Below are 288,358 nucleotides of genomic sequence, written 5' to 3'. Positions count from 1 at the left end.
AGCCCGAAATGTCAACTGTACTCTTTTCTATAGATGCTGCCTGGCCTGATGAGTTCCTCCAGCATTTTGTGTATCAAACCCTTTAAGTCTGTTCTACCATCAATGCCAACATGTATAATCATCCAATACAGTACCCTGCTCCTGTCTTCTCCTTACATTCTTTGACACCACATCACAAATGTTTGTTCAAGATCCATTAATATTTTTGGATTTGGAAGGAAGGAAGAGATGTTGGGTAACATAGATAACGGCACTGCTGTACAAGTTCAGCCACATATGTATCAAACACAATCTATAAATTTGCTGATGACACCACTGTTGTTGGCAGAATCTCAGATGGCAACAAGGAGACATACCAGAGAGATATAGATTGGCCAAATAATGTGTAGAAAATTGTCATGTAAACACTACAAAGTCAAGATAATTGTTTTCAAGCTTTTATTTTGTGCCAACATCAAGAGAATGAAAGTAAAATATAATGAATGGCAGAGCACTAATTTCCTTCCAAGGTGTAGAATATGACAAGGTCTGTCAGTCATGTCTAATACTATTTTGAGATACTGCCTCGAGAGACAAGAAAATATATTGCTTCTTGGCATATGAGTTTAGCCCTGGGTATTCCCCAGGGCAGTTTCACTCAAACTTGTCAAAATGTTATTAAGCAGACTCTGAAGGTGTTGGATTAAATGAATAGCTGTCATCTTAAAATTTCCCACCTGCTCATTGTAATCATGGGCACGGTGGTGCGTTGTTTACAACAGCGGACTGCCAAACCCAGAGGAAAGTGAAAGCCATGAGATGAGCTACTAAAAACATTAAAATGGATTGTGATAGACTGGTCAGGAATCCAACCATTCCTTTCTTGCCTGTCTTACAGGTGGCTGGTCTGACATCACAAGACCTAACCTTAAGGCCATTAAGTTGTTATGCTAATGTCAGTCTCCCAAATTTTGAGGACAATCACCATGGAGGAGTTGATTGGAGTACTGTGCGCACACAAAAGAAGTGTTCCCACGAAGTCTGGCAAAGAGCTATAAAAAGTAGGAAGTTTCTTGATGGAAGTCGTTGATTGGACTTCTGCGCAAATGCAACAGCAGAATTTCTGCGCAGGTCTGTTGAAGAGCAAGTGTCTATACAATAGAGGTACCACCCAGTGTAACAGTCATCTTGGAGTAGGAGCAGTCTGAGTAGTCTGAGTCAGAGTAGTAAGGCATTGATTCAACAAGGCTTTGGCGAGAACAGACAGAGGCAAAGTACGTAAGTAAGTTCATTCCTTATTTATTATTTATTTTTTCCTGGATTAACTCTTGAGAGAAAAGGGAGCGTGTCTGCAGGGCCAGTGTTCTGTTCTGGGTGTCAGATGTGGGATTTCTAGGAGACTTCCAGCCTCCCAGTGGCCATATCTGTGCCAGGGGCATTGAGATGCAGCTCCTTAGAGATAGTGTTGGGGAACTGGAGCTGCAGCTTGATGACCTTTGGCTTGGTAGGGAAAGTGAAGAGATGACAGACAGCAGCTACGGGGACATAGTCACATAAAGGCTATAGGAGACCAATAACTGGGTGACTGTCAGGAGGGGGAAGGAAGAATGTCAGATAGTGGAGAGCACCCTATGGACACTCCACTCAACAATAAGTATTCCATTCTGAGTATGGTTGAGTGAGGGGGGGGGGGGTGAGAGATATACCTAGGGGAAGCAGCAGTGGCTGTGCCTCTGGCACTGTGGGTCAGAGGGTCAGAAGGGCAGGAAACTGAAGAGAATGATAGCAGTAATAGGAGACTCTGTAGTCAGGGGGACAGATAGGTGATTCTGCGGTTGTGAAAAAGAAACATAGATAGTAGTTTGCCTCCCAGGTGCCAAGGTCCGCGATGTTTCCGAACGGGTCCATAGTATCCTGAAAGGGAGGGTAAGCAGTCAGAAGTCATGGTACGTATTGGTACCAATGACAGGTTGAAAAAGGGAGGAGGTCCTGAAAGCAGAATATAGGAAGTTAGGAAGGAAGCTGAGAAGCAGGACTTCAAGGGTAGTAATTTTGGGATTACAGCCTGTACCACATGACAATTAGGATGGAAATAGAATAAGGTGGCAGATAAATGCGTGGCTGAAGAATAGGAGCAGGGGGCAGTTATTCCTATTTATGGATCATTGGGACCTCTTCAGGACAGTTGTGACCTGTAAAAAAGAGATAGGTTACACTTTAATCCTAGGGGGAATCAATATTCTTACGGGCAGATTTGCTAGAGCTGTTGGGAATGGTTAAAACTAAAATGGTGAAGTGGGGGGGAATGTGAACCAGTATGATAGAGCTGCAGATAAGCTAGCTGACTTAAAAGTAGATGATGTACTATGTAATATGAATATAAGCAAGGACAAGCCAATGATTGGGTACAGCTGCAGACGGAGTAAAGAGTTAAGTTGTACCGCAGAGGTGAAGAATGCAGGACTGAAGGTGCTGTATTTAAATGCACGTAGCATTTGGAAAAAGGTAGATGAACTTGAGGCGCAATTAGAGATCGGTCAGTATGATGTGTGGGCATCACTAAGTCGTGGCTGAAAGAAGGTCATAGTTTGGAGTTTAACAAAGGATATAAGACCATTAGACCATAAGACCAAAAGGTATAGAAGTAGAAGTAGGCCATTCTGTCCATCAAGTTTGCTCTGCCATTCAATCATGGGCTGATCCAATTCTTCCAGTCATCCCCACTCCACTGTCTTCTCCCCATACCCTTTGATGCCCGAGCTAATCAAGAACCCCTGCCTTAAATGCACCCAATGACTTGCCCTCCACAGCTGCTCGTGACAACAAATTCCACAGATTTACCATCCTCTGACTAAAGTAATTTCTCTGTATCTCTGTTCTAAATGGATGTCCTTCAATCCTGAAGTCATGCCCTCTTGTCCTAGACTCCCCTACCATGGGAAATAACTTTGTCATATCTAATCTGTTCAGGCGTTTTAACATTAAGAATGTTTCTATGAGATTCCCCCTCATTCTCCTGAACTTCAGGGAATGCAGCCCAAAAGCTGCCAGATGTACCTTATATGGTAACTCTTTCATTCCTGGAATCATTCTTGTGAATCTTCTCTGAACCCTCTCCAATGTCAGTATATCCTTTCCAAAATAAGGAGCCCAAAACTGCACACAGTACTCCAAGTGTGGTCTCAGAAGTACCTTATAGAGCCTCAACATCACATCCCTGCTCTTATATTCTATACCTCTAGAAATGAATACCAACATTGCATTTGTCTTCTTCAGCACTGACTCAACCTGGAGGTTAACCTTTAAGGTATCCTGCACAAGGACTCTTTGCATTTTGAATTCTCTCCCCATCTAAAAAATAGTCTGCCCATTTACTTCTTCCACCAAAATACATGACCATATACTTTCCAACATTGTATTTCATTTGCCACTTCTTTGCCCATTCACCTAAACTATCTAAGTCCCTCTGCAGGCTCTCTGTTTACTCAACTCTGCCTGGTTCTCCACCTATCTTTGTATCATCGGCAAATTTAGCCACAAATCCATTAATCTTATCGTCCAAATCATTGACATAAATTGTAAAAAGCAGTGGTCCCAAAACCAACTTGAGGGGAACTCCACTGGTAACCGACAGCCAGCCAAAATAGGATCCCTTTATTCCCACTCTCTTTTTCTGCCGATCAGCCAATGCTCCAACCACGCCAGTAACTCCCCTGTAACTCTATGGACTCTTATCTTGCTAAGCAGCCTCATGTGCGGCACTTTGTCAAAGGCCTTCTGAAAATCCACGTACACCACATCTATTGCATCTCCTTTGTCTACCCTGCTTGTAATTTCCTCAAAGAAAAACAGTAGGTTTGTCAGACAGGATTTTCCTTTCAGAAAACCATGCTGGCTTTGGCCTATCTTGTCATCTTTGTGGGAGGAGTTAAGAAACTGCAAGGGTAAAAAACCATATGGGAATCATATATAGGCCTCCACATAGTAGCCAAGATGTGGGGTTGAGATTGCAAAGGGAGCTGGAAAGGACATGACACAATTGTAATGGGGGACTTCAATATGCAAGGGAATTGGGAAAATCAGTTGGTGTCAGATTGCAAGAGATGGAATTTGTTAATGCCTATGAGATAGCTTTTTAGAGTAGCTTGTGCTCAAGCCTACTAGGGAAAAGGTTATCTTAGATTGGGTGTTGTGTAATAACCCCAATTTTATTAGTCAGCTTAACGCAAAGGAAACCTTAGGAGGCAATGATCACAATATGAATGAATTCATACTGCATTTTGAGAGGGAGTCAGATGTGTTAGTATTGCAATGTAATAAAGGGAATTACTGAGGCATGAGAGAGGAGTTTGCCCAGGTGGATTTGAGGAGGATACTGGCAGGGATGACGGCTGAGCAGAGATAGCTGAAGTTTCTGGGAATAGTTCACAAGGCGCAAGGTAGATATATCCAACAGAGGAAGAAGTTCTCAAATGGCAAGGGTAGGCAACCATGGCTGAAAAAGTAATTTAAGGACTGCATAAAAGCAAAGGAAAGGGCATATAATGTGACAAAAGCAAGTGGGAAGTTGGATGATTGGGAAGCTTTTCAAATCCAACAAAAGGCAGCTAAAAAGCTATAAGAAGAGAAAAGATGAAATATGAGGGCAAACAAGCCAGTAATATAAAACCGATACCAGAAGTTTTTTCAGTTATGTAAAGAATTAAAGGGAGGTGAGAGTTTATATTAGACCACTGGAAAATGATGCTGCGAGGTAGTAATGGGGGACAAAGAACTTAATGGGTACTTCAGTCCTTACTGTGGAAGACATGAGCTATATGCCATAGGTCCACGAGTGTCAAGGAACAAGAGTGAGTGCCACTGCTATTACAAAGAAAAATGTGCTAGGCAAACCGAAAGGATTTAAGGTGGATAAGTCACCTGGACCAGATGGACTACATCCCAGAGCCCTGAGAGAGGTTGCGGAGGAGATAACAGATGCATTGATCATGAGCTTTCAAGAATCACTTGATTCTGGCATGGTTGCAGAGGACTGGAAAATTGCAAATGGTTTTAGTCTCTCCTTCTTCCAGTGTAGAGTGTCCTCCTGCTTCAAAAGATCCACCATTGTTCCTATACCTAAAAAGACCAAGGTAATATGTCTAAACAACTGGCGCCTGTCACACTCACCTCAATAATAAGCAAATACTTTGAGGGGCTGGCCAAGGACTATGTCTGCAGCATGCTACCACCCACACTGGATCCCCTACAATTCGCCTACCACAATAACTGATCGACAGATGATGCAATAGCCATAACTCTATACATCTGGAGAAGGAGGATGCTTATGTGAGATTGCTGTTATTGGACTACAGTCGAGCATTCAACCCCATAATTTCCTCCAGGCTCGACGAGAAGCTCAGAGACCTCGGCCTTCACCCTGCCTTGTGCAGCTGGATCCTGGACTTCCTGTCAGATTGCCGGCAGGTGGTAAGAGCGGGCTCTTAAATTCAGTCCTTCTAGCAATGAAGGCCAACATTCCATTTGCCTTCTTGATAATCTGCACAAGCACTTCTAAGTCCCTCTGCACATTTACCATTTTTACCATTTAAATAATAATCTGCTCTTTCATTTTCCCTTCCAAAGTAGATGACTGTGCATTTACCAACATTGTACTCCATCTTCCAGACCCTTGCCCACTCACATAAACTATCTGTATCTCTCTGCAGACTCTCCATATCTTCTGCACAATTTGTTTTTCCACTCAATTTAGTATCATCAGCAAACTAAGATACACTACACCCAGTCCCCTCTTCCAGATTGTTAATGTATATCGTGAACAGTTGCAGGTCCAGCACTGACCCCTGCAGCACACCACTCACCACTGATTGCCAACCAGTGCAACACCTGTACATCCCCACTCTCTGCTTTCTATTAGTTAACCAATCCTGTATCCATGCTAATACATCACCCCCAACTCTATGCAATCCTTATCTTATGGATAAGTCTTTTATGCTGCACCTTATCAGGAAATCCAAGTAAATAACATCCATCTGTTCCCCTCTATCCACTGTACTCGTATCCTCAAAGAACTCCAATAAGTTTGTCAAACAGGACCTCTCTTTGCTGAATCCATACTGCATCTGCCTGATGGATCCATTTCTTTCCAGATGTCTTACTAGTTCTTCTTTAGTAATAGCATTTTCCCAACTACTGATGTTAAACTAACTGGCCTATAGTTGCCTGCCTTTTTGCCTACATACTTTCTTGAACAGTGCTGTGACATTCGCCATCTTCCAATCTGCCCAGATTCCAGGGTATTTTGGTAAATTACCACCAAAGCCTCTACTACAAATTCTACCATTTCTTACAGTACCCTAGGATATGTTCCATCAGGATAAGGAGACTTATCTATCTTCAGGCCCACAAGTTTACTCAGCACAACCTCTTTAATGATAGCTATTGTATTGTGGTCCTCATCTCCCATCACATCTTTAGCATGTTAGATGTGTCCTCCACTGTGACGACTGACACAAAATAGTCATTCAAAGCCTCTGCCAATTCCTCAATTCCCCCTTCTCATCTTCCAAGGGACCCACGTTCACTTTAGCCACACTTTTCCGCTCTTTAAAAACTTTTACTAACTGTTTTTATATTTTGTACTAGTTTATTTTCATAATCTAGCTTCCCTTTTTTTAAAATTGCTCGTTTAGTGGTTCCTTGTTGCTTTTTAAAGTTTTCCCAGTCTTCCAGTTTCCCACTACTCTTGGTGACTTCATATGCACAAGCTTTTAGCTTGATGCCTCCTTTTATTTCCTTAGTTATCCAAGGCTGGCTCTCCCCACCCTTATTGCCTTGCTTTTATCTGGAATATACATTTGTTGAGCACAGCAAAAAATCTGTTTGAATGTCTTCAACTGTTGCTCAACCATCCCACCATATAGTCTGTGTTCCCAGTCTACACGAGCCAAATACTCCCTCATCCCATTGTAGTCGCCATTGTTTAGGCATAATACACTGGTTTTAGATCAAACTATTGCACCCTCCAATTGTCTGAGAAATAGAGTATCATCTAATTGGGGAGAAAATTCAAAGATCAGAAGTGCAAAGGGATTTGGATGTCCTCATACAAGAAGGTTAATTTATAGCTTGAGTATGTGGTAAAGAATGCAAATGCAATGTTGGTATTTATTTCAAGTGGAATACAATATAAAAACTAGAAGATAATGCTGAAGCTTTATAAGACACTAGTCAGGTTGCACTTGGGGTATTGTCAACAGTTTTGGGCCCCTTATCTCAGAAAGGAAGTATTTGTCATTGGAAAGAGCCTAGAGAAGGTTCATGAGGATGATTCCAGGAATGAAGGGGTTAATGTTTGAGGAGCATTTGGCAGCTTTGGGCCTGTACTCACTGAAATTTAGAAGAATGCGTGGGGATCTCATTGAAACCTACCGAATGTTGAAAGGACTAGATAAGGTGGGTGTAGAGAGGATATTCCCTCTTGTGGGGGTATCCAGAACTAGTGGACACAGTCTCAAAATTGAGGGGCAACCTTTTAGAACAGAAGTAAGGAGGGCTTTTTTTAGCCAAAGAGTGGTGAATCTGTGGAATGCTTTGACACAGACTGCGGTGGAGGCCAAGTCCGTGAATACATTTAAAGGAGAAGTGGATAGGTTGGGGCATCAAGGAATATGGAGAGAGAGCAGATGTATGTGGTTGAATGGGATCTTGGATCAGCCATGATGAAATGGCGGAGTGGATTTAATGAGCTGAATGGCTTAATTCTTCTCCTATGCGTTATGGTCTTATGAGGAATCCTGAGGTGACTCATCAGTCTTACTGTGGGTCAGCCACAAAAGTTGTAGATGTTTTTACGTGAGCTGGAGTTATCTTCCACTTGTTTAAATAAAAAAAATGAAATTAGACTGATATTTCATGGCAGTGCTGATTGAGTTTGGAACTGATGGAGAAAAAGATTTCTGGATAAGTCAGCAACACCACATCCTATCTGTAGGACCCAAGAAATGAAATGAGCCTGTCATGCTGGTTGGAATAACAATGAAGGAAAGAAGATAGTGGAATCAATTAAGTTGTCACCAACAGACTGTTTTTATCTGAAGTATTAGTCTAAATAATGTACACCATGACTAATTGAAATGAGACATTCATCCTGAGCAAGGAAGAATTGAGTGAGGTACATCTGCATGAGTGATTGGTTCAGTAATGTGCTGAGGTAATTAGGATAGGGAGTATTTTCCAATCCCTACACATAATGAAATAATGACCCACTGAGGATACACACCACTCTTTCCACTTCGCAAAGATACCTGGTGACCTGTCTCATTCTCTGCCACAGCTCTGGGCCTCTCTCTCCACCTCTCGTGGGCCTCTCCAACATTTCATTCTCCACTCGCTCCATGCCTTCAACCGACAGTTCTTCAATCACTTTCTCCTTCGGTAAAATTTTTCCCCTCCCCTCCCTCCCTCTTTTATCCTCCTCTCTGGTCTTTTACCTCTTCGTTACTGCCTATCACTTCCCTCGGGTCCCTTCCTCCGATGGTCCCCTCTCTTGTCAGATTCCTTGCTCTCCAGCCTTTATCATTCCCCCCCACCTGGCTTCACCTGTCACCTTCCAGCTTGTACTCTTTCCCCTCCCTCACCTTTTTGTTTTGGCCTCTTCCCCCTTCCTTTTCAGTCTTGAAGAAGGATCTCAGCCTGAAACGTTGGCTGTTATTTTCATTTCTGTGGATTCTGCCTGACCTGCTGAGTTTCTCCAGCATTTTATGTGTTTACTTATTTTTTGAGATATAGTACAGAATTGGTCTTTCCAACCATGCAATTCCCGATTTAATCCTAGCTTAATCACCTACGAACCAGTACATCTTTGGACTGTGGGAGGAAACTGGAGCACTTGGAGGAAACCCACTCAGTGACGGGGAGAACGTACAAACTCACTCCTTACAGACAGCAGCGGGAATTGAACCCAGGTCACCTGCACTGTAAAGTGCTAACCAGCACACTGATCTTATGGCTGTATTCATTATGGCATTTATTATCATTATGTGCACCATTTGCTCTGTGAACATCACGCAAGCAAGGAATTTCATTTCACACTGATGTATATGTAGTAAACCTGAATCTAAAAATCTGGGAGCTGGCTGAAAACTCTTCGAGAAGCACCCTGATGTTCTTTGCATCAAGGCTTTGCTTAAAGAAAAAAACTGCAAAGAGCTCTTTGTTGTCCACAGCCAAAAAATAGACCTCCGTGTGTATGTTGCTTAAAATTTAATGCCATAATGCATCGTGAAAAAATCATTAGAGCTATTCAGGGTCATACACCCTGTTATATTGTGATAATTGCTGTCATTTCCTTATGAATCGATAAAACTGTAACTTGATCTTCTGTGTTACTGTGCTCTCAGGAATTTTAAAATCTTGTGTCTCACTACCACAGAGACCATAACACCATAAGACTTAGGAACAGAATTAGGCCATTCAGCTCACTGAATCTATAGATGCATGGTGGAGAGAATATTGACTGGTTGCAGCTTGGTCTGGTATAGAAATACCATTTGGCTTGAATGTAAAAGCCTACCAAGAGTAATAGATACAGCCCAGTCTCTCATGGGTAAAGTGACTGTCTTGGACGTCTCTTTCGCGGTCGCAAGACCCTGTTGGACATTGATTGCCGCTGACCTGTTTCTGTTGTTTGGTAGTGAGACAGGCGATGAGACAGCAGTGTGGCCTCGGTTGTAGCGAAGACTAGGCCTCAAGCTGCGGGCTTGCGTTGTAGTGTGGCTTCTGGGTTTGGTTGGGGGGTGCCCTCTCCTGTTGGTGCTGCCCCCTGGTGTTGGATCGGTGGAGTTACAGGCTGGACTTCAGGGAACCATCCATTTGCAGGAATTGTCGCTCAGGGTCTCGGATTAAAAATATGTTTTCTTACATGACAATGTTCTTTTATTTCCCTTCTCGTTATTTTAAATGTGCATGGATGTTTTTGCACTTTGGCGCCAGAGGAACGCTGTCTCATTTGGCTGTATCCAAGTAACCTTTGAATGACAATTAAACTTGATTTGATTTGATTTTGATTCGATTTATACAAGTTCAACGTTATTTCCCAATTCTTATACTCAGTACTATGATTTATGAAGGCCAATGTGCCAAAAGTTCTGTTTATGATCCTATCTGCTTGAGATGCCACTTTCAAGGAATAATGGGTCTGTATTCCTAGACCTCTCTGTTCTACCACAGTCCTCCGTGCCCAATCGTTCACCATGTAAATCCTACCCTGGTTTGTCCTCCTAAAGTGCAACACTGCACAATTATCTGCACTAAATTCCATCTGCCATTTCTCAGACTTCTTCCTTAGCTGGTCCAGATCCCGCCGCAAGCTTTGACAGCCTTTCTCGCTGGCCGGTACACACCCCCTCCCCCATCCTGGTGTCATCTACAAATTTACTTATCCAGTTAACCACATTATCATCCATATTAACAATATAGATGACAAACAGCAATGGACCCAGCAACAGTCCCTGCGATCCACCACTAGCTACATGCCCTCCAGTCGGAGAGGCACTTATCTACTACCACTCCCTGTCTTCTCCTACAAAGCCAATGTCTAATCTAACTTATTACCTCATTCTGAATGCCAAGAGACTGAACCTTCTAGACCAACCTCCCATGCAGAACCTTGTCAAAGACATTGCTAAAGTCCATGTAGACAATATTTACTGCCTTACCTTCATCAATTTTCCTCAAAATGCTCAAAATGCTCTATAAAACTCTATGACATACCATGCACCAAGCCATGCTGACAACTCTTAATCAGTCCATGTCTATCTAAGTTGTTATATAGCCATTCCCCTTCGAAAATCTTCCAATAGCTTACCCCCTACTGATGTCAGACTCATTGGCCTATAATTATCTGGCTTATTTTTAGAGCCTTTCTTGAACAATGGAGTGCATTAACTATCTCGAATCCTCCGGCACCTCACCTGTTGCTCAGAATGTTTGAACTATCTCTGCTAGGTCCCCTGCAATTTCTGCACTTGTCTCCCACAGGGTCTGAGGGAACACATTGTCAGGCCCTGGGATTTATCCACCCAGATTTGCCTCAAGACAGCAAATGGCTCTTCCTCTGTAATCTGCATACAGTCCGTGACATCACTTCTATAAACTCTGTGTCCATCACCCGAGTAAACACAGATGTAAAAAATCCATTTAAGATCTCCCCCATCTCATTTGGCTCCATGCATGGATGACCACTGTGATCTTCAAGAGGACCAAATTTATCTCTTGCAATCCTCTTGCTCTTAATGAATCCATAGAAGCCCTTCAAATTCACTGATTTCCTTCTTAAGTATTATCTTGAATTTCTTACACTCTTCAAGTACCTCATTTGTTCCTTTTTGCCTATACTGGCTATGTATGTATCTCTTTCTTCTTAACCTGGCTTCAGTATCTCTCAAAAACCAAGGTAAAAGTCATAGAGTCATAGAGCACTACAGAACAGAAACAGGCCCTCTGCCCATCCAGTTTGTGCCAAGCCATTAATATGCCTAGTCCCATTGTCCTCTACCTGGGCCATAGCCTTCCGTACCACTCTCATCCACATTCCTATCCAAATTTCGCTTAAGTGTTGAAATCGATCCCACATCTGGCAGTTCATTCCACACTCCCACCAGCCTTTGAGAGAAGGCTGCCTAAAACTGTTATCCTTACCTTTTATTTTGCCAGGATCACTCGAAATTTCACTTTTGAAGGTCTTCCACTTACCAAGTACACATTTGTCAGAAAATAATCTGTCCCAGCCCACACATGCTATCAAAATTGATCTTTCTTCAACTTAGAATCACAACCTAAGGACCAGAGCTATCATTGTCCATAATTATATTGGAACTAATGCTATTGTGATTCACTAGTTGCAAAGTGTTCTCCTACGCAAACTTCTGCTACCCGACCTGTCTCATTCCTTAATAAGAGATCTAGTATCACACTCTCTCTAGTTGGGACCTCAATGTACTGTATGTACCTTCTTCTTCTTAACCTTGACCTCAGTATCTCTCAGTAGCATGATTAGGGAAATATTGCTGCATAGATTTGACAAACTCTATCCTATCCAAGCCTTTTACGGTGTTGGAGTCCCAGTCAATATGTGGAAAGTTACAATCACCTACTATCACAACCTTACATTTCTTGCGACTGTTTGCAAACTCTCCACATACTTGCCCTTCTAAACCCTGCTAAATCTTTGGATAGGAGATATGAGTGAAGGCAGCATTGATGGTAGTGAAAAGGAAACCCTGCTCTTTGAAATAACCCCAAAGGGGTAACACCTTCATACAGAAGCTGGCAGGTATATGGAATAATTTGCAGAGGAAGTGAAAGACACAGATACGGCTACAATGTTTAAAAGATATTTAGGCAGATACAGTACATGGCTAGGAAAAGTTTAGAAGGATATGGGCTAAAGGCAGGCAAATGGGGCTAGCTTGGGTCAGTATGAACTAATTAGACTGAAGGACATATTTCTGTGCTGTGTAGCTCTGTGACACTAAGAGGTGATTAATGAATTGAAGGTGGGGTAACGAAGATTTATGGAAACATAACTAGAATTTATGGTCAAGGCTGTGGAAAATTTGGCCTCAGTATTGAGAATAACAGATGTAAATGAGGTTAAAAGAGTACAGAGAAAATTTACAAGGATGTTGCTGGGACTGGAACACCTGAGTTTTAAGGAAAGATTGAATCAATAAGGACTTTATTCATTGGAATGTAGAAGATTAAGGGCAGATTTGATGGGAAATACAAAATTATGAGGGACACGGCGTAAATGCAAGCGGGTTTTCTCTACTGAGATAGTGTGCGACTACAACTAGAGGTCATCAGTTAAGGGTTAAAGGTGAAAAGTTTAAGGGGAATATGAGAAAAAGCCTCTTCACTCACAGGGTCGTGAGAGTGTGGAATGAGCTGCCAGCACAAGTGGTGCATGCTAGCTTGAATTCAACATTTAAGATAAGTTTGAATGGGTACACGGATGATAGGGATAGGGAGGACTATGGGGATTGACGGGAGTAGGCAGTTTAAATGGTCTGAAATGGACTAGGTGGGCTGAAGGGCCTGTTTCTGTGCTGTACATTTCTATAAATCAATAAAATAAATTTGGGAACAGCAAGAGACCAGAATTGGAAGCAAGTTTCTACAGGGCTCTGGGCCTTGGGGAAGTGGCAGAGATAGGAGTGATGGGGAATATGGGCAAGTGAGAACCTCAACAAACAAATTAATTATTGGAAATATGTCCCCACTTTACAGAAGATTATATATGTTCATAAAGAAAAATAGAAATGGCTATATCTTCTCAACAGAAGATCAATTAGAGCCTGAGTTAGAATTTGCTCCCATAGTCTAATAACTTTAAAATATCTTGACTATTGAAACAAAAAGGAAATACATTTTATCCTTTTGATGTGCCTTGAAATACAACAATCTATCAAGTCAACACACGCAAAATGATGGAGGAACTCACCAAGTCAGGCTGCATCTATCGAAATGAATAGTCAATGTTTTGAGCCGAGACCCTTCATCAGGATTGGATAGGAAGGGGGAAGATGATAGAATAAAAAGCTGGGGGGAGGAGAAGGAGGAGAGCTAGAAGGTGATTGGTGAAGCCAGGTGAGTTGGAAAGGTGAAAGAAACTGATAGGAGAGGAGATTGGATCATAGAAACATAGAAAACCTACAGCACAATACAAGCCCTTTGGCCCACAGTGCTGCCCTGAACATGTACTTACTATAGAAATTACCTAGGGTTACCCATAGCCCTCTATTTTCCTAACTTCCATGTACATTTCCAGGAGTCTCTTAAAAATACCCTATTGTATCTGCCTCCACCACCATCATCGGCAGCCCATTCCATGCACTCACCATACCCTGTGTAAAAAAAATACCCCTCACATCTCCTCTGTACCTACTTCCAGGCACCTTAAAACTGTGCCCTCTCGTGTTAGCCATTTCAGCCCCGGGAAAAAGCCTCTGACTATCCATACAATCAATGCCTCTCATCATCTTATACACCCCTAATAGGTCACCTCTCATCCTCCGTCGCTCCAAGGAGAAAAGGCCAGGTTCACTCAACCTATTCTCATAAGGCATGCTCCCCAATCCAGGCAGCATCCTTGTAAATTTCCTCTGCACCCTTTCTATAGTTTCCACATCCTTCCTGTAGTGAGGTGACAAGAACTGGGCACAGTACTCCAAGTGGGATCTGACCAGGGTCCTATATACAACTGTAACATTACCTCTCAGCTTTTCAAATCAATCCCATGGTTGATGAAGGCCAATGCACCGCATGCTTTCTTAACCACACAGTCAACCTGTGTAGCAGCTTTGAGTGTCCTATGGTCTCAGACACCAAGATCCCTCTGATCCTCCACACTGGCAAGAATCTTACCATTAATACTATATTCTGCCATCATATTTGACTTACCAAAAATGAACCACCTCACTCTTATCTGGGTTGAACTCCATCTGCCACTTCTTAGCCCAGTTTTGCATCCGATCAATGTCCCACTGTAACCTCTGACAGCCCTCCACACTATCAACACCACCCCCAAACTTTGTAGAATCAGTAAATTTACTAACCCATCTCTCCACTTCCTCATCCAGGTCATTTATAAAAATCATGAAGGGACCCAGAACAGATCCCTGAGGCACACAACTGGTCACCAACCTCCATGCAGAATACAACCCATTTACAACCACTCTTTTACTTCCGTGGGCAAGCCATTTCTGGATCCACAAAGCAATGTCCCCTTGGATCCCATGCCTCCTTACTTTCTCAATAAGCCTCGCATGAGGTACCTTATCAAATACCTTGCTGAAATCCATATACACTACATCTACTGCTCTACCTTCATCAATGTGTTTAGTCACATCCTCAAAAAGTTCAATCAGGCTCATAAGGCATGACCAGCCTTTGATAAAGCCATGCTGACTGCTCCTAATCATATAATGTCTCTCCAAATGTTCATAAGTCCTACCTCTTAGGATCTTCTCCATCAACTTAACAATCACTGAGGTAAAACTCACTGGCCTATAATTTCCTGGGTTATCTCTGCTCCCTTTCTTGAATAAGGGAACAACATCTGCAACCCTCCAATCCTCTGGAACCTCTTCCATCCCCATTGATTATGCAAAGATCATTGCCAGAGGCCCAGCAATCTCCTCCCTTGCCTCCCAGAGTAGCCTGGGGTATATGTCATCTGGTCTCAGTGACATATCCAACTTGATGCTTTCCAAAAGCTCCAGCACATCCTCTTTCTTAATGTCTATGTGCTCAAGCTTTTCACTCCACTGTAAGTCATCCCTACAATCACCAAGATCCTTTTCCTTAGTGAATACTGAAGCAAAGTACTTGTTAGATACCTCTGCTTTCTCCTCCGGTTCCATATGCACTCTTCCACTGTCACACTTGCTCTTACATCTTATCCTCTTGCTCTTCACATACTTGTAGAATGCTTTGGGGTTTTCCTTAATTCTGCTCACCAAGGACTTCTCATGTCATCTTCTGGCTCTCCTAATTTAATTCTTAAGCTCCTTCCTGCTAGCCTTATAACTTTCTAGGTTTTTGAACCCTTTGTAAGATTTTCTTTTCTTCTTGAAAATAACCTTTGTAGACCATTGTTCCTGTACCCTACCATCCTTTCATTGTCTCATTGGAACATTCCTATGTAGAATGCCATACAAATATCCCCTGAACATTTGCTACATTTCTGCCGTACATTTCCCTGAGACCATCTGTTCCCAATTTATGCTTCCAAATTCCTGCCTAATAGCTTCATATTTCCCCTTACTACCATTAAATGCTTTCTTAACTTGTCTGTTCCTATCCCTCTCCAATGCTATGGTAAAGGAGATAGAATTGTGATCACTATCTTCAAAATGCTCTCCCACTGAGAGATCTGACACCTGACCAGCTTCATTTCCCAATATCAGATCAAGTACAGCCTCCCCTCTTGTAAGCTTATCTACATATTGTGTTGTGAAACCTTCCTGAATACACCTAACAAACTCCACCCAATCTAAATCCCTCACTCTAGGGAGATGCTAATCAGTATTTGGGGAAATTATAATCTCCCACCATGACAATCCTGTTATTATTGCACTGTTCCAGAGTCTGTCTCCCTATCTGCTCCTCAATGTCCCTGTTACTATTGTGTGGTCTATAAAAAACACCCAGTAGAGTTATTGAACCTTTCCTGTTTCTAACTTCCACCTACAGAGACACAATAGACAATCTCTCCATGACTTCCTCCTTTTCTGCAGCCATGACACTATCTCTGATCAACAATGCCACACCCCCACCTCTTTTGCCTCCCTCCCTGTCCTTTCTGAAACATCTAAACCCTGGCATTCCTGCCCCGAGTCATCCAAGTCTCCGTAATGGCCACAACATCATAGCTCCAAGTACTGATCTATGCTCTAAGCTCATCGGCTTTGTTCATGATACACCTTGCACCATTAGTCCCTTCTCTATCACCTGCCTATCCTCCCTCTCACAGTCTACAAGCTTTCTCGACTTGTGGGCCAACTGCCTCTTCCTCCGTCAGCACGAGGAAATCTGGAGATGCTGGAAATTCAAGCAGCACACACAAAATGCTGGTGGAACACAGCAGGCCAGGCAGCATCTATAGGAAGAAGTACAGTCAATGTTTTGAGCCAAGACCCTTCAAAGGGTCTCAGCCCAAAATGTCAACTGTACTTCGTCCTATAGATGTTGTCTGGCCTGCTGCGTTCCACCGGCATTGTGTGTGTCTTCCTCCATCTATTCAGTTAGCGGAAAGAGAAGGGGGAGGGTCCTCGGGGGATGTGATATGCAGGGGGAGAAGAGAAGGTCAGAGTGGGGAATAGAAGAAGTGAGAAGGAAAAATATTTTGCCAGAAGGAGAAATTGATATTCATGACATCAGTTTGGAGGCTATCAAGTAATGCCTTTGAATCATTTATATACATCAGAGTAGCAATTTTATTAAAGATTTATTTACATGCTTGGTGGTTAAGGCATTTTTGGTGATTTAGGGTAACAATTCAGACGGTTAATTGCAATTGATTGTTCAAATCAATGATCAAGATGAGAAGGTAGAAAGAGCCTCGGCTCACACGAGGGAGTAGCTTAATTCCTGTGGGTGTATGGCTTAAGCTCCCTTTCTGAAGGTGAGAGAAGTCAGATAATGTCATGATTCTCCTGATCTGCCAATGCTGAGGTGACAGGAATGTAATGAGTCAAAGAATAGCATTGAAAATCTTTGCATGTTTAACAGCTCATTTTCATTCAACGTTAGGTACGAGAGATTTTTTGGAAAGCAATTTAACTTTTTTGGAAAGATATTTTTGCTGGCATATAATTTTGTCGTTAGTGATTTCGCTAACTTCCTAATTTTTTAAATGTTTTATGTTGTGTTGAAATGCGTCAATTTTTAGTTCTGCTGGTGAGTAAGTAGCCAGCCATCGATCCTAAGGGATCACGGGAAGATTTGAAGAGCCAGCTGTTGCCCACGCAGAGGGTTCCCCCTCTCCACATCACTGATGTAGTCCAAGGGAAGGGCAAGCACCGATACAGCTTGGCACCGGTATCGTCACAGAGGTTGCCAGAGTGAAGCTGTAAACAACGTCAAACTGCCTTAGGGACCCCGGCTCCGGATTTCTTCCTCGGGGTTTACTCCCGAAGCCTGTCCTATGGGTGGGTGCGGCTGCAAGACAGCGGCGGTTTAAAATCAGAGTTTTCCTTTTTCTTGGCGGGCTGCCGTCCAAGGCTGACGAGCCCCACCTGACCGAAGCAACTGGTGTTGAGGCCTTTGCCCCTTCTCTTGTCAGTAGAAACAGTTCCACCGGGCCTAGTAGCTAAGCCACATGTGAAGGCTAAGAGTTGGACTTCAGAGGCTGTTAGAAATGCATGCTGCTTGGAGCACTTTATAGGTAGTGGGAGCTTATTTCCACTACCACTCCTGGCTATGACAACCTTAGGAATCATTTGGTGAGTACAATAAGTATTACTGACAGAATAAGTACATTGGATTCTCACTGATCACCACAAGTTATGCATGGAACATATTGCAGAGAAACAATTAGTTTATCACAACAGACAACTTGGTCAGCAGAAACATGCTTCTGTGTTGTATAGCTCTATGCATCTATGAGTCTATGAATGAATTAGAATCTACAACTCCCATTCCCACTTCGACATGTCAAGACGCATGGCCACCTCTTCTGCCATGATGAGGCCACCCTCAGGTTGGAGGAACATCTCCTCTTATTCCATTTGGGTAGCGTCTGACCCTATGGTACGAACAACGATTTCTCCAGCTGCTGGTAATTTTTCCCCTTCCTTCTTCCCTCTTCATCAATTGCCCACTCTAGCCCCTCACTTATCTCTTCTGTTCTCCACAACTGCCGATCACCTCTCCTGGTGCCCCTCTTCCTTTCTTCTATGGTCCACTCTCCTCCCCTATCAGATTCTTTCTACTCCAGTCCTTTATCTTTTCCACCTATCACCTTCCTAGCTGCTCCCTCATGAGAGCAAAGGTTCTCTCTCTCTCTACCTTCTCATTTTGAGCATTGAAAGCATAATTGATTGGAACAGTAAACTACAATTTTCAGCCCCACCCACCTGGCCCTAACCTATCACCTTCTAGCTAGTACTTCCTGCTCTCCCTTCACCTTCCTATTCTGGAATCTTCTCCCTTCTTTTCCAGTCCTGATGAAGAGTCTCAGTCCAAAATGTTGACAGTTTATTCATTTCCATTGATGCTCCATGGCCTGTTGAGTTCCTCCTGCATTTTGTGTGTGCTGCTCTAGGAATTAATTGCTGATTTTCTTAATACTTTAAGATTAAAGATGAGCTTAATTTGTCACATGTGCATCAAAACATCAAAACATACAGAGAATGTGTCATCTGTGTCAACAACCACCGCCAGAGGACGTACTGGCGACAGCCCACAAGTGTCCCCATATTTCTAGCGCCAGCAAAACATGCTCACAACTTACCAACCCGAATTTTACATCTTTGGGATGTTGGAGGAAATTGGAACACCTGAAGGAAACTCCTAGTGTCAATGGAAGAACATCCAAACTCCTTACAGACAGCAGTGGGAATTGAACGCCAGTTTCACAGCTGACATTTTTGTGTCCATCACAGACAAAGTGTTCCCCACAGGTGAGCACTTCTACGAGGAACATTGCCACAAAAAAGCAGCATCTGTTATCAAGGACCCCCACCATCCAGGCCAGGCACTCTTCTTGCTGCTGCCATTGGGAAGAAGGTACAGGAGCCATAAGTCCCACGCCAACAGGTTCAAGAACAGTTATTACCCTACAACCGTCAGGATCCTGAATCAGGGTGAATACCTTCACTCACCACGACACTGAGCTGATTCCACAATCAATAAATTTACTTCCGAGTCCTCTATAATTCATATTCTCAGTGTTTGTTGTGTGGGAGTGTGGCTTATTTGCTAATTGAAAGCCACTTCTGCCGTGTCTTTTGTTGATTGGTGCATTTTAAAATGTGCCACTCTTCCCATTGGTTGTTTTGTGCACTGCGGCACATCGTGTCTGGTTTCAAGAACCTTGGGGGTATAAGAGTAATGCATGCGAGGGGTCTGCTCTCTCTCCTTTGTGTAAGGCATGCTGCACAGAGCCTTTAGGGAGGTTTACTCCGCGCGCATGCTTTTAGTTAAATATCTGTTTGTTGAATACTTAGTTTTGTAGTTTGTGCAACTTGGAGGAAACATAAGTATTTGCTTGAATCTGTTACTGTTTGGAAATACATTAATAATATGCTTATTTGTAGTTGGTGTTTTCTGCCTCACTCACCAAAACCCATGAACATGCTTCCACAGTACAGTATTATTTATTCATTTATATTTCCAAAATTCGTCTTCTTTTGCACAACGGTTGCTTGTCAGTCTTTTTATTGGGTTTCTTTGTCTTACTGTGAACGCCTGCAAGAAAATGAATCTCGGGGTAGTTTGATCATAAATTTACTTTGAACTTTGAGCCACCACACCACCATGTCAAAACATTAAGTAGGTTAAACAGGTATGCACTGGAAAAATATGGTGAAGAGAGACATGTAAGCGACTAAATAAAACTTAGAGATAGGTTAAAATTCTCATGCAAAGTAGAAGAGAAGTAGGTCTTCCAAAAGACTATTGATGATGTTGGGAGTGTTGGCCATGTGGTGTGTGGGAGGTGTGCGGGCAGATGAAACTGAGGTTTGCTGTACATTTAATATTTAAGTTAATATATGAATAATATGGTAGATTAAGTATTCTTGTTTAGTTAAAATAATTAATTATGGGTTATATGTATAAATATGAGAATTGCATACAGCAACATTGGAAAGGGTACAGAGGAGATTTACTAGGATGCTGCCTGGTTTAGAGAGTATGGATTATGATCAGAGATTAAGGGAGCTAGGGCTTTACTCTTTGGAGAGAAGGAGGATGAGAGGAGACGTGATAGAGGTGTACAAGATATTAAGAGGAATAGACAGAGTGGACAGCCAGGGCCTCTTCCCCAGGGCACCTCTGCTCAGTACAAGAGGACATGGCTTTAAGGTAAGGGGAGGGAAGTTCAAGGGGGATATTAGAGGAAGGTTTTTCACTCAGAGAGCGGCTGGTGCGTGGAATGCACTGCCTGAGTCAGTGGTGGAGGAAGATACACTAGTGAAGTTTAAGAGACTACTAGACTGGTATATGGAGGGATTTAAGGTAGGGGGTTATATGGGTTTGAGGGTCAGCACAACATTGTGGGCCAAAGGGCCTGTTCTGTTCTGTACTGTTCTATGTTCTATGTTCTAACACGCTATTACGTGATATGTGTTTGCCTCACTTAAACTAAATTCTAAATTAGAGCTATCTTTCAGACTCCTGTGTTTTCCTTTGAATTATTTTAATGTTTTTAAGGTTAATTTGGTTTTGATATCAATCAATATTAAGCCAAATGAGATAAGTAATGCTTAGGTGTCAGTTCATGTTGATTGAGCCGAGAAGTGGGAAACAGGTGCAAGTCTGATTGTTTAGGCTCCATTTACTTCTCTGATTAGAGACACAGGTGGTACTTTGTTGCAGTGGAAGATATTTTTATGATATTAAGGGTGAGACATCTATTTTGAAGGAGTGTTAGTGTCTATCTATTGATGTTGCGGTGTTTGCCGAGCTTGGCAATTAGCTTGAAGCTGCTTCATCACTACTCAAGGTGGCATCCTCACTGTGCAGTTGTTGCCATTTCTCTCTGGGAATGCTTGCATTTATATGGGCCTGGTTGGCATCCCCATCAGTTGATCTTTGAATTCTATTGGCTCGCGTTTCCTTGGCTCGTAAAGGTTCGAGATGGTGTTCATGTTTATCAGAAGAGAACCACACTTCTAAAGATTCTCTTGCCTGCATCAGAACCTCCGTGGTGTCTCAGTTAAAACGGTATTCCTCTTGGTCTTCATGTATTGAGATCAGCAACCCGAGAGAAAAAGACCGTCAAACCCTCAATATACAAAGATAAAGGAAATCATGCAAGTAAATAGCATAAAGAACAGAAGTCCATGAAAGAGAGTCCATTCACAGACATGTTTCAGTTTCAGAATTTATAGCCTCAGTTCAGGGCAGAGTCGAGTAAACATTGTGGAGGAATGAGATGAATTGGCCTGTCACTCATCCTGACCTTTTAAATCTGGCTTGGTGCTTAAGTTGTTAACCCAAACATTGGGTTCTGTCACTTCGACATGCTCTTGAACCTGGACCCCACAGCCTCAATTTGGCCTATACCTGACATTTCCAATTCAGCTTAGTGCTTAAGTCATCATCCAAAATTCACTTTGACATGCTCTGAGGCCTAGATTCGGCCTCTGCCAGACATATCCAATTCAGCCCAGCATTTAAATCGATCGAATTTTGGGTTTTTCCTCACCCTTTGTGACAGGCCCGTTGCCTTGCCTTGCATTCTACCACATCAAATCACCTCCAAGTCAAAAGGGAAGTTACAGGCTATGGTTTGCAGCGATCGTTTACAAGAAAAAGTGCGATTAACAAAGTATTTAGTTGCTTTCTTTGTTTCAATTGTGGGAGGAAAGGAATTGTTGACATTTCAAGCCAAAACCTGCATCAGGACTGAGGGTGGAGACGCAAGATGTCAGTTTAAAGAACAGAGAGAAAGTGGTAGAACAGGAGTTCAAGATGACTGATGTACTAAGGAGGGGTGTAAAATTACAGGCAGATAATCCCAGATAGGGGAGATAAATGTGGTTGGAAATGCAAGTTATTCCTTTTTATGACCATAGGACATAGTAGAATTAATCCATTTAACCCATTGATTCCAGTCTTCCATTCCATCATGGCTGATTTATTATCTCCCTTAAGATTGTCCTGCTTTCTCCCTGAAACCGTTGACACCCTGACTAATCAAGACCATATCAACCTCCGCCTTAAATATGCCCAGTTACTTGGCACTCCTGTGATGTCACTGGTGCCAAACGATATCTGTGTCTGTCGTTCCTTTGGATTCATGAGCTGCGTGGAAAGGAGGAGCCTACTGCATGGGCCAAAGCTTGCTCTCCATATCACACTGTCTTGCCTTGCATATCACGTAGACAGCCAGGTTGCACCATCCATGATCAGCCCCGACTAATAGAAGGCCTCATGTAGGAATTCTGTGCATTAATACATTGTAGTTAATGAGGACTTAGTGTATTGGCACAAGAGTCAAGTTCTAGTAAAAATTTGCAAAGTTTTGCTTAATTTACTGTGCTGCGGACAGATTTAGTGGTTACTTATAGTTCTACCATATCCTGGGTACACTGGAGACAGTTTGATAATTTGTCCATCAATCACACTCACAGATCACTTCTCTGTAGGAAAGTAGGGCTGACTACTGCACACAGATAATACTATGCAGCTATCATCCAGCAGGGTTTCCTTTTGCAGAGCAAATAATCCTTTGAGAGGTGTGATATCTTTACCGTAGTTTCTGTCATGAATTTGGAGCCTGCTTATTGTGGCCTTGGATTTTAGCTTTAAGACCACAAAATATAAGAGCAGAATTTGGCCATTCAGCCCATCTGGTCTGTTCCTTCATTCGACCATGGCTTATTTATTCTCCTTCTCAATCCCATTTCCCATGTCTTCTCTCCATAATCTTCGATCCCCGTACTAATCAAGAACCTGTCAACCTCCGCTTTAAATATGCCAAATTGCTTGGCCTCCACAACCATCTCTGGCAATGAACTCCACAGATTCACCATCCTCTGGCCAAAGAAATTCTTTTGAATATCTGTACTAAACAAGTGTTGTTGTATTCTGTGACTATGCCCTCATGTCCTAGACTCCCCCATTATAGAAAACATCCTCTCCACATCCACTCTATGTAGGCCCTTCAACATTCACAAAGTGCTGGAGGAATTCAGCTGGTCAGGCAGCATCTATGGAAATGAGTAAACAATTGATGTTCTGGGCCAAGACCCTTCTTCAAGATCTTTCAATAGGTTTCAATGTGACCACCCCATGCTCCTCATTCTTCTAAGCTCCAGCAAGTACAAGCCCAGAGCAATCAGACTCTCCATTAGATCGTCAATTGAATCATGTCCATTGTAAATCCAGCACAAATTCATGATCACATATACCATGATGTCATTCTGGTCATGGTGAAGAATTCAGAAGCTGGAGGTGTAAAAGTGATTTGGGAGTGCTGGTGCAGGTTTTCCTAAAGTTTAACATGTTGGCTGAGTTGGTAGTAAGGAAGGCAAATGCAATGGTAGCATTTATTTCAAGAGGGCTAGAGTAGAAAAGCAAGAATGTTTTATAAAGCATAGATCAGATTACATTGTGAGCAGCTTTGGGCCCCATATCGAAGAAGGGATTTTCAGGCATTAAGAAAGGGTCCAGAGAAGGTTTACAAGAATTACCCCAGGAATGAAAGCATTAATTTGTGAGGACTGTTTGATGGTCCAGGGCTTGGAGTTCAGAGGAATGAAAGGGGAACCTCATTGAAACTTAATGAATATTGAAAAACCTTGATAGAGTAGATGTGGTGACATTGTTTCCAATAGTGGGAGAGTCAAGGACCAGAGAGCACAGCCTGAAAACAGAGGAAAGTCCAATTGTTACAGAGATAAAGAGGAATTTCAGCTAGCGGGTGGTGAATCTGTGGAATTCATTGCCACAAATTTCTGTGGAGGCAAGTCACTGGGTATATTAGAAGCAGAAGTTGATAGCTTCTCAGTTAGTAAGGGTGTCAAAGCCTACTGTGATGAGGCAAGAAGATGGGGTTGAGAGGAGTAATTAATCAGCTATGATCAAATGGCAAAGCAGACTCATTAGGCTGAAGGGCCCATGTCTAATGGTCTTTAAGGGAGAGAATGTGAATTCTGGCTCTTTGCAGTGGAGATGAAATAGTATCCTTCCATTCCTTTTGTATGTCGTCCCTGTAAAATAGTAGATGCAGTGGTCTGAAAGATAAAGCAAAAGCCATTAGCAGTACTGCAATAGGCACACCATGCTTGTCGAGGGAGATTGATGAATCGCCGATCAGCCCAATGCAATCAGTATCTTTCCTTATTGACTTCTCATCATCAAAAGCAGATTGGAGCCAGATGGGGTGGTTTGGGTATCTCAGACTCTGCTGATCTGGCATTTTCTCACACAACCAGATCTAAAGTTTACAGAGAACGGTGTGAGAAACAAAGTAAAAACATTGAGTGACAGGCAGTTCTGAAGGTGAAAACACTTTGTTAATAAGAGAGGCCAGAGGAGAATGGCCAGACTGGCCCAAGCTGACAGGAAGGAGACAGTACCTCAAATAGCCATGCATTGGAACATTGGTTTGTAGGAGAACATCTCTGAATGCACAACATGTTGAATCTCGAAGTGGGTGGGCTGCAGCAGCTAAAAAACATGAACGTACACTCAGTGGTCCCTTTATTAGGTACAGGAATTACCTAATAAAGCGGCATTGAATGTAGTTGTACACACAGCAAAGGCTGAATGACCCATCCATAGAGGAATGCTATTACACAATCAATACAGCCTAGATGGAGGCCATTGCGCCCATCGATTCATGCAAGCTCCTTGGAGACAAATTCAGCCCCATCCAGCTGCTCTTCAAGCCCTACAGATTATTCCCCCTTGGGTATTTATCAAATATTTGATTGATACTTTGCCCATCTCCACTATAGAGCAGGGACACACAAGAGACCACAAGTGATGGAATCTGGAGAAACAAACTATGTGCTGAAAGAACTTGTTGGGCTGAGCCACATCTGCATCTGTGCAGGGAAAGGAACTGTTGAAATTTCAGGTCAAAACCCGACATCAGGACTGTCTCATCCTCCTCCAAGTGATTCCACTGGTGGCTTACCCAATGCAATGAGCAAGAGTAATTTGGAGACACAAGAGATCCTGCAGGTGCTGGAAATATTGAGCAATACACAAAGAACAGACACTAAATGCTGGGAGGAATTCTATAGAGGGGAATAAACCTTTGATGTTTTGAGCCAAAAGTTCTCAAACTTGATGCCATGGTAGCGTGGCAGTTAGTGCACAGCGCCAGCAACTTGGGTTCAGTCCAGCTGCTGTTTATGAGGAGTCTTTTACGTTCTCCCTGTGACTGTATGGGTTTCCTTGGAGTTCTCTGGTTTCCTCCCATATTACAAACATGTACAGGTTGGTTGGCTAATTGGTCATATGGGTGTAATTGTTGACATGGGCTCTTTGGGCTGGAAAGGCCAGATACTGTGATGTATTTCTAAATTAATAAAATAAAAATCATTTAGCCCTGATAAAGGGTCTTGGCCCAAAATGTCAAATGTTTATTCCCCTCCACTAATGCTCCCTGACCTGCTGAGCTCCTCCAGCATCTTGTATACATCTTCAAGGAGCGTTTGCCTCAGAAATGCGGCATCTATCATTAAGGACCCTCACCAGCTAGGTCATGCCCTCTTCTCATTGATACCATCAGAGAGAAGGTACAGGAGCCTGAAGATACACACTAAATAATTCAGGAACAGTTCTTACCCTCCGCCATCAGATTTCTGAATGTGCCTTGAGCCCGTGAGTACTACCTCACTACTTTTTTTTTTCTCCTTTTGCACTACTTATTAAAATTTAACTTAAAAAATATATGAACTTCTTACTGTAAGTCAGTTTTCATCATTATGTATTCCAATGGCCTGCTGCATCATAACAACAAATTTCATGACATATGCTGGTGATATTAAGCCTGATTCTGAAGAGAGTGTGTCCCGGATGGTAGGGGTCCTTGATGATGGAAACTACTTTGTTTAAGTGACATTTGGACAGGCACGTATATAGGTGAGGCACAGACGGATGCAGTCAAATAAGATTTTTGGTAAATGGGCAAAAAGATCAGCATGAACCTGGTGGGATGAAAGGCCCATGTACTGCTCCATATGACTCCATGACTTTATGACTCGCAAGTCAGTACTCCCTCAGTACCTCACTGGAGTGCCTGTCTATTTCGTACATCAAGACTAATGCTTTAATCGGTGACTTGTCGAATGAATGACACAAACCAGCCCTGCAGCACTGTAACGTAGCCTTGGAGTTGTTAATTATCAGGTGTAACGTACCCGTGACACGTGACAGTGGTGTACTTGTCATGTGACAGGTGTTGAAGCTATACTGGACTTGAGGTAATGGTCTTGTGATGGAGGAGTGACGTCATTTTCCCACCAGTAGAGGTCATGCGACAGGTTTTTTTTTACAGGGTATAAAAGTAGGACCCCTCCCTGTGAGGAGGGGCAGTTTGTGGCTGGATTTGCCATGTTGACTTCGTGGCACTGCGTGATTTAATGTTATGACGCAGTTTAGTTGAAAGATGAAGTTTTATCTAATGCCTAAAGTTTAAAAGGTCATTGCCAGCAGTTTCTTTACAATACTGCTAGTTGAGAATCAGTGGAGAGTGAAGATCGGAGTTCGGGAGTTAAAAGATTGAGGAGAATCGATTTCGATGGTGAAACAGGTTCGACCTTGTTTGATCCTCATTCGGAAGGAATTCGTTGACTGTTCTCGTGTTAATCCCTGTGAATAATAGCAGAAAGGATTGGGAACAGTTTTGTAAAGTTTAAGTCAGTGCCTTTAATCCATATCCATATCATCATCCATATCATCTTCGTAAAATGCTTCGTGAGAAAAGTAGTTCGACTGGGAATTGCAACAACACGCCGTGAAAGAGAATTTGAATCATTTTAAAAAGTCTCTCCCTTAAATGGACTGTAAGAATTTTGAACTTTTGCAATACTACTTTGAAGAACAGTTTTTGCAACATCGCTTTAAGAACTGTTTAAGCTGCCGCACAGCAGTGAATTTCCGGTTACATTAGAGATTTGTTTACTTTTGGGGGGTTTGTTTTCAGTGTTTAATAAACATGTTATTTGTTATAAAAACCCCTGCCTAACTCATATATTTATTGTTGCTGAGTCCGTTACATAACTATGGGGGCTGTTTCCAGATGGGATCATTTGAGTTTAAATGCTTGTTAACTTTTGAATCGGTGTTTTGGAAAAAGGGAATACTTGATTCTTTTGTTTGATTGGCTTGTGAGTGGTATTCGGCAACAATGAATATTGATCAGTTTCTGGCTTTGCCAGACGCAGAGTTGTTAGCGAAGGCGAAAAAAACTGAGGTGTCTGAGATAGCTAGTAGATTGCAACTTAAAGGTATTTTGAAGTCTACATCAAGGGCTGTAATACAGAGAAAAATCACGTCACACTATGTGGATTCGGGTGACTTTGATGAATCGATTTTAGAGTCGTTTCCAATAAGTAATCTGGAGATGCAGTTGCAAATCGAACAAATGAAGTTGGAGTGTTGTAGGTTAGAAGCTGATCAGAAGAAAAGGGATTTTGAAAATGCAATGACGGAATTAAGGTCTGGGAATCAATCTTCTGGTTCTAGAAAACTGTTTGTTGCTAGTCAAGAAATTAAATTGGTCCCTCCATTTAGTGAAACAGAAGTGGAAATATATTCCCAACATTTTGAAACGATTGCTCAGATTTCAGAGAGGCCAAAAAATAAATGGTCGGTGTTGTTACAAAGTGTAATTAAAGGCAAAGCGCAACAAGTTTATACAGCTATAACTGCTGCGCAAGCACTTGATTATGATATTGTGAAAATGCATATTTTAAAATCATATGAATTGGTCCCAGAAGCGTATAGAGAAAGATTCAGAAGTTTGAAGAAGTCTGTGGAAAAAACTTATGTGCAATTTGCCTATGATAAAGCTGTGTGTTTTGAGAGATGGGTTTCTTCTAAAAATGTAAATGAGGACTATGATACATTGTAACAGCTGATTTTGATGGAGGAATTTAAAAGAAGCATTCCTGTTGAAGTAAGGACGTTCTTAAATGAGAGGGATACTGATAAATTGCAGGACTGTGCTAGATTAGCTGATGAGTATGTTTTAATCCATAAGAATAAATTTCCTCATGGAAGAATTTTTAAGAGGAAAAATAACACGGAGACTCAAGGTAAATCAGAAATTAAATCAGAAGTTAATGAGAAAGGTAAGGAGGAAGGATTACAGCATAGCTTACCTGTAAAGGATATTTCTTTATAGTTAGGTAATGACTTGGCAGGTGGACAAGTTTTTCCTGAAGTGCATTTGACAATGGAGTCAGAGGAACCAGAGATGAATTCTAACACAGATTCTTCCTGTGTTGTGACTAGAGTTATGGCTAAAAAGATTGATGCGCAGAATGAGGTTGTTACTCAGGACTGTTCAACTCAGGATTCGAGTTTTGAGTTCTTACCTTCGTTGTTTGAACAAGATTCTTGGAGTAAGTCTGACTATGAAGATTTATCTCTGTCTCGGAAGGAGATGATAGCAGAGCAGAATAGAGACCCTGAAATTATAAAATTAAGAGAACAAGCTCTACTAGATAGTGAAATTGAGAAGGTGCCAGTAGGATATTACTTGGAAAAAGGAGTGTTGATGAGGAAGTGGAGATCACCTACAATTCCTGCAAGTGAGGAATGGAATGTTGTTTACCAGGTAGTTGTCCCTAAAGTTTATCGAAATGAGATTTTGACTTTAGTTCATAGTGTGCCTTTAGGTGGACATCAAGGGGTAAGGAAAACTGCACAAGATTTTAAAACATTTTTACTGGCCTGGTCTAAGAAAAGATGTGGCGATGTTTTGTAAAACGTGCCATACTTGTCAAATTGTGGGTAAACCAAATCAAGTTACACCAGTGGCTCCATTACAACCTATTCCAGCATTTGGTGAACCGGTTTCTAAAGTTATTGTAGATTGTGTCCATTACCAAAGACAAAAGCTGGTTATCAGTATTTGTTGACTATCACGTGTACTTCGTCTAGGTTTCCAGAGGCAGTACCACTTAGGAATATAACAGCTAAAACAAAGGCCCTTATAAAATTCTTTACTTATTTTGGATTACCTAGGGAAATACAACTGATTAAGGCAGTAATTTTATGTCTGGATTGTTTCAACAGATAGTTTATAAATTGGGAGCTAAACAAATCACTTCGTCTGCATACCATCCAGAATCGCAAGGTGCCTTGGAGAGGTTTCATTCTACCCTCAAGAATATGATTAGAACATATTGTGTGGAAAATGAAGGTGATTGGGATAAGGGTATAAACTTACTTTTATTTGCAATAAGGGAATCAGTACAAGAATCTTTAGGTTTCAGTCCATTTGAACTTGTATTTGGGCATAGAGTTAGAGGACCTTTAGCTTTATTAAAAGAACAGTGGATTAGTAAGGAAATACACACTAATTGGACTATGTTTTGAAATTTAAGGACAGGTTACATAAAGCTTGTAGCTTAGCCAAGGAAAACTTAAAATTGGCTCAGGAGAAAATGAAAACTTGGTATGATAAAGAAGCTAGGATGAGGATGTTTAAGCCTGGAGATAAGGTGTTGCTTCTTTTCCCAGTGCAAACAAATCCTTTACAAGCTAGATTTCATGGTCCTTATGAAATTGTGTCTAAAATCAATGATGTGGATTACGTGATAAAAACTCCAGATCATAGAAGGTCAACACAACTTTGCCATATAAATATGATTAAACCATATTTTGAGAAACAATCTGATACTGTGACTGTTGTGGTTAGTAGAATGAGTTTGATTTAACTAGGAATATGATAGATGATTCATCTGAATTTCATTCTAAATCCAACATTGTTTCTGTTAGGTTGCCAAATTCAACCATTCTGGAAAATATTGATGAGAACTAGCACAATTACAGCTAGAGCAGAAACAACAGATGAAGGAATTAATTTTTAAATATAAGGATTTGTTTCCAGATGTTCCGAGAAGGACCACTTTAGCTTCACATGATGTAGATGTTGGAGATGCCAAACCTATTAAACAACACCCATATAGGTAGAACATAGAAAAATGTGAACTTGCTGAGAAAGAAATTAAATATATGTTAGAGAATAATATTATTAGACATTCTAACTCGAATTGGAGTTCACCATGTGTTATGGTGCCAAAACCAGATGGTAGTATTAGGCTTTGTACGGACTATAGGAAGGTGAATGTTGTAACGAAAACAGATGCATATCCAATTCCTAGAGTAGATGATTGTGTAGATAAAGTTGGAAAAGCAAAGTTCCTTACAAAGATTGATTTATTGAAAGGGTATTGGTGTGTTCCATTAACGGACAGAGGTAGAGAGATTTCAGCATTTGTAACTCCATCTGGGCTATATGAATATAATGTTCTTCCATTTGGGATGAAGAATGCCCCAGGTACTTTCCAGAGGATGATTAACTCTGTGATTCAGGGATTGAAAGATACTGTTACTTATATTGATGATTTAGTGACAGGAAATGATACTTGGGAAGCACACATTATTGCAGTGGAGAAATTGTTTGAAAGGCTTTCAAAAGCTAACTTAACTATTAATTTAGCTAAGAGTGAATTTGGACATGCCACTGTGACTTACCTTGGTTATGTTGTGGGTCAAGGTAAGGTAGCTCCTGTTCAGGCAAAAGTTCAGGCAATTTTAGAGATTCCCACTCCAACGGGGAAAAAAACTCTCAGAAGATTCTTGGGAATGGTAGGATATTATTGAAAATTTTGTAAGAATTTTGCTAATGTTGTCCTTCCATTAACTAACTTTTTGCAGAAGAATGTGAAGTTTGTGTGGACAGTGCCTTGTCAAGAAGCATTTGAAAAATTGAAAACAATGATATGTCAACAATCTGTGCTCAAGGCACCTGACTTTGAAAAACCTTTTTCATTAGCTGTAGATGCTAGTGATGAGGCTGCAGGAGCAGTATTAACGCAAAAGAATGAGGGTGATGAGGTTGATCATCAAAGTAGCTTACTTTTCTAAGAAATTGAATTTCTAAGAAATTTCTAAGAAATTTCTAAGAAATTGAATAAGCATCAAAGAAACTATTCGACAATAGAGAAGGAATTGTTATCTCTTGTTTTAGCTTTAGAATATTTTGAGGTATATGTTGGTACAGCTCAAAAACCACTTATTGTTTATACTGATCATAATCCGTTAGTGTTTCTGAGTAAGATGAAAAACAAAAACAGAAGATTATTAAATTGGAGTTTGATGTTACAAGAGTACAAAATTGTGATAACTCATATTAAAGGTAAAGATAATCTGGTTGCTGATTGTCTATCTCGATGTTGAATGTACAATGTAATTTTTTTATGGAGTGGATTTTTTTTACACTCCTACTGTATTGTAAGATGTTATATGATGATACTGTATTGTATATTGTGTATGTTATAAAATTTATACATTTGTTTTTCTTGTAAATAATTGGTGAAATTTTTGTTCTTGTCAGACCAAACATTTCTGTTTTGGAGCGAGGTGTTACGTACCCGTGACACGTGACAGTGTTGTACTTGTCACATGACAGGTGTTGAAGCTATACTGGACTTGAGGTAATGGTCTTGTGATGGTGGAGTGATGTCATTTTCCCGCCAGTAGACGTCATGTGACAGGTTTTTTTTTACAGGGTATAAAAGGAGGACCCCTCCCTGTGAGGAGGGGCAGTTCATGGCTGGATTTGCCATGTTGACTTCGTGCCACTGCGTGATTTAATGTTATGACGCAGTTTAGTTGAAAGATGAAGTTTTATCTAATGCCTAAAGTTTAAAAGGTCATTGCCAGCAGTTTCTTTATAATACTGCTAGTTGAGAATCAGTGGAGAGTGAAGACCGGAGTTCGGGAGTTAAAAGATCGAGGAGAATCGATTTCGATGGTGAAACAGGTTCGACCTTGTTTGATCCTCATTCAGAAGGAATTCATTGACTGTTCTTGTGTTAATCCCTGTGAATAATAGCAGAAAGGATTGGGAACAATTTTGTAAAGGAAAGGTCAGTGCCTTTAAGCCGTTACATATCATCTTCGTAAAATTCTTCGTGGGAAAAGTAGTTCAACTGGGAATTGCAATAACACGACATGAAAGAGAATTTAAATCATCTTAAAAAGTCTCTCCCTTAAATGGACTGTAAGAATTTTGATCTTTTGCAATACTACTTTGAAGAACAGTTTTTGCAACATCGCTTTAAGAACTGTTTAAGCCGCCGCACAGCAGCTGATTTCCGGTTACGTTAGTGATTTGTTTACTTTTGGGGGTTCGTTTTCAGTGTTTAATAAACATGTTATTTGTTATAAAAACCCCTGCCTAACTCATATATTTATTGTTGCTTGAATCTGTAACACAGGAGACTGAAGAAAATTTGTCGCCATCGGGATAAAGTGTTTTATAGTTCAAGTATAATCAGTTCCATCAGAAATTAGAACAGTGTGCTTAACTAATTACAAATATATCTTCCAGATTAATAAACCTTTAGAAATGTCTCCCTGATAGAGGCTGAGAGCTAAAAATGTAGGAAGCCGGGCAGTTTCCAGATTCCTTTACTGGATTGCCAGTTACTGTGTTTGTCAGACAGTCGACCCAACGTGATGTTACTTACTCATTGTGACATGAAGGAGAACACTTGGCTTACAGAGCCTGTGACAGATCCTAGCAGAACCATTCTAACGAGACCATTCCTCCCACCTTTTTTCCCCATTAATGTATTCACACATATTCCATCACCACCCCTTTTACAATTTAGCAACGATTTACAGAAGCCAATTTAGTTACTAACATAGTAAAAACAGAAAATTCTACAAGTGCTGCTAATTTTTTATGTGACTGTATGTGACTATATGCGCTATCTGCTTTGTGTGACCATATGTACTGTGGTTTGCACCTTGGCACCGGAGGAATGCTGTTTTGTTCAGCTGTGTACATGTGTATGGTTGAATGACAATTAAACTTGAACTTGAAAATGTCATATGGATGAAAGAAAAATGAAGGGCTGTGTGGGAGGGAATGGCTAGATTGGTCTTGGAGTAGGTAAACGGTTCTGCATAACATTGTGAGCCAAAAAACATGCACAGTCACTGTTCTATGTTCTATACTCAGCAGGCCAGATGGCCCCTGTGGGAAGAGAAATAACTTGGAGTCATAGAGAAGTACAGTACAGAAGCAAGCCATCCAGCCCATCTCGTCCATGCTAAACCATTTAGACTGCCTACTTCCATCGACCTGCACAGAGTCCATAGCCCTCCATCCCCCTACCATCCATGTACCTATTCAAACTTCACTTAAACGTTGATATCGAGCTCGAATGGACCACTTCTGCTGTCAGCTCATTCCACACTCCCATGACCCTTTGAGTGAAGATGTTTCCCCCCATGTTCCCTTTAAAATTCTCACCTTTCATCCTTAACGCATGACCACTGGTTGTTGTCCCACCCAACCTCAGTGGAAAAAGCCTGACAGCTTTTACCTCATTTATACCTCTCATAATTTTGTATACCTCTGTCAAATCTCCTCGCAATCTTCTATGTTTTAAGGAATACAGTTGTAACCTATTCAATCTTTCCACATAACTCGGGTCCCCCAGACCCAGCAACATCCTTGTATATTTTTTCTGTCCCCTTTCAAACGTACTTACATCTTTCCTATAGGTAGGTGACCAAAACTGCACACAATTTGGCTTCACTGACATCTTATATAACTTTAGCATAACATCCCATCACTTGTACTCAATATATTGATTTATGAGGGCCAATAAGCCAAAAGCTTTCTTCATGACTCTCTGTGTGATGCCACTTTCAATGAATTATGGGCCTGTATTCCCAGATCCCTTCGTTCTACCACACTCCTCAGTGCCCTACTGGTCACTGTGTAAGACCTATCCTGGTTGGTTCTACCAAAGTGGAAAACCTTGCACTTGTCTGAATTAGATTCCATCTGGCATTTTTCTGCCCATTTTTCCAGCTGGCGCTGAACCCTCTGCAAGCCATGATAGCCTTCTTTGTCGTCCACTACGCCTCCAATCTTGGTGTCATCTGCAAATTGGTTGATCACCTCATTATCGTCTGGATCACTGATGTAGATGCAAACAACCATAATAGAGGGAACCATCTACTATCACTTTCTGGCTTCTCCCACAAAGCCAATGTCTAATCCAATTTGCTACCACATCTTGAATGCTGAGCGACTGACCCTCCTTGACCAACCTCCCATGTGGGGCCTTGTCAAATGCCCTGCTAAAGCCCACGTAGACAATATCCGCTGCCTTGCCTTCATCTACATTCCTGGTAACTTCCTTGAAAAACTCTGTCACACACAAAGCCATGCCGACTACCCTTAATCAGTCCATGTCTATACGAATACTTATACATCCAGTCCCGTAGAATACCTTCCAATAACTTTCCCACAGTTGATGTTTGACTCACTGGCCTGTAATTTCCTGTTTCTGTTTAGAACCTTTCTTAAACAGTGGAACAACATTGGCTATCTTCCAGTCCTCTGATACCTCTCCTACCACCGAGGATACTTTCAATATCTCTGCTGGGGCCCCAAGAATTTCTGCACTTGCCTCCTGCAGGGTCCGAGGGAACACCTTGTCAGGCCCTGGGGATTTATACACCCTGATTTGCCTGAGAATTGCAAACATCTTCTCCTCTGTAATCTGTACAGGGTCCATGAATTTGATTCTGCTTTGTCTCATTTCTATAGACTCATGTCCATCTCCTGAGCAAGTACAGATGCAAAAATTTATTTAAGACCTCCTCCATCTGTTTTGGCTCCGCACATGTATTACAATTCTGATCTTCCAGATGAACAATCTTGTCCCTAGCAATCATTTTGCTCTTAACATTTCTGTAGGATCCAGGCCTCTTTCACCTTGTCTGCTAGAGCAAATTCATGCCTTCTTTTAGCCCTCCTGATTTATTTCTTGCATTTCTTATACTCCATAAGCACATAATTTATTCCTATTTGTCTATACCTGCAATGCACCTCCTTTTTCTCTTAACCAGGGCCTCAATATCTCTTGAAACTCAGCTCCCCTACACTTGTTATCTTTATCTTTTAATTCTGACAAGCACATACAAGCTTTGTACTCTCAAAATTTCACTTTTGAAGGCTTCCCACTTGCCAAGTACATCTCTGCTGCAGAACAGCCTGTCCCAAACCACACTTGCCAGATCATTTCTGATGCCATCAAGATTGGCCTTTCTCCTAGTTAGAATCTTAATCCACAGACCAGACCTATCTTTTTGCACATTTACTTCATATCTCGTGACCACAATGCCATTAGATTCAAAGTGTTCCCTACGCAACTTCTGTCACCTGACCTGCCTCATTCCCTAATAGCACCTACTATAACAACCTTATGTTCCTTGCAACAGTCTGTGATTTCTCGGCAATTTTTTTCCTCTAAATCACTAGGGATGTTGGATGGTCAATGTGGTTGTACCTTTCTGATTTCTCAGTTCCACCCATAAAGCCTTACTAGAACAATTCTCCAGTCTGTCCTGACAGAACAATGTCATGACACTTTCCCTGACTAGTAACACCATCTCTCCTCCTTTAATCCCTCCCGCTCTGTCATGTCCAAAACAACAGAACCCTGAAACATTGAGCTTCCACTCCTGCCCTTCCCGTAACCAGCTCTCTCTGATGGCTACAACATCATATTTCCAGGTGTTGATCCATGTCCTGTGCTCATCCACCTTTAATACGATATGCATCTCAGGACACTGGTTGCACAATGCTCAATATTTTGATTCCTGACTTTTTCTCAGTTCTTACCAACATTTCCACAACCTCTCCACTAGCTGTTCTGGCACACTGGTTTGCATCCCTCTCTAACTCTATTTAAATCTCACAACGCAGCATTAACAAACCTTTGTGCTAGGATATTCATCCCCCTCCAGTTTAGGTATAAACCATCTCTTCTGTACATTTGTCGCTGGTCCCACCTTCTTGGAAGAGAGCCCAATGATCTGAAAATCTTATGCCCTCCCTCCTACACCAACTTCTTAGCCAGATGTTAAACTGTATATTCTTCCTAATTCTGGCCTCATGAGCATGTTGCATAGATGACAATCCAGAGATAAATAAACCCTGGGGGGCCCTGCCCTTTAATTTAGCAGATTATGCCCCAACCTCCCTTGGCAAAACCTTGTCACTCGTCCTACCCAAGTCATTGGTACCTACTTGGACCACGACTGTTCACTCTCCTATTTAAGAATGCTGTGGACTTGATCCGAGATGTCCCAGACCCTGGCATTCAGACGGCAGCATACCATTTGGGAATCTTATTCTAGCCCACAGAACCTCCTGTCTGTCCCCCTAATTAAAGAATTCCCCGTCACCCCTACATACCTCTTCTCTCCCCTTCCCATCTGAGTCACAGAGCCAGAGACACAACCACAGTGACTTTCTTTTGCTAGATCATCCCCCCAACAGAATCCAAATTGATATACCAGTTGGGGGGGAGTGACCGCAGGGGTTCTCTCCACTGGCTCCTTGACCCTTTTCCCCTTCCTGACTGTTACCCAGTTTCCTGTGTCCTGCACCTTGGGTGTAACTACCTGTCTATATGTCCTCTCTATCATCCCTTCAGCCTCCCAAATAATCTGCAGTTCATCCAGTTCCAGCTCCAACTCCCTGACGCAGATCATTAGAACCTACAGCTGGATGCACTTCTCATAGTTGTAGACGTCGGGAAGACTGGAGGTCACCCTGCCTTCCCATATCTCATCAGAAGAGCATTCAACTATCCTGCCTGGCATCTCTACTGTTCCTAACTGATCAAGTGCAATGGGGGAGAGGGAGTCTACCTACGGCCTTTTCTTTTTGCCTTCTCTGAAGCCTCGAGGAGCTAGAGCCTCAAAATTTCCACTGTTACTCTGTCCACTCTGATGATGGCTGTTATAACGATGGTTGTACCACTTGCCCCACCTCCCCTTAATCTGTTCTTGCTTAGCTGTCCTAAAGGGTGATCAGTTGCTGGCTGATGCACCATCAACAACTCTCTGAGATGTGAGGCGAGATATCGGCTTTTATTGACTGGAAGCAGTAGTTGACCACCATACTACATCCTGGAGACTGAGGGCAGGGCTCAGGCCTCAATCGCCTTTATACAGGGGTCTGTGGGAGGAGCCACAGGAGCAGTCAGCAGGGGGCGTGTCCAGACAGGTATATGTAGTTCACCACACTGGTCAAGCTCCAAAATACTCCCATGACTTCCTGCCTTTAATACTTAGTCAGCAAACCTGAGTGAAATTCCCTCCTGATCTCCTGATGGTTCACAGGTCAAAGCTCCATTCTATTTCCACGGGAATTCATTTAGCTATCCTTAACTCTTTTGTATGTGGGATTAAATCAGTTTACCTATTAGAAAAGCACAAGGTTGTAACAAAAAATAGCAAACTATTAAAGACTATTGAATGGTCTCTTAGTACAATAAGATGGACTCTTTGACCTCACAGATTGCCTCGTTCTGGCCTTACACCTCACTGTCTATCTGCACTGCACTTTCTCTCTAACTGTAACACTTTATTCTGCATTCTGTCACAACTTCCCCTCTGCTACCTCAATGCACTGTTGTAATGAAGTAATCTGTCCAGATGGCATGCGAAACAAAGCTTTCCATTGTACGTTGACACAAGTGACAGCAATCAACCAATTCACCAATTTACCAAACTTAATGCGGAGAGAACCCAAAGTCAGGATTTGATCCAGGTTTCTGAAATTGTGAGACTGCAGCACTAATACTACAGTAGCCCATTTTCTGGTGAGCAGTGGGCCAGATTTCACAAAGAGATTAGCTTATCAACTGCCCACAAACCCTTACAAGCCAACAATACTGGACATGGGCATTGGTGGCAAGGTTTGTATTTATTGCTCATCCATGGTTGCCCTTGAGAAGGTGGTGGTGAAATACTGTCCTAAATCAGTGTCAACCTAACCCTAAACCTACCCCAATCTCTTTTATTAGTCAAAACATTGAATTCAAGTGTCAGGAAGTTATTTTGCAGCTTTATAGAACTCTGGATAGTCTGCATTTGGATTATTGGATTCACTTCTGGTCACCCCATTATAGGACAAATATGAAGCTTATGGAGATGGTGAAGAAGAGGTTGACCAGGATTAGGTGCTAGAAGGAAAGGTTGTACAAGTTGGCGATAGTTTTCTCCAGAGTGCCGGAAGCTGAGGTGAGACCTGATGGAAGTCTATAAAATTATGAGAGGAAAAGATAAGGTAAAATTTTTATCCACCAGGGTAAAAAAGTCAATAATAGAGGGAAAACGGGCATGCACTTAAAGTGAGGCTGGGGGTGGGGCAAGTTGAAAGAAAGTGAGTGAGGCAAAATATTTACATAGAGAATTGGGTGCCTGCAATTTGCTGAATTGGGTAGTGGTGGAGGCAAATACAATAGAGACATTTAAGAGGTTCCTAGATAGAGTTATATTCATAAAAATGAACAGCACAGCAATACACCCTTCAGCCCATCTAGTCCACGCCAGTCCATTTAAACTGCCTACTCCCATCAACCTGCACTGGGACCATAGCCCTCCATACCCCTACCATCCATGTACTTATCCAAACTTCCCTAAACTTTGAAATCATGCTCACATACACCACTTATGCTGGCAGCTTGTTCTCACGACCCTCTAAATGAAGACGTTTCCCCCTCATGATCTCCTTAAACTTTCCACCTTTCACCCTTACTTAATATATGACCTGTAGTTGTAGTCCCCCACCAACCTCAGTGCAAAAAACCTGCTTGTATCGATCCTGTCTATACCCCTGATAATTTTGTATACCTCTATCAAATCTCCCCTCAATCTTCTACATTGCAAGGACTAAAATCCAAAGAATAAAGAGGAAGAAGTATTTTAATGGCAAGATGACACAATTGTCGCCGAGAAGTCAAAGCTGAAGGGAGGGCATATAATGGAGAAAAAAATTAGTGGGAAGTTGGAAGATTGGGAAGCTTTAAACAAAAAACAACAATAGGGAACTAAGTAAGTCATTAAGAAGGTAAAGATGAAGTACTAAAGTAAGCTAGCCAATAATATTAGAAAGGATACCAATAGTTCTTCAGATACATAAAGTGTAAAAGTTACCATTACTAGGGATGAAGGTTCTTGGGAAACTGAAATGTCTAAAGGGAAATAAGTCAACTGGACCAAATGGTGTACACCCAAGGGTCCTGAAAGAGGTGGCTGATTGTGGAGGCATTACTAATGATCTTTCATGAAGCACTAGATTTTGGAATGGATCTGGGTGACTGGAAAATTGCAAATGCCACTCCACTCTTCAAAAAGGGAGGGATGCAGAAGAAAGGAAATTATAGGCCAATTAATCTGACCTCAGTGGTTGGGAAGATGTTAGAGCCAATTGTTAAACATGTGGTTTTGGGGTTCTTGGAGGTTTGTGATAAAATAGGCTGAAGTCAGCATGGTTTCTTCAAAGGAAAATTATACCTGACATATCTGTTGGAAGTCTTTGAAGAAATAATAAACAGGATAGACAAAGAAAAAATGGTTTATGTTGTGTACTTGGATTTTCAGAAGGTTCTTGACAAGGTACCACACATGAGGTTGTTTAACAAGTTAAGAGCCCATGGTATTACTGGAAAGATGCTAGCATGAATCATTGGATGATTGGCAGGAGGCAGAGAGTGGGAATAAAGGGAGCCTTTTCTGGTAGGCTACTGGTTTTCTACACTGGTCTGTGTTGGGACCAAATCTTTTTATGTTAGCCCAAACATCTGGAACTGACCCAGTACCGACCCCTGTGGCACATCACTATTCACAGGCCTCCAGTCAGAGAGGCAAGCCCAAACATCTGGAACTGACCCAGTACCGACCCCTGTGGCACATCACTATTCACAGGCCTCCAGTCAGAGAGGCAAGCCCAAACATCTGGAACTGACCCAGTACCGACCCCTGTGGCACATCACTATTCACAAGCCTCCAGTCAGAGAGGCAAGCCCAAACATCTGGAACTGACCCAGTACCGACCCCTGTGGCACATCACTATTCACAGGCCTCCAGTCAGAGAGACAAGCCCAAACATCTGGAAGTTTGGCTGGTCGTCAAGCTTGGCAAAATGTTCGCAGATTTTTTGACTCCATTCGAGAAGCTATCATCAGTGCACAGTTGAATGTGTTGTCTCCTCAGACTACTGGTTTATATACTCCTCCAGGTCTGAATAGATATTGAATAGACATTGTGATCTAGTTGGCTGGTTCAAGACACTGTGAATAGTTTAGCAGTAGAAGACTCTGAAATGCCTGAAAACATTTTGCCAAGCTCGGCGATCAACCAAACTTCCAAATAGCCAACCCGAGCTCCCAACATTCTGCAATATCTCAGGCAAACATCTGCTACCACTCCCTGGCTTCTGCTGTCTAATCCAATTTACTACTTCATCTTGAATGCTGAGCTTCTTGACACAAGTGAGGGACGAAGACAGCGAAAGGAACAAAGAACACAAAAGGTTGAAGCACAACCCAGAATATTCATTAGAATGAAATAGGATAATACTGTGAAAGTCAAGTGAATACTTCCCCTGCTCTTGACACATCTCCCTTGTTGACAAGTGTAGAAAAGATCCATATATAAATGAGTTGATCCTTTTACATTACAATAATAATTTGGTTCTTAAGTATATAATGTTATCTGCAAGTGGTTTTAATAAAAACCAACGATTATTCAATTCTGACTGGTAATATTGACTGTGTTATAGGAGATACTGTTTGAATATGGTGATGCTGTTCTATCTGATATTATTTGAAATGTCGGCTAATAATATTTTGGCCATGAACAAACAGAGAATGTTTAAGACCATAAGACTAAATGACATAATGTAAGTGCAGAAATAGGCATTTGGCCCATCAAGTCTGTTTCCACGATACAAGCATGGCTGATGTATTTTCCCTCCCAGCCCTCTTCTCCTGCCTTCTCCCTGTTGTCTTTGATGCACACTCTAATTGAAAACCTATCAACCTCCACTTTAAGCATATCCAGTGTCTTGGCCTCCACAGCTGAATGTGGTAATAAATTCCACAGATTCACCACCCTCTGGCTAAATAATTTCCTCCTCAACTCTTATTCTTAAAGGACCTTCTTCTATTCTGAGGCTATGCTTTCTAGTTCTAGATATCCCCACTACTGGAAAAGTCCTCTCCATGTGTACTCTGTCTAAGTCTTTCAATATTCAGTACGCTTCATTGAGGTTTCCCATTATTCTTCAAAACTCCAGTGAGCACAGGCCCAGAGCCATCAAACACTCCTCATAAGTGAACACTTTCATTCCTGAGATCATTCTTATAAACTTTCTCTGGACCCTCTCCAATTCCAACTCATCATATCTAAGATATGGGGCCCAAAACTGCTCGCAATACTCCAATGCAGTCTGACCAATGCTTTATAATGTCTTAGCATTCCATCCAGGCTTTCATATTTTAGACCTCACAAACTTAATGCTAACATGGGATTTATTTTCCTTACTACTGAATCAATCTGCAAGTCACCTTTAGGGACTCCTGCACTAGGACTCCCAAGTCTCTTTACACGTCCAATTTCTAAAATTTCTCCCTGCTTAGAAAATAGTCTACAGCTTTCTTCCTTTCACCAAACTGCATGACCATACACTTCCCAGCACTGTACTCCATCTGATTTTTTTGGCCCATTCTTCCAATCTGCCTAAGCCCTTTTGCAGACTCCCTGCTTCCTCGACACTACCTGCCCTTCCACCTGTCTTTGTATCATCTGCAAACTTGGCCACAAAACCATCAATTCCATTATCCAGATCATTAAAATAAAACATGAAAAGTGATGGGCCTGACACCGAGGCCTGAGGAATACCACTGGTCACAGGCAGCCAACCAGAACAGGCACCCTTTATTCCCACTCTTTGCTTCTGCCAGTCACCCAGTCTTCTATCAATGCCAGCATCTTTCCTGTAATACAAGACCATAGGCCTGATCTTGTTTTGCAGCATCATGCGCAGCACCTTGCCAAAGACTTTCTTAAAATCTAAGTAAACACTGGCTCCTGTTTGTTTATTCTGCCTATTATTTCCTCAAAGAATTCCAACAGATTGATCATGCAAGGTTTCCCCATAAGGAAACCATGCTGGCTTCAGTCTATCTTATCATGTGCTTCCAAATACCAATAAACATTATTTAGTAATGGACTCAACATCTTAAAGATATTATTTTGATTTGTCACATATACATCAAAACATGCAGAGAAGTGAGCCACTTATGTAACTGACTAACACAATTCAAGGATGACACACACACAAGATGCTGGAGAAACTCAGCAGGTCAGGCAGCATCTATGGGAAAAGAGTAAACAGTCGACGTTTTGGGTGACACCCTTCATCAGGACTGGAAAAGAAGGTGAGAGGTTAGAGTAAGAAGATGGGGGCAGGATGTTCTGACTTCTTTTTTTTTGCAGTCCTGGTGAAGGGTCACAGCCTGAGATGTTGTTTGTTTGTTTGCTTCAATTGATTGTCCATGACCGACTGAGTTCCTCCAGCATTTTCTGTGTGTGTTGCTTGGATTTCCAGCACCAGCAGATCTTCTCATGACAGTTTGAGGATGTGCTAGGGGCAAGCCACAAGCGTTTGTATGCATCTGGTGCCAGCATAGCATGTCCACAATTTATTAAACCTAATCTGCTATCTTTGGAATGTATGAGTTAACTGGAGCACCTTGAGCAAACCACATATCGTAGCGGCGTGCTACACGCAGCGCTGAAATAATGACACGGAGTCGATGAGCTGCAGTTGCAAAAAAGGTTTATTCAAACTTCGTGGCCTCGCTTTAAAGCCTTCCTGTTCCCACCCTCCCCGGGCAGGAATGCTGTAGAGGGCGCATATTCACAGTCACAGGGACGATGGTGCGGGGTTGGCCGGTGGTGACGTCACAGAGTAGGGTCCTCTCACCTGGGCCTACGGGGACTTCCTGGAGCTGCAAACCGGAGAATGGGGTTCTGTAACGAGGGATCTCCTCATCTGCCTGTTGCACCTCTGCCAGTGCTTCATAGTCTACCCCTGGGACAGGGCTTGGATGTTAGGTCTGGAGGGAGCGTCCACCGCGACATTCTCATTTCCCGAGATATGCCGGACATCTGTCATGTATTCGGAGATGTAGGACAGATGTCGCTGCTGGCCGGATGACCAGGGGTCGGATGCTTTCATGAACGCAAAGGTAAGCGGTTTGTGGTCCGTGAATGCGGTGAAGGGCCGACCTTCTAAGAAGTACCTGAAATGCCGGATTGCAAATATAGCGCTAACAGTTCCCAGTCGAAAGCACTGTATTTGAGCTCGGGTGGTCGTAGGTGTTTGCTGAAAAACGCCAGGGGTTGCCAGCGACCCTCGATGCGTTGTTCCAGTACTCCACCGACTGCCGTGTTAGATGCGTCCACTGTGAGGGTGGTAGGGACGTCCGTTCTGGGGTGCACTAGCATCACGGTGTTTGCCAAGGCTTTTTTGTTTTTAACAAAAGTGGCGGTGGTCTCCTCGTCCCAGGTAACGTCCTTGCCTGGACCCGACATCAGGGCGAAAAGGGGGCACATGATTCGGGCTGCTGAAGGGTGGAAGCGGTGGTAGAAATTCACCATACCCATGAATTTCTGAAGGCCTTTGATTATGTTGGGTCAGGGGAAATGGCAGACCGCGTCTACCTTGGCGGGCAGAGGGCTTGCCCCGTCTTTAGTAATCCTGTGGCCCAGGAAGTTGATGGTGTCGAGCCTGAACTGGCGTTTTGCCGGGTTGATAGTTAGGCTGTATTCACTCAGTTGGGCATAGAGTTGGCGGAGGTGGGACAGATGCTCCTGACGACTACTGCTGGCTATGAGGATGTCGTCCAAATAGATGAAAGCTAAGTCCAGGTCGCGTCCCACTGCATCCATTAACCGCTGGAACTTCTGTGCAGCATTCTTCAGGCCGAACGGCATGCGGAGGAACTCGAAAAGGCCGAACGGGGTGATGAGAGCCGTTTTGGGGACGTCGTCCGGATGCATCGGGATTTGATGGTATCCCCGGATGAGGTCTACCTTGGAGAAGATCCGTGCGCCATGCAGGTTTGCTGCAAAGTCCTGAATGTGCAGCACAGGGTAACGGTCCGGTGTTGTAGCCTTGTTCAGCCTGTGGTAGTCGCCGCATGGTCTCCAGCCCCCTGTCGCTTTGGGCACCATGTGCAGGGGGGAGGCCCATGGGCTGTCGAACCTCCGTACGATCCCCAATTCCTCCATCCTCTTGAACTCCTCCTTCTCCAGTCGGAGCTTGTCTGGGGGGAATCCTTCGAGCACGGGCGTGGAGGGGTGGTTCCTGGGTCGGGATGTGGTGCTGTACGCCGTGTCTGGGCGTGGCTGCCGTGAACTGCGGTGCCAGAACCGATGGGAAATCCGCCAAGACTCTGGTGAAGTCGTTGTCGGACAGCGTGATGGAGCCGAGGTGAGGGGCTGGCAACTGGGCTGCACCCAGGGAGAACGTTTGAAAGGTCTCGGCGTGTACCAGTCTCTTCCTGGGCAGGTCGACCAGTAGGCTGTGAGCTCGCAAAAAAAACAGCTCCTAGGAGCGGTTGGGCTACGGTGGCCAGTGTGAAGTCCCACGTGAACCGGCTGGAGCCGAACTGTAGCCGCACCGTATGGGTGCCGTAGGTCCTTATTGTGCTGCGGTTCGCGCCCCTCAGGGTGGGACCCGGTTCTCTGTTGCGGGTGTCGTAACTCGGCGGAGGTAAGACGCTGATCTCGGCTCGGGTGTCGACCAAAAAGCGGTGTCCCGACTTCTTGTCCCAGACATACAGGAGGCTATCCCGATGGCCAGCCGCCATAGCCATCAGTGGCGGCTGGCCCTGGTGTTTCCTGGGAACTTGCAGGACGAGCTACAGCGGCGGGCTTCTGCGCCCCATCACTGGTGGTAGAAGCACCATTGTTCATTGGTCTCCTCACCCCTGCCTCTGGGGTTAGCGGGATCTATGGCCGGGCCTGGTCTGGTTTGCTGCTGGGAGTGTGGCCTGGTGATCTGTGTGACGGACGCCCCACTCTCCTTCTTGGCTTTCCACAGCACATCTGCCTGGGCCGCCACCTTCTGGGGGTCGCTGAAATCCGTGTCGGACAGCAACAGGCGTATGTCCTCGGGCAGCTGCTCCAGGAACGCCTGCTCAAACATGAGGCAGGGCTTGTGTCCTCCGGCCAGGGACAGCATCTCATTCATCAATGCTGATGGAGGCCTGACTCCCAAACCATCCAGGTGCAGTAAGCAGGCAGCTCGCTCGCGCCGTGAGAGTCCGAAAGTCCTTACGAGCAGGGCTTTGAATTCTGTGTATTTGCCGTCCTCCAGGAGCGACTGTATGAACTCCTCAACCTGGTCGGCTGTCTCCTGGTTGAGGGAGCTCACCACGTGGTGGTAACGTGTGGCATCCGAGGTTATCTGCTGAATGTGGAATTGGGCTTCTGCTTGCTGGAACCATAGGTGAGGTTGCAGCATCCAGAAGCTTAGCAGTTTTAACAAAACTGCATGAACAGATGCGGCGTCGTTCATCTCCAGTCCAAATATCGTTTGGGCTGTCGGGGTCACCAATTGTAGCAGTGTGCTACATGCAGCGCTGAAATAACGACACGGAGTCGGTGAGCTGCAGTTGCTAAAAAGGTTTATTCAAACTTCGCGGCCTCGCTTTAAAGCCTTCCTGTTCCCGCCCTCCCTGGGCAGGACTGCTGTAGGGGAGCGCGTATTCGCAGTCCCGTCCCACGCACGGGCTTTTCCCCTTGCTGGTGAAGCAGGCTTGCCGCCCTCCTTGGGACCGGCCTCAATGCCGGCGCGCGCCACTTTGTGAGCCGGTTCGAATGCTCTGGGAAGTGGGTTGCCACAATATCACAAATTCATGGGGAGAACATACAATCTCTTTACAGGCATTGGTGGGAATTGAACCCCAATCTTCTGATCGTAGGTGCTGTAAAGCATTTTTCGGTCCACTACGTTACCTTCCCACCCTTTGACAACCACTGAAAGGCTGATAATTTCCTGTCTTTTGCCTCCTTCCCTTTTTTGAATGACATTTGAAATAAATTGTGAGGTTCAGAATCTATCTTATCATACTCAGGAAAATTCAATAATTACACTCAATATTCAATATGTACGATCAATTTTTAATATGTGCAGTATTCAATATGGTTGACATCCATTTGTCTTGAAGGACAATGGGTGATGATAATCATCACAAGCCTGGGTGGAAGTTATGGAGATTCAGTCGTCAAGATCCCCCTTTTCAGCTTCATCAATGTAGCCCAAAGGAAAGCTTATAAAGCAATACGTTTGGCACCAGCTTGGCCGCAGGAGCTGCCAGAAGGATGTTCAGTGACATCCAGCTGCCTTAGGGGCTCCACTCCGGATTTGCTGTCTGGGTTTACTCCTGTAGGCTTCATCTCTCGTGAGGCTGCCCACAAGGCAGTGGGGCTATTAACCCATAACTAAGGATCTGGTTCACAAGCACCAGGGTGGGCCTGCTTGCTACGCGTGCAGAGGCCAGAACCTTTCCCCATCCTTTGTAGTTCAGCCTGAGTCCAAAATGAGTTCAGCTTTCATGTGTCGTCAGCGAGGATGCACAATCCTGATTGAGAAGTTGCAAAACCTGGGCCTCTGTACCTCCCTCTGCAACTGGATCCTCGACTTTCTAACCAGAAGACCACAATCTGTGCAGATTAGTGATAAAATATCCTCCTTGCTGACGATCAGCACTGGTGTACCTCAGGGGTGTGTGCTTAGCCCACTGCTCTACTCTCTATATACACATGACTGTGTGCTAGGCATAGCACAAATACCATTCTGTAAATTTGCTGATGATACAACCATTGTTGGTAGAATCTCAGGTGGTGATGAGAGGGTGGACAGGAGTGAGATATGCCAACTAGTGGAGTGGTACCGCAGCAACAACCTGGCACTCAATGTCAGTAAGATGAAAGAGCTGATTGTGGACTTCAGGAAGGGTAAAACAAAGGAACACATACCAATCCTCATTGAGGGATCAGAAATGGAGAGAGTGAGCAGTTTCACGTTCCTGCGTGTCAAGATTTCTGAAGCTCTAACCTGGTCCCCACGTATGGATGTAGTTATAAAGAAGGCAAGACAGTGGCTATACTTTATTAGGATTTTGAAGAGATTTGGCATGTCAGCAAATACACTCAGAAACTTCTATAGATGTACCATGGACAGCATTCTGACAGGCTGCATCACTGATTGGTATGGAGGGGCTACTGCACAGGACTGAAAGAAGCTACTGTGGTTGTAAAGCTATTCAGCTCCATCTTGGATACTAACCTACAAAGTACCCCGGACATCTTGAGGCAGCAGTGTCTCAGAAAGGTAGCATCCATTATTAAGGACCTCCAGTACCCAGGGCATGCCCTTTTCTCACTGTAACTATCAGGCAGGAGGTAATGAAGCCTGAAGGCACACACTCAGCGATTCAGGAACAGCTTCTTCCCCTCTGCCATCCGATTCCTAAATGGACATTGAACACTTGGACACAACCTCACTTTTTTTTAATATACAATATTTCTGTTTTTTGCACACTTGTAAAATCTATCCAATATGTGTATACTGTAATTGATTTACTTATTTCTTCGTTATTATTATTATTTCTATTTTATTTATTCTTATTTTTTTCTTTTATGTTATGTATTGCATTGAACTGCTGCTGCTAAGTTAATAAATTTCACGTCACATGCCGGTGATAATAAACCTGATTCTGATTCTGATATGAGGCTTGTTGTTGGAGAGGCTGTGTACTGGCAGGGAAAGACTTGCACATTCAGCTTTCCTTTTCACACGACTTCCAGCCAGCAGCGGAAGCTGAAAGTGAGAGCGACAAGCACTACCCACTGCACTACCACACTCACACACTAACAACAACCACATTGACAAAGGTATTCAACATATGCAATATTCAAGTCATACAATCAATATTCAATATGTACCACTCACCACACTCTGCCTCCAATGTGAGTGATATATTTAGGGCTCCGTGGTAGTGTAGCGGTTAGCGCGACGTTATTACTGCTCAGGGCATTGGAGTTTGTTATTCAATTTTTGTACTTTCTATAATGGAGTTTCTACGTTTTCCCTGTGACTGCATGGGTTTACTGCGGATTCTCCTGTTTCCTCCCACAGTTCAAAGGTGTACCAGTTAGTAGGTTTATTGGTCTTTGTAAATTTTCCTGTGATTAGGCTAGTGTTAAATAGGTGGGTTGCTGGGCAGTGCGGCTCATGAGCCAGAAGGGCCTGTTCTGGATTGTATCTCTAAATAAATAACAAATTTTATTGAAATAAAATTATTCAAAGGCTGTTAACTGTTCCCCGAGTATGATATTTTGGATTCTTGACCTTCCAATCTACCTTGTTAAGTTCTTGCACCTTTTTGTTTATCTACACTTCATTTTCTCTGTAACAGTTCACTTCTTTCCGCATTGTTGTTGTTTTCCCTTGTACTACCTGAATGCACTGTGTCATGAATTGATCCGCATGAATGGTAGACAAGACAAGCTTTTCACTGCATCTTGGCACAGAACACAATCATAACCAATTCCAGTTCCAATTACAATTCAAATGTCAATTCCACTGGTGTTGCCACAACCACTGGCTCTGCTGCGGGGTCTATGCAGGTAGGCTGTGTGATAGGTTTGACAATTACGCTCGTGAGTACGCACGCTCCAGCGAATTACTGTTTTATTATGGTAGCATCTAATTCCCTTCTTTTCATTCAAGTTTTGTTGAGACTTGACCAAAAGCACAGCAACGTTTACGCTCCCTGCTTTCCCTTGTCCTTGTCGGGGAAAGAGAGCTACCATCTCGACTGATGTTGTAGAGAAGCAGTATTCATTTATTATTTAGCTATTGCTTTCAGCTGCAGCATTGGCATTTAGCTTTCTGTTTGAGAGTTTTAGTTAACAGCTCTGTTGGCCTCGCGTTTAATTTTCTTTTCCTTTAAAATTTGCAACAGTTCGCATTGAAGCCAGTGAACTATTGACCCCCTCACTGCCTCGCTCTCTCTCTCTGCACTTGGCTATATCCGAACGTTTTGACAGGTATGTTATCTTGTGGCTGAGATAGATAATATGAACCTTTCTCCCTGTAACAGAGGTGCTTAAAATTGGATGGCATAGACTGAGGGGAAAGTGTAAGAGATTAAGGGAAGATCGGAGGGAGAACTTTATCAGCCGAAGGGCAGTTGGAAATCACTGCCTGAGGGAGTCACAGAAGCAGGAATTCACTTTAGATAAGAAGTATTTATATGAGCATTTGAATTGTCAAGGCATTGGATGCTGCAGATTAAGTACTGCTAAAAGGGATTACTATAGCAGGCACATAAGATGGAGGTTCTTGATTAGTAAGGGCAACAAAGGTTACAGGAACAAGGCAGGAGAATGGTTTGAAAAGGATAATAAATCAGACATGGTGGAATGGTGGACCAGACTTGATGGGCTGAATGGCCTAATTCTACTCCTATGTCTTATGGTTTTATAATAGTCAACATGGACATTTTTCTGTGTTGCTCAGCTTTTTGACTAACTCTGTCATAGTTCTGGCTCTGAATGTTTAATCATCCCAATTTTGTGATGTAGGAAAAAGAAAATGATTTATTTAAAAAAACAATTATTATTCTTTCCATCTTTGACAGATTTACTGAAAATGATTTATTTAAAAAACTTCAATTATTATTCTTTCCATCTTTGACAGATTTACTGATGATCTCATAAATACAGAACAAAAATATAAACTAATACAGTTTAGGAACAGGCTCGTCTCCCCATGCTCTCTGTACCAACCATGATGTCAGTACAATCTAATCCCATCCGCCCGCATATGGCCCATGACTCTCCATTCTCTGCCTGTCTAAAGGCCTCTTTAATATAGCAGTTAGCAAATCGCCTTACAGTGCCAGTGACCACCGACTGGGGTTCAATTCCCGCCTTTGTTTGTAAGGAGTTTGTACGTTTTCCCCTTGACTGTGTGGGCTTCCTTCAGATGCCCTGGTTTCCTGCCACATTCTAAAGAGGAAAGATGAGGTTTAGTAGGGTGTGGGCATTCTATGTTGGCACAGGAAGCATGGTGACATTTTGTGGGCTGCCCTAGTACACGGATTACTGATTTGATTTGATGCAAATGATGCATTTCACTGCATGTTTTGATATAAGTATGACAAATAAGGCTAATCTTCTTAGTAACACACACAAAATGCTGGGGGAGCTCAGCAGCTCAGGCAGCATCTATGGAAATGAACAAACAGTCGACGTTTCGAGCTGGGACTCTTTTTTATCACTGTTTATTCATTTCCATCGATGCTGAGTTCCACCAGCATTCTGTGTGTGTCGATCTGGATTTTCAGCATCTGCAGAATCTCTTGTCTCTTTAACCTTAATTTTCTTATGCTTTCTCTACCTCTCTACCCTGATATCACTTTCATGACACATACCAGCCTCTGCACAAAAAAAAAAGCTTACCTCAAAAACCTTTCCACCTCTCTCCATAAACCTATGGCCTCTAGTATTTGATATTTCCACCTTGGGGGAGAGACTTTAATCATCTACCCTAAGTATGACTCTCATAATTTTATATTCTTCTATCTGGTCACCTCCTCAGTCTTTGACACTCTAGAGAATATAACCCAAGTCTGTCAAATGTCTCCTTTCAGTGAGTACTTCTTAATCCAGGTAGTGTTGTGGTGAACATCCCTGCATCCTCTCCAGAGCCTCCATATCCTCCTCATAATGGGTGACACAGAATATTCAAGTGTAGCCTAATCAAAGTTTTATAAAGCCAACAAAACAACACGAGGGGTGATTGATAAGTTCGTGGCCTAAGGTAGAAGGAGTCAATTTTAGAAAACCTAGCGCTTTTATTTTTCAACATAGTCCCCTCCTACATTTACACACTTAGTCCAGTGGTTGTGAAGCATACGGATCTTGGACCTCCTGAAAGTGTCCACAGTGGGGGTGATTGATAAATTTGTGGCTTAAAGTAGAAGGAGATGAGTTATACAGCTCTTGTTATATGCACATGCAGGTCAACTCTTTGAGTGATTATGCAGAAAGTTTGAAGTTAATAACTCATTTCCTTCTACCCTAGACCACAAACTTATCAATCACCCCTTGAATGTTCCCCAATGACAATATTCAGGACTAACGTGATAATTGGATTTTCTTCTGGAATACTCATGAGCTAAACTGATAAATAAAACACACTTTTCATTCATCTTGAATTTCATCTGGGAATCACAGCTGCTAATTAAAATCCACTAACTTTAGGGAAATCAAATTTGTATAAAAAATGTAATGTATGCCATTATGGAGAATTGGTCCCAAAAGTCCCTGAACTTGATGACAACCAACGAATTGGTACCTTAGTCAGGAATTGGTATTGCAAAGGGTTTATTATCGTCACATATGAAAAGCTTACATGTTGTTCAAATTGATCAAACCATTACACAATATGTTGAGATAAAACAATGTTAAACAATAACAATCCAGGTCAAAGTGTAACATCTGCAGGGTAGGTGCAGTGCAGGTAGATCATAAGTAGACTGTGGTGATCTACTTATCATCATAAGTAGGTGCAAAATAGACTGTGATGTTAGATATCAATCTTTTCATACCAGGGAACCATCATGCGAGACCAACAGGATCCTACCACTCAGCACTCTTACACCCCCAATCCATCTCCATTTTCTGAAAGGATCGCTCTATATTTGACTCCCTTGTCCACTTGTCCTTCGCCCACTGACCTCCTTCTTGGCACTTATCCCTGCAAGTGGGCCAAGCACCCCACCTGCTCTACTCCTCTTCCCTCACCACCATTCAGGGCCCTAGTCAGTCCTTGCAGGTGTCACTTCACCTGTGAGTCTGCTGGTGTTGTCTATTGTATACGGTGCTCCCGGTACGTTGGTAAGATCTGATTCAGACTGGGTGACTGCTTCATCGAGCACCCTTGCTTTGTCTGCTACAAAAGACATGACCTGCTGATGGCTACACATTTATATTTGACTTCCCACTTTGACATGTCTGTGGACTCCTCTACTGCCGCGATGAGACTAAGCTCTGGTTGGAGGGGCAACACCTCATATTCTGCCCGAGTAGCCTTCAACCTGATGCCATAAATACCAATTATAGTGATCTCTCCCTCTGCCTCCTTTTCTCTTCCTTCATTCCCCATTCTGGTTAGTTTCTCATCCCTTCTCTTCACCTCATTTGTCCATCACATCCCATTAATTCTCCTTTCCTTTCTTCCATGGTCCAATGTCTTCTCCTATTAGATTCCATCTTCTTCAGCCCTTTATCTCTTTGACCTATCACCTCCCAGCTTCTTACTTCATCCCCTCCTCCTCTACCCATCCTCCACCTCACCTAGTCTCACCTGTCAACTTGCATTCCATCCCCTCTTCCCACCTTCTTATTCTGGCTTTGACACCCTTCCTTCCCAGACCCGATGAAGAACCTCGACCCGAAATGTGGACTGTTTATTCCCCTCTATTGATGCTGACTGACTTGCTGAGTTCCTCCAGCATTTTGTGTGTGGTGAAGTGGTCATTTCTGGCTGCCTCCAAAGCAAATAGTCAACGAGTATCACTTATTGAAGCGAAGGATCATTACAACCAATTGCTGTAAAAATGTAGGAGGCCCCATGGCACAGTCAGCGGAGCTGAGACCTCACAGCTCTGGGTTAAGAACGGAAAAAGACATCAGCCAGGATTAGAGCTCCCAACAGCCCTCAGGTTACTGCTGTTGGGTATTTTGTACTCTTGGACTGGGCTAGATTCAATGTCCCATCTGAATGGATAACCTGGGCTCATTCCTATCTCATAACAGAAGCCTATCAACCAAGAAAAAAAAATGGAGAAAATTCAGTAAGAGCCCTCTGTTAACTGCTTCATCCAGAAGATCAACACAATTCCAAAAGCAAATAGCTGTACAAATTAGAATGACTGGAAACCTTCTCTAGTATACTTCAGGATTCACCTACTTTTTTTCACTACTTAATTCCTTCTGTAAATTATAGATTTTTATGTATTTGCACTGTGTGATGTGACGGCTGTGAAGATCAGGAGGGAAGAACGTTCGTTGGTGACTGTAGAGGCCCACTTCCCGTCTGGGCTGCATTGGTGTATAGCGAGGATCGGTACGCACGGACTGATTACATCCTTTAGGCCTGGGGATGGTTCACAATGGCAGCACAAGCTGTGACGACTGTGGTGACCGTAAGGCTGTAGGTTGAGTATCGGAGTTTTCCTTCTCCTAGACAGACTGCCTGGCAAGGCTAATGTCCCATCTGCCAGGTTTGGAATCAGAGTTGTCCTTGCTGCCAGGCAAGGCTAATGAACCCAGCCTGCCCACCCCGTTATACAGCCGGACTCTCGGTTGTGCCATGACATAACAAACTCAATAAGAACAGGATCAGCATGTGAAGGTGTTGCAGTGGGCTCAGTAGTGTAGGAGAGGGCCTATGTGAATGGCCTCCTGCATGGCAAGCAGACAATGGTCCTGTGGCGATCACTACACCTGGAAAGGAGAGGCTATGGGAAACTCTTCACCTTCCATTCATAAAACGACAAATTTCACATCATGTGTCAGCGAGGAGTGAGCGTTTGTCAGCTCTGGCCCTGTACTCGATAGAGTTTAGAAGAATGGGGGAGGGGGACCTCAATGAAATCTATTGAATATTAAGAAGCCTAAGTAGAGTGGGTGTGTAGAGTGTTTCCTATAGTTGGAGAGTCTAAGACAAGAGAGCACACCCTCAGAATTTAAGGATGATCCTTTTAGTACAGAGTGAGGAGGAATTTTAGGCAGAGGGTGCTGAATCTGTGAAATTTATTGCCACAGATAATTGTGGAGGGCAAGTCATTAGGTGTATTTAAAGTAGAGGTTGATCGGTTCTTGATGAGTCAGGGTATCAAAGGTTACAGAGAGAACGCAGAAGAATGGGATTGAGAGAGATAATAAATCAGCCATGATGGAATGACAGAGTAGACTTGATGGGCTGAATGGCCTAATATGCTCCTACTGTATGCCTTATTCTAATAAGTTTGATTCTGTATTTTCTCTGCACAGCTGTAAACAAATTCAATTATGCTTTCTTTGAGCTTTCTGGACATCACTGGCAAAGCCATAATTTATCGTCCCAGGGAAGTTCCTTTCTTGAACTGATCTTGGTAAAACTAGAGGAAAAGAATTTTAACAAAGACGGAGATCTCACACTAAGACCTGGAGTTCGATTGTAAGCAAGGTCGGACAGCAGAATCCTAATTGGATGAGGACTAACCAATCAGAAGGGACGGACGATGGGGGTATAAATATCACTGGACTAGACGTGCCTAGGCATCATCTCTGATGAAGCTGGCAGAGATTATCATCGAAACATCAGTTAAAATTGATATCCGTACCCGGCTAGAAGCTCGAGAAGAGTTCTTTAGTTATACATGCCAAGAAGTACAAGATTCTTTTTTTTTTAACTTGATCAGTTCAGTAAGTGGGCTGAAGGCACCTCTTCGTTTTTGGTGAAAGTCCTGTGGGTTTGGGAAGTGGGGACAGGCTCGTCTCGATACACACTTACAGTACCCATGGCTGTCACCATGTATCAGTGGTTTAAAGAAGGAATGGCTAACGCAGCAGTCTTAGGTTAAAATTAGATGATAAAAAGCCTATGAAAGGCTGACATATAATTTCTGGAGCCAAATCACAGCCATAAAAATGGTTGCAACCCACTTTCAAGCTGGCCAAGCCTTGAGAAAAATAACAATCTGATTTATTGCTGTGAAGCGCCCTGGATTTAGAGTTACTAGAGTGCTTACTCAATAAATCCTGATGCAGAAAAATTGAAATTGGGAATGGGCAGATGGTGAGCAAAGTCACATGTCTGTTATTACCAACAAAGCAAGTCAAGCCTTTGTTAAAACTTCTGACAACTGTGAATTTCACCCTCCAGAAGATCCACTTAGCATTAACTATTGGCGTAATACTCCACAGCACCAGCAACCCGGGTTTAATTACCACTGCTCTCTGTAGGGAGTCTGTACGTTCTCCCCACAACCACAGAGGCCCTGGTTCTCTCTCAAGTTTTAACGATGTAGGGGTTAGGGTCAGTAAATTGTGGACATCCTACGTTCGCTCTGGGAAGCACAATGACACTTGGAGCTTGGACTGTGTTGGTAACTGATGAAAATTATGCATTTCACTTAATGTTTCAATGCACATGTGACAAAAAACTCTGGAAAAACTGTCTTAATATCTTTGTATTAGTTGAAGTTTATTTGCACTTATATTTGTCCTTATCTTGTAAGAACAAGATATCTGTGCTGCAACTGCAACAAGTTAACTTCATGGCTTATCTTCCCTGCATATGTGTATGTGCCTTTGGCAATAAATTTGAACATGACCTAATTGATACTCTATCTTGATGTGAGTATAGGCTGTCACTCTTCTACCCACTGGGTGCAAAATGTTCAATTCCCTACTGAATTGCTCTGTTGGAGTGTCATTACTCATGGAGTGCAGTAGGTTAAGTAGATGAGTCATCGCCAAGTTCTCAAGTACAGCCATAGATAAGTGACTAAATGTCTGTCTCATCAATTCATCCATCAATACCTGAGAGAAAAGGAATGGTGCCTTGCTTTGAAACCTCATTTGAAGTGTGGGTCCTCTGGAATGTTCACTAAACTTTTATGCTCAAGCCACCTGAATGGGATTTGAACCCTCCATGTCCTGACTCAGAGGCTATCCAATCAGCTGTAATCATCACATATGCACTCATGTGGCTTAGTGGTCTCCTAATATGTAATTAAAATCCACTCTTGGGTTATAAACATCTAGTTTAAGGATGCCTATACATATGAATTTGAATCAGAATCAGAATCAGTTTTAATATCGCTGGCATTTGTTGTGAAATTTGTTGTTTTGTGTCACCAATAAGTAAGTAGTCTAAAAAAGAGGCAAAATCTCTCTCTCTCTCCTTATAATAATTGTTCTTTCTCATTTGTCTGATGTCTTGATATCATACGTTGCAATACTGTGGAGGTGTAATTATCATGTCAAGTGATTTTATGTATTTTCCAACTTAACGATACAGTCGTCTGATGGAGATTTGTGAAAAGAGACCCCCATCCATTACCTGGTAATGTCTGTACTCAAGATTTGCAAGACAGTTTGATATTTTATCAAACTAGTGAGAGGTTGGAGTCATAATGAAATACTTATATCTAACATTAATACTTGGTTGCTGAATCCATGTTAAATGAAATTCCAAATGATGTTGGCTGTCTTGGGTGGTTTCATAAAAGCAGTCAGTATTACACTAAAATAACTTGAAATGTGTCTGGGGGTTACGACAAGGCATTACTTGGGTTTCACATTGTGCAGTAATTGAGACGGTTAAATTCAGTTACCGGAGCCTGAGATTGCACAAGAACGTTTGGGTAGCATTGTTAAAAGACAAGTGTCTCAGACATAATCAAGTCAATTACCATCATCATCTGACGGAGAGTGACAGAGGCTTCAGCTCCTCCAAACACCACAACCTCTGTGAACACTTAGCTGGAAAATACATTCAGTCAAATGATTGAATGAGTAATTGGGGAGTGATATTAATTTTTAACTTTGCCATGGACGGGTCCCAAGCCCAGCTGTGAAAGACAGAGGGCTGGGCCTGGGGCTAGAAACCCAGAGCTAGAGAAACCCCAACAGAAGCTCCAAAGACCTCATTCCTGTGAGGGGGAGGATTTTTGCTGAGAAGATGTACTGTATTTAGTCATGTGGTGAAGGCAGAAGCCACAGGAGCAATTAACCTTTTGTCCAGGACAGAGGTCTCTGCTTTTGCTGGCCTACGCCCCAGTAGGGGTGACGGACTTAAGAAGAAATTAATCTTTGGAGAAGTCTTTCTTTTAGAACCACACTTGACGAGTGCTGCCACTCAGGGCATACGTACACCCTGCACAGTCTGAATACTCTGCTGACTGCCCCCCTCGCCACTCCTCAACTCTCTCTCACTTACACGCACACACACTCATGCACATGCGCATGCATATACACACGCACACTCATCTTTCATTGGGTCACTTTTCAAATTTTATTGCTGCTGTTTCACAAAGTTCTGCATATTTTAATTATAATATATTACAACTTTATACCGTCTTACATAAACATACACCTCACACTGTATGTCAACCTGTCCGTCCTCGGGCCAGGCCACTCGGGGACTTCTGCTGACATTATTTGTGACTGCATGTGCTGGATCGTAACTATATCAAAGTTCAAAGTAAATTTATTATCAAACTACATGTACGTCACCATATACTACCCTAAGATTCATTTCTTGTGGGTATACTTAAGAAATCTATAATTGAATAGTAACCATAATAGACTCAATGAAAGACTGCACAATGTAATGACATGTACTGCGTTTTGCACCTTGGTCTCAGAGAAATGGTGTTTATTTTAGCTGTAAACATGTACTGCACAAGGTTGAATGCAAGTAAACTTGATCTTGACTTGATTTTCTTTCCATTAATCACTGTTAATCTTGGTTTTACTGAAGGTTATTTTAATCCTTATACATTCTACATCACTGGTGTGAATGATGATTGTAGTGTTTTTCCTCATTTCCATTTATCTATCTGTCAGTGTATTCACCCACTTCGCTTTATCTCCAGTGACATGCCTACTTATCTATCCACTAAATTTTCCTATATTTCAATCAGACTGTTGCCTACTTCTGTTACAACTTGCTAGCTGTGGTTCCGTTGCTGGCACTCATTCACCTGTGTCAGATGTTTCTGGGTTCAATCCAGAGATCTGTCGCTTAATCAGTTAATTGGCCTCTGTAAATTGTCCCTATTGTGCCACTAAGTGGTAGATTCTGGGGATATAGGGAGAAGAGATTACTGGGAAAATTAGTGGGGGAGTGAGATTAGCTTGTGAAATGGCATAGATGCAATGGGCTGAATGGCCTCTTTATGTCATAAGCAATTAAGGGAACAGACAAAAATAAGGCTAGAAAGGCAGGTCAGAAGCTGGAATCCTGGAACAATAGCACTATAGAGACACAGAGACATAGGGTATTTAAGCACAGTATGGGCCTCTTTCACCCACTACATTGTGCTAATCTTTTAACCTACTCCAAGATCAATCTAACCCTAACCCTACATAGCCCATAATCCTCCATTTTTCTTTCATTCATGTGACTATCTAAGAGTCTCTTAGATGTCCCTGATGTATCTGTCACTACCACCACCTCTGGCATTGCATTCCAGGCACTCATCACACTCTGAATATAAAAAAGAACGACCTCTGACGTCTCTAAATCTTCTATTCACCTTAAAAGGACATATCTGGTATGCCTCTTATAATCATATGCCTCTATCAAGCTCACTCCAGAGAGAAAAGCCCAAACTCACTCAAACTTTTCTGATATGCCACGTTCTCTAATGAAAGCAGCATTCTGGTAAATCTCCTCTGCACCGATCCCACATACAGTACTTAGTACAATGACGTTGCCGGAACTGAACACAATTCTCCAGGTGTGGTCTAACCAGAGCTGCAATATTACATTGTGGCTCTTGAACTCAGTCCCCTGATTAATGAAGACCAAATCACCATACACCTTAACCACCCTGCACACTTACATGACAACTTTTGGAAATCCATGGATTTGGACTATAGCCATAGTAATTTATTGTTTGCCAGCATTGCACTCTGAATCACTTCATTCTGTATTTTGTTACTGTTTTCCCTTCCATTACCTCAATGCATTGTTGTTGTGAAATGATCTGTCTGGATGGCTTGCAAAATAAAGCTTTTCATTGTATCTCAATACCTGTGATGATAATAAACCCATTACCAATCACCTCTACTGCACTTTCTGTGTACTTACTCTGAATTCTGTGCTTGTTTTCCCTCGTGCTACCTCAATATACTGATGTGGTGAAATAATCTATATATATGGACGATGTGCAAAACAATGTTTTTCTCAGTACCTCAGTACAGGTGATATTAATAAACAAATTGCCTGTTATTCTATAACAGATACTCTTTGTTCCAACCATCACCCTCCTTCCTCCATCTTCACTGTTACTTGTTTACTCTCTTTCTCAGTTCCGACGAGGAGCTTTTAGTTTATGGAGAACTGGTATTGAAGGAGGGGTGAGACCAGCATAGAGCACAATAGTCATATGGAGTGGCGAGGCAGGTTTGAAGAGGCTGGGTCTTACTCTTGTGCTCTTGTATTTTTGTGCCACAATGAGGCCTCCTTCAGGATGGAGGAGCAACATTCCATCCAGCTAACCTCCAACCTGATGGAGATCTTGTGTTCTTGTGAAACAATAATTGTTCTCTCTCTCTCTGCACAGATGCTGCCCAACCTGTTGAACCTTTCGGTATTTTTTTGTTCTTTACAGTCAAGACTGCAATTGGTAGAGTTTAGGACATGAATGGAATGTAAAACCTGAGAGGAATATTTAAAATGATGAAAGCCTGGATAGGGTAGATAATCAAAGTATTTTCCCCAAATACTAGAGTGCATAGCTTTGAAGTGTGAGGATGTGCAAAGGAAGTTTTTTTTACATAGAGAGTGGTGGGTTACTAGAGTATCCTGCAGTGCTGGTGGTGGAAGCAAATGTTTTTAAGTGACATTTAGGAGGCTGTTGGTATGTATGTGGTGTCCAGGGAGGGGTAGCACCACTGGTAAAGGGGTTTGTTGTGCCCCATCCGGAGCAGCTCACTCACTTTGGATCCCTACTGAACACTCAACTCTACCTGTGTCTCCAAGTAGCTATTTCTATGTGACAGTGGCCGCATCCCCAGTACACAGGTGGGGATGAATCTTTGACAGGTGGGCTAAATCCGGCGGCCTAGCGTGCCCTAGCATACAAGGTCAGCTCCAGCGCACTGGGCTTATGAGATCTACAGTGAGGAGGGCGGCTCTGCTAGGCTCCATGGAGAATGAAGCGCATGACAAGGCACCGAAAATGTCATGGTCATTCACTGCAACCAAGGAAGGCTCCAGTTTGTGACACTTACTCATACCACTGGACCTGGACTTCTGAAGTTGAGAGAGTGGAACTGTGTCAGTGCAATGGTTTTCCACTCTACAAAGCCTCCCACACAGGCCTCCTGTCATTGTTGGACATAATGGACAACCACCACAAGGCTGTTGTGCAGACACATGAACAGGCAGGAAAGGAAGGGATATACTGTAGATGATGTGGGGGCAGATAGGATTAGTTAGATTGATTTCATAGTTAGTGCAGGTATGGTGGGATGAAGAAACAACCTACCATATCAATGTCCTTTCTTTGAACTGGGTGGGAACATGGGCTTTGATGCCAAGAAGGGCCAGCTCACAAAAGGCCTTTCTGCCCATCGAAACCATGCTGAACTGATCTTCTGCCTGGTGCCTTCAAACTGCACCTAGACTGTAGACCTTCACATCCCTCCCATCCATGTACTTCTTCAAATTTATACTGTGATGAAACCCGCACCCACCACTTTTGCTGGTATCCCATTCTCCACTCAAGTCAAACTCTGAGTGAAGAAGTTTCCCCTCAGGTTATTTTGAATATTTTACCTTTCACCCTTGACCTATGATCTCAGTGTCACCCAACTGAAGGAGACAATTCCTACATTCATTCACCCTGTCTACAGCCCTCATAATTTTGTATCATAACTTTGCTAAGATCTCCCCTCATTCTCCTGCACTTTAGGGGCTAAAATCCTAACCTATTTCATAGAACAAAGAACATAGAAATCTACAGCACATTACAGGCCCTTCGGCCCACAATGCTGTGCCGTCCATGTAACCTACTCTAGAAACCACCTAGAATTTCCCTAGCACACAGTCCTCTATTTTTCTAAGCTCCATGTACCTATCTAAGAGGCTCTTAAGAGATCCTATTGTATCCACTTCCACCACCGCCACTGGCAGCCCGTTCCACATGCCCACCACTCTCTGTGTGAAAATCGTACCCCTGACATGCCCTCTGTACCTATTTCCAAGCACCTTAAAACTATGCCCCGTTGTGTTAGCCATTTCAGCCCTGGGGAAAAGCCCCTAGCTGTCCACATGATTAATGCCTCTCATCATCTTATACAACTCTATCAGGTCACCTCTAATCCTCCATCACTCCAAGAAGAAAAGGCCAATTTCACTCAACCTATTCTCATAAGGTACACCCTCCAATCCAGGTAACACCTTTGTAAATCTCCTCTGCACTCTCTCTATTGTATCCACATCCTTCCTGTAGTGAGGTGACCAGAAATGAACACAGTACTCCAAATGGGGTCTTACATAGCTGCAACAGCATCTGCAGATTTTCTTGTGCCTATAATTCAGGTCCGCAAGTCCCAGCAAAATTCTTGTAAATTGTCTCTGCACTCTTTCAAGCTCTTGATGTTTTTCTTGTAGGTAGCTGACCATAATTGCACAGATTACTCTAAATCTGGCAACACATTCTCTTGACAGTACCTCAACATAATGCAATTCCTGAAGTGAACCTAGATCAGCAGTGATATTTATTGAACAGCAAAACAGACTCGATGGGCTGAATGAGGCAATCCTGCAACAAAAAAAAAGTGAACCGCTTTAAGAATTTAGTGGATCAAGCAGCATCTGTGGAGGCAAATGTTTGGATGATGCTTTGTTTGAGATCCCATTTCCACATCTGTAGCCTTTAATGTCTCTGCCTTTGTTTCTTATGTTCCCATCTGGGGAAAAAACTCCCTCTAAGGTCACATGGTCTGAAATCTCTTTCAGTTGCTGATAGCATAATGGTCTTTCAGACTAACTGGGGAAAGAAAATGATTTGATTTGCCAGACTCCTGAGTGTTGGTCACTAGGAGACAGGCATTCGTGCTTACGTTCAGGAACATTTCTACATCAGCAAAGACAGATGAAAGCATCTGCAGGCTGTAGGACTGGGCTATCTTATTTATTAGGCAGTTTAGCATTACAAGCTGTCTATAAAATCCCACAAACGCGAATTGTTGGTGACTACAAAAATAAAAGTCTCAAAATATGTGACGTATTTCAGATTATTTATGTTTATAAAATAAATGACGCAGTTTATAGATATATGTGTAAATTGCATTGTTTCATAGGATTTATCGGATTCTATACGTTTCATAGGATTGCATTTACTTTTATTGTGTCCTTTATGCTTCTTGTGCTTTTTTTATGCTGCATCAGATCCGGAGTAACAATCATTTTGTTTTCCTTTATGCTGATGTACTGAAAAACGACAATAAATAATCTTAAATCTTGAATCTTACCCACGACTATTTAAAAAATTGAGCAGTTTCATTTTCTAAAAGCCACACTGTGTAAAATAATGCAAAGGCATCGATATCAATTTGTGCCCTTGGAGAAGTGTAAGGTGCTGTCATTTAAACTGGCATGGCATTTGACGAGACACAATATTGCAGATGCTTGTTTCTGGATTTCAGACACCTAAAGGGAGACACAAAAGATTATCTCATGCCCAGCCTGTGCAAAATCAAATCAAAATATCTTTGATTCCAGTAATTCAGCCATATGAATTACCTTTTATCGTGTACTTTATAAATGACCCTTGGTTCCAGGGTACCATGGAAACTCATGTGGTAGCATTAAACCTGAGGCACTCATCTGCACAGCATCTAATTGCACATTCACAGTACTTCTCTATTTTAAATTTTCCATTCTTTTCAAGAAAGATGGTCCATTTTCTTGATAAAAAAAATCTTTATTGTATTCTCATTTATGTGGAAATTGGTTTAAAGCTTTAAAGGTCATTGTATGAAGCTAATTAGTTAGACAGAAATGGAATCAAAGCACAGAGGGAGACCGTTTATCCCATCTGTCCCACGATGGTCAAAAGTTGCTGTGCAAGCATTAATAAATGTGTGCTATTATATTATAGGTGTGCTACAGGGCTATTAGCACAAGAAACACACACCATCTTAAAAGTTTCTTCCCCCAGGCAGTTAATCTGAATTTATTGCCTATCACACTGCTGCTATTTACGGCAGCAATGAAGGTCCTCCATCCTATTGGAGTTCAGGTCTTCCTTCATCACGTCAGTGATTTCCTCCCTGTTTTCACTACTGTCGTGCAAGTCCCAGCTGGAAACATAGGAATACCATCAGACTTAGATGTAGAAGTACTCTTCATTGTTGTTTCTCTAACACTTTTGTTGGACCAGTCAGGGTGTTTAGCCCTGAGCTGAACCTCCAACCTAGAAAGACCGGTGGACCACTCTTAGTCTGGCCTCTACCCCTTGTCCTGTTTGGCATGGGTGACCCTACCAAGAGCCACAGTGTAAAGCCCTGATTCCGGCCAGCATAGCTCTCCAGGTCATTGAGGCATGCAAGCCAACAGACCATGACAAGGTTATGATCCTCCTGGAGGAAGCAGTTAATCTGATCAACCATAATAGTGACTCTCCCCCCCCCCCCCCCGTATCTCTTACCCACATCACCACACTGACTGGAAACACTTCAAGCCATATTTTATAATGCTATTTACATACATTGTGAATAGATGGTAGTAATAATAATAATATATGATAATATATCAGCCATGAAGTAATAGCAGAACAGACTTGCTGGGCTGAATGGCCTCATCCTGCACCTATGTCTTATGGTCTGAATACATACTGGTATTTATGAGTTTGTACACATTTTATTCCATATGCATACTTCTACCTTTATTTTATGCAATTCTTTATTCTGCATAATTGTTGAATGTTGTGTTTTGTTGCATATCATGTCAGAACACCATGTCAAATTCCTAATAGGTCAAAATGTTTAAAGTTGATCCTTAAATTGAATTTGAATTCTTGTAGTTGTGATTAATATCCCAGTTTTCTGAATTACTAGTCCAGCTTAGTAACTGTGATATTGTCATATCGGAATGCCATAAGGCATTCTTTGTAGATAAAAATGAACTGTCGTCGTTAACGCTTGATAAATGGAATAAACCACAAAGAACATCATTAGGTGAAGTCATTACTTGGAGAGAGATATACCAGTGTATAACACAAAGCAAACCAGTGGGTCCGCGAGCATGGAAATTCGTAGTGTGGGATGTGCTTGCCTCTAGATAGGGAATAATTTGGCAGGCTTTATTTTCTTTTCCCCTGGTGGTGACTGTAGCTTTCCTTCTCTTGTGTTTTCCTCTCTGCCAAGATCAGACACAGCTGGAGGAAGTTAACACAAAGTGTTTACAGAAATAACGCCACTCAGTCCAATTAATCCGTGAAAGTGACCATCGTCACGGATCCAGGAACATGGTAACCAGAGGCAGTCTCTCAGCTCTTCTTACCTGCTCTGCTGTTCAGTGACATCTGAACTGTGGTTGAAGTCTATGTCGCCATTCTGAGCTGATATCATATAGTTTTAGAGTCATAGGAGGGGTGATTGATAGGTTCACCCTAAGGTAGAAGGAGATGAGTTATACAGCTCCCATTACGTGCACATGCAGGTCAACTCTTTGAGTGATTATGCAGAAAGTTTGAAGTTAATAACTCATCTCCTTCTACCTTAGGCCACAAACTTATCAGTCACCCCTGCTGTGGACACTTTCTGGAGGTCCAAGATCCGTAGGCTCTACGACCGCTGGACTAAGTGTGTAAAATGTAGGAGAGGACTATATTGAAAAATAAATGTGCTAGGTTTTATAAAATTGACTCCTTCTACCTTGGGCCACGGACTTATCAAGCACCCCTCGTACAGCACCATATTCCAAAACTGGCCCAATTAGTCCATGTCAACTACGGGTGACATCTAAGCTAGTCCCATTTAGCTGCTTTTGGTCCATATCCCTTTAAGCTTTTTTTATTTATGTATTTGTTCAAGATCCTTTTAAATGTTGTTAATGTACCTGCCTTAACCACTTCCTCTGGCAGCTCATTCCATATACTCCCCTGGTGAAAATGTTCTCCTTCTAGTTCCTATTAAACCTCTCCTCTCTCACCGCACTCATCTAGATCTTGATTCCATAACACTGGGAAAAAGACTGCACATTCACCCTATTGATGCCCCTCAAAGTTTTATACACCCTTATCAGATCTTTATTTATTTCATTCTAGTTCAAGGTACACCACGGTAACAGGTCCTTCTGCTCCAATGAGCCTGGTCTGCCCAATTACACCCATGTATCCAATTAACTTACCAACCAATTAACCAATTACCAATTAACCTTACCAATTAACTTACTGTATGTCCTGGGAAAGTAGGAGGAAACTGGAGCACTCAGAGGAAGCCCATGCAGAGAGCATAAAAACTCCTTACAGACAGTGGCAGGAATTGAACTCAGGTCAGTGGCTCTGTAACAGTGTTACACCACTACACTGCAGTGCCACCCTTCATTTTCCTAAGGTCACACCTCAGTTCCCTAACCTCCAATGTAAAAGGTCCCAATCTGCTCAACATCTCCCCACAACTTAGGCCCTTAATTTCTGGCAGCATTTTCATAAATCTCATTTGCAATTTTTCCAGCTTAATGGTATCTTCCATTCAATAGGGTGAACAAGGTTCAAAATTCAAGTCTATTTATTGTCATTCTTCAGTACTGGGCTGGCCAATGAGTGGAGGTGTTGATCTGATGAATGGATTGGGGGAAGCAACTAATTTTGAGTATAGAAGATGCTCCATAGTCCCTTCCCTGATGGAAGGGGACAAACAGTCCATAAGCATGGTGGGTGGGATCCTTTAAGATATTGCTGGCCTATTTCCAGCACCTTTCTGTAGGTATATGTATGTCCTTGATAGTGGGTAGGCTGGTGCTGGTCATGCATTGGGCAGTTTAAACTACTTTTTATCCAGTCCTCCTGTCTGCCGGAGTGCAGCTTTGGCGCCACACAGTGATGAAGCACGTTAGGAAGCTCTCAACTCTGCTTCTGTAGAAAGTTGTGAGTATTGATGCACATAGTTCAGTTCTCTTCAGCCCCCTCAGGAAACTGGACACAATGTTCCAAATGTGACCTCTCCAACATCATGTACGTCAATTAATTAAAAATAAGTCTTTGATCTCAGACATAAAGTTAAAAGATATCATGGTAACAAGTTCAGTAGTAGGGATTCTGCACAATGTTCAATCCCATTGACATCTCCTCTGCAAATGGAACAGCCCAAGCTTTCAGGAAGCATGTCTGAGACAGTATTCAGGCCTTGGTCTGTAAGCCACAGGTAATTCATGCCATAAAATTCCAGGCAATAATCCTCTCCAACATGAGAACATGAAAACACAAGAGCAAACACACAAAATGCTGGAGTAGCTCAGCAAATCAAGCAGCATCTATGGAGGAGAATAAGCAGTCAATATTTCAGGCTGAGACCCTTCATCAGAACAGGAAAGGAAGGAGAAGAAGCCAGAATGAGAAGGTAGGGGGAGGAGGTGGCATACAAGCTGGCAGGTGATAGGTTAGACCAGGTTCAGGGGGAGTGGGTGGGCAGGGAAAGGAGGATGAAAGAAGCTGGGAGGTGAAAGGTGAAAGCAGTGAAGGGCTGAAGAAAGAGAAATCTGATTGGATAGGATACAGAATGATGGAAGAAAGGGAAGGAGGAGAGGCACCAAGGTGGTGAGTATAACCAACTATCCTTGATATTCAATGCCATTACTATCACTGAGTCTTCCATTATAATTTCCAGGGCAATGCCATTGACCAAAAACTGAATGAGACCAGCAATAAAGTTGCCGTGGCTACAAGAAAGGCTTGGAGATTGGATATCGTGCAGTATTCCTGACATCCCAAAGCCCTTCCATCATCTCCAGAACTCCTTAGGGATTTGAAGGAATACTCTCCGCTTGCTCAGATGAGTGTGATACCCATATCTGTCAAGAAGACACCAAACAGGCCACCTATCCATCACCCTAACTATACATTCCCTTCATAATTGCCGAACACAGTGGCTGCCATACGTACCATGAATAAAATGCACTGTGGTTACTTGTACAGGCTTCTCCAACACCATCTTCCAAACCTGTGGTGTCCAACACTGAAGGACACATTCCCATTAACAATAAGTATACCGTACTGGATACTGTTGATGGGGATGACCTACCAGGAATGAGTTGTAGTGGTCCTGCCTCTGGCACAGAGGTTGAACCCTCAACTAGAAAGGGGAGGAGGGAAGAGAAGAGAGTGATAGTTTTAGGGGATTCTATAGTCAGGGGGGCAGATAGGAGATTTTGTGGGGCAGATCGGGAGTCTCGGATGGTATGTTGCCTCCCTGGTGCCAGGGTCCGGGACATCTCAGATCGGGTGCAGGCTATTCTTGAGAACGAGGGCATGAACCCAGATGTAGTGGTCCATGTAGGGACCAACGATGTAGGTAAGGTGAGTGAGGGGGTTCTGCTTAGAGAGTTCAGGGAGTTAGGAGTGAAGCTGAAAGGCAGGACCTCCAGGGTGACAATCTTGGGATTGCTACCTGTGCCACGTGCGAGTGAGGCGAAGAATAGAATGATTATGCACATTAATACGAGGCTGAGAGCATGGTGCAGGAAGGAAGGGTTCAGGTTTTTGGATAATTGGTCTTTGTTCCAGGGACGTTGGGATCTGTTTCGAAGGGACGGTCTACTTCTGAACTGGAGGGGTACTAACATTCTTGCAGGAATGTTTGCCAGTGCTGCTCAGGGGGGGTTTAAACTAGATGTACAGGGGGCAGGGATCCAGATTACGAGAGAAGATGATATGATAAGGGATGAGGGACAGGTGGGGAATACACGTTTCCCAAATATTAATTGTGTAAAGGAGAAAGGTGAGACAGAACATGTGTAGGAAAAGTTACATGTACAGAGGGTTGGTCAGAAGGAGCATGGGGTTAAATGTGTAGAAGGTTTGGGTGATCTTGAGAAGGTCATCAAAATTCAAGGTGCAATTAGCCCGATGGAAGTTCAAGGAGCTGGGTTAGGTACAATAGACAGTGTTTTAAGCAAAGAGAGGAGGAATGGGCTAAGAATTCTATACTTGAATGCGCGTAGTGTCAGAAATAAGACAGATGAGCTTGAAGCTCAGATGAAAATGGGGAACTACGATATTGTTGGGATAACGGAGACATGTCTGCAAGGGGATCAGGCCTGGGAATTGAGTGTACCAGGGTATACGTGCTATCGTAGAGACAGAAATATGGGAAGAGGGGGTGGGGTGGCCCTGTTGGTGAGGAATGAGATTCAGTCCTTAGCAAGAGGTGACTTGGGAACAGGGGAAGTAGAGTCTGTGTGGATTGAGCTGAGGAATAGTAAGGGTAAAAAGACCCTAATGGGTGTTGTGTACAGGCCCCCAAACAGTAGCGTGGATATTGGGTACAAGTTGATTAGGGAGTTAACATTGGCATGTGCTAAAGGTAATGCAGTCGTTATGGGAGATTTCAACATGCAGGTGAACTGGGAGAATCAGGTAGGTGCTGGACCCCAGGATAGGGAGTTTGTGGAGTGTCTAAGGGATGTATTTTTGGAACAGCTTGTGCTTGAGCCAACCAGGAACGAGGCTATTTTGGACTTGGTGATGTGTAATGAACAGGAATTGATAAGTGATCTTGAAGTAAAGGAGCCATTAGGAAGTAGTGATCATAACATGATAAGTTTTTATCTACAATTTGAGAGGGATAAGGGCAGATCAGAGGTGTCAGTGTTGCAATTAAATAAAGGAGACTACGGAGCCATGAGGGAAGAGCTGGCCAAAGTTAAATGGGCGGATGCCCTGGCAGGAAAGACAGTGGATCAGCAGTGGCAGATATTCCTGGGGCTAATACAAAAGATGCAAAAGCAGTTCATTCCAATGAGAAGGAAGGATTCAAAGAGGGGGAAGGGGCCACAGTGGTTGACAAAGGAAGTCAGAGATTGTATAGCATTAAAGAAAAAGAAGTACGACAGGGCTAAGATGAGTGGGAATACAGATGATTTGGAAAGTTTTAAGGAACAGCAGATCTTAACTAAAAGAGCAATACGGAGAGAAAAAATCAGGTATGAGCTCAGTCTAGCCAGGAATATAAAAGGGGATAGCAAAAGCTTTTTTAGCTATGTGAAGAGAAAGAAGATAGTTAAGAACAATGTTGGCCCCTTGAAGAATGAATTGGGAGAAATTGTTATGGGAAATAGGGAAATGGCAACAGAATTTAATGCGTACTTTAGATCTGTCTTCACCAGGGAGGACACAAGCCATCTCCCAGATGTATGGATGGGCCAGGGTCATAAGATATCAGAGGAATTGAGACAGATTGACATTAGGAAAGAAACTGTGATGAATAGACTGGTAGGACTGAATGCTAATAAATCCCCGGGTCCAGATGGTCTGCATCCGAGGGTTCTAAAGGAGGTGGCTCAGGAAATTGCGGATGCATTGGTGATTATTTTCCAATGTTCCTTAGATTCAGGATCAGTTCCTGAAGATTGGAGAGTGGCTAATGTTATCCCACTTTTCAAGAAGGGAGGGAAGACGAAAACAGAGAACTATCGCCCTGTTAGCCTAACGTCAGTCGTGGGGAAGATGCTTGAGTCCATTATTAAGGACGAAATAGTGGCACATCTTGATGGCAGTAATAGGTTTAGGCCGAGCCAGCATGGATTTACCAAGGGCAAATCATGCTTGACTAATCTGTTGGAGTTTTTTGAGGGTGTAACAAGGATGTTAGACGAGGGTAAGCCAGTGGATGTTGTGTACCTAGATTTTCAGAAGGCATTCGATAAGGTACCACATAGGAGATTGGTGAGTAAAATCAGAGCTCATGGCATTGGGGGCATGGTTTCAACATGGATAGAAAACTGGTTGGCAGATAGAAAGCAAAGGGTAGCAGTGAATGGGTGTTTCTCAGACTGGCTGGAGGTGACTAGTGTGGTACCACAGGGCTCTGTATTGGGACCACAGCTCTTTACGATTTATGTCAATGATTTAGATGAGGGCATTGAAAACTATATCAGCAAGTTTGCTGACGATACTAAACTGGGTGGCAGTGTGACATGCGAAGAGGACGTTAGGAGAATACAGGGAGACTTGGATAGGCTGGGTGAGTGGGCAGATACTTGGCAGATGTCATTCAGTGTGAATAAATGTGAAGTTATCCACTTTGGAAGCAGGAACAAGAGGGCAGAGTATTGTCTGAATGGTGTAGAGTTAGGTAAGGGAGAAATGCAAAGAGACCTAGGAGTCCTCGTTCATCAGTCAATGAAGGTGAATGAGCAAGTGCAACAGGCAGTGAAGAGGGCAAATGGAATGTTGGCCTTTATTACAAGGGGAATTGAGTACAAGAGCAAGGATGTCCTTTTGCATTTGTACAGGGCCCTGGTGAGACCACACCTGGAATATTGTGTACAGTTTTGGTCTCCAGGTTTAAGGAAGGACATTCTGGCAATTGAGGAAGTGCAGCGTAGATTCACTAGGTTGATTCCTGGGATGGCAGGGCTGTCTTACGCAGAGAGATTGGAGAGATTGGGCTTGTACACACTGGAATTGAGGAGATTGAGAGGGGATCTGATTGAAACGTTTTAAGATAATTAAAGGATTTGATAGGATTGAGGCAGGAAATATGTTCCAGATGTTGGGAGAGTCCAGTACCAGAGGGCATGGATTTAGAATAAGAGGTCAGTTATTTAAAACAGAGTTGAGGAAGAGCTTCTTCTCCCAGAGAGTTGTGGAGGTGTGGAATGCACTGCCTCGGAAGACGGTGGAGGCCAATTCTCTGGATGCTTTCAAGAAGGAGCTAGATAGATATTTGATGGATAGGGGAATCAAGGGATATGGGGACAAGGCAGGGACTGGGTATTGATAGTGAATGATCAGCCATGATCTCAGAATGGCGGTGCAGACTCGAGGGGCCGAATGGTCTACTTCTGCACCTATTGTCTATTGTCTATTGACAAGGGCAGCAAAACAATGAGGAAGGTTTTGACCTATGGGTTCCATCTCAAGTCACCCACCATCCTGATTTGGAAATGTACCAACCCTGGATCTGAATCCCGGAATTCCCTACCCTACCAGTGGAAGGACCTTCAACAGAAGGATGGTGGCAATTCAAGAGATAGCTCATCCCAATTTTTGAGGGGCAATTTGTATGGGCAATAAATACTGGCCCTACCAGTGATGCTTAGATCTTGGAAACACAATCAACAGGAATTTTGCAGGAAAATTCCACAGTTTAATTGTTAATTAATTGTGGAAAATTCTCACACCCTCCCCATTTCTGCACTTACCTTGACCTCCTTGGCCTCCAGGGTGAGGTCAAGTGCAAGACGTCCTCCAGACCTCATTCTGTTCTTCTAAACTCAAGAGAACTTTGGACCAGTTCACTGAGTCTCACTTTATATGGTAAAACAATCAGCCCTGGAATCAACTGAGTGAAGCTTCACGGCTCTCCCTGAATTAGAAGTATGTCTTTCTGTATGTAGATCATAAGAACGCACAATACTCCAGTGTAATCTCACCAAAGCCTGATATAATTTCTGTTAGGTTTCTTAACACTTGCTTTGAAATCTTCTGATAATAAAGGCCAAAATACCATTCGCCTTCCTAATCACCTCCTTGCACCTGCATATTGGTCTTCAGTGACTTAATTAACAAGGATACCTTGGCCGCTTTGAACATGAAGATTATAGTTCACCAGTTAAAAAGTACTCTGCTCTTCAGTTTTGTACTAAAGAAATTGACATCAGTTTTTTCACGTTATGTTCCATCTTCTGCATTCTTTCCCACTGACTTAACTTGAAGCCCTTTTACATCCTCCTCTGTACTCAGAGACCTACTCAGTTTTGTGTCACCATCAGACTTGAGAATATGTCATTTAGTTCCCTCAGACAAATCATTGATCTTGAACATAGAACATATAACAGTATATAGGTAAGCCTAGTAATTTCTAGGGTAAGGACATGTTCAGCACAACCTTGTGGGCCAAAGGGCCTGTATTGTGCTATAGTTTATCTATGTTTCTATAGCACAGGAGCAGTACATGTCCCGTATAGCACTTCCCTCAGATGAAGTCATCAGGGAAACTGTTAAGTACCCTGCATTTTCAAATCTTACAGGAGTAGAATTCCACTGCCTTAATTGCCATCCTGCCTTCCACTTCTCAACTAGCTTGTTACATCTTTGCTTCTAACTTCTCAAGCTTAATTTCCACAATCAAATCAATTATTCCAGATGACCCAGCACCCTTGGCCTCTGCCTGTTGAGCCAAAGCCTCCCACTCAAACCCCGGTTCACTCCAATAAAGGCTGCTCCATTTAAGCCCAACTTATAAATCATAATTAGCTGATCATAAGCACTGATCCCTGCAGTGTTTCACCAATCACAATTTGAGAATGATCTGCATATTCCCACAATTTGCTTTCTGTCCAATGGCTAATTCTCAATCTGTGCCAGTATATTATACTCAATGCATTGTGTCCCAACATTTTTTTTGCATAACCTTCTCTCTGTGATCTTGTGGATCCTTTCTGAAAACCCAAATATATCACTTCTACTAGTTCTCCTTATCTTCTGCAAGCCATATCCTCAAAGAATGCCAGTAGATTTTCCATTCATTAATTTGTTCCAGCTCCACTTGATTCCTTCATTTCTCTGGTCAATTCTGTCATACTGTCACCTCAATTCAAGGTGTTTGATTACATTGTTATTCTTTATGGATCCCTGTATTTTTTTTCTACTACTGTTATTTGACATTGACAGTTTCCTGTTGTTTCCCCTCCTTTCTTAAATACCGGGATCACATTTTCCTCATTGCCATCTGATATACAGGAAAAATTCCAGAACTCATTTAAGTTTGGTAGATGATAATCAGAAGATTCACAATCTCTATTTTGGGGCAGATTCACATGGGTGTGGGGGAAGAGCGATTTCACAGATGGGAAAGCAGAAAGCCTCAGGGAACAGAGCCTCAACGCTTCAATTTATGCCTTGCTTGTGCCCACAAGGAGAAGTGCCTTATTCACTTCAGAAGATGTTTTCGGCCAAATTTTGTTGAGCAAGTGCCAATAGTGATGACTCAGAAAGCTAGTCAGGTCCTGGTGATATTCCAGAAGCTTGATCTGCATATATTAATGAGGCTGTTGATGGAATTAGGCAGGCACCTCTCAGGACCACATGACCATAAGATATAAGAACAGAATTTGGCTATTTGGCCCATTTGGTCTGCTCCGCCATTTCATCCTGGCTGATTCATTTCCCTTCAGCCCTAATCTCCTGCCTTCTCTCTGTAACCTTTCTCACCCTGACAACTCAGGAATCGATCAACCTCTGCCTTAAATATACCCAATGACTTGGCCTCCACAACTATCTGTGGCAAAGAATTCCACAGATTCACCACCCTCTGGCTAAAAAAATCCTCCTCACTTCCATTCGAAATGGATGTTCCTCAATTCTGAAGCTGTGCCCGCTGGTCCTAGACCTCCTCATCATAGGAAATATCATCTCTGCATCCACTCTACTGAGGCCTTGCAAAATTCAACAGGCTTCAATGAGAATTCCCCCCCCCCCCCACCCCCGTCATGGTTTCTTGTTCCCCACAAACGACCAGGAGATGCAGAAGATTCTTCAAGAAGTATTAAACGTTAATTTGCAAATCAAAGCTGAGACAGTCATTGAGCTAGTCGCTGATTGCCCACCGATCCTTGGACATAGCATGTTTTATAGCAATCTCCTGGTTTAGTTGTATTAGCATATGCAATCGGTCTATAGTTGCGTACCACACGTACACCCGCCACTATTGTTTCTACCCATTGACTTAATCATGTCTAATCTACATCTCTTAGCTACCTCTTATTAATACACCATTGTCTTCTGCATTCTTAATATTTTATTCTCCTACTAAATTGGGTACATGCATAGCAAATAGCAAGTTTCAAAGCTGACTACATAGTTTTGGTCACACAGCAAACAATCTCAAATTTTATACTCCAATATATCCCCCCTTTGAGACCCAGAGGGTCTCACACAGAGAAAAGACTAAGAGTCTGCGCACAAAAGCCCCAATAAACTCAAGCACTTATTCCCAAATCTCGGGTTGAACTATAATTTTCTGCGCCAAGACCTCAAAGTATTCTCTCCTTGTTACCCTGGGCCGCTGAGCCAAAAACCTGTCCCTCTGTACCTGAGACAGGGAAAAAGACTCAGCACCCCTTACAATCTACTCCCACACTGTCGTTTTGCTCTCGTTCATCCTGCAGGTGTTGTAGGCTGTAACGATACATTTTCGGTGTTTCTTTCTCCACTAAGCTTGCTTCAGTAATTGCCACGAGCATCGGAAATTGTTTGGTTGCAGCACGCACTACAAGAGACTGGAGACAAGGAAGAAGACAGCACAGCACAAGCGCACACCTCAACAATACAATACTGACAGTTATTGCCATTTTAGTCAGCCATGCTCCCCATCCTCCGAGTCTACTTTCTAACCAGTCAAATAACTGATGTCCGAACCCTGCATTCTGTGCGCATACCTCGCACTGTGACAAGACAAAGTCCACTGAAGCCTGTAAATAAGGTGACCAAAAACCATCTTTCTTTATTTTCTTTATCACTTGCCCCCTTGCACAATGGCCCATGCGCTTCTGAAATCAGAAACGTCAGTAGGGGGGTGGGCGCTACCAGCAATCCGTCTTCCGTGCTCCACAAGCCTTCCGGGTTCTGCTTGGCCCCACTTTTTCTCCACATTGTCTGTTCTGCCAAAGTTGCCTTACCTTGTATTTCAATTAGGTCCTCTACCACAGGTTCTGGAGCTAGGCTTACCTGGGGGGCAATGACAACTGATGTACACCCAGACGCTTTTCTGGCTGCCTCGTCCGCAGCTTAATTTCCCTTTGTTATTACATCATTTCCCTTTTTATGTGACTGGCATTTTACTATAGCCAACGCTTTAGGTTTCATTATGACTTTTATTAAGTCTAGAATTTGCTGACAATGTTGTATGGGATCTCCATTACTCTTTTTAAAACCTCCCTGCTTCCACACTGCCCCGAACAAATGGCATACTCCATGAGCATACGCCGAATCAGTATAGATGTCTACTTTCTCACCTTCCATCATTTTACACACAGCTGTCAGGGCTTTGATTTCCGCTAGTTGGGCGGAACATGGTTGGGAACAGGACTCCATCCTAATAATCTTATAGCTCGACTGATCCTGCTGCACTACTGAGAACCCTGCATGATTTCCATCATAGTCCCTATAACAAGAGCCATCTACGAACAGAACCTTTTTATCTGCATCCTCCAGTGGTTCTGACCGTAAATCTGCTCTCAATTTGGCAAATGCCATCGTCTTCCCTACACAATCATGGGGTTCTCCTTCATAGCCCAAAGGGACAAGATCAGCTATATTACTGGTAGTGCATCTCTGTATAGTTATGTTTGGAAATGTCAATAGCATCTGATACGCTGCTATCCTGGCTGGCGTCAGCACAAATTTTCCTCTTTCCAGCAATTTTGCTACTTTGTGGTGTGTGTACAGAGTCACAGGATAGCCCAGGGTTACAGATGATGCCTTTCCATATGCATAGTACAGCGCCACCAATCCCTGATAACAGGGTGGATACCCCTGAGCCACCTCATCTAGTCTCGTACTGTAGTATGCTATCGGCTGCTTTGCTTTTCCTGTGCCTGTCTCCTGTGTTAGAACCATTGTGACGTAACCCTCCTGTCGGTTGGATACATACAAATGAAAAACCTTCTCGTAGTCAGGCAAAGCTAATGCTGGTGCTGACTGCAATTCCTGCTTAATAGCATTGAAAGCGATCTCCGCCTCTTCATTCCACTGTAAACCGTTCTTCAAATTTGTATGTCCTGCTTCTTTCATTATCTTTCTCAAAGGTGCCACAATCTCAGCATATTCTCCTATCCAATCTGAGCTGTACCCTGCCATTCCCAAAAACGTTATCATCTGCCCTACAGTCTGGGGTTTTGGGGCCTGAGTTATTGCCTCAATCTGATCTGCTACTATCGCCTTCACTCCCTTGGATATTACCCTGCCTAAGTATTCCACTTGCTGCGTGCAAAATTGCAGTTTCTTTTTGGATACTTTATGTCCTCTGTTCGCCAGCTTCTCTAACAGAGTTATAGTGTCCTGCTCACATTGTTCCTCGCTGTGGGAGCAAATCAACAGGTCATCCACATACTGTAACAATGTACTTTCCAATGGTATGCCCTCTAGGTCTCCCTTCAACACCTGATTAAAAACGTGTGGTGCATGTTCAAAACCTTGCGGCATTCTGGTATAGGTATACTGAGCACCTCTGTAAGTAAATGCAAACAGATACTGACACTGGTCGGCTAGAGGAATGCTGAAGAAAGCAGAACACAAATCAATCACTGAAAAGTAACTTGCTTCTGGTAGGACATTAGTCAAAAGCGTGTGTGGGTTGGGGACTACCGCTGACCAGTCCTCTACCACATCATTTACCGCTTGCAAATCATGCACCAATCTCCATTTAGATTTATCTGCTTTTAAGACCGGCAGCAATGGGAGCAATGGGGTATTGCATGGACTGTTTGTTCTTTTAAGCACTCCTATTTCAAGCAACCCCTGCACTGTCGATGCTATTCCCTCTTCTGCTTCTGGTCTTAAAGGGTATTGTGGTCTCCTGGGTGGAATTGCTCCTCTTTTCAGCCTTATTTCCACCGGACTAGTTGTTTTTTTATTTTCCCTACGTCCGTGTCATGCTGTGACCACAGAATAGATGGCAACTCATCTAACCTTTTATCTTTCTGCTGGCCTCTTTCCTTTCCCAGCAAGGGCAGGTGTGGTTGGGGAGTTATTTCGACCTCTCTCACTGTCCCTACCATATCCACACTTACCATTATTTTAATGCAATTGTTGTCTTCTGATATCCACACCTCTAGTGTGATTTTCCTCCACACTGTTACGGTTTCAGCACTCTTAACTAAGGGTCCTAAGTCTTTAGACTGATATCCCTTGTTTACCAACAACGTTACATGAGGCACAGCCTCCGGTATCCTGTACCATTTTTCTAAAAAGGTGTTCCACTTAACTTGTAAAGCTGCCCCTTGCTTTCCAATTATCACAGCCTCCCCTTCCAGGTGCTGTTGGGTACATGCCTCCAGGTGCCATTTCTCCTCTAACTCCCTGTTCTGAGTCTCGTCAAAAATCACTGTACAATGTAGCTCAGATTTGGGCATTACAGCCCTGGGTAATATAGCCTGCACGCCCTTTTTCCATTTCTCCCAGGTTTCCTGAATCTGATCTGCAATGTCTCCTATCCAAAAGACATTAGCCTTCTTGTCTTCTCGCACTATCAATTGAGCCCCTGCTCTTTCCACACTCTGCCCATTTCTGGTGCATTCTAATTTTAATTCCAGTTTCAATAAGACATCTCTGCCTAACAAATTAATCGGAGTTCCTTTAAATACTAGCACCGGCAAAACAATTCCTTTATTTCCCATTCTCAAACGCACTGGAGCCATGCACTGTGTCAACTGTGTTTTCCCCGAGAACCCTACCGTCTTAATAAACTTTCTTGACATGGGAAGGTGAAGGGCATACTGTGGCTGTACACAAGTGTACGTGGCTCCAGTATCTATCATCATTGGTGTCAGTTGCCCTTCTAACATAACCTGAACAATGGGTTCCTCGTCTGCCTCCCTTGTTATCATTGGGTAATGTCCCTTCCCACTCGAGTTCTTGGGGCACCCCTAATACCTCGCATAGGGGTTCACAGGTCTGCTTGGGCCTGTGGGGGCTGGTCCTTGGCTAAACTTTAGTTCCCTTCTTATCAGTTCTTGCTGGTGTGTGACAGGCCATGGTGTAAATGGACAATTTCTTCTCATGTGACCAGGCTGATTACATCCCCAGCACAATCTCTCTACCTCTCTTTCCCCCCGTTTCCTCACTGGTTCCCTCTGCCCATAGCTCCTCCGTCCCCCTCCTTGGGACTTCCAGTCCTGTCTGGGCTGTTCGAATTTAGTCTGTTCCTGATAGGGCATTTGTGGGAATGCTCCTCCAAAGACGTTGATTATTGGCATGGGGTTTTCCAGCCCTTGTCTTACAGTATGATCGGTTCCTCCATATAGCGGTGCTTCATCCAGTTCGATGGCTGTACTCGGACCGGTGATTGCTGGCAGCATCTTTTTGCTTTTCCGTTTTTCCTTCTTTTTGAGTTCTTCGAGCTGCATTTGTATTAACTTTCTTTGCACCTCTTCCTGCTGCTCAGCCGACCTTCGTTTATCTTTCCGGTATTTCTCAACTGCATGGACTACGTGGTGTCTAAATTCTTGTGGGGTCATTGACATCAGCCCAACCACTTCCTTCATTTTGGATTTTACTTGTGGAGGCATTGCATCCAAAATGCTATGTCAAACAGTGAGGTCATAAATAAGCTATTCTCCACCTCTTGCTCAGTCTCCAATCTCCACCTTTTCAACTGGTTTTCTACGTAGTCTGCTGGGTTTTCAGTGTCTCCCAGTGGATCCCCTTTTAAGGCTTTGGGATCCACTTTGGGTGGATAAAGCTTCCTGAGGGCCTGTCATACCCTCTCCCATAGCCAATAATCGTTCCGCCGTTTCTTCTTCAAAGGCTCTAATCCATTTCCCTGCTCCTTCATGTAGATTGGACAGAGTGTTTTTCAGCCCTTCTAGGTCCTGGGATCCCCAATGGATATACTGCACTTGTCCTGATCCTTTAACTAACAACGGCATCATTCTTCCTCCTTCTTCCCACCTGCCCTGGCTCTCCTCCTTGCCTGACTCCCCATCTGTCTCAGGGTATGTCTTTACTGCCTCCCACACAAATGTCTCCGGGGTCCTCTTCTTCCCTCGGTCTCCCTGTGGAGTCCTTCCTTTCGGTCTTGATTCAATACTTGGTTGGCCCCTGGAGTATTTTTCGCATCTCCTCTGCCAATCCCCTCTCAGTAACTTATCTAGCTCTCTCTCTACTTCTGCAAGTCACTTCCCTACCGTCTCCTTCTGCTCTTCTAGGTTTCTGCCTCCTACCTCTTCCCCACAAATTCTCGCATCCTCTCTCTCTCCACTTTACTCTTGCTCCTCCAATGAGTCACCTTCTCTTTCTTCCTGTCCATGTCTGTACACCTGTGGCAGGGACTCCTCATGATCCTTACTTGTGCTTGATTCCCTTCTCTCTTGTGTTTCTCCAAGACTCTCATCTCCTATCTTTTTTCCACTTCCTCTTGAATGCCTCATCTCTTTCTGCCATGATGAGCCACTTTCTTTTCTAGTCTGTTCATTTCTATGGTATAACCGATATTCCTCATACTCCTTTTTCTCTCTCAAGTATTTCATCCGTTCAATCTCTTCTTTAATTTCTCTCTTTGCCTGTTCCACCTTTATCCTTTCTGCCTGTATCTCCTTCCATATCGCCGCTTTTCCTTCTCGTATTGTGTTTTTTCCTCCTCATTATCCCAAACTTGTACTTCTCCCTGCATGTTTACTGTTCCCGTCAGCAGGGGGCACTGCTCAGGGGTTCCTTCCTCATTATAGGGAGGGGGCTTTTCTGTTTCTTTCACATCCAGGTACGGAGCTGAAGCCAGTTTCTCACTGTACCTTCCTCTCTCTCTAACAGGCTGTTTATCCAGCACCTTAGTGTCTTCCTCGCTTGTAATCAATATTCTACCTGTCCTCCTCAGCCTTTCTCCCTCTGTTCTGAAGAGTTTTAGCACTTCCATTTCTTGTTCTCTTTTTTGCCCTCTTTTCTTAGATTTATCTTTTGGTTTGTAATTTTTAATTAGTGCCTCCATTTCTTCACACAAGCTTACATCAAACGTTCCTTCTCTTGGCCATTTTGTGACCATTTTTGGTTCTCTTTTCCCATTCTTCTGAAGTTTTTGTGATCTCATATTTATTTACCGGGATGTTTTTTGCTCAGAATCTCTACTGCCGTTCCTTTACCTGTCATGTTCTCTCTTTTTAAGGTATTTCAGAGATTCACAGGTCGTTGAAAGGATAATATTATTTGCTCTAATTCTATGCCTAGTCTATCGTCTATCTACCAGCGCTTTAAACTATATATTGGACTGCCCTTGTTTCCTATTCTGTTCTGCCCGTACAGACCTCTACTCAGAGCGGTATCCACAGAACTTTCTCTTTGCACCTCGTCTATTCAGACCCTTATCTCTTAAGGCGGTATCCATGAGGATTTTCTCTATTTTCCTTTCCCTGCCCGTTCAGACCTTTGTTTTATATGAAGTGGTATCCACAGGACAGGGATTTACCAACACCAGGTGGAATTTTTCTTCACTTAACTTCTTATTAGCTTATTTGTACTTGCCCTCACTGCAGTGTTCTTGATCAATCCTCTGAGCCTCCTGTTAACCCCCAATTGTGCCAGATTCTTTGGACCAGCAAGACCCTTCGGCAGTGGTTCCACACTTCTGAGACTTCAAGACCTCCCCCAAAACCAACAGAATTCTTAGTCCAAATTGTCGCAAAAAGCGCTTACCTTTTGTTTGGGTGCACCCTTAATTCTGTTAGCCTTGTGGGGGTCCCTAGAGGACTGGGAAGCGTCCCCAATCTGCCGTTTCCTTTCCGCGGGTCTCTTTACGGTCCTGCCGCGGTCACCAATTTTGTCGTGGTTTCTCGTGCCCCACAAACCGCCAGGAGACGCAGAAGATTCTTCAAGAAGTATTAAACGTTAATTTGCAAATCAAAGCTGAGACAGTCATTGAGCCACCGATCCTTGGACATAGCATGTTTTATAGCAATCTCCTGGTTTAGTTGCATTAGCATATGCAATCGGTCTATAGTTGCGTACCACACGTACACCCGCCACTATTGTTTCTACCCATTGACTTAATCATGTCTAATCTACATGTCTTAGCTACCTCTCATTAACACACCATTGTCTTCTACATTCTTAAGATTTCATTCTCCTACTAAATTGGGTACATGCATAGCAAATAGCAAACTCAGACTACATAATTTACATCTCTTAGCTTCCTCTTATTAATACACCATTGTCTTCTACATTCTTAAGATTTTGTGACTTAATCATGTGTAATCTACATCTCTTAGCTACCTCTCATTAATACACCATTGTCTTCTAGATTCTTAATATTACATTCTCCTAATAAATTGGGTACATGCATAGCAAATAGCAAGTTTCAAAGCTGACTGCATAGTTTTGGTTACACAGCAAACAATCTCAACTTTTATACTCCAATACCCCGCTGTTCTTCTGAATTTCAAGGAGTACAGGCCCAGAGTCATCAATTGGTCCTCATATGGTAACCTTTTCATTCTGGGCTCTTCTGTGTGAACCTTCTCTGAACGCTTTCCAATGTCACTACATCCTTTGTTAGATGACATGCCCAAAACTGCTCATGATGCTCCAAGTGAGGACTCACCAGTACCTTATAAAGCCTCAGAATTACATCTTTATTTTTATATTCTGGTCCTTTCAAAATGAATGCTAACATTATATTTTCATGAAGACACCCAAGTCCCTTTGCACCTCAGATTTTATTATATTCTTTGAAGTATAGTCTGAAGAAATTAGCGCAGCGAACAGCACGACACAAAGCAACGTCCTTCAGACAGTTCACAAATCTACTTCTTTTACTTCTTCTTTTTTCAAATATAATTCTGCTACTAAGCTTGGAGCCTATGAGTTACATTTTGATGGGGGAGTTTTCAGGCTGATTGAGTGACCTGGCACTTTGCTGTCTCTGAGGGGGTTTGGTGAGGTTTTGACTGGAGGGTGAAGCCTGGAAACCAAGAGGCCTGGAGACGGGTCACAAGCCCATGATAGTCTCTTTTTCGTGCCGATCTCACCAATTAAAGCATCGAGAAAGAATGAAACCAACAAGGAAAGTGAGATTGTGTTCAGTGCCATCTGCATGAGTTTGACTAGTCTCTCTCCCTCTCTCTCTCTCCCCCTCTCGCTCATTCTCCCGGAGGAAGGTGCCTGCATGTGATCAATTTCTCTCTCTTCCTCTCGCTTGATGCTCCCAGAGGATGGTGCGAGAGTGTTGGGTTCTGGGCAAGGTTTAATCGATGCGGATTGTGGATGGGACTCTTTAGCTGATGTTATGAAGTGTTTTTGGTTACTCCATTTTGCTACAGGGGTTCTCACATTCTACAGGGGTTGTATTGAGAGCATCCTGAGCAGCTGAATTACTGCCTGGTTTGGAAATTGCACCATCTTGGATCGCAAGACCCTGCAGCAGATAGTGAGGTCAGCTGAGAAGATCATCGGGGTCTCTCTTCCCGCCATCACGGACAGTTACACTTCACTCTGCACTCGCAAAGAAAACAACATTATAAAGGACCCCATGCACCCCTCATACAATCTCTTCTCTCTCCTGCCATCTGGGAAAAGGTTCTGAAGCATTCAGGCTCTCATGGCCAGACTATGTAACAGTTTCTTCCCCCAAGCTATCAGACTCCTCAATACCCGAAGCCTGGACTGACCCATGAAAGGCTTATTGAGAAAGTAAGGAGGCATGGGACGTTGCTTTGTGGATCCAGAATTGGCTTGCCCACAGAAGGCAAAAAATGGCTGTAGACAGGTCATATTTTACATGGAGGTTGGTGACTTGCAGTGTGTCCCAGGGATCTGTTCTGGGACTCCTTCCCTTTGTGATTTTTATGAATAACCTGGATGAGGAAGTGGAGGGATGGGTTAGTAAATATGCTGATGACACAAAGGTTGGGGGTGTTGTGCATAGTGTGGAGGGCAGTCAGAGGTTACAGTGGGACATTGAGAGGATGCAAAACTAGGCTCAGAAGTGGCAGATGGAGTTCAACCCAGATAAGTGTGAGGTGGTTCATTTAGGTAGGTCAAGTTTGATTGCAGAATATAGTATTAATGGTAGGACTCTTAGATGTGTGGAGGATCAGAAGGATCCTGGAGTCCGAGTCCATAGGACACTCAAAGCTGCTGCGCAGGTTGACCCTGTGGTTAAGAAGGCATACGGTGTATTGGCCTTTATCAACTGTGGGATTGAGTTCAAGAGCCGAGAGGTAATGTTAGAGCTATAAAGAACCCTGGTCAGACCCCACTTGGAGTACTGTGCTCAGTTCTGGTAACCTCACTACAGGAAGGATGTGTAAGCCATAGAAAGGGTACAGAAGAGATTTACGAGGATGTTGCCTGGATTGGAGAGCATGCCTTATGAGAATTGGTTGAGTGAACATGACCTTTTCTCCTTGGAGTGAAGGAGCATGAGAGGTGACCTGATAGATGTGTATCAGATGATGGGAGGCACTGATCATGTGGATAGTCAGAGGCTTTTTCCCAGGGCTGAAATGGCTAACACAAGAGGGCACAGTTTTAGGTGCTTGGAAGTAGGTACAGAGGAGATGTCAGGGGTAAGTTTTTTAGGCAGAGAGTGGTGAGTGCATGGAATAGGCTGCTGGCAATGGTGATGAAGGTGGATACAATAGGGTCTTTTAAGTGACTCTTGGCTAGGTACAAGGAACTTAGGAAAATAGAGGGCTATGGGTAACCCTAGGTAATTTCTAAGGTAAGGACATGTTCAGCACAGCATTGTGGGCTGAAGAGCTTGTATTGTGCTGTAGGTTTTCTATGTTTCCATGTTTCTAAAATATGTAAGATCTATAGGGTGCAGATTAAAACATTTCCACTATTGGGAGAATCTTGAATGGTAGGAAGTAGTTCATAGTCATTGAGTCATACAGCAGAGAAACTGGCTCTTTGGTTCAAAGATGCTCAAACAAACTAATCGCCCTTGTCCGTGTTTGGCAGACACTTTCCTGTCTGCATAACTAGAGAAAGTCATTGAGTCATACAGCACAGAAACTGGCCCTTTCACCCAACTGGTCCATGCTGGCCAAGATGTCCAACCAACCTAGTTCTGTTGCCTGTGCTTGGCCCCTATCCTTCCAAATCTTCCCTATCCACATAACTAAAGAGAGTCATACAGTCATCAGTCAACTCATGTTGGCCAGTGAGTTAGTCCCATCTGCACGTGTTTGTCCTATAGCCTTTGAAATCTCTCCTATTTGTGTACCTATCTACCTACTTGCCTGCTGCTGGTGTTTAGTGCTTCCTTCATTATGCCAGTAGCTTCCCGTTGGTTTTCACTACTGTCAGCCATGCAAGCACTGGATGGAGACTCAGGAGTACTATTGTACACAGATGGGGAAAGATCCTTCATTGGTGTTTCCAGAACAGCTTTGTTTTACCAATCAGGGTTGTTAGCCCCTGGGCTGAACCTGGAGGCCTGGTGGCCTCTAGTCTATTACCTGCTTGGCCTGGGTGCCCCTAAAATCCAGGCTCCAGCCAGCATAACTCTCTGGGTCTTTGAGGGAAGCAAGCCTCCAAACCATGGCAAGGTTGTGATCCTCTTTGAGGTGTATACCTATCTAGTTGGCTTTTAGGGGCATGGTGGCACAATGTTTTACGGTACAAGTGAACTGGCTTCAATTACTGCCGCTGCCTATATGGAGTCTGTATGTTCTCCCCGTGACTATGTGGGCTTCCTCCCACAGTCCAAAGATGTACTGCTCGGTAGGTTAATTTATCATTGTAAATTGTCCTGTGATTAAGCTAGGATTAAATCAGGGGATTGCTGGGTAGCACAGCTCGAAGTGCTGGACTGGCCTGTCCTACGCTATTTCTCAATGAATGAATGAATGAATAAATAAATAAATAAATAAATGTTGCTAATTTCTGGCAGCTGATTCTAAATATGCACAATGTTTTGCAAGATGTCCCTTTTAAATCTCTCACCTCTGATCTTAAATTTCTTGCACTTTTGGTTTTAGCGCCTCCTCCCTGGGGAAAAACCTGTCTCTGGCCCCTCATGGTCTTTTACACCTCTACCAGGTCACTCCCGAATCTCCTCCATTCCGGGGAGTAACGTCCTAGTCGACACAAGCCCGCCTTGTAACTCAGGCTCCAAGTGCAGGCAACGTACGAGTAAATATTTTCTAGTTTAATAACTAAATAATAACCACTCCCTGTAAAAATTAGGAAATGGTCATTTAATATGTGTGTAGGAACTTCTGCGAAAAGAGGGTGGTGATCACCTGTCATTTTCTAACCTAGAGTGTTCTGGAGGCTAGATCATTGAAGATATGTTTTTGAATGACCAGGGAAATGAGTGCTATTGGGAATGAGCACAGAAAGTGAAGTGTGCCAGGGATAGATCAGCCATGATCACATTAAATGGTGAGCCAGGTTCAAGCCCTGCGGTGGGCAGGAAGGGCCTACAATGGATTGTCAGTACTGCTGAACACACTAAAGGCACTAGGCTATCTGCCATCAAGGACATATATATTGAAATGTGCCAGTGAAAGGCCAGTAACATCAAGAAGGACCCCACCCGCTTCTACTCATGGACCGTTTGTCCCACTTCCATCAAGGAGACACCAGGACCACCACACTCAAATATAGTTAATTTCCCCGAAGCAGTAAGGCTGATCAACACCTCCACCCACTAGCCCACCCCTCCACACCCCCCATCACCACTACTTTATCATTTCCTGTCAGTCACCTTATGTACAAACACTCCTGTACAAGACACTCAATGGACATGCAATCAATCTATGTACATAAGCTATCTTATGTATTTATAGTTATTGTGTATTTTTAATTTGTGTTCTTTATCTTATTGTGTATCTTTTATGCTGCCTTGGATTCGGAGTTACAATTATTTCATTCTCCTTTACACTTGTGTTCTGGAAATGACATTCAACAGCCATGAGTTTTGAATCTACAGAGGCTGTGGTTACTTATTCACTTTTTTATTTCCTTATGTTTTCAATGCATTATATATGTATATCTTTTGTATTTATAATATTCTGTTTTCTCATATTTGTATATTTGAACATTAGGACTCAGTTAAGATGGCAGTGAGTATAGAGAGAACACGCAGGCCTCGGCACAACTACTTTATCTGTGTACACATTTTCTTCACGTAGTCCAGGGCGGAATAAAATTCACCCATCCAACGTTCAAAGTTCAAAGTAAATTTATTATCAAAATACATACATGTCATCATATAGAACCCTGAGATACACTTCCTTGTGAGCATACTCAATTAATCCAATAAATCCAATGGATCCATCCTGAAACAATGTTATCATTTGGTGGAGCACTTCATTACCTCAAAGGCGATGTTTGATTCAAGTTTTTGTTGGTCTTTTGATTTTGTTGTAATTGGATTCAATATTCCCCAGACTTAGAAATTCAAGAAGTTACAAGGAAAGATAGATAGAAAGGAAAGAGGAAGGAAGAAAGGATGGAAGAAAGAAAGGAAGTAAGAAAGAAGGAAAGGAAGAAAGAAAGGAAGGAAGAAAGGATGGAAGAAAGAAAGGAAGGGAGGAAGGAAGAAAAAGATAGATAATAGATATATTAGTACGTATTAGTACATAAAGACAGACCTTAGTTATGACTTAGTTCTTGACTGCCATTCCAGTTAAACCTACCCACTTTCGGTGGAGAATATTTCAAGGTTGTTTAAGGATCTGGCTGGAAGATTATGCAGAACAAATCCAATGGTCATCAGGAAGAAGCATTTACACTGGACATCCTTGCTCACATAATGTATCCTTCAGTGCTGGATTAAAGCCCCATGTATCTGTATCATAGCTTTGCAGGTTGATACAGATATATTTAGCAGAGATACACTCCAACAAATGGACCGGTCAAGAACCACGGGTACTGTTACTTCTGCACATTTAATTGGAAAGTTAATTCTTTTTGCAGTATTTGCTGCCTGACCACATTTTGTGTCACTTTTTCTGCTGAACACAGTTGGTGTGACATGACAACATAACCTCGCTTGTGAGAAAAGACCACTGAATAATTAAACTGTTCACATTAAACAAAAGCAGAAGAAGAAAATGGAAAGCACCACAATTGGAATGATATAATCTAAACATAAAACAGATGACACTGAATAAAATACCTATCCCACTTGTGCACTTTATTTTATATTTGTCTTTGAAATATATTTCAAAGAATATTTATTCCTCAGTTTCTCTTGCCTAATTCCTGAAGGCTCCAACATCGCTCTCACTCCACCACGCTTACTAAGTAGCAAGGGTGTGAGAGCTCAGACGACTAGTATCTGATTGCAACAGGCACTGCAGCTAAATCTGGCTCTCCCATCATCGTCATTAACATGATGCATGAGTCGATGATTCACATTCAGGAATATAGGAACCTTGGCACAATTGTAATTCCTAAATCCCTGGATCTGCAGTCATAGAGCTACAGTACACTACAACACAGAAAAAGGACATTCAGCCCATGTAGTCCATGCCGAACTATTAATCTGCCTAGTCCCATTGGCCTACACGCAGACCATTGTCCTCCACACCTCTCCCATCCATGTACCTACCCAAATTTCTCTTAGATGCTGAAATCGAAGCTGCATCCACAACTTCCACTGGCAGCACATTTCATACTCCTGCCACCCTCTGTGTGTAGAAGTTCCCCCTCATGTTCCCTTTAGAAATTTCACCTTTCACCCTTTACCCCTGACCTCTAGTTATAGTGGAAAAGGCCTGCTATACACCTGACTTAGTGGGCAGGCCTCAGTGGAAAAGGGTGCTATACACCTGTCTATAACCCTCATAATCTTATTTGCTTAGGAATTTTTCACTGGGAATGTTCCTGTAGTTCGTACTCAGGCAACACAACACTGAACAGGAATATCCCGACCAGTAAATGGCCTAGTTCCAAAATTCATCTACGCTGAAATAAAGTTGAATGTCTGATTATAATTCTGTGCAATTTGCTTTTACCCACACACAGAGAAATTTGGTCAAACCTACGTCTTCTGGAGTCTTCTCATTACAAGAATTGTTGCACGACATGGGCAATCATGATCTTTCCATGACAATGATTGTTCTCAGTAAAACTTTTCTACAGAAGTGGTTTGCCATTGGCTTCTTCTGGCCAATGTCTTTACAAGATGGGTGACCCCAGCCGTTATCAATACTCTTCAGTGACTGTCTGCCTGGCATCAATAGTCACAATACCGGGACTTGTGATATGCACCAGCTGCTCATATGACCAGCAACCACCTGCTCCCATGGCTTTTTGTGACCCTGATCCTGGGGCTAAGCAGGTGCTACACCTTGCCCAAGGGTGACCTGTAGGCTAGCAGATGGAAGAAGCATCTTGCACCTCCTTTGGTAGAGATATATCTTCACCCCACCACCCTCTACCTTCTGGTGTAGATGGGTCAATACCAACTTGCTTTCTCCAAGCGTGAAATAGTGTCAAATTTAGTTTGATTGTCCATCTAACAAATAACTGTGTGATGTTTTATTACATTAAAGCAATGTATTGCAACATTTTGGGTGGGTATAAATTGATGGCTTGGGGCAGAATGGCCAGATGGAAGAGTACTGGATTGGCCAATACAGGAGGTAACAGGGGGCATCTGAGACTTCAGCAGCATGGAAGGAGTTTGCGAAAATCCTGGAGGAATTTCAACAGAGAGGATGAGGAAGAGTATGTAGGAAATTTGAGGATAAATGAAAGATCAAAGAATCTCAGAAGGGAAGCAGGTGTAGGTCCTGTGCCCATCAGGTTCACCTCACCATTTAGTAAAATCAAGGCTGATTCGATGCCTTATCCATGTTTCAGCCTAATTACCACATTCCCAGGCTGCTTAGTGACCAGCCTCCGCTGCGTCCAGTAACTGAGCCACTGAAAGTAGAGAAATTCAAAGTTTTAAAGAGAGATCTAAGGAAATCTCTCCTCTTCTCAGACTTGAAACAGACAATCTCTTGTCCTGAAGTAATTCTCCTCTGATTTGGCATTCTTCTGCTGTTGGAAACAACGGTTTGGAACTTCCCCTGTTGAAGTAGAAGGTGATTATAGGCCATTCAGAGCCTTGTGTTTGCTCTACTGTACAGGATCTTTGGTTTATTGATCATTAAAGAATGTCTCTCTGGTCCTTACCATTTCCTCCCCTCTCCATTTTCCTTTTCCCAACCATGATTCCTCTAGCCATGCCCCTTTCCCACCCTCAGTCTACCATAGAGACCCATATCAGAATGAGGTTTATTATCACTCACGTGTCATGAAATGTGTTTTTTTTGTAGCAGTACAATGCAATACACAAAATTACTACAGAATGGTGCAAAAGTCTTAGGCACCCTAGCCTACGTTTTTTGTAAAGTACTGAATGCTTATGGTCTTATGGTTATTGATGGCAAGGTTTTCTCTTTGAAGTTGGTGGCGTATTCCTCTGTTTCAACAGCTTTCCAGGATGAGAAATCAATCAGAATCACAGAAACATCATCACAAAATTTGACCTTTTGTGACAGTAGTACAGTGCAAGACAAAAAAAACTGTAAGTCACAATAATAGATAAAATAAGAATTAGTGCAAACGAGGAAAAGTGAAGTAGTGTTCGTGAGTTTATGGACCATTCAGAAATCTGATGTTGAGGGGAAGAAGCTGTTCCTAAAATGTTGAGTCTTCACACTCAACAATGGAGGAGATGCCAATTGAGTGGAATGTCAATCAGGTATAGGGTTGAAGCTGCAGTTATCTGGGCAAATAACAAGCATTCAATTTGAGTTTATTGTCTTGTGCACAAGTACAGAGAGATACAGATACAATGAAAAACTTATTCACAGCAGCTTCACAGACATATTGGCACAGACAACAAACAGAATAAAAAATGTACATAAATTAAATATAAATTAAATCCACAGTGAAACAAAAGGTTGTCAAAATCAAGACTTTAGTTAAAAAAAAAGAAAAAAAGCCACAATCAGAGAAAGTCCATGATGGTGCAAGAGGTGGTCAGTTCAGAAACATGATGGCTGTAGGAAAGTAGCTGCTTCTGAACATAATGATATGGGACATAAAGTTTCTATACCTCCAGCCTGACAATAGCAGCCAGAAGAGATCCTGACAATAAGACCATAAGATATAGGAGCAGAATTAGGCCATTTGGCCCATTGAGTCTGCTCCACCATTTCATCACGGCTGATCCATTTGCTGTCTCAGCCCCAATCTCCTGTTTTCTCCCTGTGTCCCTTCATACCCTGACTAATCAAGAATCTATCAATGATTGCCTTAAATATACCCAATGACTTGGCCAGCAGAGCTGCTTATGGCAATGAATTTCACAGATTCACCACTCCCTTGATGAAGAAATTCTTCTTAATCTCCATTCCAATAGGAAACCCCTCTATTCTGAGGCTGTGTTCTCTGGTCTTAGACTTCTCCCCCATAAGATATATCCTCTTCACATCCACTCCATCCAGGCCTTTCATCATTCAATGAGGTCACCCCTCATTATTCTGAATTCCAGTGAGTAGAGACCCAGACCATGACCTAGAAGGTAGGGATCCCCCTTGATGATAGATGCCACCTTCCTGAGGCAGCACTTCATGTCAGTGGTAGGGAGGGCTGTCCTTGTGATAGGCTGGGCTATGTCCGCTACTGTCTGCAGCCTCTTGTGGTCTTCTGCTTCAGAACAGATAGATAGTTAGACAGATTCTTTATTGATTCCAAAGGAAACTACAGTGTCACTGTAGCATTTCAAGTGGGCAGATATACAAATATTAGAAGAGAAATAAAAAAGAAATAAAAATAAGAGGCCTCAAGCAGTCTAACAGGAGGGGGTCACCACATCCCTGACTATGGGGTGAATCTTTGTAGAGCCTAATCATTGGAGCAGCTCATGATGAAATGGCGGAGTAGACTCGATGGGCCAAATGGCCAACTTCTGCTCCTTTGTCTTATGGTCCATGGTCTAATTGTAAGGATGACCTCATATAACAATCTTTGGATCAGCGCAGTTGTCTTAGTGACCATACCAGACCATGACGGAGCCAGTCGGGACACTTTCAACAGTCCATCAGTGAAAGATACGTATCTGGTGGCATGGCGAATCTCAAACATCAGTGTCATGAAGAGGAGATGTTCACAATCATCACGAGGAACCGCTGGAGATGGACTGAGCACATGCTGTGAAGAGAGGTTAACTCCATCATCAAGGCAGCACTTCTTTGGAACTCTGAAGGGAAGGGGAAATGCGGGAGACCAAAATTAACTTGGCGCCATAGTATAGAGGCAGAAATGAAGACCCTGAACCACACCCGGGGCACTATAGAGAAGATGGCCAAGGACAGACAGAGATGGAGAACCTTCATTGCTGCCCTAAATGCCAGTGACATAACAGGCAGTACCTAACTAAGTAGATCTCTTTAAGCTTCTAAGGAAGTAGAGATAATGGTGTGCCTGCTTTGTGATTCCATCTTATTATTACTGCATATTCCTTCAAGCTAAGTTTCAAAGTCAAATTTAAAGTCAAGTTTATTGACATATGCACAAATACATGGCAAACAGGCATCAGAGACACAACATAAATGAAACACAAACACAAGAGATTCTGCAGATGCTGGAAATCCAGAGCACCACACACAGAAAATACTGGAGATACTCAGCAAGTCGGGCATTGTCTATGGAATGGAACAAGGAGTCGACGTTTTGGGCTGAGACCTTTCATCAATGAACCCCGAATTGTCAAGTTCACGTTTATTGTTATGGGCATATATGCTCAGGGCGTGAAAATGGATGAGCACTACCGTGAAAATCAGCTTTTGTGTAGCAGCCCCGCGGTATATTACCAACACGAATTAACACGAAGTTAATACCGCACAAATTCTAACTAACACACGACAAAATAAACAAAAAAACTATAATTATATTAGCGCACGTAAAGTCAGCATCTGCTTGCCACAGCCCATTTTATGTTGGATATGGTTCTCCGCTGTATACGGATCATCTGCACAGCGACAGCAGAAGCTGCTGATGGCGTGTTATATACTGCGCATTACGACCGGCTCTGCCTGTCTGCGCCAGCGCTAGGTTTCAATCGATGCTCAAGTTCACGGTAGACTCACACCGTCTGCAGCAGAGACACAGCCAGCACCCTCTCCCCACCCCGCCCTCCACCCCTTGTGTTTCGGGCAATCTCCTTTATCTGCTTTATGGCTAACGAAGGGCTGGACAAGAGCGAGGAGACGGAGCACATGATTGAGAAAGATGCGGGCAAGGAGAGGGGCAGCGGGCTGGGAGACGCCAAAGAGATCCGAGCCGTCATCCTGGCCGGCTTCGGGGGGCTGAACAAGCTCAGGGTGAACAGGAAAGCGATGCCCGAACCCCAGGAGGGGGAGGTGAAGATCAGAGTGAAGGCCTGGTTAAGTAGCAGTTTTCTGTCTAATCTGTGTTGTTGTACTTTGTGTGTGTGAGAAAGAGAGGGTGAGAAGTGTATATGTGTGACAGCGTCCTGAACCTTTAGTATCTTTCACATGTACTCAGGGAGAAACCAGGGCTTTTGCCATCAATCTGCACTTACTAAAGAGGACATCCTATTCGCTTACCATGTCCGAGCAGGTCCTGTACATTGACCACGAGTCTGCGTTTGTACATTAATCATGAGTCTGCACTTAATCGGACACGGGTCATCCTATACCTTTATCATACGCCTCTGGTGATAGACAGCAACATGTTTCGTATTCCAACCATACACATCCACTGTCGTAAACGTTCTTCATCTCCAGGTTGTGTTTGCTTAGAGTCAGTTAGCATCTTTTATATTTATAAAATCCAATGTAAAATTTTAGGCCAGAAGGTTACTTGCTGCCCATTACGCCCCTGGTGTTTGGGTCCTCCATCTCTGGTGGTGCTCTGGGCTTCCTCTCAGTTCTCACTACTGTCAATCATGCAAGTCACCAAGACTCAGGAGTGCCATCGCACTCACATGTAGAAGGATCCTGTAATAGTTTTGTTTGACCGGTCAGGGTTGTTAGCCCTGAGCTGAACCCCTGAACCTGGAGGACTGGTGGACCACTCTTAGTCTGACCTATACCCTTTGACCTGTTTGCCATGGATGACCCTACCAAGAGCCAAAGCACAAAGCCTTGACTCGAGCCCGCATGGCTCTCTGGGTTATCGAGGCACACAAGCCTCTAAACCATGACGGGGCTCTTGGAGGAGACCATAAGATATAAAAGTAGAATTTGGTCCATTGAGCCTGTTCTATCCTGTTGATTTAGCCTGGTATGTTATTGATAAACTGTGTAATTGTCTACAGGAGTCACAATTAATATCCAGTGTGTGCCTATATCTGTACATCGGTATGACTACATGCTCATAGATATCCTGAATGCGATCTATGTCACATCCATATACTACTTGTGAGTATATATTCAGCACTATACTGTATGCATTTGACTACGTGCTACATTATATTCTTCTGTGCAATTGCTATATCAGCTCCCTTAAGGGAAATGACACACTGTGTATGTCAAAACTCTGTGCAGAAGAATAAAGCAAGTTATTTATTTATTTTTGTGAAACACTTAGCAGAGCAATTATACTTTAAGCCGCTATGATATGCTGTTGGATGCTCATTTATAGAAATATAAATGCAAAGCTTAGATCCTTGTTAATATAAATGACTCATTCACTCTAATTGTGTATTTGTCACTGCCCTTTATCAGTTTTCTTGCTCTCATTCTCCCGAGCGGTTTTTTTTTAATATACTGAGTCCGTGTTGAGTAATAGAGTGATTAATTCAGATCCTAATCAATGACCTGTCCTGTTTCAAACCTGGCAAGAGAGCCATCAGCAAGCCCCGGGCTCGGAGACTGCACCGCGCCATCAATCAGTTCGCCACTGACTGGAAGGGGAGATCTTTCACTTGAGGAGGAAAGAACACAGACAAGAAATTATTGGGAGCCTTTAATAGGGTTAAATCTTAGTAAAAGTCATTTCTGACAAGCAGGATTTGAGCTTTTGTACTGAGCTTTTCCCAGTTAATTTAATTGAAAATATCTGCCTACAGTTTTACTAATTATGCTTACGATAAGCTGTTGATCATAAACACAAGAGGTTCTGCAGATGCTGGAGATCCAGAGTAACAGGCAGACGAAATGCTGGAGGAACTCAACAGGTCAGGCAGTGCCAATGGAGAGGAATAAACAGTTGATGTTTCGGGCTGGTCTTGATGAAATGTGGACTGTTTATTCCTTTCCTGCCTGACCTGCTGAGTTTCTCCGGCTGACTGCATCGGTAAACTGTTGAAATTGTTTCAGAACAAATGATGGGGAAGGAAGAGGAGAGTGAAGGAATGGCACATGAGTCTTCAGGCTGAAACACAAGTTAGAGCAACACGTAACTGTGTGAATACATGAGGTGGTTGAAGTGTTTAAAGTAAAAGGATGTATTTTTTTCTTAGATTGAGTATATAAGTGATAATGCCAGATTGCATCACTGTGTTTGTATCTATTTGTCACGTGTATACGTATCTGCTCGTATGTGTCCCTTTATATTCCAGACACCAACCATAGTCAGGGCTACACTAGCGTGCAGTACTGAGGGAGAGCACTTCATCAATTCTGATGAAGGCTCTCGGCTCAAAACGTCAACTGTTTAATCCCCTCCATGGATTTTGCCCGACATCCAGCACCTTGTGTGAGATTTGCATTGTAAGAAGTTTCTTCATTGGAATGAGATGTGAAGCCGAGACGTGTCTGCTCTTCCAATGATTTTATTTTTCAACACCACTCTCCTGCCTTCTCCCTGTAATGTGGGGTGTCTTGAGCAGTTTTGGGCCCCATATCTCAAAGGATATGCTGGTGTTGGAGAGTGTCCAGAGGAGGTTCACAGGACTGACCCTGGGAACGAAAGGTTTGAGGAGCATTTGGTGCTGGTTCTGTATTCACTGTTTAGAAGAATGAGAAGGGGAGTCTCATTGAAACCTGTCGAATATTGAAAGGCCTGGATAGAGTACAGGTGGAGAGGATGTTTTCTATAATGGGGTGTCTAGAACCAGAGGGTGCACCCACAGAACTGAGGGATATCCCTTTAGAACAAAGATGAGGAGGTACTTCTTCAGTGAGGAGGTATTTCTTCAGCCAGAAGGTGGCAAATCTGTAGTGTGCATTGCCAAAGAGAGCTGTGGTGGTGAAGTCATTGGGTATATTTAAAGCAGAGTTTGATAGGTCCTTGATTAGTAAATACATCAACGATTATGGGGAGAAGACAGGAGAATGGGGTTAAGAGGCCATGGAGCAGAGTGAATGGGCCAAACCATCTAATTCTGCTCTATGTCTAATGATCTAATGAACGCTGAACTCCTTCCCCCTTAGCTCTCAAGAACCTATCAATGTCTGCCTTGAATACCAATGACCTGGCCTTCATAGTTCCCTGTGGAAATGGATTTGGCAGATTCTCCATCTGCTGGCTGAAGAAATTCCTCCTTTTGTTCATTACCCTTATAAGCCTGGGTGGCACAGTGATGTAGTGGTGAGCACAAGGCTTTACAGTTCAGGCGACTTGGGTTCAGTTCCTGCCAATGCCTGTAAGGAGTTTGTACCTGTGACCGCATAGTTGTCATTCAATCCCACGAAGGGAAACGGGGAGAAGGCAGGAGATTGGGACTGAGAGGAAAAATGGATCTGCATTGATGAAATTGGGGAGCAGACCCGATGGGCCAAATGGCCTAATTCTGCTATTCTGTCTTCTGGTCTTATGGTCTTGTATGTTAAATTATTTGATTTTTTTTTTGCATGGCTGCTTGTGGGAGCTTCCTGTGCGCAGACCGGCTGTCAAGTCTCCTACAACAGTGAACATTCTTCAGAAGTATTTCAATGGCTGTACACAAAGTTGGGATGTCCCGAGGAGGTGAAAGTTGAAGATAAATAGGCAGACAGATACTTTATTGGTCCCAAAGGAAATTACAGTGTCACAGTAACATTACAAGTGCCCAAATGTACAAATACACAAATGTTAGAAGAGAAGGAAGAAAGAATAAAAAATAAGTTACCTCAAACAGTCCAAAAGGAGGGGGCTATCATTCCCCTGGCTAAAGGTTGATTCATTATAGCATCTAATGGCCAAGGAAAGAATAACATCATTTAGTGCTCCCTGGAGCAGTGCAGTTCTCTTAGTCAATTGCTAAAAGTGCTTCTCTAGGGAGGCATACAGAGGGTGAAAAATATTGTCCAGAATTGCCAGGATTTTCTGCAGGGTCCTTTGTTCTACTACAGACTCCAGTGTGTCCAACTTGACTCCGATAACAGAGCCAGCCTTTCTAACCATTTTATTGATTCAGTTGGCATCACCCTGGTTGACGCCATTGCCCCAGCAGACCACAGCATAGAAGATTGTATCGGTGACAACAGACTGGTAGAACATGTGCATACTTCAGAGTCTCCTCAGGCAGTAGAGGCAACTCTGGCCCTTCTTGTTTGTAGCGTCTGTCTTGGTGCTCCACTCCAGTCTGTCATCCAGTTGCACTCCAATTACCTGTAGGTCCTCACCACATCCATGTCCTCACCATCAATAGTACCAGGGAGTAGTGCAGACTTGGAGCAGTAAAGGCACAATATAAGTGAGAAATGCCAGAAAGAGAACTTGAAGCTTGTCAATGGCACATTACTGAACTAAATCTGCTCCCTAACCCACTCTTCCCTCATCAATTAAAGAAATATACTAAGCATGCGATTGGTTGCGAGCAAAATATTGCCACTGGATATCTGAAATTTAAAGAAAACATGGAGGTACTCAAAGCAAGTAGGCCAAATAGAGTCTGAGCAGGAGGGTGAACAGTAAGGTGCATGAGGCGTTACTAAAGTTGTTGACTAAAACCTTGCCAAGATGGTAGACATCTAGTGTGAGATCTCAAATGAACATATTGCTGTAGAATTGTAGCATCATAGAACTCTACAGTACAGAAACAGGCCCTTTGGCCCATCTAATCCATGCTGAATGGTTATTCTGCTTAATCCCATTGATTAGCAAGTGGGCCATAGCCCTCTGTACATTGCCCATTTATGCGACTATCGAAACTTCACTTAAATGTTGCAATTGAGCCTGCATCCACCACTGCTGGCAGCCTGCTTCACACTCTCACTGCCTCTGGGTGAAGGAGTTCCCCCTTCATGTTCTCCTTAAACATTTCAGTATAGGAGTAGAGTGAAAGCTATGCTCCAAATGTGAATCAACGGGACTAGGCAGAATAACAGTTCGGCACATACTGGATGGGCTGAAGGGCCTTTTGTTGTGCTGTGGTGCTCTATGACTCTATGGATTATTAACCAAGAGAACTTTGGAATCGCCAACTTAGGAGACGGAAAGGTGTGGATAAGGATCTTGGTAACAGCAGAGATGCATTTCAGAATCAGAATCAGGTTTATTATCACCGGCACGTGACATGAATTTTGTTAACTTAGCAGCAGCAGTTCAATGCAATACATAATCTAGCAGAGAAGAAATAAAAATAATAATAATAAATAAACAAGTAAATCAATTACTTATATTGAATAGATTAAAAAGCTTGCAAAAACAGAAATACTGTATTTTAAAAAAAAAAGTGAGGTAGTGCCCAAAGATTCAATGGCCATTAAGGAATCGGATGGCAGAGGGGAAGAAGCTGTTTAAGAATCGCTGAGTGTGTGCCTTCAGTCTTTGGTACCTCTTACCTGATGGTAAAGTGAGAAAAGGGCATGTCTTGGGTGCAGGAGGTCCTTAATAATGGATGCTGCCTTTCTGAGACACTGCTCTCTAGAGATGTCCTGGGTAATTTGTGGGATAGTACCCAAGATGAAGCTGACTAGATTTACAACCTTCTGTAGCTTCATTCAGTCCATTTTAGTAGCCCCTCCATACCAGACAGTGATGTTGCCTGTCAGAATGCTCTCCACCGTACAACTATAGGAGATTTTGAGTGTATTTGTCGACATGCCAAATCTCTTCAGACTCCTAATAAATAATAGCTGCTGTCTTGCCTTCTTTATAACTAAATCAGTATGTTAAGACCAGGTTAGATCCTCAGAGATCTTGACACCCAGGAACTTGAAACTGCTCACTCTCTCCACTTCTGATCCCTCTATGAGGATTAGTATGTGTTCCTTTGTCTTACCCTTCCTGATGTCCACAATTAGTTCTTTAGTCTTACAGATGTTGAGTACCAGGTTGTTGCTGTGGCACCACTCCACTAGTTGGCATATCTCACTCCTGTACGCCCTCTCGTCACCACCTGAGATTCTACCAGCAATGGTTGTATCATCATCAAATTTAGATATGATTTATATACGGTATTTGTGCTATGCCTAGCCACACAATCGTGTGTATATAGAGAGTACAGCCACAGGCTAAGCACACACCCTTGATGTGTGCCAGTGTTAATCGTCAGTGAGGAGGATATGTTATCACAAATCTGCACAGATTGTGGTCTTCCGGTTAGAAAATTGAGGATCCAATTGCAGAGGGAGGTACAGAGGCCCAGGTTCTGCAATCTTTTAATTAGAATTGTGGAAATGATGGTATTAAATGCTGAACTACAGTCAATGAACAGCATCCTGAAGTAGGTTTTTGTGTTGTCCAGGATCTGCACTCAGTGGCCACTTTATTAGGTACCTCTTGTACCTAATATAGTGGCTACTGAGTGTATGTTCGTGGTCTTCTGCTGTTGTGACCCATTCACTCTGAGGTTTGATGTGTTCGGATGCTCTTCTGCACACCGCTGTTGTAATGCATGGCTACTTGAGTTACTGTCGCCTTCCTGTCAGCTTGAACCAGTCTGCCCATTCCCCTCTGTCCTCTCATTAACAAGGCATTTTTGCCAACAGAACTGCCACTCACTGCATGTTTTATTTTGTTTCTCACACCATTCTCTGTAAACACAAGAGACTGTGGTGCATGAAAATCTCAGGAGGTCAGCATCTTCTGAGCTACTCAAACCATCCCATCTGGCACAAAAATCATTTCACAGTCAAAGTCACGTAGATCACATTTCTTCTACATTCTAATGTTTGGTCTGAACAACAACTGAATCTCTTGACCATGTCTGCATGCTTTTACACATTAAGTTGCTGCCACATGATTGTCTGATAGACATTTGTATTGAAGAGCAGGTGTACTTAATAACCTATTTGTTTCTTTAATAATTCTGGGACGTCAAATTGGGAATTTGGAAAATATTAATGTCATGGATTGTTACAATGTTTAATATACCATTTAATCCGTGAATTATGACTAATGCTTTGCTTTAGCCCAACCCCTCTTCCTCAGATTTAATTTCCTTCTCCTGTAAGAAATCATCTGATTCCTTCCAAATGTAATTTATTGCTGCTCTTTCAGCAACAGCTTGCAGTAGGGAATTGCATGATTTAACCAACTACTGTGCTTCTCCCAATCTCTCCTTAATTCTTTTTGTAATTATCCTAAATCTGTGTTGTCTCAGTACTATTTTCCTGACTAGTCAAATCAATTTTTTGATATTTACCCAGTCATAACCTTTCAAATGATTGAACATCTCTATCAAACTTCTCGCTTAACGTTTTCAACACCAATGTCAAAAGAAACCTTTTCTTCGCGAACTGTAACATGTTGACATGTTCTATTGAATCAAAAGTGTACCTTTTCTTTTGTTTTTTTTTAAATCTTGTTGTAATGAATTATCTCAAGGGAATAACATTGCAGATCTAGGGCACAGATGTAAATATTAAAACTATTTTTAAAATTTCTCTGTTTTTCATTAAAGCAAGAATACTTTCAAATTCTGAGCAGCACTGTGATCAGTCTGACAAGTGGTTGTATGAAGTTAACAAGTAATGGACTCCGTTTTGTTGGCTTCTATGTTGAGGCAAGTCTGGAATGACAGCGGTAATAATGAAACTGCATCACTCATCACTGTACAGTGTGTGTTCAGAGCTGACTGCAGGTTGAAGGCACACATTGTATAAGATCTCAAAATCAAGACAAGAATAAGAGGCTGTTGAGCCTATTCAAACATTTAGTTATAGACCAGAAGATATGGGAGCAGAATTAGCCCAGTTGCTCAATGGAGTGTCTTTTTTTTCCAACTCCATATTTCCACCTACTCCCCACAACTGTTACACCCCCTACCAATATAGAGTCGATCAATCTGTCTTAAATACACCTGAAGACTAGGCCTCTGCGTTGTGGCAATGAATTCCACAGACCCAACACCTTGTGACTGAAGAAATTCCTCCTCATCTTTGTTCTTAGAGATCCCTATATTCTAAGGCTGTTACTTTGCATCTGAGACTCTCCCACTAGACCATAGAACATTACAGCACGTTGGCCCACGATGTAGGGTCAACCATTTCATTTAACCATTCCTTCCTGCATAGTCCTTTTTTCCATCATCCACATATGTACCTATTGAAGTGCTAGGGTGCCTAAGATTTTTGCACATACTATAGTAGTTCTATGTATAGCACTGTACTGTTGCTACCAAAAAAAAAATAAATTTTATGACATATGTGAGTGATGATAAACCTGATTCTGATATGGGTCTCTATTGTGGACTGAGAGTGGGAAAGGGGCAGGGAGAAGGGAATCATGCTTGGGAAGAGGGGAGAGAGCAGGAAGCACCAGAAAGACATTCTGTAATGATCAATAAGCCAATTGTTTGGAATCAAATGACCTTGCCTGGTGTCTCAGGGTTCGGTGGGTTTGCACCCTCGCCACCCCCTGCCCCCCAACCCCTGCCTGTCCACAGCCTCACCATTTCTAACTTGCTTTGCTCCTGCTAAATTTACAAGCTCACTCTCTGCTCCATAAATACAGTACTGTGCAAAGGTCTTAGATATCCTAGCTATACAGTATATATGTGCCTAAGACTTTTGCAATTTTATTTCTGATTTCCGCCCTGGGAAAAATGTCTCTGGCTTTCCACATGATCTATGCTTTTTATCATCTTGTACACCTCTATCAAGTCACTTCACACCCTCCTTTGCCCCAAAGAAAAAAGCCCAAGCTTGCTCAACCTATCCTCATATGACATGATCGCTAACCAGGCAGCATCCTGGTAAATCTCCTCTGCACCCTCTCTGACGCTTCCACATCCTTCCTATAATGAGGCGACCAAAACTGATTACAGCATTCTGAATGTGGTCTAACTAGAGTTTTATAGAGCTGCAATGTTACCTCAGAGCCCTTGATCTAATGGGAACATCCTATCCATGTCCATATAATCCAGGCCTTTAAGTATCAGCTAGGTTTCAATGTGATAAGTCTTGTGTGATAGAACATGATAAGACTCTATAAATTCAATATCCTTTATTTCATTCTCCTTGATACCAATAATAAAAATCATAGTTTTGAAATATTAAATTTGTTGCATTTTTAAGGAAGTTATTTCCTGATTATTACAAACTTCCTTATTTCACTCCTGATTAAAATTTTAACACTTCGCCCGATGTAATTTTTGAATTTATTCAGTGGATTCCTTGGATCAGGATTAGGACAAGGCCTGTTATCTCCTCCAAGTTAGTCAATTCATCTGTGGCAGTTTAAACCCTAACTCCCTTCACCAGCTTCATTTCTGTATTCCTTGACATAAGTTAACCAACAAAAATCCATTAGCTAAGACATAAACCTTTGGAGCAATTCACCGGGTTGAGCATCAAAGGGACAGCTGACATTTTGGGTCGTGACACTGCATCAGGGCTGGGCCTGCAGAAGGGAGATAGCCAGTGTAAAGAGGTGAGGGGGATGGATGAGACAGGTGTTGATAGGTGATAGGTGGGATGCGGAGAGATGGGCAATGATGGACAAATGGATCTAGTTGTCTCCAAAGCATCTACTTGTCTGACATACTTGAGGATGAAATTTGACTTGAAAAAGGTGAGCAAGATGATAAGGTGTATTTCTTTGTTCTACTGTGAATGCCTGCACAAAAATGACCCTCGGGATAGCATGTGGTGACATATACATACTTTGATAATAAACTTGCTTTGAAATTTAAGGTAGAGATTGAGTGGACAGGCCGAAACGTTTTCCTAGAGCAGAAATGGCTAACAGAAGGGGGTGTCATTTTAAAGAGTAAATAGTAGGCATTTTGTGCCGACACCCTTCATCAGGACTGATGTACAGTCTCGGCTCGAAGCACCGATTATACTCTTTTCCAGAGATGCTGCCTGGCCTGTTGAATTCCTTCAGCATTTTGTCTGTGGAGCTGTGTGGGAGGCAAGGGTTAGTTTGATACTTGAGCAGATTTGAAAGTCAGCACAACATTGTGGGCTGATGGGTGTAATGTGGCTCTACTGTTTTATGTTCTATATTCAGCGTTGAATGGAACTCCAATGTCAAATTAATTTTTGAAGAGTTACTTGCTGGTCTTCCTGCTCACCTTTATACCCTTGCACCCTTCTTTAACCCAGAATGCAGAATAGAGCGTTGTATTTGTTGGTCTTATTATTGGCATCTGCCAGTTTTAACTTTGCAGAGCTTGGGCTTGACACTGGTGTCAACACGGGAGAACAGGAAGAACCATCCATTTGTTCAGTATGAAGCTGAGAGGAAACAAAATGAAAGACTTGTACAAGTCCTCATGAAGAGTTTCAGCCCAAAACGCTGACGGTTTGCTTTTTTCCGTAGACGCTGCCTGGCCTGCTGAGTTCATCCAGCATTTTGTGTGTATGACCTATAATTAAACGTTGCGTCCTATGATCATTCCATTGAAGGTTTGAGTTGAGGCTACTCTTGGTATGCAGCAGAGAGTTCGTATGGAGCAGGCCTCCCCTTAGAAAAAGTAACAATGAGATAAAGAACAGATTTTCATTTGGTGACTTTGACTGTGAGATAAATACTAGCTGTGACACTGGGGAAAACTCAAAATAAAGACAGAAAATGCTGGAAATACTCAACAAATTGGGCTTCATCTGTGGAAAGAGAAACAGAGTCAACGTTTCATGTTAAAGATTATTCATCAGCTCTGCCTCTTCCCCCCTCCCCCACAGACATGGCCTATTTGTCAAAAATTTCTAGCTTTTTTCTACTTTTATCTTAGATTTCTATCATTTGCAGTTTTCTTTTTTGGTTTTCACTTGGAGGAAACTCTCTTGCTTGGTCTGGGGCAATGCAGTCTTCAGAATCCACCGGCAAAGTAGACGGGGCTTCAACTTTTCCAAGCAGTGGTGTCCCTGACGGTGCTGTTCCTTTAGTACTGCACAGCATTGACAGGTTATTCCTGTAGTCAGATATCTGTATTCATTATAACCATCACATGTCCTAGTGCATAGGAGAATCGGGAGATTTGATAGAGGTGTACTAAATTATTAAAGATATATATATATAGAGTAAATGAAGCAGGTCTTTTCCACTCGGGTTGGGTGGGTCAGACAGAAACTAGAGGTCATGGGTTAATGGTGAAAGGTGAAATGTCTAGGAGGAACATGAGGGAGAATTCTTCACTCAGAGGCTGGTGAGTATGGAACGAACTGCCAGTGGAAGTGGTGGATGCTGGTTCGATTTCAGTATTTAAAGGAAATTGGATAGATACATGGATGGGAGGTGAAAGAAGGGCCATGATCTTTTCGCAGGTTGATGGGACTAGGCAGATTAATAAGTTGAATGGATTAGATAGCCTATAGGGCCTACTTTTGTGCTGTGGTGAAATGCTTTTGTACGTGTGCCTTCAGTTCTGCATTGCACTGACTGATCATTTCTGTGATCAGATATCTGTAGAGGTATCAGTATTGGTTTATCGTCACGTGTACCGAGATACAGTGAAACGGTTTTGTTTCATACCATTTAGACAGATCAGAATATGAGTCAGAATCTGGTTTAATACCACCAGCCATGAAAACCGTCATGAAATGTCTTTGTAGCATCAGTGCTGAATCTAACTTCCAAATGTAAGTACATTGAGGGGGGAAAGAAAGAAAAGTCCATACATTGAAGTCTTGAGGTTATCAAACACTAGCAAATTTCTACAGATTTCTGCAAAGCATTCTAATTGGTTGCATCACTGTCTGGGATGGAGGAGCCTCCGCCCAGGATTAGAAAAAGCTGCAGAAAGTTGTAAGCTCAACCAGCTCCATCATGGGCACTGCCTACCCAGCATCCAGCACACCTCCAAAAGGTGATACCTGAAAAATGCAGCATCTGTCATTTAAACACTCATCTCTGAAGACAATCCCACTTCTCATTACTACCATCAAAGAGGAAGCATAGGAGCCTGAAGATACATAGGCAACATTTTAGGAATAGCTCCTTCCTCTCCTCCATCGGACTTCTGAACTGAGAATGAACCATCAATATTACCTTATGAACACAAGAGGTACTGCAGATGCTGGAAATCCAGAGCAACGCACACAAGATGCTGGAAGAACTCAGCAGGTCAGGCAGCATCTATGGAGAGGATAAAGAGTCAATGTTTTGGGCTAAAGCCCTTCATCAGGACACTAAGTCTGAGCCAGAGTATGGTGAATCTGTGGAATTTATTGCCAGCGACAGACCAACTCATTGGATACATTTAAAGCAAAGGTTGATAGGCTCTCAATTAGTAAGGGCATCAAAGGTTTCAAGGAGAAAGCAGGAATATGGGGTTGAGAGGAAAAATACATCAGTCATGATCAATTGGTAGAATAGACTCAATGAGCCAAATGGCTTAATTTTTCTCTATGCCTTATCGTCTTAAGATGGCTGTAGTGGTAGGATAAATACAGTGGTTAAGAGACATTTAGACAGGTACTTGTGGGTCAAAAGCAAGCAAATAGGACTGTCTCTGTGGGGCAACTTGGTGCGCATGAATGCATTGAAACAAAGGGCTTGTTTCAATTCTGGGCACGACTCTGTGGCACAACCTGGGTTCAATCTGACTCCGGTGTTACTTGTGTGGAGTTTGCATGTTCTCACTGTCTTTTGGTTTCTTCTGAGTGCTCCGGGTTCCTCACACATCTAAAAGCTGCACATTAGTCTGCTACGCAAGAGATTCAGTAGATGCTGGAAATCTTGAGCAATGCACGCAGAATGATGGAGGCACGCAGCAAGTCATGCAGCATCTATGGAGGGAAATGAACAGTTTACATTTTGTCTGTCTATCTATCATTAGTTAGATGGTGTCGTAGTGTGAGTAGGCCCTCACGAGCCACACTACCCCAGCAATCCCTGGCAAATCTGATTAACTGTAATCTAATTGTGGGACAATTTACAATGACTAATTAACCTACCTGGTACACCTTTGGACTGTGGGCTGAGGGAGGAAACTGGAAGACCTGAGAAAACCCCCATATTCCATGGTGAGGATGTACCGAGGCTTCTTACTAAACGATGCTGGAATTAAACTCGAACTCTGGAACACCCTGATGTATAGTAATGTCGTGCTAACCACTACGCTACCGGGGTGCCCTTCAGCGGTCCTGATGAAGGATCTCAGGCCAAAACATCAACTGTCCAATCCCCTGCATAGATGCTGCCTGACTCAATTAGTTTCTTCAGCACTTTGTGTGTCTTGCTTTAGTAGGTTCGTTGGCCACTGTCAAACATTCCCAGTGTGTAATTGGGTTGCAGAATCTGGGAGCAGCAGCGTGAGATCTGGGGGGGAATAGGTAAACAGGTCTTTGATGGTCAACAGAAACCAGACAGTCCGAAGGGCACGTTTCTGGGCTGTATGACTCACTATTGAGTTGTTAATCAAAGTTCAGAGATCAAAGTAAAATTTATTATCAGAGTACACATACATGCCGCCACATACCACACTGAGGAAAATTGGTTGTGGCAGGATGGCAAACATAATTTCACTATCGTTGCTGAAGATGTGACCCACTCCTTGTCTCCATTTTAAATAATCAGATGGAATGTCTGCTTTCTGGTGGATGTAGCAACATCAAGCAGCCAGGAACAGACAGCAGCTTTCACTTCTGTTCTTCTGTACTCTTCATACTCTTTATTATTTATGAGGTTATACCACAGAGAAGATGGTGGTCGTGTCCAACAGCATTATACGGCGGAGGGTCTAAATGAATGAGGTTGTCTGAAATTGTTGAGAGAAATCTGAGATGCCCACAACTAGGGGTGTCGGAGTTTGGAGTTCAGTCCCAGCCTCGTTTGTAAGGAGTCTCTGCATATTCTCTCTGTGGAGTGCATGAGTTTCCTCTGGGTCCACTGAATTCCTCCAGAATGTATTGGGTGGGTAAACTGCTCATTTTAAATTGTCCTGCAATTAGATTAGGGTTAAATGTGGATTGTCAAGGGTTGCTGGGCAGTGTGACTCGAAGGACTGAAAATGCTTATTCTATGCTGTATCTCTAAATCAAATGAAATAACATGTGTCTCAGTGATATTATTTTAGAGAGAGTTAATATACTTGAACCAAACATCCATGACTTGTTGTAAAGCAGGGGACTGACAGCTCTGTTCAACTGAGAGGGGTTTGTTTTGAGCTAGTTAGCCATTGGCTGGAGTCTATTCCCGGGCTCCTGTCAAGTCCTTGTCAATCTCAAAACAAAACATAGCTCGTATTTGTCAAAGTAAAACCTCCACAACTTTTATTTTGCTCAATGAGTGAGGCAAATGAAAGGAAATTTTGCAGGAAAAGGTTCAACCAAGCAATACTTTAAACTTTCCTCATGTCAGGTAGATCATAGAACAGAGGCCATTACATCATAAACACAAGAGATTCTGCAGATGCTGGACGTCCAGAGTAACTCAGCAGGTCAGGCAACATCTATGGAAAGGAATAGATGTTTTGGGCCTAGACCCTTCATCTGGACTGGAAAGGAAAGGGGAATATTATGGCTTCTGCCCTCCTCCTTTCCAAGTGAAGGGTTTCTGCCTGAAACATTGGTTGTTTATTCCTTTTCATAAATGCTGCCTGGCCTGTTGAGTTCCTCCAGTGTTTTGTATGTGTCACAGATGACAGTACAGCACAGATTCTGATTCAGTTGCAGATTTGACAGCCCACAAGTTCTGCCACACGTTCCAGCGCGATTTCCACAGTACAGGCCCTTCGTCCCACATTATTGTGCACCTCCACCACTGTCAGTCTATCTCTTTCCTCCTACACAGCCCACGACAGTCAATTTTTTTTAACATCCATTGATTTCTTAAATGTCTGTATTGTATCAGCCTCTGCAGTTGCCGGCAGTGAGGTAAACTGGTGAGTTGAAGGAAATGAAGGAAAGAACCGAACAATCCCCCCCCACCCCATGTTACATATGGCAAAGCTTTTCAAGACCTCCTCTGCTCCCATTATGATTTTTGAAGTGTTTATGGAAAATTTCTGGATATATCCAAACGGTTACCTTATAAGATGGCCACCAAGTACAAGAAGAGTTTAACCACATCTTAGTTTAGCTCATAATTTGCATGATACACATGAAGATAACTCTCTTGCACTTTCAATGAATAAATGCAATGCATTTCAGGGACACACAGTAAGAAAGTCCTGGTGTTCATTATAAAACACGATGTGAAATCTGCACTGCTGGGAGAGAGACTGAGGATAATCGGATCAAAATGTACAGGCTTAATTTGTTCTTCATTTCAAAGCTGTACGTCCTGTTCTCTTTAGTAATTCCATTATAAGTTCCACTACTATATTCAGTTCGGACATGATCTATGTAAATTTGTTGTGATGTGATTTTACTTTCCTTTCTAACTATGCTGCACTGCGTATAATCCCAGAAAACAGATTTAATTGGAAACATTCAATTTTTTGATTTATTTAGTATAGTAACAAGTCCTTCTGGACGAATGAAGCCACCCTGCCCAAATAAACCCAAGTTCACCTACTAACTGGTATGTCTTTGGAAGGTGGGAGGGAAGCCACGTGTTGTAGCGAGAAGGTCAAACTCCTTCCAGACAGCTGTGCAACTGAACCCTGGGTGGCTGGCACTTTAAGAACATTGCGTTAACCACTAGTTAGCTATACCAGCCTCTGCTTGCCACACTTTGACCAGTGTGAATAATTTGAATATATATTAATGTCTTGTACACTTCCTCATTATTTCAGATACATTTAATTTTAAATGTCTTCGCATTTAAAAGCATGAAAGCAAAGATTTTACCCAAAGAGCCTATCTTTAGGTGCATTATTCTGTACACAACTGGAAAGCAAATTAATTGGTTGATGTAATTGTCCCCCAAATAATTTTAAAGATTAAGGATTGGCTTCATTTGTCACATGTACATTGGAATATACATTCACTAGCCACTTTATTACAATAGAATGGCCACTGAGTGTATGTTCACGGTGTTCTGCTGCTGTAGTCCATCCACTTCAAGGTTCAATGAGTTGTGCATTCAGAGATGCATGTCTGCACACTACTGCTGTAGTGCATGATTATTTGAATTACTTTTGCATTCCTGTCAGCTTGCACCAGTCTGGCCATTCTCCGCTGACCTCTTTCATTAATAAGACGTTTTTGCTTACAGAACTACTGCTCATTGGATGTTTTTTGTTTTTTGCACTATTGTCTATAAACTCTAGAGACCTTTGTGCATGAAAATCGCAGGAGATCATCAATTTCTGAGATACTTAACCGGTATCACAATTATTCTACAGTCAATGTCACTTAGATCGCATTTCTTCCATATTCTGATGTTTAGTCTGAACAACAACTGAGCCTTGTGGCCATATCTGCTTGCTTTTCTACATTAAGTTGCTGGGACATGATTGACTGATTAGATATTTGCATTAACGAGCTGGTGAACGCAGTACAGTGAAGTGCAATGTTTGCGTTAATGACCAACACAGTCTAAGGATGTACTGGGGGTGGGGGGGGTGGGCAGCCTGCAAGAGTTGCCACATTTCCAGCGCCGTTGCATACAAATGCCTGCAACTTGCTAGTCCTAAACCTGTGTGTCTTTGGAATGTGGGAGGAAACTGGAGCATTCAGAGGAAGCCCACACAGTCATGGGAAGAATGTAGAAAACTCCTTATTGACATTGGAAGGAGTTGAATCCTGATCGCTGGTGTTGTAATAGCATTACACTAGCTGCTAAACCATTAATCTTTAATATGTTCAAGGATTAGGGATTAGGTATATACAATCATGAGGGGCATAGATATAGTGAATGCATTCATTCTTTTTCTCAGGGTTGAGGAATCAAGAACTGGAGGGCATAGGTTTAAAATGAGAACAGAAAGATTTAAGAGAAACATTAAAAAATGGGGCATCATTTGAAAAATATATACTTGAGGAATGAGCTGCCACAGGAAGAGGTTGATGTAGGGTGCAAACATGACTTGTAAAAGACAGATGCATGGATAGGAAAGGGTTTGGAAGGTTATGGGCCAAATGCTGGCAAGTGGGATTTGGTTGGGCATCTTGCTTGGCATAGACTAGATGGGCTGAAAGGCATGTTTCTATCCTGTAGGACTCTGTGGCTCTCAACAGTGAGACCTAGGGGTGCAAGTACATAGTTCCCTGAAAGTGGTGACACAGTGAGACAGGGCAGTAAAGAAGGGCTATTGTATATTTGCCGTCCTCAGCTGAGGCATTGAGTGTAGAAGACACTCAGTATTCAAGCTGTGGTTTTACTATGGACCCGTACAATTGCAGTGAGACATCATGCTTCTGTCCTTGATTGCACACATTATGACGGCCAGTGTATCATTTGTCACTTAACCAGTTATTGGACCTGCATGCTTACTTTTATTGACTGGTACACAAGGTCATCCAGATCTGGCTGCACCTTCTCCTTTCACAACCCTCATCATTCAGATAGTAATCACTTCCCTGGTTTTTCATGAAGCTCTACTGCCCTTTTGGTAGATATAGAACAGTACGGTACAATACAGGCTCTTTAGCCAACAATGTAACTTATTCTAAGATCAATCTAACCCTCCCCTCCCACATAGCCTTCCATTTGTCTAACATCTATGAGCCGATTTAAGAGTTTCTTAAATGATTCTAATGTACTTACCTCAACCATCACCCTTGGCATGGCGTTCCATGTACTCACCACTCTCTGTGTAAATAACACCTCTGACATCCCTCCCATACTTTCCTCCAGTCACCTCTAAATTATGCCTCCTTGTGTTAGCCATTCACACCCTGGGACAAAGTCTCTGGCTGTCCATTCAATCTATGTCTTTTATCATCTTGTATACTTCTATCAAGTCACCTCTCATTTTCATTTCCTCCAAAGAGAAAAGCCCTAGCTTGCTCTATCTATCTTCATAAGACGTACCCTCTAAATCTCCTGTGCGCCCTCTCCAAATCTTCCGCATCTTTCCTTTACTGAGGCATCCAAAAACTGAACACAATATTTATTCTGAATGTGGTCTAACTAGGGTTTTAGAGAGTTTTCAATTTTACCTCATGGCTTTGTGTAAAGAGATTCACCTTGATATCATTCCTGAGCAACCTGGCTCTAATCCCAAGGTTTGAGCACCAAGGGAATTTCACTATACCATCAATCATCAGGCCCCTGAATCAGCGTGGAAAACTTCACTTACCTCAGCACTGAACTGATTCCACAACCTACAGATTCCCTTTCAAGGACTCTGCAACATGTTCTCAGCAATATGCATTTATTATTATTATTACAATTTGTTTTGCATTTGTACAGTTTGTCTTTTGCATATTTGCTGTTTGTCAGTCTTTGTGTGTAGTTTTTCATTGATTCTATTGTATTCCTTCTACAGTGAACATCTACAAGAAAATAAATCTCAGGGTAGTATAGGGCAGTCATAAGTTCATTTTGAGAGCTATCATATCTCCTGATCATCTTCAATACCTAGATTAGATCACATCTTAATATCACTTATTTAAGGGAAACACAAGCCTAGCCTATTCAAGCTTCCTGTGTAATTGCAATCTCAGTGCCAGCGTCTTTCGAAGGTGGCTTCTCGAAGATCAATACATCCTCCCTTGAAATGGTATAGCCAGGATTCCATACAACCTGTTCAATCAGTTTGGATTTAGCTCCCTTGAGATAAAGTCGAACTTTCCATTAGCCTCTTAAATGGCTTTTGGTGCCTGCCCATTAGCTTCCAGTTATTCTTGCTTTATTTGGTTCATTTTCTCAGCATGCAACGTTCAGAGAGTGCTCTAATCTATCTTTCAATGCATTGAATTCCATTTGTCTGTATTCCCCAATCACCATCCTTCAATATCCATTTACAAGTTTCTACATATTCTACATTTTTACTAACACAGTGCTGTCAGAAAGCTTGGGTGAATGCCTGTCTATTGGTCCATCCAATTCCTTTTGAAATATCATGCCAATTTTAAAAGTTTCTGCATGCAAATCTAAATTGACATTTTATCTCTTTCCAGTGGCTTGAACTTCATTGACTTGATGGTTCGTCAAGGCAATATAGACAATCCACCAAAGACTCCTCTGGTTCCTGGCTTTGAATGCTCGGGCATTGTGGAGGGACTGGGAGATGGCGCAAAAGGTTTTGAGGTTGGTATAGTATTGTTGTCAATCAGTGTTGTATTTGTTGAAGTTTGGATCTGCCTTCTGAAATTCACAGATGTTCTTCTTTTTCCACATACATATATCTGACCAGCAATGATCATTTCATCTTTATAGAGTTGTAGAGTACTACAGAACAGAAACAGGTCCTTCTGCCCATCTAGTTCATGCTAACCTGATCTTCTACCTCATCCTAAGCGCTAAATAGTTAGATTACATTGACTCTAAATTCAAAGTCAAATTTCAAAGTAAGTTTATTATCAAAGTATGTATATGTTATCATATACTACCTTCAGATTCATTTTCCTGCAGGCATTAATAGGGGAAAAAAGAAATACAGAAATTACAAAAAAACTATACATAAACAGACAAAGACTGACAAGAAACCAGTATGCAAAAAAGGCAAACTGTAAATAAAAAAATATAATTCTGAGAACATGAGATGTTAAGATTTTCTGAAAATAAGTGTGCAAGTTGTACAATGAGTTCAGGGTGGGGTGATTGAAGTTATCCACATTGGTTCAGGAGCCTGATGGTTGAAGGGTAGTAACTGTTCCTGAACCTGGTGGAGTGGGAAATAAGGCTCCTTTGCCTCCTGCCTGATGGTTGTAGTGAGAAGAAGGCATGGGTTGGATGGCAGTGATCTTTGATGATGGATGCTGCTATCTTGTGGGAGTGTTCCTCGTAAATGGACTCAATCATGGGGAGGGTTTTGCCACTGCTGGAGTGAACTGCATCCACCACATTGCCTCAGTGTCAAAAAATGTGCTCCCTATTCAAAGTTCAAAGTACGTTTATTATTAAAGTATGTATACTTTATACAACCATGAGATTTGTCTTCTTACCGGCAGCCACAAACAAAGAACTCATTAAAAACAAAAGAAGGCTGTCAAACACACAGGTGTGCTGAGAGAGGGGGAAAAACAAAACATACAAACAATAAAACAAGTAAACAGCATTCAGGACTGAAGTTCACAACACTTTGCATCATTGCAGCCGATCCAGAAATCCATTAGCTGCAGGCCACAGCCCCAGTCCAGCACAGAGACGAGCATACCCCATTGTGGTAAACTATGTAAATCTGTCTGGACACGCCCCCCCCTCCCCCCCCCCACCCCCCACCGCTGACTGCTCCTGTGGCTCCTGCCACAGACCCCTGTATAAAGGCGATTGGGGGCACTGCTCCTCCCTCAGTCTCGACATGGTCGTGGTCCCTTTTTCGCTGTTAATAAAAGCCTATCGTTCACTTCCAGTCTCCGAGAGTTATTGATGGTACATCACCCATGAAGCAGTGAGCCGAAGCATATCAAACCATCCCTCACCTCCAACACGGACACCATGACCATCTCAGTCTGGCCTGGCACTTAAATCATCCTAACCAAAATGAGAACAGAATCTGGACAGGGGTGAGAGTGGGGCAGTCTCTGATCTTTTGATACCTCTGCTCACATGAGATTGTCAGCATTACACATGTCAGTGGGCATGCTCCCTGATGTCCTGAGCATTACCACCATCAGAGAGGAGGTACAGGAGCTTGAAGACCCACACTCAGTGTTTCAGAAACAGTTTCTTCCCCTCTGCCTTCAGATTTCTGAATGGTCTGTGAACCTATGAACACTACCTCACTATTCCTCCTCTGGTTTTTTTGCACCACTGATTCATTTTCATAATTTAGAGAAATTTTATGGTGCTGGAGCTTGGCAACTTGTTGCAAGCTGCTCACTGCAAACCTACTCACTACCTCTATTATAATCATTCTGCTGTTTTAGATCTAATTTCTAAAACATCAAATTTCACATTGTCTAAGTCAGTGATAATAAATCTGACTGCATATCTTTCAACTTACATTTCCAATCACAGTTTGTTTGATCATTATCCCTCTGCTTTTATGTGAGCTTACTGTGATCAGGTTGATTGCACCATTTCCTACTTTACAACAATTGCTAGATTCATTATAGATTCCTAGGGTTATACAGGAAAGAAACAGACCCTTTAGTCAGCTCATCTACGTGACCCTAGATTCCTACTTGTTCTCATCCCACATGCCTGCAATTGGTCCTCTCCCTCTAAACCTTTCCTATTCGTGTACCTGCTTGAATGTCTTTTAAATGTTACTATGGTACCCATCTCTTCTCCTCTGGCATTCTCCATACACCCTACATCCTCTGTGTGGGAAATATACCCCTCAGATCACTTTGGAGGTTCTGTCTGAAAAGCTGCTGTATCGATTGAGTGCTTTTGTGTTGTTTTTCCCAGACTGGAAATAGTTAATATAAGGGGAGGCTTAACTTTAAGTTGATTGGAGAAAAGTATGGGGGGGGGGGGTGTCCGAGGTAGGTTTTTTTTCACACAGTAGGTGGTAGGTATATGGGATGCACTACTGGGGGTGGTGATAGAGACAGATCCATTCGGAACGTTTAAGTGACTCTTAGCTAGGCACATGAATGAAAGAAAACTGGAGGGTTATGTAGGAGGGGAGCTAGATCTCCCAGATTGTTAGATTGATCTTGGAGTATGTTAAAGGGTCAGCACTCCATTGTGGGCTGAAGGGCCTGTACTGTGCTGCATTGTTCAATGTTTAAATATAATATCATTGCCATTTCTCATGCTCATTCAGGGTAGGATTTTGCATCAATTGGAGTCAGTGGAAACAAAAGGCAAAGTTTTGGGGAGTTAATGTAAACAGAAGAAAATGTGACCACATATGCTCCAGTTACAGGGGAACAATGGTCTCGTGGGCTCTCCTGCTTGCTAACTCTTCTCGCTGTTACAGATCGGAGACAGGGTCATGGCCTTCGTCAACTACGGTGCCTGGGGAGAGGTGGTCTGCACTCCGATGGAGTTTGTCTACAAGATCCCAGATGACATGGGGTTTGCCGAGGCAGCAGCCTTCCCCATGAACTTTGTGACTGCCTACATGATGTTGTTTGAGGTGGCGAACCTTCGGCAAGGAATGTCGGTTCTGGTGCACTCAGCTGGTGGAGGAGTGGTAATTATTACCCATTTTGTTTTCAGAGCTCTTCACTGATTTGTGCTGCCATTTGATCCCTCGCTGTGTGTGGTTCTGACCTTGCCGAATGATGTAAAATAGCACCAATCAATACAAATTTCCATTTGCAAATATCACCTCTGTTGGTCCAAATGTAGTGAATATCAAGAGGGGAATGTGTTAAGTGCTTTGCAACTTCAGAACGTGAAACTAATTCAAAGGAAGAGACAGAAGCCTGAAAATGTGAGCCTAACTTCAGGTTTACTTTAAGTGAGGCGTGATGGTGTATATAATTAACGTATTTTTACATATACCACATAATTGATTAATTAAATGAACAGGAATGCTTAATCAAGCAATATATATGTGAGATTACTCAAATATTGTTGAAATATAAAATACACAACAGAACATATCAGGGATCTGAACGCTTTGAGACCAGAAATCAAAACTGATTGCTTTGTGCTGCAAGGATATCTTCACATCTTGTTTCCAGTGTAATGGACCAACCTTGCCCATGCTGACTGCTCCACTCATCAACGCCAATCTCATTTAGGTCAGCACGTTTCTATTTCAAGTGCTGTCTAAATGCTTCTTCAATGTGTGGGAGTACCTGCCTCCACTAACTCCCCAGGCTGTGTGCCCGCATTCCCACCACTCCCTGTGGCAAGAAATTCTCCCCGAGTCAGTGACCCGAAGCATGGTAGGGTGTTGAGCAATGCATTGCGTTTGATCTCTGAAAATGGTTTCCATGCAGGTACATAATTATCCGTGCTGGTGGCTGTGTGAGAGGCAATGCGTATCAGGATATAACCCTCTCACCCACTCCTCCTCCATGTTTATTTGTGCTGTTTCTATGATGGATTGAAAATATGCCTAGCAAATGTTGAAAGGCATTGATATTGTAGACATGGAGAGGAGGCTTCCAGCAGTGGAAGAGTCTAGGACCAGAAGGCACAGCCTCAGAATAGAACAGGGGTTCCCAACCTTGATTAATGGTAGGGGTACTTGACATAAAAAAGGTTGGGAAACCTTGGAATAGAAAAAAATCTTTAGAACAGAGATGAGTTATCATCATCATCATCATGTGCCATTCTCTGCCAGAGCCTCGGTGACCACTTTCTTTCACTGCGATCTGTCGGCGGTCAAACCTCTTGCATCTCTGGCGGTGAGGCTGGTCCACTTCTTGACGTTGTCGATCCAGGTTGTCCCCTGTCTGCCTTGGGAGTGGCTTCACAGGAGATGAGTAGGAATTTCTTTAACCAGAGGGTGGTGAATCTGTGGAATTCATTGCCACAGATAGCTGTGGAGACCAAATCATTGAGGATATTTAAAACGGAAGTTGATAGGTTTTTGATTAGTGGGGGTGTCAAATGTTATGGGAAGAAGGCAGGAGAATGGGATTGAGAGGAATAATAAATCAGCCATGATGGAATGGTGGTGTAGACTCGATGGGCTGAATGGGCTAATTCTGCTCCTGTGCCTTATGGCCTAAAATGGTGTGTGATGTAAATCACTAATGAGTTCCCTAAGTGTATGGAATGCTACTGGGAGCGGGAAAGCATGGGGATTTACTTAAGGATAATTCCAGTGGTGCAGGATTTCAAGAATAATGGAGCGATTGGGAAAATTGGAATCGCACTCCTTAGAGCAGAGAAGCTTGATGACTCATTAAACAAACATACTTAAAACGGTAAGAGTATTTATTCTCAATGCTATTTTATTAGGTACATCCTGTACCTGGTAAAGTGGACACTGAGTGTATGTTCGTGGTCTTCTGCTGCTGTAGCCCGTCCACTCCAATGTTCACCGTGTTGCATGTTCAGGAATACTCTTCTTCACGTCACTGCTCTAACACGTGGGTATTTCAGCTACACTCGGCTTTCGTCAGCTTGAAACAGTCTGGCCATTCTCCTCTGACCTCTCATTAACAGGTATTTTTGCCCACAGAACTGCTGCGCATTGGATGTTTTTTTACTTTTTGCACTATTCTCTGTGAGCCTGAGAGACTGTTCTGTGTGAAAATCCCAGAAGATTAGCAGTTTCTGAAATACTCAAACCACTTTGTCTGGCACCAATAGTCATTCCACGGTTACATTTCTTCCCCATTCTGTTTGGTGTGAACAGCAACTGAACCTCTTGACCATGCTTTTATGCATCGAGTTGCTGCCACATAGTTGGCTGAATAGACATTTGCATTAATGTACAGGTGTACCTAATAAAGATTCTACCAATGGCGATGTAATGCGCTTCTTCCCTCTGCTATCCTGCAGGTCACCCTTGGGCAAGGTTTAGCCCACCAGCCGATCAGGGTCACGTGAAGCCATGGGAACAGATGTTAGATGGTTGTATGAGCAGTGGGTGCAGGTCACAAGTCCTGGTTATGTAACCACTGACAACCAGGAAGACAATCTTTGAAGAGTGTTGATAATGGCTGGGGTCACCCGTCTTGTAAAGACTCTGCCTAGGAGGTGGCAATGGCATACTACTTCTGTAGAAAAATTTCCCAAGAACAAGCATGGTCATGGAAAGACCATGATCACCCACATCATGTGACACGATAAAATAGGTTGTAGTTAGCATGGCTTCCTCAAGGGAAAACCTTGCCTGATAAATCTGATGGAATTTTTTCAAGAAATAACAAATGGGATAGACAAAGGAGAACTGGTTGATGTTGTTTACTTGGATTTTCAAAAGAAGGCCTATGACAAGTTGCTATATATGAGGCTGCTAAGCAAGCTACGAGCCCATGGTATTACAGGAAAGATTCCAGCACGGATAGAGCAGTGGCTGATTGGCAGGAGGCAAAGGGTGGGAAGAAAGGGAGCCTTTTCTGGTTGGTTACTGGTGACTAGTGGTGTTCCACAGGGGTCTGTGTTGGGACAATTCTTTTATATGTTATATGTCAATGATTTGGATGAAGGAATTGATGGCTTCTTTTACAAAGTTTGGAGACGATATGAAAATAGGTAGTGGGGCAGGTAGCTTTGAGGCAATAGGGAGTCTAGGGAAGAACTTAGATTAGGAGAATGGATAACGAAGTGCCAGATGGAATACAGTGTTGGGAAGTGTATGGTCATGAACTTTGATAGAAGAAATGAAAGGGTTGACTATTTTCTAAATGCAGAGAAAACACAAAAATCTGAGTTGCAAGGGGATTTGGGAAACCTCGTGCAGGATTTGCTTAAGGTTAATTTGCAGGTTGAGTCTGTGGTGAGGAAGGCAAATGTAATGTTATCACTCATTTCAAAATGACTAGAATTTAAAAGCACGGATATAATGTTGAAAGTTTAGAAAGCACTGGTGAGGCTGCACTTGGAGTATTGTGAGCAGTTTTGGGCCCCTTATCTTAGAAATGATGTGCTGAAACAGGAGAGGGTTCAAAGGAGATTCACAGAAATTATTCCAGGATTGAATGGCTTGTCATATGAAGAGTGTTTCATGGCTCTGGCCCTGTATTTACTGGAATTTCAAAGAATGAGGGGTGACCTCATTGAAACCTATTGAATGATGAAAAGCCTTGATAGAGTGGATGTGGAGGGGATATTTCATTGGTGGGAGTATCTTAGACCAGAGGACACAGCCTCAAAAATAGAACGGCATCCAAGGAGGAATGTCTTTACCCAGAGAGTGGAGAATCTGTGGAATTTGTTGCCACAGGCAGTTGTGGAGCCCAAGTCTTTACGCATATTTGAGGCAGAGAGTGATAGATTCTTGATTGGTTAGGGCACAGGGGGAAGAAAGGAGATTAGAGCTGCCAAGAAAAATAGATCAGCCATGATGAAATGGTGGAGCAGACTCTATGGGTCAAATGGCCGAATTCTGCTTCTATACCATATGGTCTTACAGACTTGTGGATGCGGCATGTAACGATGACGATGATGAGTACGTTGTGGTCTGTATATAGTAGTGGAATCAGATTTAATATCAAAAGGGAAATGGAAAAATAATTGAACAAACGATACTTGAAAATACTGCGTGAAAGAAGAGGCCTTGTGGGACCAATTTGACAACTCTTTCGACGATCCAGTAGAGGTAGGATGGGTTGAATGATTTCTGAAACCGTAAGAATCTTTTGCTCGGAAGTGCATCTGCAGGCAAGTGCAGAACATTGAACTTTGGCTTAAATTATGCCACAAACAAGTCAGTAGAGTTCAAGCTAGCTGAATCTCAGAGGCACAGTGCACAGCACTTTGTACTCTACGCTGGACTAAGCTGAAATGAAATACCATGCAGATCTTTCATTCCTCAAACTGTGCACTTAAAAATATGCGGCACAAAAGGTTTGAATTTAAATTGGTAAGCTGGTTTATTATGGTCACATTACCAAGTTACAATGAAAACCTTTGTTTTTGCTTGCGACACATACAGACCATTATAACAACATATTGAATAGTGGAAAGTAGTATTACAGTTACGGGGGAAAGTGCAGTGCAGGCAGCCAATGAGGTGCAAGTCTTTAATGAGATGGACTGTGATGTTAAGAGGTCGTCATATTGTACCAAGGGACATAATTTAATACTCTGTTCTCCTGTCACAGGCTCCAAAGCTCAAACTAGAACAGACTGGTTAAATGTCTCGATCTTTCCTCACTGCTAGCTTTGAAGCTCCAAACTGAACACTGGAGGGGTTTGATATTAGTTTCTGGGCAGCTGTCATCCACAATTAGTCAAGTAACAGCTGCAGATGGAAATAATAATTGATAAAAGGAATGGAAATATCCTATAGAATTACTAGAGTCTTCCACTGTGTGAGTGACATGTGAAAGGTGTCTTATTCTGTGTTTGATCCTGCCCATTGGTCGTGGATATAAAAAAGGGAGGGACAGTAGTGTAGTGATTAGTGAAACGCCTTATAATGCCAGATGTAAGATCCAGTTTCAGTTCCTGCTACTGTGTGTAAGGGCTTTGTATGTTCTCCCCGTTAACGTGTTGATTTCTGCCGGATGCTCGGACTTTGGTCCCACAGTCCAAAGACATGCGGGTTAAAGTTAGTAAGTTGTGGGTATGCATTGGAAGGGTGTGGTCACTTGCAGGCTGCCCCAGTGTATCTCAAACTATGTTGGTCAATGATATATTTCACCCTGTTTCAATGTACAATGTACATGTACAATGTAAAGCAGATCATCAAATATCTTAAGACTGCCATTGTGAGGCTGACGTCCAGCACTGAAGTTATATCAGCTGGAAAAGGTAACAATACATGAAATGAAGAACTCTCTTCATCAACCCTCAAATACAGGAGATTGTGCAGATGCTGAAAATCCAGAGTAACACAGGTAAAATGCTGGAGGAACTCAGCAGGTCGGGCAGCATCTGTGGAGGTGAATAAACAGTTGATGTTTCAGGCTGAAATCCTACATCAAGACTGACCCTTCATCAACCCATATCCCTTTTGGTTTTCTATTTAATGTTAATGTGGCAGACTCTTCTCAGGAATGTCAACTTTTTGGTTGAGTATCCATTCCTGTTCCCGTCTTGGCCTGTGCATTATCCTGTGTAACAGTTAAAACTCTTCTGATTCACTTGGGTCCTCTGGGAAGGGAATCAACCCTGTCTGATCTGTTTTGTAACTCCGCTTACACTCAAGAATCATCAATAAACTACTCACTGAAATGCCCCAGCAACCCACTCAATGTCAAGCAATGTTAAGCTTTGTCAGCAACGCCCACACTCTGGGAATGAATAAGCACTTGTTTTCAGAATCACTGGCATACAGGTGTGTCATGAAATTGGTTGTTCTGCAGCAGCAGTGCAGTGAAATGCATAAAAAATTCTATAAGTTATAATAAGAAATATGAAATATACAGTATATACAAATTAAATTGAATAACTGGTGCTAAAAGAGAATAAAATAGTGAGGTAGCGTTCATGAGTTCATCGTCCATTCATAAATCTGATGGTAGAGGGAAAAATTTCAAAGTAAGTATTATTATCAGAATACAAACGTGTCACCACATGTGACCCTGGACATACATGGCACATCTATAAAATAGCAACTATAACAGGATCAATGAAAGATCAAGTAGAGCATAGGAAACAACAAACTGTGCAAATGCAAATATAAGTAAATGGCAATAAATAACGGGGGCACGAAAGTGAGATCAGAGGTTGTTGGATCATCTCATTAGATGAGTGTAGCATTCCCTTTTGTTCAAGAGCCTGATGGATGAGCAGTAGTAACTGTTTTTGAACCTGGTGATGCGAGTTCTGAGGCACTTGTTTCTTCTACCTGATGGCAGCAGTGAGAAGAGAGCATAACCTGGGTGGTGAGGATCTTTGATGATGGATGCAGCTTTCCTACAACAGTGTTTCACGTGGCTGTGCTGAATGGTTGGGAGGGTTTGACCCATGATGTACTGGGCTGAATCCACTACCTTTTGTAGCGTTTTTCTTTCAAAGCCATTGGTGTTTCCATACCAGGCCATGAGGTAGCCAGTCAATACAGCCTCCACTACACATCTATAGAAGTTTGTCAAAGTTTTAGATGCCATTCATCCATTCATGGAAAAAGCTGTTCCTAAAATGCTGAGTGTGTGTTTTTAGGCTCCTGTGCCTCCTCTCTGATGAAACCTTTGATAGCCTTACTCACTGTTCATTTTGCCCATGATCTTCTTGTCATCTGCAAACTTGCTCAACCAGTTTACCGTATTGTTATCTGAATCATTAATATAGATGGTAAAGAATAATGGACCCAGCACACCACATGGGGGTGTCCTGGGTGAGGGCATGTCTAGGGTGATGGTGGTCCTTAATGAATGGATGCCTCCTTTTTGAGGCATTGCCTTTTGAAAATGCCCATTATGGAGCTGGCAAAGTTTACAACCCTCTATGTCTTTTTTTCAACCTGTGCAGTGGCCCCTATGCGATACCACATGGTGATGCTCTCCAGTTAGAATGCTCTCCACGGTGCATCTGTAGAAATTTCTTTGGTGACATACGAATGCTCTTCAAACTTCTAGTGAAAGACAGCTGCTGTCGTCTCTTCTTTGAAATTGCAACAAAATACATGACAGAACAAAGTCTCTTTGCCTGTTTTTAGCCAGGCATTGACTTATTTATTTATTTGTGGGAGGGTTTTGAGTAAGAGGCAGACACTTAACTACCTGCTGACTGCATAGGAAGATCTCATGCAGGGTTATGGAATTATCCATGGTTGACTTTGCTTTGTCTCCGTCATTGTAATGATCTACAACTTTCAATAGATACTGTAAGAAGATGACTTCTCAGTTCCATTCAAGGTATTAGACATGATAGGTTCTGTTTAGTTAATCTTGTAGAGTTTTTCGAGGAGGCTGCCAGTAAAGCTGATGAAGGAAAGGCAGTGAACGTTGTCTACATGGACTTTAGCAAAGCTTCTGATGGGAGGCTGGTCCAGAAGGTTCAGTTGCTTGACATTTAGGATGAGCTAGTAATTTGGATTCAACATCGGCTAAGTGGGAGAAGCCAGAGCGTAGTAGTAAACACTTGCTTCGCTGACTACAGTCCTGTGACTAGTGGAGTGCTGCAATGTTCTGCGCCGGGTCCATTATTGTTTATCATTTATACAATGATTTGGATGATAATTTGGTAAACTGGATGAGCAAATTTGCAGATGACGCCAGGATTACGAGCATAATGGACAATGGGGAGTCAAAGATTTCAGTAGGATCTGGCTCAGCTGAAAAATGATGTAATTTAATGCAGATAAGTGTGAGGAATTGCACTTTGGGAGAACAAGCCAGTGTAGGACTTACACAGTGAACGGTAGGGCACTGAAGAATGCTTAAGAACATAGAGATCTGCAAAATTCAGAACATAGAGATCTATAATTCCTTGGAAGTGACATCACATTGATTACAATATTTAATAGATATTTGGATAAGCACATTGAAGGAGGTCTATGATCCACAAAGGTCGATAGGAATAGGCAGAATGAGAGTTCAGCATGAACTAGATGGGTGAATGGCCTGTTTCTATGCAGTAGTTCTTTCTGATTTTGACTCTGCCACTGGTGAGGCCACAATTGGAATAGTCCGTTCAATTTTAGTCACTGAGCTGCAGGAAAAATGTCATTAAGCTGAAAAGAGTGCAGAAGAGATTTATGAGAATGTCAAAGTCAAAGTGGAGTTTATTGTCATTTGCACAAGTAGTTGTATGCACAGATGCAATGAAAATCCTCTTGGCAGCAGTATCACAGCATGAGGATCACATAGAGGCATTCACAAATAAAACATCCGAGGGGTGATTGATAAGTTCGTGGCCTAAAATAGAAGGAGTCAATTTTAGAAACCCTAGTTTATTTTTCAACATAGTCCCCTCCTACATTTACACACTTAGTCCAGTGGTCGTGGAGTATACGGATCTTGGACCTCCAGAAGTGGTCCACAGCAGGGGTGATTGATAAGTTTGCGGCCTAAGGTAGAAGGAGAAGAGTTATACAGCTCTCGTTACGTTCACGTGCAGGTCAACTCTTAGAGTGATTATACAGAAAATTTGAAGTTAATAACATCTGCTTCTACCTTAGGCCACGAATGTATCAATCACCACTGCTGTGGACAGTTTCTGGAGGTCCAAGATCTGTATGCTCCATGACCGCTGGACTAAGTGTGTAAATGTAGGAGGGGACTATGTTGAAAAATAAATGTGCTAGGATTTCTAAAATTAACTCCTTCTACCTTAGGCCACGAACTTATCAATCACCCCTCATAAATAATACAATACCTTAATTATACCTGATTTTTATAAGAAAAAGCACAATTAGAACAATAAGGCCATTTTAGTGCAAAGTGCTCAAAGTGGTCACTGTGTTGCTAAACTGCACTGTTTAGGTTTTTGCCAGCTGGTTTGTGAACCAAATGGCTAGAGGAAAGTAGCTATCCTTGAACCTGGTGAGGTGGGACTTCAGGCTTCTGTACCTCCTGGCCGGGTAGTCGCCGTGAAAAGATGTCATGGCCTGGATGGTGGGGATCTTTGTTGATGGATGTTGCCTTCTGGAGTCAGTGCCTCCTCTAGATGGCCAGGAGGGATGTGTCTGTGATAAACTGGTCAGTGTACACAACTGGCAGCAGATTCTTCTGTAACCTTTGTATTTGAATGTCTGTACCAGGCCATAATGCAACCAGTCAAGATATTGTTAACAGTGAAGCTTGTTATAGTGTTCAATGATAAGGCAAGCCTCCTTAATGACCTAAGAAAATAAAAGCACGGGTATGCTTTTCTTCTGATTGTCCCTGTGTGCTGTGTCCTGGACAGATCATAAAATATTTCAACGCCCCAGAATTTAAAGCTGTTTATCCTCTCTGGCGTCTTTGGAATCTCCTGTGACTAGAGGGCGTACGTTTCGGGTGAGAGGGAGGAGATTTAATAAGAATCTGAGAGGAAAATGTTTCCACACACTGGGTTGGTTATTGGAGAAACTGTGGAATCCATTGCCACAGACGGCTGTGGTGGCCAAGTCATTGGGTATATTTAAAGTGGATGTTGATAGGTTCTTGATTAGTAAGGGCCTCAAAGGTTACAAGCCAGGAGAATGGGGTTGAGAGGGATAATAGATCAGTCATAAGGGAATGGTGGAGCAGACTTGTTGGGATGGCCAAGTGGTTAAGGCTTTGGGCTGGTGATCAGAAGGTCTTAAGTTCGAGCCTTAGCTGAGGCAGCGTGTGTGTCCTTGAGCAAGGCACTTAACCACACACTGCTCCTGCACATTTTTTATCCCAGTGGCGGCGGTTGGAGCAGAATGGACAAGTCAAGACAAGAGAATGAGTGACCCAATTGTGCTCCTATATCTTATGGTCCTAAAGGTACATTCACAACATTTAAAAGACACCTGGGCAGGTACGTGGATAAGAGTTGCTTATGGGTCTAATGCACAACTTGATTGGTACGGACTTGATTGGTATCTTATGGATAGAGGAATCAAGGGATATGGGGACAAGGCAGGAACCGGGTATTGATAGTAAATGATCAGCCTGATGCACCATCAGTAACTCACTCTGAGACGTGAAGGCGAGATATCGGCTTTTATTGACTGGAAGTTTTAAAACATGAAAAGCGTTTTACGTCCGGAAAGATTGGATTTGGACCCCCAAGACCCTGAAGCAGCTCTTGCCTTTGAACTCTGGCTTGCATGCTTCCAATCATACTTGGAGTGGTTCGTGCGACTGACCCCGCCGTTATGCACAGAATTCTCCTCTCGAGGGTCACCCCAAAAATTTATTCATTTATCAGGGACCTGTCGACCTACGAAGGGGCACTGGATGTCCTCAAAAGACAGTACCTGCGGCTGGTGAACACCGTCTATGCAAGACATCGCTTAGCTACGCAACAACAGTGGCCTGCAGAGTCAAGCGCCGAGTTTCTCCGAGCCCTACAGACACTCGTCCGAACTTGTGACTGCAAAACGCTCACGGTGGAACAGCATGCGGAGCTCCTGATAAGAGACGCCTTCTTCCAGTCAATAAAATTGATGCACCATCAATAACTCACTCTGAGACGTGAGGCGAGATATCGGCTTTTATTGAGTGGAAGAAGGAACAAGCAGTGAGTGACCACCATTCTACATCCTGGAGACTGAGAGGCTGGGCTCAGGCCTTGATCGCCTTTATACAGGGGTCTGTGGGAGGAGCCACAGGAGCAGTCAGCAGGGGGCGTGTCCAGACAGGTATATGTAGTTCACCACACAGCCATGATCTCAAAATGGCGGTGCAGGCTCGAAGGGCCGAATGGTCTACTTCTGTACCTATTGTCTGTTGACTAGTTGGGCCTGTTTCTGTGCTCTATGACTCAACATGGTATGAGAACCTTGTTACTGTGTGGAAGAATTGTTTGACACAGCACTAGGAGGATGCACACAACTTGCCAAGCTGCTCGCTTGAAGGAAGACCAAAGCACAAAGCTCCAGCACGAGCCTGCAGCCTGGTTTGCTGAGATCTTTTGCATGATTGGCAACTTCTGCAATTGAAAGGACAGCCTTCCATCTCCTCCTCAGATTGTACTCCAGTCAAAGGCATGATCCTTTGAAATCGTTTGTTCACTCTGGGACTTTTAAGTCGTCTAGAGCCTTTCAAAAACCCTCAGTGAATTTGAAGCTGTCAAACCTGTTAGCTGGATAGATGGTGCCTTACTTGGCAATGACATAAAATGAAGATATAATAGCTAATTGTAATACTTCTCTGCAAAATCCATGAATTGTTCATGTGCAAAATTTAAATTACCTTAGTGTTGTATATGGTATGTAGGCTTTGATAATAAATGTACATTCAGCTTTGAACTTGATTCCCATCAGACAGTGCTGCTGAAAGGCTTTTTGAACTACTGTAGCTACCTGGCCTGAGAATTGTTCGCAACCCACACTGTAGGTCAAGAATGGGCAACAGTGTGTGGGAAAGGATCACAGGAAGGGAACAAGCATGGGAAGGGGGGTAACCATCCAGCCTCTCTGAATCAGTAAGTGATTCTGCTCAGAGGCCACATTGTTGTTGGTTGGAGATGGGGAGAGGTGGCTCACATAAGTGTTGCATTTCCACCCAGGTGAAGATGCCAGCAGCAGCCAGCAAATCCATCCAGCCAGTTTCGCAAATGAAACATAGAAACATAGAAAACCTACAGCGCAATACAAGCCCCTTGGCCCACAAAGCTGTGCCAAACATGTCCTTACCTGAGAAATTACCAGGGGTTACCCATAGTCCTCTTTTTTCCTGAGCTCCATGTACCTGTCCAGGAGTCTCTTAAAAGACCCTATTGTATCCTAACCCTAGCTGGCAGCCCATTCCACACACCCACCACTCTTTGTGTAAAAAATCTTACCACTGACATCTCCCCTGTACCTATTTCCAAGCACCTTAAAACTGTGCCTTCTCGTGCTAACCATTCCAGCCTGGGGAAAAAGCCTCTGACTATCCACACGATCAATGCCTTTCATCACCTTATGCACAATGACCCTTCATATTTATAGGGTACGCATAAGTCAGGGGTTTGTAATCTGGGGAGGACTTGTGAAGGTGAAGGTGCTTTCAGAGTGCATAAGACCATAAGACATAGGAGCAGAATTATGCCATTCAGCCCATCGAGTCTGCTGCACCATGTCATCATGGCTGGTCCATTTCCTTCTCAGCACCATTCCTCTGCCTTCGCCCCATAACTTTGATGCCCCACATAACACTTCAGTACAACTGAGTAGTTTCTGAGCCACTTCAGAGGACAATTATGAGTCAATGATAATACCATGGATCTGGGGTCACAGGTGGGTCAGAGTGGATAAACATTTCCTTCCTTAAGGATGTCAGTAAACAAGATGGGATTTTCCTACAATTGCTGTTGGTTTTGGTTTGTTATTGTCACATTTACCAAGAGACAGTGAAAGGTTTGCCTCATACTGATCAAATCATTACACAATGCATTGAGGTAGAACAAAACAAAGCATAACAGTGTCGGATAAAATGTAAAACCTCAGAAACAGTGCAGTGCAGGTAGACAATGAAGTGAGAGGTCATTGCAAAGTAGACTGTGAGGTCAAAAGTCCATCTAACGCACAAGAAGTCCATTCAAAATCTACTCATGTTTTATTCAATATATAACAAAATCCTGATGAATGGCCTGAAGTGTTGATGTTTAATCTTCCCTATAGACGCTGTCTGACCTGCTGACTTCCTCCAGCATTTTGTGTGTGTTGCTCTGGATTTCCTGCACCTGCAGAATCTCTTGAGTACATTTATTTAAGTGAATTTCAATCTTACAGCTGCCATGAAGGAGCTTCAGGCCTCTTCCTGAGGTCAAGATGGCAGAAGATCATGTGACCATGTGGAACGCTAGTCCTGGAGTTATACTACATGGAAATAGGCCCTTTGGCCAACTCATCCCTTTTTGCTGACAGAGGTGCCTTTCTGAGGTGGGGTCTCATTTGCTTGCGTTCGGCCCATACACCTCGAAACCTTCCCCGTCGATGCACTTCAGAGGCCAGTTATGAGTCACACGATGTCTAATTGCCTTTTAAATATTGTAATTATACCCAAGTGGCAAACCACTTCTGTAGAAAACTTTGCTCAAACCCTGATTGCCCACGTCATACGGCACGGCACGTGACGATGATGAAGATACTCACCTCGACCACATCCTTTGGTAGTTCATCCCATGTACACACTACGTTCTGTGAAAGGTAATCACGGATGTAAATTGGGGTCCTGGTAGCTTGATTGGCCAGCGGAGCTGCCTGACCCATTCATGCCTGAACTTAGGCAAAAGGGTTTTGTGGGTGATTTGTGTCCAACATAGCCGAGCACTTTGCCTGACCACCACATACTGGAATAGCAGCAGAAATTTGACCTTTGTATTGATCTGCTAGAGGATCAAAATTTATTCTGCAGTGACTAAACCTGACTGAATGGAAGTACACTGAGCTTGGGGGTTGTGGGTGCCAATGTTTTCTCACTTGTGTAGGAGTTGCCTGCAGAAGCAGATGTTCAGCTATAGCTCCATCTGTCCTGTAAGATCAATGTAAAAGACTCCAGATCCGTTTGAAGTATTTCTCCAGTATTTATCTCCCAACTAGCAATATGGTGGTGTTAATTCATGTCAATGGCAGAGTCAGTACAATCTACAGTGTACCCACAGTCACTGGAGTTAAATTTTGAAGAATTACAAGCAACCATACAGCACAGTACGGCAGGACACCACAAAAGCATAGCGGTTTGTGCAATGCTTTAACGCGTTGGTGATCACCGATTTGGCTTCAATTCCCACTGCTCTCTATATGGAGTTTGTCTGTACTTCCTATGATTGTGTGGGTTACCCCTGGGTGCACAGGTATCCTTCCACATTTGAAAAGACATACAGGTTAGCGTTACTAAGTTGGGGGCATGTTGGTGGCACTGGAAGTGTGGTGACACTTGCGGGTTGCCCCCAGCACGTCCTTGGACCATGTTGGATGCTGACGCAAGCAAGGAGATTCGGTGCATGTTTCGATGTACGTGCGACAAATAAAGCCAATCTTTAAGCTTAAAGTATTTTGTAGACCATAAGATATAGAAGCAGAATTAGGCCATTTGGCTCATTGAGTCTGTTCAGCCATTTCATCACGGCTGATCCTACTTTTTCTCAGCCCCAATTTCCTGCTTTCTCCCTGTATCCCTTCATGCCCTGACCTGTCAAGGGTCTATCAGCCTCTGCCTTAAACATGTATAAATACTTGGCCTCCACAGCTGCCTGTGGCAAAGAATTCCACGATTCTCCACTCTCTGGCTAAATAAATTCCTCCTCATCTGTATTTTAAATGGACACCCCTCTATTCTGAGGTTGTGTTCTCTGGTCTTAGACACTCTTATCATAGAAAATAGCCTCTCCATATCCACTCAATCAAGGCCTTCAACCATTCAATAGGTTTCAATTTGGTGTCCCCTCATTCTTCTGAATTCAAGTGAATACAGGCCCAGAGCCATCAAACACTCTTCAATTAACAAGCCATTCAATCCTGGAATCATTTTTGTGAAACTCCTTTGAACCCTCTCCAGTTTCAGCACGTCCTTTCTAAGATAAGGGGCCCAAATCTGCTCACAATACTCCAAATGAAGCCTGATCAGTGCTTTATAAAGTCTCAACATTAGACCCTTGCAGGGACCTGCAATGGGCAATTAATTTTTCCTGTGCCATATGTCCTATCCAGTGCTTGTGGCTTTCTGTGTGAGCCCACAGTATTTAGTTTGTCAGTAATGCTTACTGTGCTGATCAACCAATGAAAAAAATCACTTTAATGTTGTTGCATCACACAAGCTATGGTGTAGAAGGAGACTATTCAGCCATACCCAGGATAGTTGACAAAGAGCCACCCAGCTTGATCTGATTGTCCCAACAGATGCTGTTGTCCTCCAGGTCACACTTCAGGGCAATTGACCAGGGATGAACTTTGGAGCAAGAAACCGGTCTAGACTGTTCCCTACAACAGTGGCTAAGCTTCATAAGTATCCAGCTGGCAGTTAAGCACTTCAGGATGTTCTGAAAATGATTTGATAGCTGCTACAGAAATGCTAGGTTTGCTGATATTGTGGGAATTTTCCGTGCATCATTTGGCTGCCTTAATTCCTACAATTTAAGACCCAGATTTTCAAAATTCTTGTATAAATTCCTTTATGCACAAATGTTCATGCATAAACATGTGCAACTTCAATGTGTAATAAAAAATGCTGGAAATACTCAGTAGGTCAGGTGCAGTGGAAAGAGAAATAGAAGCTCAAAAGTTTGAAGTAAATTTATTACCAAAGTACATACAGTACTGTATATGTCACCATATACAACTCTGAGATTTATTTTCTTGCAGGTATACTCAATAAGTCATCAATATTATAATAACCATAATAACATCAATGAAAAACTGCTCCAGTTTGGGTGTTCACCCAGTGTGCCAAAGACAACAAACCGCAAATACAAAAGAAGTAATAATAATAATAAATAAATAAGCAATAAATATCAAGAACGTGAGATGAAGGGACCTTGAAAGTAAATCCATAGGTTGTGGGAACATTTTAATGTTGGGGCAAGTGAGGTTGAGTGAAGTTATTCCCCTTGGCTCAAGAACCTGATGGCTCAGGGGTAATAACTGTTCCTGAACCCGGTGGTGTGAGTCTTTTTTCCTGATGTGAGAAGAGAGCATAACCTGGGTAGTGTGGGCACTGATGATGGATGCTGATTTTCACTGACTACCTTTTGTATAGATGTGCTCAATGGTGGGAAAGGCTTTGCCCATGATGGACTGGACCATATTCACTACTTTACGTTCAAGAGGTTTAGTGTTTCAAACCAGGCTGTGATGCAGCCAGTCAGTATACTCTCCACCATAATTCTATCAAAGTTTGAGATGTCATGCTGAATCTCTGCAATCTCCTAATGAAATAGAGGCGCTACCATGATTTCTTCTTAAGTCCACCAGGACAGGTACTCTGAAATGGTAACACCAAGGAATTTAAAGTTGCTGACCCTCTCCACCTCTGATTCAGAGGTCCAATGAGGCCTCTGGTTTCCTTCTCCTGAAGTCAATAATATGTTAGAGTTAAAATTTCAAGTTGAAGGCCTGGGAGGTGGAGAAGATAAAGTTGGTTTGGAGGTGCAGAGCATGCATTCGGGAACAGTGGACAAGACAAAGGAGGTATGGCAGAGGCCGGGGTTACCATGGTGATAAATTGTTGATGAAATCATCTGGTTAATGAGGTCAGTCAGGGAGAGGGAATACGAAGTGACAAACAAAAGCTGTGAGCTCCAGAGCTGTAGGCAATGTCTAGGACAGGGCCTGGTGCTGGTTTCTCGACCCAAACTGCGGACGACTCATTCTTACTTTGCAGATGCTGCTCAACCCACTGAGTTCCTCCAACACAAACAAGAGAAAATCTGCAGTTGCTGCAAAGCGCAAAATCACAACACACAGAAAATGCTGGAGGAACTCAGCAAGTCAGGCAGCATCTATGGAAAAAAGTACAGTTGAGACCCAAGGGTCTCGGCCTGAAACGTCGACTGTGCTTTTTTCTCGTAGATGCTGCCTGAGTTCCTCTAACAGCCTGTTTGTTGGTTTAGATTCCAATATCTGCCATCTCTTTTGTCTCCCGGTTAAGTTAGTTGAGATTCTGATAGATGACCTAGAGTACAGCCACTCAGTTCTGTTACAAGCGTGGATTTCAGTTGCTGAAATGGAAAGCAGGTCAGGGAGCAGCTGTTGGGAGAGAAATTGAAAATTGTTTCTGTTTCTGACTTTCGAGAAGCAGAACTTTTTCAAAATGGACATTTGTGAAAGAGAAGTCTTTTGAACAGAAGAATCATGGGTAAAGTCCTCCCCACCATTGAGCACATCTACAGAGAGTGCTGCCGCAGGAAAGCAGCATCCATCATCAAGGAAACCCACCACCCAGGCCGTGCTTTCTTCTCTCTGCTGCCATTGGGAAGAAGGTACCGGAGCCTTAGGACTCACACCACCAGGTTCAGGAACAGTTATGACCTCTCAACCATCAGGCATTTGAACCAGAGAGGATAACTTTACTCAACTTCACTTGCCCTAACACCGAACTGTTCCCATATCTATGGACCCACATTCATGTACTTGATATTTATTGCTTATTATTTATTTTTCTTTGATGTTTTTCACAGTTTATTGTCTTTTGCACGTTGGTTGTTTGTCACTTGGGTGTGGTATTTCATTAATACTATTGTGTATCTTGGATCTACTGTGTCTGCCCACAAGAAGATGAATTTCTGAGTTGTATATGGTGACATATACTGCATGTAATTTGATAATAAATTTACTTTGGACTTTGTATTTTGTATGAAGCTGCAGTGAATCAGACAATACTCTCAAGCGGAAAAAAAAGTCTGTTTTGCTGGAAACTGTGAGAAGTGACGTATAGGTTAAAAACTACAGTCCTGATGAATGATTTCAGCCCAAAATGTTGACTGTACTCTTTTACATAGATGCTGTCTGACTGGCTGAGTTCCTCCAGCATTTTGCGTGTGCTGCTCAAGTGTCTGTATCTCTTGTGGTTAAGAGAGGCAGGGGTGTTGTTTCAGGAAATCCATCTTTCCTTTGTGGGTTTTCAAGTTGCAGAGCTGGGTAAGACTAGAGGCTCGCACTAAAGGAGAGGAACAAGAAAATCCAATAAAGACTTCGGAGAGGAAGAGAAACTACCAGACCCGGAGTGTTGGGAGAAGGTGTATCTTAGTCCCTGAGGATGAACAGTACAGATATACTTGAACAGATATCTATTAAGTGTTTGAAGAAGTAATGACGTATGTGATAGACACATACAGTACTGTGCAAAAGTCATAGACACATATATATATATATATAGCTAGAGTGCCTCAGACTTTTACATAGTATTGTTGTAATTTTATGTATTACACTGTACTGCTGCTGCAGAGAAGAAAAAAAACACAAATTTCATGACATATGTGAGTTGATGATAAACCTGATTCTGATATGGCTCTCTATTGTGGACTGAGAGTGGGAAGGGAGCAGGGAGAGAATCATGGTTGGGAAAAGGGGAAGGGAGAAGGGAAGGATCAGGAAGCGCCAGAGGGACATTCTGTAATGATCAATAATCAAATGACCTTGCCTGGTGTCTCAGGGCTGGGTATGTCTGCACCCCAGCCCTTAGCACTCCTTCTCTATCATCTGTTCCACACCCCTCCCATGGCACTCCACCCTCACCATTCTCAACATCCTTTGCTTCGGCCAGATTTGCTCTCTGCTCCATGTTGACAAATACAGTACCGTGCAAGTGTCTTAAGCTCCTTAGCTATTTATATGTGACTAAGACTTTTGCACAGTACTGTAGTTATACAAGATGGGATGAGATCTTCTGTCTGTTTGGTTGGGTTACATTCAATTTCAAGTTCAAGTTTGTCACTCAACCACTCACATGTATACTGCTAAACGAAACAGCATTCCTCCGGTGTCAAGGTGCAAAACACAGTATAGATGGTCAAACACAAGGAAATCTGCAGATGCTGGAAATTCAAACAACACACACAAAATGCTGGTGGAACACAGCAGGCCAGGCAAGAGAAGCACTGTCGACGTTTCAGGCCGAGACCCTTCGTCAGGACCCTTCGACGAATGTTCCCTTGGAGCCATGTTTCTGTCAGAACAAGCACACAACATTTCCTCATCTTGCACTGGGTCAGGTAGAGATGAAAGCAATCCAATTTGTTTTGCAGGGGTCTGTCGACGAAGGCAATCCAGCTTGTCTTCAAGGGAGCAAATACTGGAGCGCAGCATTGATGGTAGAGCCGGCCTGTAGGAACCAGCCCCGACCCAGCACTGATCCCTTCAAGCCTTATTTTATTTTGATGTGGGAACTCTAGAGGGAAATTGCAATTAGCCAGCCAGTGGTGCTGGGCATATTGTTGGAGCACAGCTGAAGATTAAAGATCTGCTGGACTCCATCTGCTGAAGCAAGTGAAACATTTGTTTTAATTTTTGAAAAATTCTCCTGGTTTGGAGAAGGTCCATTAAAAGTGGAAAAGTATAATTACTTTATTCAGAAAGGCACTTTGAAAGCAGGAAGCTGCAGGCCAAGTTATTTAACACGACATAAGAAAAATATATTTGAAGCTGTCAGTGAAGGTGTTGATAGCAGGCGCTAAGCTGCTCAGGCAAGTTCATGGTTTTGTGAAAAGGAAGTTGCGTATCACTTGTTGGCAAGAGCTAACAAATGGTTCGCCATAAGGACCAGTGCTGGGGCCAGCATATATCACACCCTTGCCGACATCTTCCAGATGGCTCATGAGGAAGTCTTTTTTGCTTCCCTTACATCTGCTTTTCACCTCAAATGTGTTTCTGGGACCGTTAGAGCGTATGATTTAGAGTTTGGAGATCATTTGAGTAACCCAATGCTTTCTTGGCTCCAAAAAGATTCCGGGAAGCAAGCGCATACTCAGATGGCGACAATGTGAAGAAACTTCGAGATGGGGCATGAGCCGATTTCGCTGGTTAAAGCATCCATTAATTGCTGATTAAAGCGTAGGGGAAAATGGAGACATTGTGGTGAAGGCAGAAGGCGAATGGGAGTTCAGCAGCGACTGCCTGCCTTTTGATCGCTGCCGGAGAAGGAATCTGTGAGTGGCTTGTCACTGTTTGGCAAGTGGTAGGCCTCTCTGCCTTGTACAGTGGCCCTTTCTCTTGATGAATGTCGGTGATATCGTACGATAGTATCGTGGTTCTGCGTTTATGGATTGGACTATTGCATTCATGGACTGGGGATATTTTCAGACCAATAGTTCTTATATTCTATGTTTTTATCGCCTGTTCCTTTTCTGTTTTGTTGTGCAAGGGGAGAGTGTTTGGGGACTGATGTTCTGTTAGTATTTTTGTGAGGGAGAGGGGTTGTTTTGGGGAGGAGTCAACATTCCTGTTCCAGCTTGTGTGAGAGGAGGGTGTTTGAGGGCTGATGGTCAGGGTGCTGTTCCTTTTTGTGTGTGGGGTGGGGGGTGGAGTGTATTTAATATTTCTCTCTGAACGACTTTCATGTTCCTTCTTGTTTCTTGGCTAACAGGAGAAGACAAATTTCAGTGTTGTATATGGATACATGCTTTGTGAATTAATGAGCCTTTGAAGGCACCAACTATAAGGTTGCTGAGGTAGTTAACGATACAACGATAAGCAAAGGATTAAAGATCAGCTTTATTTGTCACGTGTGCATCAAAACATACAGAGGAGTACTTTTTATGTCCGAGAATGTACTGGTGGCAAGTGTCAGTAGACTTCTGGTGCCAACGTAACATGCCCTGAACTTCCTAACCCTAACACGTATGCGGGAGGAAGCGGGAGCATCGGGAGGAAATCTAGGTGATCAGAAGGAGCACGAACCCCAATCGCTGGTCTGTAGAGTGTTGTGCTGAGTGTTATGCTACCAGGCCTCACTGTGACATCAAGCCAAGCTTACTGCCCTGGCCACAAGTACAGAGAGGTACAGGTACAAGGAACAACTTTGATTGTAATGGCCTTACAGGCGCGTGGACTTGAGTGATTTTCTAAAGGTCACTCCTGAACCTCATTCGCTTTCTGGACAGTCCCAGCCAATCCAGCTTCTCAAGCCCTCCTTTTTTGGTGACGTCCTTTTTTTGGCAGCCTTTTCAGTTTAATAACTTACTTCCTGTGGCTGGCCAACCAGTTGGACATATAACACTCTTAGTGTCGTATGATTGGGTTATTAGGACAAGGAATAACTTTAACATACCAATCTGTTGAAACATGACCAAATGACATTGAATTCCTACCTCAGAATCAGAAGCAGGTTTACTATCATTGGCGTATGTCATCAGATTTGTGAAATTGAAACGGGTCTTTGACCCTATAGGTCTATTTTGACATTTGTACTTCACATGGATCTTCTCCACTTCTCTTCATCCCACATATCTTCCATTCCTTCCTCCATTATGAGTTTATTTGGATTCCCTTTAAGTATGACAGCTTTTGTGGCAATTTGTGGCAGCAGTTCCAGTTTATTGACCTTCAACCATACACATGAACACAGGTAAAACATCATTCCTCTGGGACCAAGGCGCGAAACACAGTCTATACAGTCACACACAACACACATAGTTACAATTCTAAGTAAGGTTAGGACAGGTCTCCGAGTAACATGGCCTGAAGACTGACTGGTTGATATAAAGTGCGAGGTGCATGTTAATGTAGGACACTATAATGTTGAGGCCATTTGTTGTTTGGAGTTGACCAGGGATGTTATGAAGCAGCTGTTGATGTGATATATAAGTCTGTAGTACAATATGGAGAGCAGGCTGTTGCTCATGCAGAAGGCCCACCCATCTCCATGCAGCTGATGAATCCAAAGGAACGGTAGAGACCGATACAGTTTGGCACCAGCGGGGTTGCAGGAGTTGCCAGTCAGCGTTGGATTGCTTGCCCTAGGGTCTCCAGCTCTGGATTTTTCTTCAGGGTTTACTCCCGAAGCCTTCCGCACGAGTGCCAAGCAGAGGAGTTTTGAGATCAGAGTTTTCCTTCTTGATCAGCTGACAAGCCCCCATCTGCCTGAAGTGACTGGTTCTAAGGTGCCAATAACCCACCCTTTGCCCCTTTTCCTGTCAGTAGAAACAGCTGCACTGGGCTTTGTAGCAAAGCCACAAGTTAAGGCCAGGAGCTGGACTTGGTTGTCAGTAGTTGAATGGTTCAATTTGATATTAGAAAATGTATACAGCATACAACCTGAAATCCTACTCTTCACAGACATTGACAAAACCCCTAAGAATGAGTGATAGAAAAATGTTAGAATGCCAAAGACCTCCCCCCTCCCACGCACAAGCATCAACCCACCACGCAAGCAATAACAAAGCTACCAGAGACCATGATACCATGCTCCAGAGTCCATCAAAGACTGCTGTTCATGCCAACACTTCAACATCTCAGACAGACTCTCTTTCTCACGAGCGAGGGAGAGAGAGATATCACTCCTGCAACAGTGAGGGGGGGGGCAATTGCTCGCTGTTTTGATGTTTCAGTCTGCAGCGTCACTCATTCGAGTTCCCCCAACTCGAGAACCTGCAGACTCTCTATCACCATCGAGAGAGAGATCGCTTGAGTGCAGAGGCCTCTGACAGCTGCGCCCACTGTCTTGATGTTTTGGTCTCCCGCAACGCTTCAGTCGGTGACAAGAGCGAGGAATTGCGTGGTCCACAGGACTGCACCCTGAAGGCACGCGTCCTCCAAGCCGCTCCTGGAGATCTCGAAATGCAGGCCGCTTGGTGAGCTACAAGAGCAAGAACCCACCGTCTGTGAAGAATGTCATTTGAACGCAGTTGTAGATCAAGGACTCTGACAGGAGCCCAGCCACCTTGGAAAGGGAAAAGGAGACATGAGAAGAGGAGGGGATTTGAAGCACATGCCATTGGGTGCATTTAATAGGTAGTGGGAGCTTGTCCACATTACCACCCCTGGCTATAAAAACCTTAGTGTTACTGGCACTATTATAATAAAACAGGCCGTAATATAAATATATATGTATATGTGAAACAGCAGTAACTGACCAGTGCAGGATGAGAGTGTGTCTGTGAGTTGGCGAGTGGGGTGGTGGGGGGCAGCAGGAAATTTGAACAGGGTGTACATGGGTGCAGGGTGGTAGCAGAATATTAAATCTACAGCCTAGGGGAAGAAACTGTTAACCAGTCTGAAAATTCTGCTTCCTATTATATGGTACCTTCTGCCTGGCGGCAGGAGGTCGAGAAGATTGTGGGAAGGATGGGAGGGGGCTCTGACAATGCTGGAGGCACTGTGTATGCAGTACTTCTGAGATATGTCATTATAACAAGAAAGTTTCTCGTGTACGTCCTCCTGGGTTTATCTTATTGGGAGAGATCTGTCCAATTTGTGGCTCATCTCCTCATGCTCACTTCCATCAGCTTCAATTGAATTCTGACCAGGTTTTGTGAGTACAAAGGTTGGCTGATACTGTTGGACACATTGAGCTCAAGAGATTTAAATTAAGCTTAACTCCTTGTATGCACTTCTAAGCCAAAGGTAATGATTCATATGACTGGGATTTAGAAACATATTTGTACTGAAGTAAAATGAAGGTCTTAGGAAAGTAGGAGAAAATTTGTTCTGAATCAATAACTCCAAATAAAAGGCTTATTATCGATACGATGGGCAAGATGGCATCTTTTTGTATTTTCTGAAGCCTAATTCTGTGAGTGTTGCATGTGTGTGTGTGTGTGTGTGTGAGAGAGCGATAGAGAGATAGATATTTCAAATACATGTGGTTTTCAAATGCATTAATCTTCCCACCAATACACCCAAAATAATTTCTGTGGTCTCTGGACCCTATTCATGCAAAGGGGTGTTGTATACAGTTGTGACATATGCAGACCAGTTAAATGAGTTTACTGGATTGCAAAAAACGAGCTGCGTGTTGAATTCAATCCATAGTCCATATTCGGGTATGAAACTTGGTTGCTGAAGTTAATATTTGCACCGTAACTCCAGGATATGCCATAACAAGTGGTCCTCTAAATTAACGTTCAGACAAAGATGAGTAAGACCAGTGCATAGTTTTAGCCTCATAAGACTTATACAGTGACCAACTAACTATCTGCTGGAGAAACTCAGAGCAACATTTACAAAAAGCTGGAGGAACTTAGTAACTCAGGAAGCAATTATGGAGAAGAATAAACAGTCGACGCTTTGGGCTGAGACCCTTCATTCTCCAGTATTGCTCTGGATTTCCAGCATCTGCAGAATCTCTTGTGTTTGTGGTGTCCTAGAGGAACTCAGCTGGTCAAGCAGCACCTGTGGGCGGAAAGGAATCAATGACATTTTGGGTTTAGATGCTGCACCAGAACCGTCACAGAGACGCCTCCATCACTGTGCAATTTATAGTTCAGTTGTGGGATATGGCTGACCACGCAGTGCCTTTCAGTTGCTTCCTTGAACAGCTGGAAGTCCTCCCTCCCACAACAATCAGTGGAGTTGTGAAAAGTGAGAAAGGTTCTCAAAGGATACAGCAGGATGTACATTCAATGGCCACTTTATTAGGTACAGGAGGCACCTAAAATAGCTTCTAAAATAATAGCTGATTATTATCAGTCTGTTGCTTCTCTAGCCCATTAGCTTCAAGGCTTAATGTGTTGTGTATTCAGAAATGCTTTTATGCACACTATTGCTGTAACGTATGGTTACTTGAGTTGCTATCGCCTCCCTCTCAGCTTGGTTGTTCTCCTCTGACCTCTCTCATTAACAGGGTGTTTTCACCCACAGAACTGTTACTCACTGGATTTTTTTTTATTTTACACACCATTCTCTGTAAACTTATTGTGTGTGGAAAATCCCGAGATCAGCAGTTTCTGAGATATTCAAACCACTCCGTCAGGCACCAGCGATCATTCCATGGTCAAGTCACTTAGATCACGTTTCGGCCCTGTTCGGAATTTTGGTCTGAATAACAAGTGAACCTCTTGACCATGTCTGCTTGGGAGTTGTTGCTGCCACATGATTGGCTGATTAGATATTTGCATTAATGAGCAGGTGTTCAGGTGCACCTAATCAAGTGGTCACTGAGTGTGGACCAGATGTAGACTTGGGCAGAAATGTAGCATATAGAAGTTAGTCCAAGCAAATGTTGAGATGTTGTACTTTGGGAGGGCAAAAATAAGAGGGAAGTATACAGTTAATGTCAACATCCTAAGGAGCATTGATATACAGAGTTCTTTGGGTCCATAGCTCCTGGAAAGTGACAACACAAGTAGATACGGTGTTAAAGAAGGCATATGGCATTCATGCCTTTACTACTTTGGGGAACCGAGTTTAAGAGTTAGCAAATTACGTTGCAGTTTAATAAAACTTTGGTTCAACCACATTTGACATTGTGTGCTGTTCTGGTCACCACATTACAGGAAACATGGAGGCTTTGGGAAGGGTGTAGCATAGGGCTACCAGGCTGCTGCCTGAATTAGAGAGTAACAATTATAGGATCTAGTTGGACAAACTTCAGTGCATTGGAAGGTAAGGGGACACCTGAGAAAAGATCTACTGAATATTGAAAAGTCTAGATAATGTGAATGTGGAGAGGATGTTTCCAATAGTGGGAATATCTAGGACCAGAGGGCACATCCTCAGTACAGAGGGACATCTCTTTAGAATAGAAATGAGGAGGAATTTCTTTAGCCAGAAGGTGGTGAGTCGGTGGGATACTTTGTCTTTGATGGCTACAGAGGCAAAGTCATTGGGTATTTTTAAAGCAGACATTGATAGGTCCTTGATTAGTAAGGGCATCAAGGATTATGGGAACAAGGCAGGAGAATGGGATTGAGAGGGATAATATTCAGCCATGATGGAATGGGGGTGGAGCAGACCTGATAATTGTCAAGAATTTGACTGAATGGTCTATGGTGAATATCTTATGGTCCAATTTATAGAATTTAGAGAGGCATTGATAGAGTAGACAGTAAAGAGACTTTTTCCCAGAGTAGAAATGTCAATTATTAAACAACATAGATTGAAGATGAAAGGAAGAAAATTGAAAGAGGTTGTGTGGGGTGAGAGTGTTGGATGCCTGGAATGTGATGCCAGAAATGGTGGTGGAAGCAGAGTGACATTTAAGATGAATTTCAACAAGCACTTTAACATGTGGGGAATGGAGGAGTCCGGACTGTAGTAGGCAGGAAAGCTTAGTTTTATTTGACAGCAGGGTCAGCACTGATTGTGGGCTGAAGGGCTGTTCCTGTGCCATACTGTTCTATGGCCTATGTTGAAGCATTGGAGGGGCAGTGATGTATTTTCAGGTCAGGATTTCCCTGTCTAATTCCAAATTAACCCAATTGCCTCAATCTTACTGCACTTAAACAAATCCTCTCCAGATCCCTGGCAAGAGCTGGCATGGTAGCGTAGCGGTTAACACAATGCTTTACAACACCAGCAACCAAGGTTCAATTCCCACCACTGTCTGTAACGAGTTTGTACGTTCTCTTCCAGGTGCTTAAGCTTCCTCCCACAGTACAAAGATGTACCAGTTGGTAGGTTAATTGGTCAGAGTAAATTGTCTCATGATTAGGCTAGGATTAAATCAGGGGATTGTTGGGTGGTGCAGCTCAAAGGGCCAGGAGGACCTATTCTCTGCAGTATCTCCAACAATCACTCAATCAATCGATCAATCAATCAATCAATCAATAAAGATGCAGTTGCAAGAAAAAGTTTATGAACCCTTAATGGTTTTCTGCATTAATTACTCATAAAATTTGTCTGATCTTCATCTAACACTAATAGACAAACACCATCTGCCTAAACTAATAACACATAAACAATTGTACTTCTCATCAATACTGAGTACACCATTTAAACAATCACAGTCTAGGTTCATAAAAAGTCTGTGAGCCTCTGGGGTGATGCCTAATAAAAAATCTATTTGGAGTCAGGTGTTCCAGTCAATGAGATGAGATTGGAGGTGAGGGTGAGGGTGAGAGAGGTGTTCAGCCCTCTTAAATAACAGACACAAAGTCAGGGTTATTGACGGAGCCTGCACTTCTGAAGAAAGATCTCTTTATGTGCACCATGCCTTGATCAAAACAACTTTCAGAGGACCTTGGAGGAAAAATTGTAGAGATGTACGAAGCTGGAAAAGGCTACAAAGGCATTTCTAAACTCCTGAGTGCTGATCAGTCTACAGTAAGAGAAATTGTCTACAGGTGGAGGAGATTCAGTACTGTTGCCTCTCTCACTAGGAGTGGGTGTCCTGCAAAGATCACGCCAAGAGCACAATGTGCAATGCTGAAGGAGGTGAAAAAGAACCCAAGGAGAACAGCTAAAGACCTGCAGAAATCTCTAGAACTTGCTAAAATCTCTGATCACGTGTCCACCAAATGAAAAGCACTGAGCAAGAATGGTGTTCGTGCAAGGACACCATAGAGGAAACTACTGCTCTCCAAATAAAACATTGCTGCCCGTCTCAAGTTTGTAAAGACCACCTGGATGTTCCACAATGCTTCTGGGACAATTTTCAATGGACAGATGAGTCAGAAGTTGATATCTTTGGCAGAAATGTGAACTACTATGTTCAGAGGAGAAAGGGCAGTGCACACCAACACCAAAATCCAACTGTGAAGCATGGTGGAAGGAGCATCGTGGTTTGGGGCTGCTTTGCTGCCTCAGGGCCCAGTCAGCTTGCAGTTGTTGAGGGAATGCTTAATAGAAGTTGGATGATGCAACAAGACAATGATCCAAAACACAAGAGTAAATCAACAACAGAATTGGTTTAAAAGGAAGGAAATTCATGTTTGGAAATGGCCAAGTCAGAGTCCAGATCTTAGCCAAATTGAAATACTTTGGCATGACTTGAAGAGGGCTGTTCACACAAAGTATCCCAGAAATATTGATGAATTGAAATGGTTTTGTATGGAGGCATGGCCAAAAATTCCTCTAAGCCAATATGCAGTTACCAGAAATGTTTTGGTTGAAGGGGGTCACACCAGTTACTGAAAGCAAAGGTTCACATACTTTTTCCAACAATACATGTAATATTGGATCATTTTTCTCAATAAATAAATGAGCAAGTATAATGTTTTTTGTGTCATTTATTTAATTGGGTTCTTTTTATCTAGTTTTAGGACTTACATGATGATCTGATCACATTTTGGGTCATATTTATGCAGAAACAGAGAAAATTCTAAAGGGTTCACAAACTTTGTATCACCACTGTAGATTGGTAGATAAGTAAATAAAACAAGCAAGCAAGCTAGCTTCTATTTGGAGTTCCCCATGAAGATGTTGGTCAGATTTCAGTGCTCATCAGCAGGAAGCTTCCTGGCATCGATACTGAAGGAGAAAGGGAGCAAGGAGTGCCGGTGATCCTGGTTATTAGGGATGTCGGATATAGTGTGAAATCATTCACTGAAAATTCCTGCGAATGAGAGGCAGAGAGGTGGGGTAACCTCATCCTGTGGCTTTGTGAGACTGATGCAGATAGTGGGTGTGTGGCTAGTATAGCGGTTATAACTCAGGCTGTTCCTGAGTTTGCAGTTCAATTCTGACGCCGTCTGTTACTGTTTTTGTAGATTATTGTTCATCTGTCCTGTCAAAGACAGCTGCCTCCTGCTATAAGCTTTTCTCCCCTCTTTGGATCGAATGTTCTTTCAGTGCTTCCTCACTCTCTTGCCGGATGGTGGGATTTGTTGGCTAGGATGGTACTTATTACCCCACCTTCCATGGTTGAAGACATAGAAACATAGAAAATAGGTGCAGGAGTAGGCCATTTGGCCCTTCAAGCCTGCACTGCCATTCAGTATGATCATGGCTGATCATCTAACTCAGAACCCTGTACCTGTTTTCTTTCCATACCCCCTGATCCCTTTATCCACAAGGGCCATATCTAACACCCTCTTAAGTATAGCCAATGAACTGGCCTCAACTGTTTCCTGTGGCAGAGAATTCCACAGATTTACCACTCTCTGTGTGAAGAAGTTTTTCCTCATCTCGGTCCTAAAAGGCTTCCCCTTTATTCTTAAACTGTGACCCCTCATTCTGGACTCCCCCAACATCAGAAACAATCTTCCTGCATCTAGCCTGTCCAATCCTTTTAGAATTTTATATGTTTCAATAAGATCCCCCCTCAATCTTCTAAATTCTAGTGAGTATAAGCCTAGTTGATCCAGTCTTTCTTCATATGAAAGTCCTGCCAACCCAGGAATCAATCTGGTGAACCTTCTTTGTACTCCCTCTATGGCAAGAATGTCTTTCCTCAGATTAGGGGACCAAAACTGCACACAATACTTCAGGTGTAGTCTCACCAAGGCCTTGTACAACTGCAGTAGAACCTTCCTGCTCCTGTACTCAAATCCTTTTGCTATGAATGCCAACATACCATTTGCCTTTTTCACCGCCTGCTGTACCCTCATGCCCACCTTCAATGACTGGTGTACAATGACACCCAGGTCTCGTTGCACCTCCCCTTTTCCTAATCGGCCACCGTTCAGATAATAATGTGTTTTCCTGTTCTTGCAACCAAAGTGGATAACCTCACATTTATCCACATTAAATTGCATCTGCCATGAATTTGCCCACTCACCTAACCTATCCAAGTCAGCCTGCATCCTCTTAGCATCTTCCTCACAGCTAACACTGCCGCCCAGCTTCGTGGCATCGGCAAACTTGGAGATGCTGCATTTAATTCCCTTGTCTAAATCATTAATATATATTGTAAACAACAGAGGTCCCAGCACTGAGCCTTTTGGTTCCCCACTAGTCACTGCCTGCCAATCTGGAAAGGTCCCGTTTATTCCCACTCTTTGCCAACCAATTCTCTATCCACCTCAATACCATACCCCCAATACCGTGTGCTTTAAGTTTGCACACTAATCTCCTCTGTGGGACCTTGTCAAAAGCCTCCGGTGAGGATCTTCTGCCCCAAACCACAGAAGCCTCTCTGCCACATTGTTCCCACAAGTTGTCAGTTTTCAGAAATATCTGATATTTATCTGATGTTTGTTGTCATGGGCACTATTATAGTAGTATAATGCAATGAATAACTTGTTTGTCAGCATCACAGGCAGATTGTACAGGCAACCCATAACAGAAATGAGACATAAAACATGCTTTCTTTATGATGAAGAAAAAGACAGGGCAAAACAACACAATAGTACAGAAATACCTTTCGACGCAAGACCATGGTAGTTGAAGAGATGTTCTGTGGTTTTCCATTGCTGAGGTAGGTTTATGTTTGCCAAGGCTTGTTCAAGAACCTGACTGTAGCAGGTAACTAACGTTCCTGAACCCGGTGGTGTGGGCCTTCAGGTTTCTGCACTTCCTGCATGCTAACGATAGAGAGTAGAGGGTCTGACCTGAACTCAGCAGGTCGGGCAGCATCTGTTGAAAGGAGCAGTCAACGTTTCGGGCCGAGACCCTTCGTCAGGACTGAAGAAGGAGGGGGCAGGGGCCCTATAAAGAAGGTGGGGGGAGTGGGAAGGTGCAGGTGAAAAACCAATCAGAGGAAAGATCAAGGGGTGGGGGAGGGGAAGCAGGGAAGGGATAGGCTGGAGAGGTGAAGAAGGAATGTAAGGGGAAAGCACTATGGGTAGTAGAAGAAGGCAGAATCATGAGAGAGGTGATAGGCAGCTAGAAGAGGAGGCAGAGTGAAAGTGTGATAGGGGAAGGGTGAGGGAGGGAATTACCGAAGTTGGAGAATTTGATGTTCATACCAAGGGGCTGGAGACTACCCAGACAGTATATGAGGTGTTGCTTCTCCAATCTGAGTTTGGCCTCATCATGGCAGTAGAGGAGGCCATGTATGGACGTATTCGAATGGGAATGTGAAGGAGAGTTGAAGTTGTTGGCAACCGTGAGATCCTGTCTGTAGTGGTGGATGGAGCGGAGGTGATCGACGAAGCAATCCCCCAATCTGCGTCGGGTCTCGCCGATGTAGAGGAGGCCGCACCGGGAGCACCGGATGCAATAGGTGACCCCAACAGACTCACAAGTGAAGTGTTGCCTCACCTGGAAGGACTGTTTGAGGCCCTGACTCCTCCTTTCAACGGATGCTGCCCGACCTGCTGAGTTCATCCAGCTTGTTTGTACGTGTTGATTTGACCACAGCATCTGCAGTGTACTTTGTGTTTACTAGAGGGTCTGACCTGAATGGTGGATTTTTCCTGCCCTAAACCACAGAAGCCCTGTGCCACAATTCCCCCACAAGTGGTCAGTTTCAGTGAAAAGTCTGAAAGCGAGAGCATCAAGTCAAGTGGAGTTTATTGTCACGTGCACTAGTATGATGCCAAACAATATGAGAAGCACTTGTCTGCGGCAGCATCTTGGGCACCTGGGTATAGTTTGTTTATGTTTATTTTCATAGGTTCTGTTACATTTCTTTGTTTTCCTGTAAATGCCAGCAAGAAAATTAATCTCAGGATAGTATAAGGTGGAATATACTTGCTTTGACAATACATTTACTTTGAACTTTGAACAACACACAGAATATAAATTATACATAAAATGGGAGATAAAACACTGCAAAAAAGCAAGAGTACAAAAAAAAACAAAGACACAGTTGAAGAAAAATCGGTGGGGGAGTAAATAGACTGTTGAGACTGTTTCAGGATTTAGACTCTACGTTGATGAAGGAATGTCAATTATATTTCCACTTCTCTCCCTAGCTGCTTTATCATTGCTGTATACAGAATTTCAATGTACCCTTAATTAACCAAGAACGGAGTGCTGTTTGTCACCTTGCTCCTACAAAGCTCTCAAGCTTGGAAGTGACCCGTAATGAGGAACTGAAATCTGACCGACATCTTAATGAGAGGAAGAGTTTCGAGCGAACTAGAATATAAAAGCAACAGTCTAATGCTGAGGCCTTACATGGCACTGGTCAGACTGCATGGAGTATTGCGGACATGGAGAGGATGATTTCTAAATTGGGGGAGTCTAGGACCCGAGAGCACGGTCTCAGAATAGTACAGGGGTCCTCAGACCACTCGGCTAATGGTAGGAGTCCATGACATATAAAAGGTTGGGAGCCTTTGGAATAGAAGCCCATCCTTTTAGAAAAGAGATGAGGAGGGGTTTATTTAGCCTGAGGGTGATGAGTCTGTGGAATTCATTGTCACAAATGGCTGTGGAGGCCAAGTCATTGTGTATATTTAAAGCAGAGGTTGATAGGTCCTTGATTAGTCAGGGTGCCAAAGGTTATGGGGAGAAAGCATGAGAATGGGGTTGAGAGGGATAATAAATCAGCCATGATGGAATGGCAGAGCAGACTAGATGGGCTGAATGGCCTAATTCTGCTCCTATGCCTTATAGTTTTAGTGGATATTTCTAATTGTATGCTCTTGCATGGAACTTGGGGGGGGGGGTACTTGTTTCTGCATGATAATGTGAATCCACACTCCATTAGGTTAGTTCAGGTACGTCACTTAAACGCCACCACCCTTCTTCTCTTTAAATTGGCCATTTCCCCTCTCCACTCTCAGTCCTGACGCAGGGTTTCAATCCTGAAACATGAATGAACAACCCCCCCCCCCCCCCCAGATTCTGCTTGACCTGCTGCTGAGGTCCTCCGGTAGATGCAGATTCCAGTCCGCTGGAGGTTGAAGATGGCCTGCCCTGGGTTTAGAGGACTGTGTATATGCTTGGGTAATGGTTGGAACGGGGCTCATTCCGCTGTTGTTGCTTGTTATGTTCTGTTTATTCTCCTGCCGAGTATTGTGGGTATTTTCTGTTGATGATGGAATGTGTGGTGACATTTGCGGGTTGCCCATCAAATCTTTGGGTGTGTTGGTTGTTAACACAAATGACACATTTTGCTTTATGTTTTGGTTTACACGTGATAAATAAATCTAAATCTGAGTTGTGTATGCTAATAAATGCTGCCTCAGAGATTTGCTCCTCTCTTCTGTTAAGGTATTCTGAAAGCCTACTTGTTCAGGGTTATTGTCTGTGTCTGATTGCCACTGACGATTCAATTGTGAAGCTTCTCAAGAGTTGTTTCTGTCTTATATCTGACAGCTCTTCACAAATACCTCCAGGACAGTGAGTAATAGGGTTATATGTGTCACATGTACTGAGATACAGTGAAAGGCTTTTGTTTGAATGGCATCCAGGCAGATCACGGTAACTTAGTGGTTAGAACAATGCCTTACAATACCAAGAATCTGGGTTCAATTCCTGCCGCTGCCTGTAAGGAGTTTGATAGTTCTGTGTGCATTTCCCCAGGTGCTCCGGTTTCCTCCCTCAGTCCAAAGACACACTGGTTAGTAGGTCATTTGTAATTGTCCCATGATTAGGCTAGGATTAAATTGGGGATTGCTGGGTGGTGCGGCTCAACGGGCTGGGAGGGCCTATTCTGTGCTGTATGCCAATAAATGAATGAAGAATTCTATACAGTTGTACGTTGAGGAAGTGCAAACAGAAACCAATGACAGAATGCAGGCTATGCCCTCAGTGGCCACTTTATAAGATACCCAGTAAAGTGGCCAGTGAGAGCATGTCCGTGGTCTTCTGCTGCTCTAGCCCACCCACAAGGTTCAGTGTGTTGTATGTGAAGCGATGTTCTTCTCCCTGTTGTTACACATGGTTATTTGAGTTCCTGTCACCTTTCTGTCAACTTGAACCAGTCTGGCTATTCTCTGACCTCTCTCATTAACAAGGCATTTTCACCCACAGAAGTGACGCTCTCTGGATGTATCTTGGTTTTTTTTTGCGCTATCCTAGTAAACTCTTGAGACTGTTGTGTTCTTCGCTATTCTGAAGTTTGGTGTGGACAAGAACTGAACCTCTTGACCATCTCTGCATGCTTTTGTGTGATGAGTTGCTGTCACACGATTGGCTGATGGCAGTAATGAGTAAAGCTACTAACGTAACCACTGAATGCAGTGCTACAGTTACAGTGTAAGTGCAGTGAAGGTAGACAAATAAGGTGCAAGGGCCTTAATGAGGTAGATTGTAAAATCAGGAGTTTGTCTTTATTGTAAGAGCGATCCTCTTATAACAGCAGAAGCCCTGTCCTTGAGCTTGGTATGAGATTTTGCATCTTCTGCCAAATGGAAGGGAGGAGAAGAGAGAATGTTGGGGATGTGAGAGGTCTTTGATTATGTTGGCTGCTTTCCCAAACAGAAGGAATCTGGGGATGAATTTATGTTTACTTGTCTACAGTACATATGTGCAAAGAACGTTGACCCCTATTTGTACAGGAACTTAAATGTCTTAACCTACCAAACACTCCCCACTCCCCACTGTTGGGTTTTTGCCCTTCTGATTACTCTGAGAACAATGGCCCCACTCAACTTCACCTTACCCATGTGGAGCTCAGCGGCAGATTTCAAAGCTCAAAGTAAGTTTATTATTGAAGCGAGAAGAGTAGCGAGTCTAAGCACACGGCCCTGTGGTGCACTGGTGCTGATGGTGATTGTTTCTCTAGTGATATTTTGTTCAGTTACAGGTGTTGTTTCAAACACAACTTGCTGTCCGTTTTGGGTTAGGAGATTGTGCTTGTCTGCTAACTGGAGACGGTGAGGTGTTGCAAGGTAGGGGTGTACAGCAATAGGAGAGACCAGTTCTAGGAGCAGACGCACCTATTGGGTCACTGAGTGACATCTTCGACAGAACTACAGGAGGCTGGGAGAGGGAAATAAACTCTTTAAACCAAAGAGCACATGGGATCAGGAGGTGAGACCCTGTTTGAGAGTGAAGGGATTTTAAGGAGTGCAACAGTATGGACAGAAGAACGTGTTTCCTCTAACAATATGATGAGACCAAATGCAGGTTGGAGGTCCAGTACCTTATATTCAGTTTAGGTATTCTCCAACCTAATGGCATGAACATTGATTTTGCTAACTTCTGGCAACTACTCCCTTCCGTTTTCACCACCGCCCCTTCTTGTTTTATAGCAGTTAGCTTGACACAATTATACCTCATTCCCCTCCCCCAATCGCCCATCAGGTCTCACCTATCACATGCCATTTTGTACTCCTCTCCTTCCCCCCGCCATCTTATTCTGCCTTCTGCCCCCTTCTTTGCCAGACCTGACAAAAGGTCTTAGCTGGAAGCATCAGCTGTTCATTTTCCTCCATAGATGCTGCCTGACCTGCTGAGTTCCCTCAGCATTTTGCGTGGGTTGTGAAAAATCAGAATAATCTTTCAGGTCAGTGACCATTCTACAGCTGAATAAAAAGCTCTGTCTGTTTGGCTTGTTGAGATTAATATGGATTAAAAATGCTTAAATACTGAATATAAATTCTAAATCCTTAAAGTATGCAATAACTGACAGTAAAACTCAGCATCTCCAATGTTTTAGGAGTTCAGAATTTAGGAGCTTAATAAGCTCATTAAATTCTGTCTCCAAAGCTGGGCAGATCTAAAGCCCTGTGTCATATCAGACTTTTTATTATTCATTCCACGTCTGAGTCATTTGCTGGAAGTAGACATCTTCGCCTTGAATGCCCTGAGATGCAAAGAGAGTATTTTTTCAATTTAATTTGGTTTTCCTGTGCCAGACAGTAGGGGAGGGGGTAGAGAGAGACAGAAAGAGAGAGTGGGGGGGGGGGAGTGAGAGAGAGGGAGAGGGAGAGAGAGAGAGGGAGAGAGAGAGGGAGAGGGGGGGAGAGAGAGAGAGAGACTCAAAGATGAGATGAGACAGGACAAGGAATAAAAAATGCGAAGTGATGCTGGGAGAGATCTTAGAAATAGGAGGCAGGAGATGAGATTGAGGGCCGCAATATGACAGTATGGTAGCGTAGTGCTTAGCCCAACACTTGCACTGCCAGTGATCACCGATCTGGGTTCAATTCCTGCCGTGGTGACACTTGTGGGCCGCCTGCCCCAAGCACAATCCTTGCACTGTGTTGGTCGTTGAAGTATGCAATGCATTCCACTGCACTGTACGTTTCAATGTTTTGATGTATATTTGTCAAATAAAGCTAATCTCCTTTTTCTTCAGATTAAGTATGGAGTGATTACACTGGAGAACAAAGATTCTGCTTCCTGAATACCTTAAGGTGTATCTTATGAATTTTGGGTTATTGATCATGAAAATCACCATGAAATTTCCCTATCACGCACCATTTTTTGAAACCACTTATGTTTATTATTCCAATTCATAATTCAAGTCAATAAAAATGTTGCCTACAATGTAAGCTGGAAAGTTTCCTATCTTGTCCAGACATGCTTAGGCTGCGTGGCTGCTGCATGACAGGACAGGGTTTAGTAATAATTATTGGGTTCAGGACTGTAAGGATGGAATTTGCTATCACCGGGCACAAAAATTTCTATGAAGGATTTTGATATTTGAGACAGATGCTTCCCAGAATAACTGACGATAAGATTAGGAAAGCATTTTTGTTGGTCCACAAATCGAACAGGTCATCAATGACAGGCAATTTGATGAATTTGTAGTGGGATCAGAGAGAATCACCTGGAAGGCATTCAAGGAAGTTGTAGAAATTTTTCTCTGCATCTACAGAGCACCAAGCTACATGCAGCTGGTTGAAAGCATGCTTCAGGCATATAAAACCATGAAATGCAACATGTCATTAAAGATTCATTTTCTGCAGTCCCATTCTTGGTGCTGTTAATGACTACCATGGTGAAAGGTTTCACCAGGACATTGCGGTCATGGAGAAAAGATACCAGGGCAACTGGAATCCATCAATGCTGGTGAATTATCGTTGGACACTAAAGCAAAAAGCCTCAGACACTGAGTACAAATGAAAAGCATTAATAAATTAAAATGAACAAATCATTAACAAAATATTTTTAACTTAGTTGAACTATTGCAAAGCATCAGCACCATTATGCATCATATTCAATAAGAGTTAATTTGTTGTTTCTCCAAGTTCCTATGTGATACAAGTAGTCTGAAATTATATTTGTGTTCATCTTCAAGCGGTCTATCATAAACAAAAAAAATTCTGAGGAAGCAACACTTTTGAAAAAAATTGTTGTCCAGTGTTATGTATGTTTGCATTGCTTTGTGGGCTGAATGGTCTCGAGCCCTCGGTTTGTGCAGTGGGGACTGAGACATTTATTTATTTATGCTGAACAGACCCTTCCGGCCCGACAAACTGCACCACCCAGCGACCCACCTATTTAACCCTAGCCTAATCACAGGACAATTTACAATTACCAATCAACCTGCTAACTGGTATGTCTTTGGACTGTGGGAAGAAACCGGGGTACCTGGAGGAAGCCCATGAGATCACAGGCAGAAAGTACAAACTGCTTACAGACGGGGCCAGAATTGAACTCTATCTCCCTGTAGCTGTTGTGTGGAATCCACTTGCTATTGAGAACCAATTCCCGTGGTTGTGTCTGGCACGCCCCGACAGAAGCGGCTCTGAAACTGGCGCACTGAAGCCTGACAGCCTTTCCTGTCTGACATCCACCATTGCTTCTGCTTATTTAGAGATACAAGCACAATAACAGGCCTATCCAGCCCAACAAGCCTGAGCCACCCAATTAACCTGCTAATTTGTGCATCTTTGCAATATGGGAGGGAACCAAAGCATCTGGAGGAAATCTATGTGGTTACAGAGAGAACATGCATACAAACTCCTGACAGGCAGCGGTGGGAATTGAACTCAGGTCATTGGTGCTGCAGTAGTGTTGTCCTAACTGCGATGCCACCGTGCCACAAAAACTCTTCTCTTCCAGAAAATTCTGAATTTAACAGCCCAACAACTTCTTCTCCTCAAGACTGTTTCAAAGAGAATTGAGATTTATTTTACCCAGCATTTATCTGCTAGGGTAGTGGTTCTCGAACTTTTTTGGGTTACTGCCCCCTTGGCTCCCAGAACACATCCCCAGTGCCCCCTTGTCTGGCCATTAAATGAAAACTATTGTTGATGTACGGTGCCTGGTGAAATAAAACAAGAACTGTAAATTCAAAGCAGTGACTGACAATTGCAAAGATTATATAAATCTATTTAAAGCTGCAGGTAAAGTTGTTTCTTTGATTATAGTAAAAATAATTCTCATCGACAATTTTAGAGCGTAAGTTAGTAGCATAGTTCTTCACTACTTCATTGCCTTTTTCATTTTTCAGTGAGATGGACAGCAGTGATAGTGATAGCAGCTTCTCAACATCAGGCTGAATGTCACTCAAGGAGTCTCAAGTCCCCACGTTCAGTAACTTGCACACTGTTTCATTGCTTTGAAAGAAGTTGGGCAACTGCACTGAAACCCCGCTCCACTTAATATGATGTTGAAAAGGCAATAAAGGACACCTTGTCCTTTTCCATAGTGCAGGATACCATTCAGAGATTCTTCTCCGCAATCAAAAGTCTTGATATAATTTTTTAAACCTCAGCTTCAGCACAGTCTTTTTGTAGCGAGGTCAGTTCTTCCTGCGTCTTTCCTGTTAATTCCTCATTACAGATGGTCAGGAATGGATTTATTGCCCACTCTGGAATTTGGGTTGTAAAATGTCTTTATGCAGATCACCTAGGTGGGCACAGTATAATTGAAGATCATCAATTGGTCTTCTTTCTTTCTCTTCCAACTGAGAGAGGCTTTGACATCGGTAAAGGTTGTGATGGCTAATGTTGCATGTAAATAGGGTTAACTTGGACAGAGGTGTGGAGATAACTGATTTGACTTTGATAAGAGTCATATAATTTCCTTGCAATTGAAGATTGATTTCATTAAACTTTGCAAATAATTCTGACAAATAGGCAATGTTATACCTAATATCCTTGAGTTGATTACAGAATGAAGCACTTGAGGCTTCAAAGAATTTTATCATAGTTTCAAAAAGCACATACAATCGTCTCTGGCAGTCTCCTTTTGAAAACCAGCAATATAAAGCTGTCTAAACAGTCGAGAATTGAGAGCATGGAACTAGGTCATATTTCACAAACAGAAAACATCTGGAGATGCTGGAAGTCCAAAGCAACACACACAAAAACTGGAGGAACTCAGCAGGTCAGGCAGCATCTATGGAAAAGAATAAACAACTGACATTTCAGGTTGAGACTGCATTGTGATAACAGCATTTAATGATTTATGTAATTGATCAGTTAGGTTTTTTGCAACAAGATATTGCCTGTGAATTATACAGTGAATGGTAGATAGGCTAAGTACAACTTTTCTTCAAGAATGTAACAACTGCACAGTGGCACCCTGTCATTGATGGTGCCCCAGCTATGAATAAGCAAGAATGTTGGAAAGTGTAATGTCCTTCTTTAACAACCTGAAATATTCACTCGTCCTTCATTTCTGTTTCCAGTTCCCTTACAAATAACAACTATTGAACCAGGGTTTCATCTTTTCTGAAGTGAACAAAACCATGAAGCAAGATTTGTTGCCTAGCAAAACTGACTCACCTAACTGCAGAGCAAATTCTGTTATCCTAAGTATGTCTTCCACATTCTCAGGCATTGTGTCTACTTTTCCTTGAACAGAGTTGCACTGAGTGGAATCACTATAATTATTTGGTCTGGTGACTTGTGCAAAATTGTACTCAGAATCTTCCTTAATGCAGGCAGAAACAGCTTTTCTCCAATTGCACGGGGCTTTCCAGATTTAGCAATGGGAAATGTATTGTTGCATGAAGCATGCAAACCATCACTGTTTTGTTGTGAAGTGCTAGCAAAAATGTTTTGAAGTGTTTTCAATTTCTGAATGTTTTGTCAAAGTGCCTGAAAATATGTAAGACTCTTGGTTGGCTTGGTTGGCTTGTATTCTCTTCAAATGTTCAAGAAAGCCTGGGTGGTTTCATTACCTCATTTGAAAAAATAGTTTTCCCACAACAGACACATTGGCTGCTGTTGGTTGCTTGGTGCTGGTATAAATCCGTATGTTAGATACTCCATGCTGTACTGTTTACATTTCTTTTTGTTTGGTTTGCTTCTGCCATTTTCATTATGGATTAACGACCACAGTCAATTGCCTGTCGTTTAAGTCGCAAAAGAGAGGGAATTCGTTGAATGCCTTTGTTAAATTTGTTAATTTCTCTGCATCTCTGTTCTAAATGGACGTCCTCCAATCCTGAAGTTGTGCCCTCTTGTCCTAGACTCCCCCAACATGGAAATAACATTGCCATATTTAATCTGTTCAGGCCTTTTAACATTCAAAATGTTTCTGTGAGATCACCCCTCATTCTCCTGAACTCCAGGCAATACAGCCCAAGAGCTGCCAGACATACCTCATACAGTAACCCTTTTATTTCTAGAATCATTCTCGTGAATCTTCTCTGAACCCTCTACAATGTCACTACATCCTTTCTAAAATAAGGAGCCCAAAACGGCACACAATACTCCAAGTGTGGTCTCATGAGTGCCTTAAAGAGCCTCAACATCACATCCCTGCTCTTATATTCTATACCTCTAGAAAACAATGCCAACATTGCGTTTGCCTTCTTCACCAGCGATTCAACCTGGAGATTAACCTTTAGTTAATCCTGCACAAGGACTCCCAAGTCCCTTTGCATCTCTGCATTTTGAGTTCTCTCCCTCTAAGGAGCATTTGGCAGCTTTGGGCCTGTACTCACTGGAATTTAGAAGAATGCATGGCGATCTCATTGAAGCCTACTGAATGTTGAAGGGTGGATGTGGAGAGGATGTTTCCTCTGGTGGGGGTATCCAGAACTAGAGGACACAGCCTCAAAATTGAAGGGCGACCTTTTAGAATAGAGGTAAGGAGGAATTTTTTTAGCCTGTGAGTGGTGAATCTCTGGAATGCTTTGCCACAGACTGCGGTAGAGGCCAATTCAATGATATATTTAAGGCAGAAGTTGATAGTTTCCTGAATGGTCAGGGCATCAAAGGTCATGACGAGAAGGCAGGTGTATGGGGTTGAGTGGGATCTGGGATCAGCCATGATAAAATGCTGGAGCAAACTGAATGGGCTGAATGGCCTAATTCAGCTCCTATGTCTTATGGTCTAAGTCCTGTATCAAGTGCTGTGATAAATGAAGGGTAAGTTATGATGTCATCGTAGCTCAGGGAAAACCTGATTCATTGCCTAAAGATATATAAAGTGGGGCAGCGATATCTCTGTTGGACCATGGGCCAGAGCATGGCTTCCAACATTTCTTATCCCTACCATTGTCTGAGGGGTCCGCTGACCCCAGGCCAGGAACACCGGGACCAGAGAAATGCGGTCAAGAACATTAGAAAGGGCACATTCTGAACTTTGCCCCAATAATGCCCGGGCCAGGCCTAGAAATAACACGATTTCTTCAGTCCAGATTTCTCATGTCTTGCTGAATAATGAAGTGTCACATTGCTTTCCAACAACTATAAGATGTTTTGGGCAAAGTCTGAGAGAACAGTAGTTTAGCAAAAGATGCGCTGATTACGTGATCATTGTAATTAATTATGAGGCTCCAAGGATAAAGTGCTTATAATTAACTACCTTTTAAGATTAAGCCTGTAAATCCTCAGCTGCTTCACCTTGCTATTGAGCAGCTCCACGTCCTCTGTTTATCTTTATTGCGCCCCTCCCCCCACCCTTTAGAAACTCCCAAGGAGGCAATATCACCGATGTTGGGAACCACTGTGCTGGAGGATCTGGTACTTCACACAGAAGATGCAAGTTGTGAATTGCTGGTAGTATTTGCTTTTCTTAGAGTTGTTTATGCTTTTGGGGGAAGTGAGTCACTGACAAAGCTTTCATTTAGAGACACTCCCCTAAACATCCTCGAGGATGGAGTGGTGGACCCCTTTTGAACCCCTATGCCTTTAAGTCGGCTGTTGCAAAAAAAAAGTCTTATGGACAGACCTGATGAAGGGTCTCTTCCCAAAATGTCGACTCTTAATTCACAGCCATCGATGCTGCTTCACGCGCTGATCTCCTCCATCACGTTGTGTGTTTTGTTCTGCATTTCCAGCGTCAACAGTACCTCTTGAGTCCATGGATATTTCTTCTTGAACAGACAAATGATGAAACAATTCATTACATGTTTGATTCATCTTAGCTTTCATTGGTTTCATTTCTAGGTTATGCATTGCTCCCTCCGTGACATCACTGAGATTCCAGGACTTTGATGCTAGCTTCCTGAGCTGGCCTCGACTGGGGACTGGGTAGCCGATTCACTGTTGCCCCAGTGGGCATGAGCAGGAATGCCTGTGAAATGATGGAGTGCACTGGTTCCTGACCACCCCCTCCCACTGCACTCCACGCCACTTTGCATCTGTCTGATGTACAAGCTTTTGGCTTTGAATGCGTGTGGCAACTGTGTGTGTGTGTGTGTGTGTGTGTGTGTGTGTGTGTGTGTGTGTGTGTGTGTGTGTGTGTGTGTGTGTGTGTGTGTGTGTGTGTGTGTGTGTGTGTGTACCTGCCTCTCCTCTGAGAATGGGCACACCTTTGAACCTGTGGTTGCTCCGGGGCATTGGAAGCCCAGGGAATTCCAGAAACTCTAGGTTACTGCTGTGTGAACTCATTACACTATTAAAAGATCAGCAGTGGCAGAATTGGATAGAATCTTCCACTTGAGTAAAGTTGGGCTGCTGTGAAGGAGGGAGGCGTGGTGAGGCAAGTACATTGTGCTACTCTTCCTTGCGATACATTGCAATAAAACTTTCTGCACAACAGCTCATTATGATATGACACACTCCAGTGTACGTCATTCCAATGTAACTTAAAATGTTGACTGTCCATTTCTCCCCAAATGCTTCCTGACTTCTTTAGTTCTTCTGGTATCCTGTTTGTTTCATCAGATCAGCAATGTTAAAGGTATTATGTTTCATGTCTTGCCTTTTGATTGCTTCCAAGATCAGTTTTTGAGGTAAAGTCCATACTTACATGGAATTGATATTTTCCTGTTTCCTTGTAGGCACGACTCATATGACTGTGCAAATGATGGAACAATCCGAAAAAACATCTAGCACCTATAATAATATTGACAGACAGGACGAGAGAGATGCCTTAGGGGAATTGACCAAGAGATGGGATGCATTATTTATTCCAACTTCAACATGGTCTCAGCTCAGCTTTCCAGCTTTTCTCAATAACCCTTGCCCAAAAGACTAAATATCTGCTTAATAATTTAGTATTAAATATTTAAAATTCTTTATTAAACATCTAATGATTTGGTCTCCACTGTTTTCTAGGATACAGAATTCCAGATGTTCATACCCCTTTGGGAAATTAAATTCTCTCTCATCCGCATTTTATTTTAATTCCACTAGTTCTAGAGTCCCTATTCATGGAATATCTCTTGGGAGCCACCTTGTCAAGGCCCCACTGAGATGCAAAAGACTGTAGATCCTGGAATTTGGACCATTAAACGCTCTGCTGGAGAAACTCAGTGGGTCAAGTAGGGAAAGGGTTTGTTAATGTTTCAGGTTGAAACCTTGCATTAAGTCTTTCCCTCTACGGATTCTCCTTGACCCACAGATTTACTTAGGCAGCAAGTTTAATCCTTCAGAATCTTAACTGTTTTTAAATGAAGATTGGCTCTTGTTCTTCTTAACAGAAGTGATCAGTGGTTTTCTGCCTTTCCTCATAAGACAACCTTTTTCAACCCGGGATGGCATGGTAGCACAGTGGTTAGTACAACACTTTATGGTACTGGTGAACTGTGTTCAATTCCCGTCGCTGACTGTAAGGACTTTGTACCCTGTGACCATGTGGATTTCCTCAGGGTGCTCTAGTTTCTTCCCACTGTGCAAAGACCTACTGGTTTTTGTGGGTTAAGTTCTCATCGTAAATTGTCCCATGATCACTTTAGGATTAAACTTGGGTTCTTGCAAAAAGGGCCCACTCTGTGCTTTATCTAAAATAAAACAAATAAAAAAAACCTAGAAATCAAATTAGTGAACCACCTCCAGTACAAGTATATCCTATCTTAAGTAAGGAGAAAATATACTCTAGTGTGGTCCCACCAGCTGCTGTATTGTAACAGCAACTTATAAGTGTGATGAAATTTTCAAAATGGTTTTCAAAGAAAAGTGGTTACCACTTGAAATCATTTAATATTTCAAAGTTCAAAGTAAATTCATTTTCAAAGTACAGTATATGTCATCTTGAGATTTATTTTCTTGTTGACATTTACAAAAAATGAAGAAATGCGATAGGACGTATGAAAACTAGCCATAACAGAGACTTGACAAACAGCCGATGTGTAAAAGAAGACAAATTGTGCAAATAATAAACAAAATTAGAAATAATACTGGGAACATGAGTTGCAGAATCCTTGAAAGTGCGTCTGTAGGTTCTGGAGTCACTTCAGTGTGGATGTGAATTAAGTTACCCACCCTGGTTCATGAGCTTGCTGGCTGTTCTATAGGTTGATAACTGTTTCTGAGTGAATGGTATTACAGGAAAGACACTAGCATGGATATAAAACTGGCTGACTGGCAGGAGGTGGAATAAAGGGAGCCTTTTCAGGCTGGCTGTCAGTGACTGGCGGTGTTCAACAGGGATCAGTGTAAGGAACCGCTTCCTTTCATGTTAAAAGTCAATGATTTTACTTGATGGAATTGATGGCTTTGTAACCAAGTTTTCAGGTGATATAAAGACAGGTGGAGGGGTGGGTAGTGTTGAGGAAGCACAGTGTCTGCAAAAGAACTTAGACAACTTAGGTGAATGGGCAAGAAAGTGGCAAATGAAATACAGTGTTGCAAAGTACACGGTCATGCACTTTGGTAGAAGGAATGCATAGAAAAGATTGAGGACTATTTTCTAAATGGGGAGAAAATTCAAAAATCTGAGATACAAAGGGACTTGGGAGTCCTTGTGTAGAACGTCCTGAAGGTTAACTTGCCGGTCGAGTCGGTGGTGAGGAAGGCAAATGCAATGTTAGCATTCATTTCGCGAGGAATAGAATATGAAAGGAAGGATGCCATGCCGAGGTTTTATAAGGCATTTGTCAGACTGCACTTAAAGTATTCTGAGCAGTTTTGGGACCCTTATCTAAGAAAAGATATGTTGGCATTGGAGAGAGTCCATAGGAAGTTCACAAGAATGATTCCAAGAATGAAAAAGTTTAACACATATGGAGTGTTTGATGTCTCTGAGCCCATACTCACTGGGGTTTAGATAAATAATGGGGGATCTTATTGAAACCTATTGAATATTGAAAGGACTGGTAGAGTGGATGTGGAGACAATGTTTGTATAGTGGTGGAGTTTTGGACCACAGGGCACAGTCTCAGAATAGGGGGAGGTCCATTTAGAACAGAGATGAGGAATTTCTTTAGCCAGAGTGCAGTGAATCTGTGGAACTTATTGCTGCAGACAGCTGTGGCAGCCAAGTCATTGGGTATATTTAAAGTGGAGTTTGATAGGTTCTTGATAAGTCAGGCAGCGAAGATTACAGGGAGAAGGCAGGAGAATGGGGTTGAATGGGATAGTAAATCAACCATGATGGAATGGGGGAGCAGACTTGATGCCAGAATGTCCTATGTGTTATCCTCCACTGAGACAGACCAGTCTGCTGGGTATTTTCTACAGCCCAGATCTGCATTTCACAGCTTCTACATTTTTTTTCTCGCCTTCTTTAACAGCCAGAGAAAGTGACATTCCTGGCATCACCCTACCACAAAAAAGACCCTATTACAGCCCAAAGCGTTTGAGTTCAGAGTTCAATCCCAGCACCCTCTATAAGGAGGTAGTATGTTCTTCCTGTGAGCGGGTAGGTTTCTTCCAGGGTTCTGCTTTTCTTCCACATTCCAAAGACCTAGCGGTTAGTAGGTTAATTATTCATTGTAAATTGCCTTGTTATGAGGCTAAGGTTACATAAGTGGCTCGTGGAGGTAGAAGGGTCAGTTTTCTCTAGCTCTGAGTTTTGATGAAATATCTTCGACTGAAGCATTAGCTCTTTCTCTTTCTGCCTGACCCACTGAGTGTTACCTGCAGTAGACAGCATACACAAAATGCTGGTGGAACACAGCAGGCCTGGCAGCATCTATAAGGAGAAGCACTGTCGACGTTTCGGGCCGAGACCCTTCGAGACTAGTCCTGACGAAGGGTCTTGGCCTGAAATGTCGACAGTGCTTCTCCTTGTAGATGCTGCCTGGCCTGCTGTGTTCCACCAGCATTTTGTGTGTGTTGTTTGAATTTCCAGCATTTGCTGATTTCCTCGTGTCTGCTCTTAAAATTACCTGCAATAGTCTGTTTTTGTATCAGATTTCCAGAATCTGCAGTTATTTGATTTTCCTTCACCGTTGGTACCATTGGCAGGCTGTTTCTGTAGTTGTGCATTGAGCTCTCAGCCACTTCAGTGAGGAGCTCAGGTCAGAGTGAACCGGGAAAGCAGCTGGGTATCTCTCAGGGCAATCAGATTACATGAATCATAAAATTCTTACACAAGGGCTGACAGAGAATAACATGGAATCTTAAATGTAGGCAGGCTCTTCGGTCTACAATGCTGCCAGAATCAGAATCCGGTTTATTATCACAGACGTATGTCTGTTGTCTGGCGGCAGCAGTACAGAGCAAGACATAAAAATTACTATAAGTTACAAAAAAAAAATTGCAAAAGAATAATGGACCAATCATAAATCTGGTGGCAGAGGGGAAGAAGCTGTTTTTAAAATGCTAAGAGTCGGTTTTCAAGCTCCTGCACCTCCTCCTTGGAGGTAGTAACAAGAAGAGGACATGTTCTGGATGATGAGGGTCCTTAGTGATAGATGTCAGCTTCCTAAGGTACTGCCTCTTGAAGATGTCCTCACATCTATATTCCTGCATTGCCTACATATGTCTGAGAGTTATGTAAACTGGGTGAATTCAGTTTGAAGATGTGAGTAAAAAGATGCAACTCATTATTAGATGGAGAGAAAGGATTTGGAAAACAATCTCTTTCTTTAAATTTTATATTTTAAAAATCTATTGATAAAAATCTCCTGGTGCTGTCTGTAGGGAGCTTTTAAAAATTAATTTTTTATTGAGATATAGCGTGGAGCAGGCCCTTCCGGCCTTGTGAACTTGTCAGCAACTCCTGATTTAATGCTAGTCTAATCGTTTTACAATGATCAGTTAACCTACCAACTGGTATGTCTTTGGAATGTGGGAGGAAACCAGAGCACCCAGAGGAAACCCACATGGTCACGGAGAGAATGTACAAACTCCTTACAAGTAGAGGCAAGAATTGAGCCAGGGTCACCTGAACTGTAAAGCATTGTGCTCACCACTACGCTACCATGCCACCCCATGTTTGTACATTCTCCCTATGACTTTGAGTGTTTTCTCCAGGTGCTCTGGTTTCCTCCCACATTCCAAAGATGCCCGAGTTAGGGTTAGTAAGTTATGGGAATTCTTTGTTGGCACTGGAAGTGTGGTGACCTTTGTGGGCTGCCCCTCCCGCCGACAGAGTTGGGCAATGATGCAAACAACACGTTTCACTGTATGTTTCAATGTACATGTGACAAAATAAGGTAATCTTTAAATCTTCTAAATTGAGACTTTACACTTCTGAATGCTAATTTTTCATGCAGTTAATTAACACTTATCACAAGGTGACAACTGAAGTTGAAATGCTGGGTATCCTACAGAGAATGATTCACCACCTGGCACTAGAAGTTTCTTCCATGATCTACCAGGCCCAGTGAGGATTTTGATGGAATACTCTTCACTTGCCTGGATGAGTGCAGTTCCAACAACTTTTGTGAAGCTTAGCACCATCCGGGACAAAGTTTGCTTGATTCACACCCATCCACCATCGTATTTATTTTATAAACATGAGGAAGTGCATTGGTGCTGGAAATCCAACACAACACACACACAAAATGCTGGAGGAACTCAGTAGGTCAGGCAGTGTCCATGGAAATGAATAAACAGTCAACATTTCGGGCTGAGACCCTTCTTCAGGACTGAGAAGCAAAGGGGAAGATGCCAGAATAAAAAGGTGTGGGGAGGGCAAAGAGTTTGGCTGGAAGCTGATAGGTGAAGCCAGGTGGGGAGAAAGGTCAAGGGCTGGAGAAGGAAGAGTCTGAGAGGAGAGGAGAGTGGACAATAGCAGAAAGGGGAAGAAGAGGGGATCCAGGCGGAAGTAGTAGACAGGTGAGGAAAAAGTAAGAGATCTCAGTGGGGAATAGAGCAATTTATTTACTGGAAGGGGAAATTGATATTCATCCCATCAGGTTGGAGGGTACCCAGATAGAATATGAGGTATTGCTCCTCCACCCTGAAGGTGGCCTCATCTTGGCACAAGAGGAGGGCCAGGACAGATATGTTGGAACGGGAAGGGGAATTGGATTTAAAATGTTTGGCCACCAGAAAGTCCACTTTGTAACGGATGGTGTGGAGGTGCTCGACAAAGTGGTCCCTCAACTTACGATGGTTCTCACCGCTTCGAGATCACCATATACAATAGATGACCCCAGCAGATTTGCAGGTTAAGTGTTGCCTCACCTGGAAGGACTATTTGAGGCCCTGAATGGAGCACCAATATAATTAATACTACTTAGAAATACAGCATGGTAACAGGCTGGTCTGGACCAACCAGCCCGTGCTATCCAGTTACAACCATGTGATCAATTAACCCACTAACCTGTACGTCTTTGGAATGTGGGAGGAAACCAGAGCACCCAGTGGAAACCTACATGGTCAATATAAAGTACAAACTCCCTAAAGACAGTGACAGAGTTAAACCTGGTTTGCTGAATTTCGCTATCCTCTAGGCTACTATGCCACCTCCAGATACGTTAATCTTCCCCAACAAATGTGCACAAGAGAAGACGCAATTAATTCACCAAGTTACTCTTTCTGCACCTCCCAACTTGTATGACCCAACCCAACCATCAAGATGGATGGTATTATCTTTATTTATCACATGTACATTGAAACATAGAGTGAAATGTGCTGTTTGCATCAAATCAAATTTGCGAGGGTAATGCTGGGCTGCCTGCTAGTGTTACCATGCTTCCAATGCTACCGTTGCATGCCCACTAATCGTTAAATCTAATCATACATCTTTGGTGTATGGAAGATCCTGGAAGGGACCAGCATGGCAATGTGGAGAATGTACAAACTCCTTTCAGGCGGCGGTGAGAATCGAACCCTGATCTTACAGCTGCCACTGTAAAGCAGTGTGCTACACTATTGTGCCCCAGGGAACATCCCAACATACAGGTCCACATCCAAGGAGTATGTCATGTTGAAGTTCCTTTGCAGTGTGACATGGAAAGTGCAATGCAGGTAGACAACAAGGTCAAGGTGGGGGAGGAGGGTGGTGCTGATGGAGTACCCTGGCCAGGCAGACAAGAATAGAAGGTTGATGCTTAAGCAATGATCCTACTGGGTGTCGGAGTGGAGGTACGTACATCTCTACCAAAGGTGGTATACTTCCCTCTGCTAGCTTGCAGGTCACGCTTGGGAAAGGTGTAGCACCTCCCCCCCCCCCCCCCCCCCCCCAAGTCATGTGGATCCATGGGAGTAGGTACTGGACAGTCGTATGAGCAGCTGGTGCATATCACAAATCCTGGTTATGCGACCACCAATGCCAGGCAGACAATCTCTGAATAGTATTGATAACGACTGGGATCACCTGGGACACTGCCCAGAAGAAGGCAAGGTGAACCACTTCTGTTGAAAAAATAGTCAAGAATAATCATCGTCTCGGAAACCATGATCACCTACGTCATCTGACATGGTACATAATGACGATGATGACTTATTAAATGGCACAGGTATAAGGATCAAAAAATAATCTTGCTGCCAATTTTTATGTTTATATATGGAATCCTAAGAATTTCTGATAAATACAATGTTTATTTACTTATTTTATTTAGAGATACAGTGCCAAATTGGCCCTTCCAGCCCATAAACCCAGCAACATCTGATTTAATCTTAGCCTAATCTCAGAACAATTTACAATGACCAATCAACCCATCAACCAGCACATCTTTGGACTCTATGCTCAGGTTCAATGGCAAAGCACGCCAGAATGTGATGCTAGCATGCTGTTTCAAAAGAGAAACAGATGCACCAATGAGAATATAAGAAATGGAAGAAGAAGAATCCCTTGGAACCTATTCAGTCTCCCCTCTATTCAATAAGTTAATTGCTAAACATGTATATCCCCCGCTTTCTGCAATGCTGGGAGAAGACTGTTCAGCCCATTGAGCTGATACTGCCTGAAAATCTGCTCCTGGCTTAACTTCAGCATTTGGTCCATAACCTTGCAGTTATATCTCCTATCCCACATGAGGAAGTGTGTAGTTCAAACACACAACTCATCAGTCATTTTGCAAACCAACAAGACTGGAGTGGAAGCAAGAAATCCTGAGGGACACTGTCAGAAGGACAACAACACACCAGATTAAAATGTGATGAAGTTTTCTTCCTCCACTACAAGACCAAGGGAGCATAATTCAGCCATTCAACCCATTGAGTGCTGATTTGTTACATCTGTCAACCCCATTCTCCTACTTCCTTCCCAAAACCTTTGACACCTTACTAATCAAAAACCTATCAACCTCACCTTTAAATATACCAATTGATTTGGCTTCTGCAGCCTTCTGTGACAATGAATTTCACAGTTTCAGCATCCTCTGGCTAAAAAAAAAAATTCTTTCTCATCTCTGTTCTAAAGGGATGTCCTTCTATTCTGAGCTGTGCCCTCTGGTCCTAGATCCTTCCACCATTTGAAACATTCTCTCCATGTCCACTCTACTCAGGCTTTTCAATATTTAGTAGGTTTCAATAGGATCCCCCCCCCCCCCCCACTTTCTAAACTCCATCGAGGACAGGAGCAGAGGCATCAAATGCTCTTCTTACATCAACACTTTTATTGCTGGGATCATTCTCATGAACCTCCTCTGGACCCTGCCCAATGCCAGTGCATCCTCTCTTAGATATGCTGCTTGAGTTCTAAACACCTACATCTTGTTGATGACAAAATATTCCTCATTTCCCCATAAAGTGTGCACCAGTTCCCATCTTAAATCAGGCCCTGGTGAATTTATTCATGAGTGTCATGAGATTTCCTCTGCTTCCAACGTTTTGTTAGCTTCACTGTCAGAGAGAGGAGGAGAAGAGTGGGTGGAGGCTCCCGGGGCAACCAAATACCATGGTTCTTTGTATTGACGACATGACTTAACTTCATTCATTGTGTAAACCACGAGAGTCAACCGCAATGAAAATAATCACATGAGCTTTTTCTCTCAATTCCAAGCATCAACATCTTGATCAAAGTTCAGAGTATATTTATTATCAAAGTATGTATAAATTATACAACCATGAGATTCAGCTGCTTACAGACAGCCACAAAACAAGAATCACAAAGGAATCCGATTTTTAAAAAATTACCAACACCCAATGTGCAGAGAGAAAGAGAAGAACACAAATCATGCAAACAATAAAAGTAAGCAACAGCATTCAGAAAGAAAAGGAGTTCATAGCCACAAAGCCCAGATCAGCCGAAGCAGGCCGATAGCCTCAGCCTAGTTCACCACACAGCAGGGCAAATTGTCGGCCACAGCATCACGGAGAGCGAAGAGGGAGAAGCGAGATGACCCGACCCAACCCAACCCTTGCCTCTTGTCCCGACACCCTGCCTTTTCAGTGCATGTGGCCTGGCATTTAAATTGTCCAGACACTGTGTTGCCCCCACACTAGGACCCTGCCATATTGATCCACTTTGGGCCTGGACCCCTACACCACATTCCAGCCTGTATCCAACCTTTCCAAATCAGCATAGTACTTAAATCGACCAGAACTTGCTCTTGGTTTAGGTGGGCAGGCTTAATTCTACAATGAGGAACACACAACATTTCATTTACTTTTGTTTTTATGTTTGTGTAAGGTTCAGCAAAACAGAGCTTGACCTTCTCAAGAACTATGGTTGGTTGTGGTCATATTAGAACAATAGAGAATGTTCAGAGAAAAACAAAGACGTTGAGAAATTAGAAATAAAAACAGGAAAAAAGAAGTTGCAAATGAATGATAGATCTGTCAACACATGGAAGGTAACAGACTTGTTAATGTTCAGAATGAGGAACATGTGAATTCACAGTGTATTGTGTTCAATGAGGCCTAGAATGGTGTAGAGTGACTTCTATTTGCACGGGGTGATAATTTTGTTGGTAAACTGATTTCCCTACATATTGTCTACTCAAAGTAGAGACTTGGCGATCCAGGTGTACCTCAGAATCAGGTTTAATATCACCAGCATATGTTGTGAAATTTGTTAACTTAGTGGCAGTAGTTCAATGCAATGCATGATAACGTAGAGAAAAAATAAGCAAATTAATTACAGTAAGCATATATAAAATAGTGAAATTAAAAATAGTGCAAAAACAGAAATAATAAAAGTTAGGTAGTGTTTATGGGCCCAACACCCATTTAGGAATCGGATGGCAGAGGGGAAGAAACTTTTCCTGAATTGCTGAGTGAGTGCCTTCAGACTTCTATACCTCCTACCTGATTGCAACAATGAGAAGAGGGCATGGACTGGGTGACGGGGTCCTTAATGATGGACACCACCTTTCTGAGATGTCTTGGATAATATGGAGGCTAGTACCTGTGGTGAACTACATATACCTGTCTGGACACACCCCCTGCTGACTGCTCCTGTGGCTCCTCTCACAGACCCTGTATAAAGGCGATCAAGGCCTGAGCCCGGCCTCTCATTCTCCAGGATGTAGTATGGTGGTCACTCACTGCTTGTTCCTTCTTCCAGTCAATAAAAGCCGATATCTCGCCTTTACATCTCAGAGTGAGTTATTGATGGTGCATCAGTACCCAAGATAGAACTGACTGATTTTGCAACTTTCTGTAGCTTCTTTTGATCATGTGTGGTAGCCCCTTCCCTGTACCAGACAGTGATGCATCCTGTCAGAATGCTCTCCATGGAACATCTGCAGAAGTTTTTCGAGTGGTTTAGGTGACAAACCAAATCTCTTCAAACTCCTAATGAACTGTAGCCATTGTCTTGCCACCTTTATAGCTGCATTGATATATTGGGATCCAGTTAGACCCCCAGAGATCTTGACACCCAGGAACTTGAAATTGCTCACTCTCTCTACTTCTGATTGCTCCAGGAGGATTGGCTCATGTTCATCTTACCCTTCCTGAAGTCCACAACCAGCTCTTGGTCTTACTGACATTGCGTGCGAGATTGTTGCTGTGACACCACTCCACTTGCTTGTATATCTCACTCCTGTATGCCCTCTTGTCTCCATCTGAGATTCTTCTGATAGTAGTTATATCATCAGCAAATTTATAGATGGAATTTGATCTATGCCAAGCCACACAGTCAGAGCCACACAGCCAACACAACTTGTCGTGGAGAAGCCAATGAAAAGTATTGGGTGTGTTAAGCATGCAGTCCCAGCTTTATTGCAAGCAGCCCCCAGGGCCTAGTGCTCAGTAGGACTTGGCAGTTCCATCCACACCCTCGCAAAAAGTGTGCATTGGTTGATACATGCTGATCGTTTAACAGGCCTTTAAACATGCAGCACACCTGAACATGATGTCTCAGTTTTATTGTAGTTAGCATCAGTGAGTAAAGGGGATTCACTCTCATTTTGGAGTCAAAAAGTTATAAATACTGAATGAAACATGCCCCCATCCCAATGTCTATGCCAATCATAGTGCCCACCAAGCTAGTCCCATTTGCCTATATTTGTACCTCTAAACCACTGCTACCCTTTAATCTCCTATGTTCCAAGGGATGAAGTCCAACTTGCTCAACTTCTCCCTATAGCTCAGGCCCTTGACCCCAGGCAACATCCAAACACAAATCTTCTCTGCTCTCCTTCCAGTTTGCTGATGTCTTTCGTATAACAGAGTGACCACTATACTCCCAAGTGTGGTCTCACCAATGTCCTACACAACTCCTAGGACTTGTGAAATATAGTCAACATATTGGCCCAGGCTTATTTTACTTTATTGAGATACAACGTGGAGTAGGCCCTCCTGGCCCCTTGAGCCACACCACCCAACAACTCACCTAACAACTAGCCTAATCACGGTCCAACTTATAATGAACAATTAACCTACCAACTGGTACGTCTCTGGCCTTTGGGAGGAAACCAGAGAACCAGGAGGAAACACATGCGATCATGGGGAGAGTGTACAAACTCTCTGTGGACAGTGGTAGTAATTGAATCTGGGACGCTGGTACTATAAAATGTAAAGGGGGTTTCTTTTTTTTCTTTGTTACTGTTGGGAAAGGGTTTCCTTTTGTGAACTCGCAGGAATGCTAATTTACTGATAACGAGAATGGTATTCCTTTGTAAACCAAATGGGGATTAATGTTCTTTCTTCTGAGTCTGTAAGCTTTTGTTGACGGGCTTTTGGGCAGATCGGCGCGAGGGGGTCAAGAGAGAGGACGCAATGCTCTAAGCTGGGCGAGGATCGGACCCCAAAGGGGGGTCCGAGGCCGGGAGATTCTCCGAGGAGGGGGGGATGAAGCTAGATGTGCTTGGTTGACCACTCGGAGGGTCCTGAGCTGTTTGGAGAGTCGAGGAGTTTGGAGAGTCCTGAGCTGCGAGTTGAGTTCGGAGGGGATCGAATGGTGGCCAGAAGACTTCAGTAATTGAGCTCCAACGGCTGTGCACGAAGTGGTTTGGACTTTGATAAGTTTGGCGCCTTTTCTTTAATTTTCTCTTCATATATACTGTATCGTTATTAATCACTTAGTTATAGTAACCTTTATAAATTGTACTCATTTAATCGCATATGGTGCACTGTCTGGTTTTGGGTGAGGCGGGGACATCACACAGCATCCACACCAGCTGATTACCCAGTTTGGCGGGGCCGAAGGCTGCTCCCCCTAGACAAGAACGAGCTGAGCGAGCCTGAGGCAACCCAGGGGGTTACAAAAGCATTATGCTACACACCATGATACCATACCTTCTGACAATGCCCTGCTCTACCTCGTGACTTTTGCCAGTAACACATCGCTATCTCCCTGAGAGAGCAGATGGGACTTAGCTTACACTTTCCTCTGAAGGGTGCCATTTCTAATGGTGCCCTGTCCCCTTGCTGGAATATGGTATTGACCTTGTGCTCAGACCTCTGAGAGGATCACTGACGTATATTCCATTGAGCTCACTGGATAGATACAGCTGCTGTCACAAGGCTCCTGAGCACCCTGAATTTAACCATTGACTCGTTCTGAGCCTGCATCCGTGCTTTGGGGAATGTTTGCTCACTTTGATTTCCAGCTTTTGGATGATAACGCAACTGAAGTGTGATCTGACTGTGTTTGTTTCAGGGCCAAGCTGTGGCTCAGCTCTGCTCCACCATTCCAGATGTGACAGTGTTTGGAACTGCCTCCTCTTTCAAGCATGAAGCCATCAAAGACTCCATAACTCATTTCATTGACAGGAACGCTGATTATGTGCAAGATGTGAAGAGGTAAGGCAACTCAAGTGGGGAAGGCGTTGAAGGCATTTCTTTACCAAGGCTGGAACTATTGAGAAAAGCTTTACATTCAGCTGGTGGCTAAATGGTTTGGCACGGAATTGGTTGTAGTAATGATTCCTGTCCTTGGCCAGATTCCCACTTGGAGTTACAATGAGGGAGCCCCAGTCTGAGAGGCGCTTACAGTACATGGGTGACAACCACTCAGTGAGAGGTCATCTCATTGAACACAGTCTGCATCAGAAGCTACTTCATTCACTCATGGGATATGGAGTTTGGTCTTGGAGTCAATCCTTCCCCAATTGCCCCCACACTGAATGCCCCCAGGGCCATTCAGATGGAAGTTTCGAGTCATTGAATCCATACGAAAGCCCCAGCTGGCCAGTCGGGGTATTAGAGTCATAGAGAGATACAACAGGGATAAAATCGTTTGGCCCAGTGAGTCCGTGCAGACCATTGAGCAGCTAGTTTATATGCAGATCTTGCCCAACTTGTTTTCTTCTTTCAATATTTTTATTTATAGTATATAAATTGCATGAATACAAATACAAAATTCATAAGGATACAAGTAATATGAATTACATTACATTTAAATCACAGTAATATGATCACAGTATCCCATACTCCAAATCAATCATGTAGAAAAAAATATTTCATTTTGGTAGTGGCACTAGACTTTTTACAATAAAATACAATTATTTTATTTCATTTCCAACTTGAAGGCCACTTCCCCTACCAGTAGGACATCAGTGAATCAGTAATTCCTGTTACTGAAACAAGTTGTTCTTGAAAAAATATCATTTGAGTTCAAATTTATTGTTGTTGGCAGGGAAGAAATGCCTTGAAAATCAGCTTTCTGCCTCAGCAGCACAGTATGTTGCAAACATAAGTGAACATAACTTTGCATGTGTTACACAGAACTTAAACAGTTGAAAAAAAAAACCACATCACAATACCAGTGTAAGCTGGGGGAAAAGAAAAATAAATATAGTGTGAGGTAGCATTTTAGCTTTTTGGGTTGGTTCAAGAATACAATGGCAGGTTATATTAGTCTGAATTTAAATTCTGCAGCTCCCTTGATCAGATTTAAACTTGTAGCTCCAGTTTCTTTATCTGCCCTTCGGGAATTTCACGGTGCTGCCACGCTCACGATGAGATAGACTTGGTGGTCAAATGTTCATCTTTGAAGGAATGGTGGGGTAGAGATCTTTTAAGGGTGGTGGTGGGGTAGAGATACGTCTCTACCAAAGGAGGTGTAAAGCACTCCTTCCCTCCACTAGCCTGCAGCTCACCTCTGGGCAAGGTGTAGCATCTACTTAGCCCCTCACCCCTCCCCCTGGATCGGGGTCACTTGAAGCCATGAGAGCAGCCATGGTCATATGAGCAGCTGGCGCATATCAGAAGTCCTGGTTATGCAACCACTGACGCCAGGCAGACAATCTCTGAAGAGTATTGATAAAGGCTGGGGTCACTCATCTTGTAAAGACACTGTCCAGAAGATGGCAATGGCAAACCACTTCTGTACAAAAATTTGCCAAGAACAATCATAGCCATAGAAGGACAATGATTGTACACGGCATATAACAATGATGATGACCATGCCCTAATTTCTAGGGATACAGGTTCAATCTTAACCTCTAGTGCTGTCTGTGTGGAGTGTGCATGTTCTCCCCGTTAATTGTGCTCCAGTTTTCCACCCACATCTCAAAGATATGCTGATAGATTAATTGACCGCTGCAGATTTTACTGTGTGTGGGCTCATGGTAAAAATTGTGGAAGGCTTTGATAGTGTGGAAAATCTATTTCCTTTAGCAGAGAGGGCAATAACTGGGAGCAAAGATTTAAGGTAATGAGTGGATGGATTTAAGGGGAACTGAGGAAAAAAATCTTCTCATGAGGATAGTTTGCTCTCAGGAATCCACAACTGAAAGGTGTATCAGCTTTAATGTAACCCATATCAATATGACCAGTGGAAGTTGGGATTCGTCTCGAATACTCCCTTTTTGGTTAATGTGGGCACTGTGGCTTCTTCCTGTGTCAATTTTTTAAAGGATTTCTAGTTCAATGCTTAAAAATATTAAAACATCTGCTTGCACAGTTCCAGAGCAAACACAGATGTGTAATGTTAGTCAATGGCATAGTTCTTCACATATTTTCAATATTTTCTTAAAACCGATCTGAAACTAAGTGGTGAATAATCTGCACCCCCTGAGTGGGATTTATAGCTATGGTCAAGGGAAATACAGATTTTCTCTGATAACAATAGACCCCCACCTGGAATGAAAGAGTTTAATTTTAATATTATTCTGAAGCCGCACATGTACATTTTGCCAGCTAACCTTGTAAATCTTATTCTGGTGTGGAAACACATGGAGATAAAAGATACAGAAACTTTGATTGACACTGATAAATAGTGCAAAATAACCTTGTCAAAATACTTTGAGTTTGTTTGAATCCTTCAAACCGTAGTTGTGTGGAGACTGTCTTTAGTCAGCTTGCAGTGTGACAGGAATTCATAAACCTGAGGCTCTGATGTCGGAATTGTACAGTGCAGGAATAAGCTCTTCAGCCCGCAATGTCTGTGCTGATAATTATGCCAGTCTGAGCTAATTCCATCTGCCTGCACGTGGTCTATATCCCTCCATTCTCTGTCTGTTTATGCATCTGTCTAAATGCCACTTAAACCTTGCTGTTGTATCTGCTTCATCAGCCCACCTGGCAGGGCAATACAAGAAGCTTCTACTCTGTTTAAAAAAACTTTGCACATTTCCTTTAAACTTTCTCTTTCTCATCTTGAATCTATCTATTCTAGTATGAGACATGTCCTCCTTGGGAAGCAGGTGCTGACTGCCTCTCGACTTTTCATTCATTCATTATGGGCGTGTCATATGATGTGGACAGTCATAGTTTGTCCATGACTTTGATTGTCCTTCGCAAGTTTTTCTACAGAAGTGGTTTGCCATTACTACCTTCTGGGCAGTGTCTTCACAAGACGAGTGACCCCAACCGTTATTACTTCAGAGATTGTCTGCCTGATGTCAGTGGTTTCATAACCAGGATTTGATATGCACCAGCTGTTCATATGACCACCTGCTCCTTTGGCTTCACAAGACCCTGATCTGGGAGCTATGTGGTTACTACACCGGGGGTGACCTGCAGGCTCGCGGACGGAAGGAGGGCCTTACACCTCCTATGTAAGAGATGTACCTCCACCCTGCCACCCGACTATCCTATGATTATTTTGTAAACTTCGAACAAGTCGCCCTACAGCCTCTAACACTACAGAGAAGACAATCCAAATCTGCCTAAAATATTGTTATCTCTAATCCAGGCAACATCCTGGTGAATCTCTTCAGTTCAATTCAATTCAAGTTTAATTATCATTCGACCATACATGAACACCCATGAATGTAACCAAATGAGACAGCGTTACTCCGAGGTCAAGGTGCAAAACACAGTATCAACAGTCACACACAGTACAAACTACACATAGCACAAAAAAGATAGCAAGCACATGTAAGATATCAGTAAATAAACAGCCAAGCAAAACAAATAGTCCAGACCCTGAGTCCATGAATGCTACAGTAATCTGCAGTCAAAAACAATACATCTTGTCTTCTGTCGACTGAACACTTGGGGGCAGCACTGACTCCAGACTGGATGCTGTACCACACTGCCCCCAGTGGAGCCCACGGGCTCTGACATCTCTCTCCTGGTGGTTCATCCACATCCTCTCCTAATCCTTTGTGTAACGTGCTGACTAGAGTTACATGCAATACTCCATATGCAGAAGAATCTGGGTTTTATACAATGTGCCACCCAGACAGCCTTAAGTATACTGAGACAGTAAAAAGAAAAGTAGAATACAGAATACAGTGTGGCAGTTACGGTGAGAGTGCAGGGCAGGTGGACCAATAAGGTGCAAGGGACACGACGAGGTAGGTTGGGATGTTAAGGAATGCCTTGGAATATGATCCACCTTTGGTTCATCTTCAGGATCTCTCCAGATGGAGTGGATATTGTCCTGGACTGCCTATGTGGTGAAAACACTGGTAAGGGGCTTGGCCTCTTGAAACCTCTCGGCACTTACATCTTGTATGGTAAGTTCTGCCATTCTGAAAGCGCTGGCATGTTTGAGAAGTGCAATATCTAAATATTAAACCGTTTGTGCCATTATGTTAATGTTAAAGACTGTTTTGAGCCATTGCAAGCATCACAAAAGTGTATTCACCAACTTCTAGGCTCATCAAATATGGTTACCGGGGAGACTAAAAGCTTCTTCAGCTTTGCAAAATCAGTAAGTAAAAAGAAAACCATCTAGTAAGTTAGATATTAGCATGCTGTGCATCATGTGCATCCGTCTGTGTGCTGTGCTTTGTGCTTGTATTTTAGCCATTCGACTGCAGTAGAATAACACCCCCTAAATACCCCTTAAACATTTTCTTATTCCACTGTGCTGTGAAGTGCAACATTTAACTCCGACTTTGCGTCAAGGATTTGGTGGATGACTCAACAATGCTTTTGACTTGATCTGCAACACCGAGAGATATTGGGGAACTCCTGTCTCTTTGCCATTGGCTCACTAGGTACTTCTTGGGCGCCAAAGCAGCAGGGCAGTTAGTGTGATGCTCTCACAGCTCAGGGAGATCCTGAGTTCAGACTTAAATTCCAGCGCTGTCTGCAAGGAGTTTTTATGCTCTCCCCATGAACTGTGTGGGCTTCCTCCTATGCTCTAAAGACGTATGGGTTAGTAGGTTAGTTGGTTAATTAAGCTTCCGTTAAATAGGTACGTTGCCGGCTGGCGCAGCTCATTGGGTTGAAAGGGCCAGTTCTGTGCTCTATCTCTGAATAATATAAATGAACAAATTTAACTTTAGAATAGGTGCTGACCTTTTGTCAAAGACTACTGTTTGGTAGAAGACTTAGTAATGGTTAGAGTGGACCTGAAACACTGACAGATATTGGGAACTCCTTTCTCTTTGGCATTGCCTCATTAGATACATATCATAACTCTGAAAATGTCTGCAAACATTACAGGGGAAAAAATCACAGTACTGGCCATAGCCTGTCGTACAAAACACAATGTGTGGAATGGGAGCAGGAGGAGGTCCTTGCTCCTTTGTTATTCAGTAAGATCATGGCTTTTTCTTTTCACACCTAAGCTCCATTTTCCTGTATTGACCCAAATGTCTTAATTCTCTCAACATTTAAAAGCCTATTGATCAGTCTTGAGTGGATTCAGTGGCTCAGCCTCCGGCTGGGTGGATGATTATAGAGGTTCACTGAGGTGAAGACATTCCTTCTCAACGCTCTTCCTGAATAGTCAGCTGTTTATCTTGAGAAGGCTTTCGGGCATCCCTGCCAGGGCAAATGTCAGTTCTGCATCTGCTCAATCACAACCTGGTTATTTTGAGGTAGTCCTACTATGATTCCACTTCCCACTTCTTCCTGTCGCGGTGGACATGCAAGAGACTGCAGGATGTTGGAGTCTGGAGCAACAAACAATCTGCTGGAGGAACTCAGTGGGCCGGGTGTCATCTGTGAGGGAGTGGGAAAGATTTTGACTTGAAGTGTCAAAAATTCCTTTCCTCCCCCTCAGACGCTGCTCATCCTGCAACATTCCTCTCCTAGATTTCTTGTTACTCTTTCATTCCCTATCTTGTTATAATTTTAAAAAATTCACTGTTTTGTTCAAAACATAGCAACTGTAATCTGATTGACCTTCATGTCCTCCTCCACTTACATTCTGGAAAGGTTTCTTTCTGAAATGGCACTGGATTGGCTGAGAGATGACTGAAGCAATGATCAACTCTCCAAATTTTGTAAGGTTGTATCAAACTTTACAGCCCAAAGGTAGTCCATTCAGCCCGTCTGCTTTCTGTTAGTGTTTGTCCTCCACATTAATTTCATCCTACCTCTTAGAGCATGTATTCAGTCACGGGATGTGGAAACAGTTGACAGTGCTGGCATTTATTGACCATCCCTGGTTACCTAGTAAGTATGGGGTAGTTAAGAATTGACCACGTTGCCGGATCCTGTAGTAGGCCGGGAAAAGGTGTCAGACTACCTTGCCAAAAAAAACTCAATAGCTCAGGCAACATGTTCTGTATCGAGGCCCTTAATTTAGACTGAAAGAAAGAAAAGAGGTAGTTGGTATAAAGAGGTTAGGGCAAAGGGTTGGGCAAGAGCTGGCAGATGATAGGTAGTTCCACGTGAGGAGTGGTGATTGGCGAATGGAGGAGGTGAGAGTAGAAAATAGGAGATCAGAATGAGAGAAAAAATTCATGTAACCTGGCCCCTCTCTGTCTTTTTTCTCTCCTCTTGATTTGTTCAGTTCCTTTGACACCCACCCTGCTCCACAGAGCCCATCACCCTGTTTCAGATTCAGATTTATTTATCACAGATATACCAAAACATACATGTGTTAACAACAAACACATCTCAAGGATGTATTGGGGTAGCCCGCGTGTGTCTCCAGACGTTATGGCACCAACATAACGTATTTGATCTTCTCCACCCACTCCATCTGCCGATCACTCACAAAACCCTCCCACTGGGTCCCCTCTCCCCTCTGTATCAACCTTCTCTACTTGGTTCGATGTTCCGTCTTCCTCTCTAATCAAATAGCATCATCTCCTGCCCTTTCTTGCCCCCATCGATAAACCTCCCATTCACGAGCAACACTCCACAACATACTGGGGGAGTTCAGCAAGTCTGGTAGCAAATACGGAGGGAAATGAGCAGTCGATGGTTTGGGCCGAGACTCTTCCGATACCTGTCGCTATTTCCACACTCCCCACTTCCATCAAACCCTACTCACCTGCATCAACCCATCGCTTGCAGCCCTTGCTCCACCCCTTCCCCTCGCCTCTTTATACTGGCTATCAGCCCTCTATCTTTCCATTCAGATGCAGGGTCTCAACCTGAAAGGTCAGCTGTCCATTTCCCTCCTCAGATGCTGCCTGACCTGCTGAGGTCTTCCAAAAGTTTGTTTTTCAGCATCTGCAGCCTTTTGTGTCTTCCTCTGTTTTTTTTTCCAAGATTGCTTTGAGATTACTGTGACTAGTTTTATTTTAAAATTCCCCTTTTATTTAATTACCAGAGTTTGAATTCCTTCACTGCTGTGGAGCGATGCAAACTGAAGATTCTCCATGGCTAGTCCAGTGATATTGCTGTTAGTCCGGTAATCTAACCACTATGTTACAGCAGAGCCCTAGGTTCTATCACTTCCTTCTCTTCCTTTCACTTTCAAGTAAACACAGCTAAGCTTCCCACTCTAAGCACCCAACATTGTTGAGGCTTCCAAATACCTGAGGATAACACACACAAAATTCTGGAAGAACTCAGCAGGTCAGGCAGCATCTGTAGAGGGGAATAAACAGTCAGTGTTTTGGGCTGAGACCCTTCATCAGGACTGGAAATGAAAGGGGCAGAAGCTGGAATAAGAAGGTGGGAGGAAGGGAAGAAGCGGAGAGGTGATAGGTTAGTAAGTCTGGCTAAAGAAATTCCTCCTCATCACTCTTTTAAAGGGACTCCCTTGTATTCTGAGGCTGTGCCCTCTGTTCCTCCATTCCCCCGCTATAGGAAACATCCTCCCTATGTCCACTCTCTCTAGGCCTTTCAATATTCAATAAATTTCTATAAGATCCCCCCCCCCTCCTTGTAAAGTCTAGAGAGTACAGGCCCTGAGCCATCAATGCTCCACATATATTAACCCTTTCATTCCTGGGATCATTATCATGGACCTTTCGGGACCCTCTCCAATATAATTGTTGGAGATGCTCACCCAATTTAAAAAATCACATCCATTGAGCAGGGATAATGCTGAATAAAGAAAATGATGCACAGGGAACTGTAATAATTCTGATATTCAAGTGCAGTGGAATAACAAAATGCTAATCATTAAACTCCATTGCTACGTTACCGGAGATTTGCAGCATTTGTGTGGTGAAGTATCAGAGCATATTAAATTCCTTCATTTGCTCTCTGTTTGGCCCGTTTTGAATTGTATTGCGCAGAGCTTTCCTGGGACAGAGCATCTGTAAGATATAAAACAATGAAGTCAGCAGAAAAGCAGGAACCAGAGCAACTGCTTCAGGTCGCTGACCTTTCGTCGGAACCAGGCTGGAGCTGGAAGTGGAAGTGTTAAGTTGCAGTGAGGGTCAGAGAGAATGAGCGGGAAGGTCTGTGACGAAGTGGGGACCAACGAGACTCTGATCTCACAGTTGGTGTTGGCGTCTGCTGACTCTGACAGGCATGGACCTGTGAGTTACAAAAAGTGTGTGTGGGAGAAGCATGCATTGGAACAGACAAATGCTATTCCGCCATGAAAAAGAAGTGTATGAATCGAAGCTGAGACGTGTGATTATATGAAATGGTTGAGCTAGATGGCCAGTCAGAAGATGAGGTGGTTTTCTTCCAGCGTATAGAACCAAAGGCAGAGAGGTTAGAATGGGCGTGTAATAAAAACACTTCGAAATTGATGTTTGTTCTTTCATGATTCAGCTGCAAGCGATATCCACAAACAAAGGAGACACTACACACATGTTATAGGTTTATAAGAGATGACTTGATGAGAGTAATATAAAAAATAAAATGCAGGAAGAAAGAAAAATGATTAATGAGGTAGTGAAAGAAACAAAATAATACTTATCAACCAATCTAAACATTGCCGGAGGGACTGACAGCCTGTTATAGTCGGTGTTTCTGTTTCGCTCTTTCTCTTTGTCTCTTTTCCTCTCTCAATTTCTCTTTCTCTCCCTCTCTCTCACTCTTTGTGTCTTTGCCTCTGCCTCTGAACACCAGTTGCCACCTGAGTAATTTGTTATGGGGGAGGTCCCAGTTAGTGAACATCATCGTTTCCATCCCCATATGAGCATGTTTTTCATTATTATCCACTCTCAAGGCCTTTTACTTTCTCAAGGTATTCCAAATTCCAGTTTGTGATTGTCATATGTGCCAAGATACAGTGAAAATCTTGTCTTGTGTATTGTTAATACAGATCAAATCATTACACAGTGCATTAAGCTGGAAAAGGGTAAAGCAATAACAAAGCAGAATAAAGTATAAAAGCTAACAAAAGAGTGCAGTGCAGGTAAACCATAAGGTACAGGATCATTACAAGGTAGATTGTGAAGCCAAAAGTCCATCTTCTTGTACAAGAGGTCCATTCAAGATCCGAATAGATAGAAGATGTCCTTCAGCCTGGGAGTCTGTGTCTTTAGGCTTTTAGATATTCTGCCCGATGGTAGAGGGGAGAAGAGAGAATGTCTGGGGTGTGTGGGGTCTTTGACTATGTTGGCTGCTTTACTGAGGCAGCAAGAAGTATAGATAGAGACCACGGGGGGGGGGGGGGGGGGCGGCAAGGCTGAAACTGGAGGCTAGAGGTTTAAGGTGAGAGGGGAAATTTTGTAAGAGATCTGAGGGATGTGTTTTGTGCAGTGGGGCAAAACACAAACGTGCATTTACATGGAAGTTACCATTTTGGTGGCAAATTTGAGTAGAATAAAAATCTGCTGCTAGGAAGAGATGGATCAGGAGAGTTCGAGGTCATGTAGAGAACAAGGACCAGGATGGACTGGATGGGCTGAGCGGTCTGTTTCTGTCCTGTGTATTCCATGAGTATAGGAGTTTCAACCTTGAATTTGCTTACCACACAAAATGCAGCCCATGATATTATTTTCTCTTTCGAGAGACATTCATCCCCAAAACCTTGGCTCAGCTTGTCAGGACCACATGTTAATAAGCCCGGATTCACTAAATCATTGCCATGCTTAACCACACTCATTACATCCGAGCCACATTATTTCTGGAAGTCATTAAATCATAGCTATGTTGTCGCTTCTATGTTAAATCATGGCTGTACTAGTCCTGTAAAAATTAAGTCATGACTGTGTCCTACCCTATTTGTAGCAATAGTATACTTATATCTCATTAAAATGTCACTGTGTTATACCATGCCGTTTAAATAATGGCTAGGTTATTACTAGAAACTCATAGCTGTGTTAAGGCTGTGCTTGTTAAATTGTAGACCTTTTGTACTGGTATCTCATTAGACTGTAGCCATGTTGGATCAGAAACAGAATGAAAAGCAGAATCTGAATTAGAATCAGAATCAGGTTTATTATCACTGACATTCAATATATCGTGAACTTTGTTGTTTTCTGACAGCAGTGCCGTGTAATACATAGAAGTCACTCTAAGCTACAATAAGAAATACATAAAAATAAACAAGCTGTGCAAGAAGAAAGAAAATAGATAAATAAGCAGTGAAAATGGAGAACATTCAAGAAATCCAGGCAGATAGAAGCGAATGGCTTCAAAACGGACATAACGAGAATGAAATCTTCTCTTTGCAGTGGTGGCAGGTTGAGAAGGTGAACCCTATAAAGCTCTATGAAGAGAACAAAGTCATTGCCGGGTTTTCTTTGCTTAACCTTCTCTTCAAGCAAAACCGAGGGGCCAAGGTGAAAGCGGTGATGGATAAGCTGATATCCCTGTACAACCAAAAGAAGATCAGACCCTTGGTCGATTCGCTATGGGCTCTGGAAGAGGTAAGGACATTGCTTTAGTTACAGCACAGCCCGAGCTGTTATGGAGAATTATAGATGATAGTTCAGAATCAGGTTGATTACCACTGACATACGTCTTGAAATTTGTTGCTTTGCGGTAGCTGTACAGGGTAGTACATAAAATATACTACAAGTTACAATTTTAAAAATATTAAAAAATGTAATTAAGTATTGCAAAAGGAGAGCACAAGTAATTAGGTAGTGTCCATGAACTATTCAGAAATCCGATAGTGGAGGGAAAAAGCCATTCCTAAAATATTTAAGTAGGTGACTTCAGGCTCCTGTACCACCTCGCTGATAGTAGCAATGAGAAGAAGGCATGTTTATGTAATGAGGAGGCAGTTCACAAGGATGATTCCAGGAATGAAAGGGTTATCATACAAGGAATGTTTGATGGCTCTGGGTCTGTACTTGCTGATATTTAGAAGGATGGGGGAGGGGGGAGCTCATTGAAGCCTTTCAAATATTTGAAGGTCTAGACAGAGTAGATGTGGAAAGGATGCTTCCCTTGGTGGAGGAATCTAGGAAAAGAGGGCACAGCCTCAAGATAGAGGTGGTCCATTGAAAACAGAGATGCAGAGAAATTTCCTTAGCCAGAGGGTGGTGAATTTGTGACCACAGACAGTTTTGGAGGCCAGGTTATTGCGTGTATTTGAGCTCAATGTTGCAAGAAGGTGGTGAATCTGTGCAAGTCATTAGCATGGATGGCTTGGAAGCCAAGTCATTGAGTATATTTAAAGTGCAGCTCAATAGGTCTTGATTTATCAGGGCATCAAAGGTGAAGGGGAGAAGTCAGGAGAATGGGGGTTGAGATGAATAACAAATCAGCCATGATGGAATGGGGAAGCAGATTCCATGGGACAAATGGCCTATTTCTAATGATCTTATGTCGGTGAGATCCTAGCGAACAGGGATATATTCATCTTCCTCACTTTGCAACAGAGATCTGTAGTGCGGAGGTGAATGAACCGTGAAAGGTGGTTTACAGACATGAGTGACTGGAGCATCAATTGTATTTACATTTTGATGAATGACAAAACTTTGCAACATTGAGCTAAATGTTGATTGGATTTTGCCTCTACTGGGGCCATTGTACAAACACCAGTGATAATGTCTGCAACACTGACGCAGGTGTTTCCCAGCCTGTGCTTGCTGGTTCCTTGCTCGCGTTAGCCGTCATCTTCGTCTTGCTGCCTCTGTCCCCGACTCAGACAACTCGCACTCATTCCTCAAGCACACTGTATTTGCTCGTGTACAAAGAGAACAGGCCGGTCCCTGTCACCACACTGCTCTGAAGTTTGAACAACAAAATGCCATTTTTATGCTGAAATTGACTTTATACTTTGTGCATAACTGATTCCATCATCAGCAAATTTAAGTACCAATCATAATAGATATTTCAGGTGTAATAGGCAATTAAATCCGAGTGTTAAAGGTCAATAATAGCTGAGAATTAGTAAAATAACTATCCAATAGTATAGTGTTGTCCCAGAACCTTTTGTTTGCATTTTTATCTTGTCTTGGTATGCTTGGTGACCTTGGTTCCTTGGCACAAACAGAAAGGCTGTACAGAGCTGGGCTTTGAAGAGCCATGTTCAGCCTGGGTGACTGGCTGCACACTTCTCTGTCAGCTTATCAACTTGACTGTTGCGTTAGTGAGTTTCAACACTTGAAAATCTGTACAAAGTGTCTGTGCTCTGTTCGGTTAGCTCACCATTTTAACCCTTGTTTTGTTGTAATTTGCACAGCTCCTTCTTTAGTTCAAAGGAAATTCATTATGAAACTATATATATGTCACCATATACAACCTGGAGAGTTATTTTCTTGTGGGAATATACAGTAAATACAAAGAAACACAACAGAATCAATGTACCTCACAATAAACAGCAGTGTGTAAAAGACAACAAATTGTGCAAATTCAAAAAGAGGAAAATAATAATAATAAATAAGCAAAAGTATCAAAAACATGAGATGGAGAATCCTGGAAAGTGAGTCTATAGGTTGTGGGAACATTTCAGTGATGGGACAAGTGAAGTTCGAAGTAAATTTATGATTGCAGTATGCATACAGTATACAGCCTAGAGATTTGTCTTCTTGTAGAAGCTGAGTGAAGTTATCCCCTCTGGTTCAAGACGCTGATGGCTGAGAGGTAATAATTGCCCCTGATCCCAGTGCTATGGGTCTTGAGGCTCCTGCACCTCCTTCCTGATGGCAGCAATGAGAAGAGAGCATGACCAGGTTGGGTGGGGGTCTCTCTGATGATAGTTTTTGCTTTCCTGCCACAGCACTCCATGTCATTATGGATTTGCATCTCTGGAATAAATTGGGGTGGCATTCAATCTCACATTGAAACACATGTAAGCAAACATTTCACTCTCTTTACCTTGAAAATTGCTTGCCAGTTGGTGTGAAGTAAATATTCGTCAATGAAATATAAAGCAAAGAATTTAACACCATTCATCAAACTGAAGGCAACAAAACTGGAGGAAAGAAGGTGATAAAAGAAATTATCTCCTTTTGAATATGCAGATGCTCAAGGGTCTGCAGTAAACATTTGAGGCAGAGATGAGGTCTACCAGCCAGAATTCTGCACTATTTATCCATGGACTTGAATTTCAATCCACAAAAGCAATTTAATAACTTTCAGAATCAGAATCAGGTTCATTATCACTGGCATGTGATGTGAAATTTGTTAACTTAGCAGCAACAGTTCAATGCAATACACAATATAGAAGAAAGAAAAAAAGATAATAAATAAATACATAAATCAATTACAGTATACATTTATTGAATAGATCAAAAAACATGCAAAAATCAGAAATACTATACATTAAAAAAGTGAGGTAGTGTCCAAGGGTTCAATGTCCATTTAGGAATTGGATGGCAGAGGGGAAGAAGCTGTTCCTGAATCGCTGAGTGTGTGCCTTCAGGCTTCTGTACCTCCTAACTGATGGTAACATTGAGAAAAGGACATGCCCTGGCTGCTGGAGGTCCTTAATAATGGACGCTGTCTTTCTGAGACACTGCTCCCTGAAGATGTTCTGGGTACTTTGTAAGCTAGAACCCAAGATGGAGCTGAATATATTTACAACCTTCTGCAGCTTCTTTCAGTCCTGTGCAGTAGCACCCCCATATCAGACAATGATGCAGCCTGTCAATGAGGTCACCCCTTACTCCTCTAAATTCTAGTGAATACAGGTACAGAGCTATCAAACACTCTTCATATGACAAGCCATTCAATCCTGGAATCATTTTCGTGAATTTCCTTTGACACCTCTCCACTTTCAGAACATCCTTTCTAAGATGAGGGGCTCAAACTCCTCACAATTCTCCATGAGGCCTCACTAGTGCTTTATAAAGATTCATCATTTCTTCCTTGCTTTTATATTTTTTATTATAGTTTATAGTATATTGTAATGAACTGTTAACAAATTTCACGACACATGCCGGTGATAATAAACCTGATTGTGACTCTTGTGTGTCTATGGGGAAAGCCCAATACTATCGCTGTAGATGCTTTTTCTGCCTTCACATGCAGGGGCAAATGGTACCGCTCATACCATTCACCTCCCATGAATGAATAAATATGAAAGAATCGTGTGGAATCAAGGGTGAATGCATTAATTGGATTCATATTATAGGGAAAGATAAAAGTTTGTTATAATTATGATCTATATTTGAGCCTAGGCAGCATTAATTAATGGAATCCCAGTGGACCAGGCCTGAGAGTTTAAGCATTGCATTGCGTGGAAACTGCATGTGGTTTACAGGAAGGCTCTGCGATGGATAGTCAAAACTGTCATCGCATAGTTGGATCAAGAACATATGCACAGAAAGATGCTGGAAAAGGGCCAGTAACATCACGAAGGGTCCCACCAACCCTGCTCATGAACAACTTGTCCCATTCCCATCAGGGAGGAGGTTCCGAACTCAAAAACAGTTACTTTTACCCCAAGCAGTAAGGCTGATCAACACTTCCAGCCACTAACCCTCCCCTCCACACCCCAGCCACCACCACTTTATCATTTCCTGTCTGTCACTTCATATACATACACTCCACTGCCTAGCATCATTTTATGCACATACAATCAATCTATGCACTTATGTATTTATATAATATAATATAATATAATATAATATAATATAATACTTATTATAATAATATAATACTTACTTAATATAATACTTATTAATTTTTATTATTATTATTATCTTATTGTGCTTTTTATTGTGCTGCATCAGATCTGAACAATTATTTCATTCTCCTTTACTCTTGTGGACAGGAAATGACAGTAAACAATCTTGAATCTTAAAAAAATAAAGTTAAATACAATGAACCAGTAAAGACTGATGTGATCTCCATTGCATTCAGAATGTCATTCAACTTTAATCCTCAGCTATGACCTATGACATCTCTTCATATTCTTCACTCTGGCTCCACACAGGCGATCAATTCTGTCCACAATTCCCTTGCAAGTCACTACTTCTGCCTGAATTCTTGTTTCTTTGTAATCCATGACAATTTGATTGATGCAATGACCTGCTTTGACTTCATCCTATTGGCCCACTATAGGAACATGCACAACACACTGGAGGATCTCAGCAGGTCGGGCAGCATCCGTGGAAATGAACAGTCAACGTTTCGGGCCAAGACGAAATGTTTCAGCCCGAAACATTGACTGTTCATTTCCACGGATGCTGCCCGACCTGCTGAGTTCCTCCAGTGTGTTGTGCGTGTTGCTTTGACCCCAGCATCTGCAGAGTATTTTGTGTTTACGGCCACTATAGGACTGTTTTGTCTGAAATAGGAATGCTTGATTTTCATCCATTAGCACAACAAAGGTGTAGAAATGTTGAGAGTTTAGAGAATTTGATGTGTACCTCTTGTAGAGGCTGTTGGAGTTAGGAACAGATATAGAGATACCATCCTCAGTATGTATGGTGTTGTTCCTTATGGCATGTTGGATGGGGAAACCTTGCTGTTTCTTTAGCATCTGTCTATTTTTTATGAAGCCAAAGTGCTAGCTCGATTCTCAGATGGAAAGCGTGCAAGGATCTGAACAGATCTGGAGTCAGGTCCACTCGCCTTGCGGTCCGGTGCAGATGCAATTTCACCACCGACTGGCTTCAATGGGTATGGATTGGCTTGCAAATTGTAGGTGGCATTACTGAGATCTGTAGAGAAGTTTGCATTTGTATAAACAAATAATGAGGGATTTCCTTTCAGCTTACTGTGTGCTGGCATTGCACTTTCATGAATTTTGTGAATTTTGGTTCATCCCCCGCTAAGCATTCCTTGCTAAAAATATCTGACTACAACAATGGTACAGAATTTTATAGTACCTTTATTTATTCATGAGAATGGATGACTGGGAGTATACTCAATGGCCACTTTATTAATGACTTCTTATACCTAACAGAGTGGCCACAGTGTATATTCATAATCTTCTGCTGCTGTAGACAATCCACTTCAGGGTTCGATGCGTTGTGCATTCAGAGATGCTCTTCTGCACACCACTGTTGTAATGGTTGGTCATTTTGAGTTACTGTCAGCTTGGACTAGTCTGCCTGTTCTCCTCTGATCGCTCTCATTAATCAGGCGTTTTTGCACCATTTTTATGCACCATTCTCTGTAAACTGTAAAGAATGCTATGGGTTGACAAAAACTAGTTCAGCAGCTTCTGTTGTTCCAAGACAATCATAGTCGTAGAATGTGATAGCAATGTCCTATGACGTGGCACATGATGATGACATACTTAATAAAGTTGCTACTGAATGTATGTTACCTCACAAAACTGAGCCGGTACCAACCAGACCAAAGTCAGTCCACACTCAGCTATAACCCAACACCTGTAGTTGGTTCCTGGTGTGCGTCAATTGGGTGACCAGGCTCTTTGAGCAAAGGCGGAGTTTCACGCACTAAGTGCTAGAGGCACTCAGCATGTCAGGAAACATTTATGGAGGGAATAAGTGCTCAACGTTTTGGGCTAAGACCCTCCATAAGGGACTGGAAAGTAAGGTGGCAAAATCTGGAATAAGGTAGGGGAGGGGGAGGAGTACACGGTGACACCAGATGAGGGAGATGGTGGGTGAGGGGAATAAAGTAAGAAGCTGAGAGGTGATAGATAAGAGGTAAATAATGTTTTCCCCTCACCTGCTTTCACGTATCACCCTCCAGAGTGTACTACTCCTCTCCCCCATCTTCTTGTGGATTCTACACCCTTCCTTTTCAGTCAGAATGAAGGGTCTCACCCTGAAAAATGGGTATTGTTTATGCCCCTTCATAGATGCTGCCTAAGCTGCTGAGTTCCTCCAGGCTTCTGTGTGCTGTTGTAGATGATGGACAGTCTTGGTAGTGTCGAGAGGTGTGTTCTTATGTAGGGGAGGCTGCTATGTATTTAATATTTCAATAGTATATGAATATATACTATATTCAAGATCTCTGAGGATCTAACCTAGACCCAGCATATTGATGTAGTTATAAAGAAGGCAAGACAGCAGCTATACTTTATTAGGAGTTTGAAGAGATTTGGCATGTCAACAAATACACTCAAAAACTTCTATAGTTGTACTGTGGAGAGCATTTTGACAGGCTGCATCACTGTCTGGTATGGAGGGGCTACTGCACAAGACCGAAAGAAGCTGCAGAAGGTTGTAAATCTAGTCACCTCCATCTTGGGCACTAGAAAGTACCCAGGACATCTTTAGGGAATGGTGTCTCAGAAAGGTAGCATCCATTATTATGAACCTCCAGTACCCAGGGCATGCCCTTTTCTCACTGCTACCATCAGGTAGGACATACAGAAGCCTGAAGGCACACACTCAGTGATTCAGGAACAACTTCCCCTCTGCCATTCGATTCCTCAATGGACATTGAATTTTTAGACACTACCTCACTTTTTTTTAATATACAATATTTCTGTTTTTGTACATTTTTGTAATCTATATGATTACAAAATATATGTAATTGATTTGTTTATTTATTATTATTTTATTATTATTATCATTTTTTCTGCTAGATTATGTATTGCATTGAACTGCTGCTGAGTTAACAAATTTCACGTCACATGCTGGTGATAATAAATTCTGATTCTGAAATTGTAATTTTTGTCTGATTAACCATTTTTTGTTGTTTACGTAATTCATTATGGCTTATATATAAAAGCTTGTGAATGGCATACGTTATCATGCCACCGTGTCATAAATGTGTGTCTTGCTAAAAGAAAAACTAAGAAGGTGCAGGAGTTAGCCTGGCTCAGTGTTTCTTTTAATTAGTTTTTATACTTGGTGTTATGAAACATAACAGAACCCTTTCCTATGCTGGGGTTGCTTTCATGTACATGAAATCTCATGCAGTCTGAAATAAGCTTAAAGCAAGTTTATTGTTGCGGATAAACAGGGCAGGAGGCTCAAAGAGAGTCCACAGTTGGTGTCCACTTTATTAGGTATGCCTGTACCCCTACTGATTAATGCAAATATCTAATCAGCCAATCATGTGACAGCAACTCAATGCAGAAAAGCATGCAGACGTGGTCAAGATGTTCAATTGTTAATCAGATCAAACATCATAATAGGGAAGAAATGTGATCTAAGTGAATTTGATCTTGGAATGATTGTTGGGGCCAGGTGGGGTGGGTTAAGTATCTCAGCAACTTCTGATCCCCTGGGAATTACACACAGAACAGTTTCGAGAGTTAATAGAGAATGGTGCAAAAAACAAAACCAAAACTTCCAGTGACCAGCAGTTCTGTGGGCGAAAATGCTTTGTTAATGAGAGAGGTCAGATAAAAATGGCCAGACTGGTCCAAGCTGACAGGAAAGTGACAGTAACTCAAATAACCACGTTACAACAGCTGTGTGCAGACAAACATCCCTGAATGCACAACTCACCAAACCTTGAATTGGATGGGCTACAGCAGCAGGAAACCACACACATGCAGACATACTGTACACTCAGTGGCCATTTTATTAGGTAAAGGAAGTATCTAATAAAATGGACACAGTGTATGATGGGATACAAGACAAGAGCAATTAAAAGATTGTTCCAAGTGAAGACGGTCATCTTATCTTATGGTACATCCTGGCACAATGTGCATTTGATATCAGTGATGCACCCATGCAGATACTGATGAGAGGAGTCAGGGATGAATGTCTTTATAAATTAAAAAGGGGCAAGGCTCACAGCAGTCTTTTACCAGAATGTGGAGAGACAAGAGCAGGCAAGGAAGCAGGGGCCACAGGAAACATGAATATTTAGCTCTGGTGTCAGAGCTTAGCAGCGGAGAGAAATTAAATCAATGCTTGAGATCACTTGAACAAGGTCAGGAAAAGATGAGATTGCAAATGGGCATGAGGATTGGATTGCATCTCCCTTTCTGATTTGCTTTATCACACCAGTGATGAAGTTTTTTAAAATTTCTGCTCTGAAATACTAGAATGTTTTACCGTTCTTTAACATAATTTAAAGTGACATATCATTGCAAAATGTTGTTAGAGGGTGACCTGCCTTGTGGAGGGAGTAGTGCTGGGTGATATTCTTGACTAGGCGCAATTAAATGTGAAATGATGATGCTTAAGTATACATTCTGTAGCTGTATTAGTTACACCTGTACAGTGTTAATACAAGTATCTAATCAGCCAATCATGTTGCAGCAACTCAATGCATAAAAGCATGCAGACATGGTCAAGCAGCTCAGTTCAAACATCAGAATGTGTAAAAAAAATGTGATACAAATGATTTGACCATGGAATGATAGTTGATGCTAGATGGGGTAGTTTGAATATTTGAGAAACTGCTGTTAACAGTCCAGAGAGTTTACAAAGAATGGTGAGGGACAAAAATACACCCAGTGAATAGCAGTTGTGTGGATGAAACCGCCTTGTTAATGAGAGGTCAGAGGAGAATGGCCAGACTGGTTCAAGCTGGCAGTAACTCAAATAACTGACTGTGGAAGCTTTGTGACTGGTTGCCAGATCTATCCACACTATCCTTTGGCCTTAACCATCACATACTTACAGATACTGATTGCAACATTTCAACAGTGAACTAACCAACTTCCTCAGGCACAAGCTAATCAAACAACAGATCCCGCTAGAGACACCTTCTTATATACCCACTGGATTGAGTGGGGCTAATGCTTGATCCTGATTGGTTGGTTCTGAACTTCCTGATCAGTTAGTTTGAACTGTTGAAACAGTGCAACCAGTATTTGTAAGAATGTGACTATTAAGGTCAAAGGATAGGAAAGTAGTTGAAATAACCATGTGTCCATGTATTACAACAGTGATGTACCGACGAACATCTCTGAATGTGCAAGATGTTGAACCTTGAAGAGGATGGGCTACAGCAGCAGAAGAACACCACGATACAATCTGTGGCCACGTTATTGGTACAAGAAGAGACACATAATGAAGTGTCTACTGACTGTATAGCTATCTGAATGCCCAGCTCACGAGTGGTTTACATTCATCTGTGGCAGGTTCGCTCAAAGAATAAACCAGCATTTCTACAGTGCACCTTGTAACCTCAGTGTAAAAAAGGAGGGATGTATTGCTGAGGCTTCATAAGGCATTGGGGTTTTGTGAGCAGTTTTGATTCTGTATGTAAGAAAGGATTAGTTGGCACTGGAGAGGGTCCAGAGGAGGTTTATGAGAAAAACTCTGGGAGTGAAAGGGTTAACATCAAGGAGCATTTGATGGCTTTTGGCCTGTACTCCCTGGAGCTTTGAAAAAGGGTGGGAAGGGTGAGGGGAGGGGGAATTGCATTGAAACCAAATGCAATTGAAACCAAACACAGAAGTACACTGCAGATGCTGTGGTCAAATCAACACGTACAAACAAGCTGGATGAACTCAGCAGGTCGGGCAGCATCCGTTGAAACGAGCAGTTAACGTTTCGGGCCGAGACCCTTTGTCAGGACAGAAGGGTCTCGGCCCAAAACATTAACTGCTCATTTCAACGGATGCTGCCCGACCTGCTGAGTTCATCCAGCCTGTTTGTACGTGTTGCAATCGAAACCAAATGTTGAAAAGTCTAGATAGAGTGATGTAGAGAGGAGGATTGCAATAGTGGTAGAGTCTTGGTCCAGAGGGCAGGCACAGTGTCAGAATAGAAGATTGTGTCTTTCAAGCAGAGATGAGGAGAAATTTATTTAGCTGGAGAGAAGTGAATCTGGAATTCATAGCCACAGAGGGCTGTGGAGGCCAAGTGATTGGGTATAGTTAAGCCAAAGGTTGATTGTTTCTTGATTAGTCAGGGTGTTAAAAGTTATGGTGAGAAGGCAGGAGAAAGTGGTTAAGAGGGAAATGGATCAGCCATGATGAAATGGCAGAGGAGACTCAATGGGCCGAATGGCCTAATTCTCTTCCTTTTTCTTATCATTTTATGGTCTCATAATCCTTGTCAAAATGTGGTGTTGTCAAAAATTTGGTTGCATTTCCAAGTGTTGCCCGCTGCTACACAGATTGTGATCCTATGCAATATGTCGGAAGCAGACCTCAGAAAGTGCCCTGAGATTGTGAGAAGTCGCTTACGAGCTACCTTTAAACTCTACCATTCACAAGGAAAGTAGCTTATTCTTACGCTTATACTTAAGCTAAGCAGAAGTAGCTTATTAGTAAAGGAAGGTGTTCATTATTGCAAAAAGTGTTCATCCAAGATGAGCTGTGTACATTGACATGAATTAGGATTGCACTGGGATTAAGGTTTCCGCAGAGCTGCTCAAATTATGGAGGCTGATTGGCATACTTCTTTCAAAATGGCTACCTGTTACAATTTTGCAATTGAAGAGAAATGAGTTAATTTAAAATAAAATTCCACACTGAAGCAATTTTTTCTCAATGTGAAACCATTGGCGCTGGTAAAGGAGGCGATTGTGCCGTGTGCAGGGACCAGAGGTATTGCGAATTGCATTGGAAGAGAGACTTAAAGAGGCCTCAAGGATTGTAAATATATTTCCAGATGTGGGCAGAATACTCTAGGGTTCAAGTTTGCAATGATTTTTGGGCAGACTGATATATATTAACCTCTCGAGAATTTGAACACTATCTATCCACTCTGCTAAAATAAAAAGAATGAACATACTCACCTTCATTATCTGAAGACATTCCCCTCCTAGCTTTCATTTCTGAATGTTGTTACAGTTAATCATTTTCATTTCTCAACAGTGTGCAATAAACTCCATCTGACATGCTGATTTCAGCAATCTTGCACCTCAGGAAGAAGGTAGTTAATTCAAACCCCAGTGAGGTCCTGTAGATGTACTATACTCCAGGCAGATACTGTAGTACTGTTCTGAGGGAGTGCTGCACTATCCCAGACCCAGGAGTGTAACAAAGATGCAGGGCCCAGATCTGAGAGTGAGGAACGACCTGCTGTTTGCCTGTTTTAAGCTGTGGGTCAGATTGGAAATGTCCGAGTGGAGGAGCTGGAGGAACGGGACGGGCTGGTGTTCTGAACTGACGGGCCCCTCGATCGGCCATGAGTGACTTTGCATGATTCATTCTGTACAGAGTGAATTGTACAGTCACTCTGTACAATGAGTGACTGACAGTCTTTTTTGTTAAGGGTTCTGTTGGGTTTTTTTTTTGTTTTGCGTCTGTAAGGAGGTGAATCTCAAGGTTGTATATAGTATACATACTTAGATAATAAAAGTATTTGAACTTTGATAGTTGAAGTGTTTGTGTGCGTCCTTCTAGAACAGAGATGAGAAGGTGCTCAGGAAGCTTAATAGTCAGAGGGTGGATAAATTTCCTGAACCTGATAGAATGCACCCTTGGGTTCTGAAGGAAGGAAGTAGCTGGAGAGATTGCGGAGGCATTAACAATGATCTTTCAGGAGTTGATAGATTCTGGCATTGACTGGAACACTGGAACTTCTGCAAATGTTACTCCACTATTTAAGGAGGGTGGGAGGCAGCAGAAAGAAAATGATAGACCTGTTAGCATGACATCAGTGGTTGGGAAGGTGTTGGAATTGATTGTTAGGGATGAGATTATGGAGTACCTGGAGGTACAGGATAAGATAGGCCAAAGCCAGCATGGTTTCCTGAAAGGAAAATCCTGCCTGACTAACCTACAGCAATTTTTTGAGGAAGTTACGAGCAGGGTAGACAAAGGAGATGTAGTTGCTGTGGTATACTTGGATTTTCAGAAGGCCTTTGACAAGGTGCCGCACATGAGGCAAGATAAGATCATATGGAATTACAGGAGAGTTACTAGCATGGGTGGAGCATTGGCTGATTAGCAGAAAACAGAGAGTGGGAATAAAGGGATCCTGTTCTGGCTGGCTGCCAGTTATCAGTGGAGTTCCACAGGGGTTGGTGTTGGGACCGCTGCTTTTTACGATGTATGTCGATGATTTGAACTATGGCATTAATGGATTTGTGGCTAAATTTGCCGATGATACAAAGGTAGGTGGAGGAGTGGGTAGTGTTGAGGAAACAGAGAGCCTGCAGAGAGACAGGTAGTTTAGGAGAATGGGTAAAGAAGTGGGGAATGAAATACATTGTTGGAAAGTATATGGTCATGCACTTTAATGGAAAAAATAAATGGGCAGACTATTAGTTAGATGGGGAGAGAATTCAAAATGCAGAGAAGCAAAGGAACTTGGGAGTCCTTGTGCAAGATACCCTAATGGTTAGCCTCCAGGTTGAATCGGAGGTGAAGAAGGTGAATGCAATGTTGGCATTCATTTCTAGAGGTATAGAATATAAGAACAGGGATGCGATGTTGAGGCTCTATAAGGTACTCGTGAGACCACACTTGGGAGTATTGTGTGCAGTTTTGGGCATCTTATTTTAGAATGGATGTATTGATATCGGAGAGGATTCAGAGAAGATTCACAAGAATGATTCCACGAATGAAAGGGTTACCATATGAGAACGTCTGGTAGCTCTTTGGCTGTATTCCCTGCAGTTCAGGAAAATGAGGGAGAATCTCATTGAAACATTCTGAATGTTAAAAGGCCTGAACAGATTAGGTATAGCAATGTTATTTCCCATGGTAGAGGAGTCCAGGACAAGAGGGCACGACTTCAGGATTGTAGGACATCAATTTAGAACAGAGATGCGGAGAAATTACTTTAGTTAGGGGGTGGTAATCTGTGGAATTTGTTGCCATGAGTGTCTGTGGAGGCTAAGTCATTGGGAGCATTTAAGGCAGAGATAGGTTCTTGATTAGTCAGGGCATCAAAGGGTCTGGGGAGAAGGCAGGGGAGTGGGAATGACTGGAAAAAATAGATCAGCCCATGATTGAATGATGGAGCAGACTCAATGGGCCAGATGGCCTACTTCTGCTCCTATATCTTATGGTCCTAAGAGGAATTTCTTCAGTCAATTGGTAGTGTATCTGTGGAATTCATCACCACAGACGGCACTGAATACAAAGTCACTGGGTATATTTAAACTGGAGGTTAATATGATTTGATCAGTAATTGTGTGAAAGGTTATGGGGAGATGGCAGGAGAATGAGTTTGAGAGGGACAATAATTCAGCCGTGTTGTGATAGTGGAGCAGACTTAAAGGGCCAAATGGCTTAATTCTACTCCAATGTCTTGTAGTCTTATTATGAAGAGATACAATATTACAATGAATAAGAGAAGGGAATTCTTGATTCTACATGGAGTTCTGAAGGATGAAGAGAGATCTTGATGAAGTCTACTAACTACTAAAAGACCTGGACTGATCAGACATGGAGAGGATGTTTCCATTAGCAAGACAGTCTTGGACCTGAGGGCACAGCCTCAGAATAAAGGGACATCCATTTAAAATTGAGATGTCGAGGAATTTCTTCAGCTCGAGTGTGGTGAATCTGTGCAATTTGTTGCCACATACAGCTGTGGAGGTCAATTCACTGGGTCATTTAGGGAAGAAATTAATTGGCTCTTGATTGGAAGGGGGGGTAAGGGTTTTGTGGAGAAGACAGGAGAATGGCGTTAAAAAATCATCTATGATTGAATGATGGAGCTAATTTGATGGGCTGAATGGCCTATCTTCTCATCTTCTATTTTCATCGAGTGCCAATTTAATGAGAAGTTTAACATAGTTGTAAGTATCTGGGATAAAGATTACTCACCAGCCCTGGTATTTTTATCTGAGTAGTCTCCAAAGTGAAACCTCATCTTGCTGGATATTGATGAATTTCATTGGCGGTGGACATCTGAAAAGGATTATTCTTGGCATCAATTTGATATTCTTTTTTGGAATACTGAATGAGAGTATCAGAACCATTTATACTCTGTTCAGAATCTCTCACTGCAGATGCTTGGCCATTGATTATTCTCAAGGCTGAGATCGATGGGTGTTAGAGAGCTGAAGAATTAGGCAGGGAAATATAGTTGTAACTCAGGATTTACAATGGTCATACTGGCAAGCGGAGTGGGCTCGGGACTGTGTCACATATTCCTGCTCCAGTCTCCTGGGTGCTGCTACATTACAATCTTGAAACATTAACAAGTTAAGGAGCATACTGATTTAAGCGTTGAGTTACTCTGATTTGTCATGGCACAGTTTGCTGAATCAGTGTAACTATACAAAACATATTGTATTGTACTGTCACCTGTACCAAGATACACTGATACACAGTCCTGCATGCTCTTGTGTAATGGTACTGTAGCAGTTAGCATAAAGCTTTGCAACACCAGTTTTTGGGGTTCAATTTGTACATTCTCACCACGACTGTGTGGGTTTCCACTGGGTGCTCTCGTTTCCCCCACATTCCAAAGACATACAGATTAGTAAGGGTTAGTAAGTTGTGGGCATGCTATCTTGGTGTCGGAAATGTAGCACGCTTGTGGGTGTGTCCCAGCACCTCCTCGGACTGTGTTGATCATAGACACAAACTATGTATTTCACTGTATGGTTCAATGTTTTGATGTACATGTTGCAAAGAAACCTAATCTTTATCTTTATACAAATCCAGTATGACACAGTACATTGAGCTAGAATAAGGTAAAATAATTACAATGCAAAATAAATTTAAAAGCTAAGGAAAAAGTGCAGAGCAGTTAAACAATAAAGTGAAAGATCATAATAAGGTAGTTTGAGGGGTCACAAATCGATTTTGTTGCACAAGAGGTATTTTCAAGACTCTCATAACAGTGTGACAGAAGCTGTCTTTGAGGCTGGTGGGATGTGCATCGCAGAAATTGAAGTCCTTTTGAGTACAACTCAAGCGTCCATAATAGACTTCTTACACTCGGATACGGTGAACAGCGGGCGAGTGGATCGTTGATTCTCACAGAGACTGTCCCAACAGTCCACCATCTCCACACTAACCACCAAGTACTCATCTGGGCTAAACCACTTACCAGCACTTGGTCCTTAATCTTCTGTACTTTGGCCATTTAAACATTTGTCTAAATAATTCAAGAATATTGTGAGATGACCTACCTCTCCAAGCCTCCAAAACTGTTCTTTCCAGATTGGAACAATTCACTGAGTGAAAAATTCTTCCTCAGTCTCCCTTTAAACTCCTCTTAGCCTAAACCAGAACTTTGAGTTTTAGTCATGTGAAAAGTTTTCCTACTTTCAAACTGAACTATGCCTATCACGATTTTTTGTCCTACTATCAGGCTCCCTTTAGCCTCTTATCCTCACTTTCAAGGTCTAATTATTCTGTGCTCTCGATATTTAATGCTTATTTATTTATTTTTTTCTTTTTGTATTTTCATATTTTGTTGTCTTTGCACATTGGTTGTCCATCTTAAGTGCAGGGTTTCATTGATTCTATTTTGTTTCTTTTTATTTACTGTGAATGCCTGCAAGACAGTGAATCTCAAATTTGTATATGGTGATGTATAGTAGATGTACTTTGATAATAAATTTACTTTACATTTTGAACTTCGAAATTTTAGGCTTCATGACAAATAAATCTGACCCATTCATTCTTTCTTCACGAGTAACATGCTCCACTCCAGGCCACATCCTGGTGAATCTCTGCAGGAGTCCCTTCAAATCCTTCTTGTGGAGATTAGGACTATATCTAATTAGTCTATCTATATCTATATCTATCTATATCTAATCTATATTAGGACTCCCCTCATTCTCCTATGCTCCCAGGAGAATGTCCTAACCTATTCAGTTTTTCCCAATAATTCAGCTGCTCAAGTCTTGGCTAGAAAAGAGTTTCTGGATCTAAGATTTTGTGGGGATGATTTAGATATGCATCCACCTATAAGGAGTGTCCAAAACCATGGGTAATAACTATAAGGCAGTCGTTAATAAAACTACAAAGGTAAAATTGCTTTTTCCATGGATTGTGGAAATGTGGAACTCACCACCTGGAACAGATGTTGAGGCATCAAGCAGATTTGGGTTCCACCTTGAGGAGATGTTGAGAGCAGAACTGGCTGACTGAGGTTCAACCTCAAACAGATGTTGAGGCAACAGGCAGACTGGGATTCCACCTCGAACAGATGTTGGGCCATCAGGCAGACTGGGATTCCACTTCAAGCAGATTTTGGGGTATCAGGCTGACTGGATTCCACCTCGAGCAGACTTTGGGGTCTCAGGCTAACTGGGATTCCACCTTGAACAGACATTGGAACATCAGGCTGACTGGATTCCACCTCGAGCAGACTTTGGGGTATCAGGTAGGCTGGAATTTCAGGGGAAATTTGGAAAGGACATTAAGGAGTAAAGACGAGGAATGAGCTTAGATGATGAAGAGTGGAAGGAGGTTAGTCTTCAGTATAAAAACTAGCATCATTGAACTGGCTTGTCCCTTTACTTCAAAGTAGTACAGTAGTTAATCTATCAGGCTTATTTCCAGAAGGCAGAGTCTAAATTTAATTTGTTCAGTCCCAGGTGGGACATTTAAATTAAATATGGTGGGAATAAAGAACTAGGTTCAGTGAAGGTGACTGTGAAATTACTGTATTGTAATTAAGATCAGCGACACTTAAGTCTTTCATGTGAAGAGCCTGGTATCTTGCTGCCTCCCAACAATGTGCATGACATTTAATCAGCCTCTGAACTGGCTTTGCAAGTTCTCAGTTCAAGGACATACAGGGATGGTCAACCTGTCAGCCTTGTCGATGATATGAAAACCTTGAGGATGAAAGAAGAAGATAATTCCAATGAAGAAGATAATGCCATATAATCAATATAACAATTATTAAGTATAGGATGGTGTCATGTGGGGGTTTGTTTATTTGCCGGTCAGAAGCCGCTTCTGTCATGTTAGTCGTTTGAGTGATGTGGCTGCTTTTTCCCATTGGTTGGTTTGCACGCAACGGCACCAGTTTCTTGTTCCAGGTGCCTCTAGGGTATAAGAATAGCATGTGTGGGAGGCTTCATCATTTTCTTTCATCTCCAGGGGTCACTTCAGGCTGAAGTCATGACTGATGCTGAAGGACCATTCAGAAAGAGTGTTGTAGACTTAGACTGGGGATAGTTTGCAGAGATTTAATGTAGTACCCATTCAGTTAAAGGGTGACTTACACAGTGAATGGTAGGACGCAGAGGAATGCAGTAGAACAGAGGGATCTGGGAATATAAAGTGGTGTCACAGGTAAATAGGGTCGTAAAGAAAGCTTCTGTCACATTGGCCATCATAAATCAATGTATTGAGCACAGGAGATGGGTTGTATAGGACGTGTGCAAATTTGATCACCTACCTACAGGAAAGATGTAAGTAGGATTGAAAGAGTACAGAGAAAATTTACAAGGATGTTGCCGGGTCTGGAGGATGTGTTATAGAAAAAATTGAATAGTTTGGATTTTGGTCCTTAGAAAGTAGAAGACTGAGAGACTAAATTATGAGGGATATGGATAGGATAAATACAAGCAGGCTTTTCCTACTTAGGTTGGGTGTGACTACAACCAGAAGTCATGGATTAAGGGTGGAAGGTAAAAAGTGTAAGTGTTTCACTGTTCCGTTATAAATAAATAGTTAATGTGCCCTTTCGCAATCACTCACGGGATCCTCGAATCTGTCTCCGTAGCAAACTAACTCACAAGCTTCCACAATGATGCAGCTATTGGAACTGCTATCCTACAGCTCCAGAGACCCTGGTTCAATCCCGCGTGCAGTTAACCCTTCCTCCCTGTGACCATGTGTGTTTCTTCCAGGCTTGTTCCAATTTCCTTGCATATCCCAAAGACCTGTAGCTGGGTAGGTTAGTTATCCATTTTAGCCCCAGTGTGTAGGTGTGCGGTAGAACTGATGAAAATGATAAGAGAATAAAATGGCGATGCGGTTGCATACCGGCTAGTATAAAGCTGCACAGCACCAGCGATCAGGGTTCAATTCCCACCGCTGTTTGTATGTTCTCCCCTTTTCCTGTGTGGATTTTCTCCAGGTGCTTGACTTCCTCCCACATTCAAAAGACATACAGGTTATTAAGGGTTAGTCAGTTTTGGGTGTACTGTTTACTTTTTAAATATTTATTGAGATGCAGCTCAGAATAATCCCTTCCAACCCTTCAAGTTGTGCTACCCTACCCTAATCAAGGGACAACTTACAATGACCAATTAACCAAACAACAATCTTCAGACTGTGAGAGGAAACTGGAGCACCCAAGGAAACCCATTGTGTTGGCACTGGGAGCATGGCAACATTTGTGAGCACACCCTTGGACTGTGTCCGTCATAGGCACAAATAACACATTTCACTGAATCCTTTGATGTACATATGACAAACAAAGTTAATCTTTTCTCTTTATCTCTTTAAAAAGGGAGTAGTGGAGGATTAGTGTGAGTTGGTGTTTGATGATCTGCTCTGACTCACTGAGCTGAAATGCTGGCTGGATGTTGCCCTGACTGGGAACTCAACACCGTTAACAGTGGAACAAATCCAGTACACAACCATCATTATTAATGTTACTTTAACACATACCACAAAAATAAATCTATGCAGGAAAGAATTTTAGAGTTTAAATTTATCTCTGGTTCTGGCATAAATCGGTGATAAGTTTGACAACCTGTTTTACCTTCCATCAGTTGCTCTATTTAAATAAGATGCTATTTTTTATCTGCAGTATATGTCAACTGTAGAATTGTTATGGCGCAGGAGACCATTTGGCCCATTGAGACTATTCTAGCTCATGGCAGGCCAACTATATTCTTTTGCAGTGGCCTTGTAAATGATTCTTCCTCATGTCCATCTAACTCCCCATGAAAAACCCACCTGATTTTCTTTCCCCCATCCCTCCAGGTGTCAAGTTGCTGATCCTGAACCTCCTGCAAATAAAAATCAATCTCCCATGGATCTTTTGCTCAAACCAGACGGTGGGAGGGGATGGGAAAGGAAGAAGAAACTGAGTGGCCAGATGAGTGTGTGTGGGAGGAGATCACCGACAGTGTGGGATATTTCATTGACATTTCCTGCACCTCCCGCATTTGCCTTAGGTCCCACACCATCAAGTTAGGGTACATTTATTACCCTACGACCATCAGGCTGCCGAACCAGTGTGGATAGTTTCACTCACCTCAACTCTGAAATGATTTCACAACCTATGGATTCACTTTCAAAGACTCTACAATTCACGTTCTCAGTTTTATTTATTTATTTTGCATAGTTTATTTCTTTAGCATATTAGTTATTAGTCGTCTTTGTGTGCAGTTTTTCATTGATTCTATTGTATTTCTTTTCTTCTACAGTGAATGCCTGCAAGAAAATGAATCTCAATATAGTACATAGAGGCTTATGTGTGCTTTGATTATAAATTAACTTTGAAACTTTTCAAACGTTGTCTACTGTCACCTACATTACCTGCAACATACTTGCACATGCATCCAAGTTTCCTCTCCCTTTGTTCACCTTTCCCATCCCTTCACACCACTTGCTTCCACCTGTCCATCGTCCCCTCCCCATCTGGTTCCACCTATCACCACCCAGCCTCTATCCCACCCACCCCTCTTTCATCTTTCCACCTGTCCATCATCCCCTTCTGATCTGGTCCCACCTATCACCTCCCATCCTCTGTGCCAATCACCTCCCATCCCACTGCACCCCTTGCACCGCTACGTACTGGCAATCTTTCCTCTTCCCTCTCAGTCCTAACTTCGGGTTTCAACCTAAAATGTCAACTTACACCTTTTGCCTCCACAGATGCTGACTGACCTATTGAGTTCTTCAAGAGTTCTGCAGTTTTTTTTTGTAGATTTCCGCAACTGTAATATCTTTTGCAACCTTAATTTCCTGGTAACCTGGAATGAATTTTGTTATGGGTTAAAAGTAAACCTGCTAAACGATCTCCTAATCTCAGAGGTCCAGCCACTGGGTGGCTTGAAAATGGGCTTTTGTATAAATCATCTGTTATTTCTCACCCCTTGTCCTCTGAATGGAGATTCCTGGCCTCCAATAGAAGCACCTCCCACAACTATGTAAATAAGTAGGCTAGATCAATATAGTATTAAGTGCACAGACCAAATAACACTGACAGAGTGGTGAACAAAATAACAATAAGTATAGAAGTATGTTTATAGCCAGGTGGATTCATAAACACCTGAAGTTTGTATTTCTGGTTACAATGGTGGGAAGGAAAAGCTCGCCCCACATGATGAACACATCAACAAGGATTGCTGCCACAAGAAAGCAGCATCCATCATCAAGGACCCTCACCATCCAGGCCATGCTCTCTTTTTGCCGCTACCACCAGGAAGGAGGTACAAGAGCCTTAGATTACACACCACCAGGTTCAGGAACCCTGCAACCATCAGGCTCCTGAACCAGTGTGGACAACTTTATCCACCACGATACTGAACTGATTCCAAAACCTATGGGCTCACTTTCTACACCTCATGCTGTCAGCATTATTTATTTACTTATTAATGTATTATTATTTTGTACTTGCAGTTTGTTTTTCTTTGAATGTTGGTTGCTCCTGAGTTTGTGTGTAGTTTTTCATTTTACCATTGGATTTCTTTGTTCTACTGTGAATACCTGTAAGAAATTGAATCTCAGGGTAGTACTTGGTGACAGAAACAGTATGCAATTTGATTATAAATTTACTTGAACTTTGATCTTCCGGATTGAAAGAGGCCCTCACCACCTCGGCTTGCTCAGGCCCTCCCTGCAGGTCCTTCCCCCCCCAACCGAACGGCACCATCCTACCCACACAGGCTGCTAGGTCCTGGTGTAATTGAACAAGGGCAGTAACACTTTCTTTGTCTCCATACCTGCCCTGAATAATCATTAGACCTTCCTGTTCCTTGAACATGAATTCTGCTACTCTCTCCACGGATGCTGACTGACCTGTTGATTGTTTCCAGTGCTCTCAGTTTATATATCTCATATGCATTTTCTTGCTGTTATGTAGAATCATCTCAGAAAATATTGTATTTGTCCCAACCTGGTCTTTGCATTTGTGAATGACTCTCCCCAACATTCCAATATTACCTGTGGCTCATTGGGCAGGACCCTTTTTCCTTCCATTTGGAGGTTTGTCAGTTCAAGTCCAAGTCGATGATCTTGAACAACTGACACGAGGGGACATTAAATGTAGGCCTGTCTTTTCTCTCCAGTATACGTTTCCATAACACTGCTTTAAAGAAAGGCTGTGAGTGACAACACATCACAATAAGAAAACAATGTAGTGGTAGGTCCTCGTTGCTCCTCTTTCAGCCAGCAAGATTAAAGTTCAAAGTTAATTTATCATCAAAGTGTGCATATGTCACTATATACTACACTGAGATTCATTTTCTTGCAGCCATTCACAGAAGAATAAAGAAGTACAATAGAATCAATAAAACTACACGCAAAGGCTGACAAGCAACCAATGTTGAAAAGAAGGTAATCTATGCCAATAAATAAATAAATAAATAAACAAATAAACAAACATATAATACCAAGGACAGAGTTGTAGAGTCTTTGAAAATGAGTCCATAGGTCGTGTTTGGTGATCAGTTCAATGTTTGGGTGATTAAAATGATCTACACTGGTTCAGGAACCTGATTGTTGAAGGGTAATAACTGTTCCTGTACTTGGTGGTGTGGGACTTAAGGCTCCTGAATCTCCTTCCTGATGGTAGCAGCAGAAAGAGAACATGGCTTGGATGGGGGGAGGGGGCGGTCCTTGATGCTGGATGCTGCTTTTTTGTGGCAGTGCTTTTTGTAGGTGCGCTTAATTGTGGGGAGAGGTTTTCCTGTGATGAACTGGGCTGTACCCACCACTTTGTGTAGGTTTCTCCATTCCTGGGCACTAGTGTTTCCATACCAGGCAGTGATGCAACCAGACAAAGATCATGGCTAATCTTTTACCTTGGCAAAACATTACTCACTCTTTAAGCTTCTCAATATTCAAAAATATTTAGTCATTTGCATCGAGTATACTTGGGCGTCTGACCCTCACAGGCCTACCTCCCACTGGGTGAAGAACATTCTACTCAGGATTGACCTGAATGGCTGGCGCCCTAATTATAGATTGTGACCCCTGGAGCTTGACTCCCCAACCAGTAAAACATCATCCCTGCTTGCAGATGCCACTAATGGGCAAGTCTCATTAGAGTGTTGTTGACATTCTATCAGTTGCATCCTAGACAATAACTATCCTTTAATTAACATATCTGAATTAGATTATCCGAACAGTGTTTAGTATCATGCTGGGGCGCCACAGTAGTGTAATGGTTAGCGTAACACTAGTACAGCTTGTGGCGTCAGAGTTCAGAGTCCAGTGGTGTCTGTAAGCAGTCTGTACATTCTCCACATGACAGTGTGGGTTTCCTGCTGGTGCTCCCGTTTCCTTCCACTGTATTGGATAGCAGGTTAATTGGACATTGTAAATTGTCCTGTGATTAGGTGAGGGTCAAAGAAATGATCTGTCGGATGTCGTGGCTCGTGAGGCTGGAAAGGCCTGTTCTGTGCTGTATCTCTAAATAAATCAATAAATTAATTTAGAAATTTGGTTATCTTGTATTACAACACTGTAATGGCACCTCAAAGCCAAATTTTGTAAGTTTCATCTCACCCTTCCAACACAGCCTATTTTTGAAATAAAGATACAAGATGCCAGAAATACTCAGAAGGTCAGTCTGCATCTGTGGTATGAGAGCCTGAGTTGATTTATTAGATCAGCGGCCTTTCATCTAGTCCTGATACAGGGTCTCAGCCAAAATATAGACATTTCCTTCTATCCTCAAACTAGCTCCACCGTAGTTCCTCCAGCAGGTCATTTGTTTGCTCCAGACTCCTGCAGATGCAGTCTTCTGTGTTAACTTTCATTCTTCTTTCAAAGTTCAAGGTTCAAATTTCAAAGTAAATTTATTGTCAAAGTACGTACAATGTCACCATATACTGCCCTAAAATTCATTTTTTTTGCGGACATTTACAGTAGAACAAAGAATACAATAGAATGAATGAAAAACTGTACACAAAGACTGACAAGCGACCAATGTACATAAAAAGCCAAACTATGCAAGTACAGAAGTAAGTCAACTAAATAGATAGACACACGTACAAAATGCTGGTGTGACTCAGATGGTCGGCAGCATCTATGGAAAAGAATAAACAGTCGACATTTTTCCGTTCCTTTCCAGTCATGAAGAAGGGTCTTGGCCTGAAACATCAACTGTTTATTGAATTCCGTCGGTGCTAAGTTCCTCCAACATTTTGTGTGCTTTTCTTTGGATTTCCAGCATCTGCAGAAGTTCTTGAGTTTATAGATAGATAAATAAATAAAAAAATGTTAACAACATGAGTTGTAGAGTTCTTGAAAGTGAGTCCAAAGGTTGTGGAATCAGTTCAGTGTTGAGGTGAGTGAAGTTATCAACGCTGGTTCAAGAAAATGATGATTGAATGGTATCAATTGTCCTTGAGCCTGGCGGTTTGGGTCCTAAAGTACCCTTTTTCAAGGCCCCTTCAAGATTCAAGATTGTTTAATGTCATTTACAGTGAAATAATTGTTACTCCAGATCAGATGCAGCACAAAAAAAAACAATCAGTTAAGGAACACAATAATAAAAACACAACAAATATAAATACATAAGAAAGCTTATATACATTGATTGTATGTCCATAAGGAGGCACAGGAGTCTCTGTACATAATGTGACTGAAAGGGAAATGATAAAGTAGTGGTGGTTGGGGGTGTAGAGGGGTGGGTTAGTGGGTGGAGATGTTGATCAGCCTTACTGCCTGAGTGAGGAAGGTAATTGTTTGTGACACTGGTGTTCCTGGCGTAGATACTATATAGCCTCCTCTCTGATGGGAATGGGACAAACAGTCCATGAGCAGGGTGGGTGGAATCCTTCATTATGTTACTAGCCATTTTCTGGCACCTTTCTGCATAGCTGTCCTTGATGGCGGATAGGCAGGTTAATTTTCTGTCTGCCTCATGTATTGACAAGCAAAAGATCCCCACAATCTGTTAACAATACTGTATAACATTAGAGATCTGAAATCAGCAACGAGGACCCTGTCGAGAAAAGTAATTTAGTTAAATAGTCCTCATCTGAATGATTAGATGTTGATACATGGGCTATAATGCGTACCCTATTATGACTGACCACTCGCTTGTATCCAGAATCATTTGTACTATATCATGGGTGGAGCTGCAATCTCAACATCTCAGTCGCACAACAAGCTGAAAACCTGTAATATTCTGCTTGTTCTGAATGAACAGATAAGTAATACCTTTTTGAGAGTTGCCAGATTTTAATTACTCCCTGTAAAATGTTCAGGGACAACTTTATGATGCAAGTCAAACTTTTGTATGCATTTTCACCTCAGTACTGATATATCTTTTATTTGTTCTCGAGTCAGAATTGAATTCCAGTTCCTAATTGATTGGAGTGTGTTCAGAACCAGCCAGAGAGTGTCGAGCTAGATCAAGTGTATGCCACACGGTGTAAGAGGTAGGGGTTGAGGACAGTGTTTCTTCCCTGAAAGAAGTTTGTGATTGGGTGTATTTTTGAGCACAAATCATCTGGCCTTCAACATTTCAATTTCATGGTGTTGGAGCACAATAATCGCTTCTAATGAATTCAGTTGCACAATTTGCTCTGGTGGGACTTGAGATCAAATTTCATAACTGCAAGTACGTACTAAAGCAACATCACAGCCTCACCAATAATTAAACCACTTATTTTAACAAACATAAATGTACATCCTCATTCCACAGCACTTGTGGAACATCTCCCCTACATTTCTTTAATTCCTCGATCAACACCAAAAATACTTGAACCGTTAACTATTTTTTTCTTCTGGTGGGAAATATTGGCTGCATTTTATTTTATTGGTGATGAAACAATTAGGGAAATGTTATCACCATGAAAGCCCTATTATTCTGATAGAGCCATACAGCACAGGAACAGGTCCTTCAGCCCAACTGGTCCATGCCGACCGAGATGCCCATCTTTTTTTCTTTTTCAATCTTTTTATTATTATTATTAATATCAACAAAATAAAATTGGTACATAGATAATGGGATTACAAACATACACAATTCAACAGAACATGAAAGAATATATAAGCAATGATTACAGTATAAATGAGTATTCCCAAATCATAAATGATATAATATACAAATAAACAAGGCAAACCTATGTATATCATAATATATAATAAAAAAACAAAAAAAAGAAAAAAAAGAGAAAAAAATTATGCAAAAAAACTAATCTAATAATCTAGTAACTGTGAGATGCCCATCTTAACAAGTTCAATTTCAAAGTCAAACTAAGTTCATTCGGCAGCCTACCAATTTGTATGTGCCCATGACTTTTGCACAGTGCTGTACCACCTCAAAATTCATTTTCTTGCAGGTGTTTACAGGGAAATAAAGAAATGAGTAGAATCAATAAAAACAAACACACAAAGACTGACCAAAAGAAGGCAAATTGTGCAAATCAATCAATCAATCAATAATACTGAGAACATGAATTGTAGAGTCCTTGAAAGTAGGTCTGGAGTTGTGGAATCGGTTCAGTGGTGAGATGTGTGAAGTTATCCACACCGGTTCAAGAGACTGATGGTTGAAGGGTAATACTGAGAACAGGAGTCGTTACGACTCCGTAGTTTGTGGAATCAGTTCAGTGTTGAGCTGAGTGAAGATATCAACACAGGACCGGGAATGTGTTTGTCTGAAATGCACTTTCTCTGTAGCTTTTATACTTTGTTTGCATTTCTTATTGTCTTACTTCAAAGCACTGTGTAAGGATCTGATCTGCAAGGCAGCTTTTCACTCTATCATGGTACCTGTGAAAATTATGAACCAATACCAAAGCAATCTCCTGAACAGCAGGACCAGCATTCACGTTTCCTCTTCAGCTGCACCCAGAAAAGGTTTGAAAGGCGGTGACGTTGATGCAGAACCCACCCCTCAGTGACCAGTGACAGCAGGACCTTGGACTGTTTGAATAACAATCTGCTGGAGGAACTCAGTGGGTCGGGCAGCAGCTCTGATTTGTGGTTGGGGGGGGGGGAAGTGTGTGTGAGAAAGAACAATACAATATATGTCCATAGACAAAGGAGAAAATTAGGTCATTCAGCCCATTGAATCTGCCCCACAATTCCATTATCACTGATTTATTACCCTGCTCAACTCCATGCTTATGGCTTCTCCTTATAAACTTTGTCACCCTGACTAGTCAAGAACCTAATTATGACCCAAAACATCAACATTTCTTTTATCACCACTGTTGCTGCTGGACACATTGATCATTCATCAGTTTATTTCTTGTCCCAGTTTACAGGTCCCATGGTCTTCTGCATCTCCCTTAGACTGAGATTCTTGCCCACAGTGCCTTTTCAATGATCTTTCTGTGTCAAATATGTGTGAAATGTTTGCATATCCTTTTAAACATAATCAGTACCATTTTCACTTCTCCTCATATGAACTATTTGCATTTCATAAACATAGTTTATGAGGTGAGTTTGATGGCTCTGGGCCTGTACTCAATGGAGTTCAGAGGAGGAGAAAGAATCTCATTGAAGCCTACCGAATATTAAAAGGCCTAGATAGAGCAGATATTGGAGAGGATGTTCAATCACAAACAAGAGAAAATCAGCAGATGCTGGAAATCCAAAGCAACACACACAAAATACTGGAGGAACTCTGCAGGCCAGGCAGCATCAATGGAAAAGAGTATAGTTGGCGCTTCAGGCCGAGACCCTTCATCAGGACTAGAGAAAAAGATGAGGTCAGAGTAAGAAAGTGTGGGGGGGGGGGGGCGTGAAGAGAAAGAAATACAAGGTTGTAGGTGATATATGAATCTGGGGGGGTTGAAGTAAAGAGCGGGGAAGTTGACTGGTGAAAGAGATAGATGGCTGGAGAAGGGAGAATCTGATAGAAATCTGGAAGAAAGAGAAGGAGGAGGAGCACCAGAGGGAGGTAAGGAAGTAAGTGGGAGGGGAATGGGAATGGTGAAGGGGTGGGGGGGGGAGCATTACCGGAAGTTTGAGAAATTGATGTTCATGCCATCAGGTTGGAGGCTACTGGGATGGAACATAGGGTTTTGCTCTTCCAATTTGAGTGTGGCCCCATTGCGGCAGTAGAGAAGGAATAGGACTGGAATAGGAATGAGAAGTGGAATTAAAAAGAGTGGCCACTTTGAGATTCCATTTCTTCTGGCAGACATAGCACAGGTGCTTGGTGAAATGGTTTCCCAAACTATGTTGGGACTCACCGATATACAGGAGGCCACAGTACGTGACCCCAACAGACTCACAGGTGAAGTGTCGTCTCATCTGGAAGGACCGTTTGGAGCCCTAAATTGTAGTGAGGGAGGAAGTATAGGGACGAATGGACAAAGGAGTTGCATGGGGAGCGATCCCTGCGGAAAAAGAAAGTGGGAGGAGGGAAAGATGTGCTTGGTGGTGAGATCCCATTGGGAATGGTGGAAGTTATGGCGAATTATGTGCAGGACACGAGGCTGATGGGATGGCAGGAGGATGTGGTGAGCGCAGACATACCTGAAATGGAAGAGATGGGGTTGAGGGCAGCATTGATGGTGGAAGAAGGGAAACTCCCTTCTTTGATGAAAGAGGACTATTCCTTACTTCTGGAATGAAAAGCCTCATCCTGGGAGCAGATGCAGCAGAGACAGGAATTGAAAGAAGGGGGTAGCATTTTTACAAGACACAGGATGAGAAGAGGTATAGTGGAGGTAGTTGTGAGAGTTGTGGGTTTATAAAAGATATCAGTAGATATACTGTCTCCAGAGAAAGAGACAGAGTGAGATTGAGAAAGGGGAGGGAGGTGTCAGAGATGAACCAGGTAAATTTGAGGGCAGGATGGAAGGCAAAGTTGACGAAGTTGATGAGCTCAACACGGGTGCAGGAAATTGCACTAATCCAGTTATCAATGTAGCCTAGGAGATGTTGTGGAGTGATACCAGTGTGGGCTTGGAATGTAGACTGTTTCACGTAGCTGACAAAAAGCTAGGCATAGTTGGGACCCACTGGAGTACCCATGGCTACACTTTTTGTTGGAAGGAAGCGGGAGGAGCCAAAGGAGAAATTACTGAGGATGAGAACCAGTTCCGCCATACAGAGGAGAGTGGTGGTAGATGGGACCTGGTTGGTTCTGATGTTTCCGTGACCAGAATCTGAATCAGGTTTAATATCACTGGCATATGTTGTGATTGTGCAGCAGCAGTATATAACCTGATGGCAGAGGGGAAGAAGCTGTTTCTTCAGGTACCTGTACTCCTCCCCAATGGTAGCAATGAGAAGAGGGCATGTCCTGGGTGATGGGGGTCTTTAATGATGGGTGTCATCTTTTGGAGGCATCACTCCTTGAAGATGTTCTGGATGCTAGGGAGGCTAGTGCCCATGATGGAAGTAATTAAATTTACAACTTTCTGCAACCCATTTCAATCCTGTCCAGTGCCCTTCCCTCCATACCAGATGGTGATGCAGCCAGTTAGAATGCTCTCTTTAGAAATTTGCATGTATTTGGTAAAATACCAAATTTCCTCAAACTCCTAAAGAAATATAGGTATTATGACTCCTAATGAAATATAATTGGTTGAAGTGCAATTTCTACCCCTCAACTATTTAAATGGTTTAGGCATGGACTAGATGGGCCAAAGTGCCTGTTATGTGCTGTACTTTTCTACGACTCTTGAGTAAAAGGGAATAACTACACTTACTTGCCCCATCATTGAAATATTCCCACAACTAATAATCTAATTTTAAGGATTCTTTATTTAATTATCTCATGTTCTCAGTTATTTATTGCTATTTACATATCTGCACTTGTACAGTTTGTTGTCTTCTGCACTCTGGATGATCTTTCATTGATCCTGTTATAGTTGCAATACCATAGATTTACTGAGTATGCCCACAGGAAAATTAATCTCAGGGTTGTATATGGTGACATATATGTACTTCAATAATAAACTTACTTTGAACTTTGAGTTGGAGATGCTAGGAGATGAGAGGGGCAGCTTCAGAATAAAGGGACACCCCTTTAGAGTAGAAATGAGGAGGAAATTCTTCAGCCAAAAGGTGGAGAATCTGTGGAGTGTAGAATTTGTTGCTGCAGAAGGTACTGTATGCAGAGCCTAGACATTTAAGATAGTGGTGGATAGGTTCTTCATTGGTGAGGGTGTTTATGGTTATGAGGAGAAGGCAAGAGAAAAGGGTTGAAGCAACATAAAATCAGCCGTGTTTGAATGGCGGAGCAGACTGGGCCAAATGGTGTTTAATTCTGCTCCCACGAAATATCTTATATTCTTACGGTATTTCTGACAAGATTGTTTATAGTCATTCTTCAGTACATGAGTGAAAAGGAGAACAAAATGATTGTTATTTTGTTTCTGATGCAGCATTAAAAACAGAATAAGCATAAAGAACACAATAAAAAACAAAAAAATGCAATGAATTTAAACATAAAACAATTCTATTAAATACAATGTACAACTGGCTGCTATATGCAGACATCCGGAGGCCATTTTATCAGCTAAAGGAGTGGATCCGGTGCAGTCGATTGCTTCTTTAGCCCATCCACGTAAAGGTTCCATACGCTGTGCATTCAGAGATGTTGTTCTGCACACCACTGTTGTCGTGGGTGGTTATTCGTGTTACTGTCTGCTTCATGTCAGCTTGAACCAGTCTGGCCACTGTCCTCTGACCTCTCGGATTAACAAGGTGTTTTTATCTCCAGAACTGTCGCTCAACTGGAGTTTTTTTTTCGTTTATAGCACCATCCTCTGTAAACTGGAGATTGTTGTGCGTGGATAACACAGGAGAGCAAGCAGTTTCTGAGCTAGTCAAACTGGCATCAGCAGTCATTCCACGGTCAAAGTTACTGATCATACTTCTTCCCCGTTCTGATGTTTGGTCTGAACACAACTGAGCCTCTTTACCATGTCTGGATGCGTTTATGTATTGCGTTGCTGCTACGTGACTCACAGATTAGGTATTTGCATTAACGAGCAGGTGTACAGGTGTACCTAATTAAGTGGCCACTGGGTGTACATTGGCCAGTTAACCTGCCTACATAGAGGCTGGAGCAGCTCAGGGAGGCCCGCAAGGTCACTGGTAGTACACGCAGACTCAATTGGGCAGAAAATCCAGCCTAAGGAGATGGAGTGGGATTAGTACATTCAATGTCTTGTTTTCACCATTCAGTAAGATCATGAATGCTGCTTTGCTGCTAATCCATTCAGCTGCTTAATCCCCATATCCCCAGATTCTGTTCCTGTTCAAAAATCCATCAATCTGTCTTCCGATTGGGAAAATTCTGCTGATTCTTAGTCAATAAGCGTCTGCATCTGAATCGTAAATGTCCTACCCACCCTATGATTGTTCTCCTCAGTATGTGCTCTAACTCTAAACGGATGAGTGAGCACACAAGCCTACACCTTGTGAATTAGCCTCATTGATTTGGAGTTCAGTAGATAATCTTCATTGGTCAAGAAGTTCTAGATCACACTGATGGTCTTCAGAATAGTTATTCTCATTTGATGTTCATGGGCAAATTCAGTCGAGTGGTGCTAAAATAATTGCTGTAAGTTTTGCTGGTAAACACTAAATGAATGAAAAATTGTTATGTTAACACAATTACATTCAACTGCAAGATGACAGAGTGCCGAAGCAAATATAAGCTTCAAGGCTTCTGTACATCTGTATTTTTACTAAGCATTAACAGGGAGTAATATTTAATGTTAACTGCTGGGAACTACACCCAGTAGCCACTTTATTAAACACAAAGTACACTGCAGATGCTGTGGTCAAATCAAGATGTACAAACAAGCTGGATGAACTCAGCAGGTCGGGCAGCATCTGCTGAAAGGAGCAGTCAACGTTTCCGGCCGAGACCCTTTGTCAGGACTGAAGAAGGTTAGCGTCAGAGACTGGCAATCAAATCCAGCTGCAGTCAGTATGTGTCTCAGTGACCACTTGGATTTCCTCCTGGTGATGCAGTTTTCTCCCACCATCCAAAGACATGCAGATTAGATGTGGTATGCTATGTTGGTGCTGGAAGCATGGAGATACTTCCCCTAGAACTTCCTCAGACAGTGTGGGCTGTTGATGCAAACAGTGCTCTTTGATGTATATGTGACATATAAAACTAACCTTTATTTTTAGTCATTTCCACTCCACTACCCCTCCAAATATGGACCCCCACAACTAACTGACCATCCCCATTTCAACCACCAATTCCAGTCTCCAGGCTGACCACCCACAATAGTTCTCAGTTCTAATAACTACCCGCTCTCTTTCCTCATCATGCCTCAAGTATCCATTCCAATCTCCATGTTAACCACTTACTCCCGTCTCCATGCCTTCACCCTTTCCCACCCACCCCAACTCAATCACTACACCACAAACTGCAGTGTTTATTCCATCCAGTTCTTCTGTTCTTGAACTTAAACAAATATCCAACAATTCTGACAACTTCCATTGGTGTAAGCCCTTGTTCACATACTTTGAATGCTTAGTAGCCAATGAAGTTCTTGGGAACATGTGCCTGGGAAGAAGGATGTGTTCTTGAGGAAGGAGAAAATTTTGTGTCAATTTTGTGGATTTTGTAAGAATGGGTGGTGATCTTTTTGAAGTATGCATGATTCTAAGAGTAACTGAAGAGGTGGATGCTGACAGGATGTTTCCCTTGTAGAGGCATTTGAAACTAAAAATAATCTCATAATTAGAATCACCTATTTAGTCAGTGAGGAGGAGGCTTTTCTTCCCTCAGATAGTTTTTAATCTTTCAAATTCTCTTTGGTTGTACTGTCTGAGTCATTAAGTATATTTATTGAGGCAGATAGTTGGATTGTATGAAAAACCATGAATGAAGATGGGGTAGGCAAAAAACTGGAGGTAAATCGGTTATAATTTTACTGAATGCTAAAACAGGGTAGAGAGTTATATTCTGTTCTTTTTCTAATTTTTAAAGTATAGTCATTATTGTAAAGTAAGAGTTTCCCAGTGAAATATCAGCCAGTTTATGATACAAGTAAGTAGTGCATGACCTTTGCTTGTGGATTAGTATTAACAGTTTTAGCAACTCTGAACAAACGAGTACTAATATTTTTCTTTTAAAGAGCTGCATACATTCATAATTTAACCTAAAGTCTGAAAGCTCATTAGGCAAACTGTCAAGGTTTCAAGGCAATTTTATTCTAGGCATTAACTGTACTCAACACACTTCCCCAGAGAGTAATAAGTTCTGGCTTCCAACTCTCCATTTTGAAGATTAGTCTACTGGCTGGCTTTCTTATGTGACCCCAAATTGGAACGTGAACATCTGTCTTTGTCTCCTTCTCCCTTCCGGTTCTACCCACCAACTGCACACATCGTTCACTCAATCCCGTTGTACACCCCTCCTCCACCATCTGTTTTTGTTCCCATCTGTCATGCATCTCTCCTATAATGGTGCTGAAGGGTCAAGGCTTGAAACTTTGACTGTACCCTTTTCCATAGATGCTGCCTGGCCTGCTGAGTTCCTCCAGCTTTTCGTGTATGTTGCATGAATCTCATTATCACCTCTTTACTCAGCAGAGCCCAGCACTGGTAGCCCTTTTTGTTCCTGATTATCTTCCTCCAACATTTGCTGTCACAGTGAACGCTGGCAAAGACTGAACCCGGATCTGGAGGAATGGCATGCTCCCATATGGAGATGGAAACAATGGGGCTATACATGGGAATACTGACAGAACATCGGTGGCATGACTAAGTGACATCGTGAGAAAAGTCATTCTCCATGCAAAAACTCCGTGATGAGCACTAATCAGGACTCCACTTTAAGTAATCACAGATTGTGAAAACCCAATCCAGTCGCAATTAGCCGAACAAGATTAAACAGAAAACACAAGGCTTAATGACTCCAGATGAGACAACAATTAGTAAATACAGGTGTTCAAGAACCCTGGAAGCCCAATGCTCTCGGGCTCACTGTGAAGCTCATGACAATTGCTCCAATACTCACCCGTCCCTCCCTCCATGTTACTCCACCTGCCTCTCAGCTTTTTTCACTTTGTCTGCCTCCACCTATCATTTGCCTGTCGTTGTCTCCCTCCTCCCTTACCCAACTTGGCACATCCTGCCAGTTAGTTGCCTTTCACCCCCCTTCACTCCACTCATCACCATGGGCTCCAGTCTCACCAGTTGCCCTCTCCTCTTTATACTGGACCGCTCTGCTCTCAGTCCTGATGCACTAAAGATATGATTAGCTTTATTTGTCACATGTACATCGAAGCATACAGTGAAATGTGTCGTTTTGCATCAAGGACCAGCACAGACTGAGGATATGATGGGGGTAACCCATTGGTGCACACAACTTACTAACCCTTATGAAGCTGTATGTCTTTGGAATGTGAGAGGAAAGCAGAGGACCTGGTGGAAACTCATGTGGTCACCAGATGAAGGTACAAATCCTTACAGACATTGACAGGAATTGAACCCACTTTGCCACTGATAAGCTCCAACACATGATCGAGCCTGGATCACTGGTGAGGCCAGCTTTGCCACTGTGTTGCTGATGCACCATCAATAACTCTGAGACGTGGGTTAAGGTAGGCTTTTATCGGCTGGAAGAAAGCACAAGCAGCAAGTGACCACCACACAACATCCTGGAGACTGAGGAAGGGTCTGTTCCTCCAATCGCCTTTATACCAGGGTCCGTGGGAGGAGCCAGCGGTGGGGGGGGGGGGGGTCATGTCCAGACAGGTATATGTAGTTCACCACAGTTGCCTATGACAGTTCCTTACTCTAGCACCCCCTTCCACGATGCTACCCAACCCACTGAGTTCCTCAAGCAGATTATTTGTCGCTCCAGATTCCAGCATCTGCAGTCTTGTGTGTCCACCTGGGTAAATACCGTACTGTGCAAAGCTCTTAGGCACCCTAGATTTTTTTATGTAGTTTCAGGTGGTATGGACTCCACAGAACCCTGATCTCAACATCATCGAAGCTGTCTGGGATTACCTAGACAGACAGAAGCAAGTGAGACATCCAAAGTCTGCAGAAGAACTGTGGCAAGTTCTTCAAGATACTTGAAACAACCTACCAGCTGATGTTCTCATAAAACTGCACGGCTGTGTATCTGAGAGAATTGATGCCGTTTTAAAGGCTAAAACTGACAGTAAATATTGATGTGGTTCAATGTTCTTTTTTTTACTGTTTACTGCTCTTTATAGTATTCTTTTCTGATATTTAGAAACTTTTCATTTCGTTATGTTTGAAATCATCTTTCCATCTTTGCTTTACAGATTTTTTTCATGTGTTTGTATGAATTTTGCACGGTGCATAGTACTCAGTATATATAGGTCAGGTTAGTCTAAGCCAGCCCAGCATAATATACAATCAAAGTGCTGGAGGAACTCAGCAGGCCAGGTAACATCTATGGAAAAGAGTACAGCCGACATTTCTGCCAAGGCCCTTTAGCAGTAAGTCCTACTGAAGGTTCTTGGCCCAAAACTTTGTAATTGTGGTGAACTATATATACCTGTCTGGACACGCCCCCTGCTGACTGCTCCTGTGGCTGCTCTCACAGACCCCTGTATAAAGGCGATCAAGGTCTGAGCCTGGCCTCTCAGTCTCCAGGATGCAGTATGGTGGTCACTCACTGCTTGTTCCTTCTTCCAGTCAATATCCAGCCGATATCTCGCCTTCACGTCTCAGAGTGAGTTATCGATGGTGCATCAGTAATCTTGTCCATAGATGCTGCCTGGTTTGCTGAGTTCCTCCAGCATTTTGTGTGTGTTTCTTGGATTTCCAGCATCTGCCGATTTTCTCTTGTTTCCAGCTTAATATACTGTAAGTTGTTGAGTATCTCCAATATGTTTAGTTTTTAGTTCAGAGTTCTAGTATCTGCAGCTTTTTGCTTTTGGACCTCTTTACCCAGAGGACCTTGCTAAAGTGACACTCATCATTACAGGCAGCACTTTGGATTAACAACTTTGAAGGAATTCAAAGTTATGAGAAACTTATGGAGGAATTTAAGGTGGGGGGTTATATGGGAGGCAGGGTTTAAGGGTCGGCACAACATTATGGGCCAAAGGGCCTGTACTGTGCTGTACTATTCTATGTTCTATGAAAAGATGTGTAGTACATGAGGCACTAGAGAATGAAATAGATTAAAGTGGTAGGATGAAGCAGGACACCAGGAGGTGTATGTACAGGATTGATCTTCTGGGCTGAAAAGCCAGAATTTTGTGTTGTGAATCTTTGTATCAATATAAATGCATGATCGGTTCTGCTGCAAATATTGATTGGAAAGCACCTTAACATGCCAGAGCATGATCCGAGACATTATTTCCCAACCAGCAGGACTGATGAGATTATTCAAGTCTGTTTGATCCTCTGCTCCAAACAATTGTCTTGATCCCTGATCTGTGCAACCTGTATATCTCTGAAAGTTAATCCCTTGTGAATTTAATCTGAACTCGCAGCAAAATTCATGGTAAATTGATCTTCATTTCCTGTCAGTCGCAAACCTCAAAGAAGGACGTGAGCAGCAGTGGCTCAGGACCAGCATCACATGCAGATTCCTCTCCAGGTTACACAGGACCCTGATCCAAAAATACACTCAGTGGCCAGTTTATCTGTGCACCAGCTTGTTAATACAAATGTCTAATCAACCAATCACGTGGCAGCAAGTCAAATCATAAAATCATGCGTACATGGTCGGCAGATTCAGTTGTTGTTCAAATTAAACATCACAATGGGGAAGGAATGTGATCTAAGTGACTTTGAGCATGCAATGAATGTTAGTTGTCAGATGGTGTGGTTTGAGTATCTCGGAAACTGTTGATCTCCTGGGATTTTCTGCATAACAGTCTCTAGAGCTTAAAGAGAATGGTGCAAAAACCAGAAAACATCAAGTGAGCAGTGATTCTGGGGCAAACATGCCCTGTTAATGAGAGAGATCAAAGGAGAATGGCCACACTGGTTCAAACTGCCAGGAAGGCAGTAGAAACTCAAATAATCATGTGTTACAACGTGGTGTGCATAAGCGCATCTCCGAAAGAACAACACATGAAACCTTGAAGTGGATGGGCCACACCAGTAGAAAACCATCAATATACACTCAGTGGCCACTTTGTTAAGTAGAGGAGGTACTAATAAAATGGCCACCATGTATACTTTCATTGGTTCACACTCTGCGGCCAGATCCGAGAACTCTCTTCCCAACACCATTGGTTCAAAATGGCTCACCACTTACTCAAGGCCAGTCAGAAATGGCCTTCCTTTCCAAAATCACCCACGTTCTTTCATTGCCTTTTTAAGAATGCCCTCATCCTTTCAATGTACGAATATATTTGGGAATCAAAGCATGATTCTTTAACGCAAACAGCAACCTTATCTCTTTATTTTTTAGATTATTTGTTTAGAGATACATCGTGGAACAGGCCCTTCCAGCTCAACGAGCCGTACTGCCCAGCAACCTCACTTTTTAACCCTAGCTTAATCACGGGACAATTTACAACGTCCAACTAACTGGTACATCTTTGGACTGTGAGGGGAAATCGGAGCACCCGGAGGAAACCCACACACTGACGGGCAGCACGTGCAAACTTCTTACAGACGGCATCAGAATTGAACTCCGAACTCAAAGGCCCTGAGTTGTAATAGCATTGAACTAACCACTTAAATGCTGTATTTGTGTAAAGCTGTTGGTGAGGCTTCAGTTCGCCCTACTTCAGAAAAGATGTGGCTAGACTGGAAAGAGGGCAGAGAAGATGTACGAGGATGTTGCCAGGACTAGATTGCCTGAGTGATGGGGAGGGATTGGCCGTATAGAAATGTTTGAAATGAGGTGAAGTGTAGAAAAGGTGGACGGAAACAGTCCTTTTTCTGCATAGTGGGGGAGTCCAAAACTAGGGGGCATAGGGTTAATCTAGGGTGAGAGAGGAATGATTTAAAAGGGGCTTAAGGGGAGCCGAGGGGGATATGGACTGCCAGAGGAGGGGGTTGAGGCAGGTACAAGAGTGTATTTTAAGAAAATCTGGATAAGTACATGGCCAAACACGGGAAAATAGGACTAGGTGGGTGGGCACCATGGTTGGCATGGACTAGGTGGGCTGAAGGGCCTATATCCTTCTGTATTGCTCTATGACTCTATGATTCCTCCTCAACTCTGGCTATTCTGTTTCTACTTAAGATTATGTGTTGACTCAACTGATAGGGATCCCAGCGATAACAATCATCCTCTTTCTCATCTCAGTGCTTGGATTGATGGGTGAGCATGCCCAGGTTATGTCAGTATGCTGTTCTGTTTAGTAGGAGTGTAAGTGAGATCTGGTCTCTCTCCCAAGACTCAACACACACTTTACAATGGTCATGTACGGAGTACTATCAGGAAAGGGTCCCGGCCTTCATTTCGGTACAATCAACACGGCACAGTAGCATAGTGGTTAGCACAACCCTTTACGGTGCCAGTGACATGGGTTCAATTCCCACTGCAGTCCTTAAGGAGCTTGTATGTTCTCCCTGCGACTCTGTGGGTTTCCTTCAGGTGCTCCAGTTTCCTTCCTTACTTAAAGCCTATCACCCGTACTGGGGCATAGGCCACCAACAGTAACTCACCTGAGTCCTCTGCCCTGAGCCAGTCTTTCATGTTGTCTCTATATCCTTGGTGTATCCTTCTTGGCCCAGGAATGAGATCTTTCGAGCTTCTGTTGGTGTAACTCTGGGATTTTATGGGATGGGGTTACTGGCCCCATGGCCAACCCTCCTCTGGCAGCCTGGCTAGGCACCGTCCATGGCAGAGTTGTGCTCTGCTTTCCTTCCACGTTCCAAAGATGTATCGGTTAGTAAAGGTTAGTAAGTTGCGGGCAAATCACGATAGCACCGGAAGCATATGACACTTGTGGGCAGCCCCCAGTACATCCTTGGACAGTGTTGGTCACTGATGCAAACAACCCATTTCACCATTTGCTTCAATGTACACATGCCAAATAAAGATAATCTTTATCTTTTAATCTGCTGGAGTAACTTGGAATAACATCAGTGTAGTGAGGAATTGAGAGGAATTGCCAGCATTTTGGGCCGAAAACCTGCATCAGTGCTATTAGTGGAGAGGGAAAGTGAGGGAGTGGAGTGACATGAACCGCAGATGATCGGTGGACTGAGGAGGGTGACAAGTGATGAGCAACTAGGGGAGGGGAGACTGAGGCTATTGGGTGATAGATGGAGCGGACAAATGTAAAGAGGAACTTGTTGCAGTGAGAGAGGAGGCAACAGTGACTATGGAGACAGCTGTTGTAGGAAGATGAGCTGTAACACAAACATCCCTGTGCCCCAATCCTAGAAGTAAAGAAGGTTCAGTGGAAACCACTGGGGAAGACGGAACTGGGACCAGATAGAGGAAGATGGAAGGGGGGTGGGGGGAATGAAATTTGTGGGCAGTAGGTGGATGAAACTAGGATGGGGAGGAGATGGGGAGAAGGGGGCTGACTAGAGGGGTGGGGGGTGAATAGGGTCACAAGGAGGACCAAAGCTGAATCAGGAGGGGAGAGAGGGGGTGAGGACAGGAACCAGAGGGAAGAGTTACCTGTAATTGGAATTCCCAGAACTCATCCCATTGGTTTGTAGATTACCCAGGCAGAATATGAAATATTGTTTATGGTTTCAATGTGAAAGTCCCCTTCCCCACACAAAAGCTACTCAGACCTCTGAGTTTCTCTGGCAGATCACGTGTTGCTCCAGATTCCAGCATCTGCGGTCCTTCTGTTTCCATGTCAACACACCGATACTCTGTTTTTATTTCTCTCTTCACTCTAATCTTCTACTCACCTTCTGCTCACACTGATATATAAATAATGTCACTAAATATTTTAATTCGTTTAAATCTTTACCAGAAAGATTCTTAACAACAGATCAGTTGTTAACCACCATATTAGCATATTTTATCAGAGGCTGGAGAAGCCAGTCTAAAAGTATTCATTTTCATGGGTTTCAGACACTTACTAACAAAGTTTCTCTTAATATTGGCACTGATACCACTGCTGATATGCAAATTATTAGTAATAAGATACAAATTAGTCTCAATTTGAAACAAATATTAATACTATTATTATAAATAATATTCAAGCTGGTTGTAATACCACTACTGATATTGAAATACATATTAATAGTATTAGTAATATTATTTAAACCAGTTCTAATATCATAGATTATATTGGTACAAATACACATTTTATGAGAAGCTACGGCATTTTTCTTTGGAGTGAAGGAGAATAAGAGTGAATTACTAGAGATATACAAGATGATAAGAGGTTTAGATAGAGAGGACAGCCAGAGGCTTTTTCCCAGGGTGGAAATGGCTAATATGAGGAGACATGATTTTATTCATTTTATTTTAATTTAGAGATACAGCATAGAGAAAGCACTTCCAGTTCTCTGAACTCCCGACAGCCCCAATTTAACCCTAACCTAATCATGGGACAAATGAACCGACTTGGTAGGTCTTTGGACTGTGGGAGGAATCTGGATCACCCGGGGAAAACCCACCCATTCCATGGGGAGGATGTACTGACTCCTTAGAGAGGATGCCGCGATTGAACTCCAAACCGTAAAGGCGTTGCACTTACTGCTACGTTACCATGGCACCCTTTAAGGTGAATGGAGGGGTGCATAGGGGGTATGTCGGAGGTAGGTTTTTTTTACACAGCAAGTGCTAGGTGCATGGAACACACTGCCAGGGGTGTTGGTAGAGGCAGATACATTAGGAACATTTAAGGGGTTGTTGCATAGGCACATGGATGAAAGAAAAATGGAGGGCTGTGTGGCAGGGAATGGTTAGATTGATCTTGGAGTCGGTTAAAGGGTTGGCCCAACATTGTGGGCAGAAGTGCCTGTACTCTGTTGTCCTGTTCTAAATATTAATACTTTATCATGAATAATATTCAAGCTAGTTCCAATACTGTTTCTCATATTAAAATAAATACTATACAATTATTATTATTAATACTTGTACATCTAAAACTGCACATCTCCCTGGTCTAAACAAGCTGGCGTTCAAGACATGAGATGATCTCATTTAGACAAAAGCTTCTGAGTGGACTTAACTGGGGAGCCATCTCGAGGATTTTCCCCCAGTCAGACAATCTGGAACAAGCTGATGGGGAGGTGTGTAGAACTGAGCTGATGAAAAATCTGTTTCCTTTTGTAACACAAAAATATAGCTGCAGATGCTGTGGATCAAAGAATACGTACACGACGCTGGAAGAACCCAGCAGGTCAGGCATGCTTATCCCCTCCCCCCTTTATCCTTCCTCTGATTGGTTCTTCACCTGGCGCCTCTCGCCCTTTCCCCTCTCTATTACTGGGCTTCGGCTCTCTCTTCCCCCCCCATTCCTGATGAAGGTTCTCGGCCCAAAACGTTGGCTACTCTTTTCTCACAGATGCTGCCTGACCCACTGAGTTCTTCCAGCGTCGTGTATGTTTCCTTTTGTGGATCTTTGGGACTTTTGGCTCAGTGGAGCAATGACTGCAACACATTTAAGGCAAAGAGAGGAAGATTTTTAGGTCCTGGAGAACAACTGAGGAAGTGGAACTGAGTCCAAAGGTCAAATCAGTCATGGTCTTGTTCAGTGATGAGGTAGTGTCAAGGGAGCAAACGGCCTACTCCGGCTCCTGCTTCGTACTTTCTGATGCACCATTTAGTTTTCAGTCAGAATGGGAATATATTCAACCTTCAGGAGATAAAGTAATTCAATATTCCTGTGTGGGAGCATTTGTGAATCTCTTTGAGTTAAGTTTTCATCAATAATTCGAAAGGACAGGGCTTGACTTAAACTGTCAGAGCTCTGCTAATGAGTGTCACAGAGAGTGAAGTATTGGCACTATCCTAGTATTGTAGGCTTTAATGTTTTATGTAAAAGAGGGGCTGCATGATAAAAATCATGAAAATATAAGCAAGTCTGCTGCCTTTTGCAAAAGAATTGCATGGACACAATCTACTTTTACCATGTCTCCCTCACTCGGTGTCCTGCTCTTTCTCCCTTTTTTCTCACCTCCCCTATCTCCCCTTCCCTACTCTCTCTAAGTCTTTCTGTCTCTCTCCCCATCTCCCCTCTCTCTTTAATGTTTTCTCCCCTGCTCTTTGTCTCCCTTTCTCTGTCTCTCTCCATATATCCCCTCTCTCTTCCTCTTACTCTCTCCCCACCCCTTCACCCCTTTCACATTATAACGTAGCTTTATCTCTGTTTTATTCTAGCGACTCTATAGTGACGTAAGTGCCTGCAATCAGCGTTAGAGCTTTTGGATTCTGATCATCCCTGTGTGGATCTAATCACAACATGTAGATATAGTGTAAGACAGACATGGTGCACTGTCTGGTTACATTTTGAATCATTATTTGCTCTCACCAGTTGATGCAAAAGATCCACCTCACTGTTAGAGGGGGGTTTTCTCTTTAATGTCATACATCATGGTATTTATCTCTGAATCTCTAAAAACAGATAATCTGAATGATGTTACATCACTGATTGTGGGTGCTTGCTTTGCAATTATCTGCTATTATCCCTAACAGTGACTGCATTTATTGACTTCAAAGCATTTTACAATATCACAAGATGATGAAAGTCTTTTACAAATGCTGTTGACAACACTTTCCATTATTTTCTCTGTGTTAAAAATAAAACACAATGTTCCTACTGCCACTTAACATCATTTTCTTGGGTCTGAAAACTTATCGCCTGGCTTAGGTTTTGTCCTAAAAGAAACATATTTCCTTGTTGAGCAGGTCCATCAGATTTCTGAACAGACAATGAAGCAATCCATGAACACTATGTCACCACTTTTCTCTTTTTTGCACTACTCTTTATATATAAATATATATATTATATATTTCTTGTATAGTAATTTATAGTTTTTTTGAATTGCACAGTAGTGCTGCTGTAATGCAAAAAATTTCATGACTTATAATGCTGTTCAGAAGTCTTACGCACACATATATAGCTAGGGTGCCTAAGACTTTTGCACAGAACTGTTGTAATTGCACTGTACTGCTGCCACACACAAAAAAATCTAATTTCATGACATGTGTGAGTAATGATAAAGCTGATTCTGATTTGGGTCTCTGTTGTGGACTGAGAGTGGGAAGGGAGTACGGAGAGGGGAGGGAGTGGGAAGCACCAGGAAGACATTCTGTAATGACCAGTAAACCAATTGTTTGGAATCAAATGAGCTTGCTTGGTGTACCTGCAACACCCCCCCCCCACCCCCGCCCCCACACTTCTTCTCTGTCATCTGTTGCCTCTCCATCCTCGCCATTCCTAACATCCTTTTCTCCTGCCAGATTTACAGACTCGCTCTCTGCTCCAGGCCAACGAAGACAATATTGTGCAAACACTTAGGCATGCTAGCTATATACCGTATGTGCCTACTATTTGGACTCTGTACTTGATGTCAGTAATGTTGAACCTGATTCTGATTCTAAAATAGGTAACTCCACTCAGTGGCCATTTTATTAGGTAGAGGAGGCACTGTATTGAAAACACTGTTGCCCTCCAGTCAGTTTGAACTCGTCTGGCCATTCTCTCTGACCTCTCTCATAAACAGAACTGGATTTGTTTTTGTTTTTCACACCATCCTCTGTAAACTCTAGAGGTTGTTGTGTGTGAAAATCGGAGAAGATCAGCAGTTTCTGAGGTATGCAAACTACCCTTCTGGCATCGACATCGTTCCACAGGCAAAGTCGTTTAGATAACAATGTGAAAACTGAACCTCTTGATCATGTCTGCAAGCTCCTATGCATTGAGTTGCTATCACATGATTAACTGAATAGATACAAGCAGGTGTACCGGTGTACCTAATAAAGTGGCCACTGAGTGTATTTCTTTGTTGAACAAAATACAAGTCTTTCTCTGTCATTAATGACATACTAATGAGATCCGCAGAGTGTACAGCTGTTCTGAAAATGACATTTCATTAATGGAAAGAAATGGGCTTTATTCCACTCCACTGAAATGAGTTTCGCTCTTTAATTACTCATCAATTGGTCGGCCTTGTTCCCACTCATTCCAATCAATCTTCATCCTTTAGCTCAGATCGTTTGGTCTGCCTAGAATCAAAGCAAAGAATAAAAATGAAGCAAAACATTAGCATTTCATAATAATTATCACAATACAGGATATCTAGAAGTACTTAACAGCCAATGATATATATTTATCTAAGTATTGAATGTTCTGATGTTGGAAACATGCTAACCAAAGTGCACACAGCAAGCTGCCATAATGTGACATCATCCATCATGATCAGGAGATAAATAATAGAGAATGAGAGCTCTTATTAGAGCAATAGTCCAATCATAGAACAGTATGTTCTTCAGATGGAGCCATGATGGAATAGTAGAGCAGACTCGATGGGCCAAATGGTCCAATTATTGGTTATTACAGTATGTCCTCTGGTGCTTCCCATTAACTCTGCTCCTATGTCTTAGTCTTGTGGGCAGACTCACCCAGCACTAAATCACCAGGCAAGGTCATTTGATTTCAAACAATTGGTTTATTGATCACTATAGAATGTCTCTCTGATTCTTCCCACAGATTCTGCTCCTACGTCCTACAGTCTTCTTTGTATAATACTGTTACAAAATGCTCCCAACCACTCTGGCTTCTGAGATTTAAATGTTTTAATCTTCCGGAGCACGGATAGCTGGTGCGGCCTCTTTAAGGGCTTAGGATATTTTCGTTAATTGACGATCATGTTTTGGTCACCAAGAATTGAGTACTTAAGGAACATCTGAACAAGGTTCAGTGCTCAGCCGTAAGCCTTACTCGTGATTTTGTCTTGCGCTTGTTTTGTGTTCAGTTGAATCCAGTTTGATATCATGTCTCAATCCTTGCTTCAGATAGGCCAGACTTGGGTCCAAGCCATCCTTGTCAAGGACTCTCGTCACAAGTACAGCACAGTACAGGCCATTCAGCCCACACTGTTGTGGAGACCTTCCAACCTTCTCCAAAGGGGTGGTACATTACTGTAGTGATCAGTGCAATGCTTTGCAGTATCAATGACCCGCGTTCAATTCCTGCCACTGCCCGGAAGGGGTTTTGTGTTTTGTCCCTGTGACTGTGTGGGTTTCCTCTGGGTGCTCCCGTTCCCTCCCAGTCCAAAGACGTCCTGGTTGGTAGGTTAACTGGTCATTGTAAAATTGTCCTGTGATTAGGCTAGGATTAAATTGGGGGTTGCTGGGCAGTGCCGCTCAAAAGGCCGCAAGAGCACTGTATCTCAATAAATAAAAAAGATCAATCTAACCTTTCCTTCCTACATAACCCTCCATTTATCTATCATCCATGTGCCTATCTAAGAGACTCTTAAATGTCCCTAACGTAGTTTCCACTATCACCAATTCCTGGTAGTGCGTTCCATGCACCCGCCACTCTGTAGAAGAGTATAAGGGGGGTGTCGGGTAGGTATTTAAACAGAGTGGTAGGTGCGTAGAATGTATGACCGGGGGTGGTGGTAATTCTGAGGAGATGGGAGAAAAATATGGGAGGGGAATGTCAGAGGTAGGTTTTTTAACGCAATGCCCTCTTATTAGCAATTAGCACTCTGCCTTTCTTCTCTGTCTGTGCCACTTATCATCTTATACACCTCTACCAAGTCTCCTCTCGTTCTTCTTCTTTCCAAAGGGAAAAGCCCTAGATTGTTCAATCTTTCCTGTAATTGAAAACAGCGTCCTGGTAAATTTCGTCTGCACCCTCTGTAAAGCTTGCACGTCCTTCCTGTAATGAGGCAACTAGAACTGAACACAAAACTCAAAGTGCAGCTTACAGAATCAGATGACGTGAATAGTTAGGATCTTGGTTTAAGATTGTCATTGATCAGTAACGTTGCTGATACTAGATGGGAGTAACAGCTCAGCTTTCTGTATCTTAATGTGACAGAATTTCACATTGAGACTAACTCCTAGTGTGAAGTTAGCCTTGACAGTCCAGCTCCGTGATTACAGCTGATCAGGTGCTCCGAGTCCACTCTCCCATCCAACATTTAACGTTCTCAGATAGGTGTAAAATGATTATTTGACTGAAAAGGACACATGGATGTCATGCGATAAATTCTCAAAGGTCAAAATAAATTTATTATAGAAGTACATATATGTCACGATATACTACCCTGAAATTCATTTTCTTGCAGGCATTTATAGTAGAACAAAGAAATACAATAGAATCAATGAAAAACTGCACACCAAGACTGACAAACAACCAATATACAAAAGAAGAGTAATTATTCTTGGAGGAGAATGGCCAGACTGGTTCAAACTGACAGGAGGTTGACAGTAACTCAAATAACCACACATTACAACAGTGGTGTGCAGAAGAGCATCTCTGAATGCACAACACATTGAACCTTGACGTGGCTGGTCTACAGCAGCAGAAGACCATGAACAAACCCTTAGTGACCACTTTATTAGGTACAGGAGATGCATAATAAAGTGGCCACTGAGTGTGGTTTTTGCTGCTACTTTTTAATAATTGGGTTTTATTTCTTGTTTCCTGCTCCAGCAGCACAATATTGCGAAGTGCCTTTGACCAGCAAACTGTTCTTGGGCCACTAACAGATGTAAAATCAGACAGAAATTACCAACATAGGATATATTAGTGGAGGAAGAAGTGGAGGAGGGGCTGGTGTCGAATGCTCACTTACCGCTTACTAAGGAAAAGATCTTAAAGTAGGTGAATTAGGTGGAGAGATATAGGGAGGGAATTCCAGTGTTATAGACAAATTCAATCTTGTACCTTATTTTCTTAAATTATGCTTTACAGTTTAATTTGTGAAGTAATCACAAGTTGGAGAAATATTAAAAAATCTACCTCCACCATTTAATGGTCTTGTTTTGTATCCAGATGAGCTCAATGCATGAACATCAGTGACTCCATGACAACAGTTTCCATGACACCAGGATTCTTCTTCTCTCTCTGGGAAGAGGCCATTATTCGCCTTTCTTGCACTAACCCATTGACTGCTTCTGAGGACAAGCCGGCAAAATTTTTTCTCTGCATCTTAAGGCGTGTGTGGAAATTTTTGAAGCAGTGCACAGAATTCGCAATGCAGAATCAAGCAATTTAGCCCAGGAGGTGCACATCCTCCTTCTTCATTACCAATTACAATTAGCATTTTAATGATTTTTCTTTCATTGCTGATTGATTGTAATGGAGATGTGCCTGTGATTTTGTCTCTTTGCATTCACTCTATACCTCAAGTTCACATACTGTTCTAGACCCAGTTATCTCCTGACCCTCAACGTAGCATTGAAAATAGTTCATAGCACAGTGCCGGCTATTTGGCCCACGATGTTGTGCTGACTGACTCTAAGATCAATCTATCCCTTCCTTCCCACATAGTCCTCCAATTTCCTCTCACCCACACACCAATCTGAGAGGTTCTGAAATGCCCCTAATGTATTAATGTATTTGACTTTGCCACCACTCTAGGTAGGGCATTCCACACACTCATTGCTCTTTGTGTAACAAACCTACCTCTGATATCCCTCCTATACTTCCCTCCAATCACCATAAATATATTCCTCATATTAGCCATTCCCATCCTAGGAAAGAGTCACTGGCTGTCCTCTCTATCTATGCTTCTTATCATTTTGAACATATTTATCAAGTTACCTCTCATTCTCTTTCACTCAAAGGAGGAAGGGCCTAGCTCACTCAACCTATCTTTATAAGTCATGCCGTCTAGTCCAGGTGGCATCCTGTTAAATTTCCTCTGCACTCTCTCTGAAAACTTTATGTCCTTCCAATAGATAAGAACACAATATTTCAAGTGCGGTCTAACCAAGGTTTATAGAGCTATAACATTACCTTGTGGCTCTCGAACTCATTCCTCTGATTAATGATGGCCAACACACCATGTGCCTTCTTAACAAGGCTATCAATTTCCGTGACAACTTTGAGTGATCTGTGGATGTGGAGACCATGATCCCTCTGTTCTTCCACACTGCCAAGAATCCAGGCATTAACACTGTATTCTGCCTTCAGATTGGGGTGAATTTCAACTGTGTAGCCTTCTGAACCCCAAATCTAGCCCTGATTATACCCCACTACAGTTACATCACATTACCACTAGTAGCCAGGCCTTTAGAATTCGAGCCATCATTCTTTGGAATTTATGTCTTTCTGTCATTCCTCTTTTAAATGTTAGTTATTTAGAGATAGAACACAGTCGTAGGCCCTTCTGGCCTAACTTACCCATGTAACCTGCTAACCCTTTGGAATGTGGGAAGAAACTGGAGGAAACCCATGTGGTCACAGGGAAAATGTATGAACTCCTTACAGACAACAGCAGAACTGAATCCCAGCTACTGGCACTGCAGTGGTGTTGCGCTAATTGATAAGGTACCATGCCACCCCCAAAATTGCTTCTTCAAACTAACCTCCTCATCCAGTTTCTTTAGCTTGGACACCTTAAGGCTGTAATATAACAGCATCATGTGAATCCAAGTTATTGCTGGTGGTATCTGACAATACAAAGTCCGAAGTAAATTTACTATCAAAGTACATATATATCACTGTATACAGTACTATTGTGAGATTCATTTTCTTGTGGGAAAACACAGTAGAACAAAGAAATACAATCAAATCAATGAAAAACTAGACAAAAAATTGAAAAACAACCACTGTGCAAAAGAAGACAAAAATGTGTAAGTACAAAATAAATGAATATTATCAAGAACTTGTGCAGTAGAGTCCTTGAAAGTGAGTCTATAAGCTGTGGAATCATTTCATTTTTGAGATGATTTAAGCTATCCATGCTGGTTCAGGAGCCTGATGACTGAAAGGTAATAACTATTCCTGAACAAGGCTTTACTTTCAAATGATCTCACTGCCATCTGTGCTTGCTTTGACCATCAAAACATGGAGGAACACTCACAAACTTCCATAGCCCCTGATACCCCTGTGAATGCAGTCTCTGAGGCTGACATGAGAGCATCCATCAGGTGGGTGAATCCACAGAAAGTATCCGGCCCAGATGGGGCATCTGTTTGAGTTTAAAGACCTGTGCTGATCAACTGTCTGGAGTGTTCACCAATAACTTTGACCTCTCGCTTCAGCAGTCTGAGGTATCCAACTGCTTCAAGCAAGTTTAATTTATATCGGTGCCCAAGAAGAATGTAACTTGCCTCAATGACTACTGTCCAGTAGCATTTACATTCTCTGTGATGAAGTGCTTTGCAAAGTTGGTGATGAAACATATCAGCTGCTGTCTGAGAAAAGACTTGGATCTGTTCCAAACTGCCTACCATCACAACAGGTCCGCACAGATGCCATTTCATTGGTTCTTCACTCACCCTGGAATATCGGGACGGTGAAGATGCATACAGGTACATCAGGATGCTCTCAATCGACTACAGCTCGGCATTCAATACTATCTCCTTGTGCAATTGGATCCTCTGTTCCCTCACTTGCAAACCCCAGTCGCTTTCGATTGGCAAAAACATCCCGATAAACTCCATCAGCACAGGTGCACCACAAGGCTGCTTTATTCGCTTCATACTTTTGACTGTGAGGGTCAGCACATCTCCAATGCCATAGTTAAATGTGTTGACAACACCATTGTCATTGTCTGAATCTAAGGTGACGACAAGTCAGCATATAGGGATGAGATTGAAAGTCTGGCTGAATGGTGCCGCAACCTCGCACTCAATGTCAGCAAGACCAAAGAGCTGATTATTGTCTTCAGGAGGAGGAAGATGGAGATCCATGAGCAAGTCCTCATCGGAGAACAGAGGTGGAGAGAGCCAGTAACTTTAAATCCTTCAGTCTTATCATTTCAGAGGATGCATCCTGGGCCTAACACATAATTGCCATTATGAAGAAAGCACGGAAGCACCTTTATTTCCTTAGAAGTTTACAAAAATTCGGCATGATATCTAAAGTCTTGACAAACTTCTATAGATTTGTGGTGGAGAGTATATCGACTGATTCATCATGGCCTGGTATGTGAACACCAAAGCCACTGAATGGAAAATCCTACAATAAGTGAGGTAGGGCATGTTCAGTACAACTTTGTGGGCTGAAGGGCCTGTATTGTGCTGTAGGTTTTCTATGTTTCTAAGTAGTGGATACAGCCCAGTCCATCATGGGTAAAGGCCTCCCCACCATTAAGCACATCTACATGAACGCTACTACAAGAAAGGAGCATCTAACATCCAGAACACGCTTGCTTCTCACAGCTGCCATTAAGAAAAAGTTACAGGAGTCTCTGGGATCAGGAACAGTTGTTATCCATCAACCATCAGGCTCTTGAACCAAAGGGGTTAACTTGACTCAGCTTCACTTACTTCCGCCACTGAACTATTCCCACAACTTCTGAATGCATTTTCAAGCACTCTTCATCTCCAGTTCTTGATATTTATTGCTTATTTATTTATTGTTATTATTTGTTGTCTTTTGCATATTGGTTTTTTGTCCATCCTTTTCCATGTGGTCTTTCATTGATTCTATTGTGTTCCTTGGATTTAGTGTATGCATGCAAGAAAACAAATCTCAGTTTGGATATGGGGACATATATGTACTTTGATAGTAATTTTACTTTGAACTTTGAACCAGGTGATGTAGGACCTAAGACCCCTATATCTTCTTCCTGATGGCAGCAAAGAGAAAAAAGCATGGCCTGGATGATGGGGGTCCTTGATAATGGAATCCATTTGCAATTGGTACTTCTGATAGGTCAATGCAAACCAACCTTCCTCCATAACAGAGTGAACACCCATCCATCTCCAACTTGTTCATCAGTCTGGCTAGGTCCAAAGCAAGGACAACCTTCTTGTTGTATGATTACACTGATTTAAAGCTCAGTTACCTTCCCAGGCTTTGTAATAAAGTGTTGATATGATATTTGCACTTACTGGGACTGAGGGAGTTGACTTAAACATGATTACTGTTTTCAGGATTTGCTGATGGTCATTGCTGATGGATAAGCTTCATTCAAGAAACCTCCTGTCTTTCTTATGTAAATCTGCAAGCCCATATTCACCTCCTACCTCATGCAGCTTCCCATTACGTGCATCTATAATACTTACCTCAACCACTTTCTTTCATAGTCTGTCCCACATTCTTTGGGGAAAGAGGCTTTTACTGAATTCCCTGTGTCTTATGTTGGTAGCCTATAGTTACACTTTGCGTCACAAGTGGAAATATTCTTCCTCTATCAAGCTTTCAAATATCTTCACAAATGTAAAAGATCAAAAATGAAAATAAACTGAAAAGGCTGGAAAATTGCAATAAAAATTCTTCATCCCGCTTCCACTCTGACCCATCTGTTTGTGGCTGTCTGTCGGACCCAATGTAAGCTTGAGGAACAGCTTCTCATCTTCTGTCTGGGATTGTTTCAGCCCTCCAGACTCAATGTCAAATTTAATGGTTTCAGTTAATTCAGTCTTTCTCTTTCTATTAGAAGCTGACAATTCTGTAGTAATGTTATAATGCTTTGTTGTGTTCTCTGCATTGTGCGCATTTCCTTTTAGGTTCAAGTTTCAATAGTTCAATAGTTCCTTTTAATATCAGAGAATGTATACAGTATACCACCTGAAGTTCTTGATTTTCACGGACATCCATGAAAGCAGAAGAGTACCCCAAAGAATGAATGACAGTAAAAATGTTATAACCCCAAAAGCCCCTCCTCCCCCCTCCCACACACAGGCAGCAGCAAAGCATCAATTTATTTATTTATTTATAAAATCATTTCTTATCTGTGGGATAGCTTTCATGCTGGGAGCAAAGTGTTTGACCTCTAGATGGCTCCTTGTTTCGCTACCCCACCTAGAGGTAATTTTCCTCAACAAGACCTCAGAATAAGGTTAAAACTAAGGGGTTAAAATAGCTGAAACCAGTCTGTGAAAACAGTGGACTCTGACACTTAACTTACTTAAATTGTGGGGAGACATAAAAAGATTTTGAAAGACATAAAGCTGACAGTTGATATTTTTTCCCCCAGGGTCAAAGTGTCTGATAGTAGAGAGCATACATTTAAGGGTCTGGAATGTAAGTTCAATGATATGCGGGACAAGTTTTTATACAGAGAGTGCTAGGTGGCTCTCTGTGCTAGGTACCTCCGTGCTGTCAGAGGTAATAGTGGAGGCAAATACGATAAAGGTTTTTTTTAAAGGCACATGGATTTGCAGAGAATGAAGGAAAATGAACTTGATACCACAAGCTTTGGACTCACTTTGAAAGATTCTACAACTCTGGTTTTCAGCATTAGTTACCTATCTGTCTGTCTGGCTGCTTACTAATGTATGTCTTTGCACAATTGATTTACTTTTGTACATTGGTTATTTGTTAGTGTGTAATTTTTCATTGTATTTCTTTGTTCTACTGTGAATGCCTGCAAGGAAATGATTATGATGGTGGAATTACAGAGCAAGTGCAGTGCAGGCATACAATAAAGTGCAAGGAATGCTATGGTGAAGTAATTGGTGAAGTCAAGAGTCCATCATATCATAAGCACTGAACCTGGCTCTGTGGCCATGGCCTACAGGAACTAGACTCCGGGACTAGTTTCACTCGCTCAGCGCTGCACAGGCTCCATGGCTGTGAATCTTTCCAGCTTTGTGTGTGCCTGGGGTGGCACGGTGGCAATGCCTTACAGTATCAGTGACCTGGGTTCAATTCCCACTGCTGCCTGTAAGGAGTTTGTACATTCTCTGCCGACTGCATAGGTTTCCTCTAGGTGCTCTGGTTTCCTCCTACAGTTCATAGGTTAATTAGTCACTATAAATTGTCCTGTGATTAAGCCAGGGTTAAATCAGATAATTGCTGGGCAGCATGGCTCAAAGGGCAGAAGGGCCTATTCTGCATTGTATCTCAATAAATAAATAAACATTGTTTTATATATATGTACTATGATAATAAATTTACTTTGAACTTTAATCATTTTTATGTAGACAGAAAGGACCTGTTTAACAATGTTAGTTACTTTTTAATTAGTTTAGCTCCATATTGCAGACCGAAGGGCCTATTCCTGTGCTGTATTCTTCTCTAGTCTATGTGCAATGGAATCGAGAAGCCTGGGACAGATAGTGTTGAGACCAGGGATGGATCAGCTCTGATGCTTTTTGAAAGGCAGTAGAAACTGGAGGGATTAACTGGTTTATTTCTGTTTAGATTCTTAAGCTTTTATATTAACAATGAGGTAGAGAGGGTGCAGAGCTCGTATTATCATTTTACTGAATTCATTTTCCACTGACAAATGAAATGCCCATCGCTGATCACTTGCACACATTTGGTCTGTACTTAGAAAATAGCTTCTCTCCATCTACCCTGTCAGCTCCCTAAATACCTCAATTAGCTCACCACTTCATCATTTGCACTCAAAGGAACAGAAACCTTTTACTCGTACCCTCTGATTTAAGGCAATAGAATCATGAAGTCAGAAACAGTGGTGTCATGCGTCATTCCATGTGTGCAATAGAGTGGTGGATTTGTCAGGAATAATTGGCTTATACATTGCTGCCTGTGGGCACAGGACAGTAGCAAAGTGCAATGGTTTGATCATCTCTGCAGCCAACAGACTTTCATCAAGATTACTCATAGACAGGAACCGGAGTTAAAGGGAAAGTTTCCCAGACAAGACAGCTTGGAAATCATTGTCAGGTGAGGAGGAAGGAAGGCCTAAGATGCCAGGTTGCCATTGGATAGGTCAGCTCAGGAGAGACCGCCCACAACTACAGTCTTTATTCTGAGGTTTAGAAAAATGGGGTGGCACAGTAGTGTAGTGGTTAGCACAACGTTTTATAGTACAAATGGCCTGGGTTCAACTCTCATCGCTGTCTGTAAATAATTTCTATGGTCTACCCAAGATGTCTGAGTTTCCTCCGGGTACTCCAGCTTCCTCCCACTGTTCAAAGATCTAGCGGTTTGTAGGTTAGTTGATCAGTGTAAGTTGTCCTGTGATTAGGCTCGGAATAAATCGGGGATTGCTGGGCAGCCTGGCTTGTAGGGCCGGAAGGGCCAATTCCGCACTGCGTCTCAATAATAAAGTAGGCAATTTCACCGAGGTACAATTGGAATTCGTTTATGATAGTCATATGTACTAAGGTACAGAGAAAAACTTCGTTCTGCGTGTCACTCATGAGGCACGATAGCAGTGAATGTAACACTTTACAGAACCATAGGTTAGCGACCGGGGTTCAATTCCCGCCACTGTCTGTAAGGAGTTGGTAAGTTCGCTCTGGGACAACGTGGGTTTCCACCAGATGCTCTGGTTTCCGCCTACATTCCTAAGATTACAGGCTGTGGTTTGTAAGTTGTGGCCTTGCTATGTTGATGCTGGAAGCAAGGCAACACTTGTTGATTGCTCCAAACATATATTTGGACCGTGTTGGCTGTTGATGCAAAAAACGCCTTTCACTGTATGTTTCAATATTTCAATGTACATGTGATAAAAAAGGTAATCTTCATCTTTCAGAGGAGTGAGGATTTGATAGATAAGAGCTACAGGGAGGAGTCCCACCTAAATTGCAGGAGGCAGGTAGCCAGGTGACTGTCAGGAGTTGTCACCAAGTGTAATGTGAAGTTACATCAAGCAAATACAAATTATATACTAACTGAAAAATAATCTTTTCTTTTTCTTTCAAAAACAATCCCAGGTTGTGACACGGTTAGATAGACAGTGGAGAGCACCTCTGTACCATTCCCCTCAATAGCAAGCATCCCATTTTCAATAATGCTGGAAGGGATGACCTACCGGGAAAAAAACTGTGACAAGGTTTCTGGCATGGAGCCTGGCTCTGTGGCTCAGAATGGAAGGGGAGAGCCATATTGATAAGGGACTCAATAGTTTGGGGAACAGATAGGAGATTCTGTGGATGTGAAAGAGACTCTCTGATAGTCTGATGCCCCCCCAGGTGCCAGGATTAGGGACCTCTTTGATCGGGTCCAGAGCATTCTAAAGTGGGAGGGTGAGCAGCCAGAAGTTGTGGTATCTATGACATACAGTACTGTCCAAAAGTTTTAGACACACATATATAAATCCAGGGCACCTAAGACCTTTGCACAGTACTGTAGTAATTTTATGTATTGCACTGTACTGCTGCCACAAAAAATTCATGTCTCTATTGTGGACTGAGAGTGGGATGAGGGCAGGGAGAGGGAAATCATGGTTGGGAAAAGGGGAAGGGCAGTGGGAGGGAGTGGGAAACACCAGAGAGATATTCTGTAATGATCCATAGACCAATTGTTTGGAATCAAGTGACCTTGCCTGGTATTTCTGAGCTGGGGTGTTTGATTCCAACCCACACCCTACCCCTGGCACTCCTTCTCTGCCACCTGTTCCATACCTCTCCCACAGCACTCCAGTCTCACCATTCCCAACATCCTTTGCTCCTGTCAGATTTACAAACTCGCTCTCCGCTCCACCTTGACAAATACAGTACTGTGCCAAACTCTGAAGCACCTACCTATATACAGTATATGTGCCTAAGAATTTTGCACAGTACTGTAAGTAAGAAAAAGGGCAAGGTCCTAAAGAGAGAATGCAGGGAGTTCAGTAAAAAGCAGGAAAGCAGAACCTCAGAGGTGGTAATCTCTGGATTCCTGCCTGTGCCATGTACCAGTGAGGGTAAGAATTAGATGATATGGCAGATGAATGTGTGGCTGAAGAATCGGTGCAGCCGATTTGTGGATCATTGGGTTCTCTTCTGGGGGAAGTATGACATGTAGAAAATGGGTTTGAGGTATGGAGTTGAGAAGGATGATAAATCAGCCATGATGGAATGGTAGAACAGACTTGATGGGCCAAATGTCCTAGTTTTGCTCCTAGGTCTGATGGTCTTATAAGAGAATCAGGGACTGCAGGGATAAAACAGGAAAGTGGATTGAGGCTGCAGATGCTGGAGGAGATCAGAGGGTTGAGCAGCATCTGTGGGGGGTGGGGGGAAGGAACTATTGACATTTTGGGTTGAAATGCTGCATCAGGACTGATGGGAGTATTTGACCCGAAATGTCATTTGTTCCCTTCTACCCACAGATGCTGGTTGACCGGCTGAGTCCCTCCAGCAGAGAGTTGCTCCTTCACAGTTCCAGTGGCCTTGCTTTGACCCTAACCTCTGGGGCTGTCTACGCACAGGTTGCACATTATCCCTGTGACCGTGTGTGTTTTCCCGCGTGCTTCAGTTTCCGCCCACGTCCCAAAGTCGTGCGGTCAGTTAATCTGCTGTTGCAAGTCAACTCCACCGTACAGGTGAGGGGCAGAATCTCACCAGCACTGAGTATGTGGGAATAAGAAGATAAGTCACAGGAACAGAGTTGGGCCATTTTGCCCATTGAATCTTCTCCACCATTCCATCATGACTGATTTATTATCCCTGTCAGCCCCATTCTCCTGCTTTCTCCCCATTACCTTTGACACCCTGACTCATCATCATGCCTTGGCTTCGTGAATGAAGAAGAGAGGCGATGTATTGCACATGCAAGTTCCCTGGATGAGCGGGATGTCAGGCCCAGATCTCACCCGCCTGCCTCTGACAAATCAAGAGCCTATCAAACTCCACTTTTAATATACCCAATGACTTGGCCTCCACCGTTATCGGTGGCAAGAAATTCCACAGATTGACTACACTCTGGCTAAAGAAATTCCTCCTCATCCCTGTCCTAAGGGAGTACCTATTCTAAGGCTGTGCCCTCTAGACCTAGACTATGCCATTACAGGAAACATCCTTTCCACATCCATTCTATCTAGGCCTTTCAATATTTGATAGGTTTCAATGAGATCCCCTCTCATTCTCAACTTGTGAATACAAGCCTTGGGCTAGCAAATGTTCCTTATAAGTTAACTCTTTCATTCCCTAGATCATTCTCATGAACTACCTCTGGACCCTCTTTAATGCCAGTGCATCCTTTCCTAGATAAGCGGCCAAAAGCTGCTGATAACACGGAGTCTGACCAATGCCCTTAAAGGATGGACATCCATTAGTCTCACTCTTAAATCTATTCCAGAGAAGAGAAGTCCTGCTGTTGCTTAGGCGTTCCATACCAGGGCGGTATTGGATCTACTTTGCCCTGGGCTTCCCATCCTCCTCTGCCAGGCATCTTCCAAAGTCCCTCTGAGGTACATTCTGATGTTAGTGTTGTTCTTTCTAGGTCCCAGTTGCAACCTCCTGCTTTCCTTATTCGGGCCATTTTTTTTTTGGGGTTGAGAATGTATGAACTTTCTGATTTTGCTATCCATCTTTCAATGATTCAAAATGGCCATTGTAACCGAGCAGTGGAGCTTTAGCCTTGCAATTCCTGTGATAAGAAGTGCCTGGAACAGGACTGTAGCAATTTCTATAATTACAGAGGAAAGTTGTCTGTGTTATGGAAATATAATCGCTAATTGGGCACCTTTATTTTGGATTATGCTTGCATACCGCAGGCACCCAGACAGCTCAGAGCTAAACGCATTTATTCTCAAAATAGAATTGTCATAACAATCCAACCCCATCATTACTTCTCCCAGTAATCATACCTCTCGCTTTACACTCAAAAGGCCGTAACCTTCCTGTTAAAAGTATTTGGCAAATATTGTTTCGGTTGACTAGAATAAACACTGAACCAAATTTAGCAATGAGTGAAGTAGGCAGTTTTTTTGGGTGGAAGTATTAGTGCATCTATAGCACTGTGATATGTAGTGTAGACTCAGGAGAACACTTACTCCATCTGCATGGTGTGGCAAGGCATACTGTATCTCAGTAAGGGCATTATCCATTGAGCTACATACATGGAGAAGATTAGCTTCATTTACATCAAATTCATCATTTTGCACTCATGCCCAACACAGTCCAGGGATGTGCCAGGGCGGGTGGTGGGGGAAGTCTGCAAACGTTGTTACACTTCCAATGCCAACATAGCATGCCCACAACTTACTAACCTTAACCTGTCTGTCTTTGGAATGTGGGAGAAAAACTGGATCACCCTGAGGAAACCCACACGGTCATGGGGAAAATGTACAAACGCTTTACAGACAGCGGCGGGAATTGAACCTCGATTGCTAGCACTTGAAAGCGTTACGCTATTTGCTATGCTGCTGTGTCACCCATTTCCAGATGAACCATACCTTCATGGACTTTGTCCTCCTGCACTGATTGGGAGGTCACAGTGGTGCAGTTGGTAAAGCTGATGACTCACAGCACCAGAGACAGGGTTTGATCCTGACCTCGGCTGCTCTCTAGTGTTGGTTCATTCTCCTTGTTATAATTAGTGCTCTGCTACCCTCCCATGTCTCAAAGATGTCCAGGTTGGTGGCCACTTTAAATTATTGCTGGTGTCCAGGTAAGTTGTAGGATCTGGGGGACGGTGTTGGGGAGAACATAGGGAGAATAAAAAATGGGATCAGTGTGAGATTAGTCATCTAGTCAAAGAGTCATAGAGCACAACAACACAGAAACAGTCCTTTCGGCCCATCAAGTCTATGCCAATCTGTGCCATCCACCCCCTCCTGGACCATAGCCCTCCATAACCCTCCCATCCATCTACTTAATCAAACTTCTCTTGCAATTAAACCCACATCTACCGTTTCCTCAGGAAGCTCATTTCACACCCACACCACCATCTGAATGAAGGATTTCCCCCTCAAGATCTCCTTAAATGCTTCACTTTTCACCATTATCCTTGGACATATAGCTCTAAAAATTCAAAGCTCAAAGTAAATTTTATTATCAAAGTACATTTCTGTCGGCATACACACCCCTGAGATTCATTTCCTGTGGGCATACTCTGCAAATCTATAGAACAGTAACTATGACAGGATCAATGAAAGATCAACCAGAGTGCAGAAGACAACAAATTATGCAAATCCAAATATAAATAAATAGTAATAAATAATGAGACTATGAGATAACAAGGTAAAGAGTCTTTAAAGTGAGATCATTGGTTGCAAGTCAGTGTAGTTATCCCCTTTGTTCAAGAGCTTGATGTTTGAGGTGTAACAGTTCCTGAACCTGGTGGTACATTTCCTGAGGTGGTACCTTCTACCTGATGGCAGCAGTGAGAAAAGAGCATGGCATGGGTGGTCGGGTTCTCTGATGATGGGTGCTGCTTTCTTAAGAGGACATTTCATGTAAATGTGTACAATGGTCAGGGGGGCTTTACCTGTGATGTGCTGGCCGAACCCTCCAACTTTTGTAAGTTTTTTGGTTCAAAGGCCTTGATGCAGCCAGACAATACACTCGCCACTACACATCTGTAGAATTTTGTCAAGGTTTTAGATGTCATGCTGAATCTACGCAGACTCCTGAGGAAGTACAGGCACTGCCATGCTTTCTTTGCAATTGTATTTATGTGCTGGGTCCAAGAGAGATCCTCTGAAATAGTAGCACCCAGGAATTTAAAGTTGCTAACCTTCTCCACCTCTGATCCTCCAATGACTCATGGACCTCTGGTTTCCCTCTCCTGGGGCCCACAATCAATTCTTTGGTCTTTCTGGCATTGAGTGAGAGGTTGTTGTTACGAGGAGCAAAATTTCCAATCTCCCTCTTGTATGCTGAGTCATTACCACCGTTGACAGGGCCGACAACAGTGATGTCAGCAGCAAGTTGAATATGGTTTCAGAGCTGTGCTTAGCCACACATTCAAGGATGTAAAGCTAGTAGAGCAGGCAGCGAAGTACACAGCCCTGTGGTTCTCGTTCCTGAAGGGCTTGTGTCTGTGCTGTATCTCTCCATGAATCTGATTGGTACGGATGCCAAGAGGCAACCTCATTAGCCTCCTTCACTCTCTAATCAGTGGTGACATCTCAGCAGGGCACAGCCTCAGGTGAAGTACTTCCAGGTCGCCCCCCCCCCCCCCCCCCGTACACACTTGACATCAGACTACAGCCGAGCTTTGCCTCCGGTCAAATCCTGTAATTGATTTTAACCATTTTCCAATGTCTCTGACGTTAAAAGACATAGGAAACTGCTAAATTAAGTTTTTAATTTTTTGTCCTCTTTGTTAATTAAAATACTTCAAAATAATTATAAATAATTAAAATTACTAAAATGAAGTAACTGAAAAAGAATTGTTCCTTATCCCTTATGTTCGAACACAAGACACCGAGAATCTCATTGAAGTGAATGGCAGGTTACAATGTATAATTAACCTACATCTTTAGAATAGAGTCATACAGCACAGAAACAGGCCCTTTGGCCCATCTAGTCCATGCTGAACCATTGAATCTGCCTACTCCCATTGACCTGCGCGCAGACCATAGCCCTCCATGCCCCTGCCATCCATGTACCTATCCAAACGTCTTTTAAGTGATGAAATTGAGCTTGCATACATCACTTGCACTGGCAGCTCATTCCACACTCTCATGACCCTCTGAGTGAGGAAGTTTCCCCTCCTGTTCCCATGTTTACGTGGGAGGAAAGCAGAGCACCCTGAGGAAACCCATGAGATAACAGGGAGAACATGAAAACACCACAAAGACAGCACTTCTGATACTGTCAAAAACTCCACCAATCTTGTTGTTTGAAATCGGTATTGGTTTACTATTGGCACATATACTGAGATACAGTGGAAAGTTTTCATATCTTGCATGCTGTTCAAACAAATTAAATCACTACACAGTGCGCTGAGGTAGAACAAGGTAATACAGTAACAGGATGCAGAATAAATTGTATAGAGAAAGAGCAGTGCAGGTAAACAATCAGGTACAAGATCATAACGGAGTAGATTGTCTTGTAACAGCGGGACAGAAGCTATCCTTGGGCCTTTTGTCACATGCTTTCTGGCTTTTATATCTTCTGCCCAATTGGGGAGGGGAGAAGGGAAAAGGGAGACTGCTTGGAGTGGGTGAGGTCTTTGCTTGTACTGGCTACTTTGCTGAAGCAGTGAGTGTGGTACAGACATAGATGGGAGGCTGGTTTTCGTGATGCGCTGAGCTGTGCCCACAACTCTCCGCAGTTTGTTACGGTCACGGGCAGGGAAGTTGCCGTACCAAGCTGCTATACATCCAAATAAAATCCTATTTATGGTGCATCAATAAAAAGTTGTACGAGTCAATTTTCTTTTACTTCTGTGGAAGTAGAGGTATTAGTGAGGTCTTTCAGCTGCACATCAACATTTTGTGATTGTTGTTCGAATGCATATCATTCACAGTGTATGACAAACAGCAACTATACAGTACCACTAGGGACAGGCATACATCCACCATACATCACCCTCTCCCATCAACTTCTCTCTCCCATTGTCAAGCCGGTCATGAATCCACTTTGCCAACGCCGCAAATCCCATGGGCCCTAGAATTTTGGGTTTGTCTCCCATCTGGGACTTTGTCAACAGCCGACAACTTCCCTTTCAAATTTAGCTTTTCTCGTGGGAGCAATTGCAAATCTTCCAAATGTCAGCTACCAACTGCCAAGACCCTTAGCTTCACAACGTGCAAAACATTCAAAGCTGGCATTGAGTACGGTGCCAGGAACAGATTAATATGCTGAATGATTTCTTTTTAAAACCAGCAATTCTTTTTCTGCTGTACGGTTCCAGGATAAAGAACTGGGTAAGAAATATCAGTGCGGACACCACCCACCTAGTAAACAGCCTTTTCCAAGAGCTCCCTTCTTGAAAGCACTAAACAACAATCAAAACAAAAACTTCATGCCGTCTTAGAAGTTTCTCCCCCAGGCAATTAATCTGATCAATCATTCTAGTTAGACCCCCACCCCCTGCACTGCACAATAAACACTTTAAGCCTCTTTTCTATAATGCTATTTACATTTTAAGAAATATCAGTGCGGACACCACCCACCTAGTAAACAGCCTTTTCCAAGAGCTCCCTTCTTGAAAGCACTAAACAACAATCAAAACAAAAACTTCATGCCGTCTTAGAAGTTTCTCCCCCAGGCAATTAATCTGATCAATCATTCTAGTTAGACCCCCACCCCCTGCACTGCACAATAAACACTTTAAGCCTCTTTTCTATAATGCTATTTACATTATAACTACATACTAGAATTAATGTATTTTGCACATTTATTCCATATCTGTATTTGTGCAGTAGCATAGCGGTTAGCACAACACTATTGTACTCCAGACATTTGGAGTTCAGAGTTCAATTCCAGTGCCATCTGTATGGAGTTTGTACGTTCTCCCTGTGACTGTGTTAGTTTCCTCCGGTGCTCTGGTTTCCTCCCACACACCGAAGACGTACTGGTTGGTAGGTTAAATGGTTAGTGTAAATTATCCTGTGATTAGGTTAGGGTTAAATAGGTGGGTCAAAGGGCGTTGCAGCTCATTGTGCCAGGAGGGCCTGTTCCATGCTGTAGTTTATTTTATAGAATTCTTTTATTTTTCTATAATTGTTGAGTATTGCTTCCTGAAGCATTTCACAACAGCAGACCACAGCAAGTTCCTAAGATATGTAAATGTCTATGATGAACAAAGTTGATCCTGGATCCCTTTATCTCTGCTGGAAATGTATCACAAAGTTCAGGTTTCCATTTTCTCCGTGCCCTGTGAAAGAATGTGGATTATGAGATTTGCCGTTGTTTACAGGATTAGTGAAATGGAAAAGTTGCTCCTGTGAATGTAATATTCACTTAGCATGCAGCAGAGCTAATCCTCACATTGTTTTCCAAGAAGCAATTAGACTGCTGGAGTAGTGTAATAACTCATCTGCCTCAAATAATAATATTCATAAGGCAGCGTGAAATAATCTGTCAAATGTCAGCTTCAACTCAATCTGGCCAGAAACCGAAAGGCTCCTGTTTAGTTGTTTTCAGTACAAAGTGACGGTGAGCTGAGTTCTTTCAAGGACCTTCTGCTGGGCTGTCAATATTGACTTCTTTATTTCAGAATCAGATTCAGGTTTAATATCACTGGCATATTTCGTGAAACCTGTTGTCTTTGCAGCAGCTGTACAAGGCAATACATAACAATTGGAAAATAACCGTGAATTACAGTAATAGTTAAATTAAATTAGTGCAAAAAAGCAGTGAGGTACTGTTCATGGGTTCAGTGGCCATTCAAAAATCTGATGGCAGTGGGGAAGAAGGTGCTGCTGATCATTGAATGTGCACATTCAGGCTTCTATACCTCCGTCCTGATGGCAGCCATGAGAAGAGGGTATGACCTGGGTGAAGAGGTCCTTAATGATGGATTTTTGAGGCGTTGCTCTTTGAAGATGTTCTGGATATTATGCTCGTGATGAAGCTGACTAAGTTTACAACTCTCAACAGCACATTTCGATCCTGTCCACTAGCCCCCCCCCCACATACCAGACGGTGATGTAGCCAGTTAGAATGCTCTCCATGGTACAGCTGTAGAGATTTATGAGTGTCTTTGGTGACATACTAAATTTTTTCAAACTGCTAATGAAATGTAGCTGCTCTTGTGCCTTCTCTGTAGCGGCATCAATATGTTGGGTTCAGGATAGATCTTCAGAGATGTTGACACCAAGGAGCTTGAAATTGCTCACTCTTTCCACTTCTGATCCCTCTGTGAGGACTGGTGTGTATTCCCTCATCTTACCCAATCCAAAGTCTACAATCAGTTCTTGGTCTCACTGACTTTGAGTGCAAAGTTGTCGCTGCGACGCCACTCGACTAGCTGATACATCTCACTTCTGTATGCCCTCTCATCACCATCTGAAATTCTGCCAGCAATAGTTGTATTGTTAGCAAATTTATAGATGACATTTGCGCCTAGCCACAGGGTCATGAGTGTAGAGAGAGTAGAGCAGTGGGCTGAGCACACATCCCTGAGGTATGCCGGTGTTGTTTTATTTAGTGAATAGCCCAATGGGCCTCTGCTGTCCAGTTACACCAATGTGACCACTTAGCCTACTAATCCATACTTCTTTGGAGTGTTGGAGAAAACCAGAGCACTTGGAGGAAACCCACACACTCACAGTGAGAATGTACAGTTTCCTTACAGACTGTGGCGGGTGGTGAAGCCAGGTCACTAGCACTGTAAAGAGTTACGCTAACCGCTACGCAGTTATACCATCCATTGCTCTCTGCTGAACAGGCCTTGCCCAGGACGTGCCCTGTTCTCATTCCTCCCTCAAGGAGGAGGTACAGGAGCCTGAGGACAGACACTCAATGTTTCAGGAACAGCTTCTTCCCCTCCACCATCGGATTTCTGAATGGACAATGAAACTTCAAATATTTCCTTAGTATGTTGTTTCCCCTCTCTTTTGCACTGCTTATTTAATTTATTTATTTTATATATACTTATTGGAATTTAGAGTTTTTTTAGTACTATGTATTACAACGTACTGCTGCCGCAAAACAACAGATTTCGTGACATATGCCAGTGATATTAAACCTGATTCTGATCCTGACGGAATGCCAAACATCTAGGACAGGGGTTCCCATCCTTTTCTAAGCCATAGACCAATATCATTAAGCAAGGAGTCACTGGATTCCAGGTTGAGGGCAGAACCACGTCATAGCAGTAAAACACACAACCGGAACAATGTGGGTTCAATCCTAACCTCTGGTACTGTCTTTGTGGAGTTTCCACGTTCTCTCCATGACCATGTGGGTTTCCTCCATTTGCTCCAGTTTTCCCCTATAGGCCAAAGTCATGGGGTTTGATAGGTTAAATGATAACTGGGAATTGCCCCTGGCCGGTGGTAAAATGGTTTATTGTTACCACATAATTCTACATGGAACAGAGAACAGCAGAGCACCGAACCAGGCCCTTCGGCTCTCAGTGTCTGTGCTGAGCGTGATACCAAATTAAACTAATCCCTTCTCCCGGCACATGATCCATATCTCTCCAGCCCCTGCATGTTTATGTGCCCATCTAAAAAAAACCTTTATATGTAGGGACAGAATGAGGCCATTTGGCCCATTGAGTCTGGTCCACCTAATGGTCATGACCAATTTATTTTCTTTCTCAACCCCATTCTTCTACCCTCTGCCCATAGCCTTTGAAGCCCTTACTAATCAAGAACCTATCACCATCCACTTTAAATATACGCAATGAATGGCCCTCCACAGCCACCTGTGGCAATGTGATTCACCGTCCTCTGCCTAAAGAAATTCCTCCTAATTTCTTTCTAAAAGGAATCCTTCTATTCTGAGGCTGAGTCCTCTGGCCCTAGACTCTCCCAATGTTCAGTAGGTTTCAATGAGATCCCCCTTCATTTCTTCTAAAGGCCCAGACTCATAAGCACTCCTCATATTTTAACCTTTTCATTCCTTAAATCATTCTCATTAACATCCTCTGGATCCTCTCCAATGTCAGAATAATTCTTTCTTAGAAATGGGATTGCTCACATAACTCTAATTGTGGTCTGAAAAGCATCTCAAACACAACCCTAGAACCTCCTGGTAAGAAAATGATGAAATCTATTTGCTTAAATTCTCATCCAAGAATAGGTGAAATTAAAAATGAATATTCCTCTCTCCATTATAGATTTATTGAGTATGCCCACAAGAAAATTAACCTCGGTGTTCTATATGGTGACATGTAAGACCATAAGATGATAAGATATAGGAGCCGAATTAGGCTATTTGGCCCATCGAGTCTGCTCCACCATTTCATCATGGCTGATCTATTTTCCTGCTCAGCCCCAATCTCCTGCCTTCTCCTCATATCTATTGAGGCCTTTTAATAGGTTTCAATGAGGTCATTCCTTATTCTTCTTAATTCAGTGAGTAGAGGCCTAGAGCAATCAAACGCTCCTCATATGACAAACCTTTCAATCCTGGAATCATTTTTGTGAACCTTCTTTGAACCCTCTCCAATGTCAGCACATCCTTTCTTAGATAAGGGCCAAAACTGCCTTGATATTTTGATATACTTTGATAATAAATGTGCTTTGAACTTTGATCTCACTGTATAACATAAACGCAAGAAAGTGTGAGGATGTTGGAAATCCAAAGCAACACACACAAAATACTGGAGGAAATAAGCAAATCAGGTAGCATCCATGGAAATAAAGGACAGTTAACGTTTTGTGACTGGAATGGAGGGGGGAAGACACCAAAATAAAAAGTTGTGGGGAGAGGAAGGAGATAGATGAAGCCAGGTGGGTTGGAAACATAAAGGGCCAGAGAGGAAGGCATCTGATAGGAGAGAAGAGTGCAACATAGGAGAAAGGGAAGGAGGGGTGGACCCAGGAGAAGAGATGATAGACCAGAGTGGGGAATAGAGGAAGAGGGAAAGAGGAGGGAAAAATTTCACTGTATGACATATAAGCTAGCAAATTCAGCCTTCTGTATGAGTGTATCTCTTCAACTTGCCTTTGCAACGATATGTACTGTAGATCAGTTGCAGATGTGAGTGGTGAAATGGCAGATGAGTGAAAGTAGATCCCTATGCAGAAGTTGCCAAATGTGAAAGTACTTTTTGTCAGACTTGATAGATACTTGGCACTGGTGGTGATATTAATTAACTGCTGAGATCATTAATTCTCTGCCCCTCATGTCACATATCCCTATCTACATTTCAAATGCTCTGTTTGCAATAGTATTCCAAAATCCAGAATTTTTTGATAGGCCTATCCCAAGAATCCCCTGATTGTGGGTTAGGAACAGTAGGTTAATTGTTTAGGTTAATAAAGAGTTATTTTGTATTTAGCATACAATGGAACTCACAAAAGTTTGTTTAACCGGGAACTGGGAGAGTCCTTTCACCACACATTTGCCTGAAGCTTAGATAATTGGATACTCCTTAAAGCCCTTTAATTAATAACTTCATTAAAGATTATCTCTGCTTCATTTATTGCTGCCTTGCCAGTCACCTTGCTCACTAATTAAACTGGGTCACTTGAATATTAAATAGCTCATTATCAGCAAAGGCTGTGACTAATATTAGAGATTTCTCAAATAGTGGTTTACCAAAAGATGGGATAATTCAGCTTACTTTTGTGACCTGCAATGTTTATTTTCATCCTAATGGCATATAGTCATCCAAAATGGAAACAGGACCTTCAGACCAGGTCCAAGATTTCCATCCATGCTAATTCCATTTGTCCACGTTTGGCCCCTATATTTCTAAACTATGGATTCCCAATCTGGGGTCCATGGACCCTTTGCTGAATGGTATTGGTCCATGGCATAAAAAATGGTTGAAAACCCCTGCTCTAAACCTTTCCTATCCCCAGCCATTCACCTGCCTTTTAAATGTTGCTGCTCAGGTTCCTATTAAATCCCTCCCCACTCAACTTTAAACCTCCAGTTTTAAATTCCCCAAACCTGGGAAAAAAGACTGAGTACATTCACCATTTTTATGCCCCTTGTGATTTTATACATTTCAATAAGATCACCTTCAACCTCCTAGAATCCAGTGAATACAGTCCCAAACTGCTCAACCTCTTTCATAAAATTGAATGCCTTGTCATATGAAGATTGTGTGATGGCTCTGGGTTTGTATTCACTAGAATTCAGAAGAATAAGGGGTGACCCCATTGAAACCTTCTGAATGGTGAAAGGTTTGGATAGAGTGGATGTGGACGGGATGTTCCCAATGATGGGAGAGCCTAAGACCAGAGGACACTGTCTTAGAATAGAGGGGTGTTCTTTTAGAATGAAGACGAGAAGAATTTTTTTTTTAGCTAGAGAGTGGTGAATCTGTGGAATTCTTTGCCACAGGCAGCCATAGACGCCAGCCCTTTATGTATATTTAAGGCATATTTTGATAGGTTGTTGATTGGTCAGGATTGAAGGGATACAGAGAGAAGACAGGAGATTGGAGCTGAGAGGAAAATTGATGAAATAGCAGAACAGACTCAATGGGCCAAATGGCCTAGCTCTGCTCTTATATCTTATGGTCTTTCCATTAGGCTAGCAGACTAGATAGCCCAAACTAAAGATTAAAGATTAAAAGATTGACTATCTTTATTTGTCACATGTACTTTGAGACATCATTACATTCAGCGAAATGCATTTTTTGCATCAACAACCAACATAATCTGAATTTGTATTGAGGACAGTCCGTAGGTGTTGCTATGCTTCTGTCTCCAAAATAGCATGCCCACAATTCACTAACCCTAGCCTGAACATCTTTTGGAATGTGGAAGGAAACCAGAGCACCTTGCAGGAAACCTTGCAGTCACGGAGCACATAGGAATTCTTTACAAACAGTGGCAGGAATTGAATCCTAATGGTCTAATTCCGCTCCTGTGTCTTATAATGCAGCCTGCTAAAGCCTTGCAACATCTTGTCAATCTCCTCTGCACTTCTTCCAGCTTAATTGTATCTTTTTTTACAGCAAGGCGACCAAAAACAATCCACAATAGTTTGGGTTCAACTACAGCATAAGAGTTGTTTATTTTAGAGTGAATATTGTGTCATATTAGGAACACTTCTCTTTTAGCTAAACAATAATGATCCGGTCTGAAGAATTATAAGGACATGCAGTTTGTGAATGAAACAAAGCTTGTATATAAAGTAAAAGAGAGGAGTTCCTAGAAATAAATGTAAGTCTGTGCCCCTTGAGTTAGCTCCCTTTTCTGGAGGAACATGGACAACTCATTTTCCTACCCAACCTTCAAAGGTATCATCGTACCATTCTTGACTATAATTAGTGGTTACAGTATTGCTTTATAGCACTAGCAATCCAGTTTCAATTCTCTCTGCTGTCTGTAAGGAGTCTGCAAGTTCTTCCTATGACCCGTGAGTTTCATCTGGAAGGTCTGGTTTTATCCCATATTCCAAAAATGTACGTGTTAGGCTTATAGAGTTGTGGATCTGGTATGTTGATGCAATAAGCATGGCAACATTTGATAGCAGACCAGCACAATCCTCACTGATTTAATTTGTTGGTAAATGATGCATTTCAAGGTATGTTCCAATGTATAGTACTATGCAAAAGTCTTGGGCACATATATATAGCTGGGGTGCCTAAGACTTTTGCACAGTACTGCAGTAATGTTATGTATTACATTGTACTGCTGCCATAAAAAAAAGCAAATGTCATGACATACTGGATGTGAGTGATGATAAGTCTGACTCTGATATAGTTCTCTATTGTGGACTGAGAGTGTCTTAGGGAGAAACTTCTGAGATAGGGAGGAAAGAATCATGGTTTGGAAAAGGGGAAGGGAGAGGGGAGGGAGCAGTAAGCACCGGAGAAACATTCTATAATCAATAAACTAATTATCTGGAATCAAATTATCTTGCCTGGCATCTCAGGGCTGGGTGTGTCTGCACTCACGCCACCACCTGTTCATGGCATTCATTCTCTGCCTCCTGTGCCACACCCATCCCGCGGCACTCCATCCTGATAATTCCCAAAATCTTTTGTCCCCAACGTACGAACTTGCTCTCCACTCCACGGTGACATATACAGTACTGTGCAAAAGTCTTAGGTACTCTAGCTGTATATTGTGTTGTAGTGCTCAGTGTTCTGCGTGCTCACCTCAGAGTACAAGACCCATGGATTAATCTGACCAGAGGTTTCAGGAGATGATGAATGGACCGGTGGGAAAACTCAACACATTGAAGAAGAAACTCCTATTCAGTATTTTGATAAGATCTCACTAATGAGCCCAGCATTAATTGTCCTCACAGTTGTTCTTGAGAAGGTTGTGTGAATCACCTTCTTGAACTGCTGTAGTTTCTCTGATGAAGGTGCTGCTGTTGCACCACTATTTGGGTGGACATTCAAGTATTTAGACCCAATGATAATGAATGACTGATGACCCATTTGCAAACTCAAAACTGAGGTTATTGTCATATGCACAAGTAAGTATTTGCACTGCCGTAATGAAAAACATATCTGCGATAACATCAGAGGCACAGATCACCAGGAACTCAACATTCAAAATATAAATTAGTAAGTTATACAAAATTGTGCAAGAAACAACCAGTGTGCAAAAATACGTGAGTCTCAAGGTTGTGGATTCAGTTTGGTGTTGGGGTGAGTGAAGTGATCCATGCTGCTTCAGGATCCTGATGGTTGGAGAGTAATAACTGTTTCTGAACCTCAAGCTGGTGGTGTGGAACCTGTGGTACCCATCTGCCCTGTTGAGTGTGGTCTTTTATTGATTCTATTTTGTTTGTTGTAGTTACTGTAATTTCCCAAGGTTGTGTATGATACTGTGATAATAAATTTACTTTGATTTTGAACCTTCACTCTGCTGGTATTACCGAGCAGTCTTCACTGTGAGGCTGAGAGTGGAGCAATATCATATCTATCTCTGGTGTGCTGACTGTAATCTCACATCCATCAATGACAGAACCCACACAATTGAGGCTGAACATTTCAGTCAGGATTTAAGTTAATGAAGACAAGGAAATCCAAACTTTTAAAAACTTGATTTTTAACCTAGACTGCCAAGAAACCAACTTGATCATTTCCGGTGTTATGGTTAAGAGAGTGAGTTGAGGGTGATGTTGGGCAAGAGATTGATTAACCGATTCTGTACGCTTCCTGCCTGACGCATCAAAGTTAAGCTGTGGTTCATGTATCACATATGCAGGCAATCAAATGCAAAAAATCAGAAAATTTCACCAGTGTTTCTGAAGAGATTTTACTGCCTCAAGTCTGCCTGTTCTGCAATAAAAGAAATTATTTGTATTGTTTGGGCTATGTAGGAGGGAAGAGCTAGATTGATTGTAGAGTCCTGTACGGTGCTGTAATATTCTATGTTCCGTGCTCTATTTTTGAGTAGCAGGACACGGGGGTACTTGATGGAGGTGTTTGTTCATTATGTGCCATGTCGTATGACGTGAGTGATCATGGTCTTTCCATGACCATGACTGTTCTTGGCAAATCTGTTTACAGAAGTCTTTTGCCGTTGCTTTCCTCTGGGCCGTGTCTTTACAAGATGGGTGACCCCAGCCATTATCAATACTCTTCAAAGACTGTCTGCCTGATGTCAGTGGTTGCATAAGCAGGACTTGTGAGCTGCACCAGCTGCTGATACAACCGTCCACCACCTGCTCCCATGGCTTCACGTGACCCAGATTGAGGGAGGGGGGCTAAGCAGGTGCTACACTTTGCCCAAGGGAGCTCTGCAGGCCAGTGTAGGGAAGAAGCACCTTACACCTCCATTGGTGAAGACATATCTCCACCCCACCCCACAACACAATACATTGGTATAAAAATTCAAGAAAATCTGCAGATGCTAGAAGTCCAAGCAACGCGAACAAAATGCTGGAGGAAGTCATCAGGCCATGCTGCATTTATGAAAAAGAGGAAACAGTTGACCTTTCAGGCTAATGTCCTTCATCATGACCGGAAAAAAGATCAGAAGTCAGAGCAAGAAGGTGGGGGGAGGGGGGGGAGGTGAAGTAAGGAGTTGGGAAGTTGATTGGTAAAAGAGATCAAGGGCTGGAGAAGGGGGAATCTGATTGGAGAGGGTAGAAGACTAGAGAAGAAAGGGAAGGGAGAGGAGCACAGAGGGAGGTGATGGGCAGGGAAGGCAATAAGGTGAAAGAGTCCACTGGGAGATCCCACTTTTCCTGGCAGATGGCACGTAGGTGCTCGGCAAAATACGCACCGTCTACCTCGTCTCGCCGGTGTACGGGAGACCACACCGGGAGACCAGATACCGTAGATGACCCCCAACAAACTCACAGGTGAAGTGCTGCCTCAGCTAGAAGAACTGTTTAGGGCCTGGTTGGTAGTGAGGGAGGAGGTGTAGTGGCGGGTGTGGCACTTGTTCTATCTGCAAGGATAGGAACCGGGAGGAACAAATGGACAAGGGAGCCACATAGGAGCGATCCCTGTGGGAAGCAGAAAGTGGGGAGGGGTGGGGGAAATGGAAATGGAAATAAGTGCTTGGTGTTGGGATCCCATTGGAGATGGTGGATGTTACAGAGAATTATGTGCTGGATGCAGAGACTGATGGGGTGATAGGTGAGGCCAAGAGGAACTCTAACTCTGGTGGGGTGGCAGGAAGATGGGGTGAGGGTATAAAATTGCTATAAAACATTTGTTATCATTTCAAAAATAATATTACAGTAGTTATTTAATGGATTTTCTTTTATAAAGTTTCAAGGGAAAAGATGTAATCAGGATTTTGGGACTAATTGGAGAACTCAACCAAAGAGCTGGAGAGGATGTGATGGAAGAAGCTGTTTATTTATTCATAGGATGTGGGGGCTGATCTTGTGATTGCTTTGAATATCCTTTATTAACTGAAGAGATAATTAAAAATCAAAGCACCACAAACAAAATGCTGGAGGAACTCAGCAGGTAAGGCAGCATCTCTGGAATGAAAAGTCAACATTTCGGGCTGAGACCTTTCTTCCGAATTGTCAACTGTTTACTCTTTTCCATAGATACTGCCGGACTGGCTGAGTTCCTCCAGCGTTTTGTGTGTGTTGCTTTGGATTTCCGGCATCTGTAGACTTTCAGCCACTTTGCTCCGAGGATGAAGTCACATGTAGGCCAAGCTGGATTTCTTAACTTGGAAGGGTGTCAAAGGTCACAGGGAGAAGGCAGGAGAATTCGGTTGAGAGTGTCATAAATCAGGCATGCTGGAATGGTTCAGCAGACTTGATGGATGAATGGCCTAATTCTCCTTCTCCTTCTAGACTACTTGGTCTAGTAGAGAGAGGAAGTGTTGTCTTTGAAAGACATCAGAGGACTGGAGGAGTTTTCTGAAAGTTCCCATGAATGCAGTCTCAAACTTTTAATACCATATTTATTTAAATATTTAAATTTAAGTTTTACAAATAAATCTTGTATTACATTTAAACTCAAGCTTTGTTGTTAATGTGAACAACACATTTTCACTGTTTTTTTCAATGTACATGTGATAAATAAATTTGAATCTTGAAATCTAAATGTGTCTTCAGAATCTAACACATACCTCCAGATCAATGGTCCATTCATACCAGCGCTCTAAGAACGATTGTGCTGTGAATCTTCATTCTGTACTGCCTCTATAATCCTTTCAAGCCATAACCACATCAGTATTGATGTTGAATAACCAACACTGTCCTTCAAAAGTTAGAACAAGTGGCCTCTGGGAATGAGCCAGCATTTGAAGGGCTCTCCACAAAATGTGCCAGCAACAGGATTCTAAAGAACCAACACAGGTTGCTGCTTGCTTGCTGTTGGTAGAGCTGAATTTTGACAGAATAAAAAGGAAGATGGCATGAAATTTCTATCCCATACCCAATATCAAATGAAAAGTAAACTGGATTTATAAAGGGCTTCATTTTATGGTCTCTGGCAAGGATCAGAACGAAATGTTGGAGGCTTTTCTTTCCCCTCTCCTGTAACATGTAGGTTTAATCATGACATCACTTGGGGCTGTGAAAGCTTGTCTGACCACTCAGGATATAGGTGATTCCTGAGCTATGAATACTCAACTTATGGACACCTGTACATACAAATGATGTCATTGAATTCAGAAGCTGGATGTATTCTCGTTCCTGTGAGTGGTAGAACTAGTTCCCTTTCTTAGAATCAGGTTTATTACATATGTTGTGAAATTTGTTGTTTTACAGCATCAGTACAGTGCAATACCATTAAACTTATAAATTACAATTTTAAATGTAAACAAAAATTCAAAGATTCAAAGTACATTTATTATTAAAGTATGTATAAAGTATACAACCCTGAGGTTTGTTATCCCACAGACAGCCACAAAAAATTGCTGATTTGATTTCCCACAGTGACACAACTCACTGTATGATGTATGTGTGATTAAAAAAAAGCTAATCTTTCTTCATATCTTTAAACTGCAGCAAATCATTGTGAGTATGCCTATGTAATTGGCAGTTGAAAAGATCTTATATGTTATGAACTGCCCAAGACCTTTCCTACTCCTGTTACATTCTCCCCCACTTCCCACAAAATTGGGGTGACATCTTAAATTGTCTTGAAAGTACACATTTGGAAATTTAAAAAAACCCAGTTTTCAGTACATGAAGATGAAAGATTAGTTTTATTTCTCACATGCACATTGGAACATTGAAATAGACATTGAAATGTGTTGCTTGTGTCAATGACCAACGCAGCCCAAAGATGTGACGGGGGCAGCCCGCAAATGTCACCATACTTCCAGTGCCTACATCACTTACTAATCCTTATTAATCTGTGTCTATTTGGAATGTGGGAGGAAACTGGAGCACCTAAAGGAAAACCACGCAATTCTAGGAAAAGTGTTCAAAATATTTTTAAGACATCAGCGGGAATTGAGCACAGGTCTCTGGCTCTCTAGATCATATAAGATCATAAAACCGTAAGGCATAGGAGTAGAATTAGTCCATTCGGCCCACTCAAGACTGCTCTGCCATTTCATCATGGCTCATCCATTTCCATCTTAGCCCTAATCTCCTGCCTTCCTCCTGCTACCCTTTATGAATCAGAATCAGAATCAGGTTTATTATCACCGGCATGTGACATGAGATTTGTTAACTTAGCAGCAGCAGTTCAATGCAATTCATAATATAGAATAAAATGAATAAATTAAATAAAATGACAATAATAAAATAATAATAATAAATATGTAAATTGACTTGACTAATTAAGAGGCCTCCAACTTCTGCCATAAATTCTCCCAATGACTTGACCTCCACAACTGCATGTGGCAATGAAATCCACAGATTAACCACTCTCTAGCTAAATAAATTTCTCCTCATTTCTGTTCTAAGTGGATGTCTTGCTATTCTGAGGTTCTCCTCTGAACCTAGATGCCCTCACTATAGGAAACGTTCTCTTCACCTCCACTCTATCGAGGCCTTTCAATTTTCAGTAATTTTCAATGAGAAATGCTAAACGTTTTAATGTTTTAATGCTAGCCATTACACTACTGCGCTGCCCCTACCCAACTCACCTTTCACATCGCGACAATTTCCCCAAACAAGGTCAACTGGGCCCCAGGAAATGGAATTCTTCTCTATACTCTGAATTCAAATGCTGTGATAATCAAACCTACTCCAGTTAATGAACACAAATCATTGACTGACAGAGGCATACCCTTGCTCTGGACTTGCCATATTGTCAGAGGTATCTAGTAGGTGAATGATTAAAATCATCTATACTCAGGCTGAGACTGGGATTCATTTGAAGGGAAAGGAATTCCTCCCCGGTTTCCCGGAATATATTTACCACTTAAATGGACTCCCTGGTAATTATCATGTTGTTTCAGGGATCTTGCTGTGCACACATTGGCTGCAAAGATTTTTCCCTCACAGTAGGTATATCTATACACCTGCTCGTTAATGCAAATATCTAATCAGCCAGTCATATGGCTGCAACTCAATGCATAAAAGCATATAGACATGGCCAAGAGGCTTAGTTGTTCAGACCAAACATCAAAATGGGGGAGAAATGTGATCAAAGTGACTTTGACCAAAGAATGATTAATGACTATCGCCCGGTAGCAATCACATCGACAGTGATGAAATGCTTTGAGAGGTTGGTCATGACTAGACTGAACTCCTGCCTCAACAAGGACCTGGACCCATTGCAATTTGCCTATTGTTACAATAGGTCAATGGCAAATGCAATCTCAATGGCTCTTCCCATGGCTTTAGACCAGCTGGACAACACAAACACCTACGTCAGGATGCTGTTTATTGACTATAGCTCAGCAGTTAATACCATCATTCCCACAATCCTGATCAAGAAGATGCAGTACCTAAGCTTCTGTACCTCCCTCTGCAACTGGAGCCTTGACTTTTTATAGGATATGATGGATAAGCAGGAATAGGGTACTAGGATAGCCAAAGAAGGAAGGATAAAGTGTAAATTAAGGTGTGTGTGTGTGAGTGTGAGAAAGGATTTAGAATGTAAGTCTATTGTCTGATCCACACTCCGGAGCAGAAGGCGGTGGTAACGCACCATTAAGCTGGGTGCCAAACACTTAAAACAAGAAGAAGAAGAAGAAGAAGAAGAAGAAGAAGGATCCTCGACTTCCTAACCGGAAGACCACAATCTGTGTGGATTGGTGATAACATCTCCTCCCCAGTGATGGTGCACCTCAGGGGTTGGTGCTTAACCCACTGCTCTACTCTCCATACACCCAGGACTGTGTGGCTAGGCATAGCTCAAATACCATCTATGCACTTGCTGATGATACAGTCATTGTTGGTAGAATCTCAGGTGGTGATGAGAGGGCATACGGGAGTGAGATACGCCAACCAGTGTAATGGTACCGCAGCAACAACCTGGCACTCAACGTCAGTAAGACAAAAGAGCTGATTGTGGTCTTCAAGAAGGGCAGGATGAAGGAACACATACCAATCCTCATAGAGGGATCAGAAGTGGAGAGAGTGAGCAGCTTCAAGTTCCTGGGTGTCAAGATCCTGAGGATCTAACCTGGTTCCAACATATCGATGCAGTTATAAAGAAGACAACATAGTGGCTATACTTCATTAGGAGTTTGAAGAGTTTTGATATGTCAACAAATACACTCAAAAACTTATATAGATGTACCATGGAGAACATTCTGACAGGCTGCATCACTGTCTGGTATGGGGGGGGGGGGTGGGGGGGGGGCTACTGCACAGGACCAAAAGGACCTGCAGAGGGCTGTAAATTTAGTCAGCTCCATCTTGGGTACCCAGGACATCTTCAAGGAGCAATGTCTCAGAAAGGCAGCATCCATTACTAAGGACCACCAGCACCCAGGGCATGCCCTTTTCTCACTGTTACCATCAGGTAGGAGGTACAGAAGCCTGAAAGCACACACTCAGCGATTCAGTAACAGCTTCTTCCCCTCTGCCATCTGATTCCTAAATGGACATTGAAACCTTGGACACAACCTCACTTTTTAAAAATATATAGTACTTCTGTTTTTTTGCACGATTTTTAATCTATTCAATATACTGTAATTGATTTACTTATTAATTATCATTCTTATTCTTATCTTTCTTCTAATCTATGTATTACATTTAACTGCTGCTGCTAAGTTAACAAATTTCATGTCACATGCCGGTGATAATAAACCTGATTCTGAATCTGTTGCCAGACGGGATGGTTAGAGAATCTCAAAAACTGCTGACCTCCTGGGATTTTCACCCACAGCAGTCTCTAGAACTTACAGAGAGTGCTGTGATCTGTCGGTGAAAACACCTTGTTAATGAGAGGGGTCAGAGGAGAATGGCCAGACTGGTTCAAGCTGACAGGAAGATGACAGCAACTCAAATAACCGCATGTTACAGTGTGGCCATGGAGTGTATTTATTGCTTGTTCAGCACTTTGAGGAAAGCTGGGGTGAAAAAAAAACTGAAGAAAGTATGAATAACATTTTGTTGCCTAACAAACTGACTCAGCATACCTCCAGACTCTGTCTAGCCAATGCAGTGCTTTCTGAACTCTAGACCTGCTGCTATATAGCATGCTTGGTAAATAGCATTTACACAGAAAAATCCCACTGAAGTATAGCAATGATCAAACATTAGTTTAAGTATGGATCATAATTACTGAAGGATAACTGTTGGTCAGGACACCAGGGAGAACTTCCCTGCTTTCCTTGAAGGTGATATCTTGGAATGATTTATCTCTTTCAAACAGTCACGGTTTATAACCTCCTTCCATTGACAGCATCTCAGCTGCAGTGAAATGAAAGGCTCTTTATGAATGTAAGCTGTTACAGAGCATAGAACATTGGACATTGCAGCACTGTACAGTTTGTTCGACTTACAATGTTGTTGTTGCTGTTGGCTTTTAGTTTCCAGTGGTTATCCTTTGGCTATCAATAACCTCCCATTTCCATCATCCTCTGGTCTGAGCCAATTACTCAAGGGTGAACCAGGAGCGTCCCATTGTCTAATTTCCGCCTCAACACCTCTCCTCCATGTGTTCTTTGGATGTCCTTTTTTTTCCTCTTTCCTTGGAGACTCCATTTTAATGTCTGCCTGGAGACTTTGTTGGTTGATTTTCTCACGGTGTGGCCAATCCACCTCCACTTCCGTTTGCATATTTGTATCTGTATGGGTCCCTGGTTGGTGTTTTCCCGCAGAGACTGGTTGGTTACTTTGTCAGTCCATCTGATGTTTAGAATCTTTCTTAGGCAATGGTTGATGTAGTGATGTAGTGGTCTGTAGTGTCTTCTTTGTTCTCCAGATTTCAGAGCCAAATAAGAGCACTGTTTTAACATTTCAGTTGAAAATTCTGATTTTGGTTTTCCTTGATATGACTTTGCACATCCACACTTCCCTGAAGATGTTGAAAACTACACTGGCCTTGTTGATCCTTGTTGATTCCACCATATATAATCCCAATGCTTCCAAGATAGACAAAGGAAGTCATGCTGACCTTTTAACCTATTCTAAGATCAAACTAACCTTACCTCCTCCAGAGCCCTCCATTTTTCAATCATCCACGTGCCTATCTGAGTCTCTTAAATGAACATAATGTATCCACCTCTACCACTACCTCTGGAGCATGTTCGATGTACCCATCACTCTCTGTAACAAACCTTACCTCTGTTATCAACCCTATACTTTCCCCCAGTCACCTTAAAATTATGCCCCCATGTTCTACCCATTTCTGTCCTGGGCAAAGAAGTCTCTGGTTGTCCACTCATTCTATGCCTCTTATAAATAAACTAAACAGTTCATTTCATAACTGACATGGTAACGTAAGTTTTTCCCTGCATATAGTGGTAGAACAATAATTAGCTGCTCATGAGCTGATGCTAGCATTTGTTCCCTGAGGTGTATGATAATGAATTGAGCGTCTGAAGTTCCTAATGCTGTGTTTAGTTTCTCATTCTGATGCACAGGTCCATCCATGTTTTGCAGGTGAAGGAAGCTATGCAGAGAATCCATGACAGAGGAAACATAGGAAAACTTATCCTGGACGTTGAGAAAACACCAACACCACTGGTGAGTGGTTCTTGTCAAGTCAAGTCACTTTTATTGTCATTTCAACCATAACTGCGGGTACAGTACATAGTAAAAATGAGACAACGTTTTTCAGGACCAGATACATGACACAGTACAAAAACTAGACTGAACTACATAAAAAAAAACACGGAGAAAACTACACTAGACTACAGACCTACACAAGACTGTGTAAAGTGCAGAAAACAGTGCAGGCATTACAATAAATAATAAACAGGACAGTAGGGCAAGGTGTCAGTCCAGGCTTCAGGTATTGAGGAGTCTGATAGCTTGGGGGAAGAAACTGTTACATAGTCTAGTCGTGAGAGCCCGAATGCTTCGGAGCCTTTTCCCAGACGGCAAGAGGGAGAAGAGATTGTATGAGGGGTGCATGGGGTCCTTCATAATGCTCTTTCCTTTGTGAGTGCAGCGTGTAGTGTAAATGTCCGTGATGGCAGGAAGAGAGACCCTGACGATTTTCTCAGCTGACCTCACTATCCGCTGCAGGGTCTTGCGATCCAAGATGGTGCAATTTCTGAACCAGGCAGTGATGCAGCTGCTCAGGATGCTCTCAATACAACCCTTGTAGAATGCAATGAGGATGGGGGAGTGGGAGATGCACTTTCCTCAGCCTTTGCAGAAAGTAAAGACTCTGCTGGGCTTTCTTTGCTATGGAGCTGGTGTTGAGGGACCAGGTGAGATTCTCCGACAGGTGAACACCAAGAAATTTGGTGCTCTTAACGATCTCTACCGAGGAGCCGTCAATGTTCAGCGGGGAGTGGTTGCTCCGTGACCTCCTGAAGTCAACAACCATCTTTTTTGTTTAGTTCACATTCAGAGACCGGTTGTTGGCTCTGCACCAGTCTGTTAGCCGCTGCACCTCCTCTCTGTAAGCTGGCTCGTCGTTCTTGCTGATGAGACCCACCACGGTCGTGTCATCGGTGAACTTGATGATGTGGTTCAAGCTGTGTGTTGCAGAATAGTCATGGGTCAGCAGAGTGAACGGCAGTGGACTGAGCACACAGCCCTAGGAGGCCCCCTTGCTCAGTGTGATGGTGGTGGAGATGCTGCTTCCAATCTGGACTGACTGAGGTCTCCCAGTCAGGAAGTCTAGGATCCAGTTGCAGAGGGAGGTGTTCAGGCCCAGTAGGCTCAGTTTCTGAGGGATGATTGTGTTGAATGCTGAACTGAAGTCTATGAACAGCATCTGAACGTTTGTGTCTTTTTTGTCCAGGTGGATTAGGACCAGGTGGAGGGTGATGGCAATGGCATCGTCTGTTGAGTGGTTGGGATGGTACACAAACTGCAGGGGGTCCTGTGAGGGGGGCAGCAGGGTCTTGATATGCCTCATGACGAGCCTCTCGAAACACTTCATGATGATGGATGTAAGTGCAACGGGACAGTAGTCATTCAGGCAGGACACTGAAGACTTCTTCGGCACGGGGACGATGGTGGCGGCCTTGAAGCACGTTGGAACGGTGGCACTGCTCAGGGAGATGTTGATGGTGTCAGTGAGAACATCTGCTACCTGGTTTGAACATCCTCTGAGCACTCTACCAGGGATGTTGCCTGGTCCAGCAGCCTTCCGTGGGTTGACCCTGCACAGGGTTCTTCTCACATTGGCCACGGTGAGACACAACACCTAGTCATTTGTAGGAGGGGTGGACTTCCTCGTCGCCACAAAATTTTCCACCTCAAACTGGGTGTAGAAGTTATTCAGCACATCTGGGAGGGAGGCATCACCTGCACAGTCAGGTGATGTCTTCCTGTAACTGGTAATGTCCTGGATGCCCTTTCACATTTTTCTAAACGTTTCAAGTTACAATGACAACATTATCCTAAGCAACTGGAAAATCAATAAGCATATCAACATTTAATTACTGACAAGAGTTGATTAATTCCAAAATACTAATAAAAATAGCTTTCATATTGTAAGCTTGTTAGGTAATGAAAGCAACTAAATTTGAGTGCAAGTGTAACTCCTCAAAGTATTGCCACCAACTACAAGATGTGTGATGGAATGCTCTTCCCATGCATGGATAAGTACAGAGCTGCTTGTGCAATTTTTTTTCACATGGGAGAGAGGGTTTGGTTTTCATTTTATTATTTGTGTAATTTGTTTTTATTTGTGTGCGGTGTGGGAGGGTGGTTGACGTTTTTCTTTGTTGTGTAGCTGACTGGAGAGGACAAGTTTTAGGATTGTATGACAAACATACTTTGATAGTAAGTGTGCCTTTGAACCTTTTGAACTACTCTCAAGAGGCTTTATAAGGCATTGGTCAAAGTTTCAAAGGTGGATTTTATTGTCAAGGTATGCATGTACAGTGCAACTTTGATATTCATCTTCTCCAGATAGCCATGGAATACAGAAAAACCATTGGAGATATTGAAAGAAAAGACAATGTAGGTAGATGAACTTGGAGCACAGTTGCAGATTGGTGGGTATGATGTTTTAGGCATCACTGAATCATGGCTGAAAGAAGATTATAGCTGGGAGCTCAAAGTCCAAGGATACAAATTGTATCAAAAAGACAGTCAGGAAGGTAGACAGAGCAGCGTTGCTCTGTAGATAAAAAATCCAATGAAATCATTAGAAAGAGGTGACATAGGGTTGGAATGTATTGAATCACTGTGGATAGAACTAACAAACTGCAATGGTAAAATGACCCTGATGAAAGTTATACCAAACAGTAGTAAGGATGTGGCCCACAAATTACAACAGAGGATGGATGGAACACGCATGCCAAAAGGGCAAAGTTACAGTAGTCATGAGGGACTTCAATATGCAGGTAGATTGGGAAAATCAGGTTGGTGCTGTTTTACAGGAAGGGGAATTTCTAGAATGCCTATGAGATGGCTTTTTAGAGCTGCTCATGGTTGAGCCCTTGAGGGGATCAGCAATTCTGGATTGGGTGTTGTCCAATGAACCAGAATTGATTAGAGAGCTTAAAGTAAAAGAGTCCTGAGGGTAAAGTGATCATAACGTAATCAACATCACCCTGCAATTTGAGAATGAGAAGCAAAAGTCAGATGTATCAGTAGTACAGTGGAGTAGAGGTAATTACAGAGACATGAGAGAGGAGTTGGCCAAAATTGATTGGAAAAGAACACTGGCAGGGATGATGGCAGAACAGCAATAACTTTGAATTTCCAGCAGCAATTCTGAAGGCACAGGGTATGTACATCCCAAAGAGGAAGAAGCATTCTAAAGGAAAGATGACACAACCATGGCTAACAAGAGAAGTCAAAGCTACCAGAAAAGTCAAAAAGAGGACATATAATAGAGCAAAAATTAGTGGGAAGTTAGAGGATTGGAAAACTTTTAAAATGAACAGGTCAACAAAAACAAACATTAAGAATGTAAGGACGGAATACGAAATAAAACTACCCAATAATATTAAAGAGGTTACCAAAAGTTTCTACAGATACATTAGTTTAAAAGAGAGGCAAGAATGGATATTGGACCACTAGAAAATGATGCTGGGGAGGTAGTAATGAGGGAAACGAAATGAAGGACAAACTGAATAAATATTTTGCAACAGTCTTCACTGTGGAAGTTCCAGGAGTCAGGAGGCATGAAATGTGTGAAATTACCATTACTAGAGAGAAGGATAGGTAGATAAGCCACCTGGACCAGATGGTGTACACCCCAGGTGGCTGAAGAGTTCGTGGGGGCATTAGTAATGATCTTTCAAGACTCACTATATTCTGGAATGGTTCTGGAAGACTGGAAAATTACAAATGTCACTCCACTCTTCAAGAAGGGATAGAGGCAGAAGAAAGGAAACTATAGGCCAGTTAGTCTGACCTCAGAGGTTGGGAAGATGTTGGAGTCCATTATTAAGAATGAGGTCTCGGGGTACTTGGAGGCACATGATAAAGTAAGGGGAAATCAGCGTGGTTTCCTCAAGGAAAATCTTGCCTGACGAATGAGTTGGAATTCTTTGAAGAAATAACAAGCAGGATAGACAAAGGAGAATCGGTTGATGTTGTGTACTTGGATTTTCAGAAGGCCTTTGACAAGGTGCTACACATGAGGCTGCTTAACCAGCTATGAGCCCGTGGTGTTACAGGAGAGCAGTGGCTGGTTGGCAGGAGGCAAAGAGTGGGAATAAAGGGAGCATTTTCTGGTTGGCACCCGGTGACTAGTGGTTTTCCAAAGAGGTCTGTGTTGGGACCAATTCAGTTCACAAAAATAATTCCAGGATTGAATGGCTTGTCATATGATGAGTGCCTGATGAATCTGGGCCTGTATTCACCAAAATTCAGAAGAATGAGGGGTGTCCTATTGAAACCTATTGAATGGTTAAAGGCCTTGGTAGAGTGGATGTGGGGAAGATATTTCCTTTGGTGGAATAGTCTAACACCAGGGGACACAGCCTGAGAACAGAGTGGCGTCCTTTTAGATTAGAAATGAGGAAGGATTCTTTTAGCTAGAGAGTGATGAATCTGTGGAATTCCTTTCCACAGACAGCTGTGGAGGCAAAGTTGTATGTATATTTAAGGCAGAAATTGTTAGATTCTTGATTGGTCAGTACATGAAGGGACACAGGGAGAAGGCAAGAGATAGGAGCTGAGAGGAAAATTGGATCAGCCTTGATAAAATGGCGGAGCAGAAATGGCCTATTTCTGCTCCTATATCTTATGGTATTATGTTCTTATAGTATTAAACTATGCTGATAGTTAATTAATTTCATATTGTGACAATTAGAGTCATACCTGGGTCACAATCATTCATTTCTCTCTTGATTGCTGACAATTTCTTTATTTATTTAGAGCTTGAGCTGAAACCAGGTGAACCCTGAATATTTGGGAGGTTCAGGGGGTTGATTGATGGGAGCTTCACAGATAGTGTGTTGCCTCCTGGCTAGAAGGGTCAAGGGCATCTCAGACTGAGTCCACAGCATTCTTAAGTGGTGGGGTGGGCAACTAGAGCATGGTCCACATTGGTACCAATGATATAGGGTGATGAGGTCCTGCAATGTGTGGTCATATAGTTAGGTGCTAAGTTGAAGGACAGGACTTTCAGTGTTGTGATCTTAGGATTGCTACTCAAAATCAAATCAGATCAAGTTTAATTATCATTCAAACCATATGTAGATACAGCGTTTCTCTGGGGCCAAGTTGCAAAACATTCAAAATGGCCAGAAATGTTATAAATAGTGAGTAACATAATTCAGTATAGTGAGCAAAGAAGAATATTCACTTGGAAAAATAACATATATATATAGTCCAAGACCCTGAGCGACAGTGTCCAGCAATCAATAGTACAGTTTCCCAGCACACAATCCTGTCTGTCACTCTACAGCTCGAAGATGGGAGGGCAGCACCATCAACAAAAACCAGGACCAGCCGAGTGCAAATGTCACACTGTAATGCCTCTGTATCTGCTTGCCAGGTCTGCAGCTACAGGCAAACTCGAGCTTGAGGCCTAGTCCTCGCTACAACTGAGGCTGCTCAGCTCTCACGTCATCTGCCCCACCTCCAGGCAAGAGTAATAGACAGGTGGCAACTTGCATTATCATTGTCCAACAGAGTCTTGCAATCGCAAGTAAAATGTCTGGGACAGTCTCCCACAGTTATACTGCACCAATTTTGATGCTTCCAAGTAGTCGGTAGCAACACAGTCTGCAGCCAGGTCAGCTCCCCCATACCCAAATTGGCTCCACCAACATCCTGGCGGGCTCTACCGATATCCTGACTGACTCCTCTGCCAACATCCCAGTTGGCCCCTTCGACACCTTGGTCGGCTCCTCCTTCAACATCTCGGGTGGCTCCATCACCGAGACCAGTCCAGCTACTCCGATCAATGAACAGCTCACTGAAGGAGCAGCCCTGCAGTACCGGATGGTCTTCGAGTAGAATTGTCTTTGGATTGTGAAAAACAAAGTAAAAAGCAACTTTGGTTTTCCCCAGAGAGGCCGCTGCATTTGCATGTGCTGCCATCTATATGGAAAAGTTACTCATTGTTGCACCATCAATAATTCACTCTGAGACGTAAAGGTGAGATATCGGCTTTTATTGACTGGAAGAAGGAACAAGCAGTGAGTGATCACCATACTACATCCTGGAGACTGAGAGGCCGGGCTCAGGCCTCGATCGCCTTTATACAGGGGTCTGTGGGAGGAGCCACAGGAGCAGTCAGCGGTGGGGGGGGGGGGGGCATGTCCAGACAGGTATATGTAGTTCACCACACTCATGCAGCATGCTATTGAGGGCAGAAATAGGAAGATCATACAGTTAAACACATGACTATGGAGATGGTGCAAGAGGGCGGGCTTCAGATTTTTGGGTCATTTGCGTTCTCTTCCAAAGAAGGGTGGATGGTTTGCACTTGAACTGAGGGGGGGCCTAATACCCTAGTGGGAAGGTTTGCTGGTGCTGTGGGGGGGGGGCAAGGGTGGGAACTAAACTACAAGAACAGATAGTGGAATGTTAGTGGAGGCAGTTGTTAAGCCTGCATACAAAGACAGCAATCAAAAAGCTGAGCTGCAGAGCTGGGTATATTTCAATGCAAGGAGTATTGTAGAAAAGGCGCAAGAGCTTAGGCCATGGTTCAGCTTGTGAATTTATCACATTGTAGCCATTGGTGAGACTGGCTGCCGGACGGTCAGGACAGGCAGCTCAATGTTTAGGGTGTTTTAGATGTGACAGAGCAGGAAGACTTAAAGGGAGAGATGTGGCTTAACTAGTCAGGGAAATGCCATGGAAAAGGATAGACCGGAGAGCTCATCTAATGAGGCTTTATGGGTAGAACCTGGAGCAAGAAAGGTATGGCCGCTATAATGGAATTATATTATAGTCCACCCACAACTTGCAGTGTTAGTAGGTGATTTTAACTTTACACATATTGGCTGGAACTCCCATACTGTAGAAGGATTAAATGAGATAGAGTTTGTCAAATGTGTTCAGGGAAGTTTTCTTGATCAGTACATACTGTATGTCACGTTCTCCTTCGGGTGTAACGAAACGCCGAATTTAACGTCCGGATAAACCACAGTTAATAAGAACCAGATCGCAGTAAGATTAACCATTTACTGTTCACTCTTCACATTAACATATGGTGAAAACTGTTGATAAAACAATACAAGATTGATACAGTATTTGTTCCTTACTTAATATCACATTTCAAGTGTAAATACTTGCAAAGGTGACTATAACTACATTACACTAAGGTGCAGTATACAGGGAGAGTTTACCTGCTCCATTGACTACTTTAAATACACTTCCATGCAAACTATCCGCGACTCTTTAACTAACGAAAGCATAAACATTATCTACCGTCGTTACCTCTAACAGGATCAGCATTAATATCTTAGTTCAATATATCGATTATCTATTAACTTACAGCGTTGCTCTCACTGTGATTTCTCATGCCTGCAAAACTGCTTGTGCTCAGGTGAGCCTCGTGGAAAGCCCCCACCCTCGCGCTAATTTCAAACCGGTGTTTTCCCACAAGACGCGGCGAAACCGGATGTGACGTCATCGCATGCCGATATATTTTACATGCAATGAATACACTTTAAACACTTCTAATTCTAACTAGAAAATACTATTGAATGAATTACTAAGCGAAAATATTATAAACTAAATAACTGTCGTAAAGACAGCACACTCCCCGCTTGACCTTCGTAAGGTCACAATGAGCAGAGTACAAAACTTAGTCTCTTAATCAGTCATTGGGTAGAAGTAGAATAACTTCTGTAACTGGCCTTTGGTAAAGTTTCACATCGCCTTGGTCGGTAGTCTTCAATTCGATCTTCCTGACATGTCCATCCCCGCTAGGGAATGTAACAGTGATTCTGGCCGTTGGCCAGATTCCTGTGGGGTTCTGTCCACTTTTGTCTCTGTTGCAACAAAGGTAGATATTTTTGTCTCCAGCGAGGCCAGAACTGATTTGCCAGAGCCTGGACTTGTCTCCATTGCTTTGTGTACAAATCCTTGTCTGAGAAGTCTCCTGGTGGAGGAGGTGCTCCTGCCTTCTGCGTAAGGAGCGTTGATGGCGAAAGTATAAAGGGGTTTTCTGGGTCAGAAGACACAGGTAGGAATGATTGTGCGTTTATAATGGCTGTGACCTCTGCCATTAGGGTGCACAGTACCTCGTGGGCCAATCGGGTGCGTTGCTGTATCTCAGGTTCCCTTTTCCGGGTTTTCCGTAAGGACGTGAACCGTTTGACTGCCTGCTCTTTGTTATCTGGTGAGCGCTGGCGTGGTTCTCTGATTGGCAATGGGGCAACCCCATTATTTGCTTCATCTCTGAAGACCTTGGTGTCTTTGGTTTTTAAAGAAATGGTATCTTGAGCTGATTGTGCAAGTTTGTTGTCATACTTCGTCAGAGCGAAGACTGACTGGCCCAGCGACTCGTCGCTTGCCTCGCGCTTGTTAACGCCTTGTTGTGCTTCTTTGATGCACGGGACACTCGGGCAGGGTTGAAAGATTGAATGGCGGCCACTCTCTAGCACATTGGTCTTGAGTGTGTTAACCATCGGTTTGTGTACGTCACCGAGACACACCTCTCCTATCACCACCCAGCCCAGATCCAGACGTTGCGCGAAGGGGGCGTTGAGTGGTCCATTGATCTGCTGCCTAACCTTGTGTACCTGGATAACATCTCTTTCTAATAGCAGGAGTATTTCTGCTTTCGGATCCAGTTCTGGGATGTGTTTGGCGATGTGGTGGAGATGCGGCTGGTGTAGCACCGCACTTGGTGTCGGGATCCCAGCGCGGTTATTCATGATTTCATTGCACTCTAAGAGCGGAGGGAGACAGATGACGACTTTACCATCCAGGGACTCGATCTGGATGCCTTCTGCCTTCCTTCCTTGGGTTTCCATGTTGCCTGAGCAAGTTTTGAGGTAGTATGGGAACCGCTCACTCTCAACGTTGAACAATTTAAAGAACTCTGGACTGACTAGTGAACGATTGCTCTGATCGTCCAGAATCACATAGGCTTTGATGGCCTTGTCTTTGGCTCCTTTAGGGTACACCTTAGTGAGGCAGATCTCGGAACAAGAACGGCTTGACTGAGTTTGACCGCAAACTTCTGTACAGTTCGAGCTGACAATTGTTGTCCTGGAGTGAACCTCTCCCTCCCCGCCGTCCTGTTGTGGGGGTGAAGGAGCGTTGTCGGTTCTTTCATTCTTGACTTCATCACGGAGCCGTGAGGGTAAATTTCCTTCCTCGTATGGATGTGATGCAATCGTGACTCTCTGAGGTTCCTCGTAGCTGGGGAAGTTATCGAATACGTATGGAGAGGGGAGACGAGCCTGCCTGTCTATTTGAGATTGTACATAGTCGCTTGTGCGTTCCAGTCTGGTCCTTTCTAAAGTAGATCTTGCTGCGGTCAGATCACGCGACCCTTCAGCTTCTTCTATGTACTTTGCTTCCGCCATGGCAGCAGCTTCTTCTCTTTCTAGCTGCAGCACTTGCAACTCTGTCGATATTTTTGCCATTTCCAACTGGATTTCGGCTTCTCGGGCGGCCGCTTTCCTTTGTCTGGCGGCCTTTTCCTTCTGGATTTCGGCTTCTCTGGCGGCCCTTTCTTTCTGGATTTCGGCTTCTCTGGCGGCCCTTTCTTTCTGGATTTCGGCTTCTCTGGCGGCCCTTTCTTTCTGGATTTCGGCTTCTCTGGCGGCCCTTTCTTTCTGGATTTCGGCTTCTCTGGCAGCCTTTTCTTTTTCTCTGGCAGCCTCTTCTCTTTGTCTGGCGGCCCTTTCGGCTTCTTTGGTGGCCAGTTTCATTTTCAAAACTGCCTCTTGTTTGGCGTAATGCAGTCGCACCTTGGCGGCTTCTGCCTTGGCTCTTGCCTGTGTGGACTTACTTGATGTCGTTCTACTGCCCTTGTCGCTGGGCGCCATCGACTTGATCCCGGATCGAGCTGACACTGCAGCACTTGGAACACCTGATAACGCCTGGGTGGGCTTACTTGATGTCGGTTTACTGCCCTTGTCGCTGGGCGGCGTCGACTTGATGCTGGATTGAGCTGACATTGCAGCACTTGAAACACCTGATAATGCCGCTTTTTCACTGTCACGTTCTCCTTCGGGTGTAACGAAACGCCGAATTTAACGTCCGGATAAACCACAGTTAATAAGAACCAGATCGCAGTAAGATTAACCATTTACTGTTCACTCTTCACATTAACATATGGTGAAAACTGTTGATAAAACAATACAAGATTGATACAGTATTTGTTCCTTACTTAATATCACATTTCAAGTGTAAATACTTGCAAAGGTGACTATAACTACATTACACTAAGGTGCAGTATACAGGGAGAGTTTACCTGCTCCATTGACTACTTTAAATACACTTCCATGCAAACTATCCGCGACTCTTTAACTAACGAAAGCATAAACATTATCTACCGTTGTTACCTCTAACAGGATCAGCATTAATATCTTAGTTCAATATATCGATTATCTATTAACTTACAGCGTTGCTCTCACTGTGATTTCTCATGCCTGCAAAACTGCTTGTGCTCAGGTGAGCCTCGTGGAAAGCCCCCACCCTCGCGCTAATTTCAAACCGGTGTTTTCCCACAAGACGCGGCGAAACCGGATGTGACGTCATCGCATGCCGATATATTTTACATGCAATGAATACACTTTAAACACTTCTAATTCTAACTAGAAAATACTATTGAATGAATTACTAAGCGAAAATATTATAAACTAAATAACTGTCGTAAAGACAGCACACTGTATAAGTCTCAACAAGAGAGCGTGCGACACACGATTTGCTGTTAGGGAAACAAAAAGGACAGGGTGACTGAAGTTTGTGTAGGGGAACATTTTGCAACATGTGATCGTAATGTCATTAGTGTCAAGGTAATTATGGAAAAGGATAGGTCTGATTCTCAGGTTGAGTATCTAAATTGGAGAAGGGCCATACTTGATGCTATCAGAATAGATCTGGCATGGGTGGATTGGGACAGGTTGTTTTCTGTGTTCTTGGTAAGTAGGAGGCCTTTAGAAGTGAAATTTTAAGAGAATGGTTTGTGTGTTCCTGTCAGAATAAAAAGCAAAAGAGCAATTTTAAGGAACCTTGGTTTTTCAAGAGATAGTGAGGCCCTGGTTAAGAAACAAGAAGGAGGTGCATATCAGGTACAGGAAGGTAGAAACAAATGAAGTACTTGAGGAGTATAAGAAATACAAAAGAACACAAGAAGGAAATCAGGAAGATTAAAAGAAGGCATGAAGTTGTTCTAGCAGGGAAGGTGAAGGAGAACTCTAAGGGATTCTACAGATATATTAAGAGCAAGAGGATAGTAAGGGACTAAATTGGTCCTCTGAAAGATCAGAATGGTCATCTATTGATGGAGCCAAAAGGGATAGGGAGATCTTTTATGAATTATTTTCAGTTCTATTTACTTGGGAGGCGGACAGAGAGTCTATAGAAGTGAGGCAGAGTAGAAGTGATTTTAGATTACAGAGGAGGAGGAGTTTTCGGTCTTGAGGCAAATTTGGGTGGATAAATCCCCAGGGCCTGACGAGGTGTTCCCTCGGACCTTGTGGGAGGCAACTGCAGAAATTGCAGAGGCCCTAGCAGAGGTATTTAAATCATCCTGAGTTACAGGTAAGGTACCAGAGGATTGGAAGCTAGTCAACATTGTTCCTTTTTTTAAAGCAAGTCTATTAAGTTAAGCCAGGAAACTCTAGGCTGATGAGGCTGATATCAGTAGTGGGCAAGCTATTGTAAGGAATTGGAGGAGACCAGAAATGTATGTATTTAGATAGACAGGGACAGATTAGGGATAGTCAACATGGCTTTGTGTGTTGTAGGCAGTGTCTAATCAATCTTATAGTGTTTTTCGGAAGTTACCAGGAAAGTTAATGAAGACAAGGCGGTGGATGTTATCTACAGGTCTTTGACAAGTTCCTGCATGGGAGGTTGGTCAAGAAAATTAAATTTCTTGGCATTCAAGATGAGATCTTAAATTGGATTAGACATTGTCTTCACAGGAGAAACCAGAGGGTGGTCGTAGATAGTAGCCTCTCTGACAGGAGGCCTGTGACTAGTGGTGTGCCGTGGAGATTGCTGCTGGGTCTTTTGTTGTTTGTCATCTATAGCAACAATCTGCATGATAATGAGGCAAACTAGATCAGCAAATTTTGCAAGCATCACTAAGATCGGGGGTGTAATGGACAGCGAGGAAAACCATTAAAGCTTGCAAGCGGGATCTGGACCAGCTAGAAAAATGGGCTGAAAAATACCAGATGGAATTTAATGTGGACGAGTCTAATGTATTGCATTTTGGGAAGACTGACCAGCTTAAGTCTTACACAGTGAATGGTAGGCACTGAGGAGTGCGGTAGAGCAGAGCGATCTAGGAATGTAGATCCATAATTCCTTGAAAGTGCTGGTATAAAGGATCATAAAGAAAACTTTTGGCCCTTTAACCTTCATAAATCAGTGTACTGGGTACAGGAGTTAGGATGTATTGTTATAATTGTATAATACGTAGGTGAGGCCTAATTCGGAGTATTGTGTGCAGGTTTGGTCCCCTACCTACAGGAAAGATGTAAGTAGGATTGAAAGAGTGCAGAGAAAATTTATAAGGATGTTGCCAGGACTAGAGGATCTAAATTATAGGGAAAAGTTGAATAGGTTAGGATCTTATTCCCTAGAATGTAGAAGACTGAGGGGAGATTTGATAGAGGCATACAAAATTGTAAGGGGACTAGATGGGACAAAGGGCCTATTTCTGTAGCTTTCTATGACTCCATGACTTCAAAATGGAGGTCTATGTAGCAAGGAAGGTTTATATTGATCTGTAGGTTAAGACGTTTGCACAACAACATAGGCCAAGGGGCCTGTACTGCACTGTAATATTCTATGTTCTAGGTGACCAATTAACCTACTAATTCAGTCTTTGGACCGTGGGCAGAAACTGGAGCATCCAGAGGTCATGGGGAGAACATACAAACTCTTTACAGACAATAGTGGTATTGAACCCAGATTGTTGGTGCTCTAATAGAGTTTTGCTAACCACTATGCTACCATGCTGCCTGCTATAACTGTGATCTTGATGTGTAAGTTTGAATGTCACCATAGCAGCTTAGATACTTTATAATCAATTAATTTAATAAACTGAGCCAATCAGTCCTGTCAGTGTCAATAACAAAGGTCACTGAGGTCATCCAGTGATTGATTTGGCATAGTCTGTGTGTGACTCCAGACTTACAGTGCAGAGGGTGACTATCAGTCACTCTCTAGAACAGGGGTTTCCAGCCTTGGGTCCATGGACCTTTTGGTTGATGGTTAGAGTCCATGGCATAAAAAAAAGGTTGTGAACCTCTGCACTAAAATGATGCTGCTGGTCATACTGCTAACCGTATTCCCTTGCTACAGAGAAGAAAGCATTTTGATCCATCTGCTACATTCCCCCTAGATTTTACCTGGGATCTGTGCTGCCCTCATTCCCAGCAACTCCCTCCAGATTCTACCACTCCCCTACAAACGAAAGGCAACTCACTGCCGCTAATTATCCCACCAAGCCACAGGTATTTGGTGTGTGAGAGGCATCCAGAGAAAACCTGCCTGATCACAGGCAGAATCTGCAGACTCCACACGGACAGAATCAGACATTAGGAACACAGTCAGCACCACCCTGGCTAGTCTACTATGCTGCGTATAACTAAAGGGCGTTGGGAAATGCTAGCCCTGATAACTGTACCTGATGAATAACTAATTGGAAACAAAATATAAGGTCCCAAAGGTTCAATGGTTCCATTTAATATCACAATATAAACCCTGAAATTCTTAGTCTCAGCAGACATCCATGAAACTGAAGAAAAACCCCAAAGAATGAATGACAGAAAAACTATAAGAACCCCACAGACCCCTCACCCCTCCCACACACAAGCAGCAGCAAAAGCATGAATTCTCCCCCCTCTTATCCCAGCAGAAAGCATAGGATCCCCAACACTCACCATGCAAGCAACAGCAAAGCCCCCAAAGAGAGACCTTGATCTGCAGTCCACCAAAAACCATTGCTCACCCAACAGTTCGACATTTCACAGGCACTCTCTCTCTCTCTCTCTCTCTCTCTCTCGCTGTCTCGCTCTCTCTCTCTCGCTCTCTCTCTCTCTCCCCCTCTCCCTCTCTCTCTCTCTTGCTGTCTTGCTCTCTCTCTCTCCCTCCCTCCCTCTCTCTCTCTCTCTCTCTCTCTCTCTTTCTCTCTCTCTCTCTCTCTCTCTCTCTCTCTGTTACTCCTCACAAGTAGACAAGTTTAATTTAAGTTTCTTTTCTTTACAAAGTCCCATGTCCTATCCCTCACAAGGTTCACTTCACAACATTTGCATGGGAGCCTCTGGCATTTTATACTTTAATTTCCTCTCATTATCCATAAGCTTATATTATTTTGTAATAATAGCGATGATTCAAATGAAGCTGAATTAACCAGAACAAAAGTAATTTCATATTGTTAATATATAATTACACCATTTCTTCATGGTTGATTTAGTAGAAGAATTTCCTTTATTTTACTGCAGAGACTTGTATATTGCTTCTGGGTTGATGCCTGTTGTGTTCTCATTTGATCTCTGGGTGCACAGCCTCACAGAGAAAAAGTTACAATTTGAGCAGACATAGGAACTAGGCATTGAAAAAGAAAAGTAGTGAGAAGGATGGGGGTATAATCTTAGGAAGGGCTATAGTGAAGTAGACATTGGACAGCTTATTGCCAAAGCTTAATCCCAATTATATGGGATTATTTAGGATCTCATGCTGGCCCTAACCAGACCATGCCAACAGTGAAACCTCAATTGACCATGCTCACCTCAATCTGTCTCTGTTCCATCAGACCATAAGATGAAGGAGCAGAATTAGGCTGTTTGGTCCATCGAGTCTGTTTTGCCATTCCATTAAGGCTGATTTATTTTCCCTCTCACCTCCATTCTCATGCTTTCTGCTCGTAACCTCTGATGTCTGTACAACTCAAGATCCTAGCAACCTCCTCTTTAAATATCCTCAGTGATTCAACAGCCATCTGCGGCAATGAATTTCACAGATTTGCCACCTTCTGGATGAAGAAATTCTTCCTCATCTCTATTCTAAAAGGAGTTCTTATTTTTTACAGCCAGCACAGCCAGCTGGTTGTAAAGCTGTTTATTCTTAAAACACACATTTATATTGCACTTCTAAAACATCCCGAGAAGTGTTCAGTGAGCGTGATCAGACAAGACCTGCCACTGAGGAATGTGTCACTGACCAAAGCCTTGGTCAAAGGTGCAGGTCAGTGGAGTCAACATGAGGCAGAAGGATGGAAGAGGGAACTCCAGAGCTCAGGGCAATGGCAGGTGGAGGGATGACTGATGGTAATGTAGGGAGTAGAAGACAGGAAGCATAGGAGTGTTATAGAACTGGAGAAGAGTAGAGATTCAGGAAGAAGGGAAGTTATGTACTGCAAAGTAATATTTTAATCCAGAGTCTTAGATTAGATACAATCTATTGACATAGATTGACGTGGGTAACATACAGTTGTGGACACACAATTGGACCTAGCTCTTCTTATTAGCCCGACGTGCACTAGGATTCCAACACCCATCCCTCCTGCGTTTCTTGAGCTCGGCTCTGTTTTGTCAGGTCATGTGTCAGGTTTTGAAGTTTTCATTCTTGTATACAGATCCCTGCACCAACTCAGCCATCCCTAACTCTGCCATCTCCTTAAGCCGCCCAACCTTCCAATTACCCTCTGTACTTCCCAAGGTTTTCCCTTTGGATTCTCCCTGAATCGCTCCATCAGTAACGGCCATGCCTTCAAATCCCAGGGCCCGCAGCTTTGGAAAACCTTCAGCAATCTTTATTTCTCTGTTGCTATTTAAAACCTGCCTCTTCAACAGAAATTTGCTCAGCTCCCTTTACATTTCTTTCTGTAGCTGTGTGACGATTATCCTTTCTTTGATAACCCATCTCTCAACTCCTTGAGGTGGTCCTGCTACACTTAAGTGTGCTAAATAAATGCAAGTTCTTGTTAAAATGAGAATATTGAAGGTTCAGCAGAGAGAATGGAAGCTTTTCATCTGCCTTTTAAGCCAGAACAGAATTATTATTGCACAGAAAGAAACCATTGAATCTACTAAATGCATTCTAGCCCTAAGCAGAGCAATTTATTGAAGATAGTTCCTCTTGTCTTTGCCATAGTGCTGCAGATTAACATCCCCTGAATACCCATTCTATTTCTTTCGAATGATCCAGTTGACTCTAATTCCAACACATCAGATCATAAATGTTCTCTGTATAAAAGAAGACTTAACTAATGCACGTACAATGTTTTAGAAACCGTTTCTTCCCTTTCACCATCAGATTCTGAATGGTCCATCAACCCATGAACACAACTTCACTATTTTGCTCTGTTTTTGCACTATTTATTTACTGATCTATCCACTTTCTTATTGTAATTTTTACATATTGTACTGAAATGCTGCCAAAAGCAATAATTTCATGACGTATATCAGTGATAATAAACCTGACTCTGATTCAGTGTGCATGGACAACCAATCCCTTCTTCTTGCTTCCAGATGGCAAGCGACAGCACAGAGACAAGTGAAGCGGGTGAGGAGGAGGAAGATCACGAGGGAGACAACGGCAACAAGGAGCGCATGCCCTTCATCCAGTGAGGAGCAGGCCGAGGTGACCGGTGCAGGGCCAAGAGAAGCCCCTCCCACCCCCCCCCCCCAACCCCAAAGTGGATTAATTTCTTTTCATTTGGTCGCTGGAGGAAGGAATGATTCGAGGAGGTGTCCCTGATGCGCCAGTGAACGAATGCTGTCGTACTGTGCTTATTTGTGTTTGTCTGCAATCAGCCAAGCTACAAGCTGAATCATAGTGACCTGAATTACTAAAGTGCCATATCCTTTCCACTGCAGTATTAACGACCAACATTCTGTGTTAAGATCCTTCGAACAAGAAATTCATAGTATTATGTTTCTACTTATTTTAAAGCGGGAATTGTCCTTTCTTTGTGAATTTATTCCTATCTTTATTGTGTCCCCATTATTACACTCAAGTACCTTTTTTTCTTTTCTCTTTCTTAGTTTCTTGTGCATGATTCTGTTAACTTATTGGTGCCTGTATTTATTCCAATATACACTGACCAGCAACCGTTCAGTAAGTCAGCACTAAATATTTCCGGACATGCAACTTTTACCAGTACACGTGACAGGAATTCGCCTCTCAACTTGCTTTACCGAAGAAAAGGAAACAGTGTAGGCCTATATGTCAGCTCCAGAGCCTAAATAACGTGAATGTTCTAAATTTGTTCATTTGTTGTATTTGTCGCATTAGTGCTTTTGTTATATTGTGCCTATCAAACATTGTTTACATAAAATGACAAAAAAATAAAAAATAATAATTAGCAATTGAACTTTAGTAAAGTGATGACTTGATTTTCTACAAAGGTGATTAAAGTGACTGGCAAATAGCATATGAGACGGGCCAGATGGCCCACTCCTACTCCTATTTCTTATATGTTCCACTTCCTTATATGAGACCATAAGTATTCTTATGCAGTACAGTGCAGAAGTCTTATTATGCAGCTAGGGTGCCTAAGACCTTTGCACAGTACTGTAGTAATCTCATGCAGAGTCAGCCCTCCTTATCCGCGGGTTCTGCATGCGTGGGTTCAACCAACCGCGGATCAGAAAAACCTGGAAGTTCTCTCTCCAGCGCTCGTCGTTTGAGCATGTACAGACTTCTTTTTCTTGTCATTATTCCCTAAACAATACAGTATAACAACTATTTACATAGCATTTACATTGTATTACATGAGTAATCTAGAGAGGATTTAACGTATACAGGAGGATGCGCATAGGTTACCGCGGATCAGGAATTTAAAAAAAAGGAAGTTCTCTAAGTTGGAACAGATACATCCAGTATTATTTAGCGTCAGTTGGTCAAACATTTGTCTTGATATATAGTATATATTTTACCTTTCTATGCATATAAAACACTTAAGAAATGTATATATTTCAATAATTAAACCACTGCGTTGCTTAGTAAAAATTGTAGCTTTACAATTATACAAAAATTATACAAAATAGCTTTACAATCGGGGCAGGGCCTTCACATGCTCCATTATTCTCACTTTATCCTTTAAAATTGTTTCGATCGTTGACTGACTGCAACCTAACACTTTTCCAATGACTGATGGCGTTTCACCTCTTTCCGATCGCTTTATTATTTCCACTTTATTTTCAATCATGACGGTTTTCCGTCAACGGAACAGAAATACTGCAGGAGGCGGGTCCCGAGCTCTGCCAGGTCCTAAAGTCCTCCGCACTGAGACAGAGTTAAATAAGCTCCGGTGCTCCGCCAGGTCCTAAAGTCCATCGATTGAGCATCCACATTTTTTGGTATCCACGGGGGGGGGGGGTCCCAGAACCAATCCCCCGTGGATAAGGAGGGCTAACTGTATTGCACTATACTGCTGCTGCCAAAAAAAAAAACAAATTTCATAATATACTTGAGGAATTCCACAGGGACCAGGGGCACAACTTCGAGGTGCAGGTGCTTGGCGAGGTCTATAGGCATCTGGGAGTTACCAAAACCCAGACCAGTCGCAAAGTATTGGGCTGCTGGGGCACATTAACCACTCCCTGGCTACGCAGCTTGCCACCCTCGTTAGCCATCACCAGCACGATTGGGATTGCAGTTATGGGCTTGCCAGGCAGCATTCAGGGGAACTGCACACACTGGTGCTTAGTCCCCACCCCTCCAGAGCCAGAGATTCCTCAGGAGGCTGGGGTTGGAGTACTTGCAGCACCTCGGGGGACACCTGCAGGCCGTTAAAGATGCGGCTCAGCAGGACCTAAGCACAGCCAGCGGCTGGCAAGAACAGGCTCACGATGCTTGCAGCCAGGGACAGGGCTTGACTGTGGGGGATGATTGCCCCTCTGGAAGAAGGGACTATCCCCCAAGCTAGGATACCACTGGAAGGGGCTGGGGGAGGTGCTCAATCGCATCTCCGATGTGGTACACTGGATGCGGTTGCCTGAGCGGTGGAAGGCAGTCGTGCTGCGCTGGGACCGGCTGGCACCGTATCAGCCCTTGGCCACCACTAACCCAGAGAGGATGAAGGAAGGCATTGCCACGCCAGGTGCCTTGCCTCTTACCTCACCAAAAGGTGCCTCCCTGGGGGGACTGCAGACACGCTCAGCACCTCTGGTGGCAGTGTCACCCACCACAAGGTCTCTTGGACTTTGTCGTGGACTCTGGGGTCGCCGGGGACAACTGACCCCTCAAGTAGGGCAGTGTGGCACTCTGGGCCAGGGTGGGGAGTGGTGAGGTGGTTACTTGGTCAACAGCTCGCCCCAGCGTTTCTGCTGGCCAGTGCGACTTATTGTTTTTGTTTTAAAATGCTTTTGTAAGATTATGTTGGGATGCTCGTTCATTTATTGTAACATTTTAGCTTGGGTTATTCAGTTACAGGTTTCCCCCATTATCCGAAGGTAGAGTGTTCCTATGAACTGGTTCGTAAGCCGGAATGTCATAAAGTGAAGAAGCAATTGCCATTTATTTATATGGGAAAAATTTGTGAGCGTTTGCAGACCCAAAAAGTAACCTACCAAATCATGCTAAATAACACATAAAACCTAAAATACCAGTAACGTATAGTAAAAACAGGAATGATCTGATAAATACACAGCCTATATAAAGTAGAAATACTTCTCTGCAATCATTGCAGCACTGTCTAGTGTTGTGAAAATCTCACGCAAGCGCTCTCGGCTGCACTCTCTTCAGTAACCTTTAAGCTATGAAGCTGCCAAATCATCCCGAATAACACATAAAAATAAACAGCCTGTATAAAGTAGAAATAATGTACGTCCAGTGTAGTTTCTCTTATTGGAATCAGGAAGACAGCGAACACACTGATGATGGTGCGTCAGGCTGAGTTGTCAGTGGTTGGGGTGGTGGGAGGTAGAGGACACTGGGATGTCATCTCATCGTCGTCTGTTTCCATCAGAGCAGGCAGGTCATCTTCTTCTATGTCTGCCTGCCTCGATGTCAAAGGTCAAGGTTCATCGTCTGCTGTGGCTGATGTGGATGGCTTGAAAAATGACAGTATGCTTGATTGCTTAGCCTCGCACATTTTTCTGTCATACAGTTCTTTGTAAGCACCCAAACCATCCTGCAAATATGCCCTAAACCTACGTACCCTTTCAAAATTAAAGTCATACTTTTTTGCAATCTTTGCAGCGTTATCAATCGCAGTGAAAATCTCACGCAGTTGCTTCACGTTCAATTCCTGGATGACTTCACTTCCAGTCCGTTCACTACTGCGTTTGGTTTCGATTGTTATCCTTTCCTTTTCCAATTGTATCAGCTCTTCATCTGTCAGTTCTTGGTCATGGGATGCCAAAACCTCTTCAACATCATCTTCATCAACTTCCACAAGCCAAACTCACTATGTCTTTACTTTGTTCACCATGATCAAAATGCTTAATTATGTCTAGTTTTACGCTAAGTGTAACACCGTTACACGCTCTTTTAGGCTTTTCTGATACCTTAGAACTCATCTTGCTAATGGATGCACAAAATAAGTCGAGATAAAGCACAGATGCTCACAGGCACGTGTTTAAGCAATGGCGGCTAGAATGCAGTTCCGGGAGAGGAGCTTGGCTGCTTGGGGCGCACACTGCCTTTTCTCGCACGCTGCCTTTTTTCGTAACAGTGAAAACACCTTCTGTTAGTGAAAACGGGTAACTAATGTAAGTCTTTCATTACAGCGAGGTGTCATAAAGCGAACGTTCGAAAAACGGGAGACACCTGTATTCGCTTGTGAGTCACCCTGACTGTAACCGGAGTGTGTAATAATCACTTCCCCGGTCGGTATGTGATGGATGGCTGCGCTGGGATGTGACATGGCACTCGTGTGGGACAGTCCTGGGCCGCGTGGCCTCCCTCACCACACCGATAGCACAGGTTGCTCCGTGGCACATGGCGGGGTTGGCGCAGTGCTGGTCAGACCTGTCTCTTGACCCCCTCCTCGTCAGATTCCTCCACTGCCTCATTAACACAAGCGCAGGTTCGTGGCTTGCGGGGTGACACCAGAACGCCTTGGGAGGCTAAAATTGTTTCTACCCCCTCCACCTCAGCCTGCGATGATGGTGATGTCAGGTGATCGTGCTGCCAAAGGCGATCTGGCATCAGCATCTTTACAAAGGCGTGGAGGGCCGCGGGAGGGAACTAGGGGTAGTCAAGCTAAGCACAACAGTGGAGATCTGTTGCGAGAGCCCCCAGGTTTTCTCCCGCACAGCGCCTCCTGCTTCTCAGATCTTTCCTCATTGCTTCCTCCAATGGCCTCTGCTTGAAGTGCCGCTCCAGCATTGCTACGAGGGCCCTGTAGTCACACTGGTCAGCAGGCATTAGGTAGGACATCCTCCTCTTGTGCCGGGCAAGGAGTACCGCAGTCTCGGTGGGGCTCCACCGGTTGTGCCATGTGTCAAGTTGGACTTCTGCCAGGTAAAGCACCAGCCGGCCGGTAGCATTGTATCTGGGGAGCTTCAGGATGGACCATACGAAGTTAATTGCTGGGGCCCAGCGGTCCTCTGCTTTCTCCGGCGTTGTTGGTAGTGCCTGCCGCAATGCCCTTCCTCCATGGCCGTTTCGTCTTGGGCTCCCTGGCGCAGGCTGTGAGGGAGGCAGTTGATGCACTCTGCCGTGACCCCTAGGTTGAGGATCCTGGGCATACTCACCCCATCGGACTTCCCTAAGAAGGCATGATGCTCGATTCCCAGGTTCTCCCTCAGGTCAGTGTCCTGTCCTCGGGAACCCTGTCTAGGGGGTGCAGGGAGGCATACTGCCTGCTCCCTCAAAGTATTGCCTGGGTCTTAAGGCACTCCATCCAATGTTATAGCTCTTCAATTTTGCTGTAAGTTTGTCATCCCACTCCTAACACCACTGTAGCAAGCATTTGGTCCATGATGACAGACGAAAAGGGCTTGAATATCTCAACTGCCAGTTTTATTGCAACAAGCACAATAACAGACAATGCGGCAAGTATATCAGCCAATGCTTCACACACATTTGACACACAATTGTTGAGACAAGAAGGATTGTGGCAAAGGCAAGGATTTCAGTCTAAGGGAGACGTGGAAGACTGTGGAACCTCGAAAATGGAGCAAGAGACAACCTGATTAATGGTTAATGTGTCCAGCAGCAACTGTGGTGATAAAAGAAATGTAGAATTTTTGGGTCAGAACTAGGTTCTTGATTAGACAGGGTGTCAAAGTTTATAAGGAAAAGCCAGAAGAATGATGTTGAGCAGGGTAATAAATCAGACATGATGGAAATGTGGAGCAGATTCAATGGGCTGAATGGCCTAATTTGCTCCTATTCTATGGTCTTATCTCATCATGTGCTTTCTCTCACCCCCTCCCCCAGCCCTGCCACCATAAACCAAAGCTGCTGCCCGACCCACTGAGTTCCTCCAGCAGATTGTTATTCAAACAGTCCAAGGTCCTGCTGTCACTGGTCACTGAGGGGTGGGTTCTGTGTCAACGTCACCGCCTTTCAAACCTTTTCTGGGTGCAGCTGAAGAGGAAACATGAATGCTAACCCTAACCCTAATGTGGCATCCTAGCTACGGTATATATGTGTGCTTGAGACTTTTGCACAGTACCATACACAGAGACATATACCTACTTTGATAATGAACTTAGTTTGACTTTGAAATTGGACTTGCTAAGATGGGCATCTCGGTCAGCATGGACCAGTTGGGCTGAAGGGCCTATTCCTGTGCTATATGACCCTATTGAAAAAAACATGACTTTCATGGTGACATGTCCCTAATTGTTTAATCACCAATAAAATAAAATGTAGCCAACATTTCCTACCAGAGGAAAAAAATAGTTAACAGTTCATCTATTTTTGATGTTCATCAAGGAATTAATGAGATGCCGGGGAGATGATCAATATGTGTTGTGGAATGAGGATGAACATTTATTTTTGTTAACATACAGTATGTGTCACCATATACTCCCTTGAGATTCTATTTCTTGTCGGCATTCATAGTAAATACAAGAAACAAAATAGAATCATTGAAAAATTACACACACACAACCAATGTACAGAAGACGAACTTCATCAATACAAAAAGCAAATTGTACAACTACTACCAATAACAAATTATACATAAATAACACTGAGAACATAAGCCACAGAGTTGTTGGACAAAAGTCCACAGGTTGTGGAATTAGTTCTGAGTTGAGGTGAGTGAAGTTAGCCACACTGGTTCAGGAGGCTGTTGTTTGAAGGGTGGTAACTATTCTGCCAGTGTTCAGTACAAGGCAGTGGGGAGAAACCGTGCGGAACAGCATTATTGCGAACAAAAACATAACTGGAGACAGTTCCACTGCTGGGCTAGGCTTGGGGGTTCTCAGGTCAGTTCAACAACACGGAGGTTGTAGGAACTCAAACATGAGAAAATCTGCAGACGTTGGAGATCTAAGCAGCACACTCAAAGTGCTGGAGGAACTCAGCAGGTCAGGCAGCCTCTACGGAAATGAGCAGGACCTGATGAAGGGCCTCAGCCTGAAACGTCGACTGTTTACTCTTCTTCATAGATGCTGCCTGACCTGATTGTAGGGAAGTAGCTGTTCCTGAACCTGGTGGAGCGGCACGCTATCAAGCTCTCCTACTACTGAATATTTGCTATTCTCTGGAAGCAATAAATGAATTGATATGCTGGGCACAGGATACTATTTGGAAAGCTCTGGTGAGCTGTCCTTCCGATCCACTGGAGTACAGTAGGACGTACCACTGGCACTTGTCTTAGACGTTTGGCTCACTGAATCACTTCAAGCTGGTGGTAATGAGTTAGAACCACGTCTGTAAATCCGGAGCCACATGTAAACTGGCCCACGTGCAAAGTTTAAAGTAAATCTATTATCAAAGTAAGTATAGATTACCGAACACTGGAGGAACTCAGCAGGTCAGGCAGCATCTATGGAAATAAATAAACAGTCAACGTTTTGAGCTGAGACCCTTCATCAGGACTGAAAAGGAAGAGGAAAGACTCTAGAATGTATGTTACCATATACTGCCTGGAGATTCAATCCCTTTCAGGCACTCACTGAAGGAATAAAGAATACAATAGAATTTACAAAAGAAAACTATACATTATCTAAATAAAGACTGACAAACAACTAATTTGTAAATAAAAATATAATAGTGCAGTGCTCCTGGGAGGGGTTGTGGTCGACAGCTCACCCCCAGCATTCCTACTGGTCAGCACAATTTATTGTTGATGTTTTAAAATGCTTTTGTAGGATATTGTTGGGATGTTGTGGTAAACTATGTAAGCCTGTCTGGGCACCCCCCCCTGCTGACTGCTCCTGTGGCTCCTCCCACAGACCCCGGTATAAAGGCGATTGGAGGCACTGCTCCCCCCTCAGTCTCCAACATGCCGTGCTCCATTTTGCTGCTAATAAAAGCCTATCGTTCGCCTCCCATCTCTGAGCGTTATTGATGGTGCATCAATTTTATTAGCAGCAATTTTAAAACATGGAGAGCATTTTATGACCCGACAGATTGGATAGTGACCCTCAATCTCTGGAAGCCGACATCACTTTTGAACTCTGGCTTGCATGCTTCCAATCGTACCTGCAGGAGATTCGAGTGACCGAGGCTGCCACAATGCGCAGAGTTCTCCTCTCCAGTGTCAGTCCATGGGTCTACTCCCTGATCAGGGACCTGCCGACCTACCAAGGGGCACTGGACGCCCTCAAAAGACAATACCTGCGTCCAGTGACACCGTCTACACAGACATCGCTTAGCGACACGGCGGCAGCAGGCCAGAGAGTCGAGCTCTGAACTTGTCTGGGCCCTACAGACACTCGTGCAGGCCTGCGACTGCAGGGGACTGATGGTGGAACAGCATGCGGAGCTGGTAGTAAGGGACGCCTTCGTTACGGGGATCAGGTCATTGAACATGGGCTAGTGGTTGCTGGAACACGCCGATCTTACCTTACTTTTGGCGATCGAGCTGGCCGACACGCTGGAGGCCGCTCTGCACGATGTTGACGCTGTCCAGGCGCATGATCTCCCCATGGACACTGCAGACCCTGCAACCCACCAGTGAATCGACCTCGGCTGCTGCCAGTCGCAAGTCCGCACAGTGTTACTTCTGCGGTCTCGAAACGCACCCCCAAAAACGCTGCACGGCCCAAGAAGCTACCTGCTCCTGCTGCAGAAAGAAGGGCCACTTCGACCAAAGCCTGTAAGTCCAAACCGCGAGCGGGGTCGAGCAGCGCTGCGTGTGAGGCATAGGGGTCGCCATCTTGGTCGCCACCATCTTGCCTGCCCACCGCATGCGAGGCATGGGGTGGCCATCTTTGTCGGTGCCACCTCGCCCCGCCTCCGACCCATGGGTGCTTACCGGGCACCAAAATGACGATTCAACACTGGCCTCCGTGACCCTCGACCAAAGCACTCCACACCAGCTCGCAAGGTCGATGGTGGACATCCTGGTGGAGGGGCACAGGACTAGCTGCCTTTTTGACACGGGCAGCACTGAGAGTTTTATTCATCCAGGCACGGTGCAATGCTGCGGACTCGTGACACGGCCGGTAAGCCAGAGGGTCACCATGGTTTCTGGGTCGCATTCCACAGACATCCGGGGGGGTTGTGTAGCGACATTGGTGGTGCAGGGCACAGAATATCGGGACTTTGCGTTACTGGTCATGCCTCAACTGTGCGCACCTGTGCTATTGGGGCTCAACTTCCAGAGCCACCTGAAAAGTGTGACAATGGAGTATGACGGGCCCCTCCCTCCAATCACTGTCAGAAATCCTAAGTTTTGTGGGACTTCGTCATATACCCCACTACTGACCACACACACACACACACACACACACACACACACACACACACACAGACCCACACATCCCACCCAACACCATGCTAACAGCCGCTCTACTGACACCATTTGCAGCCTCTCCACCCTCAAGATCCCTCCCCCACTGCTGTTCACCAACCTGACCCCCGACTGTAAACCCATGAGAACTAAAAGCAGGAGGTACAACGTGGGGGACAGGGCCTTCATTCAGTCGGAGGTGCAGCGGCTGCTCAGGGAGGGGATCATGTCCTTGGAGGGCCCAGGTGGTCATTGTTCAGACCAGGCAGAAAAACAGGATGGTCGTGGACTATAGCCAGACCATCAATAGGTTCACGCAGCTTGACGCGTACCCCCTACCCCGCATCGCGGATATGGTCAATCAGATAGCTCAGTACAAGGTGTACTCGACCATAGACCTGAAATCCGCTTACCATCAGCTCCCCATCCACCCGGAGGACCGCCCCTACACCGCTTTCGAGGCGGGCGGCATGCTCTATCACTGTCCCCTTCAGTGTCACGAATGGTGTCTCTGTCTTCTAGAGGGAAATGGACCGGATGGTGGACCAGTGCCAACTGAAGGCCACATTCCCATATCTGGATAACATCATCATCTGTGGTCACGACTGGCTGGATCACAACGCCAACTTCCAACGATTTTTCCAAGCGGCCAAACCTCTTAACCTTACCTATAACAGGGACAAGTGTGTGTTTGGAACCACCAGACTTGCTATCCTTGGGTATGTTATGGAGAACGGGGTCATTGGCCCTGATCCAGACTCCCTCTTCCCATCACCCTCAGAGCCCTCAAACAGTGCCCGGGCTTCTTCTCCTATTACGCCCAATGGGTCCCTCACTACGCAGACAAGGCCCGCCTCCTGGTCAAGTCAACTGCATTTCCCCTCTCAGTTGAGGCCCGCACGGCCTTCAGCCGCATTAAAGGGGACATTGCCAAAGCAACGATGCATGCGGAGGACGAGACATTCCCTTCCAAGTAGAGAGTGACGCCTCCGACTTGGCACCGGCTGCTACCCTCAATCAGGCAGGAAGGCCAGTAGCATTCTTCCCTCATACCCTCCAGGGCCCTGAAATTCGGCACTCCGTGGTGGAGAAAGAAGCCCAGGCCATAGTGGAAGCTATTAGGCACTGGAGGCACTATCTCGCTGGCAAAAGGTTCACCTTGCTGACCGACCAGCGCTCAGTTGCGTTCATGTTTAGCAACCAACAGTGGGGCAAAATCAAAAATGATAAAATTTTGAGGTGGAGAATAGAACTCTCCACCTACAACTACAACATCCTGTACCGGCCTGGAAGGCTCAATGAGTCCCTGATGCCCTATCCCGGGGAGCGTGTGCCAGCGCGCAGCTCGACCGTCTATACACCCTCCATGCACATCTTTGCCACCCGGGGGTCACCTGGCTTTACCATTTTGTGAAAGCTCAGAACCTGCCGTACTCCCTTGAGGAGATCAGGACGATGACCAGGGACTGTCAAGTCTGTGCTGAGTGCAAACCACACTTCTACCGTCCTGAAAAGGCACAACTTATCAAGGCCACCCGCCCCTTTGAGCGACTGAGTGTCGACTTTAAGGGCCCCCTTCCCTCCACCGACCACAATGTCTATTTTCTCAACATCATCGACGAGTACTCGCGGTTCCCCTTTGCCATCCCCTGTCCCAATACCACTGCCACGTCCATGATAAAAGCCCTGCACCAGCTCTTCACTCTGTTCGGATATCCCTGCTATATCCACAGTGATAGGGGATTCTCGTTTATGAGTGACGCGCTGCGCCTGTACCTGCTGGCTAGGGTTATTGCTACTAGTAGGACCACGAGCTATAATTCCCGGGGAAATGGACAGGTGGAGAGGAAGAATGCCACAGTGTGGAAGGCCACACTTTTAGCCCTTAAGTCAAAGGGATTGCCAGTCTCTCGCTGGCAGGAGGTCCTCCCTGAGGCACTCCACTCCATCCGCTCCCTGTTATGTACGTCCACCAACGCCACCCCTCATGAGCGACTCTTTTCCCAGGAAGTCTGCCACTGGGACCACCCTACCAGCTTGGCTGACGTCCTCAGGGCCAGTGCTGCTCCGGAAACATGCGAGGAGCAATAAATACTCCCCGCTGGTCGAGAGGGTTCACCTACTTCATGCGAACCCCCAGTATGCCTACGTGGTCTTACCTGATGGGCGTGAGGACACGGTCTCTGTCCACGACCTGGCACCCGCAGGAGCACCAGACCCCTACCCCAAACACTCCACAGTGACTATGAACCCCGTACCCACCGATGTATATACCCACGAGACACCGCACACACCAAGCCCTACACAGACTCCTCACGACACTCCCATACTAGGCGCCACGCACACGCATGAGGGATTACTGAGGCCTAACGGGCTGGCACCTCAAGTCAGGCTGGAGCCAGCACAACCACCGTCACTGGAGCAATCTCCACCGGTGCTAGTAGATCGCAGCGACAGACTCAACCGCCTGACAGACTAAACCTGTAAATATACCTGTCAGAAACTTTGCCCCGTGGGGTCTCCCTTTTAAAACAAAAGGGGGGTGAATGTGGTAAACTATGTATATCCGTCTGGACATGCCCCTCTGCTGACTGCTCCTGTGGCTCCTCCCACAGACCCTGGTATAAAGGCGATTGGAGGCACTGCTCCCCCCCTCAGTCTCCGAGATGCTGTGCTCCGTTTTGCTGCTAATAAAAGCCTATCGTTCGCCTCCCGTCTCAGAGAGTATTGATGGTGCATCAGATGTTCACATTCATTTATTGCTACATTTTAGGTCAGGTTATACAATTATTCACTTGGGTGTTTGTGGGTCACTCTGACTGTAACTGAGGTGTGTGATAATCACTTCCTCCATCTATGTGTGAATGAGTAGGCTCTTTTCCTGGGTCATAGCACCCGATCTGTTTTTGTGCTTGTCAAAATGAAGCCTCACTACACATTGCCTCTGTTTGTAAACCAGCTACCTCATCTTCAGCACTATCATCCACCTTTCCTATGATACTTCTTGCATTGAAATATGCACAGCAAAGGACAATAGATGCACCATGCTCAATCTTTTGATTTGTAACTTTGTCTGAGTTCCTACTAATATCTGCCTCAACAACCATCTCACAAACTATTCTGGCAATCTGGTTCTCATCCCCCTGCAGCTTTAGTTTCAAACCCCACTGTGCAGCACCAACAAAACTTCCCACTAGGATATTGGTCCTCCTCCAGTTCAGGTGCAAACTGTCCCTTCTGTACGGGTTTCACCTTCCCTGGAAGACAGCCAATGATCCAAAAACTTTATGACCTCCTTCCTACACCAACTCCTTATCCACATATTAAACTGTATAACCTTCCTAGTTCAGGTCTCACTAGCAGGTAGCATGGGTAGCAATCCTGAGATCACAACCCAAGAGATCCTGCCCTTTAACTTAGCACCTAACTCCCTGAACTCCCTCTGCAGAACCTCGTCACTCGTCCTACCCATGCCGTTGGTACCCACATGAACCATGACTACTGGCTGGTCGCCCTAACACTGAAGCACGCTGAGGACTCGACCCTTGGTATCCCGGACCCTGGCACCCGGGAAGAAGATGCCATCTGGGAATCCTGTTCTTGCCGACAGTACCTCCTGTCCATTCCTAACTAACAAATCCCCAATCACCACAGCACGCCTGTTCTCCCCCTTCCCTTCTGAGTCACAGAGCAGATCCAGTGCCAGAGACCTGACCACTGTGACTTTCCTCTGTTAAATCAACCCCCTGAGAGTACCCAAAATGATATAGCTGTATTTGAGGGGACAGCCACAGGGGATCTCTGCATTGTCTCCTTTATTGCTTTCCCCTTCTTGACTGTCACCCAGTTTCCTGTGTCCTACCTCTGAATATGTCCTATCTATCCCCCTCAGCCTGCTGAATAATCTGGAGTTCATCCAAGTCCAGCTCCAACTCCTTAACACAGATTGGTAGAAGCTGCAGCTGGATACACCTCTTGTAGTTGTAGTCATCAGCAACGCTGGAGGTCTCCCTGCTTTCTCACATCCCGTAAGAGGATCATTCCACTATCCTGCCTGGCATCTCTACTGTCCTAGCTGAGCAGATATAAAGAAGGGAAGGAGAAAAAAGAATTTAACCACGAGCTTTTCTTTGCTTTCTCTGACTGAAGCCTCTTCTCTCTAAAGCCTCAAGATCACCACTCTGACTCTGCCCTCTCAGAGGACAACCACTGCGACATTGGCCACTGTGCTGGCCCCTGCTTCCCTTTAATTTTCACTTGTTACTCAATCTCCGGTGTGGATTAGTTGCTGGTCAGAATTCTTTTTAGCTGTAGTGACCTGCCGGTCCCTTTGCTACTCAGAGAGTGGAGCTGAGTGAAATCCCCTCCTCTCAAAACTTTCGATGTCTGACTTAGTCACTGGTCAAAGCTGTTTTTTGCTGTAGCTACCCACTGGCAGTGGACAAGGGGAATCCCCTCCTCTCATAACTTCCAATGTCTGGATTGGTCGCTGGTCAAAGATCGGGTCCTGGGACAAAAGACTCTGTGCTGGTCATCAGAATGACAGCAATGGAGATAGCACACTGCACAAAAGAAAAATTAGATAATGCTTAAAGTCAAAATATTACAGGAGATGCAAAATCTACCAGACTGATTGAATGTGCAGGGGAAAGTGAAGGAACAGGATAGCTTGTCAGTTTAGCTAGAGAGAAACCTTTACCCTTTGCAAGCATGTCCATTTGCCAGAGTTTGTAGGTTGACGGTAAGGGTGGAGATGCAGGTGGGATTTGAGGAAAAATTATTATCATTCAGAGCATGCTTATGTGGTGAACTACATATACCTGTCTGGACAT

General features: G+C 43.0%; 2 protein-coding genes across 2 annotated transcripts; one reads left to right on the top strand and one right to left on the bottom strand.

Moving 5' to 3' along the window:
* Positions 1–92,146: 92,146 nt before the first annotated feature.
* On the top strand, positions 92,147–274,969 carry vat1l (vesicle amine transport 1-like). Its single transcript, XM_059993500.1, has 9 exons — positions 92,147–92,439; positions 111,290–111,419; positions 114,205–114,420; positions 168,961–169,103; positions 173,106–173,209; positions 173,351–173,406; positions 179,468–179,662; positions 257,588–257,671; positions 274,192–274,969. The coding sequence occupies exons 1-9, from the start codon at positions 92,231–92,233 to the stop codon at positions 274,288–274,290; spliced, it is 1,236 nt and encodes a 411-aa protein (XP_059849483.1). The 5' UTR covers positions 92,147–92,230; the 3' UTR covers positions 274,291–274,969.
* On the bottom strand, positions 264,614–268,173 carry LOC132407222 (uncharacterized). The gene is made up of 2 exons (XM_059993499.1): positions 268,103–268,173; positions 264,614–267,824 (listed from the first exon to the last, which is right to left on the bottom strand). The coding sequence occupies exon 2, from the start codon at positions 267,655–267,657 to the stop codon at positions 265,450–265,452; it is 2,208 nt and encodes a 735-aa protein (XP_059849482.1). The 5' UTR covers positions 267,658–267,824; positions 268,103–268,173; the 3' UTR covers positions 264,614–265,449.
* Positions 274,970–288,358: the final 13,389 nt, after the last annotated feature.

This window comes from Hypanus sabinus, chromosome 17 (assembly GCF_030144855.1).
Source record: "Hypanus sabinus isolate sHypSab1 chromosome 17, sHypSab1.hap1, whole genome shotgun sequence".
Lineage (NCBI taxonomy): Eukaryota > Metazoa > Chordata > Chondrichthyes > Myliobatiformes > Dasyatidae > Hypanus > Hypanus sabinus.
Note: the sequence above shows the minus strand (reverse complement) of the source record. Positions and strands in the feature narration are given on the sequence as shown.

Bases quoted from the DNA above. Each gene is read 5' to 3' on its own strand.
- vat1l (XM_059993500.1), top strand. From the start codon at position 92,231: ATGGCTAACGAAGGGCTGGACAAGAGCGAGGAGACGGAGCACATGATT. The intron at 114,421-168,960 runs GTAATTATTACC...TGTTTGTTTCAG, and splicing joins ACTCAGCTGGTGGAGGAGTG to GGCCAAGCTGTGGCTCAGCT. The intron at 173,407-179,467 runs GTAAGTAAAAAG...TTCTCTTTGCAG, and splicing joins TCTTCAGCTTTGCAAAATCA to TGGTGGCAGGTTGAGAAGGT.
- LOC132407222 (XM_059993499.1), bottom strand. From the start codon at position 267,657: ATGTCAGCTCAATCCAGCATCAAGTCGACGCCGCCCAGCGACAAGGGC.